Source organism: Oncorhynchus masou, chromosome 11 (genome assembly GCF_036934945.1).
Source record: "Oncorhynchus masou masou isolate Uvic2021 chromosome 11, UVic_Omas_1.1, whole genome shotgun sequence".
NCBI classification, from domain to species: domain Eukaryota; kingdom Metazoa; phylum Chordata; class Actinopteri; order Salmoniformes; family Salmonidae; genus Oncorhynchus; species Oncorhynchus masou.
Window position 1 is genome coordinate 51593684 of NC_088222.1, and position 288358 is coordinate 51882041.

The following is a 288358-nucleotide window of genomic DNA, read 5'->3' on the forward strand; positions in this document are numbered from 1 at the left end:
ATCCAACACAGCAGTGGGTTAATCCAACAGAGGAGTGGGTTAATCCAACACAGCAGTGGGTTAATCCAACACAGCAGTGGGTTAATCCAACACAGCATTGGGTTAATCCAACACAGCATTGGGTTAATCCAACACAGCAGTGGGTTAATCCAACACAGGAGTGGGTTAATCCAACACAGCGGGTTTGGGTTGTTTTTCTAACCCAGCGCCTTGGGTTCAGCGCTTGATCGAACTGCTGGGTAAATTAGAATATTTTGTTGGGTTAAAACAACCCAGTGTGTTGGGGGATTGACCCAGCAGCTGGGTTATTTTTTATGTAATCCTTGGGTTATTTGTTGAATTTGTTGAATTTCAAATGGTTAATTTGTATCGCCTGCATTTCAGAACATACATCACAGCACGTCAGATAATTTTCCACAACGTACAATAATATATAACTAAATATATTTTATTTCACAACATAACATGTCATAAGATAGGATTGATCATTCAAATGTTGTATTTTATTTCATGAACTAAACATCAGAATAATGCCCCAGCTGAACGTGATGTGCACACTCAGATTGCAGTCTGAGAAAACTAAAGCATGCATGCGTGTGACACTGTCTGTCTTAAATGGCATGAACACAGATCTGTCTATCATAACGTGCCAGAGCTAATCAATAGATATTCATATTCACTGACACACTGCAGCTATCTTAGGCGATAGCACACACACACACACACACACACACACACACACACACACACACACACACACACACACACACACACACACACACACACACACACACACACACACACACACACACACACACACACACACACGTCAAAAATGGTCTGCATTTGGGTGAAGTTCAAACATTGTTACATAGTGTAAAATATTACATTTGAAGGTCAATCTAATAAGGACACGGACTAATGACTCGTTACTTAAGCGATGAGCAACTGTATTTCATTCATAAAGTGCTTTTCACAATCCCCAAAATGTAACCATTTTCATTCAAATCATTTGTTGGGATAGAAGGAAAGCGTGTCAGAACGTGTGTCAGTAGTTGAACTACAGGCAAACGAGCCTCATACCGCACTGTCAACAAAAAGAAGGGACAGATGCAAACAAACTGAAAACAATTTTAACAGAGTTAGAAACAGTGCCTTAAGAGCATATTATCATTGGAATGAGACACTCATGGCTCATCTATCCATTTTTCTATTACTTCACAGGAACACAGGTGCTTTGTCCTGTCACTCCTCACATTACATACAAGAGCAGATACACATCCACTATTGTTCAGTGGAAAATAGACATGCTCACAACAGTCTTACTGTGCGCGATTCTGTTCCTGGGCAGCTGATACACCATGGTCTGTAGCAATTCCAATGCTGGAGCACAGTGGGAAAGTTGATATCAAACACATAATAGGACTTGAAGCACACATCCAGTGCCCCAAGCAGTGTACCTTGCTCCAATGCCTGTTCACTAATGACTGTAAACACATGTGAGCAGTCCCCAAAAGCCAACACACATGGGTAGGGTCTGGTCACCTCCACATGGTGCAGGTACTCAACCATGTTGGTCCCAACCTGTTAGAGAAATCGTTTGAGTTTGGAATATGAGGACTTGTGCAAAGCATGGAGGCACACTGAGAATGCCATCACAGACAATTTATTTTGTATACTTTATAGCCATTTACATGAATCAACACCCAATCCTTGTTTGAGCCCTACATCTTCCATTCATTTGGGTCTGGGGCTCATAGGTTCATTTACACAACACGAACCACGTTTCCAACCATTTAATGTGGATGAATTACCTGACGCTATAAAAAACTCTCTCTCTCTCTCTCTCTCTCTCTCGCTCTCTCTCTCTCTCTCTCTCTCCACAACACGTGACTCTACAGTAACAGCAACAGCTGAGCTGTCTGCTACTGAAAGTCAAGACTCAAAGCTAGAAAATGTTTTATCATACACTACAGTTGAGGAACAATGGGAAAGTAGTTGTGCCTTGAAAGTTGATAAACTTGTTACCCCACTTTTGAGAAAATGGCCCTTGAATGTTTTGGTACACTTACTGGAGAACTCATCTTAGTCTTTGAACGTTCAGCGTTGTTCTCACCCTCATAAGTCTTAGCCCCGCCCATCTCTTTAAGGATTCACATGTGAAGCCATGTGCTATACAGAGTGAGTACGGTCATGTCACAGGAGGTTGGTAGATCCTTAATTGGGGAGGGCGGGCTTGTGGTGATGAGTGGAGCAGAATAAATGGACTGGTATCAAACGCAACATTTCCATGTGTTTGATACCATTCAAGTCACTCCATTCCAGCCATTATTATGAGCCGTCCTCGCCTCTGCAGCCTCCACTGTGTAGTGTACTAAACATCCAAAGGTTTCAAGACTAAAGGCTGGTTAATATGACGTCTATCACATGTCTGTAGACAATTGTAGCAGTGACATCATGAACATTCAATTGTTGTCCGACATCAAACTTGTCATTGTCGTTATGAAAAGTATAAACACAAATACGACAGGTTGCATGACATCAGCTGCCTGGTTGTCCAAAATAGCATACCTGGTGTATTTGGTTCACTTCGAGGTTGTTACCTAACTAGTAAAGGTTAAATTAGCTGGCTAGCCAGTAAAAAAACAAGACCATATGATATAGCTGACAACATCTTAACTTTAGCTCATTTATATTCGATATAACAGGAAAATAAATTAACAACAAGATCAATATTTACAAATTAATGGCGAGCTAATTACAAAAAATGATTTGCAGTTGTGAGTGTGGTGAAATAAAAGCTGAGCATTATATCAGAGAATTTTAGAACTTGGACACTGTATCGTTGGCCAAATATTATAACCTAATTTGACTTCAGTGCAGGTCATGTTGTTATTCACATTACCTTCTCTGGTATAAAAAAAACACTATATCAAATAAAATCGAAGTTTATTTGTCACATGCACAGAATACAGAAGGTGTACACGGTACAGTGAAATTGTTACTTGCATAGTGGATTATTTTGTTTAGATATGTAGCTAGCTAGCTAGCTAAACCAGCTAGCTAGCTAGCTGAACCATAATCCCAACTCATAACGTTACTACCCTGCATGAATCTGCTGTTAGCTAAAGCTAACCAACTCGCTTGGTTCAAAGTTAGCTAGCAAGCTGATATTAGGCTATAACTAGCAGTGCAAATTGCTCTGAGAAAATAATAATATTACTACATAGATCATACACGTAACGTTAGCTAAAGAGCCAGCCAGCTAATGTTAGCTAGCTAACTAACAGTACGCTTTAACTTGCAATGAAAACGACTTTCTGACAAAAGGAAAAAAACGTATTTTATATGACAATGTAGCTACCTAGATTATCTTACCCATATACAAGGATGAATGCTTCTTCCTCTCTATCACGGATGCCATGGTTGCCCTTTGTTCAAAGATGTAATCCAGAGACAGGTGTTTTACACAACAGCCTTGGCGCTGGTAGACGAGAAGCGGGTACAGGGAGGACATTTAATGAACAACGGACATGAAACAGAACAGGAACAGCATCTGAACAGTGTAAAAATAATGACATCAATGCTGACACAGGGAACAAACAGAGGAGCACACGGAGGAGCACACAGCACACTCTCGAGCGCCAGAGAGGGAGAGCGTGATCAGGCATGACAGTACCCCCTCTCTAGGGGCGCCTACCTGGTGACCCACCTGGGCGAGCCTAACAGGCCGGCTGATCCTGGACAAGCTGGCAGAGGCTTAGAAGCCCGACAAGCCGGCAGAGGCGTGGGAGCCTGGCGAGCCAGCAGAGGCGCGAGAGCCTAACGACCCGGCTGAGGCATGAAAAGACGATCCTGCTGAGGCGTGGGAGCCTGATGGGCCGGCTGAAGCATGACGTGGGGTGGGCGGCTGCCAAGCCTATCGAGGCAAGAAGACCACTCAAGCCAGCTAAGGCGTGGAAGCCCGACGAGCTAGCTGAGGCACCCCCGGGTTCCATCGGCGATGGCACCCGGACCCGACGTCACCAACCAAAACAAAATCCCAAACTCCCCTGATGCTTCTTTTAGTGGTGTCAGCATTCTGTAAGGATTGACGCTGGTAGACGAGTAGCAGGTACAGTGAGAACATTATCAGGTGTGCTTAATGAAGGGCATTCCAGTGCCCCCAAGCGCCAGATAGGGAGAGTGGGAGCAGGCATGACATTCTTCTGTGTTTTCTTTTCGACTCCCTCTGCATTATTTGCAATCAAACGCCAGCCTTTTCTCCATCTCCATAGCTATCATGCTCTGCTCCACCCGGCATTCCATTGATTTCAAATCTCAGTCCTCCAGAAAGTGGAGAACATGAGCAACACTTGTGCAGTTCTTAGTGATATCTTTAAAAAAAACTGCATTAGAAAGGATTAACTACACATACTGAGCAGCTCATGTTATAGACAGAACCATGCTACATGGGCAGACCAATCCGAACTCATCTCTCGGCACGACCAGCCCATCCATTATTTCAGCTAATCATGGCTAGCAGGAAGGTTCCTTACTTTTTTTTAATGCTAAACCAACTAGGTTCATATTATAATCATTTTATTTGTATTTACAGATGGCATACAAGTTTGTTACCAAGGCACGTGAAAGTTCATACGTTTCCAGAAGGCATTTTGATAAAACATTCATGTTTACGTTCAAATGGCTCTCCTGTTAAGTAGTAATGCATGACATACGCCTAGTTTCCTGAAACAAGTCACATTTATGAATCATTACTCCCACATTTGTAAATGTTAGTAAGCTAGTGATTCACACATGTATATTTATTTTTCTTAAACATCCTGTTTGTGTGCTTATGCTTTTACCAGGTACTGCAGAAATGTCAGAGACAGCAGTGGTTCAAACTGTAAAACCCAGTTCCTACATTTGAATATAAAAATGGATTTTTATCAAACAAAACTATGCTACATTTTGTCTCTGGGACCCTCAGGATGACAAATCAGAGCAAGATTACTGAATGACATTATTTGCCTTCAGATGTGAATGTGTCAAACCAGCATAAAAGTGTTTTGTTGTTGTGCACTATCTTCAAACAATAACATGGTATTTTTTCACTGTAATAGCTAGGGTAAATTGGACACTGCAGTTAGATTAACAAAAATGTATAAGACATGTCTATGTCCTGGAAAGTTTGCTGTTACTTACAACATCATTCTAGTCACATTATCGCACGTTAGCAACAACCTTCCCAGTTTAAGGACACCGATCCCGTAGAGGTTTAAGAAAGTATTTACTAAATGAACTAAAGTAAAAAAAAAAAATCAAAAAGTAACACAAGAAAATGACACAACAATAACAAGGCTATAAACAGGAGATACCTGTACCGAGTCAATGTGCGAGGTCATTTGTACATGGGTAGAGATAAAGTGACTATGCATAGATAATAAGCAGCGAGTAGCAGCAGTGTAAAAACAAGGGGGGGGGGGGTCAATGTAACTATTCCAGGTGGCCATTTGATTAATTGTTCAGCAGTCGAATTGCTCGGAGATGGAATCTGCAATGGAGCCTTTTGGACCTAGATGTAGCACTGCGGTACCACTTGCTGTGCGGTAGCAGAGAGAACAGTCTATGACTTGGGTGACTGGAGTCTTTGCCAATTTTTTGGACCTTCCTCTGACACCGCATAGTATATAGGTCCTGGATGGCAGGAAGCTTGGCACCAGTGATGTACTGGGCCGTACGCATTACCCTCTGTAGCACCTTATGGTCAGATGCCAAGCAGTTGCCATACCAGGCGGTGAAACAACCGGTCAGAATGCTCTCGATGGTGCAGCTGTAGAATGTTTTGAGCATCTTGGGACCCATGCCAAATATCTTCAGTCTCCTGAGGGGGAAAATATGTTGTCATGCCCTCTTGACAACTGTCTTGACGTGTTTGGACCATGATAGTTCGTTAGTGATGTGGACACCAAGGAACTTGGAACTCTCGACCCGCTCTACTACAGCCCCGCTGATGTTAATGGGGGCCTGTTCGGCCCTCCTTTTCATATAGTCCACAATTAGCCTCTTTGTCTTGCTCATATTGAGGGAGAGAATGGTGTCCTGGCACCACAATGCCAGGTCTCTGACCGCCTCCCGATAGGCTGTCTCATCATTGTCGGTGATCAGGCCTACCACTGTTGTTTCGTCAGCAAACTTAATGATGGTGTTGGAGTCGTGCTTGGCCACAGTCGTTGGTGAACAGGGAGTACAGGAGGGGTCTAAGCACGCACCCCCGAGGGGCCCCAGTGTTGCGGATCACGTGACAGAGATGTTGTTGCCTACCCTTAACACCTGGAGGCGGCCAGTCAGGAAGTCCAGGACCCGGATTGCAGAAGGAGATTGCGTCATCTATGGATCTGTTGGGGCAGTATGCGAATTGGAGTGGGTCTAGGGTTTCCGGTATGATGGTGGTACTCCCCCCCTCTGTTCACTTCTTCAATATATTCAATATAAAACCTTCTGTGTTTGTCATAGAAATATCCCAGAACTAGTTTACGTGGATGCGAATAGATTTCCAGAGTTGTGTTTCGTTTCACAGGTGCCACGTATTCATATTTTTTGGGGCCAGGAAGTGACATGCCTTTCAGCGACTGAAATAGGCAGAAAATAGGAGGGACATTCCAGTCTCCAGTGGTGGTGGCTATGTAATGTAATCTGACACCATGTCATAAACTAAGACCACTCGCTGGCTCAAGAGGCTGAGATTCAAATGTGAATCAACATTGATAAAACAATTAAAATACATAGACAGTCCCTCAATTGACCTTTAACAGAAAATTATTAAGCAATTATTATGCATTAAATCTGTGTTTAATTGTAATACATGATGACTTGTATTTAATAAAAAGCAGTATCACTGTATTAAATGTCAAACAGATGACTATTGGCTTACATGTTATGTGTCAATCTAATGATTTTTTAGGCTATTGCAAGTTAGTGCCTGTCATACAGTGCATTGGTAAAGTGTTCAGACCTCTTCACCTTTTCCACATTTTGTTACAGCCTTATTCTAAAATGGATTGAATTGTTTTTTCCCCCACCCATCAATCTACACACAATACCCCATAATGACAAAGCAAAAACAAGTTGTTGTTGAATGGGAGTTTCTCCCATTCATCTCTGAAGATCCTCTCAAGCTCTATCAGGTTGGATGGGGAGCATTGCTGCACAGCTATTTTCAGGTCTCTCCGGAGATGTTGGATCGGGTTCAAGTTCGGGCTCTGGCTAGTCCACTCAAGGCCATTCAGAGACTTGTTCCGAAACCACTCATGCATTGTCTTGGATGTGTACTTAGGGTCGTTGTCCTGTTGGAAGGTGAACCTTCGCCCCAGTCTGAGTTCTTGAGCGTTCTGGAGAAGGTTTTCATCAAAGATCTCTGACTGGTCTCCCAGTCCCTGCTGTAGAAAAACATCCCCACAGCATGATGCTGCCACCACTATGCTTCACCTTAGGGATAGTCGGATATCTTGGTTTCATCAGACCAGAGAATCTTGTTTCTCATGGTCTGAGAGTCTTTAGGTGCCTTTTGGCAAAGGCCATATGCCTTTTACTGAAGAGTGTCTTCCGTCTGGCCACTTTACCATAAAGGCCTGATTGGTGGAGTGCTGCAGAGATGCGCCTCTTGAAACTAATAAACTTTCACAGATGCACAATTGAGAGCATTCTGTCGGGCTGAATCACCGCCTGGTATGGCAACCCCTTGGCTCTCCAGAGGGTGGTGCGGTCTGCACAACGCATCACCGGGGGAAAAGTACCTGCCCTCCAGGACACCTACAGCACCTGATGTCACAGGAAGGGCAAAAAGATCATCAAGGACAACAACCATCCAGAAGGCGAGGTCAGTACAGGTGCATCAAAGCTGGGACTGAGAGACTAAAAATAGCTTATATCTCAAGGCCATCAGACTGTGAAACAGCCATCACTAACACAGAGAGGCTGCTGCCTACTTACAGACTTGAAATCATTGGCCACTTTAATAAATGGATCACTAGTCACTTTAATAATTCAACTTTAATAATGTAATAATAATAATAATATATCTTTATTACTCCTCCCATATGGTTATACTGTATTTTATACCATCTATTGCATCTCGCCTATGCCGCTCGGTCATTGCTGATCCATATTTATATGTATATATTCTTATTCCATCCCTTTACTTAGATTTGTGTGTATTAGGTAGTTGTTGTGGAATTGTTAGATTACTTGTTAGATATTGCTGCACTGTCAGAACTAGAAGCACAAGATTTTCGCTACACTCGCAATAACATCTGCTAACCATGTGTATGTGACCAATAACATTCGATTTGAATTTGATTTGTTTTGATATGGTTGTCCTTCTGGAATGTTCTCCCATCTCCACAGAGGAACTCTGGAGCTCTTTCAGAGTCACCATCGGATTATTGGTCACCTCCCTTCCCAAGGCCCTTCTCCCCTGATTGCTCATTTTGGCCGGGTTGCCAGCTCTAGGAAGAGTCTTGGTGGTTCCAAACTTCTTCTATTTAAGACTGATGGAGGCCACATTGTTCTTGGGGACCTCCAATGCTGCAGACATTTTTTGGCACCCTTCCCCAGATCTGTGCCTCAACACAATCCTGTCTCGGAGCTCTAAGGACAATTCCTTCGACCTCATGGCCTGGTTTTTGCACCTAACATGCACTGTCAACTGTGGGACCTTATATAGACAGGTGCGTGCCTTTCCAAATCATGTCCAATCAATTCAATTTACCAATCAAGTTGTAGAATCATCTCAAGAATGATCAATTGAAACAGCATGCACCTGAGCTCAATTTCAAGTCCCATAGCAAATGGTCTGAATACTTATGTAAATAAGGTATTTCTGCTTTTTGTAAATGAGCAAATATTTTTTTTAAAGCAGGTTTTTCTTTGTCTTTATGGGGTATTGTGTGTAGATTGGTGAGGATATTGTTTTATTTCATCCATTTTAGAATAAGGCTGTAACATTACAAAATGAGGAAAAAGAGAAAGGGTCTCGATGCTTTCCGAATGCACTGTATGTGTTCCCCTTAACCCCCCCTTCCCTAATTAGGCCTTAGTGTTAGTTAAATACTCTTCAGCCAGTGTAGATGAAGGGGAGGAGAGAGGTTAAATAAGCATTTTTAAGCCTTGAGACAATTGAGACATGCACTGTGTATGTGTTCCGTTCAGAGGGTAAATGGGCAAGACAAAATATTTGAGTGCTTTTGAATAGGGTATGCATGGTAGTAGGTGTAGGTTGTTTTTTTAAATGTTTTTTTTTGACCAGCCCACCCAACAAAAATATGGTCCGACCCATCTGGCATTTGCCAGAATTGCCTGATGGCCAATCCTCCCATGCTTGAGAGATGTACATAGAGGAAAGCTCCCTCTCTCTGTATGGATGTGAGGTGCCAGCCAATTAACTTTGACTCAGCATCAAACAGATTCCCGGGTAATGAAATGAGAGACAGAGAGCAGATCGCTGTAGCCCCCACCTTCAACAACAGACAATTTCTTATTGAATTGAAATGAACACTAGACTCCTATTGTCACGCCCTGACCTTAGAGATCCTTTTTATGTCTCTATTTTGGTTTGGTCAGGGCGTGAGTTGGGGTGGGCATTCTATGTTTTCTATTTCTGTGTGTTTGGCCGGGTGTGGTTCTCAATCAGAGGCAGCTGTCTATCGTAGTTTCTGAGAACCACACTGAGGTAGCCTTTTCCCACCTGTGTGGTGTGGGTAGTTTTCTGTTTTCTGAATAATTTTTTAAATAAAAAATAACATGAACACTTACCACGCTGCGCTTTGGTCCTCACCTTCTCCATACGATGACCGTTTCATCTATCTTAGACTGTATATAATAAACTGGTATTTTTTTCCCTCCCCACTCTCTCTTTCTTCCTCTCATTCATAGTTAGTAAAAGAAGCAGAAATAATGATTTGTGAGTGTACATATACATTTATTTATTTTGTATTTATTTTTTTTACCTTTATTTAACTAGGCAAGTCAGTTAAGAACAAATTCTTATTTTCAATGACGACCTAGGAACAGTGGGTTAACTGCCTGTTCAGAGGCAGAACGACCTTGTCACCTCGGGGGCTTGAACTTGCCACCTCTTTATAGAGTCCTGCGGCCTGGATGTATCTGTAAGACAGAAACAGTGAGATCTGTAAAAGGTGGAGAGTCAATAGGCATTAGTTACTGTGTTTCCTAACCTCAGCGCCCCTTAGAGAGTTAGACAGATCATTATTTTTTTGTAAAAGTAGGGCTCTAGGACCTTACACTAATCCAGAAGTCATAGAAGAGCCCTACCGCACTTTACATCAATTTAACCAGAGGAGATACATTTGTTATTTATGTCAACTTATCCCTTTCACCCAAACACTGCCACCGGAGACATGATTGTGCATATTTCTACCGTTGCCTGTGCAAAATTCCACTTTATGTCCCTTTGAATCCCTGCCAAATGTATTTTCTATGCCTGTAGTAAGCTGCAAAGGTCTTGCATTCTACTTTCGCATTCCCCAAACGACACTTAAATGTATGAACTGTCACTTACCAAGCATTATCTTTGGTTGGAAAAAGGAGCCAAACGCATATAAAATGAAAAGTGACAAGGAATGATGTGTTGCCATTTTTATAATTCAATTTATTACACATTGATAAAAATGTCAACATGACTTTTTTCCACTCTTTTATTTAAAGACTTATGCAGAGAATCAGATTCTACAGAGGGCCATATCATAACAAAACCAAACATTTACAGAAGGTATACCTTTCCACCCAATCCAAAAGAATACTACTCCATCTCCATCATCGTTTGGCTTGTATCATACATTATATACCACAAACACATATCAGTGAGTGTGGATGTGTTTTAACCTTCACCCATTATATATCTTCAACATTTGTGCTTTAAAAAAATGAGGTTTTATTTCTAAATTAATAGTTATTTTTTTATGCCTGATAAATAAAAACACAAGAAAACAAAAAACTCCCACAAGTACCTAACATTGATCAAAGACCCAACTTTGAAAAGCAAGTACTGTCCAGAACAACAGTTCTAAATGGGGGATTACTTGGTCTCCAACATAGGGGATCGGTTTGCGATGCATTTATATACATGTTACAGCTGCTGTATGTGAAAGGAGAAGGGGTTGGAAGCTCATGTGCCACAGATTCCACAGCCAGTGCCCTGGAACAGATACAATGCCTTCCTAAATGAGTATGAAAAAAATAACAACACTGGTGGAGGTCCACTTTCGACTCTGAATGGCAGGAAGTGTATTTTAGCTGAGGTTTTAATTAGCAAACAATATATAGAAACTTTTCTTTGATTTTGCTATCTTTAAAGCTAAAGGAAAAAGGAAAAACATGTATTTATCCACTTAGCAATTTATCATCACTGATTATTAGCAAATCCTCAAATAGAATTATTCATGTGAACTTAATATACAGTACTTTTCTGTTTTTTCCATTGACTCCATTTATTGCCATAAAAAAAAGCCATCAAAGCCATCTCCCCATCAATAGATCGACTTGTACATCAAAAATAAAGAAGAGTAATTCACGATTACCCAGCAGAAATATGGTTAAAAGTCTAAGGATGCATGGTTGATTAAAGAGTTAAGCTTTTTACAAGACCTTGTTAATTTGAAAACACAGGGGTCAGGGTAACAGGGTAATTAACGTGTTTCAAAGCTGTCCTTGGATAGCACAAAGCTGACTACATGAATGTAAAGGACGCTTCTAATGTGAAAAATGCCTAACAATAGGTTGGTACAAACAATATTTATTATCTTGGGTAGTATTTTTCTATTAAATAGTCATATATGCATTATGTATGTTATTTATCCTTTTTTCATCATGATAGTAAACATCCATACAATAGGTTTAAATTGAAATATCTAAATATTTATATTTATACATTTCACACAGGACTTGTGTGCACTTGCATACTGAAAGCCTTCCATCTCCAGCAACAGATCCTCTCAATCGGTCATAATGCAACCGACTCTCTCCTTCTCCCTCTGGGACACTCTAACCTTCTCACCCCTGTGCACTGATCTACAAAACACACTAGTCAGTCTACACAGTCCAGAGATATCGTCACCATTGCACAATGTCCAGTACTACAATACCCATTTATTGTAAAAACACCAAAACCCATGCCATACAATGCCCCCACTCTCAATTTGGATCATGGTTTTCTGAAAGCAAATTGGGTGCTGACGGCTTGAAAACAATAAAGACATGAAGCTCGTGACCGTTATTCCAAAGAGTTTTTGGATACCGACGCTGCACATGGAACTATGATTACTGAGGTCAACATAAAGCTATGGATATCACCCCGGAGAATGCAGATTTTTTTTTTTAAAAGCCCTTGCTAATCGATATTGCTACATTAACATAATTTGAGGACAATTAACTTCAACTTTCCACATCTGAGAAAACATCTCTTTGTGTATGTTTGAATGTGAAAAAATAAAATCAATAAAAAGAAACCAACAACAATTTTTTTAACATGTTCGGTTTAGTACCCGTTGGGTCTCTCGGAGGAGGGATTGATATCATGCTACAAAAATATAGGTATTCGATACTATCATAGAACTACAAGACATTTCCTGTGTGTAGGACACAGCACTAGCCCATCACGTTTAATGCCTCTGTGTTCTCTCCCATCAACATCAAGCAGCAACAAATGCAGTCAAAAATAAACATTCCCCGAACGGCATGTGAGACTGAAGGCAGTGTAGCTGGTACTTTCTGAGTGTTGTCTAAAACATCGTCAACAGAAGATGGGAACCACGGCGCCTTCACAGGGTCACGGAAATAGAGCAGGATGTAAAACTTAGTGCCATGAATCAAGGGAGTAGCCAATCCCTAGTTAAACCCTGAAAATGTAAAAGGCACTGCTCTTCACTCTCAATGCATTTGCCACCGCCCGCCCGTTGCAATGCTTACTGCTGGCAGCCCTCTTAGAAACGAAACAATGCTGCTGACAGTCCTCTGGGCCCTGTAGAAATGACCCTCTAGGGGCTCTTCTATGCCATAGAAACCAGAAACCAAAGTAAATAATAATAGTGTTTTTTAATTCTAAATATAAAATGCATTCCGACATTTAGATTTGACAGTTTTACATTCTTACTCATTTAGTAACCCGCCCCAGACTTTGACACATTGTTGTTGTTAGTGTGTACATAGCTATGGGATTTAGTTGAATAGATATGAACTTATATTTCAATTATAACCACTGGCAATGTTGACCAGCCATCGGTGGAACACTGACTTGGTAAGGAACTGTCACTTAGGAGTGAACCAGTGAATACTCTCTTCATACAAACTTTTTTTAAATGTTTCATAAACAGTAAAAAAAAAGAAAGAAAATGTTCTCTGCCACGTGTTGAATATTAGTTAGTTACACTTTTGCAAAAGCTTAAACGTAATATTGACATCTCTAACACTTGATACTATTTACAATAAAACGAAATAAATTGTATTCATAACGTTGCACATACATGATTGAATCGTTTCTATCCTCTTCTTAAATCCATGAATGAATGACATTGTTTTCACTGAGACATGTTTTATTGCTATTGCTGAACCCCTATCTTGATTCTTTCAACAAAGGAAATGAACAACCCCAAAACATCAACGACAGAGAATGGAAGAATATTTGACAGAGATTGCAGGTAGCATTTTGTCACTGATATCAAACAAACTAGGCCATCAGTCAAATGTTGATTGGTCTTTGAGAAGAAAAATTCCCAGTCCATGCAAAAAAAAACAATTTTCTTTTACAGTGGCAATGATCTAATGCAAAACAACAACTGAACATATATCAGAAAACTAAAACAAAGAATAGATCTTTATAAATTGTTGGGCTATGTGAATTTTTAGAACAGCATTCTCTTGCGTTATATCATGTATTATTTATAGCATATTTTCTTTAGTAGCATAATCTCTCCCTCCCAAAACAATTCCCATTATAGTCATCACATTGCTCTGATCCTAAAACCTTTTCTCTTTTTTACATTTTAGAAGGTACAGTATGTGACATTGAAGCAATGTGGCGACTGGGAACTCAACCGGCTTTGGACACCATGTTTTCTGAAAGTAAACATTCGGGAAAAAGAGAGAAGGGGGGGACTGGGATTAGTGGGATCCCGGGGTCATCCCCTGTAACTTGGGCTTTTTATTCAAGTAAGTTGCCCAGTAGACCAGGTTAAAGGTTCCGAAGAGTAACGGGAAGGCTATTCTGGCGATCCTGTCGATCTTGCTGACGCTGTTGAAGGTCTTCTTGGCCTCTGGTGGCTTAGGCTTGGGCTCCTCCTTGGGCTCGGTGGGGGGAGGGGGGGCGCTTTTGGCAATGGTGGCCAAACCAGGGTCCCTGGCAATGTTTGGAGCGAAGGCTGTGGCAGTGGCGGCGGTGTAGGCGGTGGTGTTGTTCTTCTTCAGGAGGGACTCTTTCTTCTTCTTCTGCTGCAAGGAGGGTAAACAAACAGCGCCTTGGATTATCTCACGAAAACCAACCAACAAAGCACATGGCAAAACAGTGTGTGATAATGGCAAGACATTGTGTAAGAGTTTATCTAATATTTTGTCTCAATTTTGTTTAGGAGCAGGTAGAGACCACACAGTAATGTACTGTACGTCTAACTGCACCACGAGACTGCAGGAACTCTAAACTATTCATGTTTTTGTCATGTCCCAAGAATCTCATTTGCATTGAGATGAGTTTGTGACATAAAACTAAACCCTCGCTGCTGTGCTCCACCGATAATGTAGAAGTAACTGCTCTGGTTTTGGGTGGAATACCCCCTGATAATTATGTTTGAGCTTTGCTATCTTAAAAGCTAGAATCCTTAATTGAAACAATAACAAAGCATTCTTCCTGCCCCTCTTTCACTAAAAAAGCTACGGGATGCGGCTGGTGAAATGTAACCACTCTCAAATTCATAGACAGCTATTGATGCAAGGACTGACCATCCACCATATCAAATGTATAGTTTTAACGATGTCTGAGGCTATACAGTGTTTCTTTACATTTACGTTGTTAACAAACATCGGAGTAAAACAAGCAGATATTTTAGGTTCTGATGGGGTACGGAGGTTGAACTAAGCTCGTGAGGCTTTTATTCATTATATTCTTCAAGAATCAATGGATAACAACTAAGGATTCTAGGATTGATACATCACAACACATATAATTTATGTGAGATAACACCACTAATACCTTCTCTGGCACCACACTTTTTCCGTCCCAGGCATAGCCCCTCTTTGTGAAATAGTTCACTGTAGCAAACTCAATGAGGGCAGAGAAGACAAAAGCATAGCAGACTGCAATGAACCAGTCCATGGCTGTGGCGTAGGCCACTTTTGGGAGAGAGTTCCTAGCGCTGATACTGAGGGTGGTCATGGTCAGCACAGTTGTCACTCCTGTAGGGACAGAGAGGGAAAATGAGTTACATTCTAGACGAGAATAGATAGACCATGTTCCTGCTGGTTTGGGTTTTACATTGTACGCTAAATAGGCATATTACGTCCTACAACTACACACCTAGTCCAACCTAGTCTAGGATGTGTGGCCATTTCCAAAATGGGGATGTTCTGGTGAGAGTAAAGCACACTGCTGTTGACATATGTAACTTTACGCATCTTGAATCAGTACCAACACAATTGGCCACTGGGTAAAATTGCTTAAATGGACAAAGCATAAGCTACCATTATGTTGGCAGCCTGAGCATTACATTTGATTGGCTGGTCGAAAAGCTTGCCAACTTCTCCAATAACCTCCCTGATTCCAGCTTCATGCATTACATGAACAATGAGACTGCAGCCCCAGAACAATAGGAATTATCACGTAATGCCGGTGGAGGCACATTTATTTAGGATAAAAGCACCAAAAGACATGCGTTTCTTTTTAAGCCTGTATAATACCTGCACACAAAAAGGTTGTATGACTTTAAAAACAGAAAGGCGGAGGGTGTTAAGCCTACAGGATTATGCAAGGTTGTCGTTCTGTACTATGGACGGGTTTTGTTAAAGCAGGGGGGGATCTGAGAAGAGAGTAGGGGGCGATCTGAGAAGAGAAGCAGGTCAGAGGATGTCTGTCGGTGCATTGCTCATCCACGCGGACTGCTGCAGATGTTTATACCACAAAACAAAAACAGCCGAGCGGCTTACACAGAGATCTCGGCTGGGGCCAAAGAAGACAATTCAAGGGACAGAATGAGAGGCTGCTTATGAATTAGCCAATATAATATAGTATTCCTCCAACACCATAGCGTTACAATGCAATGGTACTGGGTGTACAGGTTTAGGGAACGCGCCTCGTCGTCATATGTTGATAGACTACTGTAACGTTGTCTCTCCCTGCTCTGCTCTGCTTGGAAGACTTAGTTCACTGAGACTGAAGTGGAAAGATGAGACACACATCAGAGAATCAGCCTGATGCTGTATAGACTGACACTTTGTGACTACTGTTTTTGGTCTGGACTTTGGTTGTGTGATGTGGTTTCTACACGACCATAAATTGCTACTGTGGAGCAATTTTCCCTCTAAAGCCACGTAAAGACATGAGAAATTTTTAGATTGCACTATATAGATCAACGTTTTTTCTGTGATCGAATCAACATTATATCAGACCCTTTTCAATGCAACAAACCAAAACAAATGTAACTTTGCAAGATTGGGTCTGTGATTTTGCTGCAGGCAGAGCCAGAGCCCAACGGAGTAGAATGATTTTGGTGGGGGTAGCCCACAAGCGGTCTTTCAATCATCGAAGAGTGAATGCGCTTTTCAGTTCAGATCAGATCACAGAGCCTTGTGTGTGCGCATTTGTTGATATTATTTGCTAGTTAGCGAGTTATTAGGCCAGTTATAGATACAGTGCATTTGGAAAGTATTCAGACCCCTTTACGTTTTCAATTTCTTTTTACGTTACAGCCTTGTTCTAAAATGTATTAAATTGTGTTTTTTTCTCACACTACCCCATCATGACAAAGCAGACATTTTGGCAAAAGCATTAACAATGGAAAACTGAAGAAGAAAAAAACACTTACATAAGTATTCAGACCTTTTATTCAGTACTATGGCAGCAATTACAACCTCAAGTGTTATTGGGTATGACGCAACAAGCTTGGCATACCTGTATTTGGGGAGTTTCTCTCATTCTTCTCTGCAGATCTTCTCAAGCTCTGTCCAGTTGGATGGGGAGGGTCGCTGAACAGCTATTTTCAGGTCTCCAGAGATGTTTGTTCGGGTTCAAGTCCAGGCTCTGGCTGGGCAACTCAAGGACATTCAGAGATTTGTCCCGAAGCCAATCCTGCGTTGTCTTGGCCATGTTCTTAGGGTCATTGTCCTGTTGGAAGGTAAAACTTTGCTTCGTTCTGAGGTCCTAAGCGCTCTGGTGCAGGTTTTCACTAAGGATCTTTCTGTACTTTGCTCCGTTCATCTTTCCCTCAATCCTGATTAGTCTCCCAGTCCCTGCTGCTGAAAAACATCCACACAGCATGATGTTGCCACCACTATGCTTCACCGTATTCGATGGTGCCAGGTTTCCTCCAGACGTGACCCTAGGCATTCAGGTCAAATAGTCCAATCTTGGTTTGATCAGAACAAATAATAATTTTTCTTATGGTCTGAGAGTTCTTTAGGTGCATTTTGGCAAACTCCAAACGGGCTGTCACGTTCTTTTTAATGAAGAGTGGCTTCCGTCAGGCCACTCCACTATAAAGGCCTTATTGATGGAGTGCTGCAGAGATGGTTGTCCTTCTGGAAGGTTCTTCCATCTCCACAGAGGTACTCTGAAACTCCCTGACCAAGGCCCTTCTCCCCTGATTGCTCAGTTTGGCCAGGCGGCCAGCTCTAGAAAGAGTCTTGGTGGTTTCAAAATTCTTCCATTTAAGAATGATGGAGACCACTGTGGTCTTGGGAACCTTCAATGCTGCAGAAATGTTTTGGTAGCCGTCCCCAGATCTGTTTCCCTTGACACAATTCTGTCTCAGAGCTCTACGGATAATTCCTTCAACCTAATAGCTTGGTTTTTGCTCTGATATGCAATGTCAACTGTGGGACCTTATATAGACAGGTGCGTGCCTTTTGAATTTACCACAGGTGGACACCAAACAAGTTGTAGAAACATCTCAAGGATGATCAATGGAAACGGGATGCACCTAAGCTCAATTTTGAGTCTCATAGCAAAGGTTCTGAATACTTTTATTTTTAATAAATGTGCAACATGTCTAAAAACCTGTATTTGATTCGTCATTATGGGGTATTGTGTGTAGATTGATGAGAAAAAAAATGTATAATCCATTTCTGAATAAGGCTGTAACGTAACAAAATGTGGAAAAAGTCACAGGGTCTGAATAGCTTCCAAATGCACTGTAAGTGTAGATCAGTAATGGGGAGTTACTGCTTTCTACAAGAGTATAAAACATGTAGGCCACATTTCAGTCAGGTAAAAAGCTTATGTCTTAATTAAAGGTGGAGTGTTGTATTTTAAGACAGGCTTGAATATATGCAAATAAGTCAATAGGCAGAGAGGTATCCTACATTGTCAAATTATGTGTATGGTAATAACAATTGTTTTTATTTTGTAAAATGGTTTCTTGCATCATACAAAACAATGCAATGCAATTTAAAGTCACATATTTAGCCCATGTGTTACAGACCAATATTTTTTTTTTTTTTACTATTGTCAAGCCCTTCATAATGTAAAAAAATGTTTTAAATGTAATGTAAGCCTGCATTGAACACCACATACAGTATAGGCTACTGACAGCTAATCATATAAATCAAAATCTATTTCCATGTGAAAATGTTCAGGGATTTGTTTAGTGTCATGCCTGCTCCCACTCTCCTTCCCAGGCGCTCGAGGTCGCCAGACTGCCCTGCATTACACACTCCTGCCACCATCCTTACGCACCTGCTCCCCTCATGAAGCGCATCAGCGTTTCATTACACTCACCTGTGTTTATTTCCTCCCCTATATCTGTCTGTTCCTGAGAAGGTCCCCAGCTTCAGCATTAAAGTTTCTATGTCTTTGTATTACCCGGTTCTGACACTGTTCCTGTCCTGTTCCATGTCAGTGCTAAATTAAATGTTCAACTCTCTGTGCCTGCTTCTCATTTCCAGCGTCGGTTCTTACACTTAGTTGGTTTGTTCATAGGCCTTATGCTCAAATAGCCACAATATTCTATTGGCTACTGTCTAAAACTGTAAGTGTACAGCCTCAGTGTTCCCTGTAAAGGCGCACCAGAAGATGCACAACATTTTCAAAATGTATGAGTTTCCGCTCACAAAACCAAAAATTTGCTCAGTGCCCAAAAAATTTTCAGGGAACATTACTGGGGAGTCCAGATAATTCTTATTAATTCTATTCCTTTTTCATTTATTTTGGAGAATAGAAGAAATGAAAAAAAAAGTATTCTTTAAAGCTAAACTATCCATTTGAACCAACTTCCCTGGTTTTAAACGGCCTATGTGGCATTGATATGAGTCAGAAACAGAAATTATTTTGTCAAAATTGACTACAAAGAGTAAATGTGACTGACCGGCTCAATTTGGTCTTATGTAGCAAAACATGTTTTTTACATTGGATAAAAGTAGAGACTCATAGCTAGACAATTGTATATCACACATTACAGTTGAGGAACAATGGGAAAGTAATTCTGCTTTGAAAGTTGATAAACTTGTAATCTCACTTTTGAGAAAATGGCCCTTGAATTATTTGGTACACCTACTGGAGAGCACCACCCATTCAGCATCGTTCACTCCCTCTTATTAAGCTTTAGCCCCACCCATTTCTTTACAGATTCACATGTGAGGCCATGTACTAAACAAACAAAAATGTCAAGACTAAAGGCTGGTTTATACTATGGGTGTGTTTAATTTAATTTGGAGTGCCTGTGTGCTCTGGGCATTCGTAAACTCAGAGCGTTGTCAAATTGTCCGTTCATAACTGAACGCTCTGGCCGAGGAGTAGGGTTGACACGAGCGTTCTGACTTAACAACAACAGTCAAGCACCCAAGAAAACTGGCTAACATTGGCTAGCTTGCTAGCTACTTCCAGACAGAAATGAGAGAACAGCTCACTCTGACCGTTTTGTTTTAGAGCTGGTTAGGCTGCCTTTATGTTATCCAGAGCGTTGGTGACTGGAACTGTGCTACTGGCAACAATTTAGTTCGCTTTTTTGCCTACATTTACTGACACCGGCCATATTCAACAGGTGTTGAGCGTCTGTAACTTCATCAGTAATTCTGCACAGTGGCACCTTCAGACGAGAGTGCTCTGAAATCGGAGTAGATAGCAAGAGCGAATTTACCAGCTATACATCTATGGACAGTTGTCGCAGAGACATCATGAACATTCTATTGAAATGGTTCCTCGCATCGTGCAGTCTTTTGTTTAGACATGTAGCTAGCTAGCTAAACAATGAACTATAAATCCCAACTCATAACGTTATTACCCTGCATGAATCTGCAGGTAACTAACCAACCAGGTTCAATGTCAGCTATAACTGGCAATGCAAATGGCTCTGAGATACTAATAATATTACTTCAATGATCATACACAAAATGTTAGCTAGCAAGCCAGCCAGCTAATGTTAGCTAGCTAGCTAATAGTACACTTTAACTTGAAATGAAAACAACTTTCAGATAAAATTAGAAATGTGTAATATCTGAAAATATAGTTGGCTAGACTATCTTACCCATATACATGGATGGACACTTCACATTCTCTGTCACGGATGCCATGGTTGCCCTTAGTTTGAAGATGTAATCCGGAGACAGGTGTTTTATATAACAGCGTTCTGTGTGTTCTCTGGTCGACTCCATCTGCATATTTGCAATCAAACGCCAGAATTTTCTCCATCTTCTTAAAAATCATACTCTAATTCCACTGATTTCAAAAGCAACACTTATGCAGTTCTGCTACATGATGTGTTAGAAAGGATAAGCTACACATACTGACCAGCTCATGTTATAGACAGAACCATGCTACATGGCAGATCAATCCGAACTCATCTCTCGGCATGTCCAGCCCACTCATTATCTCAGCCAATCATGGCTAGCGGGAAGGTTGTTGGCTTTTTCCGTGGCTAAACCATCTAGGCTCATAATTTAACAATTTTATTCCGATTTACAGATGACATACAAGTTTGTTATTACGACACATGAACATTCACATGATCCAGAAGGAATTTCTGCCCCCAAACCTTTTTTTTTTAAAAAAAGAGAAAAAGGTTACATTCACAGGAACACAGGAGTGAGGGTTGCTGACAATGGGCCTCTGTACGCCTATGTAGATATTCCATAAAATATCTGCCGTTTCCAGCTACAATAGTCATTTACAACATTTACAATGTCTACACTGTATTTCTGATCAATTTGATGCTATTTTAATGGACACAAAATTTGCTTTTCTTCCAAAAACAAGAATATTTCTAAGTGACCCCAAACTTTTGAACGGTAGTGTTATGTTGAAATATCCCTTGGCCCTAAGACCTTTATGGAGTGGGTACTTGCTAATATGTTTGATAATGTCAATTACTTGAGAATGGAGATGATCAGAACGCACTTGTATCCCAACTGCAACTTGTCAATATTTCAAAACCCATTTGCGAGCATCTTGTGTCCCCCCACGACTTGTTTTGTAAAATGATTCCCTATGAAACACTTCCAAACAGATGCACACTCTGGTAATAGATAGTGAGAAAGTTATACAAAAACAAATGGCACCGAAGCACACACGTCGCCACTCACCAGTGACCTGATTGTGGCCTGGCTGCTCAATGTGCCTGCTAGCTAATAACATTACTTTCTAGCATCATCGAAAAAGTTGAAACTTAGCTCGCGAGCAAGTGATTTTTTGGTACTGATAAACAGCATGTAGCTTGTACTTTATTTACGATAGGTTACCAGCTTTCAAATCAGTCAGCATCACTGTGTAGCATGCGTACAACTCCATTCAGTGCACTGTAAGTAATGCTTAACTTGGCTCACTAGTACTATATAGTATCACACTCAAATACACATAACTGCAGCGCCATCTATTTGCTTGGCGACCTCTCGTAACATCTTCCTTTGCGCAACACATGCAGATAACTCCTCCTCGACTCATGAACAGGAGAACTGGGTTAGACTCTTGCCAGTGACAACATTACACTGTTAACCAAAACATATATCTGTGTTCTTATTCAAGTACCTTCAATAAGCATGAACTTTAAAGTCAAGAAGCAGACTACCCGTTTTCCTCTTACAAATATAAATGCAAAAAAATATGTATAACCTTTTAGATGAAACAACATAGTCTTTGGAGTATCTCACAGGTGGCCTGATATTTGCCTTGGTTCTGGTGTGTCTCAGAGTTATATTTTGAGGAGGTGGGGCTGCTTCCATATCAGAAGCCTGTCGTTCACCACCAGCTTGAATGGCGGGTTGGTCCCATGGTCCCCAATCATCCTCATCCATATTTGTTTGATGGTCGTTCGGGGGGATCCTGAGTTGTTCAGTCACTGGCCAAATGTCTTTTCATTCACTATTACTTCATATGACCGGTCCCTGAGTTGATCAGTGCATATGCCCAGCGTCCAAGTGCTGGCTGAGCTGTTGGGGTGGAGAAGAATCCTTACTGTTTGTCCTTGGACGATGTTGCGCATGCCACAGGCATGTGTGTCATCGTGGTGTTTTGCTGTCAGCCCTTTTTGTAGTTTTCTTGGAATTCAATTTTTTACCACCTGGGGTTTGAGAAGTTTTGTCATGGTGGGTAGGATCGTGCGTGTGCATTTTGGACATGAGTAGCTGTACCGGAGAACTGTTAAGTCTCTCTATTGGAGTATTCCGCCATCGCAGCCTTTCATAGGAGCGTTTTGGCCATTTTCACAGCTGATTATGCTTTTCCATTGCTTTGGCTGTGATACGGTGATGACGTCACATGTTTAAAGTCCCACTCATCAGCAAATGCCCCCAACTCCCTTCTCATTCTGTGTGGACAATGCCATGTCTGGTGTGGTGTCCGTCAGCTCATCGAGCTCCCAGTAGTCCAAGTAATAATCGACCATGATGGTAGTTGCTTTTGTTGACTGTGAGTAAGTCCATCCCGATCTTGCACCATGGGAGGGATTTGGTGGAGGATGAGTGTCTCCTTTTTTGTCTCTTCTGGATGGAGTTGCAGGTTGCACATTTGTTCATAAAGATCTACACCCTCTGTCATCCTTTGTCAGAAAACAGCATCACATGCCTTTCTGAGACTGGCCAACTATGCTTCAGTGGCCAGAGTGTATTTTGTGTAGAAAGTTAGCTCGTAACATGTCAGGGATGAATATCACTCAATTTTCTGTGGTGAGCTCCTCTTTGTACGTCCACTGTCTTAGTTGAGATGTTGACATCACTGGTGTGATCCACCTGTTCCAGGTCAGTTGTGGCTAGACCCATAGCGTAGACCATGGCTGGTGTTTGCATTTGTCTGGTTGATTGAGCTGTTCTGGAAAGGAAGTCAATTACATGTATTTCTTTGCCTTGTTTGAATTGCATGTGGAGTTGGTATATTTGTAGCCATAGCAACATTCTCTGCAGTTGCTTGGGTGCTGTGAGTAATCATTTCTTGAAGATCGTCTCAAGCGGTTTGTGGATGCTGTGTATTGTGATGAACTCTCTGCAGTGCAGATACCGGTCAAACTTGTCACATGCAAAAACAATGGAGACATTATTTCTCAATCTGTGCATATCTTTGTCCTGTCCGAGTCAATGTTCTGGAGGAAAATTCAACAGGTTGTCCTTTCTGTAGGCATCACACTGCAGTGTTGTGTGACTAACTGTTTGATAGTCTTCAACTGCTGCGTCATGCTGTGGTAGCATGTCCATTCAATGTCCTTGTCAGTCAGTCTTCTGAGCAGCTCACACACATCAGATAGGTGGGGCATGAATTTTGCAAGATAGTTCACTAACACCAACAGCCGCTGTAGTGACTTGACGTCAGTCGTTGTACCCATGTTCTGAATGGCTGTTATTTTCTCTGGGTCAGGGCGAAGGCCCTCTGTGGTGAGAAGATGACCCATGTATGTCACACTAGGTAGCTTTAACATTAATGTATTTTTGTTCAGCTTCAGGTTGACATCTCTTACTCTGCAGGAGAGTTGTAAGGTTTCTGTCATGATCTGCAATCGCCTCTTCGTGTCACCACATCCATAGAGTAGAATGTCATCTGCGATCACGCTCACTCCTTTTAGTCTCTCTAGTACTTCACACTGCCTGCGCTGGTATTCTTCATCTGCTGACTTGCTTCCAAATGGCATTCTCAGCCGTCTATACCTGCCTACAGGTGTCCAGAAAGTTGTTAGATCGCTGCTCACTTCATCAACTTTGACATGCAAATATCCATCTTGGCATCGAGTACTGAGAATACCTTTGTGTTGCATATCTCTGGTAAAATCTCTTCTGTTGTGGACATCTGGAAGTGAGATCTCAGTAAGGCTTTGTTGAGTGCACTGGGGTTCACACATATACATAGTTTATCAGGTTTCTCAATGACAACCATGTTCTTGACCCACGGTTGGCTCTGTGAATTTTGTGATGATGTCTGCATTGTCCAATGAATGTATGGCCTTTGTGATCCTTTCCTTCAGTGGAATAGGTATCCGTCTTGGATGCTGCTGCACAGGCCGGGCTGCATTGTCGACCTCAAGGTGTAGCTCTCCAGGAAGGCAGCCAAGCCCATCGAACATGTTCTTGTACTTGGAGATGATCTGCTCAGTTGTCATGATGACCTCAGTGGATGTGGTGCTCGGGGTGTCGACGTAATGTAACACATGGCTGTGGTTCAAATGGAGTAGACTGAGTCTTTCACACGTGTCAGCTGACAGCAGAGGAAGCTGGGATGTCTCCATGACCTGAAATTTGATATGAAACGTTTTTCCATCATGATCTGCTTTGAGATTGCATTCTCCTGTTGGCTTTATCAGTGTGCCATCATATAGCGCTTGAGTGTAGCCTTGCTACTGGAGGTAGGAGAACTGGATTGGCGTCTTGTATGATTCGTTGTAGGTCCCCATAGCTTATGACATTCACTGTTGATCCTGTGTCTAGTTGACATTTAATTGTATGGATGAGGTCATATGTCAATGGCTCATCACTTAGTGGAGATAGCTTAAAACCTGTTTGGGATAGGGGGCGGTATTTTCACGTCCGGATGAAAAGCGTGCCCAAAGTAAACTGCCTGCTACTCAGGCCCAGAAGCTAGGATTTGGATAAAAAAACACTCTAAGTTTCTAAAACTGTTATCATTACAGTGCCTTGCGAAAGTATTCGGCCCACTTGAACTTTGCGACCTTTTGCCACATTTCAGGCTTCAAACATAAATATATAAAACTGTATTATTTTGTGAAGAATCAACAATAAGTGGGACACAATCATGAAGTGGAAAGACATTTATTGGATATTTCAAACTTTTTTAACAAATAAAAAACGGAAAAATTGGGTGTGCAAAATTATTCAGCCCCCTTAAGTTAATACTTTGTAGCGCCACCTTTTGCTGCGATTACAGCTGTAAGTCGCTTGGGGTATGTCTCTATCAGTTTTGCACATCGAGAGACTGAATTTTTTTCCCATTCCTCCTTGCAAAACAGCTCGGGCTCAGTGAGGTTGGATGGAGAGCATTTGTGAACAGCAGTTTTCAGTTCTTTCCACAGATTCTGATTGGATTCAGGTCTGGACTTTGACTTGGCCATTCTAACACCTGGATATGTTTATTTATTTTTGAACCATTCCATTGTAGATTTTGCTTTATGTTTTGGATCATTGTCTTGTTGGAAGACAAATCTCCGTCCCAGTCTCAGGTCTTTTGCAGACTCCATCAGGTTTTCTTCCAGAATGGTCCTGTATTTGGCTCCATCCATCTTCCCATCAATTTTAACCATCTTCCCTGTCCCTGCTGAAGAAAAGCAGGCCCAAACCATGATGCTGCCACCACCATGTTTGACAGTGGGTATGGTGTGTTCAGGGTGATGAGCTGTGTTGCTTTTACGCCAAACATAACGTTTTGCATTGTTGCCAAAAAGTTCAATTTTGGTTTCATCTGACCAGAGCACCTTCTTCCACATGTTTGGTGTGTCTCCCAGATGGCTTGTGGCAAACTTTAAACGACACTTTTTATGGATATCTTTAAGAAATGGCTTTCTTCTTGCCACTCTTCCATAAAGGCCAGATTTGTGCAATATACGACTGATTGTTGTCCTATGGTCAGAGTCTCCCACCTTAGCTGTAGATCTCTGCAGTTCATCCAGAGTGATCATGGGCCTCTTGCCTGCATCTCTGATCAGTTTTCTCCTTGTATGAGCTGAAAGTTTAGAGGGACGGCCAGGTCTTGGTAGATTTGCAGTGGTCTGATACTCCTTCCATTTCAATATTATGGCTTGCACAGTGCTACTTGGGATGTTTAAAGCTTGGGAAATCTTTTTGTATCCAAATCCGGCTTTAAACTTCTTCACAACAGTATCTCGGACCTGCCTGGTGTGTTCCTTGTTCTTCATGATGTTCTCTGCGCTTTTAACGGACCTCTGAGACTATCACAGTGCATGTGCATTTATACGGAGACTTGATTACACACAGGTGGATTGTATTTATCATCATTAGTCATTTAGGTCAACATTGGATCATTCAGAGATCCTCACTGAACTTCTGGAGAGAGTTTGCTGCACTGAAAGTAAAGGGGCTGAATAATTTTGCACGCCCGATTTTTCAGTTTTTGATTTGTTAAAAAAGTTTGAAATATCCAATAAATGTCGTTCCTCTTCATGATTATGCCCCACTTGTTGTTGATTCTTCACAAAAAAATACAGTTTTATATCTTTATGAAGTTCAAGGGGCCCGAAACTTTCGCAAGGCACTATATGCCCGTGAGTATAACATAACTTATTTGACAGGCGAAACCCCGAGGACAAACCATCCAGGAAATGTGTTTTTTGAGTTGACTGTGTTTTCAATTATATTCTATGGGAATCTAGATTTCTGAGGCATCTGGTTGCAGTTCCTAGGGTTTCCACTAGATGTCAACAGTCTTTAGAAATTGGTTGATGTTTTTCTTTTGAGTAATGAAGAATTATGGCGAGTGTCGAGTCTAGTGTACTGTTGTGTTTAGGGCGCTCCACTTTCATTTCATCCTCTATTGAATATAGTTTATTCCATCTTACATTTTATTGATTATTTATGTTTTAAAATACCTAAAGTTGGATTAGGAAAGTTGTTTCAAGTGTTTGGACCAAGATTATAGGTCATTTATTAGATAATGTGTAGTCATGTTGGGCGAGTTGGAACCTATGTTGTTCTGAATCAAACGCGCCAAATAAATTGAGATTTTGGGGATTTAACGACGGAATTAATCGAACAAAAGGACCATTTGTGATGTTTATGGGACATATTGGAGTGCCAACAGAAGAAGATCTTCAAAGGTAAGGCATGAATTATATTGTATTTCTGAGTTTGTGTTGCGCCTGCTGGTTTGAAATATGATTGTCATGTGTTTGTTTGATGGGGTGCTGTCCTCAGATAATCGCATGGTTTGCTTTCGCTGTAAAGCCTTTTTGAAATCTGACATGGTGGCTGGATTAACATGAAGTTAAGCTGTATTTTGGTGTATTGCACTTGTGATTGTATGAAAGTTAAATATTTTTAATAATTTATTTTGAATTTTGCGCTCTGCAATTTCACCGGATGTTGTCGAAACGTTCCGCCAGTGGAACCCCTAGCCGTGAAAGGTTTTAAGGTTAATTAACAATTTTTTTGTCTCGTCTTCCACAGAATTTAGCTGTGAGATGTACCACATTGCATGTTGTTTGGCCATCTGACTCATTATCTTCCTCTAATAGATTCAGGTGAGGTTTGTGCTGTTTACAAACTCTGGCAAAATGGTTTTGTTTGCCACATGCTTTACAGGTGACACCATATGCTGGGCATTTGGCTTTGGATGAACTGAACAACAGTAATGACAGGGTAAGTCATTTGCATTCTATGTTTGTTATTATCCCCTGTAAACTCTGTCTGTTTACAACCATATGTTTGCCGTTTTGATTCTGAATGTCGCTCCCGGGAGGTATAATGTACAGTCTTGGGTTCAATTTTCCTGATTTGCATTTGTGCTTGTTCACTTGAACAACGCATGTCAATGGGTTCTTTGAGCATGTGCACTCACGCAGCTATATCTTCAGTGCCTATGATAAGCCTGTCACGGACTACTTCCTCTCGTAATACGCCAAATTCACGTGTCGGCCAGCTTCCTCAGATTTGCAATGCACTGCTCTGATGTTTCACATTGACTTTGTTGACAAGCATTAAATATGTAACTCTCGTAGATCACGTTCCTGGATGGCTCCAAGTGTTTCTGTGTTTCTGTAGTGCTTCTATAATTTTTACAGTCAGTTCTCTCTGCTTCAGGCATATGAAGATGCCTCTGTAAAGAGATTAAATTATTTTCCCATCACGGTTAGCAGAGTTGCTAAGCGTACTTTTGCTTGCTTTTCATCCAGACCAGATCTCATTGTGCTATAACAAATGTCCAGTTGCTGTATGTATCGGCCTTTATGTCCATAGGCTCACGTACTGAAATTACCGGGTAAGTCATTGTTGTCGTTATTCAAATATTTTGATGCTGGTTAGCTAGTTTGCACGTCCTGTCCTACTATGCGTATATCCCTGATTAGACAAGGATATACAGTACCTATTTGGTTCTGAATTCTGACACCATGTTTGTATGGTGTTGATTCCATACAAAAGCAAGGTAATGTTGATTAGAATGTCTACTTCAGCCTCACTGTATAGCACGCATACAGCTCCATTCAGTGCATAGTAAGTAATGCCTAACTTGGCTCACAGCGACTAAGACCTCTGCAAAAAAACTTGTAAATGAATAACAAGATTTCTTGATTTAACCTTAGATTAATTCTGACTATTTTAAGGAAATTATTATTTTGAGGAAGTGGCTATGTTGTTGCTACGGTAACCAATGTTTTTTTTAAACTGTGCGCGCGCCGCCCCGAGACTGCCGCGCAGCTTCCTTGGACTGCTATGCATAAATAAATAAAGACCACAGAGAGAAGCACAAGATTGAACTTCACTCAACTTTCTAGAGCAGTGGTCACCAGCCGGAAGTAGTCGATCTCTAAGGCATTCCTAGTCGATTGCCAAACATTTCTGTTAAAAAAACGATAAAGCCTTTTGTGTCCCTATTTTTCTTTATTGGTCTCGGGCTGTTGGCAGTAGGTGCGCCCGATTCAGCTGCCCTGCATGCCGGGCAGGCAAACTGTTGACATTTTGAACCCTTTCATGTGTCTGAAGGTACAAACTCAGCCTTCCCGATGGGCCCAGAGAGCAAATCAAGTGCACTATAGGTCTACCACTGGCAGATCGGATGCCTCAGATGACCATGACTGCAGTAAATAGCAGGCATAAAAGAAAGCTACAGCAAAATTGATACTGTGAGATTTCAAAATGTTTAAAACCATTACTAGAGAGAGACTGTCAACGAATACAGTGAAGCGTTGCTGTATTTATGATTGAGTTCATGTTTAAGTTCATACTCAGCACTGTCAACACTTTTATAAGCCATAAAATGCACATTCTTCCTATTTCCACTACAATAAGCAGTGCAGCGGTAATGAATGTTTAGGAAAGTGTATCTATAGGCTTGTGTTGTTGATATTATTAGCGGCTTGGGTCTTTTTTAATATCGAGGAATATTTCCCTTTCTCTGTTCATAGGAGTAACAACATGAATTTGTGCATGAGGCAGAAATAATCTGGTGCGACTCGAGTTTCGCCATCCACTGGAAGAGATGGTGTCCCTTTTTGGTCCGTGTCAGTGGAGGAAAGGGAGAGCGGAGGGGTGTTGAGAGGTGGACCCTCAGTCTGCTGCTCTCTCCCTCCACTGAGACTGACCATCAGATGCAGGCACCATCAGCCCAGTAAAATAAAAAGCTAATTATTTAAATGTATGCCCACTCAGCAAATGCTCACTCAGCATTTTGACTCAAAGTGATCTTGACTCAGAAAAGGTTGGTGACCACTGTTCTAAAGTTTTCCCTGTTAACACTATTAACATTTCCCTTTACTGTGGCAACTGCGATTGAATTAAGGCAATATTAGCCACTTTCAATGCATCATACCGAAAGAAAACTAACTATGCAAGAGATTTTGTTGTAGGCAGAACGCATCGGAGTAGGATTTTATTGTATTGACACGCACTACTCAGCCCGTACTCTACACAGACCAGCACGGCATAAACAACCAGAGCTGCAGTAAGCTTATATGCAAATAGACCATTTCCATTTATGGATCTGTGCCATTACTTTGAACTGGACTGTGTTTAAAGCATGAGCTTTAAGTAGATGCGCTTGTTTTTGAGACCAAAGCGAGAGCTACATGTAGCCACGCGTGCAATTCTTTTCAAATCCTTTACTAGTCAGTGAGATATTAGCCCAGTTATAGATCATTTGTAGTCAGAAATAGGGGAGTGATTGCTTCCTACAAGAGCACAAAATGTGTACATTTCTAGACATCTTTGAAAAGTGAGTCAGGTAAAGACCTTTTATTATTGTCTTAAAGGGGCAGTGTTATATATACAGACAGGCTTAAATAAGCTAAGTACTGTAGCATAATTGATTCTCAGTAAGAATGGTAAGGAAATAATAATGCATTTGATTTTGTAAAGTGGTTTCTTGCATCAAACAACACAACAAAATGTTCAGTCACCTTCTTGTCTGAAGGACAAGTAGATAAGCAGGTTAATGTCAAGCTCTGCATATTGTTTTCAAAAGTCTCATGGAATGTAGGCCTACATTGAACACCACACATTGGCTGCTACTGTAGGCTGAATGATAGAACAGCTATTTTCGTGTTCAAATGCAATGGGATGCATTTTCTCCATTGTTTTTGTTGGTAGGCCTACATTATGATCAAATAGCCACAGTAGCCTACTTTGCCACTGTTAAAACTGTAACTTAAGGCGGGTACAGCCTCAGTGTTCACAGTAAATGTGTGCTGGAAGATGCACAGAATTTTCACAACGTTCAAGGTTGTGCTCAGCGGAACTGTCATTTGCTCAGAGACAAAAACGAACGTTGACGGTGACCCAGGAGGAACAAACCTGCCAGGGTACGATATGCCAACATAACACCCACATCAAACCACACCGCCAAGACATCTCTCGTTTAGCTTAAGCATTTCTTTATGAGAAATCTTCAAAACGAGGCCAAATCACGAAGTACAGTCGCCCTTTAAACCTTCCTAAGGAATTATTCTAGACTTCGTCTTTTGAGTGAAGTCTTTTGAAAATAATTATATCTGGTGGTGTGGGGCCTTCTGACGTATATTTACCACTAATGACCTGTCCTAGTTACATTAATCTAATTTTTAAATCACAAATCAGACAGAACTCATGCAATCGTAAAGCTATGAAAGCAACTAAGTGAAGTGATTCACTTTCTCCTCCGAGCTCTGAATGTCATTGTTGGCCACCAGAATGAACAGTTCTCTGTTGTTCCCATGATGTTTTGATGATTCACAGTCCGTCACAACTCCTACACCCTATTCACACACATTCAATGCTGAGACCCTAGTGTTACAGAGAGATCATAATAATGCAATCATGTCAACAACAAATACAAATGGTAAAAAAAACACAACTAAAATATCCCAAAACATTCACGCTCAAACCTCTCCACTCCATTTTAGAGGGAACAATACATTTTGCAGATAGGTATAAAGGGAAAAGGGAAGAGATACCTAGTTAACTGAAATGTGTCTTCCGCATTTAACCCAACCCCTCTGAATCCGAGGTGCATATAGGGTCAAGCCATGTTGCCATTTCTACTATACCAAAGTACCATGACAACGGTGGAATTTCTTTGACAGGCCTTACTACCATCAATATTTATTTTCACAATCTTGCCAATGAAGCAGTCCTCAGACACTTTCCTTTATTTTAGGGTGTCAAATCAGCTCCATCTTCTATTACTGTCATAAGTTGGCGACGTTAAAGGCTCAGACTGTTGGTCGTCTGGCTAGATAGGGCGTTTACCGTAGAAACATCTGGGTAGTGTGAAACACTGACTTCACGTGATCCACCCCACGGCTCAGTCTGCTCATCACTGGCTGGGTTTCCATGCTAGGAGATTTGCCGGGGCTGATTACAAGTTGAGATCCCCTACATGCCATCCTTTTGTTAGAAGTTCAGCTAGGATCCATAGCCTGCAGGAAAACGCATCACAACTGCATCTCAACGTGCCTTAAGAAGGTTCACGGGGGTTGGTTGGTGGTTGGATGGATGGAAGTACGTTAGGGCAGCTGCCTCCCTCCCTCCCTCCCTCCCTCCCCCTCCCTCCCTCCCTCCCTCCCTCCCTCCCTCCCTCCCTCCCTCCCTCCCTCCCTCCCTCCCTCCCTCCCTCTTCTCCAAAGTATCCTGAAGGATCCACTAACATACATAAAGACAGCAGGCTGTGTTGCCATGGAAACATCGCACTGGCTCTAATGTTGTTTCACGTCGTATTTGTTTTTTTTAACCATGAGTGTTATAATCCCAAATGACGTGTGGAATGACATCAAAGTCATGTGGTGGGCACGGTAGCGTTTGCTTATAGAATAGAGAGTGACACGGTGAGGTATTTCTATTTGTTTTTATCTTCAAATAACTGCAGCGAGGGATTCGTTAAAACATGATTTTGACGCTCGTCTTAAATGACTGTATTGACAAGTTGGACTAATAGACTGCGTGTGGCGGGTGAGTTTGAAGGCCCTTGATAAACAGAGAAAACCATCTGGAAAGTTCTGGTGGAGTGGAGTGATGGCGGTATAAGTCAATTGTTGGGAACCCTTCCACTCAATTGAGCTCTGTGTGCCGAAGCAACTGACACTTGATTTAGATGACATACATCTTTTAACAAGGTTTGCCTCGCTCACAGACGGCAGGTAGCAGGGAGGAACGTTTTGTAGATAAAGGGTGATAGTGTGGAAAGGTACACTGCAAACAAAAAATGAAATTCAACATTTCAGGTAATGAATGGCAAGGTGGGGCAATGAGACTGTCACACATTGCTGACTTAGATAGAGAGAGGACTGTATAAGAAGGAAATCATGGGAAAAAATCAGAACCAATAAATCAAGTACATCAAATGAAATCTTAAATTAAACTAACATTTAACTCCGGGCTCTCTCCATTCCCCTACTGGAGAAGCCTACTGTGTCAACCTTAAGGCTACTGTTTTATTCATGCCCTTATCAATAACTAAAAACGAATCTGCACATGTCGTACCGTGCCAGTGGCACGCGCCAACCCAGAAGACGTTCAATAGCGATGCTCACATTAAGAGAAGGGAAGAAAAAGAGCTAATCTTCCCGAGCACCATTGATGTCTATGAAAGCCACAGACAAATAATAGAGGACTGCGCTCCAAAATGAAATATAATGGAACATATGAATTAATTTTTTCTTTCAGAGCCATACAAACATTATCATATTTGTATGTTGTTTTTTTTTTATTGGGATGATAGATAAATAAATAGCAAATCGTTTTTCCACGACAATATCCTGGCTCTGAATTTATCTGCCTTCTTTAATCACAACAATGACAAATAGATAACCCTATGCTGCGTTTTTAAATTGCCAATTTATCTAAAAAGGGAGGCTTTGCATTTGCTATACGCCGTGTTTGCTCACTCACACGGAACCCCGACATCGGATATCAGCCAGGAGGCAATACACATAGCATTTTATGTTAGTTAATATGCTAGCAAATATGTTTTGATGAGACAAATACTACTTACTAATTTCACTAATTATTTCTTAATGTCTTGTACAAGTTACATTGCAAGAGTTGTGAAGACAGGCTTGTTATAAACGTCTGACAACAAATAAACACAAATTTACTTTTTGTCAACAGCCTAGCGATTAACGTCACAATAAAACATACCAACTGCCACTCACATCATTCATTGTGCATTATTCATTATCAATGACATATGCCATTGACCGAGCCTATCTCTTGAAACATGCCCATCTCTTGCCTGAAATAATGAGTACTGTATAGCGAAGTGTAGTGTGTATGAGTTTTTTGCACCCAGAGACAGAAGTACAGTACACGAGGAAGACACACACTCCAGATAGTGCTGTGCATCTAGGTCAACTTCATTCTCCTACTCCTCATTCTGCCACATGATGAACAGCACCAGGTAGGCTGCGTAACAGCTCCACATGAACCCTGCAGCAAACGCAGTACAGGCTTGGGCTGCTGTTGAAAAATCATCTGCATCACACTCACAAAGACACTTTATTATGTAGCTTGGAAAGCTCCTTTAAATACTCGGCCAAGGGAGACACTGACATCGGCGATGCGCATAGAGAGGAAGAGGTAAAGCAAGGACAGCCCAGCTAACCGCCGCTCTGTTCTGCTGGAGAGCAGCATGCTGCAGACTGACGAACAAGAGCCTTCCTTTTGGACGCTGTTGCATAAGAGCTCAGACACGCACGCACGCACACACACACACACACACACACACACACACACACACACACACACACACACACACACACACACACACACACACACACACACACACACACACACACACACACACACACACACGCTCACATCCATGCTCACAGCCCCACTCAGCCAACGTAGAACTTGAAATTCCACTGCAGCCAATGTTGAATCAAGAATTAATGCTCCTCTGGCTGGTGCAGTGCTCCAGTATACAGTAGGCTTAGAACTCAGTCAGTAATAAGAGGATTCAACCAATCCGGTTTAATACTGACTTTAGGAAACCAACCAATGTTGAGTGAGTGTCAGTGTTACTTTTCCTTCGCTTTGATACAAGCTCATTAATTGATGGGCACCAGACCTCTATCAACATTGCTACTATAGTAATTGAATTCAAACTGTTCCCTCTGGTGTGAAGGCCTGCTGTGGTTCGTTAACACTGTGTGGTGACTGTGTACATACATCAAATGGTTTACATTTGGTATGAAGTAGCAGGGACTCACCGAACACAGTCCTGGCTGGGACGGACTCTCTGTTGAGCCAGAACGACACCTGGGATAGGATTACTGTCATGATGCAGGGCAGGTACGTCTGGATGACAAAATAACCAATCTTCCTCTTCAGATGGAAGTGCGTCGTCATGACAACATACTCTCCTGTTGTCAGGCGGGATGGAGAGAGGTTAAAACAGAGAATTATGCGTGAGAAGTTATTGTGTCATTTCCAGTCGGAAGGCCACTTGTTAAAGCTCTTGTGCTCCTGTGAATCCTACAAATCCGACCTGATACACAATAAAGAAATAGTGAGATTGCAGTTTTGACTGCGACATGCTGGAGATTGGCACCTGAGACATTCACTGCACCCTGCAATCACACCTGCAACCCTTGTACATGTGACTATTACACACTCTGGATCTGAATTTGAATCAACACCCCCCTTTTAAAAAAATGTACATGGAAAACATTAGATCCAATCTACAGTAGGTGCTTTGCTGGTCCATAATCTTCAGATGTGAATTAAGACTGTTATAACATACTAGAGAGGAAATCTGTTTGTGGGCTTTGCAGTGGATTGCCATGTTACAAGCATGGTGTTTTATTGCCATTGAGATTTATTGTATTGTTATAGGCCTCATTTATCAACTAACTCAGTAACGTGGCATAACCCAATTCATCAATGGATTGACAGCAATGGGAATTAATTAGGTAGTAATAAATTGCCTCTTTATGTTTGACAGAGACATAAACAAGGGAATCAATATGCACTTATTAAATGGCCATGCAAAATGAATTACAGTTTTTTGATAAATCGATGGTACCTCAGAATTAGCATATACAATTTAAAGAGATGGGGTATTGTGACTTTCAAACACAGATCAATAAAGAAACAGTAAAGGCTGTCTTAAGCATAGATTACTATGGTTTTATGCACTACCTCTCTGCCTGCAGCTAAACTCACTGTAAAGGGGTCACCCATTTTACACTGTCACTAATTATGCCATGCAGCATCAATGAACCAAAAAAAAAGAGAAATGATGTGATGCCCACAAGGGAAATTACAAATCTGGGACATGTTCTCGAAAGTAAACCTACAAATGGAGAGCAGTGGGAATGTTATGCAGCTCTTTGGAGAGAAAGGAGAGGGAGGTTTAGTGTATGAATTATTTTACAAGGGAAACAAACCTGTGCTGGACTGGACAACCCCAGAGTCCACACTTTGCCCCATCAGATCATACTGGTTGAGCCGAGAGCCATCTTCAGCCACCACAACAGACTGGGCTGCCCCTCTCGTCCACACGTACACAACCTCAGCTCTGGTGTAAGCATCTGGCAGGGAAAAGAGAGAGGGGAAGAGAAACAAACAATGTCTCAATCTGACTAACCTTTAAACAGCCAAGTCAGATTTCCTCCCTCCTGGCAAACCATCTGACACGTCAAAGCAATCCACAGTACAGTGTTGCTTCAGCACTGCAGAGGAGTTGTACTGCAGAGGAGCCTCATTACTGAAATATTTAGCGAGCCAGTTTAAAGTTGAGGGTTGGTCTTTTATTCATGCTGTGTTATTCTGAACAGACTGACTCGTCATTGTCGGGCTCCTCTCTCTCTCTCTCTCTCGCTCTCTCTTTCTCTACTTTTCAAGGATGTTTTGGGGTCAGAAGACCTGGCAGCCATGAGCACTTGGCACGATGTGCTGAAGGTATGACAGGGAGTACTGCATCCGATAAACAAAGGTCCCTGCTCTGCCATGCGCCTAGTGAGGCCTAGCGGGGCCTGGGAGGTCAGATCCTGCCTGAGGACAGCTGTAACGTCACTGTCAGCTCGTATCAGGTACGAGAAGCGGGTTTCCGGTCAGAAGGGAACAAGAGAGAGAGAGAAAGAGAGAGCGCGAGAGAGAGAGAGAAGGGGAGGAAACACTCACAGCTGCCAAACTTCAATGGACAAGCATGGGCGTCCATGGGGAAGTCCTCCAGGTGCATGGGACACTCTGCCCTTACTGTCAGTCTGGAAGGAGGGAGGAAGTGAGGGAAAGATACAGAGAGACAAAAAAGAAAGAGAGAGGGAAAGACAAAGAGAGAGAAAGAAAGAGAAACTGGCAGTGAGGGACAATGCTGCAAACTTGCAGCCTTTTCCTGACAACACAGTGAAAAAGGGAAACGTCAACCCACCCATGACCCGTCATCCATTCGTCAACTCTACATCGCCACGCCATGAATTAGAACTCACACTGTGTCCAGAATCTGCGTTAAAGAAGGTTTTATGGCCGGCCACCCCATGACCCTCGCGTTAGCTGTTTTGTTAGCTGTTTTGTGAGCATTGAAAGTTCACGTCTGGGACCATTATTTATAATGTTTCAGCTCAAATGAAAACCCACAGTGGGCCTCCACTCTACCACTATATTCTACACTACTCGCTCTACTCACTAAAGCCCTTATCTTAGTGCTCCCCACTGCAGTATACAATCTCTTTAAGGATTCATATTTTGCTGGATACCAACAGTATTTTCTAGGGAAGAAACCTTACAATGTACTGATCACCATGGGACTGGTAGACTTCACGACTATTGTCTTCAGAGAAAATCATGTTCTGCTTCCCAGTAACGATTTCCATTTTCAGTGTTAAAAATACCTCTTCCTGAATCGAATGCAACGAAAACACGTACCTCATAGTGTAGAGCAGAGTTCCCTCCTCGGTGATTCGTAGGAGTTTGTTGGGCATAGTCATGTTGTGGGCCACAGACTTCTTGCCATTGTGAAAGAATGTGTCAGGGGTCCAGATTTTACTGGCCATTAGGTTGTTCAAACGGAGAACAGACATTGGACCTTTAAATTTTAGCCGCTCGTCCTTCCAGCTTTGGCGAAAGAACACGTCGATGGTGTATTCCTGTGAGAGAGAAGGCAAGGTCAGGACCCAGGAGAGGTAGGTTGTCATCCTATATCTGCCAGGCATGTTACAGACTATATCACTACTTCCTTTCTCTCATTTCCATGTAGCAGAAATTGCCTGTTTTTCCTGCTGGTGACTGTCTTGTCTTGCCAAGGTAGAGGCTTCAACAAAGGTATGTCTATCTAACTGGCAGAGTGGCTTCCATCTCTCCCTTCCAGCTAGTCCTCATGAATGTGTCGTCAATAAACATGAGGAAGAAGCACATTGCTCTAGATTTTAGCACACCTAATACAAACACTGGCGCGATATCTCACTCTAAACATGCACTAGTCGCCATTGGCTAAGAGCAGCTTTTAATTATTTCAGAATGCCTGACGGGAGTTAGCTAGCCAGCGAATTTACAGCGTTCCGGTTCTCTGTTCTTCCCCGGCCGTGAGTTAATTACTGTGAGCGGTAGCAGAGCTGCAAGGTAATGGAAGTGGACTGGAAAGGGAAATGGTAGCTACTGTAGCTGTTCCTTTTGGCCAGCCCATTCCGTGACTTACTGTGATGTGGCGCAGGAGCAAAAACGTGCAGGTCCATATGTTAGAGCATGTACAGTAATAAAATCATAATTTGTCAAATACACATGGTTCAAGTGCACCAATGGCAAACCTTCATCAAGACTGTGAGACAATATCAGAGGCAGAGAGAGAGAGAGAGAGAGAGAGAGAGAGAGAGAGAGAGTGTTTCACATACTGTATGTCCCGGGACTTGTTATTTCTGTGTACATTACGCAGAGTCAGATTAGTAATGGTTTTACGCTGATTCATCCACAGTGGTTAAAGAAGACGTCTCAACAGAGCAATTATGAAGGAATCAATCTCACCACCGCTATTGCCATTCTATCAAGAATATCTCTTCAATATCCCACATGATTTTCAAATGTTAGGTACGCCCACTTTTGGTCAATGAAATTGCGTTTGGAAGCAGGTAGGAGGACAGATAGAACATTCTGAAGGGTAATTTTGCAAAGACTAGTCTGAATCATTTCACTGTCAGTTTATATCTCTGAGTGGGATTATATCAAATCACATTATCCCGTCATGATAGCCATAGGAAAGGTAATGTCTCTAGCCATAACCATAGTATCTGTTCTCTGTGGTTGTATCCCAAATGGCACCCTATTCCTTATGAAGTGCACTTATTTTGACCAGGGCCAATAGGGATCCATGAAAATGTGTCAAAAAATAGTGCACTAAGTAGGGGTTCTATTTGGGACAGGGACTGGGACTTTACAATCTAGTCCCAAGCACCTGCCAATGTACTCTGCATCATGGCCAAATCTAAAGACAAAGGCTACACAAGACCCAAAGTCATTGTACCCACATCAATACCAAGCCCTCTCCGCTTGGGTCATATGCCATGCAATAAAAATGGACATACAAATATAATTCCATTCAAGACTAGAAGTTGTATTTATCGTGGAAATGAATGAGCCAATTGGTCTCGTAACATTTCCTCGCTCGTGACATTTCATTTATGTCGAAAACTAATGGGGCTGATCAAATTTATAAACATTTTTACCTTTGAAACCACATCAAAATAGGTTAAGGGGAGAACATGGACACAGAACTGGTGACATTTCAGAGAGGGGAATAACAGAGAGGAAAGACGGGCATACCATGTCATGGTCCGAGACGGGCCCAATACTCGTCACGAAAATGTCAGTCTTGACTTCAGTTACACGCTCTGTTGAACCAAGAAATTAGGAGAGTGAGTGTCGATCAGGGCTCCTCATTAGCTCTAACTAGCACGTAATCCTGGGGAGCATTGCCCTTTGATCGTATCAATCCCTAATTTTCACAGAGCCCCCTTCCAAAATGACACCTTTACAATCCTGATTTTGAGGTCAATAACCATTTCTGCAGTTCTCCATGTCAGTGTCAGGGCCATTACCTGGGGACTGATGCAATCTCTTCATGAATTTTCAAATCTCTTGGCTGAGATTAAAATTTCACCTGGTCTGACGTATGTTGCGTACCTTCATCTGTACAGCATTATGTTTTGAAGTGGAAAATGGAAACATGATTTACATCAGGAATGGTGTCCATCATAATGTTTAATTTCTCTCCATTTGCCACTGAAAATGTAATATTCCCTTGCCTGTTTGCCTCCACACAATCAATTCCATAAGAATACCCTTCACGTTCCAGTAGGTCTAGATGTCTCTCCATTACTCTGTCAAGTTGAGTCGAACATAGAGCAGAATACGCAAGAACTGTCTGGCATAGTGCACTTCCCATGAAAAGTGCCAAAACTACCCAAGGTCCCAATGAGAATATCTACACTATTTCTCAAAAGGATGAGTTGAGGTATTCACCAAGGAGCTTTATTTTCATGTTAAAAAGATACTTGCTCTTGATATCATGCTTCTAAGGAAGGAGCAAGCAGTAAATCGCCCTCCTGTAGATTCCACTGATATGACTGCAAAGGCAGAAGAAGAAATAAAAGACATGAGGATGCTTGTGACGATAAGCGAATGAAATGATTTACTTTTCATCAAGCAGGACAAAGGACTCCAGCCGTCCTTTTTGTATGTGTTCTGGAGTGCTATCATCCAATTAATGGTATTGGCAAACGACCAATAGTAAACCTTCAGGGTGGTGCAATCTCGTGCCATCAATTCCAAATGAGACAACAAAGGATTCCCGAAAATCAGCAGCTGTAAAGGTAATTTACCGCATGCAATAACCATGTTATTGAATAAATCCAAGTAGCTCATCATCACCCTTTTATCTCCTACCAGCTCTAACTTGAGAATGTTATGAGTTGGTGAGAAACCATTGTACAGTACTGTACCTCCCAACCCTGGTCTGAGACGATTGTCATAGCCATCCAGGAGACGGTCTAGGATCCGGGTGAACACTGTAGTGTTGTCTTTCTGCTCATCCGTCTGGCCATTCTGTCCAGAGCTGACAAAAAGGAAGAGTAATTTTGGACAGTGAATTCAGTAAATTGATGCAGGAGGGTTGGAGCTGAATCCCAGCTGAGCAACTTCTCTTGATCCTCTAAAATCTACTTCCTCGGAGGAAACAGAATTTTTATAAAGCCATATGAATGTGAGAAATACGTTTATTTGATCCACAGGGCATGACATTGTACACATGCAGAACTCATAATGCATTACACCTTAATGTGGCCTATTAACAGCAAAGGACTAATTGAGTATGCTCTTTGAGCAACATGAAACTAAATGCTTAAGGCAAACTCAGAATACTCACAATCAGTAAACGTGCAAACGCAGTTAACATCACCACTCATTAATAATTCAACACAGTAATCAGTAGCAATACAGATTTAATCATGCTGTGTAAATTTGTATTTTATCAACAGGAGGTGTGGATGGAGAGAGAAATGGTCGGCATTGGAAGGGGTGGGAGAGATTTCTTCTCTCCCTCAAAATAATCACAGGAAAGCCTTAATCATAAATAATTGTTTGCCTCTAAGCAATCATCTTCCTTTTTTTCAGCCCAATCGTAGACCACACTGGTTTGATTGCATGCTAAATAAACTGTCCCCAGTGTTTGGAAACAAACTCTTGCTCAGAACACAGCTCCAAGGAGAAGGGAAGGTCAGCAAAGATTAGTTAGCATGGACCGTTGGATGGGAAGGTGGGGAACCTGAAGTAACGAGTAGCAAGAGGAGTCAACAGAACAGCTGAGAGGATGTGCATGCAGGCAGCCACAAATGAGGGAGAGAGATAGAGAGAGTGAATGAGGAGGGGGAGGGGGGAGAGGGGAGAGGCTTATCACACGGCTTTAAATGTGATTCTTCTGAATAAGGACATTCTACTCACATCACTGCAGAAATAATATAGTTAAAATGACATGAGCACACCATTCATTACCACATAGGTGATTTGTTCAAATGCCACTTCCTGCTAAAATGACTTTTATGGAATCGAAATAATATTAAGAACCTTGATAAATTACGGAATATGACACACATTGGGCGTCAAAAAGTCTTACTGATGGCAATTCCACGTTCAACTTTTTGGGTAAAACTTGAAGATATGGCAAAGCCTTCCTTGCCTTAGCTCAAAGATAAGAGAAACTATGTGCACACACACACATTTATGTTCTGCATGCTTGATGATAGACTGAGTAGACACAACATGCCGAAGGTTTTCGATTTACCACAGAGATACAGTACATTCCAACAGATAAGTTCATTATATCCTCCTTACAAAAAAAACACAACAGCAAATGTGCAAGGATGCCTCAGAGCGCTTTCAAGTGAGCAATAATTAAAATGCACTTGACATAGGGTATATTTGGAAATGGGGGGGGGGGGGGGGGGTAAAGGAGGGGAATGGCAGAGGGAGGGGTGCAGATAACCAGAGAGCAATGGACTGGATGTTTATGAGCTGACTGGGGCCACTTCCTCATAAAACATTGTACACCATCCCCATCTACAGGTCATCTGAACAGCAACAGTGCTACTCACTGCTGCAGCCCCTGCTTGCCTGCCTGTCCACAAACTCAGGAGCTCTCTCTCTCTCTCTCTCTCTAGACCTTCTTCAAAACACTATAGTTACCCCATTATAAGGTCCTTCTCTCCATCCACAACACAAACGTGCGCACAACTGATTACTGCACCTGGTTTAAAAACCCTCCAAGAATTGTGTCTGAATTCTAGAGGTAAATACAGTGAATTGCTAGTTAATAATTACACTGCAGTTTATGGGGACAGTTGTAAGGTAGAGTAATCAGGGGAGGTGTTTATTGGGCCATCCTAGATGTAGTGCAGTTAAAATACATTCAACTCACAGTTGATTACTGGGGAGAATGTCACAGCTCACGGAAAATAAATCCTTAAAATGGCAATTTCATTAGACTGATGAGACATGCGTGCATGTTCGACTACATATTCCAGCTACAAACATGTTCTTGAGCATATAAACGGTGGTGTTTCCTCTAACTGCACATACGACAGTAACCAGGACGCAAAAGACCAAAATATCTCAATAAATAACCATTTAAGTCAACTTCAGTGAATGGCTCTGACAGTTCAACCCAATAATTTAGGCTTGCAGAATAGCAAGACCCAACATTACTCATTTAAGAGTTGAGCATCTTTATGCTTATCTGGGCATATACGGCTTCATTTGCAAATAGCGAATCCTTGGTATTTGCATGATTTTAGGGTTCAACGTCAAACTTCTTCAAAGTTTATCCTAGGACTGCATTAGTATTGAGGTGCTCACACAAATGTCTGGCATTTCAATGGCAGGACTAATAGTGTGACAATCACATTTCAGAACCACATATTGCTGTCATTTCTCATCCCATCACACTGTGGTACTGAGTGGGGTGGTCAGGGCACAGACCCCATCTGTATTCCCAAGTGTGACTTTCTATATTGGACTACCCTCTAGCTAAAGTATGTAACTTGAGACACATACATCGTTTGAATGAACGACAGAACATCTGAGACATGCACTTCTCTACGTTGGTTAAATATTCAGTGTTGTCCCATGTGGCTGCTGAGCCAATGGAAACTTTAACACAGTAATTGCTATTTTGGGCAAATCAGCCCCAGCTCGTGTTCACCTCGTATTACCTCATTGCAATTACAGTGTGGAGTCGTGAAGTGATGGCCTAATTACTGCCATCCTAGTGACTTAGGCGCAATGGACAAATATGGTCAGTTAGCGAAACGTGATCATTACATTGTTTTCTCGCAGACTGTCAGTGAGGGATGTTCTCCAACATGACACGACGGCACATCACAAAATCAATTCTAATTCCGCTCTGTTGGGGACTTGAGAGACGAATACATGTGTATTGTACCTAGACCATAGAACAAAACACTGATTCTCCGTCCTGGGTCAAATCTAGCTCAGCTAATGTTTTTGTCGGTGTGGTCGCCCACCTTACCTTTTCCCACAAAGCACATTGGCCATCAGCAAACAGGCCCACACACATAGTATGACCGTTCCTGTCCGTCCACCCATGGTTGGAGAATGGTTGGTCACTGAAGGAGGAAGAAAACAACACATTATAAAATACAACAGGAGGCTACCATTGACAGGAATTGCTCAAAAGACAATCAAAGAAGACACAATTGAGGAGTTGAGGGATCCTCAAACCAAGACGATCAAGGAGAATAAGAGTCAGGCAACGTTCTACTAAGACCAGCCATTCCCAATCACTATGTTGTATCTTTTGGTTTATATTAATGCCCAACTTTTGCAAACACGCAACAAAAAAACGAATTACATTATTAAGATATGGTGATGGGTCGAACCTCAAAGCACTATATGTTTCACAAGTTAGCCAACCTGAACTGCATCTGCTCATATGTCATGATTCAGTCCCCACTGTTTATTATACTTCATATAACTGCCTAAAAAGAAACACAGTGAGAGCGCGTCTGAATGAATATGATACATTGGAGGCGATGTATCCGTTGCTTCAAACAGGACTACGTTCCATTATGAAGAATATATTTCGCATGATCCGACGACACACATTACGCACGCATATTGCGATAAATAATTGCGAAAATAATCAAACACGTTACCGGTTACACAGTCTTGTTTGTCGTGTGTTATCCTGACACTAGTATTATAGCTTACTCATAGCCTGCAATTGAAACGCGGCCGTACCGCAATATTAAACCAAATCCTCTTATATTCACCCATTTTCACCTTATCCAACATCGTCATGTCAACCCAGTTTCAGATGATGTTAAGAGGTAGGCTACGTTATTGCGTTATACAAAGACAATTGTTTGCCATATGCCCGTTTAACTGAACCCAGAAAAAAATATAACACTGTTTCCAACAGCAGCAATGAATTACCCAAGAAAAATACGCTGTAATCAATAGCTACACCATTATGCCACAAACGACTACAATAACCTGTCAATAAAACATACGTAGAAAAACTGCGCCTGTTACTCGCTTCAATTCCTCCAAGGTGCACTTGAATATGCTGAGAACGAAGCTGTGCAAAGGACGTGCAATGTTCTGTTAAAATTCCGTTAGTATGACAATGATTTGATAATGCAGTTTAGCGTAAAAATCCCATACAACCACACTTTCTAAATCATTCCGTTGAAATGCATCCGCAGTATAAATAAATTGAGTTCAGGGAGATATTTAGCATGCAACTGGCATTTCTCAAGGCTCATCTTAAACATGACCAGGAGTCTAATTCAATTCGTGCATGGCGAGTAGCCTATTAAGCAACTGTATGATTCTATATTCGGTGCTCGGTCCAGTGCTGAAACAACCTCGACAAAAACATAAAATATCATACCACAGCAGATGCCCTCTTAAATAGTCTTAATTTTCAATAGCAAACTCCACGTCCTCCACTCCCCGATCGTTGCAACTCCTCTACCATTCTGCCTCTGTTAGGCTGAACACAACTCACTGCAGTTCTAAACGCAAGTCAAAATCCCCCGACCTCCTTCTGCACTGATAAAGACAAGCAAAATGAAAAACGATGAATTCACTTACAGCGATATACCAGAGATATTCGAGGCTGTCGTGTCCTCAAACTTTTATGTACATCTTTTTTTTTACACGGATTCAATGAGAAAAATCCTCAAAGATCTCAGATCTACTGCCGAATTTGAGCTTGAGGCTGGAGAAACGGCTGCTGACGATGCTGAGTATGCGCAGGTCTCGCGCACTATTCATTGGTGTGGGGGGTTAAACTCTTCTCAGTCCCCAACAAATTGGTTATCTAACTAAAACATCGACTGTAAATACTGATATTGCAGCCAAATAAAGCTTTACTTTAGCAGGACAATAGTAATATGTCCCTGGGTAAACCGGATGTGAAATAGGCTGTGACTTCATGCCAGGGCAATTTTATTTTAGAATGGAAGGTGGTACCACTCTCTCATCTAAAGACCAATCCGCCCATTTTTTTTATATGCAGCACAATTTAACTTCCACTGCTGTCGATTTAATCTCTTTTCAGTGGCTGCAAAATTAAATCCTCTTACATTTTCAACTGGCTCACTTGTTTTTTTTGCCCCTCTTTCTCTCTGACTGATGTTTGATGTTTTCCTATATAAACTGCGTTTTATATTTATTGAATGGATAGGCTATATCAACTGGCACGACATTCCTCTATGACCAAAACGAATATCTCCAATCGATTAGTACATGTTTATCACATAGCCTATCAATGAATATAATAAATAACACATTCATACATGAATAGGTTACATTCTTCCCAATATCGAATAGGTTACATTCCTCCCATCGTTCCCTCACCCGATAGATTTGATGAGACGAGCCACACCGAAATCACCTTGAATCACTCACTCACTGTACCCTAAAAGTCCAGGATTCGCATCGAGACAACAGGACCGCCTGTGTTTACAGCCAAATATTATGCTGCTATTGCCTGCACTCCACAACTGAACACAGACAGTGCTGGAAAAGCAGAGCTGTGCTGTGCATCTGCAAAAACCGCCTGATGAAATCAAGCGTATATTTTTGTAGTCATCTGTGTATTTCAAATTAAACTACAAACCAGAAGACATTTTAATCATGATGGGACATGTAATAACTCACAATTGATGTTGTCGGTTTGTTGCCCTTATCAACGCATAATACACACTGATATCATGTGTTTGTTTTATTACGTTTACAACAGACTATGATGACATCTAGACTACTCGTCCTTCCATGCACAAATCACAAAACTCCTCAATGGAATACTAACACTGAATTGTATTTACCAGACTACGGTATCTCTGACCCATGCTGTGCATCTGCAAAAACCGCCTGATTAAACCAAGGGTATTATTCGTCTTGTCTGAAATGGAATAGGGTTTATGTGTTGAGTTATGCATACTTAATATAGTGTATGAATGAGTTATGGAAGACGTCATAGACTATATGCATCGGTATTCAGTAAGGTTTCTGTCGCCCGTCGTCTCTCATTCTCACTCTCTCCCTGTCCGTCTATCTTGTGCTCTACACAGATAGTGAGGTTGCCTAGCCCACGTGCATCGACCTTAATGCTGCAAGTGCATATTTCTACCCGTTATTCAAAACGAAACGCCGAAGAATTAATGTCATTGTAATGTATGTACTATATTCCCCAGACATGCTTCTTCACAGTCCAATGACATGAAAACGGGCACTGCGAGTTGGTTTGCTTGTGTGGCCACGCGCGTGCGCGTTCACGCATGTGTGTTCGCACGTGTCCAGTTATCAAAATTACACACGAACACATTTAATGCAATTCTCATTGCAATTCTCTACTCATTTCGCCATGGACTGGAGATAAATGTTTGCATTTTTAAAGCACATTTCCTGCAATTCTACACATTTACCAATACTGGAGGTCAGGGTCCCTGGGCACATAACCTAAAAAATGTTAGCTGATGTGGCTAAAAGAGTGACTGTCGGTGACTGACATAACAAGTGAAAAACTGCTGATCCACAACCAAATTACGACATTTGTATTCTACTATACCTCCATCCCCCCCAAAAGGACAATATCTGAGAGTTGCCCTACTTTCCTTCAGTGCAAGTGAGGGAGAGGGGCTGTGGTGTCGTGTAGTGTGGAGATGTAGGGCTAAACATCAAAGAGATGGACGATAGCCATTTGTGTAACTGCCTTGTTTGATGTGCAGGTTATAAGGATATAATCACTGCTTCTAAAGTAATGTTTTGAATCAAAAAGTACATTAGACTTTCTGGCATTTTATGGGTCACCATTTACATTTATTTTCTGTTTTCATATTCCATGTCGATGAGCATACAGTTGCCCAGTGAAATGTGTCATCTTTCTTTGCTGTTTTTGTTCCATTATCTACAGTGCTTTCAAAAAGTATTCCCACCGCTTGGCTTTTGTTGTGTTCCAGCCTGCATTTAAAATTGATTAATTTGAGATTATTAGTTTATCATTGGCCTACACAAAACACCTTATAATGTCAAAGTGGAATTATGTTTTTCCAAATTTTCACAAATTCATTACAAATGAAAAGCTGAAATCTCTTGAGTTAGTAAAAATGTGCTTAAAAAGTCACAAAATAAGTTGCATGGAGTCACTCTGTGTGCAATTACATTTTTTTATTTTTTTATTTTTGGAATGACTACCTAATTTCTGTACCCCACACATACAATTATCTGTAAGGTCCCTCAGTCGAGCAGTGGATTTCAAACAAAGATTCAACCACAAAGACAATGGAGGTTTTCCAATGCCTCGCAAAAAAAGGGCACCTATTGGTAGATGTGTAAAAACATTTTTGGGGAAGAAATTGAATGTTCTTTTCAGCATGGTGAAGTTATTAATTGCACTTTGGATGGTGTATCAATACACCCAGTCACTACACTTCCTAACTCAGTTGCTGGAGAGGAAGGAAACCGCTCAGGGATTTCACCATAAGGTCAATGGTGACTTTAAAAGGTTCCTCCACAAAACTAAACACATTGATAGAGTGAAAAGAAGGAAGCTTGTACAGAATAAAAAAATACAAAGTTTGGGGAAAATAAAATACAACACATTACTGAGTACCACTCTCCATATTTTCAAGCATAGTGGTTGCTGCATCATGTTATGGATATGCTTATTATTGTTAAGGACTGGAGTTTTTTAGGATAAAAAAGAAACGGAATGGAGCTAAGAACAGGCAAAATCCTGGAAGAAAACCTGGTTCAGTCTGCTTCCCCCAGACACAGGGAGATGAATTCACCTTTCAGCAGGACAATAACCCAAAACACAAGGTCAAATCTACACTGGAGTTGCTTAACTAGCCTATAAGACAGTGAATGTTCCTAAGCTACAATTGTGACTTAAATCTGCTAGAAAATCTATGGCAAGACGTGTAAATGGTTGTCTAGCAATGATCAACAAACATTTTGGCAAAGCTTTAATAATTTTGAAAATAATAATGGGCAAACATTGTACAATCCAAATCAAATCATCAAATCAAATTTTATTTGTCACATACACATGGTTAGCAGATGTTAATGCGAGTGTAGCGAAATGCTTGTGCTTCTAGTTCCGACAATGCAGTAATAACCAACAAGTAATCTAACTAACAATTCCAAAACTACTGTCTTATACACAAGTGTAAGGGGATAAAGAATATGTACATAAAGATATATGAATGAGTGATGGTACAGAGCAGCATAGGCAAGATACAGTAGATGGTATCGAGTACAGTATATACATATGAGATGAGTATGTAAACAAAGTGGCATAGTTAAAGTGGCTAGTGATACATGTATTACATAAGGATGCAGTAGATGATATAGAGTACAGTATATACGTATACATATGAGATGAATAATGTAGGGTATGTAAACATTATATTAGGTAACATTGTTTAAAGTGGCTAGTGATACATGTATCACATAAGGATGCAGTAGATGATAGAGTACAGTATATACGTATACATATGAGATGAATAATGTAGGGTATGTAAACATTATATTAGGTAGCATTGTTTAAAGTGGCTAGTGATATATTTTACATCATTTCCCATCAATTCCCATTATTAAAGTGGCTGGAGTTGAGTCAGTGTGTTGGCAGCAGCCACTCAATGTTAGTGGTTGCTGTTTAACAGTCTGATGGCCTTGAGATAGAAGCTGTTTTTCAGTCTCGGTCCCAGCTTTGATGCACCTGTACTGACCTCGCCTTCTGGATGATAGCGGGGTGAACAGGCAGTGGCTTGGGTGGTTGTTGTCCTTGATGATCTTTATGGCCTTCCTGTAACATCGGGTGGTGTAGGTGTCCTGGAGGGCAGGTAGTTTGCCCCCGGTGATGCGTTGTGCAGACCTCACTACCCTCTGGAGAGCCTTACGGTTGTGGGCGGAGCAGTTGCAGTACCAGGCGGTGATACAGCCCGCCAGGATGCTCTCGATTGTGCATCTGTAGAAGTTTGTGAGTGCTTTTGGTGACAAGCCAAATTTCTTCAGCCTCCTGAGGTTGAAGAGGCGCTGCTGCGCCTTCTTCACGATGCTGTCCAGGTGTGCAAAGCTCTTACAGACTTACCCAGAAAAACACACAGCTGTAATTGCTTCCAAAAACATGTATTAATGAATACTTATGTAAGTTAGATATTTTTGTTTTTCATTTAACAAATTTGCTAACCCTTCCCCTAACCCTAACTTTAACCCTTTTAGCTAAACCTTCCCCTAACCCCAACCTTAACACTTTTAGCTAACCCTTCCCCTAACCCTAACCTTAACCCTTTTAGCTAACCCTTCCCCTAACCCTAACCTTAACCCTTTTAGCTAAACCTTCCCCTAACCCTAACCTTAACCCTTTTAGCTAAACCTTCCCCTAACCCTAACCTTAACCCTTTTAGCTAAACCTTCCCCCTAACCCTAACCTTAACCCTTTTAACTAACCCTTCCCCTAACTTAACCCTTTTAGCTAACCATTCCCCTAACCTTAACCCTTTTAGCTAACCCTTCCCCTAACCTTAACCCTTTTAGCTAAACCTTCCCCTAACCCTAACCTTAACCCTTTTAGCTAAACCTTCCCCTAACCCTAACCTTAACCCTTTTAACTAACCCTTCCCCTAACTTAACCCTTTTAGCTAACCATTCCCCTAACCTTAACCCTTTTAGCTAACCCTTCCCCTAACCTTAACCCTTTTAGCTAACCCTTCCCCTAACCCTAACCTTAACCCTTTTAGCTAAACCTTCCCCTAAACCTAACCTTAACCCTTTTAGCTAAACCTTCCCCTAACCCTAACCTTAGCCCTTTTAGCTAAACCTTAACCATTTTAGCTAACCCTTCCCTAACCTTAACCCTTTAGCTAACCATTCCCCTAACCTTAACCCTTTTAGCTAAACCACCTTCCTTCCCCTAACCCTAACCTTAACCCTTTTAGCCCCCCTAACCCTAACCTTAACCCTTTTAGCTAACCCTTCCCTAACCCTAACCTTTTAGCTAACCATTCCCCTAACCTTAACCCTTTTAGCTAAACCTTCCCCTAACCCTAACCTTAACCCTTTTAGCTAAACCTTCCCCTAACCCTAACCTTAACCCTTTTAGCTAACCCTTCCCCTAACCATAACCTTAACCCTTTTAGCTAACCCTTCCCCTAACCTTAACCCTTTTAGCTAACCATTCCCCTAACCTTAACCCTTTTTAGCTAAACCTTCCCCTAACCCTAACCTTAACCCTTTTAGCTAAACCTTCCCCTAACCCTAACCTTAACCCTTTTAGCTAACCCTTCCCCTAACCTTAACCCTTTTAGCTAACCATTCCCCTAACCTTAACCCTTTTAGCTAACCCTTCCCCTAACCTTAACCCTTTTAGCTAACCCTTCCCCTAACCCTAACCTTAACCCTTTTAGCTAAACCTTCCCCTAACCCTAACCTTAACCCTTTTAGCTAAACCTTCCCCTAACCCTAACCTTAGCCCTTTTAGCTAAACCTTCCCCTAACCCTAACCTTAACCCTTTTAGCTAACCATTCCCCTAACCCTAACCTTAACCATTTTAGCTAACCCTTCCCCTAACCCTAACCTAACCCTTTTAGCTAACCATTCCCCTAACCATTAACCCTTTTTAGCTAACCTTCCCCTAACCCTAACCTTTTTAGCTAAACCTTCCCCCAACCCTAACCTTAACCCTTTTAGCTAACCCTTCCCCTAACCTTAACCCTTTTTAGCTAAACCTTTCCCCTAACCTAACCTTAACCCTTTTAGCTAAACCTTCCCCTAACCCTAACCTTAACCCTTTTAGCTAAACCTTCCCCTAAAACCTTAACCCTTTTAACCTTAACCCTTTTAGCTAAACCTTCCCCTAACCATAACCTTAACCCTTTTAGCTAACCCTTCCCTTAACCATAACATGAACCCTTTTAGATAATTCCTAAACTTAACCCTCATTTCTGAAAACATGTGTGTGTGTGTGTGTGTGTGTGTGTGTGTGTGTGTGTGTGTGTGTGTGTGTGTGTGTGTGTGTGTGTGTGTGTGTGTGTGTGTGTGTGTGTGTGTGTGTGTGTGTGTGTGTGTGTGTGTGTGTGTGTGTGTGTGTGAGTGAGTGAGTACATGATGCACCTGTCTTTGTGTGTCTGTCTGTGTGTGTTTGCGTGCATGAGTGAGTAAGTGCATGATGCACCTGTTTTTGTGTGTGTGTGAGTGAGTGAGTGAGTGAGTGAGTACATGATGCACCTGTCTTTGTGTGTTTGTGTGTATAAGTGAGTAAGTGCATGATGCACCTGTCTTTGTGTGTGTGTGTGTGTGTGTGTGTGTGTGTGTGTGTGTGTGTGTGTGTGTGTGTGTGTGTGTGTGTGTGTGTGTGTGTGTGTGTGTGTGTGTGTGTGTGTGTGTGTGTGAGTGAGTGAGTGAGTGAGTGAGTGAGTGATGCACCTGTCTTTGTGTGTCTGTCTGTGTGTGTTTGTGTGTATGAGTGAGTAAGTGCATGATGCACCTGTCTTTGTGTGTGTTTGTGTGTGTATGTGTGTGTGTGTGTGTGTGTGTGTGTGTCTGTCTGTGTGTGTACATGATGCACCATGATGTCTTTGTGTGTCTGTCTGTGTGTGTTTGTGTTTGTGTGTATGAGTGATGATGCACCTGTCTTTGTGTGTGTGTATGTTTGTGTGTGTATGTGTGTGCATGATGCACCTGTCTTTGTGTGTCTGTCTGTGTGTGTTTGTGTGTATGAGTGAGTAAGTGCATGATGCACCTGTCTTTGTGTGTGTGTATGTTTGTGTGTGTATGTGTGTGTGTGTGTGTGTGTGTGAGTGAGTACATGATGCACCTGTCTTTGTGTGTCTGTCTGTGTGTGTTTGTGTGTATGAGTGAGTAAGTGCATGATGCACCTGTCTTTGTGTGTGTGTATGTTTGTGTGTGTATGTGTGTGTGTCTGCGGCATGGCGATTGGTACCAAAATCTCACATTTGGACTCATCATACCAAAGGACAGATTTCCACCGGTCTAATGTCCATTGCTCATGTTTCTTGGCCCTAACAAGTCTCTTCATCCTATTGGTGTCCTTTAGTATTGGTTTCTTGGCAGCAGTTCTACCATGAAGGCCTGATTCATGCAGTCTCCTCTGAACAGTTGATGTTGAGATGTCTGTTATTTGAACTCTGTGAAGTATTTATTTGGGCTGCAATTTCTGAGGCTGGTAACTCTAATGAACTTACCCTGTACAACAGAGGTAACTCTGGGTCTTACTTTCCTGTGGCAGTCCTCATGAGAGATAGTTTCATCATAGCGCTTGAAGGTCTTTGCAACTACATTTGGAGAAACTTTCGAAATTCTGGAAATTTTCCACATTGACTGACCTTCATGTTTTAAATGAAAGATGGACTGTCATTTCATTTTGCTTATTTGAGCTGCTCTTGACAAAATATGAACTTGGTCTTTTACTAAATAGGGCTATATTTGGTATACCCCCTACCTTGTCACAACACAACTGATTGGCTCAAACACATTAAGAATGAAAGAAATTCACTATTTAACTTTTAACAAGGCACACCTGTTAAATTAAATGCATTCCAGGTGACTACCTCATGAAGCTGGTTGAGAGAATGCCAAGAGTGTGCAAAGCTGTCATCAAGGCAAAAGGTGATTACTTTGAAGAATCTCCAATATAAAATATATGTTGATTTTTTAACACTTTTTTGCATACCACATCTTTCCATATCTGTAATTTCATAGAATAAAACTATTAGTATACTATGAAGAAAATAGTAAAAATAAAGAAAAACCCTGGAATGAGTGTGTCCAAACCTTTTACTGGTGCTGTAATGCAAATTGTAATTTGTAACATATCATAGGAAATGGGTGATGAACATTCACAAATTAATACATATCATACAAAATGTATTAACGTGTCATACTAAATTGAGCTTCTCGGATTTACATACAGAATAATACCAAATGCTCGGAGTCCAGGTTGGCTGTGAAGGAAGGGGTTCCCACAGCACAATTACTCTGGGCTTCAGCCAAAAGCTGACATTGCCTGTGACTCCACAGTGAGGCAGAAGGAAGTGTCAGTTGGGATATTTTTTTTATTTTGAAATCATTCTAAGTCATTAGGGTCATAATGTTCCATCTCGGTGACTCAATGCCTAGTTTGCAGGCTGGGTTGCAGTGCAAAACAATGGTGCAAGCTACTCCAAACACACTGCTGGCCTGAGTTATCGATCAATAATGCGTTACATATGCATTCATATGTTTCGTTAATCTGATTTATGTTTTGTCTTCTCTCTGCTGAATATACTGTATAAGGCAGCAGTGGATAATATATCACCATCCTCAAGATGCTATATTGGAACTTGTATATTTGTAACTGTGAGTAATATGTTCAACATCAAATTGTGAAGTCTTCGAAATGGCATGAAATTAAAACCGCAACCGACCTGCGACGGAAGAGGGCTGATTGTACAGACTAACAGTAAAGCATTGCGTTATGTTGTGTGCCTAGGGAGTGCAGGCAGACGGCACAATGCACCCAGTCTGCAGTTTACATAACACTGATTATAACCAAGAGATTTACCAAAGCGCAACAGTTTGGCTCAGGCATTAAAACCTCCACTGGCCATCTGTTCCTCCTCTTGTTTGTTTTCTTTCAAATACTTTCTCTACAGAATAACTTTTATTTGAACAACAATGTTCGTTTCAAAACTCCAGATAATGAAAAGTAGCAGTTACCGTGCCTTCAGAAAGTATTCACACCCCTTGACTTTTTGCAATTTTTTTGTGCAACAAAATGGGATTAAAATGTATTTATTTGTAATTTCTTTTGTCAAAGATTTACTCAAAATACTCTGTAATGTCAAAATGTAAGAAAAAATTTATATATGAAAAATAGAACACTTTTATATCTTTATTACATAATTATTCAACCCCCTGAGTCAATACACATTAGAATCACCTTTGGCAGCGATTACAGCAGTGAAATATTTCTGGGTAAGTCTTTAAGTGTCACGCCTGCTCCCGCATGCCCTCTCTGACGCTCGAGGGCGCCAGGCTGCCTTTCATTACGTAAACCTGTCACCATCATTGTGCGCTTAAGCACTCATTGGACTGACCTGGACTCCTTCATGTTTTGATTGCCTTCCCTACATCTGTCTGTTTACTCTGTTTCATCCCCATGTAGGAATTTTTGTTGTTTCCGTTTCCCCTGTCCAGATGCTGTCTATATTCTGTTCCTGTCAGTGGTTATTAAATGTTTACTCCCTATACCTGTTTCTCGTCTCCAGCGTTGATCCTTACAGAATACTGACACCCCTATACGAAGCATCAGGGAGGTCCTTGTTTTTTGTTTTGTTGGGGATTTCGGGTCCGGGTGCCGCCGCCGATGGAAACGGTGTTGCCTCAACTGGCTCGAGAGGTTTCCTTTCCCCGGTTGGGTCAGCAGGCTCCCACCCCACGTTATGCCTTAGCCGGCCCATCAAGCTCCCATGCCTCAGCCAGATCGCCAGACTCCCACACCTCAGCCGGATTGCCAGACTCCCACACCTTAGACGGATTGCCAGACTCCCACGCCTCTGCCAGCTCGTCGGGATTCTATGCGCCAGCTGGCTTGTCCAGTGCCCATGCCTCGGGCCGGCCTTATAAAGGGGGGTTACTGTCACACCTTCTGCCTTCTCCCGCTCTCCCTCTATGGTGCACGGGGGCGCGAGGCTGCCTTTCATTACGCACACCTGTCACCATCATTACGTGCACTAGCGCTCATTGGACTCACATGGACTCCACGTTTTGATTGACTTCCCTATATCTGTCTGTGTCCTCTGTTTCATCCCCATGTCAGCATTGTTGTCATTTCCGTTTCCACTGTCCAGATGCTGTCCGTATTCTGTTCCTATCCATGGTTATTAAATGTCACTCCCTGTACCTGCTTCTCGTCTCCAGCATCAATCCTTACACTAAGAGCTTTACACACCTGGATTGTACAATATTTGCACATTATTCTTTTTAAATTCTTCAAGCTCTGTCAAGTATGTTGTTGATCATTGCTAGATAGCAATTTTCAAGTCTTGCCATAGATGTTCAATTTAAATCAAAACTGTAACTCGTCCACTTAGGAACATTCACTGTCTTCTAGGTCAGCAACTCCAGTGTAGATTTGGCCTTGTGTTTTAGGCTATTGTCATGCTGAAAGGTGAATTTGTGTTTGTTGGATTGCAGATTGAACCAGGCTTTCCTCAAGGATTTTGCCTGCGCTTGACTCTATCCCGTTTCTTTATTTCATAAAAACTTCTTTGCCAAAGACAAGCATACCCATAACATAACAGGTTGAAAATATGAATAGTGGTACTCAGTGATCTGTTACGTTGTATTTTCCCAAATCATAAAACTTTGTATTCAGGACATACTGTAAAGTTAATTTATTCGCCACATTTTTTTCAGTTTTAAAATAGTTCCTTATTGCAAACAGGATGCATGTTTTGTACAAGCTTTTTTATTTTCACTCAATTAGGTTAGTTTTATTTTACCAGGCAAATCACTCAAGAACAAATACTTATTTACAATGACGGCCTACCCCAGGACCAATTTTACACCGCCCAATAACAGTCGGATGTGATACAGCCTGGATTTGAACTAGGGGCTGTAGTTGTTTATCCATCCTGTTTTCTCCTGTCACAGCCATTCAACTCTGTAACTGTTATAAAGTCACCATCGATCTCATGGTGAGTTTCCTTCCTCTCCAGCAACTGAGTCAGGTAGAGTGTATTTGAATTGACTGGGTGTATTGATACACCATCCAAATTCAATGTCATCTTTTTTTTCTATCTATCAATGGGTTCCCTTTTCACGAGGCACTGGAAAACCTTCCTGGTCTTTGTGGTTGAATCTGTGTTCGAAATTCACTGCGACTGAGGGACCTTACAGATGATTATACTATATGTGAGGGGTACAGAGATGAGGTAGTCATTCAAAATTCATGTTAAACACAAATTGAGTCTAACAAAGTGAGTCCACACAAAGTGTGTCCATGTAACTTATTATGTGACTTGTTAAAACCTCTCAAGGATCTGCCCCTTTTTTCAATTTTCACCCAAAATAATATACTGCCTGTAGCTCAGGACCGGAAGCAATGATATGCATATTCTTGGTACCGTTTGAAAGGAAGCACTTTGAACTTTGTGGAAATGTGAAAATAATGTAGGAGAATATAACATATTGGATCTGGTAAAAGAAAAAACAGCCATGAAAAAGACTGCAAGAGAAAGGCCATAATGCAAGAGAAAGGTCATAATGCAAGAGAAAGGCCATAATGCAAGAGAAAGGCCATAATGTATTATGCAAGAGAAAGGTCATAATGTATTATTGCAGACCAGGTATAATTTAGATTTTTGGCCACTAGAAGGCAGCAGTATATGTGCAAAGATTTAGACTGATCCAATGAACCATTGTATTTCTGTTCAAACTTTTGTATCAAGACTGCCCAAATATGCCTAATTGGTTTATTAATAACTTTTCAAGTTCATAACTGTGCACTCCCCTCAAACAATAGCATGGTATCATTTCACTGTAAAACTACTGTAAATTGGACAGTGCAATTAGATTAACAAGAATTTAAACTTTCTGCCAATATCAGATATGTATATGTCCTGTGAAATTGTCTTGTTACTTACGACCTCATGCTAATCGCATTAGCCTACGTTAGAGATCCTTTAGAGGATTTATCAACATATTATCTTTTTACTCCTGAACCTATTTCGGCTTGCACTAACAAATGGGTTGAATTCTTATTAACTCAAGACATTTCAGCTTTACATTTTAAATTAATTTCTACAAGTTTCGAAAAACATAACTCCAGTTTGACATTATGGGGTATTGATTGTAGACCAGTGCCAAAACATCTCAATTCAATACATTTTAAACTCCGGCTGTAACACAACAAAATGTGGAGAAAGTCAAGGGGTGTGAATGCCTTCTGAAGGCACGGTATATATTTATATTCCGGACTGACATAGCTCGTTCTGGTATTTCTTAATTCCTTTCTTTTTATTTTGGAGATTTGTGTGTATTTTTTTGTATCGATTTTGTTGTTGTTGTTGGTCAAATATAAAATACAAAATGAAGGACAACCCAGGGAGAGTGAGTCTATCCCTCCTAGAGTTTCCATAATGTGCCTGTTTTGAACCCACTGTAATTCAAAGTGTATGTGCTTCGCATTCTGCATATGGTTAGTTTGATAGTCCTGTAAATATTTACTGCATAGTTGTTGACCTTTCTCTCTGTGACGAAGGCCGATCATTTATTGCCATGGATACTGTAGATATTTCGGTTACTTCGACATCCCACGAGCCCAATAAACTCCAAAGACACTTTGCTTGTAAGCATTCGCTCTCTCTCTCTCTCTCTCTCTCTCTCTCTCTCTCTCTCTCTCTCTCTCTCTCTCTCTCTCTCTCTCTCTCTCTCTCTCTCTCTCTCTCTCATATATTCAATAGGAAGTATTTACAGATTAGAATATGGATATTAAAGGCTCGTAAATTCCACTTCCCCTCCTCAGGCTGAAGAAATACAAAAATTGTCGGGCTGTACCATTAACTATGACGTCTTTATGGAGTGACAGTAACCGTCGAACCAATCCCAAAAATAAAGAGGAAGGAGGGTGTAGGAGAAGGTGGAAGAGAGCGAAAGAGGTACATCTCTGATTGTTAGCACTGTAATTAAACACTGAAAAGGTGACATTATCAACAGATCAACACTGTCAGACAAGACTGTCTCTATTTCTGGAAGAAGTGCAGGAGTGTGTGTGTGTGCTGAACACACGGTAACACACAGTTACTATGCCCCCGCTCACATGTCCCAGTCTCTCATTAGATCCAATCATATGACTGTTGAGCCGAGAGCTCCCGTTCTGGCTGATCTGCCACCAATACCTATCCGTCTCATATCTCATCAATCCCATGGGCGTGACACACACCCACACAGGGACTACTTCATGACTACTTCACACCCACACAGGGACTACTCCATGACAACTTCACACCCACACAGGGACTACTTAATTTGGGCACAGAAAGGTTTTTCACGCTCAACAGTTTCCTGTGTGTCTCAAGAATGGTCCACCACCTAAAAGACATCCATGCAACGGCAGGCCAGTGGTCAAAAATGGGTCATTATAAGAGGACAGGAATTGTGCAGAGCAACAGACAGGCTTCATTTGGTCAACTGACAGTCCAGTACAACATTGGTGCCCAAAGACCCATAAAAGAATGCACAACTCGTCCTACCTTGACACAAATGGGGTATGGCTTACCGACGACCTTACAGGGTTCCAATTTTTCTGCAAAAAAACAAGAAACTTCTGTTTCAGCAGGCTAAGGAACGACAACACTGGACATGGGAGAATTGAAAAACATTGCCTGGTCTGATGAATCACATTTTTTTAAATGTTTTACGCTGATATGAGGACTAGGGTAGGGAGAAAACCATGAGCACCATACATGCATCCATCATGCCGTGCGTCAACATTGCAAGATTGTGGCGGTGGTGTGATGGTGTGGGGTGTGTTTTCATGGCACACATTGGGCCCCTTGATAAAAGTGAAGCAACGTTTGAATGCCACAGGATATCTGAACATCATTGCCAATCAGGTGCATCCCTTCATGGCAGCAGTGTATCCATCTGCAAATTGATTTTCTCAGCAGGATAATACCCCATGCCATAATGCTAGGATTGTCCAGAAATGCTTCCACGAACATGACAGCAAATTCAGCTTCCTGCAGTGGCCTGACCAGTCACCAGATCTCAAACCAAATAAGCATCTATGGGATGAGATGGAACAAGCTATTCAGGGTAGAGATACACTACCAGCCAACTGTGGGAAGCATTGGAATCAACATGGACAGCACCCTTATACCCTGATGAATTTATTAAGATGCTCTGAGGGCAAAAGGGGGTGCCACTCAATATTAGGAAGGTGTTCGTAATGTTTTGTACCCTCAGTGTATTCCCGTCAGTGAATATGATTGCTTTTCTGAGATGAAAAACTGTGTCGTTTCAAAACAAGTTTGAGTTTCTCTTTACTCTTTCATTTTTAGCTCTGTCCTTTTGAAACTATTTTGGAAATGGCTCTCTCCAAATAGACCCTCCAACTGACACCTATATCACACACACGTGCACACCTGCACACCCGCGCACACACGCACACACACACACGGTCATTTATTTTGTGCAATCAAGAGGGTACCTCCAGTGACCACAGGGTGTCTGAAGGGCTTGGGTTGCGGTGTGTGGAGGGAGGGAGCTGTCCATGGTTCTGACATCTATCAACACTCTCAGGCCAGACTGCTACTCCTCTCTTCCTCTCCCTCCTCCTCCAGGTGAGATGGGCCAGGGCAGGTGGAGGTGCTGAAGCATCCCTCTCCATTGCCTTTCTCCCTGGGGGAACCTCATTGGCAGTCCTCCCAGGGTCTGGGTAAGCCAAAAGACATACTCCCCGAGATCTGTGTCGGCAATAGAAGCAGCAAGACGATTTAGAGTCTAAGTCCTCTGCCACGCTTTAAGACAAAAGAACAGGCTGTTCTAATGTTGAGGATAATGGCACCACAACAGGTGGCTGTGGTTTGGGTCTTGTTATGTTTCGAGCAGGTGCCAGGAATATTCTGAGTCACAGACTGTTTTAACTTGAGTGAACTGGTGCATTTAAACGCTTCTTTAATCTTCATATGATAAATAAACATCTGGATGTACTGAAACATGACTCTCTCGTTCTATCTCTCACGACTGCAGAGAGTTTACAATAGCAGGGTGTCGGTCAGCACTTCTTGTTGTTTTCATAAAGTAGAGCTTCCATAAAAAGTTCTCAGGAACAGCATGAGAGGGACCAATCTATTTTAAACACTGTCATTTTCAGCCGCACAAATAGATTCAAACAGGTACAAATGAACTAACACAACGAGAGAGCCGAGGTGGGAGACTTTCAGCTCAGAAATTTCAGCTCATAAAACGTCTGGCACATTTTGGAGAGTGGTAATTTCAGAAACAGTGTGCACTAAAAATACCACTTGCCAGCCAATCAGACACGGACCCTTCAAATTGGATGGGTGTCTGGTCAGGTCCACACCGCGCTTGCATCAATCATCATCACCCAACTGACTGTGGGGTGACCGGCGGGCGCTCCCACCTGGCCATGAACCACAGGGCCTCTCTGCATTCCCTGAGCCCTGCTACATGGTTCCCTCCCCAAGCCCCCACTCATTTACACAATCCCCCTCCACAGCTTGTTTAACATGATGAATGAATGGCAGCGAGCCAACATGGTGGAGAGAGAGAGAGGGACCTGTGTAATGGAGGGTGAGAGTTAGAGCAGCTGTTAGGACATGCAGGAGAGGAATTGAGCTTGGTCTCCTGCCTCTCTCACTGCAGGAGAGGGATTGAGCTTGGTCTCCTGCCTCTCTCACAACAGGAGAGGGATTGATCTTGGTCTCCTGCCTCTCTCACTGCAGGCGAGGGATTGAGCTTGGTCTCCTGCCGCTCTCACCACAGGAGAGTGATAGAGCTTGGTTTCCTCCCTCTCTCCCTGCAGGAGAGGGATTGAGCTTGTTCTCGTGCCTCTCTCCCAGCAGGAAAGGGATTGAGTTTGATCTCCTCTGTCTCTCAATGCAGGAGAGGGATTGAACTTGGTCTCTTGCCTCTCTCACTGCAGGAGAGGAATTGAGCTTGGTCTCTTGCCTCTCTCCCTGCAGGAGAGGGATTGAGCTTGGTCTCCTTCCTCTCTCACCACAGGAGAGGGATTGAGCTTGGTCTCCTGTCTCTCTCACCGCAGGAGAGGGATTGAGCTTGGTCTCCTTCCTCTCTCACCACAGGAGAGGGATTGCACTTGGTCTCCTGCCTCTCTCACTGCAGGAGAGGGATTGAGCTTGGTCTCCTGTCTCTCTCACCGCAGGAGAGGGATTGAGCTTGGTCTCCTTCCTCTCTCACCACAGGAGAGGGATTGAGCTTGGTCTCCTGTCTCTCTCACCGCAGGAGAGGGATTGCGCTTGGTCTCCTGTCTCTCTCACCGCAGGAGAGGGATTGCACTTGGTCTCCTGTCTCTCTCACCGCAGGAAAGGGATTGAGCTTGGTCTCCTGCTGTCTCTCTCACCGCAGGAGAGGGATTGAGCTTGGTCTCCTGCCTCTCTCACCGCAGGAAAGGGATTGAGCTTGGTCTCCCCTCTCACCCTCTAATTATTTTCATAGTGCCCCCCTCTCCTCTTTTTTTGGCCTGTATTTACTAAATTCTCCCTCTTATTTATCTATCCTACTCTCCCTTTCTTACCCTCTCTCGTCTCTTTTCTCTCCCTCTCCCCCTCTACCTCTGTCTTTCCTCTGTGCCTCCCTCATCCCCTGTTTCCCTCTTCGGCCCAGATTGTCTGCCTCATACACAGTGACATGCCCTCTAGTGTGCACTGTGCAATGCCTTCACTCAGGGTAGGAGCAAAGCACTGGGGAGGTCAGGACTGACAGCATGATAAGGTTGTATGCGCCAACAGCTTGGAATCATACTGCATGCAACTATGTCACACACAGATGAGTAGACAAAACCTTATCTTTATGTGCTGTTTTAATCAGAGCATTGATCTTCTGTATGTACCTTCTCTAATTTACAGAACTTTCACATACATAGTTCATCCTTTTTTTCAGAATATCATGCATGAAGTACTTGCCCACCCACTAGTATAATGTGTGTGTAACACAATGATATATTGTGCTCTGAATCTCCAGAATGATTGATTCAGCTAACCTCCATGCCATAATGTATCAGTATTCCATGTGTTAAGTGTGAGCTTACAGAAGAAATAACTGCTTTTCTATTTGTAGTTAAAAGGACAGCATTTTCTGCTGTTTACTGGTATCTATCAGTGGGTGGTACAATTCTGTGCATATGGCCCTGATCAAATGTCACAGTTCATAGGTCCTCTGTGCTACCAGTCATAGACAACCTTAGTGACAATTGCAGACAGATGTTTTCTACCATCTACTCTCCAAACAGACAACACCAACAAAGGGTCCGGAGGCCCTGAAGGGGACCAGGCAGTAAATGATTTCAACCAACAAAACGTATCTTGACTATGAGCAATAAATATCCGTTTTTGGAGCATCATTTGCTTCAACGATCATACTTGAGTAAGCATCTGACCCTCTACATTTGCATTAGTCAATAGTTAGATTTCCTTCCAATTAGAGATGTGTTTCCGTCAAATTGATAAAAGGCTGCCCGTGATGACTTAGTGCACATGAAAATGACTTTTTGCAGTTAAAAAATACAAGTTAAATGGGTTTCTTTCCCATTTTTAACAAAAATTGTTGCGTTATTTAGTGCTCACTCTGGTCTTGGCACGTGTGCTCTAGTCAACAGCTCGCAGATACAGTGAGGGTGCCCTCACCACGCTGCACATTGGTCCTCTTTATTCAACGGCCGTGACCGGAGCACAACATTAGAATATATTTTTGCCATCGCGGGCCAGAATCTTATTACAGGATTATACATCATATATGACTGTGTAGACAAATATATCTACTATAAATCACATCCAGATAAGCTATTTATTTAACTTTTTTAACACACACAGAAAAAAAGCACATCCATGTTCTCCTTTTGGTCGGTATTTTCATTATTACACACATTACACAGAGGGAAAAGTAACTCTTGTTAATGGGTATGCACAAAAACACAAGAACGAGAGAGAGAGCTCAACATTACATTTAAACTACTCAATCAGTGTGAGGAGTTGTCACTCCCTGACCATAGTTTGCTTTGTATGTTTATATGTTTTGTTTGGTCAGGGTGTGATCTGAGTGGGCATTCTATGTTGTGTGTCTAGTTTGTCTGTTTCTGTGTTTGGCCTGATATGGTTCTCAATCAGAGGCAGGTGTGAGTCATAGTCTCTGATTGGGTACCATATTTAGGTAGCCTGTTTGGTGTTGGGTTTTGTGGGTGATTGTTCCTTTTCCTGTCCTTCTGTCTGTCGTGTGTTAGTTTGCACCAGTATTAGGCTGTTTCAGTTTTTGTTACATTTATTGTTTTTTGTATTGATTCGTGTTTCTTCAGTTTCATTAAACATGGATCACAATAGCCACGCCGCATTTTGGTCTGACTCTCTTTCACCTACAGAAAACCGTGACAGGAGTGAAGTCTCTGATGGGCATTGACTAGAGCAGGACGTCAGGCATAGTTTCTGACGTTGCTATGGGCAGGATTGCTGAGAGGTGAGAATCAGTAAGTGTTGATCTGTGCCATGACTTGCTATATTTCATCACTGAAAATGTCTGTTCACATACATATGTTGACCCAAACAGTACAAACCTCTTCTGAGAATGACTCCTAATCTTTGAAAAATGGTGTTCATCGAGAGATGTATAGAACATATTCATTGACATTGTTCTGAATAGTTCTCTAATCACTGCATCAAACTGAAGATCGATAAGCTCAAGTTGAAGGTCAGTGGGAGCGTTATCCACATTGAAGAGGAAAGGAGAGGAAACCAACAGCATGTCATTTTCCAACACTTTGAAATCCTCAAAACAACGAGAACTCACCGTTCAAAGCACGCAGCAGCGATGTATACTTCTCCCGCTGGACATCTGATAGGCAACAGACTAGTAGTGTCGGAAGGTGGGCGACATTGTTGGCTTCTACTTGGAGTGTCAGGAGGAGTCATTTTCCCTTGAAGGCTTTGACAAGTCTGTACATCTGATGTGCAAAAAGACCCTTCCCTTGTAGTTTGGAATTCAGGTCATTCATGAGGGCCTTGATGTTCAAGGTGCAGTTGAGGGAAATCCACATATTTTCCTTTCATTTGCAAAAACTCAGCAGTCTCCGACTTCAGGTCCCGCACCCTTTATTAAAGCATCTTCCCCAAACTCAGCAATCTCCTGTGTGTGTGGTAGAGGAGATCTGTGTGACCCGACTCTGTCTGTTGTTTACAGATTTTGCTCTTATGACGTTTACCACTTTAGTGACTGTATCCACAACAAATCAAATCGAATCACATTTTATTGCTCACATTCACATGGTAAGCAGATGTTAATTTGAGTGTAGCAAAATACTTGTGCTTTTAGTTCCGACCATGCAGTAATATCTAACAAGCAATCTAACAATTTCACAACAACTACCTATGACACACAAGTGTAAAGTACAGAACACACACAAGTGTAAAAGAATGAATAAGAATATGTACATATAAATACATGGATAAGTGATGCCCAAATGGCATAGGCTAGATGCGGTAGATGGTATAGAGTACAGTATATACATTTGAGAGGAGCAATGTTAGGTACGTAAACATTATATAAAGTGGCATTGTTTAAAGTGACGAGTGATACATTTATTACATCCAAAGTTTTATTATTAAAGTGGCTAGAGATTTGAGTCAGTATGTTGGCAGCAGTCACTCAATGTTAGTGATGGATGTTTAACAGTTCGATAGAAGCTGTTTGTCAGTCTCTCGGTCCCAGCTTTGATGCACCTGTACTGACCTCGCCTTCTGGATGATAGCAGGGTGAACAGACAGTGGCTCGGGTGGTTGTTGTCCGTGATGATCTTTTTGGCCTTCCTGTGACATTGGGTGCTGTAGGTGTCCTGGAGGGCAGGAGGTTTGCCCCCGGTGATGCGTTGTGCAGACCTCACTACCCTATGGAGAGCCTTACGGTTGTGGGCAGAGCAGTTGCTGTGCCAGGTGGTGATATCAAATCAAATCAAATTTATATAGCCCTTCGTACATCAGCTGATATCTCAAAGTGCTGTACAGAAACCCAGCCTAAAACCCCAAACAGCAAGCAATGCATGTGTAGAAGCACGGTGGCTAGGAAAAACTCCCTAGAAAGGCCAAATCTAGGAAGAAACCTAGAGAGGAACCAGGCTATGTGTGGTGGCCAGTCCTCTTCTGGCTGTGCCGGGTGGAGATTATAACAGAACATGGCCAAGATGTCCAAATGTTCATAAATGACCAGCATGGTCGAATAATAATAAGGCAGAACAGTTGAAACTGGAGCAGCAGCACGGCCAGGTGGACAGGGGACAGCAAGGAGTCATCATGTCAGGTAGTCCTGGGGCATGGTCCTAGGGCTCAGGTCCTCCGAGAGAGAGAAAGAAAGAGAGAAAGAGAGAATTAGAGAGAGCACATGTGGGGTAGCAAGTCCTCTTCTGGCTGTGCCGGGTGGAGATTATAACAGAACATGGCCAAGATGTTCAAATGTTCATAAATGACCAGCATGGTCGAATAATAATAAGGCAGAACAGTTGAAACTGGAGCTGCAGCACGGCCAGGTGGACTGGGGACAGCAAGGAGTCATCATGTCAGGTAGTCCTGGGGCATGGTCTTAGGGCTCAGGTCCTCCGAGAGAGAGAAAGAAAGAGAGAAAGAGAGAATTAGAGAGAACACATGTGGGGTGGCCAGTCCTCTTCTGGCTGTGCCGGGTGGAGATTATAACAGAACATGGCCAAGATGTTCAAATGTTCATAAATGACCAGCATGGTCAAATAATAATAAGGCAGAACAGTTGAAACTGGAGCTGCAGCACGGCCAGGTGGACTGGGGAAAGCAAGGAGTCATCATGTCAGGTAGTCCTGGGGCATGGTCCTAGGGCTCAAGTCCTCCGAGAGAGAGAAAGAAAGAGAGAAAGAGAGATTTAGAGAAAGAAACTTAAATTCACACAGGACACCGAATAGGACATGAGAAGTACTCCAGATATAACAAACTGACCCTAGCACCCGACACAAACTACTGCAGCATAAATACTGGAGGCTGAGACAGGAGGGGTCAGGAGACACTGTGGCCCCCACTGATACAGCCCGACAGGATGCTCTTGATTGTGCATCTGTAAAAGTTTGTGTTTTTGGTGACAAGCCAAATTTCTTCAGCCTCCTGAGGTTGAAGAGGCACTTCTGCTTCTTCTTCACCACGCTGTCTGTGTGGGTGGACCATTTCAGTTTGTCCGTGATGTGTACGCCGAGGAACTTAAAAGTTTTGACCTTCTCCACTACTGTCCCATTGATGTGGATAGGGGGGTGCTCCCTCTGCTGTTCCTGATGTCCACGATCATCTCCTTGGTTTTGTTGACGTTGAGTGTGATGTTATTTTCCTGACACCACTCTCCGAGGGCCTTCACCTCCTCCATGTAGACCATCTCGTTGTTGTTGGTAATCAAGCCTACCACTGTAGTGTCGTCTGCAAACTTGATGATTGAGTTGGAGTCGAGCATGGTCATGCAGTCGTGGGTGAACAAGGAGTACAGGAGAGGGCTGAGAACGCACCCTTCTGGGGCCCCAGTGTTGAGGATCAGTGGGGTGGACATGTTGCTTCCTACCCTCACCACCTGGGGGCGGCCATCAGAAAGTCCAGGACCCAGTTGCACAGGGCGGGGTCGAGACCCAGGGTACTATGGTGTTAAATGCTGAGCTGTAGTCGATGAACAGCATTCTTACATAGGTCTTCCTCTCGTCCAGATGGGTTAGGGCAGTGTGCAATGTGATTGCGATTGCACCGTCTATGGACCTATTGTGGCGGTAAGCAAATTGGAGTGGGTCTAGCGTGTCAGGTAGGATGGAGGTGATATGATCGTTGACTCATCTCTCAAAACACTTCATGATGACGGAAGTGAGTGCTACAGGGCGATAGTTGTTTAGCTCAGTTACCTTAGCTTTCTTGGGAACAGGAACATCAGACCGTGATAGGGATTGATTGAATATGTCCATAAACACACCAGCCAGCTGGTCTGCGCATGCTCTGAGGACGCGGCTAGGGATGCCGTCTGGGCCGGCAGCCTTGCGAGGGTTAACACGTTTAAATGTTTTCCTCACATTGGCTGCAGTGAAGGTAGCGGGCCGTGTCAGTTTTTGGTAGCGGGCCGTGTCAGTGGCACTGTATTGTCCTCAAAGCGAGCAAAGAAGTTGTTTAATTTGTCTGGGAGCAAGACGTCTGTGTCCGCGACGGGGCTGTTTTTATTTTCCGTAATCCATGATTGACTATAGACCCTGCCACATACGTCTCGTGTATGAGCCGTTAAATTGCGATTCTACTTTGTCTCTGTACTGACGGTTAGCTTGTTTGATTGCCTTGCGGAGGGAATAGCTACACTGTTTGTATTCGGTCATGTTTCCGGTCACCTTGCCATGATTAAAAGCAGTGGTTCACGCTTTCAGTTTTGCATGAATGCTTCCATCAATCCACGGTTTCTGGTTGGGGAAGGTTTTAATAGTCACCGTTTATACATCATCACCGATGCACTTGCAAATAAACTTGCTCACCGAATCAGCGTATACATCAATGTTCTTGTCATGGCTCATTTTCTATAACACATTTACAGAGCACCTTCTGATGAATAATTCAATGCAGGAAAATACATTTCTGATCTGGGTTCAGCTCAACTACCTGATCTTGTATCCCTTTCAAAAGGCCAATGTTTTTTTCCTGTCAAGTTTGGGCACCCATCAGTGGTCATACTGGATAACTTTTCAAAACTCAGTCCCAGCATTGCCACACACTTATTAACCTCCTCCAATAAATGTTTTCCTATGGTTGTGCTCTTCATTGATTGCACTGAAGCAAACTCCTCTGTAATTTTAAAGTCTGGGGTTATGCCTCGTAAGAATATCAACAACTGTGCTGTGTCACGTGCATCATCGCTCTCATCCAGGGCCAAGGGGAAATAGGTGAAATCCTTTACTCTGTCTTTCAACTGTTGTTCCATATTCTCTGCAATGTCCTTAAACCTCTTGAAACTCCCCATCCCGGATCCGGGATCGTGAATAAAGCCTCATGCTCATTAGCATAATGCAACGTTAACGATTTCTGAAAATCGCAAATAAAATGAAAATAATGCGCCTACTCTCAAGCTTAGCATTTTCTTAACAACACTGTCATCTCAGATTTTCAAAATATGCTTTTGAACCATAGCAATTCACTAATTTGTGTAAGAGTATGCTAAGCTAGCTTAGCATTTTGAGTAGCATTTAGCACGCAACATTTTCACAAAAACCAGATAACCAAATAAATAAAATCATTTACCTTTGAAGAGTTTCGGATGTTTTCAATAAGGAGACTCTCAGTTACATATCAAATGTCCAGTTTTTCCTGAAAGCAGCTGTGTGTAGGAGAAATCGCTCCGTTTTGTACATCACATTTGGCTACCAAAACGAAAATTCAGTCACCAACAACGTCAAACTTTTTCCGAATTAACTCCATAATATCGACCGAAACATGGCAAACGTTGTTTGGAATCAATCCTCAAGGTGTTTTTTCACATATCTCTTCATTGATATATCGTTCGTGGAAGCATGCTTTCTTCTCTGAATTCCATGGAAAAATACTTGCAGCTGAGTTTTGCGCACCAATTTCGGCGCAGGAGACCGGGCGGACACCTGGTAAATGTGGTCTCTTATGGTCAATCTTCCAATGATATGCCTACAAATACGTCACAATGCTGCAGACACCTTGGGGAAACGACAGAAAGGGCAGACTCATTCCTCTCGCATTCACAGCCATATAAGGAGACAATGGAAAACGGAGCCTCAAAAATCCTGCTCATTTCCTGGATGCCGTCTCATCTTGGTTTTGCCTGTAGCTCACGTTCTAGGGCACGCACAGAGAATATCTTTGCAGTTCTGGACACATCAGAGTGTTTTCTTTCCAAAGCTACCAATTATATGCATAGTCGAGCATCTTTTTGTGACAAAATATTGCGCTTAAAACGGGCACGTCTTTTTATCCAAAAATGATATAGCGCCCCTAGAGTTTCAAGAGGTTAACACGCCATGTCACTGTTCGTCTTGACAGGGATAAACTTTCAAACAGCTTTTTCTTGTCGGGGCAAGGTATTCTATTAAACATTCTTTAAAGAATTCGCCCTCAGCGAATGGCTTAATACGTTTAGGAATTTTGTGAGACAGAACATAGCTAGCTCTCACAATTCCGTCATTTGCTGAATGCAGTTTTGTGAAAAGTCTTTGCTGCTTTTGCAACAGAGAAAGCAACTATTTTGGTGCACTTGCCCTCTGCTCATAAAACATGCTCCTATATTTCTCTGCATGCTTCGTCTGGAAGTGTTGGGACAAGTTGGGACAGCTTTCTCTGATACCTCAATAAAGAAATATTCCGACACCACTCTTTCTTGAACATCCTAGATTCATTGTCTACTTTCCTTTTCTTTTAAATCTTTGAAAAACTAATATTTGCGCAACGTCTAGCTAGCTATTATTTGTAACTGTGATGTGTTTCACAGCCTGTCAGTCACCGTCTGTCATCATGCAGTTGTTATTTATAAGTGCCTTGAAAATAAATGTCCCACAAGCGGTGTGAAGTCATTACAAAAGGCGAGTATTCACTGGGCTTTTAATTCGAGTAACAAAAACCTTTTTCAAAACATTACTATCGCAAATTCTTTATGTGATCTGATTATGATTCCGAGGGCCATTTTGAATCAAGTCGTGGGCCGCATACGGCCCCTAGGCGGACCCTTGCCCGGCATTAGAGTAATTGTCATTCCTCTTCATTTGTTCTGTTGTATTGTCGTGACATGTTAAGGTTAAAATCTAATAGTTGTGTAGCTTCAATGAGGCTAACAGGTGTATGAGTTTCTCAAAAACCTCTGCATATCCTAAAGTTGGAATACTTACCACTTTATTACTAGTGCCTTCAGAAAGTATTCATACCCCTTATCCTACTCCACATGTTGTTGTGTTACAGCCTGAACTCAAAAAGGATTAAAAATAGTTTTTTTATCACCCATCTAAACACACAAAACCCCAAAATGTGAAACAAATTTATTGAAAGTGACATATAGAAATATCTCATTTACATAAGTATTCACACCCCTGAGTCACTACATATTAGAATCCCCTTTGGCAGCGATTGTAGCTGTGAGTCTCTAAGAGCTTTACACACCTGAATTATATAATGTTTACACAAATTCTTCAAGCTCTGATAGCCATTTTCAAGTATTGCCATCGATTTTCAAGCTGATTTAGGTCAAAACTGTAACTAGGGCACTCAGGAACATTCAATGTTGTCTTGGTGAGCAACTCCAGTGACGATATGGCCTTATGTTTCAGGTTATTTTCCTGCTGAAAAGTGAATTTGTCTCCCGGTGTCTGTTGGAAAGCAGACTGAACCACATTTTCTTCTTGGATTTCGCCTGTCCTTAGCTCTATTCCATTTATTTTTATCCCACCCCAAAAAACTCCCTAGTCCTTGCCGATGACAAGCATACTCATAACATGATGAAGCCACTATCATGCTTGTAAATGTGTAAGTGGTACTCAGTGATATCTTCAAATCAAATCAAATGCTTACTTACAGGTTCTAACCAATAGTGCAAAAAAAGGTGTTAGGTGAACAATAGGTAGGTAAAGAAATAAAAACAACAGTAAAAAACACAGGCTATATACAGTAGCGAGGCTATAAAATAAAAGTGTTGGATTTGCCCCAAACATAACACTTTGTATTCGGGACATAAAACAAATTTGCAGTTTTACTTTAGTGCCTTATTGCAAACAGGATGCATGTTTTGGAATATTTTTATTCTGTACAGAGCTTCCTTCTTTTCACTCTGTCATTTAGGTTAGTATTGTGGAATAACTACAATGTTGTTGATCGACCCTCAGTTTTCTCCTATCACAGCTGTTAAACTCTCTAACTCTTTTAAAGTCAACAATGGCCTCATGGTAAAATCCCAGAGCGGTTTCTTTCCTCTCCAGCAACTGGGTTAGGAAGGACACCTGTATCATTGTAGTGACTGGGTGTATTGATACACCATCCAAAGTGTAATTACTAACTTCACAATGCTCAAAGGGATATTCAATACCTGCTTTTTTTGTGAACAAATTAAAGCAGTGTGAATACTTTCTGAAGTCACTGTATATGTAATCAGCAATGTTAATATTATAAATATTATATTACAATATGTAATATGCATATATATCAAAATATTTTTTTTATATGCACTGCACAATCTTAACTGAGGGGATTGAATGTATTTTATTCAACAAGGAAAAAGGGCTTGCAGGGCTGGATTCAGTTTCAGTTTACTTCCATTCTAATTCCATTCAGCCTTCTCCACACAACAGTCAATCTATGCATGCGCTCCACTTGACCTTCCTCGGACATCCTAACAGTGACACAGGGAAGACTTTATATAAGCACTCCATTATCGTCACTGGGCTGCACAAAGCAATCAGGTGCAGTTGCAGCGAGCAATTGCCCATAAAAACGTTCAGATGCCAAACACTTTAGCCACGCATCCAACTCGTGCCTTAAACCCAAGGGGACGCTCCTGCACTTCTCATTATTATAGGCTCTGTCCACACTGTTCAAACTGTCATCAATCTTCCACTTAAGATATGTACATTTTATTTTACCTTTATTTTACTAGGCAAGTCAGTTAAGAACACATTCTTATTTTCAATGACAGCCTAGGAACAGTGGGTTAACTGCCTGTTCAGGGGCAGAACGACAGATTTGTACCTTGTCAGCTCGGGGATTTGAACTTGCAACCTTTCGGTTATTAGTCCAATGTGCTAACCACTAGGCTACCTGCCGCTTTCCAAAAGGAAAGCAACAAAACATCTAAGCAAGTCAACCACTCTTTGCTGTCTGGATCTGTGTGCAGCATCTATCTACCCTCCCAGTGGCCACATTAATTATGTAATGTTTATTGTAATCTACTTCTACAATCTACCATCTGTCATGTTCCATACTGTTTGGACCTACAGCACATCATTAACTTGATTCTACCCTCCTCCGTCAGTTATTGTTACATTTGAGTGATTACTCGTAGAATGCAGCCATTCATTCATAATCTGTGCCTTGTGGGCCAGTAAACTGCTTGCTTGTGGATATTGCACAAGTGTTTGACTTTTCTATTACCCCCACTAACCTCCCAGGCCATCTTTTTGGTGTTATGGTGTCAGAGGAGAGATGAGAAAGAGGCGTAAAGGTTTGAGGCTGGATCAAAACAAAAGGTGCAGCACTAGACCGTTTTCACTGGTCATGGATGATCCAATAATCTGACAGTTTACATGTATGGTAGGAGGTCCTAAACATGATGGTTTTCTTCACATTCCCTTCCCATATACACTGACTGTATAAAACATTAGGACCACCTTCCTTTTTGCTCTCAGAACAGCCTCAATTTTTCAGGGTATGACTCAACAAGGTGTTGAAAGCCTTCCACAGGGATGCTGTCCCATGTTGACTTCAACGCTTCCCACGGTTGTGTCAAGTTGGCTGGATGTCCTTTGGATGGTGGACCATTCTTGAAACACACAGGAAACGGTTGAGCTTGAAAAAACTAACAGCTTTGCAGTTCTTGAAAACACTCAAACCGGTGCGCCTGGCACTTACTGCCATACCCCGTTCAAAGACACTTAAATCTTTTGTCTTGCCCGTTCACCCTGTGAATGGCACACTTACACATTCCAAGTCTCAATTGTCTCAAGGCTTAAAAATCCTTCTTCAACCTGTCTCTTCCTCTTCATCTACGCTGATTGAAGTGAATTTAACAATTTACATTAATAAGGGAGCTTTCACCTGGATTCACCTGGTCAGTCTACGTCATGGAAAGCGCAGGTGTTCCTAATGTTTTGTCCACTCAGTGTATATCTGCAATATTAACTGCACTCTCATTGTATTTAATCGCCGCCTGGAAACACAGACCCTAAAAGAGATAAGGCCTCTTGAATAGACAGCAGCGAATCAGATCGCTCTGGCAATCAATAAAATGATCCGCTTTTAATGAGCCCCTCGTTGCTGCAGGACACTGGTTGCCCCCAATACTCGTCACAGGCCCCCGGCCCCCGGCCAAGACACCTGGTTTGGCGGTGAGTCATCAATGCCAATCACTTCAAGTCATCCCTTGATTATCTCCACATGCTAAAAGGAGCCTGGGGGCCCAGATGCATAAAGCACCCCTTCTACCCTTTAACTACAGCGTAGCGGAGAAGATCGGAGTGGCAACACAGCATACTGCCGCCTGGTTGGATCCAGCTCTCTCTCTGGATCCCAGAAAAGCACAACTGTTGCCATGGCATGAGAAGAACTTTTAATCATAAGCTGGAAAGCAAGGCCTCCCACCATGTGTGTATGAGTACCTCACATACACATACATAGTGATTCCATGCTAAACATTAACCATCTATGCTTGCAGGGACACGTGGCGCTAAATGCTAACCATCTAGCTTGTGGGGCCGTGTGGCGCCCATCCCCACTGGGTACTGCTGTGAGCTACGCTCCACCGGCCCCATGGCAGTGCAGGATCCTAGAGTCCTGGAGCAACAGAGGTCACATGGTAGACCATTAGGCATGCATATGACATATTGATTTCTGACTAAAAGGGATTTAATTGTTCATGAAAATATATAATAACTTAACCAGCTAATATAGTCAGTCACTTGTTATGCAAGTATTAAGTGCTAGGCAATTATGAAAATGGTTGCCCCATTACCTCTACGAGAGACAACAGACAGATCCCGGGGGAGAGTCACCTTGTACCTCACCTCTACCCTGCCAGGTTAATTGCCCCCTCGTGGATTTATAGGCATTTACCTGAGAATACTTCTTAGAGCAATGGCTACGATACAGTACACTCTCTCTCGGCTTTGTTTACTTTAAATTAGGCCACAATACACACCCACCAGGTTATTTTGGTTCTCACAGCAAAACAGGGAGGATTTCTCAATGAGGATAAGGCCAAGGTAGCTAATACTGTAGGTAGGTTCAGTGGGTTCAGAGGTTATTCATTCTACAGGATCTCTAGTCTTCTGCATACATAATGACTTATCCCCAGAGCATATCTATCCTCACTATATAGTAATGGGGGGTTGATATCAGACATCACTGTGTGGGAACACCAGCCTCTTCAATCCGCAGCTGAATTTCCCCCATCTCTTACCATCATAACTGTAAAGGGAGTGTGAAGCAATGGAGCCCATCGAACACGGCCATTTGTCACTGATTTGAGTTGATTTTCGACTGTGCCTCGTGAGAGTTTTAATCAGAACATGCTGTTCTATATAATACATTAAAACTGGAATTATTTGTCTTATCAAACGGAACTCGTGCACGACTATAATTGTTGATAGCTTAGCAAGAGCACATACAGCAATGTGATGAACACGACTGGCCTATTTAAGATGTGTGATTGAGGATGACATACATCAACATCAACACCGACTCCAACTCTTAGTGTGTGGAAGTTCAGTTTCAACAAAGACACAGAGACAGAATTGAGCTTCGCAGACATTAACCCATGAGGTTGAGCATCTCTGAGCAGAAATCGAATGGTTGATCCATCCACAGACGATATAGTGGTCATTCCTTCATATATTGGAATAGACTGAAATACAATTGAGTCAAAATCTGTCTCAAAGGCTCCACACGTTATTTGTGTTAATTATTTGAGCAGATTTGCAGTCATGTTTTTCAAGCACCAGCTTGGCATTTCAGGCACGAGAGAGTGGGAGTTCTGCATCTATGCTTCTTTTATTCATCCATCCTTCTCTTTCTACCTATCTTTCTCTCTAATTCTCTGCTGGCTCAACCTTCTCTTTAGCTCCGACAGTGTCAGGGATGCTGATGGATCCAACTGCATGTGACAGTCTGACATATGAGTGAATACGATGGGCCTAATATGGTGCCCTCTGACAAGCCTGTGGAAAACATCGTAATACTCAGTGTGATGGAGCCTGAGACACAACAGCAGTCTGCCTCCCATCCACATCACTGATTGTGCCTCTGTGCCTGACTGTGTGTGTGTGTATGTGGGGGGGGGGTCAGGGTTTCTTTTGGGGTTGGGGTCCGGGATGATCATGTCTTCTCTCTTTGCTCTGTGTCCACCTACACATATCAGTGTGGCTCCAGAAGGCACAGCAGCACTCCTTACAACTAAAAGTTCCCCTACTTTAGCAAAAGTTCACCTCAAGAACAGAAAGCAGACACAAAAATGACATTCCGTCATCCGACTGCATACGTAGTGCCTACGAGAAGACCTGTGTGTGTGTTATGGATATGCTGAGCCTGTGCAGAGCAGAGGAGGTGTAGTAGGAGGAAACAGGCAGTGCACCAATAGGTGGCACTCTACCCTTTTTTGACCAGAGAGGAGGGTGACCCAGTGCTTTGGAGCGCATGGGCGTCCTGTGGTTTGGACCAGAGGACAAGTGAAATGAGGAAATCTCTCTCTCGTACCCGCTCACACTCCTCTGCCCTGCGGCTTCTTTCAGGATGTTGGGACAGAGGAGATAGAAGGAGACGGGGGCTTGTTTTACAGTAAGAACAGCCCCGTCATACTGCCGTCATGAATGAAAAATACATACGCCTGAGATGTACTACACTGGTTTATGTTAATCTCAATTTCTCAATCTCCAGTTCGGTTACTTTGTTTCATTCCTACTAAAAGGGCTGAAGGGACATATTTTTGGCTTGCCACATTACCCATCCCATAAACAACTGTACAATACATTTCTATCTGACTGGTTGAAAGGGATGCTTCATCATGTCATACATCATGTTTTGCGATGTGGGTTGTGCATTTGACAAGGAAAGAAACACTCAAAACATATTTTGACTTTATTCAACATGATAATATACACACAATCCTGAGGGAAAGTATTGAGGAGATTGTTAGTAAAACGACAATGTCTAAACACCAACATATTGTTTTCTATGGCAATAAAAACTATCTCCAAGGGAAAATAAAAACAAGTGGATTTGAATGTGCTAAATAGAGAATATAATGATATATAATGCCTTGCAAAAGTGTTCAGATCCTTTGGATTACTTCACATTTTATTGTGATACAAAGTGGGATTAAAAATGCATTTATTGCCATTTTTTTACGTCAAGAATCTATACTAAATACCCTGTAATGTCATCGTGGAAGAACATTTAATTTTTTTTTTTTTATTAAAGATAGAGATTCAACTACAAAGACCAGGGAGCTTTTTGAAAGCCTCATAAAGAAGGGAAGTGATTTGTAGATGGGTAACAATAACAAATCAGACGTGGAATATCTCTTTAAGCATGGTCAAGTTAATTATGCTGTGGATTATGTATTAAACCACCCAGACACATCAAAGATACAGTCGTCCTTCTGAATTGAGCTGCAGGACAGGAATGAAACTGCTCAGGAAAGTTACCACGAGGCCATTGGTGATTTTAAAACAGCTACAAGAGTTCACTGGCTGTGATGGGAGAAAACTGAGGATGGATCTACATTGTAGTGACTCCATAATAATTACCTAAATGACAAATTGAAAAGAAGAGTTCAGAACATTCTAACAAAACTTGCATGGGAAAGGGGGATACCTAGTCAGTTGTACAACTGAATGCATTCAACTAATTTGTGTCTTCCGCATTTAACCCAGCCCATCTGAATCAGAGAGGTGCAGAGGTGTGCTGCCTTAATCAACATCCAAATCATCGGCACCCAGGGAACAGTGAGTTAACTGCCTTGCTCCGGGGCAGAATGACAGATTTGTACCTTGTCAGCTTGGGGATTTGATCCAGCAAGTTGTTGGTTACTGGCCCAACGCTCCTACTCGCCAGGCTACCTGTCGTATGCAACAAGGTACTAAGGTGATACTGCAAAAAAAACACAGCAAAGGAATACTTTTTTTTGATCTAAATTCAAAGCCTTATGTTTGGGGCAAATCCAACACAACACATCATTGAGTAACTGCCTCCTTATTTTGGTATCGGCAAATACTGGGGAGGTTATCATGAGAAAAAGAAAGAGGAGAGAGCTAAGCACAGGCAAAATCCGAGAGGAACATTCTCCTGTTTCAAAATCCTTCTGTTTCAGTCTGCTTTACACCAGACTGGGAAAGGAATTCAACCTTTCAGCAGAAAATAACAATAACAACAAGAGGCCAAATCTACCCTGTAGTTGCTTAACAAGAAGACAGTTAATGTTCTTGAGTGGCCAAGTTACAGTTTTGACTTAAATCTGCTTGAAAATCTATGGCAAAACTGAAAAATTGCTGTCTAACCATGATCCCCAACATCTTGACAGAGCTTGAAGAATTTATAAAATAATAATGGGAAAATATTGCACAATCCAGGTGTGTAAAGCCCTTACAGACTTACCCAGGAAGCCTCGATGCCAAAGGTTTATCGAACAATTATTTACTCAGGGAGCTGAATGCTTCTGCAACGACTATATTTGAGTTATTTCATGTTTATTCATCTAGAATTCTTCTTTCACTTTGACATTAGAGTATTTTGTGCAGATTGCTGACAAAAGAAGTATAATTAAACCAATTTTATTCCCACTTTTGTAACACAATACAATGTGAAGAAATTCAATGGGTCTGAATGCTTTTGCAAGGCACTGTATATACAAAAGCTGCAATACATTTCAGATCAGTACAAATAATTAACATAATAGCCATACATCAAGCAGGATATTTAAGACAGGAAAATAAAAATATAAATCTATAACTACAGTAATCATGAAATATTCACATATGCACAAAGACCAACGTGTTACCATATTGCTGCTTCATTTTCACATTTCACATTTGCTTAGCCTGTGAATAAAACCTAGCAAATAACAGTGGTTAGGAATCAATGTGACTCATGCCTGTAGTGAAATACGATATTGAGGGGGCGGTAGATGTCATGGTCTTCGATACACAAAACCCCAACACTCCAAACCCCAACAAGGACACTGAAGGGTCACAGGTCATGCTAGTGCTTGTCCTCCATGGAGACCAGTAAGTTTGCCATAAGCAGGCAGGTTGAGGTTGGAGAAAATCAATAAGGTCTCCAATACAGCCCCCTCCATCTTCCTTTTCCATTTAATTCAACTAAATAACCAAGTCAATAGGGCTATACAGTCAGACCTATACATCAGCCACTCCTCTGCCTCTTCCTTTAGGTTCAGCCAGTCTTATTCAGAGGCAACTGTCAAGAGGTCCCTTCCAGGGCCTGCCAGTGTAGTCAGAGCTGAAATGTTGTGTGTCCTCAGACTCCACATCAAAAGCAGAGAAGGAAGGTTCAATTTGAAGGCAGTCCATCTAGTTTTCCTTGGCAACGAAATATCACTACATTATCTGGGGGAACATGGAAAGAAATGCGGAAAGGTGTAACGGACCGGAGGAATATTAATGGACTTTATCATCAAATAAAAAAGTCAAACAGATGCTTGCTGGTGCTGATAAGTGTGTTGATAAAGCTGCAGTATGTGCTGCAGAGAGAGAGAGAGGCAGCCAGTGGAAAGACAGTCATTAATAACCAATAAACACACACATATATGAACGTGGGGTATATTTAGATGGCGCTACTCTGTGGATTTAATCATTTACCTCTTTCTTTTAATTGGAAATAGTGCATAACTATATGTAAATCCAGACCGAAGTTAATGAATGCATTTGGCATGGCGCATAATTGCTTGTGAGAGGATGCAGTTCTAAATTAAATGTAAATCTGTCATTTAATGAATAATTGCCAACCATAAACCACCTTAGCGTTCTTTCATGTCCAATAACGACAGATACAATTACATAAAAGTGCAAAAATAGAAAACATTAAAACAAACAACAACACTGACATTAAATAATATATCCATTGAATGAGAGGCGGGCTGTTGCCAGGGAACTATATTTGTATTCTCTGATACGCCAAACATAGCCAAGTAAAGTTAGCAAGGAGAGAATATTGTGAATTCATTAAAGTCCAGGACTTAGTTTGAGTTGGTGGATGCCAACGAATACAGGCCTTGTGATTGATCTTTGACCTACGTGGAGAGACCGATGATCCTTGCATTTATTTGGATTTGACTGTCTTACAAGATTGTCCCTGTGAATGTGTGTGTGTCTTTGGGTGTGTGTCTTTTGAGTAGTTCTGAATATTAAAATGTATGTGAGGAACCAAGAACAACTCTTTGACGAGTTGGCTTCATCAAAGAAATGTTTCATGAGAGGAGTGAAAATAAGCCAATGAACCGAAAACCGAGAGCGATTGCAAAGTTTAAATTGGGGGGAGACAGTCAGTCAGAGTGGAGGCAGTGCACAGTACTCCCCTCAGGTGTGTTTTCCAGTACTGTCCAGGGTAGACGCAGCCAGGCCGTGTATTGTTTCACACAGACGAAGTGACTCCGCTACCTCCAGTCCTGTGGCAGACACTCCCAACTTTTAGGAAAGCCCCTCTGTTTCAGACAGGGACCGGGAAGGGGCAGAACACTTGAAAGAGAAGTGCCAATGCACATCGTCTCTCTTCAGGGGGAAGACGCAGCAGGGTGTGTGTGAGAGAAAGAGATTGAGTACCTGTTTGAAATCGACTGAGAGCCCTGGCCCATGAGCTATGATAAAACTTGAGCTCCCAGGTCAACAGTTGGCAGAGCACTTCAAATCAGTCACACATTGAAAGTAAAAAATAAAAAAAACACAATGTACAGAGGCAGCATCAAAAAGAAAACCTTGGCAAGCTTCTCTGTCATCTATCCAAACGGCGAGTGTCCTTGTGTTTATTTGTGTGTGTGTGCGTGTGTGCGTGCACGTGTGCATCCGTGTGAGATCAGTGAGGGGGCTCACTCCAGGATGGGGCTCACACGCTGTCTCTGTAACAAAGAAAAAGGAGAGAAAATAAGAACCCAGAAACGTGTGGTTATAACTACAGTCCAGTTAACAGAGATATTGCTGTGTGTGTGTAGTAGAGGGTGTACTGAGGGGGTTGGAGAATGCTTGTGGGCAACATGTGACACATTTTGAAAAGAAATAAAGCTCTGCTGTCATCTTGTGAACGCAGGAGGGAGATGGAGTGTGTATTCGCACACACAAACGGCCCAGCAGCCAGCCAGCAGCGTGAACCGCCATACTGAAGGAGTTCTAATTTCATTCCCTCCCAGGGTTGGCATGCAGGGCCCTTATTATTTGAATCAATCCCTTGCTCATGGGCTGTCGACAAAAGACCTTGCAAAACTAGTCCACCTCTTTCATTCCTTTCCTGGGAAAGTCTGCCAGGTATTACACACCTACGCCTCCTCTGTCTATGTGTCAAACCGAGGGATTATTCGGAGCGAGCTCTCAGCCATCCTCAATCATGTAGTACTGCATTTGGTGTTATCAAGAATGCCTGTTTCCGGTTTCCTATGGGTGTGTGTGTCTGTGAAATGTAATCCGAACCACAACTCTATTGATCTGTGTGGACAACAGCATGAGGAAGGAATAGATCCCTTTGCATTGTCTTAGATTACCTTTTTTGGGAAAACCACTGACTAATCAAGATAAGGGGATGCTGTGCCAAGCACAATGTCCCTTTTTAAAAGGAATATGGAATAGGAATATCTCATAAAAGAGATCAGAAATTGAATTCACCCTGACAACCCTGAAGACTTTCTCAGTGAGCAGTCATGGCAAACTATTTGCTAGCGTACATGGATCTATAAATATTCATACTTCTCTGCCTGAATAAACGCACAGACATGCATGAAAACACACACACACATGTAACATGCACGTAAATACACACAAACGCACGCACGCATGCGCACACACACACACACACACACACACACACACACACACACATAGGGTCAATACTTTCCCCTGGGGCTATAAAGACAAATATGTAAAATGAGGATTACAGTTTTACTGGCCCCTTATATTATCTGCCTGAGATGCAGTAATTTAATGATCATTAAACTGAAGCTATAGCAAAGGCCTGTGCTAGAAAACAGGAATTTAATTAGAAATGAGATTTTGTGGTTTTGTTTTATGAGAGACCAGGAAAGAGCTATTTTTCAAGTCTGGAATAAAGAAAGCTTATTGCCTATAGTTAGCTTCAGCTTCCACATGACATGTGCAGTGAGCACTAGGCTCACAGAAGCCCTTTGCAGCAAATGTGTTTCCTTGATGTCTGGCCTAGATGGCCCTATTCATTAAAAAGCCACACAAGGCAGGTCTAGTCTGGGTACCAGTATTTGTAGCTAACATTCCACTCCTTGTCACTCCATGTCATTGCCAAAGCTCCTCAGCATTCAATACGCAGCGTGATTTACAACAGAGTTGCTCATTGGTTATAGGAAATAACATTAATATTTTACTGTAAGCAAGGGAAATGGTTGTATTTTGATGCCTAAAATCAAAGCAAAGAGGTTTTGTGGTTGCAATTGCAGTATGTATATAGTTTGAGAATTTAGATTGTCATTTGCAACTTTTGACAGACTGGTTTCATTTGGAAAAAAACAAAAATGGTTGCTTATCAACCGTATACCAACTTATTCTGTGGAGAGAAAAAAAGTGTGCCAAAATGTCATTAATCGTTGTGAATGGACAACAGCTGTGAGGGTTATCGAAGCAGGATCAATTCCTCTGTTATCCTCTGTTGATCATTGTAAGACAGTCTAACCATAGATGTTCAAGCCAATATAAGACAAAACTGTCACTTGGTCACTCAGGAACATTTACTGTTGTCTTGGTACTGGAGTGAATATTTGGTCTTGTGTTTTAGGTAATTGTCTTGCTGAAAGGTGAATTTGTCTCCCAGTGTCTGTTGGAAAGCAGAACGAACCTTTGCCTCTAGGATTTTGCCTGTGCTTAGCTCTATTCCATTTATTTGTATCCCAGAAAACTCCCTTGCTGATGACAAGCATACCCAACATGTTTAAAATATGAAGAGTGGTACAGTGAAATGCTGTCTAGCTCCAACAGTGCGGTAATAACTAACAATACAAAACAATACACACAAATCCCCAAAATAAAAATAAAGGAATTAAGCAATATCAGAATGAGCAATGTCAGTCCGGAATATAAAAACATACAGTGCCTTCAGTAAGTATTCACACCCCTTGACTTGATCCATATTTTTTTGTGCTACAGCCTGAATTTAAAATGGATTCAATTGAGATTGTGTGTCACTGGCCTACACACAATACCCCAGAACGTCAAAGTGGAATTATGTTTTTCTAAATTTTAAGTAATATATTAAAATGAAAAGCTGAAATGTCATTAGTGTAACGGCGTTCTTCGTTTGTCGAAAGAGAGTCGGACCGAAATGCAGCGTGTTGGTTACTCATGTTTTTAATGAAACAAATGACGATACATGAAATAACTTATAAATACAAAAACAACAAACGGAACGTGAAAAAACCTCTACAGCCTGTCTGGTGAACACTAACACAGAGACAGGAACAATCACCCACAAAATACACAGTGACACCCAGGCTACCTAAATACGGTTCCCTATCAGAGACAACAAGAATCACCTGATTCTGATTGAGAATCGCTTCAGGCAGCCAAACCTAAACTAAACACACCCCTAATCAACCACAATCCCAATGCCTACAAAAACCCCAATACGACAACACAATAACATAAACCCATGTCACACCCTGGCCTGACCAACTAATTAACTAAAACACAAAATACTAAGACCAAGGCGTGACAATTAGACAATAAATAGTCAACCCCTTTGTTTATAGCAAGTCTAAAATAGTTCAGGAGTAAAAATGTGCTTTACAATTCACATAATAAGTTGTTTCACTTTGTCATTTATGTAAGTTCTGTGGAGTAACTACAATGTTGTTGATCCATCCGCAGCTATCTCCTATCCCAGCCATTAAAACCAGATAAATGTAACAAAATGTAATTTATGTAATCCCCCAAATAAATGATTTATCATGAGAGGGCCATAAACAATAACTTGTAATGCTGCTTGTATTACAATAACTTGTAATACCCCGAGAAAAGGTACAAATCAACCCTTTTTGGAAAAAAATACAAATTGCTGAGATGTAGTCCCGTTTGAGGACACAAGCTCAAGTACACAGTAGAAATATGATAGAAATATGAAAATATGAAATATTTTATACAATGTATTTCATATTCAACAAACTGTATGAATAAGGCTTAGAATTAGTTATAGTTAGTTGTCATGACTTGCCCTTTTGGGTGAGGATCACAGGCACCAGATCCCCCCCTCATCCCATCCCACCCCTTCTCTATCTCTCTCTCTATCTCCCACCACAGTTTTACGACGGTCGTAAATACCTGCAGCAAAACTCTCTCTCCCACTCTTTCAAATATGGAAGTTAAATCCCTTTGTTACCACAGAGAGAGAGAGACGTTTTAGTACGGTAACATCAAAGGTTGAATAATGAAACAATATTTCTGTAATCCAAACATTTGGAAGGGACCGTGGGTACTTAAAGAACAATCATGTCAAATCCATTACTAATTTGTGAGGTAACTAAGGATAGTAGAACAACATAACTGTATCTCTGAATGTGTATTTTTCCCAGTGATCAGATTCACATCTAAATGTTGCGGAACGTATATGATTAAATATGAAACTATTTGTGAGAAGATGAAATGTGATGTTAGCCTCCTAAATTAAATAATTGTTATTCATATAAACTCTTAACCAGTCAGTGACCACACCCACGTGAGCACAGACATTATGTCGGTGTCATGGAACGCCCCCTTTGCCAGAGTGCATAAAACCCCTCGTGAAGAATTAACATACCAGTCAGTGACCACACCCACGTGAGCACATACATTATGTTGGCATCATGGAAAGCCCCCTTTGCCAGAGTGCCTAAAACCCCTCGTGAAGAATTAACATACCAGTCAGTGACCACACCCACGTGAGCACAGACATTATGTCGGCGTCATGCAACACACCCTTTTCCCAGAGTACCTAAAACCCACTTCTAGCGAAATTAACATTAGTCCAGAAAGCGGAAGGATGAGAGTCCCCACATTGAAATAGCTACCACTCAATAGACCAGCGGGACCGACAGTGTGAGCTGGAAGGTACGAAATGCTTAGACACTCTGAAACTTTCAACAAAGAAGAAGAAAATCTCGATAGACCAAAGAGCATGGAGCTGTAGCTACATGTTGAAATGGTTGGCAATTTAAATGGCTACCACTCTATAGACCAGTTACATGCAGCACCAACTAAATACATTACAAATGGTTAAGAAAACTACAAAACTAAAGACTACACATTCACAGTCTGCAGCTGTATATGTAAAATATCTAGAAAATCGACCAAAGACGAGAGAAGAACATATCCCTAACAAAAGAACATTGGTACGTCTGACGAATCCATTATAATTGACACTCTGAGAAATCTGAGAAGCTCCAGCTACAAAAGACATTGTGACTTCTGGGGAACACAACCAGAGACTTCTGATGAATTACTCTCCACAGAAAATGGACCGGGCGGTTTAAACAGAGAGAGATGACAAGACAGACAAGCGTAAATATGTACATTGCAATTCTTTTCGAATGAGAGGCCGTTCAGGTGCAAAGTACTGTGACTGGAAAGAATTGCAAAAATCGCTGAAGTTGGAGACTTTTATCTCCCTCACCAACCTCATACATCTGCTATCTGAGCAGCTAACCGATCGCTGCAGCTGTACATAGTCTATCGGTAAATAGCCCACCCAATTTTACCTACCTCATCCCCATACTGTTTATATTTATTTACTTTTCTGCTTTTTTGCACACCAATATCTCTACCTGTACATGACCATCTGATCATTTATCACTCCAGTGTTAATCTGCAAAATTGTAATTATTCACCTACCTCCTATTGACTTGTTAATTGTTTACTCCATGTGTAACTCTGTGTTGTCTGTTCACACTGCTATGCTTTATCTTGGCCAGGTCGCAGTTGCAAATGAGAACTTGTTCTCAACTAGCCTACCTGGTTAAATAAAGGTGAAATAAAAAATAAAATTAAAATTAGCATTTATATCAACTGTATGTAGTGAGTCCATTCTGTCTTTCCCGCTCTTTATCTGTCCCCACCCTTTCCATTGTCTACCAAGCTATCATATCGGGTTAGTTCATAAGGGACTTTTCCTTGACTTATGTAGCAATCAATGTGGAAGCTATTCTGTTTGTGTGTTCATTTAATTCTGTGGGATTATTTAATTAATTAGTAAATAAGTAATTAAGCCAATTTGTACATCGCTGATTCATCATTTATGCTAGGGTTCGTGCAGATATCCAAGGATTTTGCGACATTCAGAATGAGACTGAAGGTAAATAACAATCAAATAATGACTGATTGATGACTGAAACGTGAGAGATCTTTATATCTTTTGTTAAATACACTTTTTACGTTGTGCCCTAAGATTGCTAATGAGTTAATTGTTACGACGATTAATTTAATCATCGTAATAATTAAACATAGTTAATTGACGTGATAAAATAATTGTCATCACATTAATGAACATAGTTGTGTTATAATTTGATTATACTAAATTTAGAAAGCATATAAGATTGCACCTTTCTAATAACTGTAAAATACACAAATGTGCACATCTTCTAAAGGTATCTCTTGATCTAAACATCTGACCCCATCACTGTGATCATCTCACAGAGCTCTAGCTTGGGTTCCTGAACTCATTAGGAACGTGTATTTCATCTCATATTATAGTTGTCCGTCTATGACAAACAGAAAGTGTTTTTGATTTAAATCTATTCATTATTTTAGATGAATGGCTAATAGATCTCTGACTGTGATATAGTGATGGAACCACTCTCTCCTGCTGCACTACAATATAGTGAATGCAGGCATGTGGTTTGTCAGTGCCTGTGATGTAGGGTTCAGCCAGAAGTTGATGGACAGTCAGAAGAGCAAATGAAATGGTAGAAGGGACATCCCAGCTTCCAGTGGTTTCAGATTTCACATCCTACGTCATGTGGGAACCAGGGTTGTCGCTCAACGCAAGCCATTTCAATTTATGGTGTCCACAGATCTACAAGCAAAACACTTGTTCAGAACCAGTACCAGAACCACGCAGGTCCCTTTACATCTAAGAGGTTTTAAACTCTGTAACTGTTTTAATATCACCATTGGCCTCATGGTGAAATCCTTGAGTGGTTTCCTTCATCTCTGGCAACTGAGTTAGGAAGGGCGTCTGTATCTTTGTAGTGACTGGGTGTAACGGCGTTCTTCGTTTGTCGAAAGAAAGTCGGACCGAAATGCAGCGTGGTGGTAACTCATGTCTTTAATGAAATGAATCGCGGTACATGAAATAACTGAGACAAGTACAAAACAACAAAACGGAACGTGAAACCTAATTACAGCCTATCTGTTGAAACTACACAGAGACAGGAACAATCACCCACGAAATACACAGTGAAACCCAGGCTACCTAAATACGGTTCCAACATCAGAGACAACAAGAATCACCTGACTCTGATTGAGAACCGCCTCAGGCAGCCAAACCTAAACTAAACACACCCCTAATCAACCACAATCCCAATGCCTACAAAAAACCCAATACGACAACACAATAACATAAACCCATGTCACACCCTGGCCTGACCAACTAATGAACTAAAACACAAAATACCAAGACCAAGGCGTGACACTGGGTGTATTGATAAACTATCCAGAGTGTAATTAACAAATGCACCATGCTCAAAGGGATATTCAATGTCTTTTTTTTACCCATTTACTAATGGTTGAATACTTATTGACTGAAGACATTTCAGTTTTTCCTTTTTTATTAATTTGTAAACATTTCTAAAAACATAATTTCACTTTGACATTATGGAGTATTGTGTAAATTCAATTAACTTTAAATAACACAAAAAATGCGGAATAAGTCAAATTTTATTTTTTTATTTCACCTTTATTTAAACCAGATAGACTGTTGAGAAAAAGTTCTCAAATACAACTATGACCTGGCCAAGATAAAGCCAAGCAGTGCGACAAAAACAACAAGACAGAGTTACACATGGGATAAACAAACATACAGTCAATAACACTATCGAAATGTCTGTATACAGTGTGTGCAAATGAAGTAAGGAGGTAAGGCAATAAATGGGCCATAGTGGTGAAAGAATGACAATTTATCATTAACACTGGAGTGATAGATGTGCAGATGATGATGTGCAAGTATAGATACTGTGGTGCAAAAGGGCAAAAATAAATAACAATATGGGAATGAGGTAGTTGGGTGGGCTATTTACAGATGGGCTGTGTACAGGTGCAGTGATCATCAGTAAGCTGCTTTGACAGCTGATGCTTAAAGTTATTGAGGGAGATATGTCTCCAGCTTCAGTGATTTTTGCAATTCGTTCCAGTCATTGGCAGCAGAGTACTGGAAGGAAAGGCAGTCAGAGGGGGAGTTGGCTTTGGGGATGACCAGTGAAATATACCTGCTGGAGCATGTGATACGGGTGGGTGCTGCTATGGTGACCAGTGAGCTGAGATAAGGCGGGGTTTTACCTAGCACTTCATACTCGTTTGGCGACGAGTATGAAGCGAGGGCCAGACAACGAGAGCATACAGGTCGCAGTGGTGGGTAGTATATGGGGCTTTGGTGACAAAATGTATGGCACTGTGATAGACTACATCTAATTTGTTGAGTAGAGTGTTGAAGGCTATTTTGTAAATGACATCTCCAAAGTCAAGGATCGGTAGGACAGTCAGTTTTACGAGGGTATGTTTAGCAGCTTGAGTGAGGGAGGCTTTGTTCCATAATAGGAAGCCGATTCTAGATTTAATTTTGGATTGAGAATACCTAATGTCTGGAAGGAGAGTTTACAGTCTAACTAGACACCTAGGTATTTGTAGTCCACATATTCTAAGAACCGTCCAGAGTAGTGATGCTAGTTGGGCGGGTGCAGGCAGCGATCATTTGAAGAGCATGCATTTAGTTTAACTAACATTTAAGAGTCAGTTGGAGGCCATGGAAGGAGTGTTGTATGGCATTGAAGATCGTCTGGAGGTTTGTTAACACAGCGTATACAGAATGGTATACAGAAGGGCCAGAAGTATACAGAATGGTGTCGTCTGCACAGAGGTGGATCAGAGAATCACTGGCAGCAATAGCGACATCATTTAGATATAAAGAGAAAAGAGTCTGCCTGAGAATTGAACACTTTGGCACTCCGATAGAGACTGCCAGAGGTCCGGACAACAGGCTCTCTGATTTGACACACTGAACTCTATCTGAGAAGTAGTTGGTGAACCAGGCGAGGCAGTCACTTGGGAAACCAAGGATGTTGAGTCTGCCAATAAGAATGCGGTGATTGACAGAGTCGAAAGCCTTGGCCAGGTCAATGAAGACAGCTACACAGTACTGTCTTTTATTGATGGTGGTTATGATATCGTTTAGGACCATGAGCATGGCTGATGTGCATCCATGACCAGCTTGGAAACCAAATTGCATACCGGAGAAGGTACGGTGGGATTCGAAATGGTCAGTGGTCTGTTTGTTAACTTGGCTTTCGAAGACTAGAAAGACAGGGCAGGATGGATATAGGTCTCTAACAGTTTGGGTCTAGAGTTTGAAGAGGGGAATGACCACGGCAGCTTTCCAGTCTTTAGGGATCTCAGACGATACGAAAGAGGGGTTGAACAGGCTAGTAATAGGGGTTGCAACAATTGTGGCGGATAATTTTAGAACGAGAGGGTTGTCTAGCCCAGTGGATTTGTAGGGGTCCAGATTTTGCAGCTCTGTCAGAACATCAGCTATCTAGATTTGGGTGAAGGAGAAGCGAGGGGGGGGGGGGGGGCTTGGGCAAGTTGCTGCAGGGGGTGCAGAGCTGTTGACCGGGGAAGTGGTAGCCAGGTGGAAAGCATGGCCAGCCGCAGAAAAATGCTGAATTGAAATTTTCGATTATCAGTGGTGACAGTGTTTCCTAGCCTCAGTACAATGGGCAGCTGGGAGGAGGAGCTCTTTTTCTCCATGGACTTTACAGTATTCCAAAACGTTTTGGAATTCGTGCTACAGCATGCAAATTTCTGTTTGAAAAAGCTAGCCTTTGTTTTCCTAACTGACTGTGTGTATTGGTTCCTAACTTCCCTGAAAAGATGCATGTCGCGGGGTCTATTCGATGCTAATGCAGTACACCACAGGATGTTTTGTGCTGGTCAAGGGCAGTCAAGTCTGGAGTGAACCAAGGGCTATATCTGTTCTTAGTTCTACATTTTTTGAATGTGGCATGCTTATTTAAGATGGTGAGGAAAGCACTTTCAAAGAATAACCAGGCATCCTCTACTAACGGGATGAGGTCAATATCCTTCCAGGATATCCGGGACAGGTTGATTAGAAAGGCCTGCTCGCTGAAGTGTTTTAGGGAGCGTATGACAGTGATGAGGGTTGGTCGTTTGACCACGGACCCATTACGGACGCAGGCAATGAGGCAGTGATCGCTGAGATCCTGGTTTAAGACAGCAGAGGTGTATTTAGAGGCCAGGTTGGACAGGATGATATCTATGAGGGTGCCCATGTTTACGGATTTAGGGTTGTACCTGGTAGGTTCCTTGATAATTTGTGTGAGATTGAGGGCATCTAGCTTAGATTGTAGGACGGCCGGGGTGTTAAGCATATCCCAGTTTAGGTCACCTAACAGTACGAACTCTGAAGATAATTCAATGGGTTATAACACTGAAGGCACTATATACCACTTTGTCCTGTGGTTCTGCCCCTCTAAAGGGTCTTTCTTCCTGCTCCTCTTCATCGGGACTTTTGTCATGAAATATTTCTGCATTCAATTTGGAAGCAAGCATCTACGGAAAAAGCTATTTATTTCCCATAAATTAAAAAGGAGGCTTTCAAGAGATGATAAAGAAATGTGGGTTAGGATGGATGTACAGCACCCAGTGCCAAAGGTTAGGTTAGTGGGTGGTAGCACATGGAAAACCGTACAGTGTAATACAGGTTTATAAAAAGAGAGATGAAAGCTTACAGTGGCTGGCACTTGGGGAATGAACCATGCACACACTATTCACACATCCTGAGAGCCTGACTTCAATGGCTCCTCCACTGGTTGTTGTTCTATTTTTGATCACGGTGCTTTTGAGCCCCCTTGGCTTTCACAATGCTGCCTGCTGCGTACAGTATGTAGCTAACTGCTTGGTCGCTTACAGTCTGCAGTATATCAATCAATAGCAACAGTTAAGGAAATGTCAGAAACCCTAGTCAGCTCTTGACACCTCTCATCACTGTCATGAAATCTGACTTCTCTCACAAGGCCTGAGGCACCTTACATTTATATTCAATGGGAAAAAAACACGCTATACAAAACAGGCTTGCTCTCAGTAAAGCAAGAGAACACCCAGGTTAATGGCTGCTGTCGAGCCACTGGTGGTTCTAAAGCTGTCCCGAAGTCATGTAATAGTGCATTGTTAAATTAGAAAGACTCAAACACCATCATTGTGTAGTAAAACCATGAAAAGTAGTGCACCTATGCAGAGATCTGTTTTGGAGGATATTTGAATGCAATAATAATAAGAAATAATAAGAATCTATTACATTTATACAACATAACATCAAAGTGCATTAAAAAAATACAAACCAAATAGTAAAAACATATAAATGGACACAACTAGAGCAACTGACACAAAGAACACAGCTAACGCTACAAGGGACAAGGACACCAAGGGGCATAGCTATCAACAGGAAGCCGTCCTAAAGAGAAAGGTATTTAGGCCTGCTTTTAAGGAGCCCAGAGTCTGTGATGCCTTCAGGTGGTCCAGGAGGGCATTCCAGATGCTGGGGGCAGTCAAGCTAAAAGCGAGTGAGGGATGTTCTGTCCTGCAATGGTGAGGTGTGTAATTGGAGAGTGCTGGACGTGTTGGGGGGGGTGCCAAAAAAGTAGAGCCTCAGTTTTGCTGATGTTCAGCTTAATTAACTTTTGAGAGAGCCATGTAAACACCATGTAAATGTCATGATACACCGAATGCATTTCAAAACAGACCGGAAGTACTCCGAAAGTGGTTCTTCAATCTGAACAATTGTTGTGAAAACACTTTTTGGTGTCTCAGTGCGTTTAAAAGGCAGCATCAAGACATACAAACAGTGACCAATTCAGACTTGAGATAAATAAAAAACATGGAATCAATAAAATATAGACTTAAGTCATGTTAAATCAACTTATCTCAAGTCTGGAATGGGCCTAGGGAGAATATGTTTTGTGAAACTCCACCTTTATTATGGACTGGCGCTGGCCAAAATGGCAGCAGTTTTAGGGGCGCCCAACCAGTTGATCTATTATGTGTTTATTGTTGCGTTATTTGTAACTGATTTTGTACATAATGTTTCTGCAACCTTATCTTACGGCAGAAAAGAGCTTCTGGACATCAGGACAGCGATCACTCACCTCGGATTAGACAAATATTTGTTCTTCAACAAGCAAGACACACAGGACATTCTCCAAACACCCGGCAGGGCCGACATCCCCGTTATTTGCAAGAGGAAGCGACGCAGGTACAGAGGATGAAGAGCCGGATGCCTCATCAGGACCCGCAGAAGGCGAGTAGGAAAGCTGTCGTTACCATCAATATTACTCTCCAACGTGCAATCATTGGACAGTAAATTAGATGAGGTACGATCACGAATATCCTACCAACGGGACAACAAAAACTGTAATATCCTATGTTTCACGGAATCGTGGCTGAATGATGACATGGATATTCAGCTAGCGGGATAGACTGTACGCTCCACCGGCAAGATAGAACAGCACACTCCGGTAAGACAAGGGGGGGGCGGTCTGTGCTTATTTGTAAACAACAGCTCCCTGCCTGTGCCATCAAACCCCTACAACTCATCCAGAACGCCGCAGCCCGTCTGGTGTTCAACCTTCCCAAGTTCTCTCACGTCACCCCGCTCCTCCGCTCTCTCCACTGGCTTCCAGTTGAAGCTCGCATCCGCTACAAGACCATGGTGCTTGCCTACGGAGCTGTGAGGGGAACGGCACCGCAGTACCTCCAGGCTCTGATCAGGCCCTACACCCAAACAAGGGCACTGCGTTCATCCACCTCTGGCCTGCTCGCCTCCCTACCACTGAGGAAGTACAGTTCCCGCTCAGCCCAGTCAAAACTGTTCGCTGCTCTGGCCCCCCAATGGTGGAACAAACTCCCTCACGACGCCAGGACAGCGGAGTCAATCACCACCTTCCGGAGACACCTGAAACCCCACCTCTTCAAGGAATACCTAGGATAGGATAAGTAATCCTTCTCACACACCCCCCCCCCCTTAATGATTTAGATGCACTATTGTAAAGTGGCTGTTCCACTGGATGTCAGAAGGTGAATTCACCAATTTGTAAGTCGCTCTGGATAAGAGCGTCTGCTAAATGACTTAAATGTAAATGTAAATGTAAACAGCTGGTGCACGAAATCTAAGGAAGTATCTAGATTTTGCTCGCCTGAAGTACAGTTTATTGTGATAAATTGCAGACAACACTACTTGCCTACAGAGTTCTCAGCTATAATTTTTGTGGCTGTTTATTTACCACCACAGACAGATGCTGGCACTAAGATGGCACTCAGTCAGCTGTATAAGTAAATAGGCAAACACTCACCCAGAGGCGGCGCTTCTAGTGGCCGGAAACTTTAATGCAGGGAAATTTAAATCAGTTCTACCAAATATCTATCGAAATGTTAAATGTGCAACCAGAGGGAAAATAATTCTAGATCAGCTGTACTCCACACAAAGACACGCATACAAAGCTCTCCCTCGCCCTCCATTTGGTAAATCTGACCACAACTCTATCCTCCGGATTCCTGCTTTCCTGCTTGGTCTATAAAAAAAGTGGTCAGATGAAGCAGGTGCTAAACTACAGGACTGTTTTGCTATCACAGACTGGAACATGTTCCGGGATTCTTCCGATGGCATTGAGGAATACACCACATCAGTCACTGGCTTTATCAATAAGTGCATTAAGGACGTCGTCCCCACAGTGACTGTACGTACATACCCCAAACAGAAGCCAATGGTTACAGGAAACATTAGCACTGAGCTGAAGGGTAGAGCTGCCGCTTTCAAGTTGCGGGACTATAACCCGGAAGCTTATAAGAAATCCTGCTATACCCTGAGATTAAAGATTAAATCATACTACACTGGCTCCGATGCTCGTCTTATGTGGCTGGGCTTGCAGACTATACAGACTACAAAGGGAAGCACAGCCACCCATTGACACGAGCCTACCAGACGAGCTAAATCACTTCTATGCTTGCTTCGAGGCAAGCAACACTGAGGCATGCATGAGAGCATCAGCTGTTCTGGACGACTGTGTGATCACGCTCTCCGTAGCCGACGTAAGACCTTTAAACAGGTCAACATACACAAGGCTGCATGGCCAGACGGATTACCAGGACGTGTGCTCCGGGCATGTGCTGACCAACTAGCAGGTGTCTTCACTGACATTTTCAACATGTCCCTGATTGAGTCTGTAATACCAATATGTTTCAAGCAGACCACCATAGTTCCTGTGCCCTAGAACACAAAGGCAACCAGCCTAAATGACTACAGACCCGTAGCAATCATGTCCATAGCCATGAAGTGCTTTGAAAGCCTGATAATGGCACAGATCAACATCATTATCCCAGAAACCCTAGACCCACTCCAATTTGAATACCACCCAAACAGATCCACAGATGATGCTATCTCTATTGCACTCCACACTGCCCTTTCCCACCTGGACAAAAGGAACACTTATGTGAGAATGCTATTCATTGACTCCAGCTCAGCGTTCAATACCATAGTACCCTCAAAGCTCATCACTAAGCTAAGGATCCTGGGACTAAACACCTCCCTCTGCAACTGGATCTTGGACTTCCTGACAGGCCAACCCCAGGTGGTGAGGGTAGGTAGCAACACATCTGCCACGCTGATCCTCAACACTGGAGCTCCCCAGGAGTATGTGCTCAGTGTCCTCCTATACTCCCTGTTCACCCACGACTGCATGCATTATTAAGTTTGCTGACGACACAACAGTGGTAGGCCTGATCACTGACAACGATGAGACAGCCTATAGGGAGGAGGTCAGAGACCTGGCCGGGTGGTGCCAGAATAACAACCTATCCCTCAACGTAACCAAGACTAAGGAGATGATTGTGGACTACAGGAAAAGGAGGACCGAGCAAGCCGCCATTCTCATCGACGGGGTTGTAGTGGAGCAAGTTCCTTGGTGTCCACAGCAACAACAAACTAGTATGGTCCAAACACACCAAGACAGTCGTGAAGAGGGCACGACAAAGCCTATTCCCCCTCAGGAAACTTAAAGATTTGGAATGGGTCCTGAGATCCTCAAAAGGTTCTACAGTTGCAACATCGAGAGCATCCTGACCGGTTGCATCACTTCCTGGTATGGCAATTGCTCGGCCTCTGACCGCAAGGCACTACAGAGGGTAGTGCGTACGGCTCAGTACATCACTGGGGCTAAGCTGCCTGCCATCCAGGACATCTACACCAGGCGATGTCAGAGGCAGGCCCTAAAAATTGTCAAAGATCCCAGCCACCCCAGTCATAGACTCTTCTCTCTACTAACGCATGGCAAGCGGTACCGGAGTGGCAAGTCTAAAGGCTTCTCAACAGTTTTTACCCCCAAGCCATAAGACACCTGAACAGGTAATCAAATGGCTACCCAGACTATTTGCATTGTGTGCCCCCCCACCCCTATTTTACGCTGCTGTCATTTTAACTATACATTAATTTACATACTACCTCAATTGGCCCATTGTGTCCCACCACCCACCACCTGCCAACCCCTCTTTTACGCCACTGCTACTCTCTGTTCATCATATATGCATAGTCACATGCACATACTACCTCAATCAGTCTGACTAACCGATTACTGTATATAGCTTCGCTACTGTTATTTTCAACTGTCTTTTTACTGTTGTTTTATTTTTTTGCACTATTGGTTAGAGCCTGCAAGTAAGCATTTCACTGTAAGGTCGGTTGTACCTGTGCACGTGTGCACGTGACAAATAAAATTTGATTTGATTTGAAAGTTGGACACGTTGAAGCAGGAATTGAAGGACCCACTCAACCACACACCCAGGTACCGTATGAGAAACAGGCCCCCATAATCAGAAGACAAATGTTTAGATTAAAGCCAAACTGTGAACTTTGTGCTGCTGTACTGTTCAGAATTCCCCCAGTTTGAGGCATGGAGGTGGAGAGAGGGCATTGTGTGCCCTCTAGCAAACTCTATGGCGGAGTAAAAAAACAAGTTTGCGAGCACATCCCCTGTATTCGGTAGTGACGGGGAAATGCATCCTTTTATGGAAGCTTGTACCTGTACAGGAACCAAATCAGCGGAAATTCCAGAGCGCCAACTAATTGTACTCAATACAACTCAAACTTTCATTAAAACTCACATGCAAGGTACTCAATTAAAGCCACACTCGTTGTGAATATAGCCAGCATGTCAGATTTGTAAAAATGCTTTTCGGCGAAAGCATGAGAAGCTATTATCTGATAGCATGCAGCCCCAGAAACACACAAAGGGGACGAAAACAAAGACATTAGCGTAGCCGGCGCTACCCAAAACGCAGAAATAAAATATAAAACATTCATTACCTTTGACAAGCTTCTTTGTTGGCACTCCTATATGTCCCATAAACATCACAATTGGGTCTTTTTTTTATTAAATCGGTCCATATATACCCAAAATGTCCATTTATGAACACCGAGAAATCCATGGAAAAAGTCACGTTTCCCAACGCGACGTCATTTTTTAAAATTCATAAAGTTGCCTATAAACTTTGACAAAACACTTCAACCTACTTCTTTAATCCAAGTTTAGGTATTAGTAAACGTTAATAAACGATCAAATTGATCACGGAGAGATCTGTATTCAATAGCTAGAAGTTTTCAAAACAAAGTCCATTTTATCATCAACATTTTTTCCGGGTGCGCACCTGAAGACAGGATGTGCTATTCAGTGATCTGACCAAGGATAAAGGGACCTGGAAATCACAACACTGGCGACATCGTGTGGAAGCTGTAGGAATTGCAAGCACAGTTCCATCATTTATGGCAAGCCATAGACAATACAGAGACTGGCAGATGGATTTTTTCTTCGTCGATTTTGTGATCAGGTTTTTTGCGATTTTGACCACGGAACTCGTTCTGTTATAGTCACAGACACCATTCTAGAAACTTCAGAGGGTTTTCTATGCACACATACTAATCATATGCATATACTATATTCCTGGCATGAGTAGCAGGACGTTGAAATGTTGCGCGATTTTTAACAGAACGTTGAAAAAAGTAGCCCGATCTCCAACAGGTTTGGCTTTCCAGCCAATTGTGACGAAAGTAGGTTCATTACTCGAGTCTTTGATCAACACAGTGTACACCAGTGTCACTTGGTGGTCAAAATACTTTAGGGCAACCAAATTATTATAGATGACGTCCCAAACGCCGTATCGCATAAGCGTGTAGGATTTTTGTCTTCTACTGAAACCAACACCAAACCAATCAGGTGGTTGTTCGACTAATCTAAGCTTCGGACGTCATTGATCACGTGCTTCTGATAAAGAAATACAGGCATCGGCACACTGCTTTGAAGTAAACCGCTTAAGGATTTCAACACATGCCCTGGAGCTCCAGTATGAAACGTAACATCACTCTTAGTTGGGTCCTTCACAAACTCACAAACACAAACTTCACAAACACACCAAACGCTCAGATGAAGCTCTCCAAAACAATCCAAGAAAGTATTTGACAATGAAAAAGTGGGTACAAAATGTTATGACATCGAGGAAGGAAATAGAAAAGGAATTCACTCAATCGTTTAAAAAAAAATATGTGTAACATTTCGGCCGCTAATGCTAATAGTCCAAGTCAAACAGCCATTTTGATTAATTAAAAGCAGTTTATGGTGCTACATGAAGTTGTTAATTGCCACATGCATTGTTTGCACCTTTCGTGCACTTGTTTTAAATTAAGGCTTGCTTTTTAGTTAATAGTACTGGCTTGTTTGCCGACTAGCTTTATCTGTTGTTTGTTGTATGACCCACATGTTATATGCTACTGCCAAATTAGCCTGCCCTAGCATGGGCCTATCACACCAGATGTTTTTATGTTCTACTATTGACCATTAATATTGTTGTCATATTGCTATATTTACATAGCTTAATCATGTATACATTTTGTATATTGCATATTGCCATTGATATGTTAAATAATTGTATATTCATATTGCAAAGTATTAATATTACAGCATTTGAGAACCTAATTATGTATTAATGTCAAAAAAATAGACAAGTGGCGCTTATATTTGTCCTGTTTCACACGTGTACAAGTTTGTGGTGTGAAATGAAAATGTGTTTCTTGCATATCCCACTCCCCCTGAAGGTGGGGTCCCAGCCAGAGATCAGTCAATATTCAATTCAATTAATTAGGCCAGAACCAACACCAGGTTTGTGTCGCACTTCCATAACTTATGATCTCCCATCGGCCATTAAGGGTGAGAATGACCAACTTCCTCTTGGTTAAACAAATGTGATGCCATTCAAGGTGTGTTATTTTCTTCTTATGTTACACACAGCATTACATGGTTATTTGAAGCGCTTGCTCATGGTGTGCTATGATGAATGTGGTGGGTTCATTAATAAGTGCATCGACAACGTCATCCCCACAGTGACCGTATGTACATATCCCAACCAGAAGCCATGGATTACGGGCAACATCCGCATAGAGCTAAAGGCTAGAGCTGCCGCTTTCAAAGAGCGGGACACTAATCCGGATGCTTATAAGACATCCCGCTACCTTCCGATGATCCCTCTAATGAACCAACAAGCAGACAAAGCATCATTACAGTACTGAGATCCAATCCTACTACACCAGCTCTCACGCTCATCAGATGTGGCAGGTCTTGCAAACTATCAGGAATTACAAAGGGAAACCTAGCCACGAGCTGCCCAGTGACACAAGCCTATCAGAAATGCCTTCTATGCTCGCTTCAAGGAACGCAACACTAACTCATGCGTAAGAGCACCAGCTATTCCAGACGACTGTGTGATCACGCTCTCCGTAGTCGATGTGAGTAAGACCTTTAAACAGGTTAACATTCACGGCCGCATGGAAAGACAGATTACCAGGACGCGTACTCAGAGCATGTGCTGACCAGCTGGCAAGTGTCTTCTTTGACATTTTCAACCTCTCCCTGACTCAGTCAAGCAGACCACCATAGTCACTGTGCCCAACAATACCAAGGTAACCAGTCTAAATGACTGTCCCACCCTGGGCAGTCACATCTGTAAGCCATGAAATGCTTTGAAAGGCTGGTCATGGCTCACATCAACACCATCATCCCAGACACCCTGGACCCAGTCCAATTTGCATACCGCCCCAACAGATCCACAGATGAGGTGATCTCTATTGCACTCTATAAGCCATTTGCCACTTGGACAAAAGGAACACCTATGTGAGAATGCTGTTCACTGACTACAGATCAGTGTTCAACACCATAGTTATCTCCAAGCTCATCACTAAGTTAAGGACCCTGGGTATTTTGGGGAAATTAAGGCATGGATGCATTTTTCAACCATTTTCCGTTTTAGAAAATGGCACACGTAAGGGCTTTGATTCAAGTCAAACAAATGGAAAAGGCGTCTTAGAAAACATCTACCATAAAAAGTCTTAAACTGTATAAGAAATGCATCAAGATGTATTGTAAAAAACCCTACCAACTATATTTGCCTACTGTAAGGGAGTGAACATAATTTATAATAGGGGTTACATGGAGCACACTTCTTCATCCTGTAAGCATTACATTGCTACGTGGGAATTTTGATAGCGCACAGGCCAGAAGGTTGTGGGTTCGCAGACCACCATGGACAAGAGAAAGGGTGGAAAGATCTCCTTTATACGAAAAGCATCATATTTGCAGGTCCTAGGAAAAATGGCCTTTTATAAACATTTCATGCAATTTTACCTCATTTTACATAATGGTGGAATCTATTTTTAATACCACACAAATAACCAAATTTACCGACTAAGACTGGACATTTCTCCAATGCCAAATCAGACTGTCTTGTTTGCATCAAAACTGTCCCTGTTCGCAAATAATTAGGAACCTGAGCATGGTACTTTCAGAAGTTAGGCCTAAATATTCACCCCAGACAGAGTAGGCCTTCCGACGCAGAAAAATGTAAGCTTTAACTGCTAGCTACTCTTCTTCCGTGGCTTAACCCAATGAGAGGTCACAAGTGTTTCCCTAAAATCTGTTTGAGTTTAAACATCTTCTATTGTGCAGAAAGTGAAGTGCTTTAATCAATTGAGACAGAATAAGATTACTTCCCAAGCAAAGTCAGACTCTGAATGTCAAAGAAACAAAACAATGATATTCCCAGATGCATCGGAGTCACATCTTTCCCACGTATTTTACAGCTTGCATGAAGCATCGCGGACCAAAGCGCAGTCATAGATCCCTTTATATAATCGGATCCCTTTTATTTTCTTAACCTTTCTGGCGCAGGCATTCTGACAGCGACCCTCCTCGACAACATCCTGTGAAATTGCAGAGAGCCAAATTCAAAATACAGAAATAGTCAAAAACAAACATTCATGAAAAATACAAGTGTTATACATCGGCTTAAAGATTAACTTCTTGTTAATCCAGCCGCTTTGTCAGATTTCAAAAAGGCTTTACAGCGATTATCTGTGGACAGCGCCCCGCTTACAAAAGCATACAAACATTTTACAACCAAGTAAAGGAATTACAAAAGTCAGAAATAGCGATAAAATGAATGACTTACCTTTGAAGATCTTCATATGGTTGTAGTCACAAGAGTCCCAACTACACAATAAATGTTTGTTTTGTTTGATAAATCCCCTCTTTATATCCCAAAAACTGTTTTGTTGGTGGGTTTTGTTCAGTAATCCACTGGCTCAAAGGCGGTCACAACATGCAGACGAATACATCCTAATAGTACCGGTAAAGTTCGTCAAAAAATGTCAAAAGATGTTCATAATTAATCCTCAGGTTGTCAGTTGTCTAAATAATCTATTATATTTCAACCGGACATTAATTCAATAGAAAGGAAAAATAATGAAGGGTGCACATTCGTTCACCCGTGCAAACCAACACTGCATGATTCTACAGTCCACTGAGAGAAAGGTCTCCTTCTTCTTCATTTTTCAGAAAACAAGCCTGAAACAATGTCTAAAGACTGTTGACATCTAGTGGAAGTCATAGGAACTGCAATCTGGGTCCTAACCTATTTGATACTCAATAAGCATTCAGTTGAAAATACCCACATCAAAAAATTCCCACTTCCTGGATGGATTTTCCTCAGGTTTTCACCTGCCATATCAGTTCTGTTATACTCACAGACATTATTTTCACAGTTTTGGAAACGTTAGAGTGTTTTCTATAAAAATCTACCAATTATATGCATATGGGCCTGAGTAATAGGCAGTTTGGGCATAAGAATGAGAATCTCAGTTTGGGCATGATTCTCATCCAGACATCGAAATACTGCCTAAGCCATATTAACAATCTAACAATGTCTTTTTGTAATTTTCTTTAATTAAAAAGTAGACCTATGGTATCCCCTCTCATACCCCCTTAATTCGAGTTTTAACCTAACAACCCTTCACTGACACAGAGGTAGGCTACAACAAGGTAGGATGAAGGAATTCACCAACACATATATGGATATAGCAAATGCCTATAGCTTAATTTCATCTATCAAACAGGTAGGCCTACCTCTTACTTCTCATATAGGAAGAAATAGACTTGAACACAAACCACTCTTGTTGTTAGTACAGTCAAATTAAAATGAAGACTGTTGAAATGAATTATACCTACTCGAATATGCCTACCTTCAGCACCATGAGCTGTCCAATTCCGATTGATTGTGCCATGGTTGCTGCTTCAAGTTTTAGCACCACAAGTTGTGAGGTCAATAGCTCTGATAAATACATAATGGGCACGAAACATATTGTTTTTAATAAAAATCAATTATAGTAATGGCAAGCTATCAAAGTTGACCTTCTCATCTTCGCACTCACCTTCTCAAACTGAGCAGAGCATAGGTTACAGGCTCATCTGTGCGCAAGCATTTTTGGACTAGGCCTAATCAAAAATTATTTTTGGAAGACTTTCCTCCTGAACTTACAGCACAGCACAGATACCCTATACAGCACAGACATCGGTTAAGCAGCCGTAAACATTTTTTTGATCAGCGAGAGCAGAGCAGAGCACGCCATTGCAGTGTGTAATATCCATTGCAGTGTGTAATGCAGCCTAGTTTTATTTACACTATCCCAGTAGCTATCTTAGAAATATAACTTTGATCTGTGCTTCTCTGAGCATGCTCTTCGTAGCCTATAGGCTATGGACAATTTGATTGAGATCACACTAAATAGCCTATAGGCGCAATTGATATTGCACGCCCAGCGGAGAATCAGAGATGAGGAGGGGCATTGGGCACACATCGATTTATAGCCTAATAAGCAACTAATTCTAAAACTGAGAAGTATTGAAATTTCATCAAATACAAATTACATGATCCTCCCCTGGAATAGATTTGAAAAAGCATGACCATCCCCCATTTCAATCCATACATACATTTAAGAAACACTGCCTAGTGCCTGGTAATTCACTAACCAAAAACCCACATATCTTTATTTTCTAATTTCTCTTCCTCAAAAGGGAGGATAATGAATGTTCACAAAAGTAACAACTAAATGTACACCTACCAATTAGTTATATTGTTTTTACAGTAGGGGGTGTTTGTTGTGATTCAAACGCATCCTTCTTTCACCAAATCGGAATTACTGCAAATTAATTGGATACAATGGGAAATCATAGTAGTCACAAACCACCTCCTACTGTCCTTCCTTCCACTGCCATAATGTTAGGCTCAGATAATAACCGTTTTCTATCTCTTTATGTCTTCTGGTGGTCAAAGCAAGAGTGTGAAAACAGTCTGGACAACCCTTATCTCTCTCTCGCTCTCTGCCTCTCCCTTCTCTCTCTCCAGTTAATGTTACCTCTCCCGGCTCTCACTGACACCGACCCATGAGCCTCCTCTCCTTCCATTTACTGTAACCAGCATGCACACCCACTGAGCACCGACCGACACCGTACTCTCAAAGAGTGCAGTGTATAAAGTCAGAACATCTGCTGCCTCAGCCACTGCCTGTCACCAAGGGAGTACCCCAAGGCTCGATCCTAGGCCCCACACTCTTCTCAATTTACATCAACAACATAACTCAGGCAGTAGAAAGCTCTCTCATCCATTTCTATGTAGATGATACAGTCTTATACTCAACTGGCCCCTCCCCGGATTTTATGTTAAAATCACTACAACAAAGCTTTCTTAGTATCCAACAAGCTTTCTCTACCCTTAACCTTATTCTGAACACCTCCAAAACAAAGGTAATGTGTTTTTGCAAGAAGAATGCCCCTCCCCCCACCGGTGTGATTACTACTGTACCTCTGAGGGCTTAGAGCTTGAGGTAGTCACCTCATACAAGCACTTGGGAGTATGGCTAGATGGTACACTGTCCTACTCTCAGCACATATCAAAGCTGCAGGCTAAGGTTAAATCTAGACATGGTTTCCTCTATCTTAGTCACTCCTCTTTCACCCCAGCTGCCAAACAAAACCCGATTCAGATGACCATCCTACCCATGCTAGATTACGGAGACGTCATTTATAGATCAGCAGGTAAGGGTGCTCTCAAGCAGCTAGATCTTACTGACAGTTGTTGCTGCTTCGTTTGATGTATTGTTGTTTTACCTTCTTGCCTTTGTGCTTTTGTCTGTGCCCAATAATGGTTGCACCATGTTTTGTGCTGCTACCATGTTGTGCTGCTGCCATTTTGTGTTGCTACCATGTTGTTGTCATGTGGTGTTGCTATCATGCTGTGTTGTTGTCTTAGGTTTCTCTTCATGTAGTGTTGTGGTGTCTCTCTTGTCGTGATGTTTGTTTTGTCCTATATTTACATTTTTAATCCCAGCCCCCGTCCCCACAGGAGGCCTTTTGCCTTTTGGTATGCCATCATTGTAAATAAGAATTTGTACTTAACAGACTTGCCTAGTTAAATAAAGGTTAAACAAAATGTAAATAAAATAATCTGTCACGTTCTGACCATCGTTCGTGTGTGTTTTCCTTGTTTTAGTGTTGGTCAGGACGTGAGCTGGGTGGGAATTCTATGTTGTGTGTCTGGTTTGTCTATTTCTATGTTTGGCCTGATATGGTTCTCAATCAGAGGCAGGTGTTAGTCATTGTCTCTGATTGGGAACCATATTTAGGTAGCCTGTTTTGTGTTGGGTTTTGTGGGTGATTGTTCCTGTCTCTGTGTTTGTGGCACCAGATAGGACTGGTTTGGTTTGTCACGGTTCTTGTTTTGTAGATTGTTGTACTTTCATCTTTATTAAAGATGCACAAAACTAACCACGCTGCATTTTGGTCCGCCTCTTTTCCCCAGAAGAAAACCATTACATAATCAGAGTGATTATTCCACAAATAGACAGGTATTTTCCTTTCCACGGTAGCAAGATCTTAAGTCTTTTTGCCAACTTTCTTTTAAAATGCACTGCAGATCATTTCTTTCTTTTGGAATATGAATACCCTAGGTATGTCCACTTCACCGTCAGACCATTTTATTGGTAAAATACACATTAATGTAAAAGTTTTATATTTTAGTGATTCAATATGTAATATAGTACACTGGTTGTAATCCAGAAAGGTTAGAAAAAGTATGTATATCATCTATGAGGCTGTGAATCAAAAAAGATTTGGCACACAGTACCAACCAAAAGTTTGGACACACCTACTTTGTCAAGGGTATTTATTTATTTTACTATGTTCTACATTGTAGAATAATAGTGAATACATCAAAACTATGAAATAACACAAATGGAATCATGTAGTAACCAAAAAAGTGTTAAACAAATCAAAATATATTTTACATTTGAGATTCTTCAAAGTAGCCACCCTTTGCCTTGATGACAGCTTTGCGCACTCTTGGCATTCTCACAACCAGCTTCATGAGGTAGTCACCTGGAATGCATTTCAATTAACAGGTGTGACTTGGTAAAAGTTGCAAAGAAAAAGCCATATCTCAGACTGGCCAATAAAAAGAAAAGATTAAGATTGGCAAAAGAGCACAGACACAGGATAGAGGAACTCTGCCTAGAAGGACAGCATCCCGGAGTCGCCTCTTCACTGTTGAAGTTGACACTGGTGTTTTGCGGGTACTATTTAATGAATCTGCCAGTTGAGGACTTGTGAGGCGTCTGTTTCTCAAACTAGACACTCTAATGTATTTGTTCTCTTGCTCAGATATGCACCGGGGCCTCCCGCTCCTCTTTCTATTCTGGTTAGAGACAGTTTGCGCTGTTCTGTGCAGGGAGAAGTACACAGCGCTGTACGAGATCTTCAGTTTCTTGACAATTTCTCCCATGGAATAGCCTTCATTTCTCAGAACAAGAATAGACTGACGAATTTCAGAAGAAAGTGATTTGTTTCTGGAACCCACAAATGCTGATGCTCCAGACACTCAACTAGTCTAAAGAAGGCCAGTTGTATGGCTTCTTTAATTAGAACAACAGTTTCAGCTGTGCTAACATAATTGCAAAACGGTTGTCTAATGATCAACTAGCCTTTTAAAATGATAAACTTGTATTAGCTAACACAACGTGCCATTGGAACACAGGAGTAATGGTTGCTGATCATGGACCCCATTACGCCTATGTAGATATTCCATCAAAAATCTGCTGTTTCCAGCTATAATAGTCATTGTTAATGTTGTAAATGTCTACACTGTATTTCTGATCAATTAGATGTTATTTTAATGGACATTTTTTTGTTGCTTTTCTTTCAAAAACAAGGACATTTCTAAGTAACCCCAAACTTGTGGTGGTGTATATACAGTATATATTTTTTATTTATTCTAAAAGCAAAGTTGAATTTTGTGCCCTTCTGGAACTTTCCTTTGGAAACTGATCATCCATTCCTATTTTCGTGCCAGTGAGTCTTTTGCCCAAGCTTTTAACCATTTTTTATTATTTTTTTTACCCCTTTTTCTTGCCAATTTTGTTGTATCATGTTGGTAGTTGCAACTCCAGTACGGACTCGGGAGAGGTGAAGGTTGAGAGCCGTGCATCCTCCGAAACACAACGCAAACAAGATGCACTGCTTCTTGACACAATGCCCACTTAACCCAGAAGCCAGCCGCACCAACGTGTCGAACGGTCCCTACACCTGGCGACCGTGTCAGCGTGCACTGTGCCTGGCCCGCCACAGGGGTCACTGGTGCGCGATGGGACAGGATATCCCTGCCCTCCCCTAACCCGGACGATGCTGGGCCAATTGTGCACCGCCCCATGGGTCTCCCAATCGCGGCCAGCCGTGCCTGGACTCGAACCCAGAGGCTCTAGTGGCACAGTTAGCACTATGATGCAGTGCCCTAGACCACTGCACCACTCGGGAGGCCCCTGAATATTTTATCTTAAAGAATGCAAATTTGACATCTTTGAATCTTAATTTGAAGCAGATATTTAAGAGTCTTCGGGAAACGTGGCCACATAAAAAACAGAGAGATTTTACCATAATTCTCTTACCAAAACATAGCATCTGCACAGTTCTTCCATTAAATGTGTTTTGTGAAATGTTCTGTGTAAATTGTTAAAAGTAGTTCTTATGCATAGATTTGAATGGTTTGTTAAACTTTGTAATCAGTGGTTTTTGTTTAGGATACATGCTAAAGGGAAAGTCAGCGTAATTCCATTATCCCTCTTCATCATGTGGCCCTGTCTTCCTGGCTTCTCTATTTTTATATAATATAATAGGACATTTTAACAGTGGTCCTTCACCAGTTCCAATAATATGATATAAAACTGAAACTATTAGCACATGGATTCTACATGCATTTCACAATGAGAGGGCTCCATAACAGCTAATATGACTAGCTACAGGTCATCCTGCTATAATAGATTCTACTGTACTTCTTCCATCAAATTGGCCTACCTGAACATACCGTCTACATGAAATTGCTCCACACTGTCTTTTTTCCCCGTCATTTTCGAGCAAGCTTCCAAACATTTACAGTAGCCACTAGAAAACGTATCACCTCTACCTTGTCATCTCCATGGTGTCCTTGGTAAGATAGACGATCCAGTAGACTAGGTTGAAGGCCCCGAACGACAGAGGGAAGAGGATGCGAGAGTACTTGTCTATGATGCTGGTGCCTGTCAGTAAGTTGTTGGACGGCACGGCTGAGCCTTGCTGGAGGAAGGCCTGGGCATTCACTGGAGGGTTAGGGAACACCTCCGCCGGCCTCTCAAAGTGAGGCGTAGAGTTCATCCTCTTCTTCAGCATACTGCTGGCGTCCTGTACGGCGCACAAACACAAAGGTGGGTGGAAGGGATGAGTGAAAGAACAGGTCTGCACAGTAAATCTATGACCAGCACATCAGTAAGACATCGGCAATTAAGATTCAAATAGGAAATCAATTGTTTTTTGTTGTTGTTGGCATAACGCAGTTTTAATTGAATCCATTTCCTATAGCAACACGGCGGTGTATGCCATGTGCACAAAGTCATAAAAGATATTGTCATTGATTCATTCATCAATACAACATTTGGTATTTAATAGTATTTGGCTACTGTGGTGCTGCAGAGTGAATGGAGCAGGGACTGAGGCACAGTTGGGTGGTGTGGAGTGGGGAGCAGGGACTGAGGCAGGGTTGTGAGGGGTGGTGTGGGGTAGAGTGGGGGCGCTGGCACGGGTTTAACTGGCTTCCATCACAGAGCAGGTTGGAGCTGCAAATGTCAGCTGCTGGATGCTGTGCGAGTCCAACGGAGGTGAGAAATCAGGCAGGGATCATGCGGCTCGCACTGCTTTAATATCGCAGCTATTTCTGAAATAACAACAGGCTTGAATTCTCTGCTGGCTCTCAGGCTCAGATCCCACAATGATCAGAGCAAATTCTTATACAGTAGATATACTATATAACATTGTTTTGCATACTGAATTAATATCGCTAGGGCTTGATGGAAGACCTCATGAAATGTAAATACTGTGTGACATTGTCTTGTTTTCATGGGATGTAAAATGCAGGATTAATAGTGCAACATAATACACAGCTTATTCTATCAATTTGGCTTGTGTGGAAGTCATCACAAGTGTCCTGTCTTTAATCCAATTTCACCAATCAGGTGAACAAATGGAGTGTTAGCATGCTGACACACATCTAAATCCGTGTATAATATAAACATGCCTTAGTGTTCAGCTAAGGAAGAGCTGGTAGACTCAGTCAACATCTTATCCAGTCAACAACCAGTAAACCAGTCATAAACAGTCAACATCTTATCCAGTCATCAACCAGTAAACCAGTCATAAACAGTCAACATCTTATCCAGTCAACAACCAGCAAACCAGTCATAAACAGTCAACATCTTATCCAGTCATCAACCAGTAAACCAGTCATAAACAGTCAACATCTTATCCAGTCAACAACCAGTAAACCAGTCATAAACAGTCAACATCTTATCCAGGTCATTTAGATTTGGCTGCCTTTTAGAATAATTTAAAGAGATAGCAATTCAAAATGGTGACAGATGGTCCAATAGAGCTCCTCTCAGTTTGACTATTTAGTCATTTTGTTATGTGAAAAACCTACATGTAGGCCTTCATGTATTTGGTGCAGTCACCTAATAATAGTATCTCTCCCACAGAAGCACAAAGCATTGGGCTTGCCTTTCCCCTCCAGCATGAAGGTTTCTTCTGAGCCTGTAATGATCTGCCTGGATATTCCCTTCATCTATCCCTCTTACATAATCTGCAGCAACCGCGTTCATGAAGCCACTGGCTGTCTCTTCTCGTCAAACGCTCTTGTTATCATAGACTAGGAGCGGGGGTTGAGAGGGACATAGAGAATGGGAGGAAAGGGAAAGGGAGGGAGAAGTGTAAAACGAGGAGGAAGGAGGGAGAAGGGGGTGGATTACCGAAGAGGACTCCCCGTCACTCCTCCCGGCCTCTGCAGCCTCCTGGGCTACCTTGATGGCGGCCACCTTGCGGAGCTCCCGGTTGGCCTGCAGCGTGGAGAAGTAGTTGACTGCTGCAAACTCGATGAGGGCTGAGAAAACGAAGGCGAAACATACGGCAATAAACCAGTCCATGGCCGTGGCGTAGGAAACTTTGGGCAGAGAGTGGCGGGCGCTGATGCTGAGTGTGGTCATGGTTAGCACAGTGGTAATGCCTGGGATATACAGGGCACATAGAGAGATTTTAGACAGAGATACTGGATCGAGGATACATTTGGTTGTCTATCTCCCAGAGCCCCAGGGTTGACTGGCTGGGCTTCCAGGGTACCAGGCCAATCATCTTGTTGAGTGGTGATTTCAGGGCAAGGAGTGGAGTGAAGAGGGTTGGAGGGTCTGACAAGCAACCATCCAGTGGTTTGCATGAAAGAAGTTTAATGTGAACACACATGAGCTTACATGCAATGAAATAGCTTAAGGGGAAATGGTTGTGTCTATTCAAGCATGTCATTTGGCCTGAAAATGGTTCTTTCTATGAACCCAATAGATCAAATCTTATCATATATTTTCAGAGAATGAAATTATTTCTGCCGTAATTCTCATGACACTGATCTAACATTACTGAACATTTTGAGCAAAAATAGTGTCTCGAGTTCATCAGATTAGGCTGTCTCGTTAATAATAACTGAAGATACTGTAACTTCATCAATAGCAACCTACAAAATGAAGATTAGCGTGGCATTACAGTGCATAAAATCCTCAGAGCCCATTCATAATTTAGATGGTAATTGATGCCCTACTTCGCCAGAGGGTGAATTTGTGGGCATGATGTTTAATCTCTAGCCTCATTTTCACACAACTTCACACTACTCAACCACTAACCTTGCTCCTACATTCAGAAATGCATTTGTGTCCAAATTCAATGCTAAACAGTGCACTCAGTCTTTACTGTCCTTTGGATGGAGGGTCACAATTGTGCACATTGGTATCTGAGATGTAGACATTATATATATTGATTATAATATCTACGTCTCAGATACCAATGCGCTCTGGTATTATTGATAAGTAATGATACCTGTACCGCTATAAAATGTTCAGCCTGGAGACTTGAGTAAACAAGTGGCCAGCGAAATGTAAAAAAGTCCAATCTTTCTTACTTTAAGAAAATAAATAGTTCACCCATTATGTCAAATGTATTCACTTCACCAATAGCGAGAGTCATACACAATAACAAATTCACCAACGGAACGGTAGGGTTTTCAAAGTAACACTGTGTACTCTCAGCATGATCTATTGATCCTGAGAGGCAGCAACCAAAAACATGGCTTAGTTTACTCACCCACAGCTTAGCCTTAACATCATTGCGTGCAAACACAGGAGTGGTAGGGCCTGTGGTAATACAGTATGTTCCTACGGTAACAGCATGCCTAAATCAACTTTAAGTCAGGTCATTTAGGCATGCTCTTTGGAAACATGGTATCACAGGACTCGATTAGGGCACGCAACTATGGTAACACTAAGCTTAAGCTGAGGAAACTAAGCCATGTTTTTGGTTGCTGATTCTCACGATCAATAGATGACTTGCTATTTATCCATATAAATGAGGTCAACTTTCAGTTGGGTCAACTTTTAGTATCCCGGTTATGTCTTGGACGCAAATCCATTTGAAATCACAGCAAGGTATTTCTTACGTCACTCTAAAAGCAGAGGAGGGTTGGGGTGGATGAAGTTTGTCATACCAGCCACAGTGTTTACTGTTCATGGGACGGCCTGTTTTTAGTGATGATGATGATGATAGATCCAGAGAAGCACAACTTCCTTGGGTTAGAGTTCGACACATGGGGAACAATCGGATGCGGGTTGGAATGACATGCCGGGGTAGTGTAGTTTCATCTCAGGGAGACAATGGATGACTGAGCTGCAAAGCAGGCCTGGAGGAGCAGGAGAGTAATGATGATGAGAAGGATGGGACACAGATGAATTGATGAAGGCTTACATGGAACAAGTTTACAGGGAAAAAGAGCAATAGCAGTCCCAATCCTGGATAATGAAGAGAGTGTAGAAAGGCTGTCCTGTCCACAGATTATTTGAAGCAATTTTCTGTGCTATACAGTACGCATAACTGTCTTCTGAAATACTTTCTCCTGGTATTGGATAAGGTTCATTGGAATGCCAAGTGACTTCACCGACAGGACTATCTAGACTTGCAGGAAATCACCCTCTTGTCTCCTCATAACATTGGGAAGAGACTGAACATATTCATAGACTACCAAAGTTTTTATAGACGACTTAACCTGTATATCAAAATAAATTGATTGCGAATTTGAATCTGTACAACCCTTGTCAGAATGGAGTTGCTTATTTCTAGTGGTTCACTGCAAGTTATGTTTCAAGGGAGTACAAATAAATTGCCATTGATTGAGAGTGTTAAATAATATTATGGCCGGGCACCTCATCTGAGGAAGGGCTACTATAGAAATTGATTGGCTGCATTTATTTCTATTCACAAATTGGATCTTGTTGACGATAACAACAACAATAGCAACAAACAGGCAAAGTAGTTGTGCCTCAATCCGTTGCATTTAACGTGGCAACAGATATCTGAGCAAGGAATAACACTGTGGAGATGCACACATACAAACAGATCCGTGGATACAATATGTGTCCATGGTAATAAATCTCATCACATTTATTCAAAGTGAGTTTGAATCCCTGGCCTCACACTATCGAGGCCCTTACAAGTCATTATTAATTCACATAAGGGACATGCTCTATACTGGTCCATTAACAGGGTACAGCTATAATTTAGCAGAGATTGTTTTCATTAAGCTAAAACTGTCAACAACAAAAAAGGTCCATTGGCCACTGCCCTGCTATGCTCTTAACAATGACATATTTACACAGTTCATTTGCTCAGGGGGGGGGGCATGTAGAAAGCATTTTAGTGGATGTAATCATGTTTCACTGCATTTAAGCACTGCTTCAGCGCTGAAAGCCAGTACAGAACTCTTGATAAAGTTAGCTACAGTACCAACTCTTTATTAAAAACCCACCAATGGCCAACACTGCCTGTCAAACTCATGCACTTGGTAATGATCACACTGAGGAAGAGGGATATGGGAGAAATCGTGTCAGTAAAGGAGAGAGAGGGAAGACGCGGAGGAGGAAGAAAATGAAGGAGAAAGACAGTAGAAGGAAATGAGGAGCCTGAGGCATCCGTGCGCTTTTAAAGGCTAAAAGCAAGGTACAAATTAGGCCCCACTCAATTAAGTCTGTGAGACTTCAGCTCGGGGGACTTTCAGCTCTTCCAGAGTCACAACAACAATGGCTCGTGTGCTTTAGTCCTGATGGAGTGCTTCTGCATAGCTCTCTCTCTCTCTCTCCTTCTGCACCTGTCAGTGCATTACTACAACCTATTTAGCTACTGCACTCAAACAAAAATGCTGGGTTTAAAACAACCCAATTTTGGTTATTTGGTAACCCAGCGCTGAGTAAATATTGGACAGAACACACGTTGGGTTATTGTGACCCAGCCATTCGGGTTGTTTGGATTACCCAACATGGGTTAATTTAACCATAATTTGTTTTTTTTATTCACTTTCATGCTGGGTTGACCCAGCAGCTGGGTATTTTTAATGTAATCCATAGGCTCTTAAGGAACACTTGTGTAAGCCTCATTAAAGCTACAAACGTGTCAGTGTTCAACCTTAACATTTGATGACAATAAAACAGAACAGATGAACCGGAATGACATTTACTCTCACGGGTAGCCCAAAATAACTTCCTGAAAGTCACACCACTGCTAAGCCACACCTCCAGTCTTCTGAACTGACCCACTGGGTCATATCTCAATACCACATATCATCAACAACCCAACCTTGCTCTTTTTATAGAAAACAGCCCAACTAAGTGACTCAATACCTGCAACCCAGCAGTTGGGTCATCAAACAACCCAGCATTTTCTTTTGTGTGGCTTCTCGCTGTGCCCCATATTACGGTTGTCATGTTGTTGTGTCACCAAAGCATTCAAATACATTGGATTTACAGAAGCAATTTACAGTCTCTTAATCGTAGCATTTTGGAACGCAAAAACAAACAGTGTAAACCGTGAAGATAAAGCCTGTCATTCTTGGGTTTGGGGAAAATCCAATATGTTTATGCAACAGCCTCCTAAAGGACACACCATGTTCACACTAAAAACACTCTAATATCTTCACAGCGCTCCCCCGCAACTGTGTGAAATGAAAGCAGTGGGATGTGGGAGGTTAATGACTTTCCGCATATGTGCGTTTCACGTGGGGCCCAACTTGAACACGTACTAATGATTGGTATCTTTCACTTCTGTGTGGGATTTTCAAAAATGCTGACGAGCTTCCAAAGAGAGCCATAATCTACAAAGGCCAGTAGCCACTACTCCTTGCTCGCGAAAATGTAACTGAGGAAATTCAAATTGAAAATCGAAAGGATGGCAAATTAAACTTAGGAGCTCCCATGCTTCCGAGGCTAGAGGCTGAAACAAGTGTCGCATGATGTAATGGGAACAAGCGGAATCTGCAAGTCCTCGGAACAAGTCCAAGTAAACAGCATCACCCCCCCCCCCCCAACCCTCTCGGTATGACTGATTTCAAAGTAGGAGTTATTTACTATTAATTCGGCTCCACCACTTTGGAGGAAATAAATATAATGAGGTAGAAAGTCTGAGAGCTACCATGTGACTGTGCTGCCTTTTATCTCTAGCACCACTCCACTAAGTGAAGCACTCCATAGAATGCAGACCATTACCAAGTTCTGCCAAGAAAGAACATTAAAATACTATATCCTCACCTAATCTACATAAAAGGATACAGAGTGGATCATGTAATGAGTGGTGAATTGGTATAATACACCTTTGTTCTTTTGTTATGTTAAAGTGGCTCTATTGTGTCACTCCAAAGGAACTCCAACTTATAATGGGACCTTCAGGGGTAACCTTGCAACATGTAAGCATGGTGGACGACCCAGTGGAGACATGGAGGGAGTAAAGGTGGAGATCAGGAGGAGGCCTACCAAATACAGTTCGAGCAGGAACAGATTCCTTATTGATCCAAAAAGAGACCTGAGCCAGGATCACCGTCATGATACAGGGGATGTATGTCTGAATCAAGAAGAAGCCCATCTTCCTTTGCAGGTGGAAGTGAACAGTCATGATTACATATTCACCTGTCAGGAAACAAATGGAATTTATGTCTGTGGCGCAGAGTTTCTAACAGGCAACATTGTTAAATCAGAAAATCACTGGGTACAATACTGATTTGTGTTACAGACAACAGATCAGACAGTGAGAATCACGGGGGGAGACATCATGCATACAGTACATGCATACAGTACATGCATACAGTACATGAATACAGTAGCACCTGTCAAATACCCCACATTGAATGTGTACCAAAAAAGCAAAGATTCAGATGAAAATTCCATTTAGAATGTACTAATGTCTTTAGATTGGAATCCTGCAAAGACATGCATACAGGATGCATACAGTTAGTTAGCTTAGTTATCTTTTTTAGGCCTAATTTCTGGAAGCAATACTTAAGCATAGAGTGAATGAACACATTCTTACCTGTGTTGGATTTTAACCTCTCACTGGACACTGTCTGTCCTATTAGATCGTACTGTAGCAAGCTGGAGGACTCCTCTGGTACTTCCACAGAGAATAGTGGTCCTTTTTTCCATGTGTACACAATTTCACTCATGGGGTAGGCATCTGGACAGCAGAAATAACACATTCTGTAGTCAGTATGTGATCACCAGCTAATCTGGTGGAACCATCTGTCTGACTAAGGCTTATCAAGACAACTCACAACTACCAAACTTGAGAGGACAGGCATGGCCGTCCATGGGGAAGTTCATCAGTCGCATGGGACACTCTGCATTTATAGTCAATCTGCAATGGAATGGCAAAGAGTATTGGACACACTGTATGTACAGTAGTAACGCTCACCTATGATCATATATAACTAAATCACACTAGCATACAGTGGGGTAGTACCATATTTTCAAAACAAAGCAATACTCAGAAATGCGCCTGGTTAAGTATGTGTATATTGCACAGACAGCTCAACCATACCCATGTGTTCTAATGAGACTCAGATTGTCCAGTAGAACACAGAGTACTACGTAGGTCTATCCTGGACCTGGATGGCTGTGTGACTCATTAGTACCTCATGGTGTAGAGGATAGTTCCGTTCTGCATGATGCGGAACAGCTTGTTGGGAGTGGTCATGTTGTGAGAGATGGACCTCTTGCCATTCCGGAAGAATGTGTCTGGCGTCCAGATCTTGCTGACCATGAGGTTGTTGAGACGCAGAATCTCGATGGGGCCCTCGAATTTCAACCTCTCGTCAATCCACGTTTGACGGAAGAATACGTCCATGGTGTACTCCTACAACATGGTGGTTTGGAAATCAAATCAGCAATCAATTTGTATGCAAGTGATGGCATATACTGTACAGTGACCTCATTTTATTTTTAGATCAAATTGCCAGTAATAAGTCAACTTATTTCATTTCTGCAAATGAGGAGTATATTTTTCACATTTGCGTTTTTTTCTCCAGCAATGATTGCTTATGGATACCTTTGTGTGTTTAAATATGACTGTTCTCAGATTTGTAATGAATAGATTTTAGGTGTGCATTAAAATTTGCATTTTTTTGCAAACGCTATATATCCATTGTTTAGCTGGAATGTTGATGTTCATATACAGCATATTTGACTGTGATATGCATTCACCTACTGTATCTATCTTAATATGAATGGACTAGTCACTTTTATAAGAGCATCTGCTAAATGACTAAAATGTCAAATGTAACTGTTTTACATACAGATCTCATATTACAGCATTGATTCATATTATATAAATCTATGATTTGTACAGTTCTTTATTCATAATGTAGTTGTTTGTTACATTTGACTGTGTAAAACCTAGCAGTACTACTTATTTATCTGAGAGTGAGGCAGATATATATAACGTTTTGCAAATAACTACGATTATTTGTCTCTGAAATGAAACCATCAAGTGATAGATTTTAAACAAATACATGTCTGTCATTGAACAACCCCATGCCATGATTAGATAGTGGAAAAACAAAACCAATCTCTTTCATAAGTTCTTTTAAACAATAAAAGTTAATTTACCAACATTTTAGAAAATGGATATATAGTGTTTTGGGGGGAACAAAAGTCATATTTTAAAGTATCCCCTCTGTGTTGTTTGTGATCTGTTTAATTACAGTGCATATCCATATTTCTCAACTCCTCTACATGAATACAAATGACTGAAGATCCAAACGGTAACCATGGATATGGCTTTTTCAATCCGGGAATGCTTTTTGACTAAATGGATGGCTTTACTGCTCTGAAGGGTCTTATCTATACTGCCTGTAGGATGGCTACTAATGTATCACATGGTATAGTGGGTAAAGGAAATAAAACGATCAGCAGGCTCGGGACCCTCACTGGCAGAGATTGTCAACCAGATTAAAATCCCTAAGCTGCACTAATGACATTCTGCCCAAATGCCAGAATAATATGGCTGGTAGGAACATGACTTGAGACTGTGGAGGGACATTCTAGGACTGAGAGCAACAAGCAATTATCTGTCTGCAATAACGCAAGTGTGTATTAAAATATCCATAAATTGCCATTACTCTGGAGTCTTGTGTTATAGAAATGGACTGGATAAAGTAGTACTGCGGCCACATACCATCTCAACATCTGACACTGGACCAAAGCTGGTTACAAAGATGTCTGTTTTGACCTCGGTAACTGGACCTACAAAGATAAGTGTTGGTTTGGCATAAGACAAAGCCAAATAAACATACCTCTTCAATCTAAAAACAAAAGGAAACATGTCAATCTAAAAACAAAAGGAAGCATGTCAATCTAAAAACAAAAGGAAGCATGTCAATCTAAAAACAAAAGGAAGCATGTCAATCTAAAAACAAAAGGAAGCACGTAAAATATCGACAAGATAAAAACGCTGTTATTGTTAATGATATCCCATTGCCAGTTTACATTTACTAGACCTGTGGAGGTGTTGGATATCTCACAAGTCAGCACAATAACATCCCTTAGTAGGATTGGCCCTATGTGAGAAAGACACCCTAAGTGGGTAAATAAATTGTCTGGACACTCGAGGGCACATATTTGAGTTATAGTAAGTGTACCAAAAGCAGCTTTCAACGATCGGATAGTGACCGAGAATTTGGGTATATCCGGAACATAAGTGCCTCAGCACAGTGGAAAGTACAACTTTATCTGGAAGACTGGAATTCAACACCTTTAAAAACAACCTGTTAGAATTCTAAAATATGCATTACTGTACCTCCAAATCCAGGTCGCAGTCTGTTGTCATATCCATCCAGTAATCTATCCAATATACGCGTAATGTTATCCAAATAGATATTCCCATCAATCTCGGTCGATTTCGGATTATTTCCCCAAACATTGCTCACACTGTAAACAAAGTACATCTTCATTATCTGTCGCCTTATTCTACTCGGTGCAACTTGTTACTGCATCAAAGTTGCATAATTTACATTGATCAACATCCTAACATGCGTAAAGTCGGAGAAGAATAGTTACTTGTACTCACCAGGACAGAAAAAAGAAAGTGAAAACGAAAGCCATGCCTCATAAACACTTCACAGCCTAAAAGCCCTGGTCAACTGTTATAATTTGCATATTCCATCATTTAAAACCATTATAAAACACCGATCACACGGCTTAGTGTAAAAAGCGAGGGCATTTGCGCCAGTCCTGCTCTTCTTCTCCACTGCGGTTGCGCCTCATCTGACTCGCTCAGTTGAAAAACTAAAGAGTTTTAAGAGACTGAAGAGCAGAGACGGAGGGCATTGAAAATAATCGAATAAGGCATTATGGGACATTAGAAGGAAGAAATCAACTGATAGTTTTGGCGGGGAATTAGCAAGGACCGGTTTGGAGATTTGGAAAAGGCTCAAATTTCCTGCTGCAAGAGATTACACCAGAGATGGTTTAAATGTTTGTGGTGGAGAGCATTCTACAGATGTTAATTCATAACAAAGTTGGGGAGATAAAGCATCAATACTCATTGCCTGTTGACCTTGGACATGTCAAACAGCTTTTCAGTCTGTTCATGCTTGTTCAAATCTTCTGCATGTCAGCATGTGTAACAAATACAAATAAAGCAGAAAAGCCTAGGATGGTGGTGGTGGTGGTGGCAAGGCAGGAGTAGGAGTAGGAGGTTTGCTGGCTCACTCAACTCTCGCTGACCTGGAGTGACATTGTCCAAATTTCAAATTTGACTGTTACAAAAAAAAGTATTACTTGTGTTAAACCACTTAGATAGAATCATAGTTGTATGGACACATTGATTCTGACAAGTACAGTAACAACTGATCTCATTTCAAATAGGAAATAGGGGAATATTTCATACAGCACAAAGACAAATGTGAGAGAAAAGTGCTTTGTGCAGTCAAATATTATATGCTATTTAGTTCAAATAAGTTCTCTGCCACAATCTCTACTTTGATTTTCTATTAATATTTGATTCATATTTTGTGCTTATTTCCTACTGTGTTAGTCTGTACAAAACATGGCAGGCCACTTTTAATTGTAACTTTTACATATCCTTTAAATTAAGGGTATGACATATTCACCATATTTATAATTTATCTCACGGAGATACATGTTTTCTAAAAACAAAAAGCATGAAAAGTGTTATAAATGATTTACGCAATGATATCCCACAATCATAGTGTTATTGTACTCAATATGTAAGTTATATAATGTTATAAATGCACTTTGAACAGTGTACACCCACCTCATCTCCTTCAAGATGTGGTGCAGTGGGTAACGCTGTGTTTACGTTTTAGAAAATGTGTTAAATGTAGGCGGTCAAGGGAATAGTCATGAAAATATACACTGAGTGTACAAAACATTAGGAACATCTTCCTAATATTGAGTTGCACCGCCCTTTGCCCTCAGAACAGCCTCAATTTGTCGGGGCATGGACTACAAGGTGTTAAAAGCATTACACAGGGATGCTGGCCCATGTTGACTCCAATGATTCCCACAGTTGTGTGAAGTTGGCTGGATGTCCTTTGGGTGGTGGACAATTCTTGATACACATGAGAAACTGTAAAGCGTGAAAACCCAGCAGTGTTGCAATTCTTGACACACTCAAACTGGTGCGCCCGGCACCTACCACCATACCCTGTTCAAAGGCACTTCAATCTTTGTCATGGCCATTCACAATCTGAAATGCACACATGCACAATCCATATCTCTATTGTCTCAAGGCTAAACAATCCTTCTTTAACTTGTCTCCTCCCCTTCATCTACACTGATTGAAGTGAATTGAACAGGTGACATCAATAAGGGATCATACACAGCTTCACCTGGATTCAGTCTATGTCATGGAAAGAGCAGGTGTTCCTAATATTCTGTACACACCAGGCTAACACAGTGTTGTGGCCTGCAGGAGACCTGAATTTGACGAAGTTCACATGGTCAGCCCTGGTGATAGCAGCAGAAGCACTGATAGCGAAGGTAGTGATAATGATTGCAGTTCTGTGTCGCTCAGTTGTTAGAGCATGATGCTTCCAATGTCAAGGTTGTGGGTTTGTATCCCATAGAGGGCTGGCAATAGGTAAAATGATGCACTGTAAATTGCTCTGGATGACAACATCTGTAAAACAAAAGATGGTAGCAGTGGTTGAATTAACATTATAGTAAACATTACTGTGTAATATGATTCATTTAGCATTAATGGAAGCCATGCTCTGAGCCAAGATGCCCTTTAGGAAGGGAGCTTATTTCAGATTTCACTGGTGTGAATCTGCTTGGCATGCTATGTAATGCCACCATTGAAATGACACAGGGCCATTACCCTAATCCACCTCCATGGCAGTGAGGTTTAAGCACCGTGCAATGGGCACAGCATTATTCATCACATGAGCCGTGCCATCCATTATGGGAATAGGGGTCCGTTCAGAAGGCAATACAGCAGGGGCTTCAACCACAGATCATTAAGAAGAGGTAGAACCATGACCATCACATCTCTGTTGAAGCGGCCGAGGTGTGCTCCCTGACTGACACACACACACACAAATCCATGATGGTGTCCCAGAGTGCACTGATGCAGAGATAGATATGGTGATTTTTAAGCTTTGCTGTTCTTTGGAGCATCATCTATGTCATAAAGTGTCAAATGGTCAAAGATAGTGCCGCTGAAAGGCATTTTGGCCCACAAGTGGAGCCTAATTGCTAATTGTCCAGATACAACATATCCTACTCTGGGAAGCATTCATTCTGGTTCATTACATTCAATATGCAGTGTTTGAATTAAAGGGATCTCTGGATCGTTGAACAGATCACTTGAATCTTAAGAGTTGAACTGCGTACATGTTAATAATGATAATAATGGATTATATTAACATTGTGCATTATACAGCTCTCAAAGCACTTCATGTTGCACAGGGATAACTTGAGGGCTAACTACACTCATCACCAATGTTTATTTCTGCACTGTAGACATTTTGAGCCAGGATATCACACACATCAACGGTGCGGGTTTTCCATTCCATTTTTTAAAGATACAAATATTTTACATGACTTGTGTCATAACTGAGTCCCTCCATAGATGACAAACTAAATTTGATTAAGTCTCTGACGACGTCTGAGTGTTCGCAAATAAGTATTGTAATTCAATCAAGCAGCTTTCTCAGTGCCTTGCAGTTACTTGCTTCACAGAAACCTTTTTCCACCCCCTGACCTTTGTAAAAGAGACCTTTACCAAATTGCCTGAGAAACTAGAACATTTGGTACTTTGTTTTGGTCAGCACAACAACTTCTGGGCATACTCAGCATCTCCAGCAGAAACAAAGCACATCTTATTTATGCAATGAAATGTTATTGTTCATAATTGTGCATTGACATGGAATGAAGGAAAGTTAACTTTATTCACCCCACCAACTTTAGTAGTGTACATTTCAACAGCATGGTCAGCAACACAACTCCCAATAGACCCTTGTAAGGCAACCAACTGCAATTGAAACTTCAGCTCTAAGGACAGAGGCATAATCCTACCAGACCTAGGTAAGGCGGTCTTAAAACTTCAGCACCATGGACAGCAGCAGAAGGTTAGCTAATGCTGTGGTGTGCTAAGAGGCAGTCAAAGCATTTCATGATAAAAAAAAGCTAGTAAAAGATCAGGCTGAGGGGCAGGCCCTCCTCCACTAAAATACAGACACCAGCTTGTGACCCAGTGAATGTCCTATTTTACAGCCAGCTGATCTGGGACATGTTGTCATTGAGTGTCAGTCTCTTTCAATACTAATTATATCCCCTGTTTACTGTATATAACCTCTTTAGTTATTAACATCAACTCTGGGTAAACACCAGATTACATCCTTTCTCTAATTCTATGAGATCAATGTCTACTTTTAATCCAAGTTTGTATTCAATGACATACTAGTCCAAATGTATAAAGTAAATGTGTTTGATACTTGTCAAAATCTGAAGCAATTCTGTAGTGCTGTGTTATATTTAACATACCGCCAACAGTGGATGTGGCAATTCTGCTTTATTATACAGTATCTATGGTAACGGCTCGCTGTTACAAAAAAAGAAACTCAGTGAGTCAAGTCAAAGTCAGAGAGCCTGCAGAGGTGGTGTGGGTGGGCAGTGGTTGTTCTGAGGTAAGACTCTTCTGTGAGGGGGCAGAGAAGGGGGCAAAAGAGGGGACATAGGAGGAGTGAGGAGCAGATGTTGACATGAGGGTCTCACGTGGGAGGTCTGCTGGTGGAAGAGCTCCAGTTACTCCGTTGGAATCTCCATATTTGAAGCCAAGACACCAAAAGGCACTGTTTGGCAAGGTCGCTCGGATGTTCTTCCCAACTGTGGCTGAAAGCTGACACTCACCCCAAGACACTCACCCCAGATTTGGCGATGGTGTCCATTGTGGTGTCGTGTAAAGGGCGCTGTGACCTTGAGAAACAGCAGGTGGCGCCTCCTCCTGTTGGTGGCAGTTAATGAGGCATAGAGGATGGCTGATGGTCTCTGTTTTTACTGGGTATCTACAGTTTCAAAACGTAGGTCACTGCTGGCATTGGCAAGGAAACTGTTTATAGTTATAGCCAAAGCAACCTGGTGTCACAGTGGGGGGAAACCACATGTCTGCTGAAGAACATAAACAAATGTAAAGATTGGCGTTATAATTTCCATTTTGGAGCAGCTATGACATATTGTATGTACATTATAGATATCAAAAACTTTTGACGTCAGTAACTTAAGTTCTTCAAATGATTTCACAACAACTTTAGAAACAGCATGTAAATGTATATACAGTTTATGCTACTCTATGCCGTGTATATTTTGGCATGAGAAACAGTTCTGAGAAACATCAAGTTCATGTTGAAATACAGCTTGCTTTGGAAATCAGACTTTGTTCAATGAGTCAGCTATGATCGGTCCTTCGAGTACCAGATGTCCTTTTTGAGTTTTTGTGCTTTGATTATCGGTTTTAATTGGCAAAGCTCTTTTATTTCATCACTATAAGACTACTTTGACGAAACATCTTGTCAAGAGAGGCATCATTAAAATGTACCTTTTAGGGCCGATTAATTGTGATCCTCTATTTAACCTTTCACTTCAAAGGGCTAATTCAAGGTCACACAGAGTGATTCTTGGTCGTCTTAAACTAATATAATTTGAAACAAAAGTATATACCTCACACACATGGTTATGGACAACAACAAAAAAACACCTGTCCCATGTCAGATATAGAGTTGAAATGTATTCCATTTTGAGATTGCCTCCCAATATTACATTTTATATACACACCACAGAAGACTGAAATATAACAGAAAGTTTGACATAGAAACACCCGATTGTCATCAAAAAAAAGTATATATATAATTATTCATTTGGAATTTCAGAAAAATATGAATAACATTCCACCCAAGAGGCCAAATGGGGTGCTTTTGGTCATTGACTGCAAGAAAGGGCTACTCAACACTGTAAGTGCAGTCATCATTTCACTGCATGTTAAATACACAAAAACTGTTCATTGTGGTGGAAAACAATGTGATTGCAATTTTGATACATGACGCACTGTACGTACCACAGGTATATACACCAAACATCAAAATTATAATCCAAAAGATGGGTTTTGAAAAACTATGCCTCAAAAGATATGAGTCCCATCTAGCTTCAATGTGCCACCCCGGCATCCTGCCACGTCGCCATCTCACTTTGGTACCTGGCCATGTCAGACGTCCACAGGGGGTCTATACACAGATCTGTGACCAGGTGCAAACTCCCCACATTAGGTTTATCAAAAATAATCCAGTCTGTCCACACATATGGATACTGCTTTCAATAATCATGTGATGATGATGTTTTCATGTATTACACTTTATTTAGGCTATTGTGTGTGTGTGTGTGTGCGTGCGTTCGTGCGTGAATAAACCCCTGGTTAGAATGCTATTGTAATTTCATAGCTAGCTAATAATTAAAAAGATTAAACCTATTGTGCTCCAATTTACAATAAGTTGATTGCTCCTGAGTAGGTACATCATAATTAAAAGTGTATCTTTTGCAACAGCAATGTACTTACATAACATTTGATTCAATATACAACACATGGAATTAAATTCAGCAAGTGGATCTGTAAACACACAGTCCATGTTCCATTGTGTAACAACCTATACTGATAAACAGTAATTATATAGCAGTTCCTAAGAAATAATATTGTTGTAGTTATGCAACACAGGCTAGGTAGAGAGGCAACACAGGCTAGGTATAGAGACAACACTATGTGTGTGTGCGTGGACACTATGTGTGTGTGTGTTATGTGTGTGTGTTATGTGTGTGTGCGTGTGTATGTAGTGCATGTGTGTACGTGCGTGTTATTTTGCTTTGAGCACACTGAGGGATGCACTCAGTGTCCTTCCCAAGCTATTTCTCTATTATGCAGATGTGGAATCATAATTTGATCACCCTGTTGCAGGAGAACTTTCCTGCAAAGCAGGAAATGGAAAACTTGTAGCGTATTTAGAGATTTAAAAAGGCTTCTGAAATGTGTAATTTACACTTAGACATTTTAAATGTGATTTAAAATGCATCAACACCTATAAAAATATCCATTAATAATAATTATAATCCACATAATAATTCTAATTTCCTGTTGCTGCATGCTTATTTTCCAGCTGTACGGTAGCCAAAAACTCTCTCAAATGAAGATCCTACATCGGTATACGTTTCCTTTAATCTGAAACGTAATATTAAATCAGACACCAGAGACAACAAAAATAACATTGACTTCAGTAAGGAGATTGCAATACTTGTCAACACTCAAGTAAAAAGAAGAACTCCAACATCATGTAACTTTAGTATTTATCATTTTGAAATGAGTCCGGGAATGTGTCTGTACATTATTTTTACGACTAATGTACAGCATTTCAGTATTCAGTATTTGAGCTTTGACCTTTCCAGTGTATTAGTTTAACCGGCAAACATAGCACATCACAGAGTGTGTACCATTGTGAGCGGACTGCTAATGTTTACTTTCTTCCTCTTCCTCTTTTTCCTTGCTTGTGGTAACAGTGCGACCCAAAATCGTGGCAGATGATACGCTGTGGTGTGTTATCTGTGTCCACAGGTTCTCTGCACAAACAGGCTAGACTGGCCTCTCTCTCCATCAATACCCTTCATGCCAGCAAACAAACCCTGTACTTAAACACAGCCAAAAACGCTGTATTCCAATACATGGTGTGATGCAGTTTGACTGGACATGAGGGAGAAAATATGACTAGTGTTTGATTATGAAGAGTCAGTAACCTATCAGTCACTTGTAAACCTATGCTCTTCAGTCTTTGTGCTGAGAGGAAGTCTGTTTGACCTTGGAGAGGAAACACGTGAAAATAAACTCTCTGAAAGCAACATGATCAAGTGTTGAATACTTGAGATGTTATTAAGAAGTGGAGAGCAAATGAACAATTATTAGATGGGGTAGTGGCTGAGACAGGGGTTTATGTGCATTCATGATGGATAACAAAAGACAGATGAGTGAATGAATGAACTAGTGACAACTTAACAAACCATTTTTATTGTATTGTGCATGGTGTGTTTTTATGTATCTGATGTAAAACCACAATGGAAGCCAAATACAAAAGTTTTTAGCAAATGGACAATAAAGCTTTTGAATTTGACCTTGTTTATTTACAAGTTTGTCCACTGAGGCCTATGGTTTTAATGACAGATGTTCTAATGGTTATTTGTCTAACTGAGGGAAGAGTTTCTCTCTCTCTACATGGTCTAATTACAATCAAAATCCCCTAGTGCTACTTAGTAAGAACTGCACATCAATGTAAAGGGTGACAGGTTTTCCAGGCTTTGACTGAGAGGAAAGGTCCCTCCACCAAACCCTTGGGTATGTTTTGGATAGAAATCCGTGGTTATGCTTCCAGTCATATCAACATCTCTGCTAATCTCTGCTATTGGTGTGTTCTCAGTTGTGTTGTCATTTCTCAGATTTGACACGTGTTACGAGAAAACATATGCTTTCATTGTCGTAGACCAATAAGGCCTTTTTTTTTACATGACACTGAAACTGCTATTGTTATTATAAATATAAATAATATTATTAATGCATGTAATTAGATTACTGTTGAGTTCGCGTACAATGACTGCATTTGTGATGTAATAGCAGACACATACAAAGGTCTAGCTTTGCTCAGGTACATTTCAACTCTACTGAAGAGTTTCTCTCTCTCTACATGGTCTAATTACAATCTCAGAAAAGCTGGGTTATTCAGCTACTTTCCAAAAACATAATCTCATGAATAGCAAATCAAGTAACCAGGCTACAAGTAAACAGATATGAAACAAAATATACCCCAAGAGGGGACTTCAACATTCAATTGTCCAATAATGTCCACTAATATCATGTTGATGTAGGTCTACACATGTGGCAGCTAGTAGCTCAATGACACACATCTTAATTGTGGGTTGTTAAAGAATGACAGATGAGAGGGATGTTGATTAATTGCGACTATTGTCCAGGGGTCTCGTGCGCTCTCTGCCCAGTGACGTGCGCCATTGCATTTGTATTCCACCAACGCTTGTCCACTTTTACAAAGTGGCATATGTCAGTTTCAGGAGTGGGTAGCGCTTGATTTGAAATGTATAGCATACTTGCTATTGTTCATGTATTCTATCGGCCTCGAGGCGCATTATTGACGCAAGAGCAACAGCGAGTGGTAATGAAACCAATTTGAACACGCCTTTGCAAATTTGCGTCAAAACTCCGAACCCGTAGGAGAGGGTGAAATGGGTGAAATTGATTGGGAAGTTGAGTCATGTCATAAAAACTTTGTGGAGCATCCCACCTTGAAAGAGAGAGAGAGCGCAAGCGAGCGAGCACATCCAGCCCAGCGCATGGGTAGCCTAATTTCTAATTCCAAACTGGCGTTGACTATTTCACGACTGCTCTGACATTATAGGTTTATATAGCCTATACATGTTGTGTTCGAATGATTTCAATCTAGGTCTACATATTCTGAATATTGATCAATTCCAAAGGAACGAATCATATGTTCCGTCGCTGCCCTGCCCCTCTAAACGCACCACTAACAAATCATCCGATTATTACCTATTACTGCTCATCATTCTGCGCCTCAAAACATCCTGGATCACGCGCACTCTGAGCTGTAGCTACGAACGTTCTCTCTCTCTCGCCCGTGAAAGAGAGAGAACGTGAGGCGAAAGATAAGAGAACGTGTGTAGCTACAGCTCAGAGTGCGCGCATATTATGTACACACACACACACACACTGTTAAATAGTTGTCCCTCCCAATGTTCTGTTGAAGCATACATTGATGTTAGATAAAGTAGCCGATGCAACACCTCATCCTAATTGCTAATGTTGTAGTTTTTAAACATTCCTTCTAAGTGGAATAAAACATCGATATGTACGGAAAATAAGAACGTAAAGTGTTATCTATATTACGTTTGTTTCACACGTTTTAGAAAATCATGAAGGGCGAGTGAGATCCATCTGTTTGCCTCTAACTAACTTGTAGGCTTCGCTTGCCCATTAAAACATTTTCTCTGGCAGGGAAATTGCTCTTCCACCAGCATCAGCAGCCACTGCTTCTTGATGTTGTGGTAAGAAATGCGCATGCGTCCCACACTGGAATTACTGCACTGGCCAGAATAAGTTGGATCTCGTCTGTCTTCACTGAAATCCAAAATCATATCAAAACTATGGCGGTGTTGAGAATAAGAAAAATGAGCTGCTTTGGGGTTTGGACCTTTCCTGTAATAGTGGCCGTGGTCTGTGCGCAAAGGTAAGTGGTCAGTTTAGATGCTCTTCACTTTGTATGGCTGTGCTTTACATTGTACTGTAGAAAAACTGTAGTAAACAGTTAAATAATGCCTTCAGAAGCCTGTAAATATAATAATGTATTCCTTCTCTTTCTCTAGTGTCAATGACCCTAGCAATATGTCAATCGTAAAAGAAACTGTGGATAGACTGTTGAAAGGATATGACATTCGCTTGAGGCCGGATTTCGGAGGTAATTGAAATAATTTAATACAAACTCTAATTGACGTTTCTGTTCTCAGCCCTATAACACCCAGTTGTTGCTCTAATTGGGTGGATCGCGCAAATCCCTTCTCATTTTATAAAAGTTAAACGCACATAGTTTACCCACCGGTTGTCCAGGTAGCCTATAGATACATTTGGCCACCTCGTTCCACATGTGCTAAACGACACCGATTAGGAACACTTTATAACACAATACCAGAAGGGTATTTTACATTGTAGGCTCAATCGACGATACACATTTTGACTGTAGTGTCATGAAACGTGATTTTCAATTCCCCAACCCAGTGTTATCTCGGCGATTTGTGTCTTGCCGAGGCTACCTTACGAACGCGCTCATCTCTCTATTCAGGTGTAAAAGCGGTCGACATGGGTACACACTTTCAATTTCCTCGGAATCACTTAGACGAAATAAACACCATGCACGGTGTTTTGCGATGGACATCAAAGGCACCGTGCGCACCTGTTTTTTTTTTAAATGCCCATTTTGTTTAGTGTTATCTGGCTGACAGCAAGTCAATGAATGATTGCTCTCGAGTGTTGATGGCACGCAGTTGCTATAATTCAAAGTGTTATCACACATTTGTGGTTTATGGTATTCCTTTTATAAACCCCCCAAAATAATGAAATGGTTAACATTACGGTCCGTTTTGTTGATTTGTTGCAGGTCCCCCTGTGGGAGTGGGGATGAATATAGACATAGCCAGCATAGACATGGTATCTGAAGTCAATATGGTAAGTACTCGATTATCACCCTCTCCTAATGATGTGTGGGTATTGCTCTGATATTCCACGCACGGTCTTTCCCAAAGGAAACCCCCCAGCGCACTGCACGGAATAGGCTACCAGCCTAACCGATGCTATCAAAAATATTTCGTCTTCTCACAGCTGCATTGATCTGCTGGATATTGTCAATACGCCTACGGTGATTGCTTGCATAATAGGAGCAATAGGAACAATCCATAAACCTTCAGAAGTCATCTCAATGGCAACAACCCATTTTACTATGACTATCGACGTTTTTAAATTCACACCTATAGGCCTACAATGTTGTTGCTAATCCACCCATAACAGAGTTTCACAACTGTGAATGTTTTCTAAAAACATGTTTCAGGTTGTAACCTGAATTTCAATTTACGTCAGTTGATTATGGAAGCTCCTGTCTTATGGGATGAACACAAGGGGTTGGTTGACATGTCACTTACCTGTGTTTGAGAAGAGTGAACAAGGTGGTTTGAGTCTTTGTAATGTGTTTATATGTAGTGGTAGCCAGGAAATACTAACGTTTCAAGGAATTTACGAAGTGCATACTGCTGGAGACAAGTTTTGCTTCATGCAAGAGCATCCCCTAGTGCTACTTAGTAAGAACTGCACATCAATGTAAAGGGTGACAGGTTTTCCAGGCTTTGACTGAGAGGAAAGGTCCCTCCACCAAACCCTTGGGTATGTTTTGGATAGAAATCCGTGGTTATGCTTCCAGTCATATCAACATCTCTGCTAATCTCTGCTATTGGTGTGTTCTCAGTTGTGTTGTCATTTCTCAGATTTGACACGTGTTACGAGAAAACATATGCTTTCATTGTCGTAGACCAATAAGGCCTTTTTTTTTACATGACACTGAAACTGCTATTGTTATTATAAATATAAATAATATTATTAATGCATGTAATTAGATTACTGTTGAGTTCGCGTACAATGACTGCATTTGTGATGTAATAGCAGACACATACAAAGGTCTAGCTTTGCTCAGGTACATTTCAACTCTACTGGTTGTTGAAATTATGTTTTCCAATGTTAATGGGACTCATCATGATACGAGGTTAAGAGCACACAATTGACTGTTTTCGGCACAAATACCCATAGGCTTTAGTTTAAACTGTTGTCATCATAGTCATCCCCCACACCAACTGTAATTCCAGTTGGGTTTATTGTATAAAAGAAGATGTATGATTTACAAGATGATACTCGTGGAAGTTGCCCCTGTCATCCATATTTGCATGCATTTGCATGATGTCAGAAGGAAAGCCAGAGAGAGTAAACACATAGATCACTGGTCTAGTGCCCTCCGCATTTCGATTTGTCTGGCTCTGACTCCTGCATGCCTTCATCCAGATTAAACAGTGCTTTTCACTGTGTCGCCACAAAGCGAGTGGCCAACACACCATGAACTGAAGGTTAAGTTATGGCCGGCAGCTGCCTGTGGCAATGTGGACGACCCCTATGTGATGACAAGACGTTGGCCTTTGTTTTGCGTCTGCATGTTTAATCTCCACCTGGGTTATTGTTTTAGATAATGATTTGACCTTTAATGCTTTCAACAAATATGCTCAGCGACTATTATCACATTGCGCTAATCCACAAAGCCGGAAGTAGAAATAGGAGAGGGATTGTGCTCTTCCAAAAAGTTTTTTACATTTTTTACGATATATTTTTTAAATCAATACTTTGAGTCAAATGATCAGTATAATATTGTCAGAAATAGTACCGCAATATGTAACTGTATACATTTTCCCACCATCACTACTCTGTGGTGCCTCCTCTTTTATCTCAGCTCCCCCAAGCTTTTAGCTCCTCTTAAAATCATAGATGGGATACGGATGGTTTCTTCTTCTGTTTAGATTCAGGCCACATAGTTGGTTGAATGCATAAGCCTCACTACTTCCCCAGAGAAGCCCACATAGTGGACTGGAAGGAGGGGATGGGACAGTAGTGTTTCCTAATGGACCCCTTTTAACAAGAGGCTGAGTGAGGGTGACGTTTTTTTAAGTCTACCGACGACTCATCCTCTCCCACCCTCCTCCACTGTACTCCAGCAGCACCATGTCTTTAGCAGCTCCTCTACCTGCCTCGGACAATGTTAACTCATTAGAGCCAGGGAAGGGAGCTCCGTGGTGATGTGCTTGGTCCGTGGAACAAAGGCCCCAGGTGCCGTCTGTTCTCTGGTTTGAATTCGCCGTGGTTACTGAGTCACGTAACGTATGTTGATCCAGTGTGCCAGGTATATAATGGGCCTGTGTTTGAATGCACATTCCCTGAAAAGGTCTTCTGCTCCTGGATGTTCTTCCATCCAGAGCCCTGGGAGGAGAGAAAAGGTTAGATGTGAGGCTGGGCGAAGTAAACCCTTGGCGTCAGGCCTGGTGCGCGAGAAATTGTCCTAACATTAACAACCTGCTATTTGGAGAGGCAGTGTCCATTAGGTTGGAGGGAAGGTCATGCACCTAATGTTGCTTGGGGTTCATATGATTCAGAGATAGACACACACATAATACAAATTAAATAGAGCAACTTCAACTCCATGCAGCTAGTTAATCTTTTTTCATCATAGAATCTACTGCAGTGTTTTCCTAAATTTAAACTTGTTTCTTTCTCTATTTCTTTCTTTCTTTCTTTCTTTCTTTCTTTCTTTCTTTCTTTCTTTCTTTCTTTCTTTCTTTCTTTCTTTCTTTCTTTCTTTCTTTCTTTCTTTCTTTCTTTCTTTCTTTCTTTCTTTCTTTCTTTCTTTCTTTCTTTCCTTTCTTCCTAGTTGAGTAATATTACTGTTGAATGAGCCATTTTATTGTAAAAGCTATGCCAACAGAGTCCTCAGGGAAAGAAATACTCTGTGTTGAGGATGAGACAAACTTCTTCTCCTATTCCAAAAATCAGAAATACCATTATTGATGTAGACAAAGGTCAAGAGGAGCTTATTGATTGCTGGAGAAGGTGCTCAGAATGCAGAGCCCTCCATTTTGAAACTCAACACAGTCGATTCATGGCAGCTGTGGAGATCAAGATATCACAGACATATCTGTAGGAAACAGTGAAGAACAGACTGTGCTGTATCAGAGGATTACTATACTGTATGATGAAGTGATTGAGAGATACAACGTCGGAGCAAAATTTACCCAAGGCATGCTTATGTTGGCATAGTTGGAGACATTTATTTCAATAAGTTTCAAATATTGTAGTCTGAGTGTTCCTGAGATGACACATGAAGCTGAAAGGGGAGAGTGGGTTAAGTTGAACCAACGGGTTAATTGAGCCACCCATTGTTTCTAAGCAACCATACAAAACATGAATCATGTCAGCAAGTATTTAGGAAGAGGTCATCATTTCATGCAGTCGATAAAGGAAGAAAACAAATCAAATGAATATATTGTGTTAGAGGTTGCATGATTCTGGTATCTAAACCAAAGTAGGTAATTTACAGATTGTTCTATACATCAGTTGGGTTCTTTATAATGTTCAATATAAGGTCCTACATCTAGCATGATAGTGCATCCTAGTAGCTGTGTGGGCTAGTATAGTCAAAATGTTTGTCTTAGGATAAATCGAGCCATTGCTCATGAGGTAAAATTGAGCCAATTGTTGAGCCAATAGCAAGTTGAGCAAATTGAGGTGTTTTCTACCCAGGTGTAATGAAAGCCCTTATCGCTGGGATATGAGGTAACACCAGGTCCTGGTCTATGTTTAAAAAATTACAAATTGTTACAAAGCATTTGTTAGGTGTTAAGCATGTGTTAAACTATGCTTAAAATGATTCAAATAGAACAAGTGATTGTGATTGTTTTGAATTGTGTTTGGGAAATCACGATAGACATGGTTTTAAAAAGATAGGGGTAATATTTCATTCAGTACAGAAATTTGGAGGCGCCTCAACTTACCCTGTCCCATTGGCTCAATTTACCCCATACCCGGGCTAAGTTGTGCCAAGAGACCACTTTGTCCCTTGACAAGCTATGTATTCAAAACTGTGGTGTTAATTTCTTTGGACAAGCTATGTTTTCAAAACTGTAACTGATTATTTCCAGGGATACACAACATCCTGAAATACACTGAGTGTACAAACCATTAGGAAGGCCTTCCTAATATTGAGTTGCATCCCCTTTTGCTCTCAGAACAGCCTCAATTCATCGGGACATGGACGCGTTCCACAGGGATTCCGGCCCATGTTGACTCCAATGCATCCCACAGTTGTGTCAACATGGATGAAGGTCCTTTGGATGATGTATCATTCTTGATACACACGGGAAACTGTTGAGTGTGAAAAACCCAGCTGCATTGCAGTTCTTGACACACTGAAACTGGTGTGCCTGGCACCTAGTGCCATACCTCGTTCAAAGGCACTTAAATCCATTCACAATCTGAATGGCACACATACACAATGTCTCAATTGTCTCGAGGCTTAAAAATCCTACTTTAACCTGTCTCCTCCCCTTCATCTCCACTGATTGAACTGGATTTAACAATTTATATACATATGGGATCAGAGCTTTCACCTGGATTCACCTGGTCAGTCTATGTCATGAAAAGAGCAGGTGTTCTTAATGTTTTATACACTCAGTGTATATGTAGATATATTTCTTAGAAATAATACTATATTTCCCTTGATGGGGTGATGCCGAATATAGAAAATGGCTTAATTTACCCCAGTGTCCCCTAGGTTTCATGATGCTTGTATCTAAACCAAAGTAGATCGTTATAAGATTGTTTTGTACATCAGTTATGTACAATATAAGCTACAGTATGATGTCCTGAACCTAGTATGAAAGTGCATATTTCTAACTCTGTGGGCTAATGTAGTTAAAATGTTTGTCTTGGGGTAAGTTGAGGTTATGGACATAGGGTATGTTGAGACAATGTCCACCATACCCCATACAAATAATGAATACGTTTTGTCAGTTTTATGTCTCATACGCATAGTATTTTAGCAATGTGTCATGCATATGAATTCAAGTGCATTTTTATTGTTACAGAGCAGATAGTATTGTGCCCCGTGTATACACACTTAAAACAGGTTCTTGAGAGAGTAGCCAAGGAAGTGAGAGAAGGGAAGAAGTCCATTTGAGCAGCAGTAATGGATGAAGACATAGACTGAATGACACTGAAGCGGTACATTGACAAAGAAGAAAACAAACATGAACCTGTCCGAAAGAGAGGCTCTGGCAGAGTAGCAGAGACACACAAGGTCTTACCTGATGACTCGGAGTCTGAGCTTGCTAAACATATCAATAATCTCACAGGCCAGTTTAATGGGCTTAGTAGCCTCAAATGCAGAGAACCTGCCTACTATTTGGCACATCGAGACAACATCCCTGTCCCAGACAACTGGTCATGAAATGGAAGGGTAAGTGATATTGAACAGAGAGATCTATATCTGAATGTGGGCATACAGTTAAGATATACAATATACCACACCCCCCATTCCATTTAACTTTGACCAGCACCAGCACAGGACTAGTCACTATTCCACGTACATCCATGTCTGGGGACATCGGGAGATGACGTGGAAATGGGCCTCTAGGGACAATAGTGAGCACTGTTTGTTTTGCTAGGGCATTGTGGAAGGGGATGGTGGATGACTGTAAGCGTCTGCCTCTCCTTCTAAAGGTTGCATGTTGTCTCTGGTTCCAAACATTCTGAGTTAATGCCTAACCTTTAAGAATGCAGAGTTAATATCCCCCTAAGGTTAGTTAGCATATATTAACTAGCTTAGCGCAGTAATGTGTGTGAAATTTTCCCCTGAGAAATGACTGCGCTAAGTACTGGACAAAATGCAATGTATGTTATCTCCCTAAGGGATGGAGAAGACATTTTAAACTAGATGCTGTTGTAAAGTGCTATGTATGGCGGGGAAACCAGTCTTGTCATTTTAATAGATTTGAGATACAATGAAATAAAAGATGCCATGCATGTTGATGCTGGATCATCCATCCTGGCTGGGCGAGTCTGTGCCCTGGAAATATGACACACATGTATACAATCTCACGAAGCCATCCTTTCAAATCCTGTCTCATTGACGTGACGAAGCGAGCAAATCCCGATCTTCACAGGCTAGTGAATAGCTAATTGTTTGTCAAGCAGTGTCTTTTAGAAATGAACAAGTAAGTGGAAGAGCAGTTTCACAGAAAGGCCAAATAGATTTGGCTTCTTTCCCCTTAATCTATTCGATTAACATTATTCATGTGATTAGCAGGTAACCTTGCCTGAGACATGACATATATTTTTCACCTACGGCTGTTGAAAGTCGTAATAATACTAAGTAATCCTTTATACAGCAACATGCAAAAAACAAAAATGCCATGAATTACATTTCCTGGAAAAATGTTTTTTTCTTTTTTTTTTCATTAGTCAGGCTTTGCCATGTGGCCTGTTACATGGCAAATTGTTTCATTTTCAGTTCAGTTACCCTGTAATGGTCTCTTGGGTCCCTTTCACTCAAAAGACTTTGACCTATTTAACCTGCCTGTTCCAACTGACAGCCATGGGAACTAACTGCTCTGGGCCCATCAACAAACAGAGTACAGACACAGGCAGACCCACTGGCTTTGTATACATTGCATATGCTCGGTTCATGCATCATTCAGGGACAAGTATATGCGGAGGGAATTCACAAGAGAGTGTGGTTAGACACCAGAGATCAACAGCAACGCATACTGCATTCTACATAATTCATTATGTACGTCCCTGTAGAGTTTGGGATCAATTGTTTATCCAGTCATATGCCTAATATTACATTTACTAAGAAAGTAGAATATCAATTAGATTGTTTATATGTATGCTAATAATGAGTTGACTATCAATGCAAATGTGAAGGACATCTAATAGTGTTGATGATGGCGGTGGTGATGGTAATGGTGAGGATTGGTTCCTTGCCTTTTTGGATGTGTGGCTGATGAACATGACTGGCGTGGAGACAACAAACGTTTTAGATCATTTCACGCGCTTACATCTCGCTCTCCAAGGTCCGTGGCTGCTCTAGGCACTGTTGTTTTCTAGTGATGTTGTGATCAACAAACTACAGTGGTCTTGATGTCAATACTCTCTGGAGTGTGTATTCTGAGGAGCCTTGGTGATGATAGAACAAGAATGGCCCACTGCCTCTGTGTATTCCAGACATGGTTCTCAGGGGAACTTCTGTTCCGCATACTCTGTGTTTGACTCAGAGAAAACTATTTTGCTGATTGTGTCGAAAAGACACTGGACTCATACATTAATTGAAAAGTGAAATTGAAACCAATTTGCTGACTTCCTTAGTATGTGAAACTCAGGGGAGAGTCAATTATGGGTCTCTTACGTAATAATCTCTGTGGTTATATTACCCTCCACATACTGGTATATTACCTTTTTTTACGGTGAGGCTCTTGCATGTTCGGTATGACAATGTTGAAGATTACTCTCTGCGCCTTACCTAATTAATTCTAGTGAAGTGTATTATTATTGGATACACTGAGTGTACAAAACATTAGGAACACCTTACTAACATTGAGCTGCGCACCATTTTTCCATCAGTGCAGCCTCAATTCGTTGGGGCAGGGACTACAAGGTGTCAAAAGCGTTCCATAGGGATGCTGGCCATGTTGACTCCAATGCTTTCTACAGTTGTGTCCAGTTGGCTGGATGTCCTCTGGGTGGTGGACCATTCTTGATACACACTGGAAACTATAGAGTGTGAAAAACCAAGCAGCGTTGCAATTCTTGACACAAACTGGTGCTCCTGGCACCAACTACTGTACCATACCCCAATCAAAGACATTTCAATATTTTGTCTTGCACATTCACCCTCCCAATGGCACACATACACAATCCATGTCTCAATTGTCTCACGGCTTAAAAATCCTTCTTTAACCTGTCTCCTTCCCATCTACACTGATTGACATGGATTTAACAAGTGACATCAATAAGGGATCATAGCTTTCACCTAGATTCACTTCGTCAGTCTTATGTTATGGAAAGAGCAGGTGTTCCTAATGTTTTGTACACTGTACACTTTATGTGGCAGCTTAAGTGGGTGGGTGGGGAGTTCCTGTCTGTTACAACCCATAACGCTGCCATGTTGATTTTTACCAGCGAAGAGACATGTGGCGGGCCATGTCACATGACCATCTCCTCCATTACACAAATGAGTCACAAGCTAAGGGGAGCTTTGTCATGTTTAGTCAGCCAGTAATTGTCTTAATGGCTGCCTTTGAGCTTTGATATGCCCATTTTTAATTTCAGCAACTTTGCAATAAAGCGATAAACCTCTTCCATGTACATGCAGCACGCCCTCTTTCATTATTAAACTTAATGAAACAAATGGCGGCACGTTCCATTTAAAAGGCAATTGCGGTTCAGATTGGAAATGTTAGTGTTTTTAATAATTTGCCTTAGTGGATTAATTGCGTTGGTTGGAGATTCCAGCACACACAGGCTTTCAGCAAGCACTATTCTTGAAATCTGTTTGAAAGCAAATGAGGTCATCCTGTGTTTCTATCTCGACCCTCACTCTCATCCTAAAACATTTTTTTTGTATTCATCTTATAGAACAAGGTATTGACAGTCTTTCTGGACGCACAGACACATGTGGTTGTTGTGTTTTGTCCTTCTAGGACCATACTGTAACACCTAATTGCTTTTGCACTTTGTCTGCATCTTTTATTGATTGGCTGGATTTGGAAACACTGGGTTAATACAATTGTCAGTCACATATGATGTCACTCATGAACTAAATCATCAAACATTCATCATTTTTTGGGGACCCTTGGTGTATGTAAGTGGCCACGTTATTGCCACATAAGTTAACAATGGCATTCTGCTTTTAATTAGATGGATCAAGAGGGGTATTCCACAGTTAAACTGGAGCATGAATATTAATGTCCCGAGCACCAAATGGCAGTAAGTTCACACTGCAGACTCAACAGGACTTTACCAACTTGACTTCTAATGGTTGGAGGCTCCCACTTGTCTGCTCTGCTCAAAAAGGCCTGTCATGGCTCATTAGAAGTGCAGGCTGTCATATCCACTGTACAGTACAGTGTGTGTGGCAGGAGTATCATTATACAGTGCAGCACCAGAGGTCCACCTGCTTTCCCATTACAGTCATGTGACTTGTGACTAGTGTTGCACACACTATTAGTATTGGGGGCCACTAAAACTTTTGGTGTACCTCTTGTTGGTCCTACATTGCCTTGCAAAATATTCATCCCCTTTGGCATTTTTCCTATTTTGTTGCATTATAACCTGCAATTTAAATGGATTTTTATTTAATCTAATGGACAAACACAAAATAGTCCAAATTGGTGAAGTGAAAAAAATATATGTATTCACCCCCTTTGCTATGAAGCCCCGAAATATGATCTGGTGCAACCAATTACCTTCAGAAGTCATAATTAGTTAAACAAAGTCCACCAATATGCAAACTAAATGTCACATGATCTGTCACATGATCTCAGTATACAGTTGAAGTTGGAAGTTTACATACACCTTAGCCAAATACATTTAAACTCAGTTTTTCACAATTCCTGACATTTAATCCTAGTAAAAAATCCCTGTCTTAGGTCAGTTAGGATCACCACTTTATTTTAAGAATGTGAAATGTCAGAATAATAGTAGAGAGAATTATTTAGTTCAGCTTTTATTTCTTTCATCACATTCCCAGTTGTTCAGAAGCTTACATGCACTCAATTAGTATTTGGTAGCATTGCATTTAAATTGTTTAACTTGGGTCAAACATTTCAGGTAGCCTTGGTGGAATTTTGGCCAATTCCTCCTGACAGAGCTGGTGTAACTGAGTCAGGTTTGTAGGCCTCCTTGCTCGCACGCACCTTTTCAGTTCTGCCCACAAATGTTCTATAGGATTGAGGTCGGGGCTTTGTGATGGCCACTCCAATACCTTGACTTTGTTGTCCCTAAGCCATTTTGCCACAACTTTGGAAGTATGCTTGGGGTCGTTATCCATTTGGAAGACCCATTTGCAACCAAGCTTTAACTTCCTGACCAATGGCCAAACAGTTCTAATTTTTTTTCATCAGACCAGAGGACATTTCTCCAAACAGTACAATCTTTGTCCCCATGTGGATTTGCAAACCATAGTCTGGCTTTTTTTATGGCGGTTTTGGAGCAGTGGCTTCTTCCTTGCTGAGCGGCCTTTCAGGTTATGTCGATATAGGACTTGTTTTACTGTTCATTTTGTACCTGTTTCCTCCAGCATCTTCACAAAGTCATTTGCTGTTGTTCTGGGATTGATTTGCACTTTTCACACCAAAGTACGTTAATCTCTAGGAGACAGAACGCGTCTCCTTCCTGAGCGGTATGACGGCTACATGGTCCTATGGTGTTAATACTTGCATACTATTATTTGTACAGATGAACGTGGTTCCTTCAGGCATTTGGAAATTGCTCTCAAGGATGAACCAGGCTTGTGGAGGTCTACAATTTTTTTTTTGGAGGTCTTGGCTTATTTCTTTTGATTTTCCCATGATGTCAAGCAAAGAGGCACTGTGTTTGAAGGTAGGCCTTGAAATACATCCACAGGTACACCTCCAATTAACTCAAATGATGTCAATTAGCCTATCAGAAGCTTCTACCATGACATCATATTCTGTAATTTTCCAAGCATATTATTAGTAGATTTGGATAGAAAACACTCTGAAGTTTCTAAAATAGTTTGAATCATGTCTGTGAGTATAACAGAACTTATGTAGCATGCAAAACCCCGAGGACAAACCATTCAAATATTAATTTTTTTGAGGTCACTCTCTTTTCAATGGGGTTTCCTTGGGAATCCAGATTTCTAAGGAACTTGCTTGCAGTTCCTACCGCTTCGACTGGATGTCACTAGTCTTTAGAAATTGGTTGAGGTTATTCCTTTGTGTAATGAAGAAGTATGGCCATCTTGAACGAGGGTCACTTCATGTGTACTGTTTGATAGAGGCGCATGACCAGAAAGCTAGCGTCAGTTTTTTTTCTTCCTGTATTGAACACGGATCATTCCGTTTTCTCAATTATTTACTATTATTTACCTAAAGTTGTATTACAAAAGTAGTTTGAAATGTTTTGGCAAAGTTTACAGGTAACTTTTGTGATATTTTGTAGTGACGTTGCGCAAGTTGGAACCGGTGTTTTTCTGGATCAAATGCGCCAAATAAATGGCCATTTTGGATATATATGGACGGAATTAATTGAACAAAAGGACCATTTGTGATGTTTATGGCACATATTGGAGTGCCAACAGAAGTAGCTCGTCAAAGGTAAGGCATGATTTATATTTTTATTTCTGCATTTTGTGTCGCGCCTGCAGGGTTGAAATATGTTTATGGAGGTTCTCTCTTTTGTTTATGGAGGTTCTATCCTCAGATAATAGCATTGTTTGCTTTCGCCGAAAAGCCTTTTTGATATCTGACATGTTGGCTGGATTCACAACACTTGTAGCTTTAATTTGGTATCTTACATGTGTGATTTCATGAAAGTTAGATTTTTATAGGAATTTGTTTTAATTTGCGCTCTGCATTTTCTCTGGCTTTTGGCCAAGTGGGACGCTACCATCCCACATATCCCAGAGAGGTTAACAAGATATTTGTAGAGTGGTTGAAAAATGAGTTTTAATGACTCCAACCTAGGTGTATGTAAACTTCCGAATTCAACTGTATATACACATGTTCTGTAAGGCCCCAGAGTCTGCAACACCACTACGCAATGGGCACCAACAAGCAAGTTGCACCATGAAGACCAAGGAGCTCTCCAAACAGGCCGGGGACAAAGTTGTGGTACAGATCAGGGTTGGGTTATAAAAAAATATCAGATACTTTGAACATCCCACGAAGCACTATTTAAATCCATTATTAAAAAATGGAAAGAGTATGGCACCACAACAAACCTGCCAAGAGAGGGCTGCCCACCAAAACTAATGGACCAGGCAAGGAGGGTATTAATCCGAGGCAACAAAGAGACCAAAGATAACCCTGAAGGAGCTGCAATGCTCCAACAGTGGAGATTGGAGTATCTGTCCATAGTACCACTTTAAGCCATACACTCCACACAGCTGGGCTTTACAGAAGAGTGGTCAGAAAAAAAGCCATTGCTTAAAGAAGAAAATAAGCAAACACGCTTGGTGTTCACCAAAAGGCATGTGGGAGACTCTCCAAACATATGGAAGAAGGTACTCAGGGTGATGAGAGCTTTTTGGCCATTAAGGAAAACGCTATGACTCAAATACAACACCTCTCATCACCCTGAGAATGCCATCCCCACAGTGACACATGGTGGTGGCAGCATTATGCTGTGGGGAAGGTTTTCATCGGCAGGGACTGGGAAGCTTGTCAGAATTGAAGGAATGATGGATAGTGCAAAATACAGGGAAATTCTTGAGGGAAACCTGTTTCAGTCTTCCAGCGATTTGAGTCTGGGACAGAGGTTCACCTTCCAGCTGGACAATGACCCTTTAGCATACTGCTAAAGCAACACTTGAGTGGTTTAAGGGGAAATATTTAAATGTCCTGGAATGGCCTAGTCAAAGCCCTGACCTCAGTCCAATTGAGAATCTGTGGTTTGACTGAAAGATTGCTGTACACCAGCGGAACCCATCCAACTTGAAGGAGCTGGAGCAATTTTGCCTTGACAAATGGACAACAATCCCGGTGGCTAGATGTGCCAAGCTTATAGAGACATATCCCAAGAGACTTACAGCTTTATTGCTGCAAAAGGTGGCTCTACAAAGTATTGACTTTGGGGGGTGAATCGTTATGCACGCTCAACATTTCTGTTTTTTTGTCTTATTTCTTGTTTGTTTCACAATAAAAAAATATTTTGCATCTTCAAAGAGGTAGGCATTTTGTACAAATCAAATTATATCAATCCCCCCAAAATATATTTTAATTCCAGGTTCTATGGTAACAAAATAGTAAAAATGCCAAGGGGGATGAATACTTTCGCAAGTCACTGTATTTGAAGAGGCTGCTATGGAGAATCTGAACAGCTGCCAAGATGTGAGCCTAGTTAACTAGCATGTGTTAAAAAGTGTGACTTGGCTGTGCTCCTACCTTGGCTATAGATGATAATGGCTGTCATTATCAACCATTACCTGTCATTATCAGTCACTATTATCAGGCATGTGAACATGGGAATTATTTTTCTCTCGCTTGCATTTAGACAGGGGGATTGAAATATATAATGTCTGTCAATCAATTAACATTTGTTCATAGAACTTCAACCTGCTCTAGAATCACTTTTGATAAACCCTGGCTCCAGCCAGTCTCAGTGTCAATTCCCTAAACCTGTGTGCTGAGGTAGTTGGGCTGGAGTTGAGTGAGACTTTATAGTACCAGAATTAAACCTGTTCTTCGCCAGTAAGACTCACATCTGCTGAATCATGCTTCTCTGCCAAGTTTCTACACTGTCTGTACAAGTTCTTTCATTGTTTTTGTTGCTTTCTCAAAGACAAAGATGCATCACTTATCCGCCACAGTCTGCACATCCTAATTGCTCTCTCTCTCACCCTCCTCCACATCACATATATCCTGTCTTGTTTATCATGCATTGCTTGCTGTACCTCCTCTGCAATCTCTCCTTCCCACTCCACCTCTCAGTTTTTGCCCCATGCTCACGCCACATCTCTCCTTTCCCCTCTCTGTCTCTCGTTCTCTCTCTCACCACCTCATTCCCTCCACTCTTGATATGTCTTTGATGAGAACCAGCTGAAAACCCTTGGATTCACAGCTGTAAAAATCAGCTGGCCCTAGAACTCATTTCAGGGCTCATTTTTGGAAAACCACTGAAAGTATTGGAAGTTGTTTTGAAACCCAGCAAAAAACAAACAGGTTTTACAGCATTTTGTACCCAAGAAATGTGTAAGGATGATAAACGAATTCCTATGGGGCGTACCCATGGTTACTAAGTGTGAGATTGGCCTAGCTGGGGGAAGTGGGTGAGCAGAGGAGGGTGCGGAGCCTTAAGGGAACACAGACAGTCTGACAGAGTGCTGCTATTACTGTATACTGGATAGGCGCCTTCCATAGCCTAGCATAGCATGGCTGGGGGGACTCTAGCTGAGCTATACCCTCATGCTCATTTAACAGCAATCACACACACAGTGACAAACACTAATGATTTACTGTTTACACTGTTATTAATGATGCAGATATTGCTTATCATGCAATTAGGAATAGTGCTCCAAATGTCAAGGGAAGGAAGGCATGTAATGAATTCCCTGTGGTTAGACTACAGTAGTTATGCACTGATTCAGTAGTGTCGTCGACAGTGAACAATGAGCTGGCATGTATAGCCTTCAGGCCATAGCCGCAGCCCTATGCACATACACATAGGCTGCTGCATCTTGTCTGCTTGTCACAGGGAAGCATTGGGAATTGACAACATCTTGTCTTCTGCCGCTCATTGTGGAGTGATAATCTCCCCACCTGTTCTTTCACAACGTTCGAAAATGGCCGACGCAGCGGATGAGGCGGAGTGACAAATGAAAGTGGGTTTAATCGCCGCCAGTGCTACTCTCGGTGTGCTGTTCGGGATGCAGCACCGACGGAGCTTGCGCTATTTATTTATTTGTAGTGGTCACATGTGGCTGTCTCATGTGGCTGTCTCATGGTGATGTCTCTCTGTCACTGATGGGCCCAGCTGGATGTTGGGCAAAGGACACTGAACACTGTGCTCTCCTATCTGATGTGAATATTGTGCACTGGGAAATGAACACACAAACCTAGATTTGTCTCTGTTAGATAAATAGCTGAGTGGCAATTATATGTGGATGTGTGACTGATGTATTTCTGTTCACCTTACTACACAGTACACATATAGCACTGTAGTGATATAAGATCAATACCTCCACTAGAACATATCAAAAGCCAATCAACTCTGACTCTGGATAAGGCTCAAAAGGTTCTAACCGTAAAAACTGAAGCTGGAATAAGAAATGCTCTGCATTGAGCTACTGGGCTGTCCCGCTACCTTCGTGGTGGGGAGCAGAGGTAGCCACTCCACTGACACCGTGTACGATTAGAAGATTAATCAAGCTACAGGCTTGAGTGTGAAGGAGCCGCTCACAGTTATTTCATATATGAAGTGTTAGCGCCGTGTGCCTGTGACTGGACAGCGAGTCATTTCAGCAAACCACAGTGTGAAGTACAGAGGTGAGAATAGGTGTCGCTGCTCACGCTCACTAGAGACAGAGTGTCATCATTCTGCTCTCCCAATGCATCATGTCATCGAGGACTCTAATTGGCTATCCTGCAAGCTACAGTATATCTGTTCGTTTTTTCCCCTCACTGAGTTTTATCTGAGAAAATAATTGAGAAAAGTATAGCGAGTTGTCAATGGTCAAACATACTGTATCGAAAGAGACTTGTCAAAACACTGTGTTGCTCTTCAGCAGGGATGATTGCATTTAATGAGAAACCCTGTAACCATGGAAGATCTTAGACAATTCAGCTTAAGAACTCAGATTTAAACCAAAAATACTGGGCTCACTGTCTCTCCTCCCTGTGCTGTCTCGCTGCCTTACATAAGAGTTCCCACAGAGAGGAAAGAGAGGAAAATTAACCCAAGAACAAGTAAGGTGCTTTCTAGGCCAAGCGGTTTGCATCAGCAGTTATGCTAAAGCTGATCCCCAAAACAATTCTTGAGCTTTTAATTATGCAGGCCGACAACAGTGGCTAAGGGAGCTAACTAAAAGGAGGGGAAACAGAGGGTGGCAGGAAGGGAGGAGGATTAGTGGGTGCATGTCAGGGTTGCCCAATGCCCGTCTTCATTATTCCCTTCCCTTCATTCCGAGGAGGATGTGGGCTGTTGCATGTGGGAGCGGACGGATTTCTGCCTCCTCTCGCTCTCACTCTTTCGCTCTCTCTCTCTCTGAAATACCCACTGTAACATCCCAGATTGAATTCAGTGGGATGGGAAATACAGAGAAATGGAAGGAGAACAACAGGGTTTATTTCACGTAATGGATTAAATTCAGGGAACTGGATGCTGTTGAAAGGGGTAGTCAATTTTATATCCTCTATGTATTACGGTTTGCCAGCAAAAATCCAGCATGGGTGGGGTATTATTCCCCCTGAAATATTCTCAGCCAGTGTACTTGTGTTGTAGTCAAATGAAGCCCCATCTGACAACGACATGTCCAGTTCTGCTCTATGACATGCAACAGTGTGTATTCCCCTCCAAAGTATCAGTATAGATAGATATAATTCTGCTCAAAAACATGTTTCAAAATTCAGCCCCCGCTCCCGGATTGAGATTTGAGTACTCGATTGTGAACACACGTATTTAATATTGTATATGCTGTATCAATAAAAACTATTCGAATAAATATACATTTGTTGTATAATGCGTGCCCCTCAGTTTTATGTCATTGGTGTCTTGAAAATCACGTCAATTACAATACAAGGACCTTGAGCATACTCTACCGTGGCAAACTGTTATTGGAGTAGGGGTCTATATTAAAGAAAATTATTAGCTAATTACATCCTTCTAGTTTGTAATACATTTGAGGCTTCAATTGTTAATTTGGGGTGTCTAAATCCAAAGTGTCACTTGGTGTTTGTCATTTCCCTTCACTTAAATTGACTATGTGAGCAAAATAATTAATCATATCACTTTAGTCAATTATTTTGAAAGAATTGATGACCTTACATTTAAGCATTTGTGGCCTCTATTTCAGATCCTGATTTACATAACATTTCTCATTGGCGTTACCATCATTGGTGTTACTACTCCAACTGGTGGCACAAATATTGCAAGTTGTTAAGCTACCATATTAGTTGATTTAGATTTTATTCAAATACATTTAAATAAATGCAAATCTAGAAAAATGTCATTCATTTTTCCCAAAATGCCATGCCCAAATGCAACCATAATTCAAGAACGATCCATCTCCCAGTTTGGCTTGAAACATGCTTGTGAGGAAAGATTCAATCTCTCTCTGAAATAACATGACTCCTTGGATATCCCAAAATGATTTCAAGTCATTAAACTATCATATCAGTTCATTTATAATGCGAAGATGTACCCAAATGAATTGAAATAAACCACCCCCCCACACACACACACACACTCTCCTGTAAGTCACACCAAGTGAGAGGAGGTATTGCTTATTTAAGTGTGTCCCTGGTCAAGGATGTATCTGCAAGCCTCCACACTGACTGACAATTGTGGGTCAGGAACAGCAGGATGCTTTTTCAAAGACTCGCTTCCTGAATTGTGGTTGCCTGACATCGATCTCTAAATGTCAATGTATTACATGATCTCATTGTTGACAATATGAGATTTGGGTATGTTTTCGCTACACTACTGCAATAGCAATAAGGCTGCTTCTCAGACATACATAATGCATGAGGAATTGAGACTCCTAGCTCTGTTTGCTTAGAATATATTATTGTCTGTGTGGTGGAGTCAGAGGAATTTGAAAGGCTATGGAAAGGCAGAAGCTTGGCAGAAAAACCCTCTGAAACATACAACACATACCCTGTCACATTTGTCATATGAAGGAGACCAATGTGCAGCGTTGTATGCATACATTCTTCTTTCTTTAACGAATGAATACGGAACAAGATAACAAACCGTGATGCTAATATGAGTAGTGCAGACAGGCAACTAAACATAGAACAAGAACCCACAAACACAAAAGGGAAAACGGCCACCTAAATACTGTATAATCCCCAATCAGAGACAACAACAAACAGCTGACTGATTGGGAACCATATCAGGCCACCATAGACTGATATATACCTAAATCAAATCAAATAAAATTTATTTATATAGCCCTTCGTACATCAGCTGATATCTCAAAGTGCTGTACAGAAACCCAGCCTAAAACCCCAAAATGCAAGCAATGCAGGTGTAGAAGCACGGTGGTTAGGAAAAACTCCCTAGAAAGGCCAAAACCTAGGAAGAAACCTAGAGAGGAACCAGGCTATGTGTGGTGGCCAGTTCTCTTCTGGCTGTGCCGGGTAGAGATTATAACAGAACATGGCCAAGATGTTCAAATGTTCATAAATGACCAGCATGGTCGAATAATAATAAGGCAGAACAGTTGAAACTGGAGCAGCAGCACGGCCAGGTGGACTGGGGACAGCAAGGAGTCATCATGTCAGGTAGTCCTGGGGCATGGTCCTAGGGCTCAGGTCCTCCGAGAAAGAGAAAGAGAGAGAGAAGGAGAGAATTAGAGAACGCACACTTAGATTCACACAGGACACCGAATTGGACAGGAGAAGTACTCCAGATATAACAAACTGACCCCAGCCCCCCGACACATAAACTACCTCAGCATAAATACTGGAAGCTGAGACAGGAGGGGTCAGGAGACACTGTGGCCCCATCCGAGGACACCCCCGGACAGGGCCAAACAGGAAGGATATAACCCTACCCACTTTGCCAAAGCACAGCCCCCACACCACTAGAGGGATATCTTCAACCACCAACTTACCATCCTGAGACAAAGCTGAGTATAGCCCACAAAGATCTCCGCCATGGCACAACCCAAGGGGGGGCGCCAACCCAGACAGGATGACCACATCAGTGAATCAACCCACTCAGGTGACGCACCCCTTCCAGGGACGGCATGAGAGAGCCCCAGTAAGCCAGTGACTCAGCCCCTGTAATAGGGTTAGAGGCAGAGAATCCCAGTGGAAAGAGGGAACCGGCCAGGCAGAGACAGCAAGGGCGGTTCGTTGCTCCAGAGCCTTTCCGTTCACCTTCCCACTCCTGGGCCAGACTACACTCAATCATATGCCCCACTGAAGAGATGAGTCTTCAGTAAAGACTTTAAGGTTGAGACCGAGTTTGCGTCTCTGACATGGGTAGGCAGACCGTTCCATAAAAATGGAGCTCTAGAGCTAGACCTACAAAACGCCTAAACATACAAAAACCCTAGACAATACAAAAACTAGCATACCCACCCTCGTCACACCCTGACCTAACCTAAATATAAAGATAACAGAGATATTAAAGGTCAGAGCGTGACATACCCACACTCAGCCATATACACACAGCGGCACTAAGCTACATACTAACACTGGAACACACTTACTCACACACAGCATGCGCGCACACAAGTAGGCTCGTGACTACGCCAATGCCCGTGCACACACATACACAGACACATACACACATCAACACACGCACACGGAGGAAGAGGATGAGAGGCAAGTAAGTGGGAGAAATGGCATGGAGAGAAAGAGACTCATCTCTAATGTTAGACTGGTTTACATTCTGACGTCCACGGCTGAGATAGAAACTCTTGTCAACTTCCCCTTCCCCTTCCCCTCGAGCTAAAAAGAGCCCTAATAATCTTATCCCCTCTTCCGATGCCTCCCTATACAGATAAATTGCCACTCAAGTCAACGTCATTCTGGGACACAAAAAGGCCTGCAGATGCACCAATCATATCAAATAAATTGCATACAGTCAGTTAACTGCACTGATGCCAACCACGGAGCTATTGGCTTGTGCTCGGGGATCACAAAAAGGGCTGCCTAAATTCATTTCCCCTTCACAAGCCCGGAATGTTATGTCCGGAACAAGCTAAATAATGAAGGAGTAGAGAGGACCGAGAGAGAGTGGAAGGTATTGAGGCTATACAGCCCAAGAGATAGTGCCCCATTGAAACGCTCATCAACTCTCCAACAGGCTATACTTAGGAAATGATGAGCAAAAGACAAAATGATGACAAACCCTGTAAGAGGTTTAGTCCTCAGAGAAGAACAATGCCCTCTGGGAAATCCAATCATCCAACCAGAAAATGCTTTTTTGTTGCTTGAGTCTCAGTATCTGAGGAGTGAAACCTCATGTAAATGAACATGACACACACTGCATTGAGACTGCTGTGCCTGTTTACTGGCTGCTATGCCATTTCTAGACATTGTAATTTGTCGTGGTTGGTTTCTCCACTTCACCCTGTCATACAAAAGCAACATTTTTATTGTGTTTTTATTTCACAGGGCACTGGAGCAAAATATGGCGTTCCATTTCAGATATTCTGTGCAATGTGGACAAGCTGTTCAAAGGATTCTACATATACCCAGATACAAGTATCCCAGGGTACTGGGTGGATAGATAAGTTATACAGCTGTGGGTATACATATGTTGTCTATTGTTAGGAAACGTTTTGTAGCAGTGCCATATACTGTAGGTAGGCTATGTGAGTGGAACAAGGGATGCGTCTTTTCTGAGAGCTTTTCCAGTGACTGAAGTGGGTTAACATCAGACCGTACTATGGACATCTGGTTGAATGCTGGGTGGATCAGGTCTTCTCACTCAATCCATTCAAAAGACAGGAGGAAAGTGTGAAGTTGCTTTGGGATTCAGGCGTCAGCAGACTTTTGCTGCCATTCCGCGCGAGGCATTCCAGTTCAGCTCTTGTCGTAAACTCTTTAAAGCCATCTTGCACCTTCTAATAGGGCCCAACACCAGCTACGTTTTATGGATAGAGAAGCTTACTCGGCGGCATTTGTTCAGTAGTAATGATCAGATGTGTTCACACGCTTGCTGTGAAAGTGTCAGAACATGTATTTATTTATTCTTCAACAGAGGCACGTGGATTGACGCAAGAGGCGCCTCCTCAGGGATTGAGATGGAAAGTCACAGAGGGAGAAGGGGGAAGGAGATATAAAGAAAGAAAGGAGGGAGGGGAGGTTGAAAGTGTGGCGAGACAAAAAGCAATTTGCATCACTGCTCCACTGAGCTTTCCTTACCTTTCATATTCCAACCCTTCCAGCAAACACACCACTGCCATTGAAATTGATAACTCACTTCAAAGGGTAGTGGGTGATGAGGAAGCAGAAATATAACCTATAGTCGCCCCCCAACCAACCTGCTCCCCTCCACCACCATCCCGCACTGCCTCGGTCCACTCAGGGTGGGGGACTGGTTACTGGGGGGAATAGTATCGAAAAGGTGGCCTTGTTGCATGCTCTGCCCAGGCCCTGCTATTGCCACTGCCAGGATACATTTGATAGGAGCCCGCCTAGTGAGGCAGCATCTCTAACCCGAGGCTGTGTTTTATCCACAAATCGTGCCTGCAGCGTTTTGGCCCAACACAGGTCAGTCATGCCAGGGCTACTCAACATGTTTTCTTTGTTTTAGTTATTGTTGTTTTCAATCTCTGTGTGTATCGGAAACTAAAGACATGCAATGGCATGGAGAGAGGATATATCTGAAATACCATTTCCTGCGATAAGGAACAAGGTTATACAATGGATACAAAATGTGGACATGTGATTATTCCCTGTTGAATATAGTATTGCTAATGAATCCTTACTTTCCTGTCAGCAGCTGAGTAATTGCACAACACTCTTTGGTACTCAGACCTGACCAATGTTTCAGCACTTCTCTTCAGTTAGCATTCTGTGAAAGCCTCTTAGGCTGCAGTGGCACTTGCCCTGAGTCTGAGAAGGCGAAAAGGGATTTTGGAAACTTTCAAAAGGTAGAAAGAAAATGAAACCTTTAGATCTGCCATAATAATGCATAGTCATAATCGAGGTTTTGGTGGTGTGGAGGTTTGGTTTTGTGACTGCGATAAGTGGCCAAACTGAGCCATTGGATGCAGCCATTTGTTAAACGGATTTGTTCATACAAAGCCAACAGCTGTGGAAGAGGTTGGAGAAAAATAATTACTCTATTGTCGTCCTCACTGGCAGCCCAGCTCTTATAAATCTAGCCGTCTCTTTTTCTCTCCTCTGACTTAGATTACTTAGTGATGCTCATTACCACTGGTGTTATGACAGACTCCTCCACACGGACACTGGCTAGCACTGCGATTCTGTTGATTCTCAGCAGCAGTTCCCCATCACCCTCTCCTCTCCTTACAGAGAGATGGAGGCTATAACACACCTTTGAGGAGCTCCATGTTTTGCTCCATGTTTTACTCCAGTCCCAGTAACTTTGGCACAGTGGCCCATTAGCAGGGCCATCCTGCTAAGCAAGCCTTCCCTATCTGGTGAAGCTGGTTCAAGACAATAGCAGCAATGGGATGACAAGGGGGACTCTCTATCCCTCTGCATAACAAGCCACAGCCATAATGCAGTCTTTATTCAAGTGTGGCGTCTGTCCAAACTTTGGACAGCTGTGAAAACTCCTCTGTGTGAAAACAGGAAAAGCCTCACAGGAAATGCCTACATTGATGATCTAATCGCTAACGAAAACATGCTTCAAATTGCACGAGATTTCATAATGATGTGAATACTGCGGGTATAGATGATAGTAGGCTTTATTGGCAAATTGGCAGTCAGACTGAATTGTACAGTACACAATCATAGATAATAATAATAAAATAGTACTCCTAAATTGCAGGTGTAATCCTTCTGCCAGGCGAGAACAGATGCAGTTTACTCTTACCCCAAGGGACTATTCCCCAGACACGCACAGTGAGCAGTCATGGCAAACTATTTGTTATCGTACATGGATCTATACATGTTCATATTTCTCTGCCTGAATAAACACACACGTAACGTGCATGGAAACACACACGGTTGCACACACAAACAAGTAAACACATATACACACAAACACACACACTCTCTCACTCTCTCACGCACACACTCCACTCTGTTCCTATCATCTTCTATCTCTTCTACTCTATGACTTTCATAGTGAATACTGTGGTACTTCCAACAAGTTATTTTGCCAATGTTGGTATTGTGGTCTACCAAATGCAGACTCTAGTGACAACATCAATACATACAATACTCACAATAGTTCACTGTGGAGTGTTGTGTACACAGTACATGGACCACAGACAGGTTGATATGATAGATCAATGTAACCAAAGCCAAAGGGAGAGCTCATACTACAATGCACCACGGCCTTGAGACGTTCTCATCAGAAAGAGAGAAGGACCCCATGCCTAGTAGATGCTACAGATATACTACCTTAATTTGACTAGTTTCTCACAACATTCAAATGATCCTGCAGTAAAAGGACATGATTTATTATGGGATTATAATGAATGGACATTTATTGTCGGGGGTGATACATGTTTTGTTAGGGCAAATCAAGTTTGACATTTTTTTGAGGAAATGACAAGGTTATGAAGCCTTTTTAAACATTGAATACACTACAAAGTTGAATTTCCTGCTACGCAGGAAAATGCTTTGTGACGACAGAGTGATCAAATTAAGATAGCAGATCTGTAGTGTGTAGTGTTGAGTGGAGAGGGAACTAGGTTGTGAAGCCTCCATGGAAACAAAGCCCAGCATGTGTTGTTAAGATTGCGAGAGTGAGCGCAGCGAGAGTGATTACATAAAGATCAACTGGGATGTATCTCAAGTGTTGGGAGGCTGCACGTGCAGGAAGGAGCCTGTTTAGTACAGTAAAGTGCTGTAAGTAGGCCTACAGATTTACTTTATCTTAATTTGACCAGCTTCTCACAAATAATCCTGCAGCAACAGGAAACGTTAATTATTATGTGGATTATAATAATGGACATTTTTGTAATGGTTGATAAATTGTGCATTTGGGCAAATCAAGCCTGATATTTTAAAGTGGACATTGCACCATTTAGAAGCCTTTTAAATCTGAAATATACTACAAGTTAGCATTTCCTGTTGTGCATGAAAACTATCTGTGACAACAGAGTGATCAAGTTAAGAAAGCACATCTGTACATATCCTCAACCACCACTAACCAACAGCAGACTAAACGGTTTCTCAATTTCCTGTGTCCACACTTGCCTTCTGTCTGGAGTGTTAACATAGGGGACTCGGCAGCCTAGTTACTTAGTCTTGGAGCAGCAGTTGATTCGTCAGAGGATCAGGTGCAAAAATAGATTCAATTTATTTGAAAATAATTAGGTCTAGGCGCCCGTCAGCGGGACACCTGTCGACAACATCCGGTGAAATTGGAGGGTGCGCAATTCAAATAAATAATCGTAATATTAAACATGTATGAACATACAAGTATCTTATATCGGTTAAAATCTTAAATTCTTGTTAATCTAACTGCATTGTCCGATTTACAATAGGCTTTACAGCGAAAGCATACCATGCAATTGTTTTAGGACCGCGCCGCACATCCACATATTTTTCAACCAGCACAGGCTTCATAAAATCACAAATAGCGATTAAATAATCACCTACTTTGTGAAAATATTCCTCTGTCTGCAATCCAAAGGGTCCCAGCTACAACATGCATGGTCGTTTTGTTAGATAAAATCTTTCTTTATATCCCAAAAAGTCTCTTTAGTTGGCGCCATCGATTTGAGTAATCCACTCGTTCAACATGCAGACAAAGGAATCCAAAAAAGCTACCCCTAAACTTTGTTAAAACAAGTCAAACTACATTTATATTCAATGCTCAGGTACCCTAAAATGTAAATAAACTGTAATATTTCATACAGAAAGAAGTATTTTCAATAGAAAGTCAAATTAGCAAGTGCGCGTCCTCTTCGTCGCACGCCCACAGACTGATTTCCAACTGTGACTCCTGGTACCAAAACTCAAAATTCTTCCTCGTTTTGGAAGAAACTGTCCTGAAACCTTGAACAAAGACTGTTAACATCTAGTGGAAGCCATAGGAATTGCAATATGGCAGCTGGAATTACATAGAACCCATAGCATTCTATTGAAAGAGCTTTTATTGAAAAAAAAAATCATTTTCGGGCTACCATATCAATTGTGTTGTAGTCTCATACATTATTTTAACATTTCTATCCAATGATACCAATCATATACATATCCTGGCTTCTGGGCCGGAGTAACATGCAGTTTACTTTGGGCATGTCAGTAAGGCGGAAATTCTGAAAAAATATCCTAGCCCTAAGAAGTCAGTGCAGGTGATGAAGAAGACTGGATACAGAGGTTATTTACTAAATACAAATGCAGGAAAATTATTTAAAAAACGCATTATGTAAAATGTTCTTCCCATGTTTAATGAGCTGAAATGAAATATCTCAGAAATGTTCCATATGCACAAAAACCTTATTTCTCTAAAATGTTGTGCACAAATTTGTTTACATCCCTGTTAGTGAGCATTTCACCTTTGCCAAGATAATCCATTCACCTGACAGGTGTGGCATGTCAAGAAGTTGATTATACAGCATGAGTATTACACAGGTGCACTGTGTGTGCTGGGGACAATAAAAGGCCGCTCGAAAATGTACGACACAATTCCACAGATTTCTCAAGTTTTGAGGGATCATGCAATTGGCTTGATGACTGCAGGAATTTCCAACAGAGCTGTTTCCAGGCAATTTCATGTAAATTACTCTACCAAAAGCCAACAACGTAATTTTTGAGAAGATAACCCATGGCCTCACAACCGCAAACTATGGGTCGTGTGGGCGAGCGTTTTGCTGATGTTAACGTTATGAACAGACTGTCCTGTCCTATGGTGGCGGTGGTGTTATGGTATGGGCAGGCATAAACTACGAACAATGGACATCGTGACATTCATCCAATCCCATCACCTCATGTTTCAGCATGATAATGCACAGCCCCATGTCACAAGGATCTGTACATCATTTCTGGAAACTGAAAATGTCCCAGTTCTTCCATGGCCTGCATACTCACCAGACATGTCACGCATTGAGCATAAATGAATGACAGCGTGTTCTAGTTTCCGCCAACATCCAGCAACTTCACACAGCCTTTGAAGGGAAGTGAGACAACATTCCACAGGCCAGAATCAACAGGCTGATCAACTATATGCGAAGGAGGTGTGTCATGCTGAATGAACAAGCCTTTTCTACTCAACCCAAAAGCTCTTTTAAGAGCTCAGTGTCGCTGCTCCACCAGTATTGCTGTGCTTAGGCCTCCCAGATCCCCCGGAATGCCCTAGCTACTCCATCCTTTCTTTAAATGAGAGGAAGCAGCGGTGGACGTTTTTCAGGGTAGATTTCGCTCTAGAAGATGCCATGACTGTGTTTGCCTCAGATTCTGAGGCGTCATATGACAACGGTGCCTCGACGAGGATGTTGGGAAGTGTTTGGGTTTTTCTCTGGAAAATCCACCCTACTGACCGAGGCTGAAATCACCCCCATCCCTAGGGAGAGCAAGGGGAATTTCACATTCTTGGGTGAGGAGGAGACGGGCTCTGAGTTTTCAGCAGCCCCCTACTATGCAACGGCCTCTCTGCGCTCTGACTTTACAGGGCTCATTGAGCGGGCTGCGAGCCGTCTGGAGATTACATTGCCCCCCATTCCCTCCAACCCGGAAGTGGATATGATGGTGGGCGGCCCATACTCAAGACCAAGAAGGGCGGCCGTGCCTTTGACACTGGCTATACCCTCGCTCGGAAATTATGTGGAGGGTGCATTGGGGGTCGCCTTTAACGGTCAGAGTGTCGGAAAATGTGGACACCCCATTCGTCAGAGTCCTTTATTCTAGGTGAATAGGCTGTAACAGCAGCAAATAATATTGCCCTCCTAGCAGCCTCTCTGTCCCGTCTCACCACGGGTAAGACTGAGCTGTCAGAAGAGGAGATAGAGGAATCATTGAAGATTTATGGCGCCAGCCTCCATCTCACACAAGCATTGGCTGTATGGGCGGGGAGGTCCATGGCCACTTCGGTGGTTGTTTCTCACAGAACGCGCCAATATTTCCTCTCCCTTTCAAAGGTGGCTCCCCTTGAGCTGTCCCATCCAATTCTACCGAACTCCTCCCCCGTTTTCGGGCATGATGCAGAAGACGCCAGAGAAAATAACCACACTTGTGAAAGAAATTACGCACCTTTCGGTGAAGGAGGCGGTTACAGTAGTTCCTACATCCTAGTGCCAAAAAAGACAGTGGGAATGAGGCCAATATTGGATTTACGCACTCTCAATGAGAACTTAGCCAAATGGCCCTTCCGAATGCTTACGACAAAACGTCTGCTGGAATGTATCCACAACAGAGACTTTTGTGTAAGCATAGACCTAAAGGACGAATACTTTCATATGCTGGTACATCCTCGTCACAGGAAGTTTCTGCATTTCGCCTTCCAAGGAGTGGATTACGAGTAAGCGAGGATGCCATTCGGGTACGCCCTGGAACCCCACACCTTTTCCAAATGCGTGGAGGCGGCGTTGGTACCGTTGCGTCATCAAGGGATAAGGCTATTAGCCCACCTAGACAACCTACTGGTTCTCGCCCCATCAGCAGAGCTGGCGATCGCACACACGACACAGACAGTGATTCATCTCACACATCTGGGGTTCACTGTGAATTGGGAAAGAGCCCAGTCATCAGATTGTCTATCTGGGTTTACAGCTAGACACTGTGACTATGAAAACTAAAATTTCAGATCCTCAACAGGCTGCCTTGTTGCTAGCCCTACGAAGGTTTCATCCGAATTACACGATGACAGCGCATTCCGTCATGACACTCTTGGGTCTCATGTCGTCTACCTACCGTGGTTCCGCTGGTACTTCTGCACATATGCAGAACACAGTGATGGTTTGCCAAACTACGACTGAACCCAGTGAGGTACCGTCATTGGTTTTTGGTGGTTCCCCTCTCGCTCATAGCGGACCTGAACTATTGGAGAGACCCGTGCGTTTTGACGCAAGGGTTCCCAATAGGCAAAGTGTCCTCCTACATTCCAGTGTTTACAGATGCTTGTCTGACTGGATGGGGAGGGACATATCAAGCTCGGGCAATCGAAGGTGTGTGGCCTCCTGTTGAAGGAATTCTAAATTCCTCTGTATTGTTTCCCAATCAGAATTAATGACTCTGTCAATGCATTCTATGGGATTGTAAGACCCAATATTTTTATAAGAATGGACAGAGCCCCGGTCTTAAAAGTCATGTAACAGCATTTAATTCAAGAGAGTACTGGTATATACACATTTTTCCACAGGTTATAAACTGAAAATGACGTCAGCGTTTTCTAAATGTTCTATCTCTTCATGACACCGGTAGAGAGGCCCTATAGTTCTCGAGCCTTCCCTCCTCGCCTGTAGCCAAGGTCAGTGTAGATAGCATTCTAGACAGTCTAGAGATAGTCCGTCCCTGCCATCTGGAGATAGTTCATCCATTTGTACCAAGGCACTGTTCTAAACTCCTGACTATATTATATACAATTGGGAATGGGAGCAAGAGAGAATTCATATATGTACAGTACATAATAGCATTTGGACTAGTCAGTCCTGATTGAAATGTATACATAATTAGTCATCATTGATAATTCCCTTAACACCTCCCTCGGGACGCCACATCAACCTGCTGGAGTTGGAGACCGTTCTACTGGTTCTGACTTACTTCATGTCTACCCTATGGGGTCATGGCGTGCTGGTGTGGTGCTAGTGCTGGTGACACCTGAACCACAGTAGCCTACATAAATCGCCAAGGAGAAGTCACTGCATTCCACCGGCTGGCGGAGGAATTGTGGCTGTGGAGCCCCCTATGGTTCTCCCTACGAGCCCAGGACAAACCACCACTAGGGATAGACACTTTTGCTCACCAACCATTGCCAGATGTTTTCCTGGACGCATTTCCACCGCTGTCAACATTTCTCCCACTGCTAGCCAGCGTGTGAATCATATTGATAGCGTCCATCGCCCAGGGGCCCAGTGGTACGCGGAGATGACTCAAATGTTGGTTGCACCATCATGGACATCGAGAGGACGCGATGTCTCAGGCGTGGGTGGCATAATAGTGCAATTGCCTCTAATCGGTCAACCATTGAGAGTCTGGCCCCTGGGGGACAGATTAGAGCGCCATGGGTTATCTGATTCAGTAATCAGAACCATACAGGGCTTGGGTGCAAGTTCCACATCCAGGATGTATGCCAGCAGATGGAACATGCTTTCACAATGGTGTGCCACAGAGAATGTGGACCCCGTGTGCTGTCAGGTTGAGAGCGTGCTCTCATTCCGACAGTTCATGTTTGACATCAGCGCTCACCCGCCACCATTAAGGTGTTCGCGGCAGCGATTTCATCTTGTCATGAGGGGTTTGGCAGAGACACCGTCTTCAGCCACCCTCTAGTGAAACGGTTTCTGTTGGGAACGTAGCGGCTTAGGACAATGCCTAGAGCCATGCTGCTCGAGTGGGATTTGACTTTGGTACTCGAGGCGCTCTGCGAGACGCCTTTTGAGCCATTAAATCAAATCCCCCTCAAGATGCTATCTCTGAAGACGGCACTGTTGCTTGCTCTGACATCGGCCAAAAAGCGCGTCAGTGATTTGTGTGCTTTTTCAACGAGACCCGACTGACTGCCTTGCCATCAATGGCGATCTGAGCAGAGCCGTGTTATGTCCTCACCCAGAATTTATGCCGACGGTTATTAAAAGCTCATATAGGTCATGGACCGTTGAGCTGTGGGCCTTCTCCCCCCCCTCCCCATGTGGAGCGGAGAGAGGAGAGGCTTCATCGCATGTGCCCGGTGCAGCGATGATTAGGTCATCACCTCAGCTGTTTGTGTGTCACGGTGCTAGTACACATGGTGGACCACTTTCAGAACAGCAGCTGTCTCATTGGCATTGCGAAGCCATTGAGACGGTTTATGAGGCGGCAGGGCAACCAATGCCTCAGGGAGTAAGAGCCCGCTCCACTCTTGGAGTAGCGGCGTCTACGGCCCTTTTCAGAGGAACATGGGTAGAGGATATTTGTGCAGCGGCGTCGTGGTCGTCACCATCTCCTTTTATCCGGTTCTACCTTCTGGACATGTCTTCTAACTCGCGAGCTCGTTCTGTACTCGACGTGGCTGATGGGAGAACATGAGTTACGGGACAAGATGCAGGACCGTTGGGTGTGGTTCCCATTAGGTCCGTTCTTTTTTCATGGAGAGAGACATGTGACATAACTCATATCTGAGTTTGTCAGTACAGTAGAGTATATGTCCTGACTGCCCACCAGTGTTTCACTGTGTTGAGGTAGAGTGATGAGGGAAATAGTACTGTAACTGGTATTACTGCACTATTAGACTGGTCACTAACATAGATGATACCTCAATATTCCATCCATCTTCTGAGTCAGATTAGTATGACCCATATTCTGTTATCTGCCCACGAATCATTGGTTTTGGCCTACGGATTGAGTGTGGCGGATTACACACTGAGAAATCAGTGAGTATGTCTTCTAAATTGGTTCAGCCTGCACTCAGCATTGCTGATGGGAGGGGTAGAACTAAGGTGAGAAACCCAGGACCAATGGACAGGGTTTCCATCAGGTCCACTTTTTTGCATTAGAATGACTACATGACAAGACCTCTGGCTGAGGGTGTGGTGCAGCAGAGTCACATGTTATTGTCCTGCCCACAAGTCAATGACTGTCTATAACGGATTAGGGGTATAGTTCTATAACTGGTATTACGGTACTATTAGACCAATCTTTAACATTGACAGAATATTGAAGTATCATCTATCTGCTTGTACAGATTAGTATGGCTCATATCCTGTTTATCTGCCCACTAGTGATTGGTGAATGCCTCCAGGCTGAGTAGGGTGGATAAGACCGAGAACGCAGTATGTTGTGACACAGTGTTTACACAGTATGGTACAGTACTGCGGGATGTGGTCGCAGCCATAGCTGAGCCCGACCTTTTCATTCATTTTGAAAGTGTTAGGGTTGGCACGGAGTACATTTCGGAGCATTGCGTTCCGCCTTAAACCACTAGGAGCAGAGCTCCACGAAGTGGAACGGTAGTTACCGGAGTTATAACTCCAGTCATATGAGTGGAGTGGAGCTCCATATGGCTTAAGACCCTGCCGACCCCCAGTCTTGCTGAAGATCATTTCTAGGGAGGCCGATTGAGGGGAAGCGTCCCCTTATATATGGACACCTGTACTCCTATTGGCTGCATGTGTGTGTGTAAAGGTATAAAAAATAGAACTAGAGTTTCAAATCCGGTAACTATCGTTTTCTGATCCACGCCCCTACTTTTTGTTAACGTATCTGTGAACAACACGTGCATATCTGTATTCCCAGGCATGTGAAATCCATAGATTAGGGCTTATTGAATTCCTTTCAATTGACTGATTTCCTTATATGAACTGTAACTCAGGAAAATCATTGAAATTGTCGCATGTTTCCCCTTACAAAAACAGATTTCAGTTTTGAAACTGCAGTAAAAATGCAGTAACTGCAGTCGACTGTGGTATTTTGGACGTAGTAATTGCAGTGTATTGCAGCTGAACTGCAGTTATACTGCACAATTACTGCAGTAAAAAAAAAGGTTACTTTGGACACGGTATTTGCGGCAATACTGCGGCAATACTGCACTCCGATCTTTTTCGTAAGGGGCTTTAATATTTTTGTTCAGTATATAAAACTCACACAGCTGAGTAGGTGCCTATATACTGGCAGATCTTTGTCACAGAATGTTACCTCATAAGCAGCCTCTCTGAATGATACAAATAAATTCCCTAAACCATTAGCCCCTAGACCAGGTATTATTTGTATTTTCAATAAAGTGTTAATTAATACACCTCACAGGCAATACTATTGATCAATTGACATAGCAATGACCAACAATTAACACTTTATTGAATATAAATACGTAATTTGACATAAACATAAACATTTTTGATATGCAGTAAAAACACCCTTAGCCGGAAAAGGAAATAGAAACATTTCAAAATTATGAAAGTTACAACCAGGCTCTGCCGTTTATTTTTGAATGTTATGATGCACAATGTTTGATGTTACTTGGAATAGCATAGTTAGGTCAGCAAAAATGTTAGCAACAAACTTTGTTGCAAACAAGAAGTTCATGTGGAGAGAAATGGAGGGATGTGTTGGGCTTGAGTCACGTGACGATAGCTCACTGACTCAATCTCTGTTTCTGCTTCCATGCCCCTCTTTCCAGTCAGTCCATTCAGTGTAGTAGATATAGGGATGTCATCATCTTTGCAACCAACAGACATATCCAAAATGCATGTTCAGCCTCTGTTAGGAGAAGTGGATCTGCTAGTGGAGACAAAAGTGCCCTGAGACAGCAAGTTTCCCAAGTTTATTTTTCATGGATGGATGGATTGCTGGGCTTCTTATTGTTAGCGTAGCAGGAGCAGTGTGCTGGCTTGGCTGTTTGTTCCAAATTCACTCTGAACATTTTGCAATACTCTCTGGCTAACCACACAAATGATTATATTCAGCTGACATGCAATGTGCTCTGCAACTCTAATTTTGTCAATTGTTGTTTTATAGAGAATATTAGTAATCATTTGCAGTGACTCAGTCAATACATTTAGATATGAAGTCAGGACTGGGCTAAGTTACCACGGATGTAAAAAACCTAAAGAAATCAATATGCAGTATATGAATTGGGGTCATATTTTCTCTCCTTAGATATTTTTTAGCTTGTTTTTCTATTAAACATATTGATGATGTAATCTCTACAGTACACAGATACATGTTAAACAGAATACCTGTTTTACAGTGCAGTGCACACATGCACTACATGACCAAAGGTATGTGGGCACCTGCTCGTCGAACATCTCATTCCAAAATCATGGGCATTAATGTGGAGTTGGTCCCCCTTTGCAGCAATAACAGCCTCCACTATTCTGGGAAGGCTTTCCACTAGATGGTAGAACATTGGTTGAGGTCAAGGACTCTGTGCAGGCCAGTCAAGTTCTTCTACACCGATCTCAACAAACCATTTCTGTATCGACCTCACTTTGTTCACAGGGGCATTGTCATGCTGAAACAGGAAAGGACCTTCCCCAAACTGTTGCCACAAAGTTGGAAGCACAGAATAATTGACAATGTCATTGTATACTGTAGCATTAAGATTTACCTTCACTAGAAATAAGGGGCCGAGCCCGAACCATGAAAAACAGCCCCAGACCATTATTTCTCCTCCACCTAACTTTACATTTGGCACTATGCATTCGGGCGGGTAGTGTTCTCCTGGCATCTACCTAACCCAGATTTGTCTGTCGGACTGGCAGACGGTTAAGCGTGATTCATCACTCCAGAGAATGTGTTTTCACTACTCAAAAGTCCAATGGCGGCAAGCTTTACATCACTCCAGTCGATGCTTGGCATTGCACATGATGATGTTAGGCTTGTGTGCTGCTGCTCGGCCATGGAAACATATTTCATGAAGCTCCCTACGAACAGTTCTTATGCTGATTTTGCTTCCGGAAGCAGATTGGAACTCGGTAGCGAGTGTTGCAACCAAGGACAGATGACGTGCTACGCACTATGTGCTTCAGCACTCGGTTGTCCTGTTCTGTGAGCCAAGGGAGTGCCTGAAACGCTTGCTACTAAAATAAAAAACATGCTTTTTTTATTTGGACATGCTGATCCCTGGGCCCCAATAATATCTCTCTCTCTCTCTCTCTCTCTCTCTCTCTCTCTCTCTCTCTCTCTCTCTCTGCCTCTCTCTCTCTCTCTCTCTGTCTCTCTCTCTTTCTCTTTTTTAGGACTATACATTGACTATGTATTTCCAGCAAGCTTGGCGAGACAAGCGGTTATCCTACTCAGAGATTCCCCTCAATCTCACCCTGGATAACCGGGTAGCGGATCAGCTGTGGGTCCCGGACACCTACTTCCTAAATGACAAGAAGTCTTTTGTCCATGGTGTCACTGTGAAAAACAGAATGATTCGACTGCATCCAGATGGCACTGTGCTCTATAGCCTGAGGTAATGTTTGTAATGTTTCATAATTGTAAAAAAAAAAAAATCAATGACTTGACATTACTTTGGAGAAATAAGTCAATATTGTCACCAAGCCATGTACAAAACCACACCTTGAATAGGCCTCAACCCAATAAAGACAATGTTTGTTGGCAAGTTACTTAGTGAGCTGGTAGTAATCCATCATCGTTATCTTTCTAACTATCCAACAGTATGCGAGCAGACGATCCATATCCTTGAATATTCCCCAGATTCATTTTAACAAATTACCGGATACTTTAGACAACAGTATGTCAACTGAAAAGCTTGTTTGACATTTTTGGGTGGTTCATATTGAGATGCTATAACCTGTTTCCTGATTAATGGCCTCTATATATATATATAATGTGAATGGATTTCCAATGGAATATTCAAATGGGCTGGGATCTCTTTAAAATCAGTTGAAGTCCATTTCTTAAGGAGTGCTTTTGTTGGTTTCAATCAGACGAGCCACTGCATAGCACATTTGTAAGGTGGGTGGATATGTATTGAAGAGTATAATGACTGCAGTGCTGTGGATGATAATACACCTACGTAGCTTTTTGGAAGTTGGATCTGGTACTTAGAAAAGGGGCCAGAATAATGCCTACGCATCCCATTTGTAAACACAGGTTATTGAACATCATCCAAACGTCATGACAACACCGCTGTGTGCAGATATCCCCTTATCCAATAAACTGACGGGCTATTGTTGAGTTGCAGAAAATGGGAAGAGGGAGGGCAGGGGGACTTGTCTGATAAGGGGGATATGACTAGCTCATCTCTGTACCCCAGACATACAAATATCGCTAAGTTCCCTGAGTCGAGCAGTGAATTTCAAGCACAGATTCAACCACAAAGACCAGACATGTTTTCCAATGTCTCGCAAAGAAGAGCACCTATTGGTAGATGGGTAAAAAATACAATTAAAAGCAGACATTTAAATATCCCTTTGAGCATGGTTAAGATATTCATTACACTTTGGATGGTGTACCAATATACCCAGTCACTAAAAAGATACAGGCGTCCTTCTTAACTCAGTTATCAAAGAGGAAGGAAACCGCTCAGGGATTTCACCATGAGGCCAATGACGACTTTAAAACACTTACAGAGTTTAATGGCTGTGATAGGAGAAAACTGAGGATGGATCAACAGCATTGTAGTTATTCCACAATACTAACCTAATTGACAAAGTGAAAAGAAGGCAGCCTGCACAGAATAAAAATGCCCCAAAACATGCATCCTGTTTGCAACAAGGCCAAAGATTTGTCCTGCATGCAAACCGTTATGTTTGGGGCAATCCAATACAACACATTCCTGAATACCACTCTCCATATTTTCATGTTATGGGAATGCTTGTAATCGTTAAGGACTGCAGAGTTTTTCAGGATAAAACATTAACAGAATGGAATTAAGCACAGGCTTAATCCTAGAGGAAAATGTAGTTCAGTCTGCTTTCAAACAGACACTGGGAGACAAATTCACCTTTCAGCAGGACAATAACCTAAAATACAAGACCAAATATACACTGAAGTTGCTTACCAAGATGATGGTGAATGGTCCTGAGTGGCCGAGTTAAAGTTTTGACATAAATCTACTTGAAGATTTAGTCTAACAATGATCAACAACCAACTAGACAGAGCTTGAAGAATTTTGAAAATAATAATGGTCAAATTGTTGCGCAATCCAGTTATGGAATGCTATTTGAGACTTACCTAGAAATATTCACAGCTGTAATCACTGCAACCGGTGGAATACTTATGTAAATTTAGATATTTGTGTATTTCCTTTTCAATTCATTTGCACAAAAAAAAAGAAACGTGTTTTCACTTTGTTATTATGGGCTATTGTGTGTAGATTGGTGAACAAATATTTATCAATTTTGAGTTCAGACTTTAACACACCAAAATGTGGAATAAGTCAAGGGATATGAATACTTTCAGAAGGCACTGTATTTTTGCCTCCATCTGCCCCCCCCCCCCACTATGAGTTAGCACTTGGTATGTTGGCTTAGTGTTCGACACTCCACGTTACGTAATTCCTTCTCTCTCCTCCACTGCAGCAAAGAGCAATTAGCTGATTGTTTCATGGAGTGATTCATTGATTATTAAATATGTCAACCATAGAAGCCACATTATTGCCGAGGCTAGATAGCTTTAAGTTATTAGAGTGTCAGAGTCCAGAATAATCTCTCCATCTATCATTGACCTGAGCCGTCCTATCAGACGAGAGAAAGAGGAGGGGAACTGGAAGCCTTGTCTCCCCTGTCTCCCATCATATTTCCCCTTCCCATCTTACTTCCTGATAACAAACAGCACTACTAAAGCTGCATTATATCTTCCCCCTTTTGCGACGCAAGGCCAGGGATTTGAGTTGTCAACAGAAATATTTTACATGGTTATTATATTGCTAACAATGAGGTGGCCCTTAGGAACTTCATATATTATAGATGTGGGCGAAATAATTCTTACTGTATTGCAAAGTGTCCTATTATACACAAGTGTTTGGAATAATGCACTGTATTTTCCAGGCAAGATAACTAGTTCTAGTGGGGATTTTTATATGCTACATACGCTGAGAAAAGAGCTCTTCAAAACAAATATACTCAGCAAAAAAAGAAACGGACCCTTTTCAGGCCCCTGTCATTTAAATATAATTTGTTAAAATCCAAATAACTTCACAGATCTTCATTGTAAAGGGTTTAAACACTGTTTCCCACGCTTGTTCAATGAACCATAAACAATTAAGGAACATGCACCTGTGGAATGGTCGTTAAGACACTAACAGATGGTAGGCAATCATAGTTATGAAAACTTTGGACACTAAAGAGGCCTTTGTACGGACTCTGAAAAACACCAAAAGGAAGATGCCCAGGGTCCCTGCTCATCTGCGTGAAGATGCCTTAGGCATGCTGCAAGGAGGCATGAGGACGGTAGATGTGGCCAGGGCAATAAATGGCAATGTCCGTACTGTGAGACGCCTAAGACAGCGCTACAAGGAGATAGGACGGACACTTGATCGTCTTTGCAGTGGCAGATCATGTGTAACAACACCTGCACAGGATCGGTATATCCGAACATTACACCTGCGGGACAGGTATAGGATGGCAACAACAACTCCCCGAGTCACACCAGGAACGGACAGTCCCTCCATCAGTGCTCAGGCTGTCCGCAATAGGCTGAGAGAGGCTGGACTGAGGGCTTGTAGGCCTGTTGTAAGGCAGGTCCTCACCAGACATCACCGGCAACAATGTCGCCAAACCCACCGTGGCTAGACCAGACAGGACTGGCAAAAATTGCTCTTCCCTGATGAGTCACAGTTTTGTCTCACCAGGGGTGATGGTCGGATTTGCGTTAATCGCGGGATCGATTTGGAGTTGGAGAGTCCGTTATGGTCTGTGCGGTGTGTCACAGCTTTATCGGACTGAGCTTGTCATTGCAGGCAGTCTCCAAGCTGTGCGTTACAGGGAAGACATCATCCTCCCTCATTTGGTTCCCTTCTTGCAGGCTCATCCTGACATGACCCTCCAGCATGACAATGCCACCAGCCATACTGCTCATTCTGTGCATGATTTCCTGCAAGACAGGAATGTCAGTGTTCTGCCATGGCCAGCGAAGAGCCCAGATCTCAATCCCCTTGACCTGTTGGATCGGAGGGTGAGGGCTAAGGCCATTCCCCCCAGAAATGTCCGGGAACTTGCAGGTGCCTTGGTGGAAGATTGGCGTAACATCTCACAGCAAGAACTGGCAAATCTGGTGCAGTCCATGAGAAGGAGATGCACTGCAGTACACCAGATACTGACTGTTACTTTGGATTTTGACCCCCACACGGACACATTTTTACATTTATTTTTGTCACATGTATTTGGAACTTGTTCAGTTGTTGAATCTTGTTTTGTTCATACAAATATTTACACATGTTAAGTTTGCTGAAAATAAACGCAGTTGACAGTGAGAGAACGTTTCTTTTTTTCCTTTTTTTCGTAATCTGGGTGTAACGGAGAGAGAGCATGCGTTTTTTACCTGGCTACTGGAAAATTACTCTTTTATTCCCGACCGCTGTGTGGAAAAATCACATTAAGCAGAGGCTTTGGAAGTCAAGTCATTGTCACGTGTGCTCCCTCGCCGGCCTCTAGGTCACCAGGCTGCTCGTTATGGCGCACACCTGTCACCATCGCTACGCGCATCTGCACACAATGATACTCACCTGGACTCCATCACCTCCTTGATTACCTGCCTTTTACATGTCACCCCCTTTGGTTTCTCCCGCAGTCGTCATTGTTTCTGTTCCTGGGTCATGTCTGTGCTTTGTTTGTGTTATGTGTTTGTTTCTTTTATTTATTGAAACACACACTCCCTGAACTTGCTTCCCGACTCCCTGAACTGGCTTCCCGACTCTCAGCGTACATCGTTACAGAATGACGACTCAAAGGGAAGCATCAGGGAGTGATTTTTTTTGTTTTGTTTTTGTGTTGGAGGTGATGTCTGGTCTGGGTGTTGGAGCTGGAGCTACCTGAGAGGTCTCGGCCAGTTAGTCGGATTCCCATGTCTCAGTTCGCCCGACAGGTTTCCATACCTCAGTGGGAACGATAGCTTCACATGCCTCAGCGAGCTCGATAGGCTCCCAAGCCTCAGCCGGATGAATAGGTTTCCGTGCCTCGACCGAGGTTGGAGACGAACGTGCTTGGGAGGGGGTACTGTCAAGTATACTCTCTCTCCAGCGCTCTAGATCGTCATGCTCCCGCGCCTCAGCTGGATCGACAGGTTCCCGTGCCTTAGCAGAGGTGACCGGTCCACTCCTGATCCCAAGGGATCGTCATCTTGGCCTGCGGCGGAGCCACTCGTCGGGGAGGGAGTACTGTCACGTGTGCAACTGCGCATAATGACACTCACCTGGACTCCATCACCTCCTTGATTACCTGCCCTTTACATGTCACTCCCTTTGGTTCCTCCCCAGGTCGTCATTGTTTCTGTTCCTGGGTCATGTCTGTGCTTTGTTTGTGTTGCGTGTTTGTTTAATTTATTAAAACACTCACTCCCTGGACTTGCTTCCCGACTCTCAGCGTACCTCGTTACAGTCATGAGTGCAGAATGGAAATTATCCCCTTTCTACATTGATTTTCATCTTGTTTCTAAAGGATTACAGGATGCTAATTTAGATGAGGCCGAAGGGAAAGTGAAGGGGAGGAGGATGACACTGACGAGCAGTGTGAGACAGACCTTTGACAGTGCATTTGTGTTTAGACTAATGACCTTCACAGGCCGCTGTCAAGCCCAGCGTGACCAGAAGCACTTATTTTGAGAGCTGTAGCATGAAAGCAGGGGTAAATTTGACTCATAACTTAAGGAATAAAGACATACGGTGGCCCCCTTGGCATTTTTTACTATTTTGTTGCATTACATTCTGTAATTTAAATGGATTTTTATTTGGAATTCATGTAATGGACATACACAAAATAGTCCAAGTTGGTGAAGTGAAATTTAAAAAATTACTTTTTTAAAACATTTTTTGTTTTTATTAAAAAACGGAAAAGTGGTGGGAGCATATGTATTCACCCCCTTTGCTATGAATCCCCTAAATACAATCTGGTGCAACCAATTACCTTCAGAAGTCACATTAGTTAAATAAAGTCCATCTGTGTTCAATCTAAGTGTCACATGATCTGTCACATGATCTTAGTATATATACACCTGTTCTGAAAGGCCCCAGAGTCTGCATCACCACTAAGCAAGGGGTACCACAAAGACCAAGGAGTTCTCCAAACAGGTCAGGGACAAAGTTGTGGAGAAGTACAGATCAGGGTTGGGTTATAAAAAAATATCCGAAACTTTGAACATCCCTCAGAGCACCATTAAATCCATTATAAAAAAAAATGGAAAGAATATGGCACCACAACAAACCTGCCAAGAGTGCGCCGCCCACCAAAACTCACAGAGCAGGCAAGGAGGGCATTAATCAGAGAGGCAACAAAAATACCAAAGATAACCCTTAAGGAGCTGAAAAGCTCCACAGTGGTGATTGGAGTATCTGTCCATAGGACCACTTTAAGCCGCACACTCTACAGAGCTGGGCTTTATGGAAGAGTGGCCAGAAAAAAGCCATTGCTGAAAGAAATAAATAAACACTTTTGGTGTTTGCCAAAAGGCATGTGGGAGACTCCCCAAATATATGGAAGAAGGTACTCTGGTCAGATGAGACTAAAATGTAGCTTTTTGGCCATCAAGGAAAACGCTATGTCTGGTGCAAACCCAACACCTCTCATCACACCAAGAATACCATCATGGTGGTATGGTGGTGGCAGCATCATGCTGTGGGGATGTTTTTCATCAGCAGGGACTGGGAAACTGGTCAGAATTGAAGGAATGATGGATGGTGCTAAATTCAGGGAAATTCTTGAGGGAAACCTGTTTCAGTCTTCCAGAGATTTGAGACTGGTACGGAGGTTCACCTTCCAGCAGGACAATGACCCTAAGCATGCTGCTAAAGCAACACTTGTTTGGTTTAAGGGGAAACATTTAAATGACTTGAAATGGCCTAGTCAAACCTCAGACCTCAATCCAATTGAGAATCTGTGGTATGACTTAAAGATTGCTGTACACCATTGGAACCTATCCAACTTGAAGGAGCTGGAGCAGTTTTGCCTTGAAGAATGGGCAAAAATCCCAGTGGCTAGTTGTGCCAAGCTTATAGAAACACACCTCAAGAGACTTGCAGCTGTATTGCTGCAAATGGTGGCTCTACAACGTATTGACTTTGGGAGGGTGAATAGTTATGCACGCTCAAGTTTTCAGTTCTTTTGTATTGTTTCTTGTTTGTTAAACAATAAATAATATTTTGCATTTTCAAAGTGTTAGCCATGTTGTTTAAATCACATGATACAAACCCCCAAAAAGTCTATTTTAATTCCAGGTTGTAAGGTAACAAAATAGGAAAAAACCCAAGGGGGATGAATACTTTCACAAGCCACTGTACTCTCAAACTTTTGTATAATTTCAGCCAGTAGTTTTGTAAGTGGTGCTCATGAGCCAAAACGGGTCCCCATTTTTTGTGTCATCCATTTTTTTTTACTATGTCATCCATTTTGTCTGATATGGTACAAATGCAATTTGTGCAATATGTTACACATTTCTTGTGCTTAAGATCCCGGAGTGCATCTTTAAGTGATGGTAGGAATGAGATGTATGGTGTAGGTGGATGTGAAGGTGGAGGTGGAGGTCACAGTGAAAATATGGTTCGATTGAAATCCTCCAACCTTGACACCCGGAATGGTTGTGTCTAACATTATATCCTTTTTTAAGGAGCTTGCAGATGATAACATATTACAAAGGGAAACCCAGCCATGAGATGCCCAGTAATGTTGATCTCCCAAATAAGCAAAATGATGTGAGTAAATCGTTTAAACAGGTTAACCCTCGCAAGGCCGCCAGACCAGACAAAATACCAGGGTACGTCCACATACACCCGCACAGTCATAAAGAGGGCACGACAGGGCCTCTTCGCCCTCAGGAGGTTGAAAAGATTTGGCATGGGCCCTCGGATCCTCAAAAATGTATACAGCTGCACCATTGAGAGCATCTTGACTGGCTGCATCACCGCTTGGTATTGCAAATGCTACAGAGGGTGGTGCGGACAGCCCAGTACATCACTGGGGCTGAGCTCCCTGCCATCCAAGACCTAGATATCAGGCAAAGGCCCAAAACATTGCTAAAGACTCCAACCATGCAAGCCAAAGACTGTTCACTCCGGCAAACGGTACCGGATCATCAACTCATGGACCAACAGGCTCCGAGACAGCTTCTACCTCCAAGCCTTAAAACTGTTAAATAGCCATGACTGCTAAATAGTTAATTAAACAGTTACCCGGACTATCTGCACGGACCCTACTTTGGACTGAGTCTATGCACATTCACAAGACAAACTATACACACACACACTCACAAACACTACACTGTCACTCTCACACAAAAGCCACACATATTCACGTACACTACACACACACATAACACACACACACATACACACATTTTTACTCATCATATGCTGATACTGTACTTTATTTTAGTAGTATTATTATCTATCCTGATGTCTAGTCACTTTAACCTTCCTTTATGTACATATCTACCTCAAAGTGACAATAAGAATTTGTTCTTAACTGACTTGCCTAGTTAAATAATAAAAATAAAAAAGACCTCTGCACACTGATCTTGTCCTGGTACTCACTGTATATACTAGCTCCATTCTTGTGTATATTTATTCCGGTTGTGCTAATATTTTTATTTTTTTAACTCTGTATCGTTGGGAAGGTTTCTCAAGCTAGCATTTCACGGTAAAGTCTACACATTTGTTGTATTCGCCGCATGTGACAAACCCAAATGTATTTGATTTTCTATTATCAGACAGGCAAAAATGGTGTGCATCCGCACGGAATTTTAATAGTTGTTTCTCACAGATCTGTTTTGAAAAATGCAATTCACACATTTGCATATTGTTGTAACAATATAACTGTGTAGGTTGGCTGACCCAGTCATGTAACCGGGAATCATGCCCTTTCTTTCCATGACCTGGTTATTCCTCCTCAGTGAGATGCAGATTACCTGTGTTGAGTGTTCAGACTGTTCTACATGTGGCATCCACATAAAAGCACTATATGCATTACAATAGTGCTGCAAGATCTTTTCATACATGTCTTTCATTGGTATCTTAATTAGATTCCGTGCATGTAGTTTTTCCTGATCGCTGACACAGCCACTGTGCACAAATACATGATGAATATTCAAATTTGCCAAACTCATTTATTCGCCATTGAGCTGCCAATTTGCCTGCAGAATGATTACAGTCCACTACAAAGCAAACAATACAGGCTTTTATGCCCCAGTGTGTATTCAAATGTGCGTTTGTTGACATGCTGAGACCGTGTTTTGATAAAGCAATAACTTGCAGCCTGGTTTGATATTAAACATTGAAATGCACTTATTCAAGGGCATTCCTTTCGACCCAACAATAAAGATTCGTATTGACCTTTCAAAGGAAAGCAATTGAAAAGAGAAAACTATGGAATTAGCTGGGTTAAAAAAGATGCCTTTTTGTTTGCACAAGCTTCAATCCGCTACAGAGCAGCACAACAAGGCTTTGGTTTTGTATTTGTGTTGTATTTCTGCAGGCAGACACTCGGTGTTATGGACATGATTGCTCTTTGTTCAAGTAGCTGTTTTTTGAGTCACTGCAGAGGAGCACAAAGAAAACTAGTCCAAGAAAACAATGGAGAATTCTAGAGAAAAAATATTGAGAATGTATAGGACTGCTACACTGAATGTGCCCAGCACAGGAGGTGACTTGAAGTACAATTGATCCCCCTCTCTCTCCTTAGAAAATGCCAATGCCAAGTGAGAAGATTTTCATGAATTCATAATTGTTTTTATGTTTCTCATGCATAAACAGACACAATTAATGATGTGCTTGCTCTGTTAAAGGGGGGAATGATGCTTGAGCATTGAACAGCATTGTATTGCCTATCCATGTGAAAATATATAAACCCATGTCCCAAACATTCATCAGGAAAGACCAGCAGTAGGAAAACCAAGGTGACCACACATATAATGAACAAAATATTGTGTTAAAATATGTCCAGGGGAGTAGTGCTGATGCCTGTGTGTGAAAACCAGAACAGACCACAGTAGAAGTGGGTTGCTAAGACATGTGGATGGATTTGATTGGTCTGTCTCTCCTTCCCCCTGGCGCTGGTGCCCTCCTCCCCTCCCTGAGGCCGCTGTTCTGACCTCAAACTTCTGGAGCTCCAGAGGGGTGCTGGATCCTAGTGTGACCCAAAACCCCTGCCATAATGTGCACTGAGCCCGTGCCAGAGTCCAGGCGCGCTGCCTGACACTTGAGGTCACCGTAGGTGGACAGCCATATGGGGCTCGCTTGGCACTGCTTATCGTCAGTAACCAAGCAACCGAGGGTTGTGTTGGAAACGTGAACAATTATTTTGTACATCAATTAATGCTTGAGGTAAATATTCACGGAAACACACGCCACGCTCAAGTGAGCGCACGCAAACACACACAAATACACAAGCAGATACAGACGCTGCTACACGCACTCACATTAACAGTACTGGCCTACCACTGTATGGGTACACACTCCTTTGAAGACTGTGCCAAAGGCGCTTGCTCAAATTCTACTCCATTGACTCCATCTTGACACAGAGATCAGAAAGTTGCTGGCAAGTAACCGCCAATTTGCTCCTTGGTTAAACACTTGGAAGTCAGAAGCCACATCAGCTGCAGCAGATGCATCGAAGGGAAATGACTGCTAACAAAGACAGGGTGACCACAGCCGGAAATAGGACATTCATCTCGACCTCAGAGGCTTTAAAAACTAGGCCACTCCTGGGTGCAGAACCCCTGGAGTGTGTCATTTGAAACGACCAAAAATGTATTTTTTTTCAATTTCTTCATTGATATTAACTGGCTTTGTGACAAGATCTGTCTCTGTGCCTTGCGAGAGTTTGGCCTGTTAAGTACTACTACACCTACAGAAACAGAGCATTGCGTTTTGTGGGGACATGAGATTTTGCGTTTTGCGGGGACATGAGATTAACACATTAATACCATCCCAATCTGTATGTGGTCATAAATCAGTGTCATGCTCCCTCCTGTTAACCTCTGTTGAGCATATGTATTTAGGCAGGATGGTGCCTGTATTAGATTAAAGATCGGATAAGGGATCCAACTGGGATTGACCTCTGGAACCTTTTTTTCCGTTGTGTTGTAGGTCAATGCTACAGTATCTTATACATAAACACAGATAATTGACAGGTGCGACGTGAAGTGACGTGAGATGGATCATTTGTGGGCCTGGTTTTCAGTTTCTTGTGAGATTATCTGATGGGACATTCCACTGCCTGATTATCTGCTTCACAGAACCCCAATCCCTCTCACAGTGTGGATTGTGGTACAATACAGTGCAGTACAGAAGGTGTTTATGGCATTGAAGTGCTGCTCATCACAGGTACTGTAAAGGGAAGGTCATGTAGACAGTTAATTCTACACTTGACACCCTTGTGATCGGCCGATTGCTCATGCAAAAATAATTTTGGCTTTGCTCCCACTGTGAGAGCATCAACCAACCATTCTATGGTCTGCTTTCATGATCTCAAATACGTTTCCTATTATCTCTCGCTGGTAGAGACGGATGGTGATGACGAACAATGTGTTTGTGCTAAAATGTGATATCATAAAGGACATGAATATGAGTGTGCCCCATGAATGTGCTCAAGAACATCATATAATTAGATGGTAATTTTACTTATGTTATTTGAACCTGATTAGCTAATAATAACCTGATCGCTGCTGCCAACTATGTAGCTACCTGACATAGGCTATGAGAGAATACCTGTCATTCTGATTTATGGGAAATATGACGCAAAGACCCAGTGCACCCAGTTGGACCATCTACTGTTACTTGAAATCAACTAGTGGTTGACCAATATACCAATTTATAATGGATTATTGTCCCAGATCTCCAGACTCTAAGTGGAGATGGAGAGTGTTGTACACACTGACCATTCCTGTGGTGGAGAGCAGAGCTGAAGGATGTGTTGACCTCATCTCGGCTGTAGTGTGGGGACGGTGGTGGATGATAGAGAGCCAGGTGCGTAGAAAGCAGGGAGCAGGTTATTATCTCTGTGCCATACCGCAGAGGATTGGGCTCCAAGATGAGCCTCTCCGCTGGCCGGCATTTATCAGCGTCGTCAGGGGGGTTTAGACGATTGCCCATGTTGCCATGCAGGTCCGTGGCTGGCTGGCAGCACCGACTGTGGGTGTCCACCTCTTCACGCACAAGGCCAGAGCCAGGGAGAGTTACTCCCTATTACTCATTCTCTATGAGCGCCTTCTGTTCCTGCTCCTGCCTGATGGATACGCTGATCTTATCTAGTCACTCATTACTGGTATTACAGTGTCGAAACAGTTCCAGTGGGATAAAGGCTGCTCTGTCCTCTGTGTGGATGATTGACTTCGTTTGGGCTAAGAGTTTTTCCTGAGCACGCAACTTGATTAAGAAAAACTCTGGACCCTACGAATAGGCAAAGTAATCATTCTGTCTTACATCCAGAATGTAGAATCATGTTGGTGTTGAAAATAGCATTGGGTTCATCTACGGCAGACCTCTTGTACGAACATATACAGTCCCCTGTGTTGGCACTCAATAAACCTCCCAGTGTTTCTGATACAGGTGTTACAGTTCAGTGTGTGCCCTTTAAAGCCCCAGTAAACGCAGACAGAGAGTAATTTGGTTTTAAAGGTGCCCTGTCCCCCTTGGGTCACAAGACCTTGCATAAATGTTTCTCAAGTCTCCACAGTTACCATTTGAAACACCTTTATCTCCACATTCTGCGGGGTAAACAAAGGTGGCCTAATATTCAGACCCCTAAAAGCCCATAAAATGTGTTTTGTATGCCTTGTGTTTTCTAAAAGAACGTCACAGTCTGGTTTACAAATAGGAATGTGCGCAAAAGGTCCAAACACAGACCAGGGGAAATGGGAGTTTGTTTATGTGATCAGACTAGAGTGCTAAACACCTCATCAGGCCAAACGTGTTATAATGACATCTTCACAACAAGAAACTGGTTGAAACAGCAGTCATTTCAATCACTTTGTCCTGTTTCTGCCTACTGGGATGAGGGGGAAGGAACCCACAGGGCAAAGAAAATAAATTTAACATCTATCCCATGTTGGTTCAACCTAATTTCATTGAAATGACATGGAAACAACGTTGATTGAACCAGTGGAACGTTTAAGGTCAGCTTTGTGCATCCTTCTACCTTTGGCAATGTTCATTTAAGCTGCTATAAAAGCACCCTGGAGTTGTCATTTACACACTTAATGATCTTTATGCCAGTATCTGGCATAAAGAATTATGGTGTTCAGGTTGAATGGCTGTTTGGCACCTGGGGTAATATCAGGATGTGCCAGAACCTATAACTAGATCCAGGGCTATATGATTTCCATTAGTAATTTTAATGCTTTAATTCTGATGATAATGAACAATGCAAGAGAATAAATGGGCAGGTATGTTAATAATATTGGAATGATAATGGTAGTACATCATTTAAAAAGCACTGTAGACAGTTTTTTGCAATAGGCTGCACATTTTCAAAGAACATTTTTGTATATTTTCTACGGTGCGGCTCTGTTTTTCGAGTTAATTGCCACAGTCATTATGTTGTCTTCACAACACTGACTAGAGGGCACGAGGAGTTGATTTTTCGCAAGTATTCACGTCATCCATTTGCTTCGTTCTTGTTGAGTTATGCCAGTAGACTTCCAAGGTTACCAAAATTGGTCCTGGGGACCCTCCCTGGGTGCACGATTAGTTTTTTTGCCCCCAGCACTACACAGCTGATTCTTTACGAGATAAAAATAGATTTGACTCAGAGCTGAATACTCCCAAACCGTCTCTCACCATCACCCTTATCTTTTCTCTCCTGATATCTATGTCTTGTTAGTGGGCTCTGTGTCAATAAGAATATACAATACATTCGAAAAGTATTCAGACCCCTTGACTTGTTCCACATTTTGTTACATTACAGCCTTATTTTAAAATGTATTAAATTGTTGTTTTCCTCATCAATCTAAACACAACTCCCCATAATCCCAAAGAAAAAACAGGTTTTTAGAAATGTATGCAAATGTATGAACAATAAAAATAGGATATATCGCATTTCCATAAGTATTCAAACCCTTTACTCAGTATTTTGTTGAAGGTCCTTCGTCAGCGATTACATTCTTCTTTGGTACGATGCTACAAGCTTTGCACACCTGTATTTGGGGAGTTTCTCTCTTTCTTCTTTGCAGATCCTCTCAAGCTCTGTCAGGTTGGTTTGGGAGCGTTGCTGCACAGCTATTTTCAGGTTTCTCTAGAGATGTTCGATCAGGTTCATGTCAGGGCTCTTGCTGGGCCAATCACGGACATTCAGAGACTTGTCCCGAAGCCACTCCTGCGTTGTCTTGGGTGTGTGCTTAGGGTCATTGTCCTATTGGAAGGTGAACCTTCGCCCCAGTCTGAGGTCCTGAGCATGCTGGAGCAGGATTTCATCAAGGATCTCTATGTACATTGCTCATTTCATCTTTCCCTCGATCCTGACTAGTCTCCCAGTCCCTGGTGCTATATAAACATCCCCACAGCATGATGCTGCCACCACCATGCTTCCCCGTAGAGATGGTGCCAAGTTTCCTCCAGACGTGACGCTTGGCATTCATGCCAAAGAGTTCAAACTTGGTTTCATCAGACTAGAGAATCTTGCCTCATAGGTTAGACAACAAGGTCGCTTATGATCCGACAACGTTAGAGTTCTCCATCTAGTCCTGAAGAACTACTGGTTGTCAGACCTTTATTGCAGCCCTTCCGTACCCACCTGATTCAGCTAATCATGGTCCCGACTGAAGATGTTCATTGTTGATATTTTGAATTGGCTTAGTTTAGTAATGTGCTGGAATAAAAGCCTGCACACCCAGCTCCTCAGGACCAGAACAGGAGTTTCCCTCAATCAATGTGAAGATCCTACAAATGTAGCGTAGCAGTATCCAGAGGATACAGTATGTCGCTGAGTGATTTAGAGCAGTGTGGGACTGTTACCAGTAGCTATCCTGGTTGGCCTTGCTTGTCTGCATCTACCTAAGGGTGTGATTCACCTCTCAGGTAGGGGAACCTGGAACGTGCACAGTGGGATTATTTCAAGAATGCTACCTTCAGGAAAATGATTAGGTTTGGCCTTTTAATCCGTGGCCCCATGGACTGCACCTACAGATACAGAATCGTGTACGGCTTGTTTTGTGTTTCTGTAGTCATGGACTGCTTATTTATCTGGCAACATACTGTATGCTGAGAGCAGGCTAGATAAAAAGTTCATATTTACGCGCGTGCAGCTGTAAGCTTTACTCACCTGCTCTATAGACACACCACTGTAGACGGGCTGGTTCACAGAAAAAGATGATAATGTCCATTGCTGGTAAATTACCGTTGTTTTTCTTGGTCATGTGTCTGGGAAACTTTGAAAATGTAGTTCTTTATTTTAATTGTCTAATCTTGCTGGAAGTGCTGCTCCAAGTGTTATAGCTGCTAAATAAGGTTGAGATAATCTAGAGATTTATCCAACGTTGATTTAACTGGGGATCAATATCAGCTAATGGTTATCGTCGACTTCATCACACTATTTAGTTTATCTGTACACTGACAAGACACAGGATGAGAGCAGTACATTATGAAGAACCACCTGACGTTGCTATAAAAAGCCAAGCCGTTTAGTAGCAATATGTGTCCTTGCTACTAGGGTGTAGTTATCTGCTAGACCCAGGGCCCAGATACTGATTGATATTTTGATTGTAGGAAATTGTCTTCATACTCATCGGCCTTGGACCTAAAGCTGCAATTAAGCAATTACCGAGTGAAGTTAGGATCCCATCGGCAGTGCTGAGTACCACTTGATTCTTCAATGTGACCTCCTTGGTCTGTACAGACTCTTGACAATGTATTTTTCCTCCCCTTCTCTTCAGGATCACCACTACAGCAGCTTGTATGATGGACCTGAGACGATATCCACTGGACGAGCAAAACTGCACATTGGAGATAGAGAGCTGTGAGTTTCTATATTTCTCGCTTTCAATTCAACTCATTTCAATTGGATTTGAATTGGCATAAATGGGAAACAGCATGTGCCAAACCAATGCTCTGGACTAGCACTGCACATATAAGCAATCTACAATGTAAGACATACAATTTCTAGTCAGTTACAATAACACAATTATATCTCAAACCTTGAAACCACTCATGGACATGAACCCTCTCTGTAAGAATGTGTTGCTGTACAGTAAATGTGGCCCCATGAGGGGAAATGAACAGTGCCTCCTGTCAGCCGATTTGACAGGATACTATTTTGCATCAATTCGGCAATTCAGGGATTTCCGCATAACAAGGTTGTGCAAGAAAGGAAGCCAAACAAGGCAGTTCATTTGGAGGCCAAGGTCTACTGTAAATGCTGCTGTTTGAAAAGTGTATTCCTTTCTCAACTGCTTGGTAAATGATTTATGGCCTTTCATTGCCCCACATTTATCACTTTAAGAAATCAAAACAGAAAACAAACGTTTCAATCAAAAAATATCTATTAACACCTTCCACTCTTTTATTAATTCTTGTTTCTGGTGAGTATTAGTGAGTAGCCTATTTCGTTCTTGCTGAATCACTTCATTTCCCAAACAGCATATCAATGTTTTTTTACTAGATTTCTCATCTATGGAAATATAGCGACAATTTGAAAGGTCACGCAATGCAAGAGCATGGGGCAACAGCACTACATTTGCATCATCCTAATGATGCTGACCTTTATCTTGACAGAACCGACTAACATTGTGCATCCATTGTTTCTCCGTATTAGGAATACAGTGAACAAAAATGACCTAATCAAATCTAATTGGGACCTGTTTTGCCTTTGTCAAGAGTGTAGTTTTGTGGAGGCAAATGTTATTGTCCACTGTGGTCCTGTTCAACTGCTGTTCAGACAAGGCTCAGTAGCTAAAGGCAGGGACAGAGAGCGTATGGGAGTGTACATGCCTCACAGAACACTTCAGCTCTCAAACACAAAGCCTACTCCTTCATTTTGGTGGCTGATTTATTTCCCAGCGCAACAGCGACTGTGTGGAGTGAATATGTAATGCGTCTCTCCCTAATAAAAGTGGAAAAACACGAGGCTTCATCTTTTTTTTCAGAAGTTAATTCATTTATTATAATTATTCAATTACCTTACAAAGCAGCGTAAATCACAATTAGAAGTCCCCTAGGAAGTAGGTGTGGAAATGTGAAATAAGATGCAGATTAAGTACTGTAGCTCTTCTGTCTGCAGTGTTATTACATACAGCCAGGGCCATAGCTACATATCAGTATTATCAGTCAGGGTCTCAACTTGAAAATTAGAATAGTAGAATACACAAGGTGCAATTTTCGAAAATATGTTGTGCATCAGCAGTTTTCCTCTTGTTATATGTCACTCACTGACAGTCACTCATTTAGCCAAAGTCAGTAAAAAAAAGTGATTGGTAAATTAGTGTAGTTAGTCTAGCCAGCTATCTAAACTTGTAGTAATCATGGCCGAATTACCGACCAGGCACACAGGGCATGTGCCCAGGGGCCCTGACCTCCAGTGAGCCTCAAGTCACTCACTCAGATATCATGTAAAATGTTGTAAAATTGCAGGAAATTAGCTTTAACACTGTAAGAAATAATGTGTTCTGTAAAGAAAATATATTTGTTTATCTTTTCTTAATAAAATCAATTTTTGCTAAGAGATCTCTCTATACGAATTAAATTAGAGTTTTTAATCCCGGTGCTGAGTTAATGTGTAGCGACTAATTGTGTAGCTAATGGGTTATGTGTTTGTAGATCGACTGAGCTGAATGAAACTATAGCAACCAATGTGATAATAGCTGGGCAAGTTTTGCTTGCTTTTCCTGTTCTCCAAATAGCATTTTAGAGTTTTTAAATTGTATAGAAATGCAGTAAATGAGCTTCTACAACTTGATTGGAGTCCTCCTGTGGTAAATTCAATTGATTGGACATGGAAAAGCACACACGTGTCTATATCAGGTCCCACAGTTGACAGTGCATGTCAGAGCAAAAAGTCAAGTATGTAGAACTCCGAGACAGGATTCTGTTGAGGCACAAATTTCTGCAGCATTGAAGGTTCCAAAGAACACAGTGGCCTCCATCATTCTTAAATAAAAGTTTGGAACCACCAAGAATCCTCCGAGAGCTGGCCTCCAGGCCAAACTGAGCAATCGGGGGAGAAGGGCCTTGGTCAGGGAGGTGACCAAGAACCCGATGGTCACTCAGACAGAGCTCCAGAGTTCCTCCGTGGTGATGGGAGAACCTTCCAGAAGGACAACCATCTCTGCAGCACTCCACTAATCAGGCCTTTTTGGTCGAGTGGCCAGACGAAAGCCACTCTTCAGTAAAAGGAACATGACAGCTCACTTGGAGTTTTCCAAAAGGCACCTAAAGGACTCTCAGACCATGAGAAACAAGATTCTCTGATCTGATTAAACCAAGATTGAACTCTTTGGCCTGATTTCCAAGTGTCATGTCTGGAGGAAACCTGGCAACATTCCTACTGTGAAGCATGGTGGTGGCATCATCATGCTGTAGGGATGTTTTTCAGCTGCAGGGAATGGGAGACAAGTCAGGATCAGGGGAAAGATGAATGGAGAAAAGTACAGAGAGATCCTTGATGAAAACCTGCTCCAGAGCGCTCAGAACGTCAGACTCGGCAAAGTTTCACCATCCAACAAGACAATGACCCTAAGCACATAGCCAAACAATGCAGGAGTGGCTTCAGGACAAGTATCTGAATGTCCTTGAGTGGCCCAGTAAGAGCCCGGACATGAACCTGATTGAACCTCTCTGGAGAGACCTGAAAATAGCTGTGCAGCAATGCTCTCCATCCAACCTGACAGAGCTTGAGAACATCGGGAGAAACTTTCCAAATACAGGTGTGCCAAGCTTGTAGCTGTTTTCTTTGGTGCAAAAATATCTAAAACCTGTTTTTGCTTTGTCATTATGGGGTATTCTGTGTAGATTGATGAGGGGAAAAAAAACTATTTTATCCATTTTAGAATAAGGCTTTTAATGTAACAAAATGTGGGAAAGGTAAAGGGGTCTGAATACTTTCAGAATGCACTGTATGTATTTCTCTTCATGCCTGTCAGAGCTGATGCATACACTGTAGGTAGTTCAGATGGCTTCTGAAGATATCACATATTGTGAGATGGAAGCTTTGTCACGTTCAGAAGGTGGAAGGGAAGAGAGGATGAAGCATCAGAAACATAGTTTGACTGGGTAAAGAGAGGGGTAATTACAGGGCACCTGTATACAGGACACTGCCCAAGATACAGTATATGTCTGCAAGCAATAATAAATATCCAACACTTAATTACTCAAATCATTATTGTGAGAGCACTTAACATGCACAATACAATTATTGTGATGCAATTAGTTACTCTCCTTCTATAAATTGTTCCACTAATATGCCCCTCTGTCTTCATATTAATTTGATTGTAATGGAATACGTCTTTGGCGCAGACTTGCTCTTTCCCGGGACGAGTAGTGTGACAGAGACGGGTGTTCTCATGGTGTTCTCATGGTGTTTCATGGTGTTCTCATGGTGTTCTCATGGTGTTCTCATGGTGGGCAGTGGTTTCTTCCCGGCTTCTCTATAATGCATGTACGTAACTCTCGGCTGTAGTAAGTGCAGTAGTCCACATAACGTATATATATATATATATATATATATTATTCAACAACATGGCCGGCTCCAGGCACAAACAACTTAAGCGGTCGCTTAGGGCCCCAGGCCGCTAGGTGGCCTCCAACCCCCTCCCAAAATGTACACTACCATTCAAAAGTTTGGGGTCACTTAGAAATGTCCTTGTTTTTGAAAGAAAAGCACATTTTTTGTTGTTTTAAAATAAAATAGATCAGAAATACTGTGTAGACTTTGTTAATGTTGTAAGGGACTATAGTACCTGGAAACGAAAGATTTTTCATGGAATATCTACATTGGCGTACAGAGGCCCATTATCAGTAACCATCACTCCTGTGTTCCAATGGCACGTTGTGTTAGATAGTTCAAGTTTATCATTTTTAAAGACTAATTGATCATTAGAAAACACTTTTGCAATTATGTTAGCACAGCTGAAAACTGTTCTTCTGATTGAAGAAGCAATACAACTGGCCTTCTTGAGACTAGTTGAGTATCTGGAGCATCAACATTTGTGGGTTCGATTACAGGCTCAAAATGGCCAGAAACAAATAAGTTTCTTCTGAAAGGAGTGGGAGGCCCGGGCGCACAACCGAGCAAGAGGACAAGTACATTAGAGTGTCTAGTTTGGCAGAGTGTGTGTGTGTCTGTTGCATCAATATGTATGTGTGTGTGTTTTGTGTGTGTGTGTGTGTGTGTGTGTGTGTGTGTGTGTGTGTGTGTGTGTGTGTGTGTGTGTGTGTGTGTGTGTGTGTGTGTGTGTGTGTGTGTGTGTGTGTGTGTGTGTGTGTGTGTGTGTGTGTGTGTGTGTGTGTGTGTGTGTGTGTGTGCGTGCGTGTGTGTGTGAGCGTATGTAGTGTATGTGTGTTTGTGCTGGAATGTCGGTGTAGTATGTGTGAGTGTATGGGTAGAGTCCAGTGAGTGTGCAGAGAACCAGTGCAAGAGAGTAAAAAAACAACAACAGAAGGCTAAAGCCAGCCCTGTTGAACAATGTCAAACTCCTGCAGTCGTATAGGCATGTTATAGTAGTTGCATAGTTTTGTACATACACAGACCTGTGTTATTAAAGCATACTGTATGGACTACTACACTGTTTAAATCGAGCTGCCAGTGCCAAATGTAGGTGCAGTAGAATAGATTACATCTTACTTCCTTCTGATCCCCTTTTTCTAAAATATATCTATGAATACAATTATGTAATCATTGTTAAGCCAACATTGAGTACATTATTTTATTCTCTGATAACTTTGAGGCATTTAAATGACCTATTTTGAGAGAAAGAGAGATTAAATTGCGCCTGTGTACCATTTTGGAGACAATATATTGTGTTCGAGCGGATAATGCTACAAGTAGACCCACATACCAGCCTTATCTCTCCACCTACATTCTGTTTTTCTTTCTAAGATGTCTTGGCAAAAGTTGAGATGCCACATTATTGGGGTGGTTTTACGCTATTGTCAGTGTGAAATTATGAAATGATCATCTCAATGTTACACCAAGTAATAGTTACATTTTCTGTACCAGCGGTGCACAATGTATATAGAGAGCAGCACTGCTATGATATCCTCTTTTAGAAACCACAAATGTCCTCTAGGGTCTGAACAGTTTGTACACTGGAGTATATTTCGTGCCTTAGATGTTCCTTTTGCCGCTCCTGCACGTTTGCCAACCTGCTGAGCTGAAGATAGATAGCTCACTGCACACTGCCAGACTTTAGAGCCAAGCTTTTAATTGGACACCAGGAATAAGATTAAAGTAGCTTTGAACCATCGGTATCAAACATTAATTTTAGTCATGTTTAAGAAGAACCTCCCAAGCACATGCAGGGGGAATATGCATCAGCTGTTTTGGATTTTGACTTTTCCTGTGCTCTCTCCAGTTAAAGGGGCAATCAGCAGTTACTCGATACATGTTTTGACTTATAAATGTATTATATACAGCGCTCTTCATAAAGTATTCACACCCCTTGACTTTTTCTACATAATGTTGTGTTACAGCCTGAATTAGAAATTGATTGTGGAGTCAAAGTGGAATTATGTTGTTTTTTCAACATTTTAACAAATTAATAAAAATTGAAAGATGAAACGTCTTGAGGCAATAAGTATTCTACACCTTTGTTATGGCCTAAATATGTCCAGGAGTAAAAACGTCCTTAACAAGTCACATAAGTTGTATTATTTAAAGTAATGTTGAACCCATGTTGGATTTTAAACAGCTCTTCAGTGTAATGCTTGCTCTCACTCTTACACACTACTCAGACGCAATCCCATAACCCGCTGGCACACATTATTTATGGGTCTCTTAACGGGACATTGCCATCTAGTGGATGTAAATTAACACAGCTACGTGCTTTAACCATCTGGCTAAATCTGTACCCCACACATGCAATTATCTGTAACATCCCTCACTCAAACAGTGAATTTCAAACACAGATTCAACCACAAAGACCAGGGAGGTTTTCCAATACCTGGCGAAGAAGGGCACCTATTGGTCGATGGGTAACAAAAAGAAAAAAATCACACATTGAATATCCGTTTGAGCATGATGGTGTATCAATAAACTCAGTCACTACAAAGATACAGCCGTCCTTCCTTACTCAGTTGCCACAGAGGAAGGAAACCGTACAGGGATTTCACCATGATGTCAATGGTGACTTTAAAACAGTTAGAGTTTAATGGCTGTGATAGTAGAAAACTGAGGATGGATCAACAACATTCTAGTTAATCCACAACACTAACCTAATAGAATACAAATATTACAAAACATGCATCCTGTTTGCAACAAGGCACTACAGTTAGACTGCTGAAAATGTGTCCCGAATACTAAGTGTTATGTTTGAAGCAAATACAATACAACACATAACTGAGTACCACTCTTCACATGTTCAAGCACAGTGGTGGCTGCATCATGTTATGGGTATGCTTTTAATCATTAACGCTAGGGAGTTTTTCAGGATAAAAAAGAATTGAGCTAAGCACAGGCATAATCCATGAGGAAACCTGACTCGGTCTGCTTTCCACCAGACACTGGGAGATTAATTCACCTTTCAGCAGGACAATAACCTTAAACACATAGCAAAATCTTACCAAGAAGACAGTGAATAGTCCTGAACGGCCAAGTTACAGTTTTAACTTAAATCTGCTTGAGAATCTATGGCAAAACCTGAAATGGTTGTCTAGTAATGATTAACAACCAATTTGAGAGAGTTGAGAGAGCTTGAAGAATTTTGAAAAGAATAATGGACATATGTTGCATAATCCACATGTGGAAAGCTCTTAGAGATTTACTCAAAGTATTCACTGTCAAAGGTGATTCTCACATGTGTTGACTCAGGGGGTTGAATACTTCTCTAATCAAGATATGTTAGTGTTTTTATTTATTTATTTATTTTATGATAGAATTGTTCTTCTTGAGTATTTTGTGTAGATTATTGACAAAAAATTACAAATAAATCTATTTTAATCCCACTTTGTAAAACAACAAATTGTGGAAAAAGTCAAGGGGTATGAATACCTTCAAAAAGCACTGCATACCCGTTGATCCTTGAAGAATAAAGCTTACAAATGCCTCATGAGCTTAGATCAACTTTCATACCCCAACACAACCCAAAATGCAGTATTCATGCAAGCTTGTTTTACTCCAATGTTTATAAACAAAGTAATTGTAAACACTATATAGCCTCAAAACATGGCTAAAACTATAAAATAGCTCTCTCTATGAAAATGCATCATATAGGGATGATTTCTGTGTTTTGAAAGTAACACATTTGGAAAACTTCATTGATGACAAGTAAAACATTTTGGGACTGTGTCAACAATGGACTAATGAAATAAATACCAAAATATAGATTTGGTGTGGAATTTTCTTTTAAGTCTACCTGTGTAGACCTTTGTTTGGTATGTCTGAAACTTTTGTTGACTCAATGCATACTTTACTGAGGCTTGGGCTCTGGTTTTTGTCTACTTTCGATTGAATTTTGATGATGTGGTATTCATGTATGAACCAAGGGATGTTAATAACTCCAAGCATGAAGGAAAAAGAAAACCACACACTGCTCTTGATAGTATCACTGATCTTTAATAAGCTTAAGTATAACTCCAAGCATAAAGCAAGATTTAATTCATTACAGGCCACAGCTTTTCCATGAATGCTAACTGATATCCATCCTCGTATTGGACTTACACAAAATTCAAAGTCAAGCGCATCTCTCAAGTTAGGATTTTACCTGAGAGTATACCCCCAGGATTTACCTGAGAGTAGACCCCCAGGATTTACCTGAGAGTAGACCCCCAGGATTTTACCTGAGAGTATACCCCCAGGATTTACCTGAGAGTAGAAGAGTAGACCCCCAGGATTTACCTGAGAGTAGAAGAGTAGACCCCCAGGATTTACCTGAGAGTAGACCCCCAGGATTTACCTGAGAGTAGACCCCCAGGATTTACCTGAGAGTAGACCCCCAGGATTTACCTGAGAGTAGACCCCCAGGATTTACCTGAGAGTAGACCCCCAGGATTTACCTGAGAGTAGACCCCCAGGATTTACCTGAGAGTAGACCCCCAGGATTTACCTGAGAGTATACCCCCAGGATTTACCTGAGAGTAGAAGAGTAGACCCCCAGGATTTACCTGAGAGTAGACCCCCATTTACCTTTTTTTTTTTTACCTTTATTTAACCAGGCAAGTCAGTTAAGAACAAATTCTTATTTTCAATGACGGCCTGGGAACAGTGGGTTAACTGGGGCAGAATGACAGATTTGTACCTTGTCAGCTCGGGGATTTGAACTTGCAACCTTTCGGTTACTAGTCCACCGCTCTAACCACTAGGCTACACTGCCGCCCCAGAGAGTACCTGAGAGTAGACCCCCAGGATTTACCTGAGAGTAGACCCCCAGGATTTACCTGAGAGTAGACCCCCAGGATTCACTTGTCACTTTGTTTCAATGCTACTCAAGTTTGATCCCCTAACAGAGACACATTTGAATGTTTGATTTGAACCAAAATTATAATTTTGAAGTCAAGGTACAGTATATTGTTAGTAAAGTCCATACATAGTTTTCCCCACCACACTCTGACAAAGGCCTCCTTCCTTGGAACAATAAAACAAATCAATTTCTTTATTTTCTTCATTTTATAAGAAATGTCTTTCCTGTACAACTTTCTTTTATTTAAGCTGTATAAAATGCCTCCAGTCAGATGGGCATGACCGGCCCTAGTTTAACATGACCGGCCCTAGTTAAACAGCTTCAGTATTGTTATTATATCTCCAACTATGTTATCAAGAGGGAATTGTATTTATTTCAACCAAGGACATGGTTTCATTCTTGGATCGGGTCTGGAGCGTTCCCCTGCACAAGGAATTCCCAGCCTCTGTGGAAAGGCAGGGAGGTTTCTCCTCTCCCCCCCATTTCCTCCCTTCAGTTATTGTGCACCACCGATTCTGATTTGGGATCCATCCAAGCAAAATGCAGTGATGTAACAGAAAATAGAGGCTACATATAATTAGCAAAGTCGGGCTCAATGACATTGAAACAATGGAGTTAAGTGGATCAGATAAGCTCAACCAACCAAGCAACGGCCAGATCTAGACATCTCTATAGCAAGGGATGAAAGGATATTTATCGTGTAGGCTCTACGATAATAGCACTTTGATTTCATAATAGCAAACGTCACGTAATAATATGCTGTACGCTTTAATAACTAAATTAAATATCCTAAAAGCAAATATATCTTAATAGCCTTTTGGAAATAGCCTATTCCACATGTTTCCAATTAAACACATACCATTGTGTAGTAATCTGCTGTTTTAAAGCTCACACATTTTTTGGATTTGAGCACCAATTTTTTTCTGAAGGATGATCCAGAAATTAGAACACAGTCTGAACATAATATGGTAAAACCAGTTTCTGAGTGACTTAATTATTTATAGCATCTAAATAGGTCACCAGTAGTAATTATGAGGAGAAAGCCGAGGGAGGAGAGGAGACAGGAGGAAGAGAGAGGGAATGCCTGCATGGTACTAATCAATGAGGCAGTGGGAGAGTTCCTGAATAATCCTGTCATAGATCAGCCCAGCGGTCTACCCGCTCGCTCACACCACGCTCTCACATATACATGTATAGTGCCTTCGGAAAGTACAGTTGAAGTCAGAAGTTTACATACAATTAGGTTGGAGTCATTAAAACTTGTTTTCAACCGCTCCACAAATTTCTTGTTAACGAACTATAGTTTTGGCAAGTCGGTTAGGACATCTACTTTGTGCATGACACAAGTAATTTTTCCAATAATTGTTTACAGACAGATTATTACATTTATAATTCACTGTATCACAATTCCAGGGGGTCAGAAGTTTACATACACTAAGTTGACTGTGACTTTAAACAGCTTGGAAAATTCCAGAAAATAATTTCATGGCTTTTGAAGCTTCTGATAGTAAGGCTAATTGACATCATTTGAGTCAATTGGAGGTGTACCTGTGGATGTATTTCAAGGCCTACCTTCAAACTCAGTGCCTCTTTGCTTGACATCATGGGAAAATCAAAATATATCAGCCAAGACCTCAGAAAAACATTTGTCGACCTCCACAAGTCTGGTTCATCCTTGGGAGCAATTTCCAAACGCCTGAAGGTACCATGTTCAGCTGTACAAACAATAGTACGCAAGTATACACACCATGGGACCACGCAGCCATCATACCACTCAGGAAGGAGACGCATTCTGTCTCCTAGAGATGAACATACTTTGGTGCGAAAAGTGCAAATCAATCCCAGAACAACAGCAAATGACCTTGTGAAGATGCTGAAGGAAACAGGTACAAAAGTATCTATATCCACAGTAAAACAAGTCCTATATCGACAAAACCTGAAGGCCGCTCAACAAGGAAGAAGCCACTGCTCCAAAACCACCATAAAAAAGCCAGACTACGGGCTGCAACTGCACATGGGGACATGGATAAATGTCCTCTGGTGTGATGAAACAAAAAAATAAATGTTTGGCCATAATGACCATCGTTATGTTTAGAGGAAAAAGGGGGAGGCTTGCAAGCCGAAAAACACCATCCCAACCGTGAAGAACTGGGGTGGCAGCATCATGTTGTGGGGGTGCTTTGCTGCAGGAGGGACTGGTGCACTTCACAAAATAGATGGCATCATGAGGAAGGAACATTATGTGGAGATATTGAAGCAACATCTCAAGACATCAGTCAGGAAGTTAAAGCTTGGTCGCAAATGGGTCTTCCAAATGGACATTGACCCCAATTATACTTCCAAAGTTGCGGCAAAATGGTTTAAGGACAAAGCCCTGACCTCAATCCTATTGAACATTTGTGAGCAGAACTGATAAAGCTTGTGTGAGCAAGGAGGCCTAAACACCTGACCAAAATTCACACAACTTATTGTGAGAAGCTTGTGGAAGGCTACCTGAAACGTTTGACCCAAGTTAAACCATTTAAAGGCAATGCTACCAAACACTAATTGAGTGTATGCAAACTTCTGACCCACTGTGAATGTGATGAAAGAAAAAAAAGCTGAACTAAATCATTCTCTCAACTATTATTCTTATATTAAACAATCGTAAAATACAGTGGTGATCGTAACTAATTTTTACTAGGATTAAATGTCAGGAATTGTGAAACACCTTTGCCAAATACATTTAAAATCAGTTTATGTAAACTTCCGACTTCAACTGTATTTAGACCCCTTGACTTTTTCCACATTTTGTTACATTACAGACTTATTCTAAAATCGATTAAATAAATAAAAAATCCTCAGCAATCTACACACAATACCCCATAATGACAATTTTCTAAACAGTTTTTTTTTAGACTCAAAATCGAGCTCAGGTGCATCCTGTTTCCATTGATCATCCTTGAGATGTTTCTACAAACATGTATTGGTTGATTGGAGTCCCCCTGTGGTAATTTTAATTGATTTGACATGATTTGGAAAGGCAGAACCTGAGCAATCGGGGGAGAAGGGCCTTGGTCAGAGAAGGTGACCAAGAACCCGATGGTCCCTCTGACAGAGCTCTAGAGTTCCTCTGGAGATGGGAGAGTCTTTTAGAAGGACAACTGTCTCTGCAGCACTCCACCAATAGGGCCTTTATGGTAGAGTGTTCAGATGGAAGACACTCCTCAGTAAAAGGCATATGACAGCCCACTTGGAGTTTGCCAAAAATACACCTAAAGACTCTCAGACCATGAGAAACAAGATTCTCTGGTCTGATGAAACCAAGATTGAACTCTTTGGCCTGAATGCCAAGCGCCATGTCTGGAGGAAACTTGGCACCATCCCTAAGGTGAAGCATGGTGGTGGCAGCATCTTGCTGTGGTGATGTTTTTCAGCGGCAGGGACTGGGAGACTAGTCAAGATCGAGGCAAAGATGAACGGAGCAGTACATAGAGATCCTTGATGAAAAACTGTTCCAGATCGCTCAGGACATCAGACTGGGGGCGAAGGTTCACTTTTCAACAGGACACAGCACACAACCAAGACAAAGCTGGAGAGGCTTCGGGACACGTCTCTGAATGTCCTTGAATTGCCCAGCCAGAGCCGGACTTGACGCCGATCAAACATGTCTGGAGATACCTGAAAATAGCTGTTCCACAACGCTCTCCATCCAGCCTGGCAGAGCTTGAGAGGATGTGCAGAGAGGAATACCAAGCTTGTAGCGTCGTACCCAAGAAGACTTGGGGCTGCAATCGCCAAAGGTGTTTCAACAAAGTACTGAGTAAAGGGTCTGAATACTTATGTAAATGTGATATTTCAGGCTCACAGACACACAGTCACACAAATTCACATACAGACGCACATTTTGATTACCAGACAATATGAGGAGGAAATGCTTTTGACGTAAATCTAATAGAGAAAAGAGAAAAACAACAATTTATTTCACTACCCTGAATTTGTTTTGTGTTTTTGAGTGGTGCAGAACACTCTATCACTAACCCTGTCTCTTGCCTCCCTGTTACAATGCGTGCACCGACAGTGCCCTGGAGTCAGACGACTTGATAACTGCATTGGCCCAGGCTGGCAGGCAGTGGATTATGCAAGGCCCAGTTTCATGGTCTGATGGAAAATCACTTTTTTTCACCGGAATTCTGTAAGATATTGCTCAATCATTTATAGCCGGGAGTGCACTGGCTGGATGCTCGTTTCTGTACTAGTTTCAGTTGAGCGAGCACTAAGGCAGACAAAACAACATTGTTTTATGAGAGTATTTATCCTCTATTCTATTTCTTTATTTCTAATTGAGATCAGTAGTAGTAAGTTGACTTTGTCTTCTGGTTGTTTTATTTGAACAGCTTCTCTATTGTGATATACAGTACACTACGTGACCAAAAGGGCTGTTATGGTGATCGTATTACCGCCACGCTGGCAGTCACGAGTCATGACCGCAGTCCAATTTCCACATTACCATTTAGTCATGGTAACTAGGCTCCCCCAGTTTTATCATTAGAATATGATATGACATGAGGCAACGGTGTGCTTTAGGACCATACGAACGCCTCCGAGCAGTCTAGTAGGCTGTTTGGAGTGTTTATTAGACTGGATTAAAAAATATATATATTCCCTCCCCCACTTCTAAAACCACAGTTGCTCCCCTGGATCACATGTATTTTTCCCCCTGCAGCTGTTCCGAGACAGGTGCATGATAATGGGCCATTCTAAATCAAAACTAATTTCACACATATATTATTTAGTATATGTAAAGAAGATTATATCAAGAATAGTCTGATGGGTGACAATATTAGTCTATCACTTGTTAATGATATATTATCACTGTGAATGATGCCTAGCTTTTGTGCAGTTAGGCAAGACTTTTTCAAACTATAGTTTCACACCCCATGTAGCCTAGCCCATAGGCCTATGTGTTTTGATAAGGTTTGTATCACAACTAAAGTGGCCAAATAACTTCTTAAAATGAAGCACTTTAATCCTCTTTACAACCATTGTAGAGCCTAACTGGTTTGGGGAAGATCATTTTCACCATAAAAATGCAGTTTTATAATGAAGTATTTCATGAATAATTGCATTTGTGATCACTTTTGAGAATTAATTGCATTTTGTGCACGTTGCTGCGCTTAAAATGAATAGAAATAGCTTAATTGTTTATCAACATTTTAAGCTAAACGTTCTGTTGCATCAGCGTCATTGATAGAGTGGTTGTATTAATTTGGGATCTATTGCATCCCACAGCTGACCCAGACTATGTTTGGAATATTTCTTTCTCGCACAGAAGGACATGTTGACCAGTAGAATAGGTCAACTTTTGTAATATGGGAGATAGTAAATTGACATAGGCTAGTGCTTTTGCTGTTCGTTAGGCCTACTCATCTTGTTGGTTGATGATAAGGAAATGATGACGGTTCTTATAACATCTTCAATATGCGCCTCGGAGTTCAAAAAGTGGACACAGTTGTTTCCCCGATGTGACTGTCTTCACTTGTAGCCTACTTTGGAGCTGAGATAGATGCCTGTGAAAAGAACCCAAACACGCAACGGGCATTGACTAATAAGAATTGAGATATCTAAGAGAGCCATGTGAGTGAGCGGTGCTTCGGAACACAGCTGGGAGTAGGAAATTATAATTATTATATTCAGCCCAAGGGCACAATGGCCAATGGCCGCAAAATGCAAGGATTTTTTTAGGGGGCATTACGGCCACACTATGGGGATGCCGCAGGGAAATTCAAGGCATTGTCAAGTGCTTGTCAAATTGTGAATGAGAGACTGATGATGTGTGTACAGCCTGTGCAAGAAACAAAGCAGAGCTCATGTCTTTCATGCTACTTTTTTCAAATCATCATTACAGTTGCATCATGCAGCCTTAGAATGTATAAAAACTCTAAACACAGCCCACGGTTTGTATCAAAACTACAGTTGCATAAATAACTCTAAAATAAGCATATAAGAGGAACTGTTTCTTTGTTAACCACTCAACACAGAGTAGGCGCACATACTCCAACCGATCGTTTGGAGAAAACATCCTTTCTATTTTATTCAGCCATGTTCAACTGTATTCTTCATGCTATAAAGTAATGGCATGGAATTCTAAGCAAATCTTGTCTGCTAAATGAACTGGTATATAGCCCACTGCATAGGCGGATCAAGGCCTAATATAAGGACAACTCAGAGTATGCTATTCCGTTCTTCTCAAATAGGCAATATTTTCTTCATATTATGTTTCTTTAGACCTGTCTAAAATAAAAAATGAATTTATTGTGAGTGTAGGCTATATTACAATGATTTATTTGACTTTTTAAAATGTAAACGTTATGAAGGTCTGGGTCAGTGGCTTGTAGGCTATGCGTGGAAGCCAGTTTATGTTAATGAATGGTCAGTTACCGTGAGATCGGTAGTTATTTGCTTGACAATCACTGGCTGACAAAATTTCATGACCGCCACAGCCCTACTAGACACCTGCTCAGACATCTCATTCAAAAATCATGGGCATTAATATGGAGTTGGTGCCCCTTTGCTGCTATAACAGCCTCTACGCTTCTGGGAAGGATTTCCACTAGATGTTGGGTGATTAGGCCTGGCTTGCAACCGGTGTTCCAAGTTATCCCAAAGTTGTTTGAGGCTGTTGCGGTCAGGGCTCTGTACATTCCAATCAAGTTCTTCCACATCATGCTCGACAAACATTTCTGTATGGACCTGTAACGGATTTCCTCCTCTTCGTCTGAGGAGGAGTAAGGATCGGACCAAAGCGCAGCGTGGTAAGTGTTCATGATGATTTTTAATTCAAACTCAGAACACTAAACAGAAAATAACAATGTGAATTTACAAAACCGAAACAGTACCGTGTGGCCAAAGCACTCATATGGAAACAAACACCCACAAACCAAAAGTGAAACCCAGGCTACCTTAGTATGATTCTCAATCAGAGACAACTAACGACACCTGCCTCTGATTGAGAACCATACTCGGCCGAACACAAAAACCAACATAAAACAACAAACAGACTGCCCACCCCAACTCACGCCCTGACCATACTAAAACAAAGAAGAAAATAACAGAACTATGGTCAGAAGGTGACAGGACCTCGCTTTGTGCACGGGGGCATTGTCATGCTGAAACAGGGCCTTCCCCAACTGTTGTCACAAAGTCGGAAGCACAGAATTGTATAGAATGTCATTTTATATTTCTCTTCGCTGGAACAAATTATTTCTCCTCTACCAAACTTTACATATTCTTTTTTTTTCTTTTTTGATATTCACACAATGCATTGGGGCAGGAAGCATTCTCCTGGCATCCACCAAACCTAGATTCATCCGTCGGACTGCCAGATGGTAACGCATTGCCACTGCTGCAGAGTGCAATGGCGGCGAGCTTTACACCACTCCAGCCAGCTTTTGGCATTGCACAGAGTGATCTTTGGCTTGTGTGCGGCTGTTTAGCCATGGAGACCCATTTCATGAAGCTCACAAAGAAACAGTTATTGTGCCGACATTGCTTCTGGAAGCAGATTGGAAGTCGGTAGTGAGTGTTGCAAATGAGGACAGTTTGTTATGCGCTTCAGCACTCGGTGGTCCCTTTCTGTGAGCTTGTGTGGCCTACCACGTCGCGGCTGGGCCGTTTCCGCCTCACAATAACAGCACTTACAGCTAACCGGGGCCCCTCCAGCGGGGAACTGACTTGTTGGAAAGGTGGCATCCTGTGATGGTGCCACGTTGAAAGTCACTGAGTCTTCAGTAAGGCCATTCTACTGCCAATGTTTGTCAATGGGGAATGCATGACTGCGTGCTCAATTTTCTACACCTGTCAGTAACGGGTGTTGCTGAAATATCCAAATCCACTAATTCCAAGGGGTGTCCAAATACGTTTGTATTTATAGTGTACACTCCCCTACATATTTATTTGGACAGTAAAGCTACTTTTTTTTATTTGTCTCTATACTTGATTTCAGATCAAATGTTTTATAATTATGACGCGATAGTACCAATAGTACTTTTTATTTGAGGATATTTTCATAGAAAGGAATGTACTTTGTTTCTAGTCAGCCTATTTGAATGTCTCATAAGAGACATTCAAAGACAAATTCCATTATAGTGTATTAAAATGAGTCAAAAGTGTAGTATTTGGTCCCTATATTCATAGTACTTAATGGCTACATCAAGCTTGTGACTCTACAAACTTGTGTTTGTGGACACAATCATTTTCTGAATACTTCTACATTAATGTGAATGTTACCATGATGACAGATAATCATAAATTAATCATGACTAACGATGAGTGAGAAAGTTACAGATTCACAAAGATCACATCCCCAAGACAAGCTAACCTCTCACCATTACCGATAACAGGGGAGGTTAGCATTTTTTGGGGGGTATGGTATTTATTATCCATAATCATGGTAGCATCCACATTTATGTAGAAGTGTTCAGAAATATATTCTATTCTTATTTACAATAAAAGTGACTCCAAAATGACACTGTTACATGACTTACCATTAGTTTCTATTGGGTACAACATAATCTGAAACACAACCAAAGTAAACTGCAAATGCATCCAACAAGTTTGTAGTTATAAGTGAATTTGGCCAAATACTTATGACACCTTCAAATGGGGGTATGAGATACATACAGTAAAGTACTTTCATTTCTAAACGGTAAAACAGATATGTATGAAAATACCCTCAAATAAAAGGTGACATTCTGTACCGTCGCCTCATGTAAAAATGTGATCTTAAACCCCAAATAATAGAGTATAGAACCAATTATACCTTCACTGTCCAAATAAATACGTAGGGGAGTGTATTTGTATCGATCCAAGTGGTAGACATGTTCGGTTTACACTACAGCATTTACAATGGTAATGATCCAGTCAACACATTATTTGTATGCCTTATTGATGATTGTGTGCCTACAAGTGTTAATGTTGAATTAATAATCCTTCGAGACGTGTACACATTAATTACATTACTAACCTGCTGTTTCCTCCTTTGTTCTTCATCAAATGCCCTGTCTCTCGCCCTTCCTCAGATGGGTACACCACTGATGACATAGAGTTCTACTGGCGAGGAGGTGACAACGCTGTGACGGGGGTGGAGAGAATAGAACTCCCCCAGTTCTCCATTGTGGACCACAAACTCATCTCCAAGAATGTTGTCTTCTCTACAGGTGATGTCTTATGCCCCAAATGCCCCTTAAATGAAGCTTCTCTCATTAACTTATCACCATAGCTAGGTACAGATACAAAGGACTGCAGAGCAGACAAAAAACTGCTTCTCTCACAAGGTTATCTCTGGCCTGTTTCTGAGTAAGAGCTCTTAGCATTTCCAGAAAATGCCATGTTACATCAGTCTAGCTGGTTTCCCATAATGACACAGGCCGGTCCAGAGTCCCCCGCTGTGCAGTGCAAGGAACATGGGGAAGTGTGTAGAGCAATGGGTCAGCTGGTAAGTGCATCCCTTTATAGGTCAGTTAGAGGTTCAGATCTTCCCTGATTGCACATAGCTTTGACATTGGATCTTCTCTGACAGGCTGGCACATACATTCTATTTCCAGGACATTTGGCACATAGGGGGAGGTGGGAGGAGAGTGAGGCTTCTATGAAGGGGGAGGAGTGATGGTGGGTCCAGTGAGTGAGGTGGATGGGAGACTCCGTGGTGGTGCCGGAACGGATGTGGGACATTCCCGCTTCAGCTCAACTGGCACAAGTCCCACAGGCAGAATGGGGGCCACTCCTGCCCTCAGAAACGGAGCATGCTCATGTGTTATTTAAAAAAGAACCGGTTTGATGGAATGATTTATTCATAATCGTACATTTTCATATTTATGAATTTGCCGTGCAAGCAGGCAGGAGCACAATGGTATTGTATTTAGAGCGTCGGGGGAAACTGCTTTATTGAATTGGAGCAATACAATGACACAGAGTGAGTCAAACAATTACAGAGCTGGTAAACCCGATGTTGGTAAACCCGATGTTTTCTGATGCATAGAGAACTGCTATCAGTAGTTATAGCTCACCTGTTTCTTTATTTGCCGTTATTGAACTGCTTAGGCATTGAGGATGGGGGATTCCCATTTTCTACAGCAGCATGCTGAGATCAGTAAGGACGGACCATCAGGTCACATGGAGAAGTACACATCAGCAGAAATGGTTGGCAAATGGTTATCTAATAATGTGATAAAGACAGAAAAATGCCCTTGTTGCTCTATTGACAACATTGTAACACCGCCCCTCTGTAACCATAACAACCCCACTATTTCATTGGTCCTCGAGGAGACCCTTCCTGCGTCTCTATGTGCCGTGCGCTGCACACTAAACTCGCGAACGCTAACTGTGAACTACTCACTGGAGATGTGTGCCGGAGGCGTTTTTATGCCCACTCTGTAATACATTCATCTTTCTTCTCCTGCTCTTACTGCGTCTGCTGTGTAGCTTCTCCTCAGCTCCTTATACCGTGGGTCCTTCTTGATATGAAGCTCTAATGGTCCCTCGCCTGCCATTTTAATAGAATAATACAACATAATCAAAATACAACCCAATCCCCAAGGACACAAAAATATGAGCATGTTCAAGTAATGCTAGAGTACCATAGAACAGCCTACTGGGTTTATTTCAAATAAAGCTTAGATAAGCAAAAATAGAGGGCTCTCCTAGGCAGGCAAAGAACCCCTCTCTACATGCATAGGCATAACTGATAATGCAGGAGAACGCTGATGCCACACAGTTAAAGCCAGAACCAGGATTTTTTTTCTGCTGAGTATTTCCCCAACAGAGCTATTGGAGAGGACAACAGGGAGTGGGACCATTCAATCAGCCTTTGTCAGGCATAGGTTGTTAGCTGTATACTGTAGAGAGCCTCAAGCATAAAGCAGAGTAAAGTTAGTAGAAGCAGATCCGGATGAGAGGACAGAGGGAAATATCAGTGTCTTTACACAACAAGGGTCAAACAAGCCCAGGAGACCCACCACCTGTATGTATGTATGTATGTTAGTCTTGTGTCATCTTACGTTGACAATGTCTATTTGTTTATCTCTCTCCATATAGGATCCTACCCCCGACTCTCCCTCAGCTTCAAGCTAAAAAGGAACATCGGCTATTTCATCTTGCAGACCTACATGCCCTCTATCCTGATCACAATCCTCTCCTGGGTCTCCTTCTGGATCAACTATGATGCCTCTGCTGCCAGAGTGGCTTTAGGTAAGGACTTGTGTGTCATGGAATTTGTCATGTGACCAATGACTAAGCTCACAACATCCTAAGCCAAAGCAAAAGTCTAAGGCATGGTTAAGCTAGCGGGAATCCATAGTGTAAGGGCTGGATTCAATCCGTAATCGTGGATGTATCGCTGAAGATCCGTGGAAAATGTTTATGGGAATTTCTGATTGAGCAGACATATGCAGCATTTGTCATGAATTCAGTCTCCGTGACCACGGGAACATTGCCTTTAATTGTCAATCGCGCTATAATAGAGGATCTTCAAAGCTATGGATAGAAAACAGCCTTAACACAACATCATACAGTACACATACTAACAGGATGGTATGCTGTTTCTTTTAGCTAAGTTTTCAATCTCTAATAGTCACACCTTGCATTGCCAAAACATATTTTCTTGAGTTCACATGAGCTCTGCCCCAGTGATGTACTGGGCCGTCCACACCAACTTCTGTTTTTATTTTATTTGACCTTTATTTAACTAGGCAAGTCAGTTAAGAACAAATTATTATTTTCAATTCCGGCCTAAGAACAGTGGGTTAACTGCCTTGTTCAGGGGCAGAACGACAGATTTGTACCTTGTCAGCTCGGGGATTCGATCGCCAACGCTCTAACCACTAGGCTACCTGCCGCCCCACTCTGTCTTGCCTTGCAGTCGATGGCGGTGGATTTGTCATGATGCAACCAGTCAAGATGCGCTCCATTGTGCAGTTTTAGAACTTTTTTACCATCCAAGATCCCATGCTAAATCTCTTCAGCCTCCTAAGGATGAAGAGTCACTGTCAAGCACTCTTAAGAAGTGTGCGGGACTGTTTGGACCATCTTAAGTCCTTAGTGATGTGGACGCCAAGAAACTTGAATCTCTCGACCCGCTCCACTACAGCACTGTCAATGTGGATAAGGGCGTGCCCTCCGCCCTTTCTCCTGTAGTTCACAATCAGCTCCTTGGTCTTACTGACGTTGAGGGAAAGGTTGTTGTCCTGACGCCACGCTGCCAAGTTTCTGATCTCCTCCCTGTATGCTGTCTCATATCGCAGTCGGTGATCAGGCCTACCACCATCATGTTGTCCTCAATCTTGATGATGGTGTTGGAGTCGTGCGAAGCCACGAGGTCATGGGTGAACCGGGAGTACATGAGGGGACTAAGAAACACCCCTGAGGAGCCGAGGGAGAGGGAAGTTTTCAGTCTCAGGGTTCCGAGCTTGGTGATGAGCTTGGACGGGACTATGGTGTTGAATTCTGACCTGTATATGAACAGCATTCTCACATAGTTGTTTAACTTTTTGTCCAGGTGGCAGGGGAAGTATAAAGTGCAATTGAGATTGCATCATCTGTGGGTCTGTTGGGGCGGTATGGAGTGGGTCCAGCATGTTTGGGATGATGCTGTTGATGTGTGTCATGACCAGCCTTTCAAAGCACTTCATAATTAAAGATGTGAGTACTACAGGGCGATTACCGCAGAGTTCTTGGGAACAAGGACAATGGTGGTCAGCTTGAAACATGTTGGGGTTACAGACCGGGACAAAAAGGGATTGAAAATGTCAGTGAAGACACTTGCCAACTGGTCTGCGCATGCTCTTAGAATTCGTCCTAGTATTTTGTCTGGCCCAGTGGCCTTGCGAGTGTTAACCTGTTTAAAGGTTTTACTCACTTCGACCCTGGAGATCAAGATCATACAGTCATCCGGAACAACAGGGGCAGGACTCTGTTTTCCTTGATGCGAGCATAAAAGGCATTTAGCTCGTTTGGGAGTTCTGGGTCACTGGGCATCTCACGGCTGGGTTTCACTTTGTAATCTGTTATCATCTGCAAGCCCTGCCACATTCGGTGAGAGTTGGAGCTGGTGTAATCGGATTTCACTTTCCTCATGTACTGTCATTTTGCATGTTTGATGTCTCGCTGGAGGTCATAGCATGCTTTCTTGTATGCATCCATGTCCTTGTCCCATTCCTTGTAAGCAGTAGCTCCAGCCTTTTAGCCCAGAATGGATATTTTCTGTAATCCATGGCTTTTGATTTGGATACATTCGTACATGTATAGTCACTGTGGGAGAACGTCGTCTATGTAGTTATTGATGAAGCCTGTGATTGATGTGGTAAACTCCTCAGAGCTCATGGTACCATGAGGTATTCTATGTCAGATGAGCAAAAGCTTGAGATATCCACACTGGAAGCAGGCCACCAGTTCTTGTTAGGAAAAGAAAGACCCCTCCCCTTTTGGACTTGCCCGAGGCTGCTGTTGACCGATCGTGCTGCTGCATGGAGAAACCACTGTTCCATGTTCACAGATTGGGCTATCTAAGTTTCTGTGAGGCATATACTATTGCAGCTTTTTAAGTCTCGAAGACTCTCGAATTAAGCTCCTTTTCTCGTGTGACTGGACATTTGGACAATGAAACAGAGGGGATTTCTGGTTGATTTTTCTAACCAGGATGTCAGCCCATCTACCGCGTCTATGTCTGCTGCATTTTGGTACCCTATGAAACAAAGAAATAATGACCTGTATGAACAAAAAGAACAGTTGAGTCAGAGTTGAAGTCGAGGTTAGTAACTTTTGAAAAGTGCTTGGCGGTCACATTTGATAATAGTATGAATTCTTGGTACAAAAAAAGTAAAGAGAAACGTGAAAAAAGTCACTAAATAGTAAATTTGGTTTGGAGTAAAAGCATGATGGAGCAGCCTTACAGAACACAACAACCGAGATGCTTCCTAAAGTAGAGTGATGGATGACTGAAGTGATTTCTTTCCACTCTGATTTGAGTGCCTCTGCATTTTTCTGTTCCCTGTATTTTGGAAGTCATAATTTCTCGCTGTCAACCTTCATTGCATAAGTCTGGCCCATGAGGTCTGTGGTGCTGCCTGCCTGCATAGAATATAGAAAGCTCCATTCTCCCTCACCCGTCCACATCGCTGGCGCCCTCGATAAGAGCAGCACTCTCCTTGATTGTAGACTGACCTGCGTTTATTTATCGGAGAGGGGAGGCATGTATGGGATTTAATGAAAACCAGATGTAAGGCTTGATAATGGAGGCAGCTGGACAGGGGGTTGGTCAACCCAAATCAGACCTCTGTTCAGGAACCGTTTGACTCTGTCCTGCTTTCAGTCATTTATAGGCACTAACAACAGAGGTATGGCTTTGTGCATTGCAATTGTGTACGGATGCAATGCCCTTCTTCTATCAACTTGTCATTGACCAGAATCAGAGCTGGAAAATGAAGTCAATTACAGATTGCAGAGTCGATACGGGATAAAAAGGCTGATTAATCTGTCATAAAAGAGTTGAAACAAGAACATATTGAATGACATCAGTTAGCTTCACCATATAAGTAGAAAAACACCAAGATCCCTTTTTTTAACAGTGAGTTGACCTCCCAGTTGACTGTCATCATTAAACAGAAATGGTTGTGAAAGGATGTGAAAGTCTATAGGAGATTCCTTGTCAGTCACAGCAGTCTGCTTGCTAGCACATTCAAATGAGAAGCAGAACAAACTGGATGCATCTGATCTGTGGTCAAGGCTTGAGTAGCTCTCTCTGTGGGAGTCCTCTGCTAACGAGGCGGACTGTTGGTCTCCAGTGATGATCTGTGATGATAAGGTGTGGTTTATTTTCCCAGGAATCACCACTGTGCTGACCATGACCACCATCAATACTCACCTGCGGGAGACCCTTCCTAAAATTCCTTATGTCAAGGCCATTGACATGTACCTGATGGGCTGCTTCGTCTTCGTTTTTCTGGCCCTGCTGGAGTACGCCTTGGTCAACTACATCTTCTTCGGCAGGGGACCCCAGCGCCAGAAGAGGGCGGCTGAGAAAGCAGCTGTCGCCAACAACGAGAAAATGAGAATGGATCCAAACAAGGTACAGTACACACCATGTACAGTACATGGTTTTCACCTTGATAGGTTACCCAGCATTTTAAAGAGTAGCCCATTGGATTGATAATACAAGTTACTGTACGTAAACACAGCCTTGAAAATAACCAAATTCTTTAGGTAGTGAACCATCTTGGTGCACATTTAGATACATTCTTACTTTTCATACAATGCATACTTGATGAAAATGAGTGCTTAGTCTTTTCTTTATTGTGAATCGCTCATAATTTCACTGTGAACACACACATCTGTGAGCTGACAGTTTCAGATGAAAGCAGTGGCATGACTTGATTCTTGAGCTTACTGTAAATGAAGCTGATGTTTTCTCTTTCTTCACCTTATGAACGTGAATTGAATTATTGAAAGAACTGACTGTCAAGCTAAAATGTAGTGAAGACCAGTAAGGAAATCATGACGAAGAATGTCACCACTTCAAATAGGGGGGTTGGATTAATGCTACTCTGCTTTACCGTCAAGGAGAACAAGCCTTAATAAGCCTATGCCAGTCTGTGTGAATTCCAAATAAGGCAATTTGCCACACAGGCAGAGAATTTCTCAGTTTCTTTTGCCTAAATGAAATGGAATGAAAGGCCAGGAAACATTTAAAGCCCGTAAGAGAGCCTGTGGAGCTTGTGAAGAGTATTCTTCCTGTTACATTTACCTGTTTTAAGCCTTGTTTATACCTGGTGCTATTGCCGCATTCATGTGCTAGTCGGAACTAAAAAGCTTGGAAATGTCCGACTTGCTAATAGGAATGTAATTGTGCACGTGATGCTTCAACCAATGAGTAAATCGGAAATTTCAGAGTTTCCTAGTTCCAACTATCACCTGAACACGACATAACATGTGACCGGATTTCCTGGTGCCTCACTGTGTGCTGATTATTTAATAGGTATTCCTTCAAAATAACATAAATTAATTCATTTTAAAGCTATTGATCCCATAAGTCAGTGGTGCTACCTGTCAATTATTTTAGAGACCGGTATAATGATTTAAAAGTTTTGACCATCCAGATCTGTTTAGACTTGATTATTGTCCAGATACAATGGATCCTTGACTACCTCAGGAGGTGGTCAGGAAGATCTGATCGCAATCCAATCACAATGCATATTTTAGTCATCTACACCTGTCAAAAAATGTGGGCAAATCAGAATGTGGACAAGATCAAGACAAAGGACGCATATTTAAACCAGGTATAAACGGGGCTTCTATGTCCGGAAAATGTGACTACGTTTTGTAAAAGCTTCTCTTATCTACATGTTAAGTGAGTTAACTCAATGAAAACAGGGTGTATCAGAATCTGTACTCTTTACAGGTTGACACTTACAGTCCATTTGGAAAGTATTCAGACCCCTTGACATGTTCCAAAAATCGTTAGGTTACTTCCTTATTCTAAAATTGATTAAATACATTTTATTCTCATCAATCTACACACAATACCCCATAATGACAGTACAAAAAAACTACTAAAATATCACATTTACAAGTATTCAGATCCTTTACTCAGTACTTTGTTGAAGCACCTTTAGTGGCGATTACAGCCTCGAGTCTCCTTGGGTATGACGTTACAAGCTTGGCGCACCTGTATATGGGGAGTTTCTTTCATTCTTCTCTGCAGATCCTCTCAAACTCTGTCATGTTGGATGTGGAACGTTGCTGCACAGCTATTTTCAGGTATCTCCAGAGATGTTTGATCGCGTTCAAGTCCAGGCTCTGGCTGGGCCACTTAAGGACATTCAGAGACTTGTCACTCCTGCGTTGTCTTGGCTGTGTGCTTAGGGTCGTCGTCCTGTTGGAAGTTGAACCTTCGCCCCAGTCTGAGGTGCTGAGCGTTCTGGAGCAGGTTTTCATCAAGGATCTCTCTGTGCTTTGCTCCTTTAATCTTTGCCTCGATTCTGACTAGTCTTCCAGTCCCTGCCACAGACAAACATCCCCACTGCATGATGCTGCCACCACCGTGCTTCATCGTAATATGGTGCCAGGTTTGCTCCAGACGTGATACTTGGTATTCAGACCAAAGAATGTCATGTGCCTTTTACTGAGGAGTGGCTTCTGTCTGGTCACTCTACCATAAAGGCCTGATTGATGGAGTGGTTGTCCGTCTGGAAGGTTCTCCCATCTCCACAGAGGAACTCTAGAGCTCTGTCAGTGACCATCGGGTTCTTAGTCACCTCCCTGACCAAGACCTTTCTCCCCGATTGCTCAGTTTGGCCGGGCGACCGGCTCACAGAAGATTCTTGGTAGTTCCAAACTTCTTCCATTTAAGAATGATGGAGGCCACAGTGTTCTTGGGGACCTTCTATGCTGCAGACATTTTTTGGTACCCTTCCCCAGATCAGTGCTTCGACACAATCTTGTCTCGGAGCTCTATGGACAATTCCTTCGACCTCATGGCTTGGTTTTTGCTCTGACATACACTGTCAACTGTGGGACCTTATACAGACAGGTGTGTGCCGTTCCAAATCATGTCCAATCAATGGAGTTTACCACAGGTGGACTCCAATCAAGTTGTAGAAACATCTCCAGGATGATCAATGGAAACAGTATGCACCTGAGCTCAATTTTGAGGCTCACAGCAGAGGGTCTAAATACTTATGTAAATAACATATGTGTTTTTTATTTAAAATACATTTGCAAAACTTTCTAGAAACCTGTTTTTCGCTTTTTCGTCATGGGATACTGTATGTAGATTGCTAAGGATTATTAATTTATTCAATCCATTTTATAATAAGGCCAGCAAAATGTGGAAAAAATACTGAATACTTTTCAAAAGGCACTGTATAACAGAGAAAACATGCTTTGGATAGAAATTCAGATGTTGTGGACTGCATTTAAATAAAGGGATGTATAGTAGTTTCCTGTAGTATTACATTTGAGTAAAAGTGTTAGTTTTTTGGGGGGTTTCAGTGAAATTTGATAATTGCAGGTACTGCCTCTCTGAACATGGTTACCTTTACCTGAATTGTCCATTTTGTGCTGCTTCTCCTAGCAGCTGATCCAAGTGACCATAATGGTTTTTGTATGCTTTCAGTGGTTGGTGGGAAATGTAGTTCAGAGAGACGATACTCTGTATGCGAGAATGAAACAGAGGGATATTGACGCTCATGACTCAATGTGGGAACCAATCTTTGTGGATGACGCAGCGATGGGCTTGGGCGATCAAAAGAATAAGGTACTGGATTAACAACTGAGTGACAACATATAGTAAAAAGAACCCAACTAGAACCACTTTGGTATTTCCTTTACACCACTTATTACATTTTACCTATAGTTTCCACCACCATCATTGTCCTCCCCTGAACTCCACTTTTAGATGCTGGTTCGTACATTCTAAACCCATTTTAATTTTATGTACGTATCTGCAGTACTCTATAGTAACATCTAGCAAATAAACACTGTGATTGATAGCTTCCCATTTTAGTAGATGGTGAATACATGGGAAATGAAAGGGGGATACCTAGTCAGTTGTCCAACTAAACGCATTTAACCCAACCCCTCTGATAAGCCTCATTGTGCAATAATGTGTTTCATTCACCGTGCCCTCTCTGTCCTCGCCCATATACCATACGTTATTGTTCAACTTCTGGAAAATGGAGGCGGAAAAGCACCTCATCTTTCCAGGGAGGGAATTCGAGATGGCTCGAGCTGTAAGGCATGTGGGGTCGAGGTGGTCAACCAGAGTTGGCTCCACCAGGAGAAGGGTGAAAAACCCAGATTCCTCCATTCCGAGCATGTCCAGGCATGGGGTGTTGAGTTGAAAGAACAAAATACCAGGCACAATTACAAACATATTTTAATCTAGTATTAGATTACTAAAACTACTTATGACACAAAGAGTGTGCAATGATGGTGATAAAAGACAGTGTCTTCTATCTTTATCGCTGTTTACACTTTGTCGTATCAGTGTTTTTGTCATCAAACTATTCAAATAAGTTTGTAATTGTGCCTGCGATTTTGTTCCTTCAACTCTTAATTGTCAGGGAGTTTTAACTCAATGAAAAAAAGCAGTAAGTACAATATGCCTTTCACATTCTATGGTAAAAGGGACCCAGAGCTCCCTTTCAACCAAACACACATTATTTTAACAGCAGGGGCTGTTAAACAATTTTTAAGAGTGATTTCTTGGTATGGATTCCAATGAAGACATTAGGCCTTAGTCTCTTCATTCATTACATGTAGCGTAATTAATAATACATATGAAGAGTTTCAATCCAAAACTCTATATATCCATTTTCAGAAATGTTGGTATATGAGCTTTTATTGTTTAATGAACATGAAAGAGATTGGTGTACCATGGCATGGCAGACATGTATTCATTTGAAATCTATCACTTGATGGTTTCATTTCAGAGGCAAATAATCATGTTTTTTTCTGAAAAACGCAATATCTGCCTCACTCTCAGAGAATTAAGTAGTATTACTAGGTTCAATTAAAAAAATATAAAGTTTTAATATCTCACTTATTCTCTGAGGTATCAATCACAGCATCTGTTGGAGACAGACATGTCGACATGTGAATGACTTGAGCCCCTCTTGTCTTCATCAGATGCCACTTGCCCAGCCTCTAGTCATTCTCTGTTCTTTGGCCAATTGCGAGGTTGACACTAAGGAGCGTAGGACTCCAGCTCCTGTCGATTGTGTGGAGTACTAATCGAAAGGAAAGTTTTGCTTTGAGTATAATTCATTTTCTACTCCTAGCTATCGAGACTTTATTAGCCCTCGCCGAAAGGCTTTAGCTAACTTGGCTAGCTAGCTGGAAAGATGGCTAACCACACCAGCATTACTACCTGCAACATGGTACTATTGTTAGCTCCCTTCTCTCATCTAAATTTCACTTTTGTTTACTCATTTGTGTTAATTTGACCAGCTCTACGGTTGTGAGATTATATCTACACAAAAACAAACTGCCCAACACAGTTCCCTTGGCTAGCACTGTACTAGCTACAAGGTAACTGCTAGCTAGCTAACGCATTACTGCCTCACGGCTTAGTTTTCACACGGTGCTCACCCTAGCCAGCATTAGCCGCAAGGCTTCTAATTAGCTAGCTCATGCCTAACAGGCGTCTTCATATCAGCAAGCCCTCCTCTGTACAATAGTTACTGCTGGAGTGGTTTTGAGAAGGAGGCTCAAACGCTCCACTATCTCTACCACCTCCCTCGCCTCTAAGTCACTGGCCAAGGTGGCTGAGTCCCCCACAGTCAAGCCAAGTTGGAGGGGCGTTATGGATAGCATCAATTCCATCCCCTCACTGTCTGACAACTTGTTGCCAGGGAGGTTGAGCTATGGGATGATGAGGAGGATGGCAGGATTAATCTTGTGGATCTCCTCGACTTTGAATCTGAGATTGAGGGTGTAGATACCGCTCTTCCACCATCGAAAATCCCCATGCCTCCTGTCACCAGGACGGAGGAACCTTGATCTCCCCCACCTGAAATTTGGGCTATTTGACATTTGCTAGCGATCCACAGCCAAACTCGGCATCGAGTGGCCGGCTCCCTTGGGGGCCAGGATTCCGTAAGGGACCTGTATAGACCCGGGCCATGTGGCAACCCGTTGGTCACTGCAACCCGCCCCACAGTGGGCAAAGGGCGTCAAGCTGGGCAAAGGGCAACAAGCTGCGGCCGCAGCAAGGTTCCGCTGCCTGAACCCCCCGATAGGGGGCAAGAAGGGCCAGACAACTTAGGGTGCAGCCCTAGCGGCAGAGGAGTATTGTGTATGTGCCCTCTCCAGCCTCTTTCGTGTTCAACGTGACCCACTCTTTCCTTAGGCGAGCGATGACAGACTGACCAGGTGAATCCAGGTGAAAGCTATGATGACTTATTGATGTCACTTGTTAAATCCACTTCAATCAGTATAGATGAAGGTGAGGAGAGGTTAAATAAGGGTTTTTAATCCTTGAGACATGGATTGTATATGTGTACCATTCTTAGGTGAATGGGTTAGACAAAAGAAGTGCCTTTGAACGGTATGGTAGTAGGTGCCAGGTGCACTGGTTTGAGTGTGTCAAGAACTGCAATGCTGCTTGGTTTTTCACGCTTAACAGTTTACTGTTTGTATCGAGAATGGTCCACCACCCAAAGGACATCCAGACAACATGACACAACTGTGGGAAGCATTGGAAAATCTATGAATAAAACATCTGAGAACAGTGATATTTTACACACACATGAAGGTACCCATAAGCAATCATTTCTGATGAAAAACAAAACTTGGTGGATATAGCGTTTTGTAACTTAACTCTGTATCATTTCTCACCATTTAGATGGACCCACATGAAAACATTCTACTGGGCACAATAGAAATTAAGAATGAGATGGGAGCGTCGGAGCTGACCCTTGGTCTCAGTGACCCCAGGAGCACAATGTTAACTTATGACAGCTCCACCCTGCAGTACCGCAAAGCAGGGCTGCAGGCCAGGCACAACTTTGGACGCAACACTCTGGAGCGGCATGTGACTCAGAAGAAGAGCCGGCTACGGAGGCATGCTTCACAGCTGAAGATCAACATTCCCGACTTAACTGATGTAAACTCTATCGACAAGTGGTCGAGAATGATCTTCCCCACTGTGTTTTCCTTGTTCAACATTATCTATTGGCTCTACTACGTTAACTAAATGGACTTCAGCAAGGGCAGAACAAAACAAACGACAAAAATGTTGCTTGTTTTTCTCTGAATTGGTATTTTGCTGTTTGTTCTTGCAAGACAAGACTGAATTACTGAAACAAAATCAGGACTGATTCCATTTGAGCTTGGAACACCTTAATTGCTGGCTAACACATGAAAACCTTAGAGGAGAGAAAGATTCAGAACATATATGGTGCCTGTACCAGAGTTTTTGTTTATAATTTAGATTATTTAGTGAATATAGTATTTTATCATTTTAAAGTGTTTGTTTGCATATATTTTTGTTTTATTTGTACAATCTATATTTAATTTGTTGCCAAAACATAGTTAGAAATATTAATGATATATTGATTTTAAAATGACTCACAGACCACAAAGACATTCCTTAATACAGCTACAAGCACATTCAGGTCAATCTTTTCTAAGGTGTATTCATTCAAATAGACAGATGTGATGTTATTTATCCTACAATTGATTTTGTCTTTATATTGTGAAGTTTCCATTTTCATAGTATTGCTATATGAAGTCATAGCATGAGGGTTTTATGATGAACCAACCTTTTCTACGTTGATATAATTGACAAATCCTAAGCTTTCTTTTAAGTATTATTTCAATTCTAAGAAAACATTTGATATTTCAAACAACAGAAACTAACATCATTCCAAACCTTGACCGAAGAAACTAGAAGTTCAAGCGTATAGACGATTCACATTGAATGCTATAGCACACCGTACAGAGAAATGTATCACTAAGCGTATCAAATGTATCACTTGATTGATAAAATGTCAAGCACCCTGTCAACTGAGAGGTTGAATATATTGCAAAAAAGGGGGACAGAAGAAGAGAGAGAGACTGAGAAAGAGAATGCTGCATTAGTCATCAATGCAGTTCACGAGTCAGTGATACAGGGATAGTTGCTGTATGTGATCAAAAGGTATCTTGAAGATAGATACACAAATGTGTATCTTAATATTGTCCTTTGTCCATTTTAGTCCTTAAGATTACAGGATACAATGATGTATTTGTTCATGCTTGCTCTTCATATAGATATACAGAAACACACATTGGCTCTAGTTTGTTAAGAAACATCCGATAGCATCAGATATGTCATTCCTAGTCCTAATGACTGATGACATTTTGAGCCAGCAGTTAAGGCGTCTATCATGGGCATTTTGTGATGCATCACAAGCCATTATTTTCTAACACAATGATGTGTAAATATCTCCTGTAAATGATTGATTGTTTAAAAAGGAACGATATCTATCATAGTTCCAGAGAGGATCCATCCAGCATTTGTCCATGACATAATTCACTTCAGAAAGCTGGAAGGGTTTGCATGACAGTTTTGAGCAACTCCACATACTAAATATACATTGTCATGACTGCCATTACTAACATCCAGGTTTCGATATTAACCATACAAAAGAACACGTACGAAAGAGAGAAAAGCCTGCTCCTGCAAGCTGGTAAGACGAACCAGAATACATAAAAGCACAATACTGCTCCAAATCTCAATTAAAAAGGGACTGTCCTCTTTTATTTTAAAGATGTTTCTTTTTTGGTTATCAGTGCATTCCATTACTCTACTTTTCTGACAAATCATTACCGTAAGTATACTGTAACAATACTACTTTTCCTTCAATTTTTACCTTAATGGTGATACTCCATAAAGAATCACGCCTAGGTAGAGTATTGCCAGTAGTAGAATCAGCATTCAACATTCAGTGTATTCAGACACCTTGAGTTTTTCAAAATTGTATTACGTTACAGCATCATTCTAAAATGGATTAAATCGTTTTCCCCAGCTCATCTACACATAATATCCCATAATGGCAAAGCGAAAACTGTTTTTTTAGAAAATGTTTCAAATTTATTACAAATAAAAAACTGAAATCACATTTACATACATATTCCTTACCCTTTACTCGGTACTTTGTTGAAGCCTTGAGTCTTCTTGGGTATTACGTTACAAGCTTGGCACACCTGTATTTAGGGAGTTTCTCCCATTCTTCTCTGCAGATCTACTCATGCTCTGTCAGGTTGGATGGGGAGCGTCATTGCACACCTATTTTCAGGTCTCTCCAGAGATGTTCGTTCAGATTCTGGCTGGGCCACTCAAGGACATGCATAGACTTGTCTCGAAGCCACTCCTGCTTTGTCTTGGCTGTGTGCTTAGGGTCGTTGTCCTGTTAGAAGGTGAACCTTCGCCCCCAGTCAGGTCCTGAGCACTCTGGAGTAGGTTTTCATGAAGGATCTCTCTGTACTTTCCTCTGTTCATCATTCCTGACTAGTCTCCCATTCCCTGCTGCTGAAACACATCCCCACAGCAAGATGCTGCCACCACCATGCTTCACCGTAGGGATGGTACAAGGTTTCTTCCAGATGTGACACTTGGCATTCAGGCCAAAGAGTTCAATATTGGTTTCATCAGACCAGAGAATCTTGTTTCTCATGTTCAAAGTCCTTTAGGTGCCTTTTGGCAAACCCCAAGCGGGCTGTCATGTGCCTTTTACTGAGGAGTGGGTTCCTTCTGGCCACTCTACATAAAGACCTGATTGGTAGAGTGCTGCAGAGATGGTTGTCCTTCTGGAAGGTTCTCCCATCTCCACAGAGGAACTCTGGAGCTCTTTCAGAGTGACCATCGGGGTCTTTGTCACCTCCCTGACCAAGGCCCTTCTCCCCGATTGCTCAGTTTGGCCGGGCGGCCAGCTCTAGGAAGAGTCTTGGTGGTTGCAAACTTCTTCCATTTAAGAATGATGTAGGCCACTGTTCTTGAAGACCTTCAATGTTGGAGCCATTTTTTTATAGCCTTCCCCAGATCTGTGCCTCGACACGATCCTGTCTCTGAGCTCTACGGACCCCAATTCCGTCGACCTCATTGCTTGGGTTTTGCTCTGACATGAGTTGTCTATTGTGGGACCTTTTATATAGACAGGTGTGTGCCTTTCCAAATCAATCAATTGAATTTACCGCAGTTGGACTCCAATCAAGTTGTGGAAACATCTCAAGGATGATCAATGGAAACAGGATGCACCTGAGCTCGATTTCGAGCCTCATAGCAAAGGGTCTGTATGCTTACGTAAATAATCCATTTATATTTTTTATTATTAATACATTTGCAAACATTTCTAGAAACCTGTTTTCGCTTTTGTCATTATGGGGTTTTGCTTGTAGATTGATATGTTTTTTTTTGTCAATTCCTTTTAGAATAAGGCTGTAATGTAACAAATTGTGGAAAAAGTCAAGGGGTCTGAATACTTTCCAAATGCACTGTAAAATTAAGAAACCTCAAACATTTTTGACACCAAAACACACAATACTGTAATAATACTACTTTCCAGTCTGTTTGTTTAACTTATTAGTGAAACTCCGTGAAGAACTGTACAAATGTTGGAATTCCCAAATATTTGACTACTGTCTTTATAAAACAAAATTTTTCACAAACCGATACAAAAGCCATAGTGGCTGTATATTAGATGTTCCAAAATAACTTGGCACTCCCTCCAAACAGAGATAGTTTCAAGGATTAGACTAGACCATTACCATTTCTCTCTTGTGCTCGGAATAGTAATGGAAACAAAAACAGGGATAAATGCACAAATATTATAAATTATTTATCTTAGTGATTTCAGATCATTTTAGTGTTTGATGAACCCTAGATGATCGGTAACAATATAATATAGAAAACATGTCCATGAACATTTGTATTATCCTTAAATGCAGATGCAGTGACTTCACCTCAAGTTCAATTGCGTTTGTTTTCAACATCATTGATATTCACAAAATATGTCATATTGCATTGCATCTACATGCTTTACATCTACATGCTTTACATCTACATGCTTTACATCTACATGCTTTACATCTACATGCTCTTTTCTCAAAACTGTCAACTTGTGTCCAGTTCCTTGCATAGGGGTTCCCAAAATGGTGTCCGCAGCCAGATATGTTTTATTTTAGTTTTTTTTTAATGAATATTGCTAACAACAAGAGATTAAAAATATTTTGGCCAAGAGAGTTGTGGAATACATTTAGAGGTTGTAATACAGTACAATACTATGTCATTCTATTAATCTATAACATACAGTATGTTCTTAACCATGGGCAAAATGGGTCTGGGATGCTCACAGGGATAATGGTATCCACAATACTCCACCAATTATCCAATGTTCAACTCAATACTTGTTTTGAACATAAATGCAATTCATTTTTCTTTCTAATTATGTACAATTGTATAGATTGGCAGCTTAAGAACTGCAACATTTTCTCTTCGATGCCAAGTGGGCCTGTTTTTTCACCAGGCCTGAGACTTAGTTCGTCCAGCCATGCACTGCAGACATCATAGCAAAACGCCTTGTACAGTTTGCTACAGCAGCAACAGGAAATGCAAATTATTATGTGGATTATAATTAATAAAAACATGTGTAGGGGTAGATTTTGTGAAGGCAAATCAAGTCTGACATTTCAAGGTGGAAATTATAAACTTTAGATGCCTTTTTAAAAGTACACTACACCTTTTGTTTTACAAGTTTACTACAAGTTTGCATTTCCTTCTTTGCAGGAAAATTCTCAGCAACAAAAGATTGATCAAATTATGATCCTACATCTGTATGCTACTTTTATTGCACTCAAGAATCTATTTTTTTTTTTTTTACCTTTATTTAACTTGGCACATTCTGACGGCCTACCCTGGCCAAACCCAGGCAATGCTGGGCCAATTGTGTTGTGCACCGCCCTATGGGACTCCCAATCACAGCCAGATGTGATACAGCCTGGATTTGAACCAGAGACTGTAGTGATGTCTCTTGCACTGAGATGCAGTGCCTTCGACTACTGTGCCACTCAGGAAGTTTGAGTGGATTATGAGGGGATCCCTGATTAATTTCCTATCATGAAAGGGGTCCCGAGCCCATAAAGTTTAACCCCTGCTCTTATACTTACTTTTCCACAATCCAAACAAAGGTTGCCACCACACTCTTGGTGTGACATGGTGAACATAATCGTTTAAGGATGAATAAGTAGTGGGATCGTTTGGAAAATGTTATAATTGTGTTTTTGCACATGGGAGAAAGAAAGCATATCTGTTCTTAGTGTTAACATTATATTATTGTTTGAAGTGGGGATAGAAGTATACTTACTATTAATATGATGATTGTAAAGTTGATAATAAGTGATACCAGATAAACATGAGAATAAGGCAGGAATTCAGTCAAACCTGTACTGCAGGAAAAACAATTGTGATGCATTTCTGCAACACAAGACCGAAGTGATTTTAAATGGGTTTCCTGGAGTGAAGGTTTGACTGAATACTCCCCTAACCATGCATATTAACTATGGCTATTTAACCTAATCTACATCGATATGATGTCTGGTTATTTTTGCTATTTGTCCTTTTTACTTATCATCGCAATATTGTGTGTGTGTAAAGCACATGATCATTCACCAATTTGCTAATATATTCTCATATGACCATGCATTTCTTTTCTTTCAAACTTCAACCACTTTATGATGTTATCAGAGAATCTACATATACATTTGTAGATGCTTAAATATGATTTATATGTAAATTGCTCTACAAAAATATCTTGATTGGTGTTGTACAGTTTTCACAGAGTTGGGGTAGGGCTTATAATACTGTGTTCCAAAACCTGTTTCTAGGTGTACGTATAAAATAATATGTTAGTAAACATCATTTGGAGCCTAATATTCCTGTAAATATTTGCAGATTTCTTAAGAAAATACTCAAATACATTTTTACTTCCTGATTTGTACTTTACTGTAAGATTATTGCATAATAGCAATTCCATGGTTTCAGCTGATGTGACAACAATAATGTAAATATTTTGAAGAGTACCATTCGATCACTTAGTAAAACATACATGATTTGTTTTCAATATGCTCCAATCACTCAAATCACAATTTCTTTAGTTTTGCCAAATTTAAAGCATTATCAAAGGCAAGAATGTAGTTGTTCTCCTTTTGCAGCACATGCCTGAGCTAGCTGTGACATGTAAACACGAGTATAAGCATTTCTCGTTCCGCTGATCAGAAAGACATAACAAATACTGTACATATGCACACATACACACAAACTCACATGCTCACACACACACACACACACACACACACACACACACACACACACACACACACACACACACACACACACACACACACACACACACACACACACACACACACACACACACACACACACACAGACACATGCGTACATGTACCCTCACACACACATGCACACAGGTCAAGTGAAAAGCTAGCGTTAAGTCACCCATCTCAGGTCCGCACAACTCTCACTAACCAGTTCACTACTGAAGTGCTACAGACCCGTCTTAATCTGCCCAGTGATGCTACAGTACAACTGTTTGTAGTATATTATAAATGTATGTATGTGTGTGTTTCCGTCTGAGAGTGTGCGCATGTATGTCAGCCAGTGGGATGTTTTGAAAGCACATCTCTAACTGGCAAAATGTCTGCTTCATAAAATGGCTTCACTTTGAAATACGTGTTTGTACCTCACAGCGCATTTGCTTTCATATATTTTTATATTTGTAAACTCCTATAAAAAAAGATTCCTCTTGGTGAATGATACAGAAGAAGTGACATCAGAGCCTAAATGAACCATCTTGGTGACAGTGTGTTTGCGCACACTCACAGATGAAGCTTTAGCCTCCTGCCCTGCCCTAGGCGGTCCCTCTATTGTCACTCCAGACAGCAGCAACCCCTCCATCTTCGTGCCACTCACAAAGAGCATCTCCAGAACAAGATCTGTACTGAAACCTATGAATTATCTGTTTTTAATACACATGGAGAGAAAAAAACATTGTCAATAAATATTGTATATAGTTCTGAATCTATGAATCCACATGTTTATTGTCTGCTGTTGAGAGTAATCTATGACGGTGTCCATGCTTCTTTGTCTTCTCTGCAGGTTTCTGATCATATTCCTGTTTTTCATCCATCAATCTAGAATCAAGCTTCTGTCTGTGTCAGTACTGTGTCCTATTTTGTGATATACAGTGTGAAGTTGTGGTATGGTATTGCACATTTGAGTCATGCATATGTAACAGTATAGGCTTTACGTCCATTCCCCCGACCCGACCTGGGCGCAAACCAGGGACGCTCTGCACACGTCAACAGTCACCCTCGAAGCATCGTTACCCATCGCTCCACAAAAGCCGCGGCCCTTGCAGGGCAAGGGGAACCACTACTCAAGGTCTCAGAGCAAGTGACGTCACCGATTGAAACGCCACTAGCGCACACCACCCATAACTAGCAAGCCATTTCACATCGGCTACACATATATGCATACAGGCAAAGGCCGGTAGATGCACACTTGATTGTTTGATGAAACGATTCATTTGAAACCCTATAGAACCACTCTACATGCCTTTATCATGTTCCTGTATGTGAGCTTTCTACCTTTTGCCCTTTACCTGCCTAAACTGCACACACACACCCTTTAATAACATAAAATGTAATGTTGAGGCTAAACATACTCAGCCTCTATAGATGCAACTGTAGACATGTGAATAGTTTGGAATCGAGGCTTAATATCAGTACCCAAAGTGTAGTGTCTTACCTCACATTCCTACATGTAGAAATTTGAGCAGTGTGTTTTTCATCATCTGGGAAACCGATCTTAAATAGCTTTTGTAACTTTCCTCTTTATGGATGAATTATTTAACACTAGAAAAGCCGGGCCTCAAGTGCCCCCCTTCGAGCCCTTGAGCAGTTATTTTGACTCAAACATTCTAACATATATATAATAAATATATATATATATATATATGCTATCGGGAAAATGATTGTGGTTGTGATATGAAGGTCTTGGGAATACTGAAAAATAGTCATTTCAAAGAACACAATAGTATTTTCATTCGTTGGTGTTACTGTAGACTACCTGTTGCCACGTGCTCTCACGTGTGGAACGCATAGAACAGTGGGAATTCTTGGGAAAGTTCTATTTTGCAATAGAGCTCACCTCTTCAATTTTGAGAGATATTTGGCAATTGTAAGGGTTTTGGAAACCTCCGAATCTACTCTTTCTGATAGAACATTCACCATGTTCTCTTAAAACTGCATGTAGCACAAATGATGCGTGTGACATTGAAATCCCTACAACATACCTGTGTTAAACAGACTTATTTAGGATAAGTCAAGGACGGAAGGGGGCCAATACGCAAAGAATGTATAAGTTTATATGCGAAAACCTGAAAGTAGTACTTGTAGCTACTGTAGTAGCCTAGTCGAGGATGCAATATTGGCACACAGCATTTTGTAACAGACCAACAGATCAAAAGTAAACCTTGAATTTATAGGTTTAACATATCTATCTTGTGGCCTATTGTAAGAAATGTCATTGGTTGGCGGATATAAAGTCTAAGATCTTTGATAGGGCTGATGATGCAGACATTTGTTCCAGGAAATAATCACTGTCATCTGGAGAGGTTAGCATAGGGCTAACGTGTGCCAGGTTATCTGATGGGACCAACTACACAGCCAGGTCACCCATGATACAAGTCAGTATTCGATGTCCATCCATGTCTGAGGACATCGGGAGTTGACATGGAAACTGGCCAGTAGGGGCAATAGTGAATGCTGTTACCCTGAAGAAGATTTGGGTTTTGCTAAAGTACAGTGGAGAGGGATGGCGGATGAGCATAAAAGCATAAGCATCTGCCTCTGGCTTCAACGATTGCAAGTTTGAATCCAGTGATAGAAAGTTCTTTTTGATATTTTTTATTTTAAGCCTATCCCAAACCTTAACCCTTTACCTTAACCATTTGAGGTTAATACCTGAACTTAACCATACTGTAACCTTAAAAATGTGGAGATAATGCCTAAATGTATCCTTACTTTTGACATTTGGAACAACGTCAACATTTGACATTTTAGAAACATGAATGAACGTCTAATTCTGAAGTGAGACTGTGAGAACTAGTAGCAGCTACAATGTAGCTTTCTATCACGAGCAAGTAAAGAAAATATTTAAGTTGTCTGATGCACATTTTAAATTTCAACTATTTCAAATGTTTGCAGGTAAGGCCTCCAAGTGTTACTTTCTTTTCATTGGACTGATAGAAGCAGTTTGATGATGTGCGTGATTTATGTTTCTCTGGAAACACTCAATGAATCAAAGTCTAAAACTTACCCAATGAGTGGAGACTAACAGAATGATTAAACCCATCATGACATTGCTTACATCTCCAACTTACCTCCAAGAGAAAAACATATTTGATAAAGAACCATGTTTAGAATCTCAAACCGATCTTGATTAATTCAAGTGCAGATTAAAGCAGACACATGAGTTAATTCGAGCTAAACATGGTTCTGTATCAAATATGTTTTTCTCTTGGAAGTAAGTTAGAAATGTACACAATATCATGATGGGTTTAATCATTCTGTATGGAAAAAGAAAACTGTTTTTCCAGAGCTTGATCAGGGGAAGTATATACAGTATGTTATGTCAACATGCTCTATCCCAGCTGGTGAACCAGAAATCCCCCACAGAACCCGTTCACGCCTAATGGCAACAGGGAGAAAGCATTTCAGTCTGAATGGAAAAATGATGTAGCCACGGAGTTTATGGATTTTTTCGGATGCACTTGAAGGTGTAGTGGTCCGGAAGCCTAAGGGGACTGTAGTATTTTGTTAGAATGCAATAAAAAAGTTGGAACGGTGCTGGCTGTACATTCAAACCTGACTGGAGAGGGTAACCTTTGACATGAAAAACCTCAAAACCTTTTCCTCCCTTTTGAGGATCAGATCAGCCTCCTTTCTAATGGGTTAGTATAGAGATGCGCCAGAGCTTTTGTATAATTTCAGCCAGGAGTTTTGAAAGCAGTGCTCACGAGCCAAAACGGTTCCCCGGAAATTGTGCACAATTGTGTACTACGTCATACATTTCGTATGTTAGGAATTCCAATTCGTACAATATGTTACGAATTTGTATGTTCATAAGATCCCAAACTGCATCTTTAAGTAACTATAGATGTAACAGTCACCATGTTACATTCTCACCAGTGGTATAGTACACCAATAGGAAAAAATGTAGGTGAAGCCCACACACCCACACGTAAATGTAACATCAAATCAAAATCAAATCAAATGTTATTGGTCACATACACATGGTTAGCAGATGCTATTGCAAGTGTAGCGAAATGCTTGTGCTTCTAGTTACAACAGTGCAGCAGTATCTAACAAGTAATCTAATAATTCCCCAACATCTACCTAATACACACAACTCTAAGTAAGGGGATGGAATAAGACTATGTACATATACATATATGGATGAGCAATGACCGAGTGCTATAGATAAGCTACAATAGATGGTATAAAATACAATATATACATGTGGGATGAGTAATGCAACATATGTAAACATTATTATTAAAGTGGCATTAATAAAGTGACGAGTGATCCATTTATTAAAGTGGCCAATGAATTCAAGGCTGTATGTAGGCAGCAGCCTCTCTGTGTTAGTGATGGCTGTTTAACAGTCTGATGGCCTTGAGATAGAAGCTATTTTTCAGTGTTTTTTGTAGCTTTTAATGACATGGAAGTAATTAACATTTATACATTTTTAAGAGGATATAGGAATATTGGTTTTAAAAACTTAAGTTATTCCGCCTGCCTGGAGTTGGAGATCATAGCAGAGAGTCCTGAGGGGTGTAACTCAACATAACCTTGTCAATTTGCTTTGGTAAAACATGTAAAATAGGCCAGATGTGTTGTAGCAGTTCAACCCGTGAGAACCTTCTGAGACCCTTGCACTTATGCCAATCATTTCACAACCTCTCACTGCCATTTTATATTCAGAAATACATCCCAATCCAAACAGTTTTCACACCCCAACAAATCCTATTTTATCTTTGGAGCTTGGCCCCGGTGAGAGACATATGTGATGAGTGCACAATAACAGTGCAAGATGGCACCGGGGAGAAATTGAGAGGAGGAGAGGGGATGTGGAGATCTGCTGGAAGAGTGCTTTTTGGTCCAGACGGCGATTCCCGGATGAGGGGAGACCCATGTGCGTTCCACTTCTGGGGCCCGGGCAGCTTAGTTAGTCGTGTTCAGTAGAGCATTCCTAATTTAGCATTCTGCCGTAGCATTCCGATGTAGCATTTTCCTTGCATAAATACATTCATGTCTGATTTAATAATATTAACACCTTGGATCCATCTGAACCTGAGCAGGGCTTTCTGCACCCGACATAGTGTATGTTTGGAGATTTTCTATTCTCAGATCTAGGGTCTCATCCTATCTAATCATGGCTTGATCATATTATCATGTCTCATCAATTTATCTGAAGGCCATAAACAAAGCTAAATTGCTTGGAACTCACTAAGGCCATGCGAGGAAAGGTTACTGGCGGCTTGGATGTTGTTGGCTCATGTTTGTGTATCTTTTCCAGTGAGACTTACACTAAAACTGGAGATCACGAAGCACTACCATTGCTAAAGAGGTCTCTCTCCTGTCAGACAGATCAAAGACTCGTGGTGTTATGTGTCCTAGTGTCATGATGACACTACACTGGGACTGACGTGAATACCTTATCTGCCCTCGCTGTCAGCTGAAACTTTGCCATGTCCCTTTAGACATGTAGATGGGTTGCTTGAGAAGGAACGAACAACGACATGAGTCATGACACCCATTTGTGGGCAGGTTTGGCAGGGCCACAAAGGAACAGCAGGAGAGCTGATGACGAGCATGGTCTCCTGTGCAGCTCCTCACCCACAGCCCATGGCTCCCGATTACTGTACTGAGCGTTTCAGATTACACATACAATGTGAACAAGGTTTGCTGGGCCCAGATAACATATAGAAGATATTGTTGCAGGGTGACTCACTCACAACAAAGACACTTAATATTTTCATGAAAGGAGTCATCTGGAGGATGGACACACACTGGGAAGAGGCAGCTTTTGTGTGTGTGTGTGTGTGTGTGCCTGTATGCTTGCGTGTGACTGTGTGTGTGACCGTGTGTGGCATGCTATAGTAATACCTGTTTAGTAGCGTGTCTGATATGTGGTCTGCTTGGCGCCCACTGACCCAAGGCAAAGCCTGCTTTTGTGCTTTTTAAAGACTCCCTCCAGGAGAAACTGTTTCTCAAATGGTACCATATTTCCTATATACTGCACTACTTTTGACCAGAGCCCTATAGGCCCTGGTTAAAATTGGTACAATATTGGTACACTATAATATGGGGAATGGTGGTATATTATATAGAGAATATAGTGCAATTTTGGCCGCAACTATAGTGCAATGCAATAGGCAGAAAATGAAGAACTAATGTCACCCCATGACAGTTATCTCTGATGTCGGTGGCAGGTCATAATCAATGGAAAATAAAAGTTTTTTTTGGTAACAGTGCAAAAAGCTCTGTCTTTTTCCCCGAAATAATGAAGATTCTGATTAGAGCACAGATACTTTCAGCCAGAACATTATCTGGTGCTGGGGTAATTACCCAGATACCGACATTTACAGCAGAAACATGACCTCAACTGGATCAACTGGACTTGCAAGTGCCATTGTAAGATATGACTGTATATTGTGATGGAAAATGTTAAGTTTGTGTTTGTCTAATGACTAATTTGGGGCGGCAGGGTAGCCTAGTGTTTAGAGCGTTGGACTAGTAACCGGAAGGTTGCAAGTTCAAACCCCCGAGCTGACAAGGTACAAATCTGTTGTTCTGCCCCTGAACAGGCAGTTAACCCACTGTACCTCTGCCGTCATTGAAAATAAGAATTTGTTCTTAATTGCCTAGTTAAATAAAGGTAAAAAAAATAAAAACATAAATCTGTGTTCATGCAGGTGACATGTTGAACGAATCCTCACTATCAGTATCTGCAATTTGGCAGTACACCCAGTTGCAAGGTCTCAGCTTGGAGAGAAGAAGCCTCGTAAGGTGTGTGTGTGTGTGTGTGTGTGTGTGTGTGTGTGTGTGTGTGTGTGTGTGTGTGAGTGTGTGGCACCCCGGGTGAAGATTGTTCAAATAACCAAATGATATTATATAAGTGATCATCAGTGCATCATGGAGACAGTAGCCCTCAACTGCCTCCTAATGAGGTGTGGAGCCACCTTAGTCACATTGCTGTGGAGGGAGGTGTCACATTGTGTAGAGCAGGCTGCAATGTGCAGGCAGATCACGTTTCCTCCCACTAGTGAGAAAATCAAAGGTTTCTCACATATGTTATAACTCCAGCATAGCAACAGTGGCTTGAAGACAGAGAGAAATGTGATGAATATTTCTCTCTCTCTCATTTTCTCTATCTCTGTCTCAGATTCTCTCACTTGTTCCTCCTCTCTCTCATTCTCTTTCTCTCTCACTCACTCTCTCTGCTCCTTTGTTTCATCACATTTTTGTCTGACGGATTTCTCCTATTTTCTACCTTCAGTGGAAATTCAGCAGCTGCAGTCTCCAGCGTTACCACATGCAGTGACACGTGTCTGCGCTGTATGGAGTTGGTCTACAGGGGTCTACAGGGGCTACCATTCCTCTCCCTTCAGCTTCTCATCTGCACACCGAAGGTCTAGAACAATGAGATGCACAAGGGTTCAATTTCTGCCTCCACAATCGTGAAAGCAAATCTAACTTTGCGCCTTGATATACTGTATGAGCTTGTGCTGCAAGGTCATATACAGTTGTGGATGTTGTGCATGGATGACAGAATATAAAGGCAGAGACAAAATTCCATTGATGAAGAATGTATCGGTTCAGCCACTGGAAAATAGAAGTTAGAATAATGACATAGGGATGCTAAGGTGATAAGAAAAAGACAAACAAGGGAGAAATATTAGTATGTGTGCGTGCGTACGTCCATTCACACATGTGTGTAATAAAGAGTGATGGGGTGGAGGACTTGATATTTGACTGTGGCACAGCCCATGTTGCACTGTGTGTGTGTGTGTATGTGTGCTTCACAATTCTCAAACCATGCTCTTGTCTGTTGAATAATAGATAGGATTTTCACTTGCCTGGCTAGCTGTGTCTCTACTAGTGATTTAGGGCTTCACAAAGCTTTGTGAACTCACAGCATGGAAAAGGAAAGTCACTTTCTATGCTGTCAACGGTTACTACAATAGATATGTACAGTTTATGTAGTATTACATGTCCCTCGTGTGTTTGTTTTTTAACTAAAAAAGCAATGTATATAATTGCACAGTACGTTGAAATACAATACAAACTTTTCTCACTGTTACATAATTCATTCCAGGAAATTCCCAATCTAAAGTTTAGTCAAATATCAGTGCGGAAACAAGTGATGGACTGGACATAGTCAGTGACTTACAGTATCTCTTGGGAGGTGAAGATTATATCCAATGTTTCCAGGTTAGTCGAGGCATACACAGTTTGAGTAATGTTTCGGTTGAAAGGTGTTTAACCGGCCAATCTGAGGGATGTAAATGGAGCATTCACTCAAACACCCTGCTACATCCATCTGCCTGACACACTCAGCAATTACACTATTGAACTCTCTACATGGCTGTTTTCCTTCCAAGGCTGAGGGAACCTTTCAACCCACTGCATCTCCAGGGAATACTCCTCATGGCCAAAGAACAAAAGAACCACACAATAGATAGTAAGGGGCGACAAACTCAATATACACTGAACAAAAATAGAAACGCAACATGTAAAGTGTTGGTCCCATTTTTAATGAGCTGAAATAAAAGATCCCAGACATTGTCCATACACACAAACAGCTTATTTCTCTCAAATGTTGGGCACAAATTTTTTTTCATCCATGTTAGTGAGCATTTCTCCTTTGGCAAGACAATCCGTCCACCTGACAGGTGTATCGTAGTAAGAAGCTGATTAAACAGCATGATCAATACACTTGTGCTGGGAACTATAAAAGCCCACAATGTACCGTTTTGTCACACAACACAATGCCACAGAAGTCTCAAGTTTTGAGGGATCATGCAATTGGCATGCTGACTGCAGGATTGTCCTCCAGAGCTGTTGCCAGATATTTTAATGTTCATTTCTCTACCAACATCGTTTTAGAGAATTTGGCAGTAGGTCCAATCAGCATGACAATGCATGGCACCATGACGCAAGGATCTGTACACAATTCCGGGGAGCTGAAAATTTCCCAGTTCTTCCATGGCCTACATACTCACCAGACACGTCACCCATTGAGCATGTTTGGGATGCTCTGGATTGATGTGTATGACAGCGTGTTACAGTTCTTACCAATATCCAGCAGCTTTGCACAGCCATTGAAAAGTGGGACAACATTCCACAGGCCACAATCAACAGCCAATTATATGTGAAGGAGATGTGTTGTGCTAAATGAGGCAAATGGTGGTCACACCAGATACTAACTGGTTTTCTGATCCACGCGCCAACCTTTTTTTCACAGAATCTGGAAACAGATGCATATCAGTCTCCCTTAATGGTAGATTATTCTGTCACGCTCGTATAAATTATCTCGGGAGACAGGCGCAGGAATGCGTAATAGTTTTTTAAAATTGTGCCCAAATTACGGGGACAAAGACCAAACAAACATGTAACAAAACATAGGGTAGAAAGCCAAAACAAAAGAGCGAGGAGTACTTTGAATAAATAACACACGTGCACAATGATTATCACATGGGACGTGGCCCGTAATCATCTGCGTAATCCACAAGGGCACAAAAGCCCAAAACACACAGCACAGGTACTCACACACACCAAAGGACATTGTAACAATAATTGACAGCCCAATGGAAACCAAAGGGTACACTTATACAAGTACTAATCCGTGGGAATAGAGGACATGTGTGCGTAATGAAAGTTCTGGAGGGATCTGTGACAGCTAGACTATTTTTTCCTAATTTTGACAGCAAAGAAAAATAAAACATTTTCAGTGCGGCCTTCCGGATCTCAATGAAGACCGTGTGCGGCCTCCGGGGCAAATGTATTTAGACACCCCCGCTGTAGATGATTTTTGCCTGAGGTATCTGCTTGTTCTGGTGGATAGGAGAGATGTACTGATTAAGTACAGATTATGAAGCACGATGAGCACAAGAGAAAAACAGGTTTAGTCATCCAACCTATGTATTTGCATTTATAGCACACTTTAAGGTATTAACCGCACATTTACATTCATCATGCGTTTGAGTCATTGTCCTCTCTGGGATATGTGGGACGCTAGCATCCCACCTGGCCAAAAGCCAGGGAAAATGCAGGGCACCAAATTCAAATAAATTACTATAAAAATCACACATGCAAGATAGCAAATTAAAGCTACATTTGTTGTGAATCCAGCGAACATGTCAGATTTCAAAAAGTATTTTCGGCGAAAGCAAACGATGCTATTATCTGAGGATAGGACCTCCGTAAACAAAGAGAGAAACCATATTTCAACCCTGGATGCGCGACACAAAACGTAGAAATAAAAATAGAATTCCTGCCTTACCTTTGACAAGCTTCTTTTGTTGGCACTCCAATATGTCCCATAAACATCACAAATGGTCCTTTTGTTTGATTAATTCAGTTGATATATATCCAAAATGTCAATTTCTTTGGCACGTTTGATCCAGAAAAACACCGGTTCCAACTTCCTCAACGTGACTACAAAATATCTCAAAAGTTACCTGTAAACTTTGCCAAAACATTTCAAACTACTTTTGTAATAACAACTTTAGGTATTTTTAACGTGAATAATCGATAACATTGAAGACGAGATGATCTGTGTTCAATACAGGAAGAAACAAACTGAAGCATGCTTTCTGGTTATGCGCCTCTATCTAACAGTACACTTCAAATGACCCTCGTTCAAGAAGGCCGTACTTCGTCATTACACAAAGGAATAACCTCAACCAATTTCTAAAGACTGTTGACATCAAGTGGAAGCGATAGGAACTCCAAGAAGGTCCCTTAGAAATCTGGATTCCCAATGAAACCCCATTGAAAAGAGAGTGACCTCAAACAAACAAAAATTCTGAATGGTTTGTCCTCGGGGTTTCGCCTGCTAAATAAGTTCTGTTATATTCACAGACATGATTCAAACAGTTTTAGAAACTTCAGAGTGTTTTCTATCCAAATCCACTAATAATATGCATATTTTATCTTCAGGGGATGAGTAACAGGCAGTTGAATTTGGGCATGCATTTCATCAGGACGTGAAAATACTGCCCCGTTACAAAGAAGTTAACACTTTATAACAGATATGGAATTAGAGCCTTTTGCCTTTACATTTGAGGTTAAATGGGATCGACCTCAAAGCCATGGAAGTCATGACTTGGAATGGGAGAGGCGTTGAGGAGGGTACACTGTTCCTACCCTGCCTTGGGTCTTGTTCCTCGTGGAGGCCTAGGGAGGTAGAGTCCCCCTACTGGTTCTCCTCTCATCATTATCTCCCAAGAATTCTCCCCACATATCCAACAACAGCTCTTTCCACTCCAGGGACGGGTTGACGCAGAATGTCGTGCTGTCACTAAGCAGCCGCATGTTTTTTTGTGAGCTCACATACCATTTGTGTCATCTTCTCCACCCTGCATGTCTTCTGCTTTCCTGCTATGTGTGTATGGCACAGAAACATTATGTATAGATAAAGAAATATATGCTCATGAACCTAAAATATATAATAGGGATTCATAGGTCACTGAGACTTACATCTTGACATCACTAAAGGCCAAGAGGACATTTAATGTGTGGATCATACTAAATGGCATCTTAGATCCACTAATACCATCTTTGGCTATAGTTAATATAGTTGATCCTATATTACAGATTAGAAAGACTAGGCATGGTGTCTTTGCAACTACCTCCTGTGCACAAATCCTGGAACTCTTTCCTGTCAGCAGCATGCGTCTTTTGAAGTTAAATGTGAATGCATATTTGCACACTAATATGTCGCTGCACATTACATGTGTAATGATGGTGGATGGTTGCACACACACAGTTGATGCAACTAGAGTATGGCTTTAATAGAGAAAGTAGGTGCAAATTCAAAAGAGATATTTCTCCATGGACACTAGGGCAGAGTGGACTGGGAGCATGACATGGGCTGACGCATTCACATCTCTCCCCTGTGTGTTTTCTTCAGGAGGCTAGTCTGTCAATCCATTATTTCTCAAACCATGATCCCTCACCATCTGCTGACATGCTCACATCACTCCTACAGGATCACTGCACCCTTTTCTCGCCAATCTCCAACATTTGGCAACAAAACCCATCACCAGGTGTCGGGTCACTGAGGCTTGAGGAGTGGAGGTACTGGCAGCTACTGAGATAATTGTATAGTTCCAGTCCTCTTATGAAATACTACTTCTATAGCAATTCTCAGCAAGCTGAATTTGAAAGGCAACAGAATAGAGAGAACATACGATAGTGGTATACAATTGTACATAGTTTACATGAAGCATTTGTTGGAAATTGTACTATTCAGTTGTGTATGAATCAGAATGAATCAGAGATGAGATCAGACAATACAGAAGGAGGAAATTACCTAACCGGTGCTGTTGAATATGAGGGAGGATGGTTATTTGTTTTAATGAGCATGGCCTCAACGTCAATAGTGAAGAGGCGACTCCTGGATGCTTTGCCTTCTAGGCAGAGCTGCAAAGAAAAAGCCATATCTCAGACTGAACAATAAAAATAAAAGATTAAAATGGGCAAAAGAACACAGACACTGGACTGAGGAACTCTGCCTAGAAGGCCAGCATCCCGGAGTCCCCTCTTCACTGTTGATGTTGACACTGGTGTTTTGCAGGTACTATTTAAGGAAGCTGCCAGTTGAGGACTTGTGAGGCATCTGTTTCTCAAACTAGACACTCTAATGTACTTGTCCTCTTGCTCAGTTGTGCTCCCACTTCTCTTTCCATTTTGATTAGTCAGTTTGCGCTGTTCTGTGAAGGGAGTAGTACATAGCGTTGTACCAGATCTTCAGCTCCTTGGCAATGTCTCGCATGGAATAGCCTTTATTTCTCAGAACAAGAATAGACTGACGAGTTTCAAAAGTAAGGTCTTTGTTTCTAGCCATTTTGAGCCTGTAATCAAACCCACAAATGCTGATGCTCCAGATACTAAACTAGTCTAAAGAAGGCCAGTTTTATTGCTTCTTTAATCAGAACAACATTTTGCAGCTGTGCTAACATAACTGCAAAATGGTTTTCTAATGATCCATTAGCATTTTAAAATTATACATTTGGATTAGCTAACACAACTTGACGTTTGCTGACAAAGGGCCTCTGTACGCTTATGTAGGTATTCCATAAAAATCAGCTATTTCCAGCTACAACATTCATTTACAACATTAACAATGTCTACACTGTATTTCTGATCAATTTAATGTTATTTTAATTTACAAAACAATGTGCTTTTCTTTCAAAAACAAGGACATTTATAAGTGACTCCAAACTTTTGAACGGTAGTATATTATCTCAGCAAAAAAAAGAAACGTTCATTTTTCAGGACCCTGTCTTTCAAAGATAATTCATAAAAATCTAAATAACTTCACAGATCTTCATTGTAAAGGTTTTTTTCCCCATACTTGTTCAATGAGTCATAAGCAATTAATGAACATGCTTCCGTGGAACAGTCGTTAAGACACTAACAGCTTACAGACGGTTATGAAAACTTAGGACACTAAAGAGGCCTTTCTACTTACTCTAAAAAACACCAAAAGAAAGATGCCCAGGGTCCCTGCTCATTTGCGTGAACGTGCCTTATGCATGCTGCAAGGAGGCATGAGGACTGCAGATGTGGCCAGGGAAATAAATTGCAATGTCCGTACTGTCAGACGCCTAAGGCAGCGCTACAGAGAGACAGGATGGACAGCTGATTATCCTCTCAGTGGCAGACCATGTGTAACAACACCTGCACAGGATCGGTACATCCGAACATCACACCCGCGGGACAGGTACAGGATGGCAACAACAACTGCCCGAGTTACACCAGGAACGCACAATCCCTCCATCAATGCTCAGACTGTCTGCAATAGGCTGACAGAGGCTGGAATGAGGGCTTGTAGGCCTGTTGTAAGGCAGGTCCTCACCAGACATCACCGGCAACAACATCGCATATGTGCACAAACCCACCGTCGCTGGACCAGACAGGACTAGCAAAATGTGCACTTCACTGATGAGTCACAGTTTTGTCTCACCAGGGGTGATGGTTGGATTCATGTTTATCATCGAAGGAATGAGGCCTGTACTCTGGAGCAGGATCGAGTCATGATCTGGGGTGGTGTGCCACAGCATCATCGAACTGAGCTTGTTGTCATTGCAGACAATCTCAACGCTGTGCGTTACAGGGAAGACATCCTCCTCCCTCATGTGGTACCCCTCCTGCAGGCTCATCCTGACATGACCCTCCATCATGACAATGCCATCAGCCATACTGCTCGTTCTGTGCGTGATTTCCTACAAGACAGGAATGTCAGTGTTCTGCCATGGCCAGCTAAAAGCCCGGATCTCAATCCCATTGAGCACGTCTGGGACTTGTTGGATCAGAGGGTGAGGTCTAGGGCCATTCCCCCAAGAAATGTCTGGGAACTTGCAGGTGCCTTGGTGGAAGAGTGGGGTAACATCTCACAGCAAGAACTGGCAAAGCTGGTGCAGTCCATGAGGAGAAGATGCACCAAAGTACTTAATGCAGCTGGTGGTCACACCAGATACTGACTGTTACTTTTGATTTTGACCTCCTCCCTTTCTTCGGGGACATATTATTTCATGTCTGTTAGTCACATGTCTGTGGAACTTGTTCAGTTTATGTCTCAGTTGTTGAATCTTGTTATGTTCATACAAATATTTACACATGTTAAGTTTGCTGAAAATAAACGCAGTTGACAGTAACAGGACTTTTCTTTTTTTGCTGAGTGTGTATATATATATATATATATATATATATATATATATATATATATATATATATATAGCTATCTCTCCCTCTCTCTCTCTTGCTTTTCCTTAATTGTGGAATGAATTCATTTGTTCAAAACTGTTCAACTATTGCGTTTCTCTCTTTTTGAGTCAACTGCTCCCCACATTTTATGCACTGCAGTGCTAGCTAGCTGTAGCTTATGCTTTCAGATACACTGATCCTTTGATTGGGTGGACAACATGTCAGTTCATGCTGCAAGACCTCTGATAGGTTGGAGGACGTTCTCCTGAAGTTGTCATGATTACTGTGTAAGTCTATGTCAGGGGGTGAGATCCATGAGTCCTCTAGGTTTTGTGTTGAAGTCAATGTCCCCAGAGGAGGACAGAAACTAGCTGTCCTCTGGCTACACCATGATGCTACCCTACAGAGTACTGTTGAGGCTACTCTAGACTTCCATTGCAGAACATTGTGTTTTAATCAATTATTTGTTGGCATGTGAATATTGTTCGTATAGTTTTAGCACTATTTCACTATTTTTATTTTCATGAAATTCACTGAGGAGCATGGTCCTCTCCTTCCTCCTCGGAGGAGCCTCCAGTGGTTGAACATAATAATATACTACATTAATCAATCTGACTCCAAAATTATGTGAATAAGTGCAACAGGCCCTGTTTGTCTCTAGTCAAGATAGCGAGCCTTACACCTCTCAGTATGACTATAGTGAACATGTGTCTCACTTGCACCATCATGCAATTATTAATAGACTAGATACAAATAGCTATTCCTGGCGACCTAATTTATTGAGGCAAGCAGATAAGAGATAGTATCCAAGCATATGCTATGTGTATAGTGTTCAGTATAACAACTGCCATTATACCTACTAAATGATAAGCTTATAGTCAATCACATAGTTATTAAATTAAACTAATAGAATGTATTAGTCACAAAATAATTGACACTCAAACAATTACACTGTACATTAAATATGTGATAGATTACAGAATAACACAGAGTAAATGACCATCAACTAAAAAACACTTCTTCAGTTCCCAAAAATATGTGTGTCTGATACACACAGGAGCACATAGTTCTCAAAGTATTTTAACCAAATTCAAGCGGAAACTCACCCCCAACCTGAATTAGCAGTTCTTTGTACTTTCAGACAGGAAAACACAATCACATTCTAATCTTATTAACACATTTAAATGAACTATCCGCCATGCAATGAACAAAATAACACAGTTTCCCTGTGACAATAAATCCATAGCACTTAGAGTACAATAAAACATTCAAAAATATGTAGCTCTTTATGAACTCTTGAAGCAAACCAAACATGACAATTTAATTCACACAGTAACATTAATTTAGTTGAATCCACGTGTCATCTGTCTTCACACCTCCAACGGAGTCCATGCTCCCAGGGTTCTGTGGGAATGTCCCTCACCGGAAATTTTTACAGATAAGGTGTGTTTGACCCCTGTGACAGGCCACAAACGGACAGCCATCCTAACAATGTCAGAAATTGCGATTGAGCCGTCACGCTGGGCCCTGGCACAAAAAGTCGCCAGTCGCGAGTTACCCCTCAAATTTTTCCACTACAACAGCAATGTAAAGACAGTGATAGGAAAGTACTTCACTATGAGCACATACTGTCCTTGAGAATTATATGTATTTTTTTTGTGCAAGTCTTTAATTTTGATATTACTGTAAGGGAGCACAATCAACCCAATTTACTGTAGGACACAACACAAAGGGTATGACCATATACAGTAGAGAGTCAAGGTTGAGTTTAATGTGTTTCTTATTACACTGCAACCTTACGAGCCTCCCCATGAAGCAGAACAAGGTGGATGATAATTAATCTTTAAGGTCATAAATATGAGATATGAAGACAAACTGTGACGCACACAGGTGTAGTGGGTGCGGAGTCAGGCGCAGGATGCAGAAGGTACAGAATAGTGCTTTTATTTCGGCACAGGGAAAATCGTACACGCCAAATGCCAGGTGCACAACCATGATTTGCCCAAAAACAGGACCTAACTCGTCCGGAGAAAAACCCAACACCAAACACACTGCCACACATAAACACAGTGGAAAAATAAGCCCGCACAAAGAGCAGGCGGGCCTACCGGCTTATAATAGCCCAACTAAAAACCTAAACAAGAAACAGGTGAAACCAATAAGACAAAACCAACAGAAAAGTGAAAAGGGATCGGTGGCAGCTAGTAGACCAGTGACGACGACCTCCGGTGCCGCACGATGAGCGAATAGAGGTAGCGGGTAACTAAACCCCACTGTGATGGAATTGAGACCTCGTTAACTTCTTCGATATAGGGGGCGCTCTTTTAATTTTGGATAAAAAAACGTTCCCGTTTTAAACAAGATATTTTGTCACGAAAAGATGCTCGACTATGCATATAATTGACAGCTTTGGAAAGAAAACACTCCGATCTCCAGCTGCATCCACTTTTCCATTCGGTTCAGAGGAGAAAGGCAACTGCCACTAATTATTTATCATCGAATAGATATGTGAAAAACACCTTGAGGATTGATTCTAAACAACGTTTGCCATGTTTTTCTTCTTAGCCAAACATGATGAACAAAATGGAGCGATTTCTCCTACACAAATAATCTTTTTGGAAAAACTGAACATTTGCTATCTAACTGAGAGTCTCCTCATTGAAAACATCCGAAGTTCTTCAAAGGTAAATTATTTTATTTGAATGCTTTTCTTGTTTTTGTGAAAATGTTGCCTGCTGAATGCTAGGCTAATGCTATGCTAGCTATCAATACCTCTTACACAAATGCTTGTGTAGCGATGGTTGAAAAGCGCATTTTGAAAATCTGAGATGACAGTGTTGTTAACAAAAGGCTAAGCTTGTGAGTGAATATATTTCTTTCATTTCATTTGCGATTTTCATGAATAGTTAACATTGCGTTATGCTAATGAGCCTGAGGCTATGTTTACTGATTACGCTCCCGGATACGGGATTGCTCGACGCTAGAGGTTAATCAATGCACGGACGCAGTCCTCCCTCATTTTTCTTCACAAAAAAGAAACTCGGAGACGGGTGACGTGGAGGGCCGAATGTACCCCTGTCCCAGAGATTACGTGACATATGTCTCCATAGCCAAAGTCTCCTCCTGTGACAATGGGTACACATGACTCCTGGGAAGCGCAGCGTTTACCTGTAGGTTTATCGCACAATCCCCCTGTCGATGAGGTGGTAATTTGGTCGCTCTCTTCTTACAGAAGGCGATAGCCAAATCGGCATACTCAGAGGGAATGCACACAGTGGAAACCTGGTCCGGACTCTCCACCGATGTGGCAACAATGGAAACTCCCATACACCTACATGAACACTCCTCTGACCACCCCTGTCTCCACGAAATCCTGGGATTGTGATTGGCCAGCCAGGGAACCCCAAGCACCACTGGAAACGCAGGTGAATCGATAAGGAAGAGACTAATCAGCTCCCCTATGATCCCTATGTCCAGTGGAACCATGGCCTCCCTGACCAGCCCTGACCCTAATTGTCGGCTATCTAAGGAGAGCACGGGGAAGCGGGGATCTATGGACACCAGCGGAATTCCCAGCTTACGGGCGAGTCCGCAATCCATAAAGTTCCGCTCCCACTCCATAGGAGTGGGAGCGGGAGGGCTAGGAGGTGGAACTAACAGGAACCTTTCTGAATGCCCGCGGGCAGCTAGCAGATTGTCCAGCCGGATTGACATGTCTATGAGTTCGTCGAGGAAGAGAGTGTCGTCCCAACAAGCTAGCTCCCTGCGGACGTCCTCCCGGAGGTTGCACCGGTGGTGGTCCATCAGGGCCCTGTCATTCCACCTGGCCCCAGCGGCCAAGGTCCGGAACTCCAACGCAAAGTCCTGCGCGCTCCTCATCTCCTGCCTAAGGTGGAATAGCCGCTCACCAGGTGAACTCTGGATAGAGATCCCTCGTCGAGTCTGGACCATTCCAGACAGTGTTGGTCCACTCCAGAGCTCGGCCCGTCAGGCAGGAGACGAGGACGCTCCTCGCCCGAGGGAGTCGGCCTCAAGGTAGCCAGGTACAACTCGAGCTGGAGTAAAAAACCCTGGCACCCAGCCGCTGCACCATCCTACTCCCTCGGGTGCGCAAGACGAAGTGCGCTGGAGCCGGACACCGCCGGAGGAGTAGGCTGACTGGTCGGCGGAGCTGGAGGTGCGGTGGGGAGACCACTCTTCTCCCATCGGTCCATTCCCTCCATCATCTGGTCCATCGCAGACCCAATCCGATGGAGGATGGTGGTATGATGGAGGACGTGCTCCTCCATCAATGGAAGGGGGTGGCCGCTGCTCCCGCTGACTCCATTCTTGATGGGGTGCGGGCTTCTGTGACGCTCTCAGGCGTAGTGGGTGCGGAGTCAGGCGCAGGAGGCAGAAGGTACATAAAAGTGTTTTTATTTCGGCAAAAAGGAAAATTGTACTCGCCAAATGCCGGGCACATAACCACGATTAGCCCAAAAACAGGACCTAACTATTCCGGAGAAAAACCCAATACGAAACACACTGCCACACATAAACACAGTGGAAAAATAAGCCTGCACAAAGAGCAGGCGGGCCTACCGGCTTAAATAGCCCAACTAAAAACATAAACAAGAAACTTGTGATAACAACAAGACAAAACCAACAGAAAAGGGAAAAGGGATCGTGGCAGCTAGTAGACCGGTGACGATGACCGCCGTGTGCCGCCCGAACAGGAAGAGAAGCCACCTTCGGTAGGAGTCGTGACACAAACATCTTCCGCTGACAGATTCTTTGAGAATTGTGGGTATTGTTTGTGTTTCGTTATGCTCTCTATCTTTTAAATCGTCTACGTGTATTCTATAGAACATTCTGTCATATTCATCCAAACAAGCAATGATATTGTCATAAACTTCACATCGCGATGACCTTGTTACGGAGTTCAAACTGGCTGTGAAAATGTTGACAGTGTAAATGCAGCCATGTGTGACCTCATCCCAGCTTTAAACTCCAATGGTAGACTGGGGAGGATGAGGTCACTCTGAGACATGGCGTCCACTTCCTGTCAGGAGCATGTGGAAGGAAGAGGGATGCTGTGAAGCCCCATTTGGACAGCATTTATCAGGTGGGAACCACTGAGCTCTCTTGCTGTGCACAAACTGTTGTATAGTTATACGGTCTGATATACCACGGCTGTCAGGGCTCGAACTACCCAGTTTATAATTATGTGTTAATATGGAAAAGTGGCGAGAAGTGGCAGGACTCCAACTACCCAGTCTGCTATGTAGAGGCCAATAGCCAGGGCCAGTGAGGACATTAGAAATGCCATAGCTCTAAAAAACATGTGAAAATGACTAAGAATAGCCATCTGGCCATTTTAACACAGCAGCAGTTACCCTTGTTAGCAAAACTGATGTCATGTATGGAATGGTTCCACGTGACTTCTTTTACTGGGAGATACTGGGTGACCATGTTCATTTAGAGTAAACATAATACAAATCTTTAATCAAAAGAGAATGAATGATAGAGTTGTGAAATATGTTTCTCTGCGCCTGGAAGCTTCTATCTATGGTTATTTTCATTTTTCAGGAGAGGAGAACAGATCCATTATAACAGAAGTGAGTGGGAGGGAATCTCTTTAATCTCTTCACATTCAGACAGTTTGATATCCACAGGCACAAGTAAGAACATGCACGCACAGACACACAAACATACACGAGCAGGCACGATGGCGCACAAACACACCCACGGGAATGCACGTACGCACACATGCAGTCACACGCACATGCACACACACAATTTCATGTAGTGATGATTGAATGTTTCTTTCCCCCCTCAGAAACAACATCCTGAACATGAGATATTTTCAGTTTTTTATTAATGTACAGGTTTGAACAATTCCTCTGTTGATGAGTGCACACTGCCCTTTGGAAATCATTCAATATTGTGATACACAATATGTTACCATATTTAAGCAATTATTGTGAACAGGAACCATCTTGCCATTTTTGAGAGGGTTGGCAGACATAGAAAATCTCTGATGAAATACAGTGTATAGGTAAATTGCCGATGTAATACACAAATTGATTTCCTGCAATGCGTTGCATTGTTTGATTTGCATCGTCTCCTCCAGGCTATCACTGTTGTCCATAATATTGGTTTACCTTCTTTCCCTCCCTGATCTGATTATTCCAATGAGCACCATGACAAGCAACAGATGTAGCATGCCAACATTTTATCAAACAAACATGGTGGTGGAACACTTTTTAGACACGCAAATATCCACACAGTTTCTATTAATTCAGTTTTGATTGACAGGTATGGAATAAAATGCCTGTCCCTTTAGCCTACGCTAGCCTCGTAACAATAGTGGTCCGGAAGGTGGAAAAGCACCCAGCTATCATATCAAGTGTTCTGCTGTGATGTTGTGCTTTTATCTCAAGCCGTTAAATGACACTACGGGATACCATTCACTTCCTCTGTGTGCAACTAGCTTTTCGTGTAGATTAAGAGGCGTATTTGCAATCATGATGGATGATTAAAACCTGGCGACATTTTCAGCAGTCACGCAGGAGCCATCCCACTGGGCACACCATATAATTTCAAAGTGGAAATGTGGGTAATTTAAAAGCACAACAAAGTTCAAATGGGAATACAATGACAGATAGTTTGTATTTCTACAACTTATTGTGTTATCACTGTGCTTCATCTAATAGCACAACCAAATGACCTGAATTGCAGTTGAGATTACATTAATAGTGCCTAGTGCATGTTATCAATGCTGTCCAAGATTCTGCACAGATTATTAGAGCAAATGTGAAGATCTCCACAGACCTGTGACCTTTGCATGCTATCTTGAACATGCATGCTTTCTACGATTACATAAGAATAAATCTATAGCTACAATAGGCTAACCTCAAAATGTGGCCATGGATGTGTTACTCATTTTAAGGTTGAATAAATATTGTTACATTGGTTTGTAAAATAGCCTTAATTTTACGCTACTTACTGTATTACCAAAATTCTAATTTTAAGTTCTAGTCTAATCAAACTTTAAATGCATTTCAAGTAAAGTAAATAAAGTTGGATTTATTCCTCTTTTTTTTTACTAAGTCGTTCAAACGAGATACTAAGTAATTCGTTTGAGATACTAAGTCATTTGAACGATTTATCTCAAACTTAATTGTTCTATTGTCTAAATACGCCTCAGTTGTTACGTAGATAACCTTTTTCAAATCCAATATATTTTACACATAGATTCCACGTCACAGTGCATTGAATCAACCAGTTTATGCCCAGTGAGATGTTGTTGCTTGCCGCCCACCATCCACTTTTCAAGGAATCTGATGATCGCATTATCATTCCCAGCTGACATTTTATTTTCCCCTGGAAGTAGTAAAGCCTTGTTCACTTTGGCAGTTTGAAGTGACTCAAATATATATATATATATATTTTTTTTTATCATATCTGATTCAAATCTGTTCTTTTTCCTGCAGACTGAACAGCCAAGATGCACATGGAATCAGCTCTTTCAAGCCACATTTCAAACTACCTTCATAGGAAGCACAAGCACACACCCTTTGTAACTAAGACAGCTAGCGTAACCATGTCAGCAAATGACTGCCCTATGAACGCACAAATCTGATTTGGTCACTTACTTGTAACTTGGACAGTCACTATTCCAAAATGAATTTGACCCAAAAAATAAATACATTTTTTTTTTATCAATATTTCAAAGTTGGCCTTAGTGGGCGTGACCATAACATTCTATGAAAGTGTCCTTACTGAGTTAAGTACACTGCTCAAAAAAATAAAGGGAACACTTAAACAACACAATGTAACTCCAAGTCAATCACACTTCTGTGAAATCAAACTGTCCACTTAGGAAGCAAAACTGATTGACAATAAATTTCACATGCTGTTGTGCAAATGGCACAGACAACAGGTGGAAATTATAGGCAATTAGCAAGACACCCCCAATAAAGGAGTGGTTCTGCAGGTGGTAACCACAGACCACTTCTCAGTTACTATGCTTTCTGGCTGATGTTTTGGTCACCTTTGAATGCTGGCGGTGCTTTCACTCTAGTGGTAGCATGAGATGGAGTCTACAACCCACACAAGTGGCTCAGATAGTGCAGCTCATCCAGGATGGCACATCGATGTGAGCTGTGGCAAGAAGGTTCGCTGTGTCTGTCAGCGTAGTGTCCAGAGCATGGAGGCGCTACCAGGAGACAGGCCAGTACATCAGGAGACGTGGAGGAGGCCGTAGGAGGGCAACAACCCAGCAACCGGACCGCTACCTCCGCCTTTGTGCAAGGAGGAGCAGGAGGAGCACTGCCAGAGCCCTGCAAAATGACCTCCAGCAGGCCACAAATGTGCATGTGTCTGCTCAAACGGTCAGAAACAGACTCCATGAGGGTGGTATGAGGGCCCGACGTCCACAGGTGGGGGTTGGGCTTACAGCCCAACACCGTGCAGGACGTTTGGCATTTGCCAGAGAACACCAAGATTGGCAAATTTTGGCAAAAAAACGACTTTGTAAAAGAGGGAAACGAGGCGGTCTTCTGGTCAGACTACGGAGACGGGCACATCGTACCCCACTTCCTAGCATTCTTCTCACCAATGTCCAGTCTCTTGACAACAAGGTTGATGAAATCCGAGCAAGGGTAGCATTCCAGAGGGACATCAGAGACTGTAACGTTCTTTGCTTCACGGAAACATGGCTCACTGGAGAGACGCTCTCGGTTGTGGTGCAGCCAGCGGGTTTCTCCACAGATCGCGCCGACAGAAACAAACACCTTTCTGGTAAGAAGAGTGGTGGGGGCGTATGCCTTATGGCTAACGAGACGTGGTGTGATCACAGAAACATACAGGAACTCAAATCCTTCTGTTCACCTGATTTAGAATTCCTCACAATCAAATGTAGACCGCATTATCTACCAAGAGAATTCTCTTCGATTATAAATCACAGCCGTATATATTCCCCCCCAAGCAGACACATCGATGGCTCTGAACGAACTTTATTTGACTCTTTGCAAACTGGAATCGATACATCCTGAGGCTGCATTCATTGTTGCTGGGGATTTTAACAAGGCTAATCTGAAAACAAGACTCCCTAAAATGTATCAGCATATCGATTGCGCCACCAGGGCTGGCAAAACCTTGGATCACTGTTATTCTAACTTCCGCGATGCATATAAGGCCCTGCCCCGCCCCCCTTTCGGAAAAGCTGACCACGACTCCATTTTGCTGATCCCTGCCTACAGACAGAAACTAAAACAAGAAGCTCCCACGCTGAGGTCTGTCCAACGCTGGTCCGACCAAGCTGATTCCACACTCCAAGACTGCTTCCATCACGTGGACTGGGACATGTTTCGTATTGCGTCAGGCAACAACATTGACAAATACGCTGATTCGGTGTGCGAGTTCATTAGAACGTGCGTTGAAGATGTCGTTCCCATAGCAACGATTAAAACATTCCCTAACCAGAAACCGTGGATTGATGGCAGCATTCTCGTGAAACTGAAAGCGCGAACCACTGCTTTTAATCAGAGCAAGGTGACTGGTAACATGACCGGATACAAACAGTGCAGCTATTCCTATCCGTAAGGATATCAAACAAGCTAAGCGTCAGTATAGAGACAAAGTAGAATCTCAATTCAATGGCTCAGACACAAGAGGTATGTGGCAGGGTCGACAGTCAATCACGGACTACAAGATGAAATCCAGCTCAGTCACGGACCAGGATGTCTTGCTCCCTGGCAGACTAAATAACTTTTTTGCCAGCTTTGAGGAAAATACAGTGCCACTGACACGGCCTGCAACGGAAACATGCGGTCTCTCCTTCACTGCAGCCGAGGTGAGTAAAACATTTAAACGTGTTAACCCTCGCAAAGCTGCAGGCCCAGACGGCATCCCCAGCCGCGCCCTCAGAGCATGCGCAGACCAGCTGGCTGGTGTGTTTACGGACATATTCAATCAATCCCTATACCAGTCTGCTGTTCCCACATGTTTCAAGAGGGCCACCATTGTTCCTGTTCCCAAGAAAGCTAAGGTAACTGAGCTGAACGACTACCGCCCCGTAGCACTCACTTCCGTCATCATGAAGTGCTTTGAGAGACTAGTCAAGGACCATATCACCTCCACCCTACCTGACACCCTAGACCCACTCCAATTTGCTTTCCGCCCAAATAGGTCCACAGACGACGCAATCTCAACCACACTGCACACTGCCCTAACCCATCTGGACAAGAGGAATACCTATGTGAGAATGCTGTTCATCGACTACAGCTCGGCATTTAACACCATAGTACCCTCCAAGCTCGTCATCAAGCTCGAGACCCTGGGTCTCGACCCCGCCCTGTGCAACTGGGTACTGGACTTCCTGACGGGCCGCCCCCAGGTGGTGAGGGTAGGCAACAACATCTCCACCCCGCTGATCCTCAACACTGGGGCCCCACAAGGGTGCGTTCTGAGCCCTCTCCTGTACTCCCTGTTCACCCACGACTGCGCGGCAACGCACGCCTCCAACTCAATCATCAAGTTTGCAGATGACACAACAGTGGTAGGCTTGATTACCAACAACGACGAGACGGCCTACAGGGAGGAGGTGAGGGCCCTCAGAGTGTGGTGTCAGGACAATAACCTCACACTCAACGTCAACAAAACTAAGGAGATGATTGTGGACTTCAGGAAAAAGCAGAGGGAACAGCCCCCTATCCACATCGATGGAACAGTAGTGGAGAGGGTAGTAAGTTTTAAGTTCCTCGGCATACACATCACAGACAAACTAAATTGGTCCACCCACACAGACAGCATCGTGAAGAAGGCGCAGCAGCGCCTCTTCAACCTCAGGAGGCTGAAGAAATTCGGCTTGTCACCAAAAACACTCACAAACTTCAGATGCACAATCGAGAGCATCCTGGCGGGCTGTATCACCGCCTGGTACGGCAACTGCTCCACCCACAACCGTAAGGCTCTCCAGAGGGTAGTGAGGTCTGCACAACGTATCACCGGGGGCAAACTACTTGCCCTCCAGGACACCTACACCACCCGATGTTACAGGAAGGCCATAAAGATCATCAAGGACAACACCCACCCGAGCCACTGCCTGTTCACCCCGCTATCATCCACAAGGCGAGGTCAGTACAGGTGCATCAAAGCTGGGACCGAGAGACTGAAAAACAGCTTCTATCTCAAGGCCATCAGACTGTTAAACAGCAACCACTAACATTGAGTGGCTGCTGCCAACACACTGACTCAACTTCAGCCACTTCAATAATGGGAATTGATGGGAAAGGATGTAAAATATATCACTAGCCACTTTAAACAATGCTACCTAATATAATGTTTACATACCCTACATTATTCATCTCATATGTATACGTATATACTGTACTCTATCATCTACTGCATCCTTATGTAATACATGTATCACTAGCCACTTTAACTATGCCACTTTGTTTACATACTCATCTCATATGTATATACTGTACTCGATACCATCTACTGTATCTTGCCTATGCTGCTCTGCACCATCACTCATTCATATCTTTATGTACATATTCTTTATCCCCTTACACTGTGTATAAGATATTAGTTTTGGAATTGTTAGTTAGATTACTTGTTGGTTATTAAACTTACTACCCTCTCCACTACTGTTCCATCGATGTGGATAGGGGGGTGTTCCCTCTGCTGTTTCCTGAAGTCCACAATCATCTCCTTAGTTTTGTTGACGTTGAGTGTGAGGTTATTGTCCTGACACCACACTCCGAGGGCCCTCACCTCCTCCCTGTAGGCCGTCTCGTCGTTGTTGGTAATCAAGCCTACCACTGTTGTGTCGTCCGCAAACTTGATGATTGAGTTGGAGGCGTGCGTTGCCGCGCAGTCGTGGGTGAACAGGGAGTACTGGAGAGGGCTCAGAACGCACCCTTGTGGGGCCCCAGTGTTGAGGATCAGCGGGGTGGAGATGTTGTTGCCTACACTCACCACCTGGGGGCGGCCCGTCAGGAAGTCCAGTACCCAGTTGCACAGGGCGGGGTCGAGACCCAGGGTCTCGAGCTTGATGACGAGCTTGGAGGGTACTATGGTGTTAAATGCCGAGCTGTAGTCGATGAACAGCATTCTCAGATAGGTATTCCTCTTGTCCAGATGGGTTAGGGCAGTGTGCAGTGTGGTTGAGATTGCGTCGTCTGTGGACCTATTTGGGCGGTAAGCAAATTGGAGTGGGTCTAGGGTGTCAGGTAGGGTGGAGGGATTGATTGAATATGTCCGTAAACACACCAGCCAGCTGGTCTGCGCATGCTCTGAGGGTGCGGCTGGGGATGCCGTCTGGGCCTGCAGCCTTGCGTGGGTTAACACGTTTAAATGTTTTACTCACCTCGGCTGCAGTGAAGGAGAGACCACATGTTTCCGTTGCAGGCCGTGTCAGTGGCACTGTATTGTCCTCAAAGCGGGCAAAAAAGTTATTTAGTCTGCCTGGGAGCAAGACATCCTGGTCCATGACTGGGCTGGATTTCTTCTTGTAGTCCGTGATTGACTGTAGACCCTGCCACATAACTCTTGTGTCTGAGCCGTTGAATTGAGATTCTACTTTGTCTCTATACTGACGCTTAGCTTGTTTGATAGCCTTACGGAGGGAATAGCTGCACTGTTTATATTCGGTCATGTTACCAGTCACCTTGCTCTGATTAAAAGCAGTGGTTCGCGCTTTCAGTTTCACTCGAATGCTGCCATCAATCCACGGTTTCTGGTTAGGGAATGTTTTAATCGTTGCTATGGGAACGACATCTTCAACGCACGTTCTAATGAACTCGCACACCAAATCAGCGTATTCGTCAATGTAGTTGCCTGACGCAATACGAAACATGTCCCAGTCCACGTGATGGAAGCATTCTTGGAGTGTGGAATCAGCTTGGTCGGACCAGCGTTGGACAGACCTCAGTGTGGGAGCTTCTTGTTTTAGTTTTTGTCTGTAGGCAGGGATCAGCAAAATGGAGTCGTGGTCAGCTTTTCCCGAAAGGGGGGCGGGGCAGGGCCTTATATGCGTCGCGGAAGTTAGAATAACAGTGATCCAAGGTTTTGCCCGCACTGGTGGCGCAATCGATATGCTGATACATTTTAGGTAGTCTTGTTTTCAGATTAGCCTTGTTAAAATCCCCAGCAACAATGAATGCAGCCTCAGGATGTGTGGATTCCAGTTTGCAAAGAGTCAAATAAAGTTCGTTCAGAGCCATCGATGTGTCTGCTTGGGGGGGAATATATACGGCTGTGATTATAATCGAAGAGAATTCTCTTGGTAGATAATGCAGTCTACATTTGATTGTGAGGAATTCTAAATCAGGTGAACAGAAGGATTTGAGTTCCTGTATGTTTCTGTGATCACACCACGTCTCGTTAGCCATAAGGCATACGCCCCCACCACTCTTCTTACCAGAAAGGTGTTTGTTTCTGTCGGCGCGATGTGTGGAGAAACCCGCTGGCTGCACCGCAACCGCGAGCATCTCTCCAGTGAGCCATGTTTCTGTGAAGCAAAGAACGTTACAGTCTCTGATGTCCCTCTGGAATGCTACCCTTGCTCGGATTTCATCAACCTTGTTGTCAAGAGACTGGACATTGGCTAGAAGAATGCTAGGAAGTGGGGTACGATGTGCCCGTCTCCGTAGTCTGACCAGAAGACCGCCTCGTTTCCCTCTTTTACAAAGTCGTTTTTTTCGGTCGCCGGCTGGGATCCATTCCGTTGTCCTGGTTGAACGGCAGAACACAGGATCCGCTTCGCGAAAGTCATATTCTTGGTCGTACTGATGGTGAGTTGACGCTGATCTTATATTCAGTAGTTCTTCTCGACTGTATGTAATGAAACCTAAGATGACCTGGGGTACTAATGTAAGAAATAACACGTAAAAAAACCAAAAAACTGCATAGTTTCCTAGGAACGCGAAGCGAGGCGGCCATCTCTGTCAGCGCCGGAAGATGTGCCATCCTGGATGAGCTGCACTAACTGAGCCACGTGTGTGGGTTGTAGACTCCATCTCATGCTACCACTAGAGTGAAAGCACCGCCAGCATTCAAAAGTGACCAAAACATCAGCCAGGAAGCATAGGAACTGAGAAGTGGTCGTTGGTCACCACCTGCAGAACCACTCCTTTATTGGGGGTGTCTTGCTAATTGCCTATAAATTCCACCCGTTGTCTATTCCATTTGCACAACAGCATGTGAAATTTATTGTCAATGAGTGTTGCTTCCTAAGTGGACAGTTTGATTTCACAGAGGTGTGATTGACTTTGAGTTACATTGTGTTGTTTAAGTGTTCCCTTTATTTTTTTGAGCAGTGTATATTTTTTAGCTAAACAGGTGGGGCTCAAAACAGGTGGGGTTCTGCCCTGAATGACGGGTCACCACTGCTCTCAACTGAGGAAGTTGGCTTGCTGGGAGCCAAGATCTCTCTCCATGAACTCACAATGGCATTGGATAACATGAATAAAGGCAAACCACCTTGTTGGGACGATATTCCTTCTGAGGTCTGTTACTTGAATTGAACACAGCTGTTCACAAAGGTTCATTTGTAAAATATGTAAAAACAGCACTAATTTCACTTTTATATAAAAAAAAATGTAAGGACATCACCCCATATTTTTGATAAACTCAGATATTAAACTATTTTTTTAAATTCTGTCATCCAGTCTCAAATCTTACCCAAATTGGTACAGCCGAACAAAAGCAGGTTTGTTAAAAAAAACTATTATCCTCAGATAACTTCCATTGTCTATTACATATCTTATATGCTTCATCAGAAAACAGCTCCTTGGGCAGTTGTATTTCTCAATTCTACATATCACGTCATCTCATTATACGCCAACGATATCTTACTTTATTTTGACCATGTAGCTCAATCCTTCCCAAAAGCTTTGAAGAACATAGACAAATTCAGCTCCATCTCATGTTATTAAATACATCTTAGCAAATCTGCTCAACTGCCTCTCAAGACCCCGATGGAGGACATCTCTACCTATGGAAACCCGATCGTTTCCCATTTCAAATATTTAGGAATAGATATATTTCCTTCCTTAGATAAAACCATTTTCCAGACATTTTACAGAATGGTCAAATCAATTAAATCCAACCTCAGTATCCCAGTTGCTTTAACACGGCAGAATACAGTATCTATGTAAAAAATGTATATATTGTCACGGCTGAATTTCTGTAGTTCAATGTTTCCTTGTCTCCCCCTCCTGGCTCTTGGGATAAAATGCATATGGCAAGGTAAGCAAGCCCGGGTAAAATGAACAAACTTCCAAAGAGTGAAAGACGTAGGAGTACTATCCGCACCACACTTTTAATTCTATTTCAAGGTACTAGCATTTTGTCCCATCCTTAATTGGTTTAGACATGATTTTTACACCACTTGTCTGAGTATGGAGAGAAATATCATGTTTCCTATTGCCCTGGAAGTGGTGGTCTTCACTGATACATATTCCTTAAACAATGTAAACTATGCTTTGGTCCTATTATTGCTCACACAATTTCTGTTTGGCGCAACATTTTTAAACAATGTAACTAGGAATCAAAATGGCATGTCGGTACTACAATACTTGAAAAATAAAGCCTTGCGATTGTCACACTCTGACCATTATTTGAGTTGTTTGTTTCTTTGTTTTGTTTGGTCAGGGTGTGATATGAGTGGGCATTCTATGTTGCATGTCTAGTTAGTCTGTTTCTATGTTTCTATGTGTTTTGACCTGATATGGTTCTCAATCAGTGGCAGGTGTTTGTCGTTGTCTCTGATTGGGAACCATATTTAGGTAGCATGTTTTGTATTGTGGTTGGTGGGTTATTGTCTATGTTACGTTGCATGTTAGCACAGTGTTTTGATAGCAGTCTAGTTAGTCTAGTTAGTTAGTTTTTTCGTCATTCATTAAATATCATGCATTCACACCACGCTGTGCTTTGGTCTCCCTCACTATGACGATCGTGACAGCGATCTGCTGGCCAGCCTTTTGCATCCCCCCAATGGTCCAAATGTGGAAACAGTACCCTTGCCGATATCATGGACACTAAGAACATTCCAAGATTTAAAAGACACATTAACCGGCAAATTTCTATATTTACAACTTACAATTATGGAGTCCCTTGGGGAAAGCCAACTACCAATCCATCCAATTAAGTTATTTTCAAATACATTATCTGGGCCGTGAAAGGACTGATCTCTATAATATAGAAACACATTTTGGAAAGCTCATATTCTGAGCTAACCATTAAAAAAGTATGGTCCACAGATCTAAGTGAATATGAGCAACCCTTAAACTGGGACAGAATTTGGAAAAATATGACCTTGGCATCCTGTAATCTGAACCATTCATTTATAAATTTTAAGTTTGTTCACAGACTATTTAACACCAAGGAAATGTTTTATGATAAAATTGGTAAACTCCCATCTGTTTACTGTGCCCCCCTTCATATGTGGGAGTGCCCTGCAGTTAAATGTTTCTGGAACAAAGTAAAACTAATTATTTCAAAGTGCATGAATTTAAATATTCAATGCATTGCATCTGCTATGTTACTTAAAGATGATAGTTCCTTGAATCTCTCAATCAATCAGAGACGAGTCCTACTGGCAGGTACCACTGCTGCAAAAAAAAGATGTTGGTTCTTAGATGGCAATCACCCCAGAAGCCAGGCTTCCCCAAAAAATGTACCAAGAAAACAAATAAGTAGTTTATGTTTAGTCTCTCTGTGTTTCACAATTTTCTTTCAATGTGTCTCACTGGAGAAAGAATCCGAGCGTGCGAAACAGCGCCCCTCTGTCTCAGTACGTGTAGGCCATCTATCTGATGCTGTCTTCTCAAAAAGAGTATGACATGGTTGTCCCCCGTAGCATTAAATGCAAGGGAAGTAAGCTCAACTGTGAGTGTTCCTGGCGTACCAAAATAAATTAGCCCCACACAAATCACAAGCCAAACGTCATGTACCGATTGTTTTTTCTTTCTTTCTTTCTTTTTATTTTTTTCCCCCAATTGTTGCATATCATTGTTGTCCTCCTTCAGTACTGGCCAATGATGATATAATTGTATTGCCTCCGGGCCACAACAGACATGTGGATATATGCATCCCATAATATTAGCTGTTCTATCATTCAGCCTACAGTAGCAGCCGATAGGTGGTGTTCAATGTAGACCTACGTTCCAAAACATGCAGTGCTTAATATTAACCTGTTTATCCACTTGTCCTTCAGACAAGGAGGTGACTGAACATGTTGTTGTGTTGTTTAATGAATCAGACAAATTATGCTACCCTCTGCCTATTGGCTACTTAGCCTATTCAAGCCTGTCTCAAAATACAACACTGTCCCTTAAAGACAAAAAAAGCTGTTTACTTGACTAGCTTTTCAAATAAGTCCAGAAATTAACTCGTGTTGTGCTCTTGTTGGAAGCAATCACTCCCCCATAGCTGACTACAAATGGGCTAATAACTCACTAGCAAAGGATATGAACAAATGTAACTCGACCTTTATTTAACTAGGCAAGTCAGTTAAGAACAAGTTTTTATTTTCAATGACAGCCGACAAACAGTGGGTTAACTGCCTTGTTCAGGGGTAGAACAACATAAGTTTTCCTTGTCAGCTCAGGGATTCAATCTTGCAACCTTTCAGTTACTAGTCCAACGCTCTAACCACTAGGCTACTTGTCGCCCTTTGATCTCAAAACAAGTGCATCTACCCCACCACTGCTCATTCTGTCCAGTTCAAAGTGAATAGCACAGATCCATGTTTGGCAATGGACTATTTGCATATAGGCCTACTGCAGCTCTGAGTGGTTATGGCTCACGGGTCTGTGTAGAGTATGGGCCTGAGTCGTGCCTGTCAATGCAATAGAATCCTACTCTGATGCGTTCTGCCGCCAACTAAATCTCTTGCATAGTTGGTTTTACATACTAAAATACTATCGTAGTTCATTTTGTTACGGTATTTTGCGTTGAAAGTGGTTAATGTTGCGTTGATTCGATAGTAGAGGGAAACATTGCTGGTGTTAGCTAACAGGGAAAACTCTATAAAGTTGAGTGAAGTTCAGTCTAGTGCTTCTCTGCAGAGCCTGATATTTCTTCTGCATGGCAGTACCGGGGAGCTGCCTGTCTGTGTACCTGCACAGCTTAGAGAGAACATTGCTAGCAAGCAAGCAAGCATTTTAGCCAGTTAGCCTAGAACAACAAAAACAAAACATGTGTACTGTATGACAGAGTCATGAAAGAGAGGAGGATGGCACTGGCATTTCTAGGTGAGTCGATGTATTTTTCTACTTGCACACACCCGAACGCGCACGCGCGCGCACACGCACACACACACACACAGAAATCAGTACCATGGACAGCCATATCATATTTAGCTTATGTTGATTGGTATCTTGTCACAGAATTAGACTAAGCATAGGTGATTTGATGATGTTGAAATGTTGAAATTGAAATGGTGCTGAAATAGTGGCAGCTCCTTTTTTCCTTGCGACTGTAACTCTCTGAGGTTCTAAATCAATAGTTGTTTTGTAGTCCGAGAAAGACGGAAACATTAGTAGGTCATGTTACTGTTTGATTGTGGACTTCACCAGTGATGTTGCTCTCTGGTTTTGTGATGAAACAAAGGTGTGGTTGAAAATGTGCGTGTCTTCTTATTGTCTTGGCCTTAGGCCTATATATCACGGTGGCAAGGGATATGACCTAACAGGGTACAGAGCAAATAATGCAATTATCACAACACATAACTTTTTTTCCCTGGCTTGGCATCCTCTGTGATTTTATCCATGCACCTCTACTGAATCACCCCACTCTGGTGGATACAGTTATTATGGTGCATACAGTTATTATTAGAAATCATAACATTAGAATTTTCAACAGTGAGAATGAATGGTGCTCGTCAAGGAACAATTGAGGCCTGGACAAATGTACTTGACTCTGAAATAATTATTTGCGGTAATATGTAGTTACCCATAATTGTCATCTCATTACTTAGTTAGGGTTAAGGTCTTTGACAATTATTGAAATGTTTGCATGTAATGTGTTACTGAGAGGTAACTGGATAAGCCATGTAGAGTACAGAACTTTCCCGCTTCTCTCTGTTTGAGAGTAGCAAATCGCCTGTGCTCTAGACATTGACCTGCTGTATTGATGTGTGTAGGAGAATGGCAGGGCACGAAGGTTGATCTGATAATGCTCTCTGTGACTTGCTACCCCGATAGATTATAGAGGAAACAATTAGGCCTGTGTAAAGTGTTGTTCAGAGCAAGGCTTAAACGACAATGTTCACTATCAGGGCCATACTGTAGCTAAAGAACTTGAGCAACAAGAGCTAAAGGAAGTTTCCATGACCTGAAACAATCTGGCGGTAGAGATGTAACAATATCTCTGAAAATCTATAGTAGCCATGCTATACTCGGAGTATAGTGTCTGAACTCCTATTTAAAAGTGATCTTGACCCCTGACAGTCTGATTCAGTCTGCCATGGTGACAATGTACTGAATATATCACTGTGCCATTCCTTAAATAACTGGCAAAGCACACCCAGAGAAGATCGTTAAAACACAATAGTCTTTATCTCATCCCAATTTTAGTCCAAGTCCGAAATGTAAATAATGTTTTCAGTAATACGCTTGTAGAGTGTTGTGGGATTGGAATGGAAAGTCTGAAGCAGGGGCATCTAGCAAGTCTGGACCAGGGGCATCTAGCAAGTCTGGAACAGGGGCATCTAGCATATCTAGCATAGAGCAAATCCCTCTTTGGATTGTCAGAAAATTGAATTGAAGTCCACTTTCATAGGATGGCTTTATTGAAATGTTTCTCAAAGCAGTTGTTCTAACAGTTAGCCGGAGCAGAGTCACAGCTTCCTCATGGCAGAGATGGAGATAAAGGCTTCAACAGGATTTATTGCTTCAAGATCTGTCAAATCAATAAGTTTAATTACTGTTAGAACAACTGCTTTGAGAAACATTTCATTAAAGCCACCCCATAAAAATGTGTGTGTGTCAGTCGGTGCCATTTAAGATGAGGAAGGATGCTCATTTTATTTTAATGAGCATGGCCTTATTTCTATTAAAGCATATTGGATGACTGTCATTCATATTCCATTCACCCAGCTTAATGTAACATCGATAGGTTTAGGCTACCGGTGTTACCCTACATAGTCCCGTTGAAGCTACTCTAGACCTTCATTGCAAAACAGTTTGTTTTAATAAATTATTTGGCAATGTGAATATATGTGTTATAGTTTTATCTTTATTTATTAATATTTTTCATTTTTTATTTATTAAATTCACTGAGGAATTTATTAAATTCCTCCTCGTCCTCCTCTGATGAGCCTCCACTCCATATTTGATTAAATTGTTAGTTTTTCTCTCCCATAACAACGAAGTGAAAACACATTTTTTGAAAATGTTGTTAATTTATTGACAATGAAATACAGAAATATCTCATTTACATAAATATTCATGCCCCTGAGTCAATACTTTGTAGAAGCACTTTGGCAACGGTTACAGCTGTGAGTCTTTCTGGGTAAGTCTCTAAGAGCTTTCTACACCTTGATTGTGCAACATTTACCCATTAGTCTTAAAAAATATATTTTAGCTCCGTGAAATTGGTTGTTGATCACTGTTAGACAACCATTTTCAGGTCTTGCCATAGATATTCAAGTAGATTTAAAACAAAACTGTAACTTGGCCACGCAGGAACATTTCCTGTCTTCTTGGTAAACAACTCCAGTGTAGATTTGGCCATGTGTTTTTGGTTATTGTCCCGCCGAAAAGTGAATTCATCTCCCAGTGTCTGGTGGACAGCAGACTGAACCCAGTTTTCCTCTATGGTTGTGCCTGTACTTAGATTCCATTTATGTTTTATCCTGAGCAACTACCCAGTCCCTAACGATTACAAGCATACCAATAACATGATGCAGCCACCACTATGCTTAAAAATATGGAGAGTGGGACTCAATAATATGTTTTGGGCAAATCTAATACAACACTTTGTATTCAGGACAAAAAGTGAATTGCTTTGCTACATTTCTTTGCAGTTTGCATGATTTGGAATATTTCATTCTGTACTGGCTTCCTTTTTTCACTCAATTAGGTTAGTATTGTGGAGTAATTGCAATGTTGTTGATCCAGCCTCAGTCTTCTCCTATCACATCCATTAAACTCTGTAACTGTTTTAAAGTCACCATTGGCCTCATGTTGAAATCCCAGAGTGATTTCCTTTCTCTCTGGAAACTAAGTTAGGAAGGACAACTGTATCTTTGGTGACTGGGTGTATTGATACACCATCCAAAGTGAAATGAAATACTTCACCATGTTCAAATGGATATTCAATGTCTGCTTGTTTTACCCATCTACCAATAGGTGCCCTTCTGTGTGAGTCATTGGAAAATCTCCCTGGTCCTTGTGGTTGAATCTGTGTTTGAAATTCACTGTTAATTGTATGTGTTGGGTACAAAGATTAATGTAAAAAAAAAGATAAATTCATGTAAAAAATATTTTGTAAGTCCAAATTATTATGTGACTTAAGCACATTTTCACTCCTGAACTTATTTAGGCTTGCCAATACAAAGCGGTTGAATACTTATTGACTCAAGACATTTCAATTTTCATTTTTAATGAATTTGTGAAAAAATATATATGAATATTTTTAAATTCAGGCACAACAAAATGTAGAAAAGTCAAAGGGTGTGAATACTTTCTGAAAGCACTGTGTATTGCTGGATGTCCTTTGGGTGGTGTACCATTCTTGATAAACACGGGAAACTGTTAAGCATGAACAACCAAGCAGCGTTGCAGTTTTTGACACAATCAAACTGGTGCGCCTGGCAACTACTACCATACCCAGTTCAAGGGTACATAAATCCTTTGTTTTGCCCATTCACCCTCTGAATGGCACACATACACAATCCATGTCTCAATTGCCTCAAGGCTTAAATGTTTTATTTAACCATTCTCCTCTCATTCATCTACACTGAGTAAAGTCTATTTCACAGGTGACATCAATAAGGGATCATAGTTTTCACCTGGATTCACCAGGTCAGTCTATGTCATGGAAAGAGCAGGTGTTACTAATATTTTCAACAATTCAACAATTTCAACAATTAATTAAGTCATGATGACTGTTCTAGTGGCTTGTCAGTGCATAATTGATTAGTTGCTAAAACTAAGGAGAGCAATGATGGGCTTCCATTCGGGTGTAGGAGTAAAGCCATTGTTCACTCTAAAAGATGTCTCTTGAATCATATTGAAAAAAATGACTTAATCCATCTCATACACCTTCAACTTAAAACTAAAATGTAATTCATATCGAAAATATCAGGGTCAAAATAATTATGGTTGGTTAAGAGATACATTACATATGTATAACCCTCTTGGACAGTTCTATGAAGTTCAGTTTTTGAATGATTAATATATTAACTTTCAAGCAAAACTGGTGCAGATGGGCAAAATTATTATATAAATATTTTGCCTCTTTGACACCAAACGGTATGAAAGAGTATGAACAAATTTTCAAATGAATGATTGATGGTGTGGAGAACTGCTTCATTTACTGAAATGTACATTTCATTGTTTGATGTGACACTTTTTCTGATTATTTCTGACTAGCACTAATGGAATGAAAATTACTTTTGAATAGATCAGGCCTATCCTAATTTCCTATTGTCACAATCCTTTATGAGACAAAGGTGACCTTCAGCTTTCCACTAAGGGCTCTCTTTGTGCTCTTAATTCCAGGCTGTAGATAACTACTTGTGTGCTGGGAGAAAAACAGCCTGATGTGACCAAGGAAGAAGAGTTCTGTAAAAACAGCATATGCATGTCACACTCATCAATGCACTTCTTTGTAAGAATCACATTAAAAGTCTTACGTGTGTGCATAGCTTTCCTCCAAATCTATTTGGTTGAGTTAAAGTCGAAAAAAGAATAATAAGACTGAAGGAGGAGAGATTGGTAGAAACTAACTTGGTTTACCCTTTTACTTTGGAATAATTGTCGGAGTAGAGGACCTTGTGCATTTCAGGTAAAAATAACAACCCAATGTTTATATAACAAGTTGCTGTTTCGTTTTGTTTCAAATTGAATTAGGACTATTCATTCTCTTTTTAGGCCTCATCAATAATGAATTTAATCTTGCTTATTGGCATATCCATTCTCAGCCATAATGCAATTTACAGTAAGCTATATTCCACAGAGACTGTAACTATGTATAGCAACACAGAGTGATTTAATTGGCCTGTTTAATATTGGCATCAGAGGAAAAAGTGCAATATTGATAATGGAAACATTGCAAATTTACAGGATATGTACGGTGTTAAAATTAAGAACATATCCTTTGAAATGCTTCACAATATTTGTGAGCTTGGCTGCATATTAAGTTCAATTGAACGAGGTACAACATGAGGCCATTAACCTAGGATTTTCAAAGTGGGCGTACATCATCCACAAAAAAATTAAAGCAGGTATAGAAAGAAATTGTCACATATCACCTAGATGGTCAACAGAGACAATGGAACCTTGATTTAAAAAAATGACAGACAGTTTTAAATGAAGGTAAATGTGGTGAAAATGAAATCATTCACATATAAATAGCTAACTTTGATTAATTAGCAACCTCTACCTTTAACCATAATTGGATCCTGGGGGCTCTACTTTTGGCTGCCGTTAAGTCGGCGCTAGTGTCAAACGCACGTTAGTTTGCAATTTTGTCATGTAAAAACAGGCACATTGGACTTTTCCAGTCCTAAAGTCGGGTCTTATATCAGCTACCTTGCACTCAGCTGGACGAGGTGGAAATATTTGAGGTATGTCCTTAAAAACTTGATCCAAAGTGCTAATTTCCTGCAGCACTGATAGGAATATTTAAGACCAACCAAAAGCTGGTTTTAGCGGTAACGCAGTTGTTTGTGGTATGAATTTAGAGAGCGGAAATCCAGCCATGACGCACACTGCCCATATGCGCATGGAACAAGAGTAGCCTAATGTGCTTTTGGTACCTCTGTACTTTGGATTTAGAAACATAAAAAACATGTTTTTTCCCATTTCATTAAAAAGAATCTGCCCAGTTTTTGCCTGAAACGACATACCCAAATCGAATTGCCTGTAGCTCAGGACCTGAGTATTATTGATACCATTTGAAAGGAAACATTTTGAAGTTTGAATTTTTTAAATGAATGTAGGAGAATATAACACATTAGATATGGTAAAAAAAAAGATAATACAAAAAAAACTAATCTTTGAAATGCAAGAGAAAGGCCATAATGCATTATTCCAGCCCAAGCACAATTTAGGGTTTGGCCCCTAGATGGCAGCAGTGTATGTGCAAAGTTTTAGACTGATCCAATGAACCAATGCATTTCTGCTCAAATTTGTGTATCAAGACTGCCTAAATGTGCCTAGTTGGTTTCCTAATACATTTTCATGTTCATAACTGTCTACTCTCCTCAAACAATAGCATGGTATTCTTTCACTGTAATAGCTATTGTAAATTGGACAGTGCAGTTAGATTAACAATACTTTAAGGTTTCTGCCAATATCAGATATGTACAGTGGGGTAAAAAAGTATTTAGTCAGCCACCAATTGTGCAAGTTCTCCCACTTAAAAAGATGAGAGATACCTGTAATTTTCATCATAGGTACACTTCAACTATGACAGACAAAATGAGAAAAAAAATCCAGAAAATCATATTGTAGGATTTTTAATGAATTTATTTGCAAATTATGGTGGAAAATAAGTATTTGGTCACCAACAAACAAACACGATTTCTGGCTATCACAGACCTGTAACATCTTCTTTAAGAGCCTCCTCTGTCCTCCACTCGTTACCTGTAATAATGGCACCTGTTTGAACTTGTTATCAGTATAAAATACACCTGTCCACAACCTCAAACAGTCACACTCCAAACTCCACTATGGCCAAGACCAAAGAGCTGTCAAAGGACATCAGAAACAAAACTGTAGACATGTACCAAGCTGGGAAGACTGAATCTGCAATAGGAAAGCAGAAGGAAAGCAGAAGGAAAGAACTGTGGGAGCAATTATTAGGAAATGGAAGACATACAAGACCACTGATAATCTCCCTCGATCTGGGGCTCCATGCAAGATCTCACCCCGTGGGGTCAAAATGATCACAAGAACGGTGAGCAAAAATCCCTGAACCACACGGGGGGACCTAGTGAATGACCTGCAGAGAGCTGGGACCAAAGTAACAAAGCCTACCATCAGCAAGGGCATTGAAGATGAAACGTAGCTGGGTCTTCCAACACGACAATGATCCCAAACACACCGGCCGGGCAACGAAGGAGTGGTTTTGTAAGAAGCATTTCAAGCCAGTCTCCAGATCTCAACCCCATAGAAAATCTTTGGAGGGAGTTGAACGTCCGTGTTGCCCAGCAAAAGCCCCAAAACATCACTGCTCTAGAGGAGATCTGCATGGACGAATGGGCCAAAATACCAGCAACAGTGTGTGAAAACCTTGTGAAGACTTACAGAAAACATTTGACCTCTGTCATTGCCAACAAAGGGTATATAACAAAGTATTGAGATAAGTATTTGGTCAAAAACAAAAGTTTATTTTCCACCATAATTTGCAAATAAATTCATAAAAAATCCACAAAGTGATTTTCTGGATTTATTTTTCTCATTTTGTCTGTCATAGTTGAAGTGTACCTATGATGAAAATGACAGGCCCCTCTCATCTTTTTACGTGGGAGAACTTGCATAATTGGTGAATGAATAAATACTTTTTTGCCCCACTGTATATGTCCTGGGAAATGTTCTTGTTACTTACAACCTCATGCTAATCACATTAGCCTATGTTAGCTCAACCGTCCCGCGGGGGACCCACCGATCCTGTAGAGGAAACCGAGCATAACTTCCCCTCCTGTCAGTGATGGCTTTTTTTTGTCTACCCAATGCAATTGCTAGAAGTCAAACTGTCGATAAAGGGTTTGGCTCCTGAGACCACTTGGAAATAAAACTTAATCACTAAAGGTTTATTAAAATTTGTAGTTTGACAGGAGTAAAACAGTGAGCTGACAAATATTTTTACCTATGCATTGTAGGCAGGCCCACATTATTTTAGCCAAGAAGGTCCTGTTTTATATGTGCATAAAACCTTCCATAGTCTGTGTTGTTTTAATATTATATGCCCATGGGGAGAAATGATGGTGCCTGTAAGTGTGACAAAGTCTATTTAAAACAAGTTGTTTTGTTTCAAACTTGGTTAGGACTATTCAATCTCTTATTAGGCCTCATCAATAATGAATTTAATGTTGCTTATTGACATTGTTTGGCATGTGCACTCTCAGGCAAAATGCAATTTACAGCAGGCCTAGGCCCTATATCTGTGTGAATTCTATTCACACCATGCAATTACGTAGAACAAAGTGGACTGCAAATGGGTTATAGTTAACCTATTTAGCAAAGATGGGATAGGTCTACATTTTGCTATTTCGTTTCTGTAAACTATTTAACAAACTATAACATTGGCAATACATCAAATACCGTAAACACACAGTGGTGGGCCGTCAGGGCCAGCAAGGCCTTCTCTGCTGGCCTAAACATCATCAGAATATATATATTTTTTAAATATATTTTCCCACAAATATGTATTAAATTATTCCCCAGAGTAAGAGTTACACTCTTCATTTCATAGCGTTCCTCTTGGTTGTACTGCTTCGAGCCCCAGGTTGAGATTTGGATTGCTGGTCTTTATGTGAGATATTTTATCCAATCATATTCAGCCATCATGTGTTGCCAGGGGTCTAAAATCTGCCCTCGGGCCTTCAGAATCAACAGTGCGGGTGCTTGTAGCTTAAAGTGAATGGAAATTAAAATTTAGTGTCAACCAATCAGCTTTAGAGTTGGCTATTGTACGCCTGCTGGCTGGCTCCAGTGTTACACAGGAGCCAGCTAGCAGGTGTAGTGCCTGCACATCTTTTGATTGGATTACCAACGAGGAAACGAGGAAACTGAAATTGATCAACGAGTTAGACATTGTCAGGAGAGGTAGACACTGACGCTACAAAGCCGACGCTACAAAGACAGGCTCCGAGAAGCACTGCAAACTGTACTGCTGGGAATGCCTATTATTTGCAAGTGATCAATTTGGTGTTTGGAGCCACACTGGCTTTGCAAACCTGAGTTGTCTAACCAAGGCAGCAACGAGACACCAAAGTACGGCTGGGCACTTACAAACAATGGTGCTTTTGAAAACTTTTGGGGACACCCGAGTGGATCTACAGCTCAACGAACAAGCACGCAGGGCAACGAAGCTGCACAATGAAAAGGTATTGTACTCTTCCCCTGCAATTCTCTGAATAAAAATGTAAATTTCAAGGTGACGCAACGCCTGGTTTCTGTCCAAATGTATAGTGTCTAGAGCCATGGCATCATAATGATGGTAATAAGAGGTGGATTAATTCGGGTGGGACTGTGTAGGACTTCACTGAAGGCCCAGGCCCCAGAACCACGGCACGCTACTGTAAACACACAACCTGAAGCAACCACATATTTTGCCATGGAGCACGTTCTGATTGGCCAGGCCTCGACACACCCAGAACTTATTTATTCAGTACCTTTCGCACCAATGCCAGCAAGTGCGGCAATAATTGTGATACACTACTGAACCTATAGCGCTACCGCCTGCGCTAGATTTTCCATTTTGCGTTTGGTTTGTTAAAATAGAGCCCCAATTGTCCAATTTTGAGTTTGAAGGCTACACTGGGAATTACTCACATACTGACAAACACTTGAAAAAAAGTGGGATTTTGCCATTCAGTATCATACATCATGTGAACAACTTGATTAGTATTTGCCAACTATCAGTTTATGAAATATGAACACATGGAGCAGAAAGTGTGAAAAGGCCCTTCCATGTAAACATTTTTTAGGAAACCCAATTCAGTATTAGCATCTCAAATCAGATGCCCCAGTGTGTAGCAATTTTGCAGCTGGTGTAGTCCGGATACATATTGCAAGCAGGATGCATGTTTTTTGAATATCTTATTCTGTACCGGCTTCCTTTTTTCACTCTGCTAATTAGGTTAATATTGTGGAGTAACTTTAATGTATTTTCTAATACTGGCGATCATATGATCATCATGACAACAATCAAATCACAAGTGCTGTTTCAACAAGAAGTGTGAAGGGGATCCCTCTTCAAACATGGGTAGACTCTCTAAAACGAAAGGTTAAGTATGATATAACTCATATATTCTGTGCATGTGTGATGTGCAGGTTAATTTGAAGCTATTTTAAACGGAATGCAATGTTCTGAGTTGTGTGCTGTCTCTGTGCGCTGAGTTGTTATGACTTCAATTTAAAAAGAAAAGGCTCTGTACTACCTTGCAGATTTTGTTTTGCTGGTCATGTTGTGTTTTGCACACTCTGGACCAGCATCACTAGTGTACCAGCATATGCTGGTCACCAGCAAAACCAGCATCAAGTCACATTTTGCTGGCTTGGAAAGTGATGTTTAATTCTTATTGGAATCCAGCCAGGGTCGGGATATCCAACATTTAGATGTTTTATTCACCCACAGTCTGCATTCATAATGACAGCCAGAGTTAGAAAGATTAATAAATGAGACTACCGAAACTGTAACAACTATTTCCATAATGGCTGTAATAAATCCAGCTAACAGATTGGATTAGTTTACTTTTCAAGATCTGCGTTCAAAAATGGAGATCAAGTTTCTTACCAAGCAGTATAAAATGTTCTATAAATGTTTAATGCAAGACCATGATGCTGTGGACAATGACAAATATACTGACCCTAAGAAAATACATTATTTATGTCCAAAATGTGAAGACACCAACAATTATGTTCCCGCTTATATAGCTTATGTAATAGCTTAATATGAAGAATTGGCAGGTCAGTTACTTTCTTACATTGTAGACCCAATGATAATGTGGTTAATGTGTTGTTTTTATATACAAGCATTATAACCCCTACCTTGACACATGTTAAACAGTGCTGGGGTCCTGTGGCTATTATATTGTGGAGTGAAATCCATTAATGCAAACCGTTTGGAACTGAATTAATCAGATGTTCCATGTGTCTTATTGTTATAAATTAACCCCCCCAAAGGCACTTGTTCAAACATTCACGCATTCAGATGTTTACAGTAAGTCACGCCTTCAATATGGATTATTTGCTAAAAATAATTAAATCATGTTAAATGTTCAACGGCTCATTTATGAAATTTACCCACCCTCATGTGTGTGTGTGTGTGTGTGTGTGTGTGCATGTGCAAGCAATGCGACCAGACCTCCAGTTCTTCTGACAGCTCTTCATTTGTATGCTGTGGCTCAGAACTATGTTCCACAGAGGCCAGCTCCCCTCCCTGCCAAACATCCATGCTTCTCTGAGGCTCTCTCTGCTGTGATGCAATGGGATGCTCCAGACTGTTCAACAGGCCCTCCATATGCATGTAGAGTAGTGCAAGGTAAATTAGGCAATATTGGCATTCCAATCAATGGAGCACTGGCATGGAATACCAAGTGTATTGCACACATTCATTGGAGGAGGGCTAATTGTTATCAATTTAAGACTGCAAAAACGACATGTTTATACAGGCATTCCGAACAAAGAAACCTTAGAGCTGGGCATAATGATCTGTATTTGGGAGAAAGACTTTTGCAAGGGGACACTGTAAAATTATTGAATAATATGATAGGATTGGATTTTTAGAAAAATTCTTCCCCATTTCTTTCCCAAAATGAAATCCGGTGTTTTTATTTTTCACCTTTATTTAACCAGGTAGGCTAGTTGAGAACAAGTTCTCATTTGCAACTGCGACCTGGCCAAGATAAAGCATAGCAGTGTGAACAGACAACACAGAGTTACACATGGAGTAAACAATAAACAAGTCAATAACACAGTAGAAAAAAAGAGAGTCTATATACATTGTGTGCAAAAGGCATGAGGAGGTAGACAAATAATTACAATTTTGCAGATTAACACTGGAGTGATAAATGATCAGATAGTCATGTACAGGTAGAGATATTGGTGTGCAAAAGAGCAGAAAAGTAAATAAAAACAATATGGGGATGAGGTAGGTAAAATTGGGTGGGCTATTTACCGATATTTACTATGTACAGCTGCAGCGATCGGTTAGCTGCTCAGATAGCAGATGTTTGAAGTTGGTGAGGGAGATAAAAGTCTCCAACTTCAGCGATTTTTGCAATTCGTTCCAGTCACAGGCAGCAGAGAACTGGAACGAAAGGCGGCCAAATGAGGTGTTGGCTTTAGGAATGATCAGTGAGATACACCTGCTGGAGCGCGTGCTACGGGTGGGTGTTGCCATCGTGACCAGTGAACTGAGATAAGGCGGAGCTTTACCTAGCATGAACTTGTAGATGACCTGGAACCAGTGGGTCTGGCGACGAATATGTAGCGAGGGCCAGCCGACTAGAGCATACAGGTCGCAGTGGTGGGTGGTATGAGGTGCATTAGTGACAAAACGGATGGCACTGTGATAAACTGCATCCAGTTTGCTGAGTAGAGTGTTGGAAGCAATTTTTTTTTTTAGATGATGTCGCCGAAGTCGAGGATCGGTAGGATAGTCAGTTTTACTAGGGTAAGTTTGGCGGCGTGAGTGAAGGAGGCTTTGTTGCGGAATAGAAAGCCGACTCTAGATTTGATTTTCGATTGGAGATGTTTGATATGAGTCTGGAAGGAGAGTTTACAGTCTAGCCAGACACCTAGGTACTTATAGATGTCCACATATTCAAGGTCGGAACCATCCAGAGTGGTGATACCAGTCAGGTGTGCGGGTGCAGGCAGCGAACGGTTGAAAAGCATGCATTTGGTTTTACTAGTGTTTAAGAGCAGTTGGAGGCCACGGAAGGAGTGTTGTATGGCATTGAAGCTCGTTTGGAGGTTAGATAGCACAGTGTCCAAGGACGGGTCGGAAGTATATACAGTGCCTTGCGAAAGTATTCGGCCCCCTTGAACTTTGCGACCTTTTTCCCACATTTCAGGATTCAAACATAAAGATATAAAACTGTATTTTTTTGTGAAGAATCAACAACAAGTGGGACACAATCATGAAGTGGAACGACATTTATTGGATATTTCAAACTTTTTTAACAAATCAAAAACTGAAAAAATGGGCGTGCAAAATTATTCAGCCCCTTTACTTTCAGTGTAGCAAACTCTCTCCAGAAGTTCAGTGAGGATCTCTGAATGATCCAATGTTGACCTAAATGACTAATGATGATAAATACATTCCACCTGTGTGTAATCAAGTCTCCGTATAAATGCACCTGCACTGTGATAGTCTCAGAGGTCCGTTAAAAGCGAAGAGAGCATCATGAAGAACAAGGAACACACCAGGCAGGTCCGAGATACTGTTGTGAAGAAGTTTAAAGCTGGATTTGGATACAAAAAGATTTCCCAAGCTTTAAACATCCCAAGGAGCACTGTGCAAGCGATAATATTGAAATGGAAGGAGTATCAGACCACTGCAAATCTACCAAGACCTGGCCGTCCCTCTAAACTTTCAGCTCATACAAGGAGAAGACTGATCAGAGATGCAGCCAAGAGGCCCATGATCACTCTGGATGAACTGCAGAGATCTACAGCTGAGGTGGGAGACTCTGTCCATAGGACAACAATCAGTCATATATTGCACAAATCTGGCCTTTATGGAAGAGTGGCAAGAAGAAAGCCATTTCTTAAAGATATCCATAAAAAGTGTTGTTTAAAGTTTGCCACAAGCCACCTGGGAGACACACCAAACATGTGGAAGAAGGTGCTCTGGTCAGATGAAACCAAAATTGAACTTTTTGGCAACAATGCAAAACGTTATGTTTGGCGTAAAAGCAACACAGCTCATCACCCTGAACACACCATACCCACTGTCAAACATGGTGGTGGCAGCATCATGGTTTGGGCCTGCTTTTCTTCAGCAGGGACAGGGAAGATGGTTAAAATTGATGGGAAGATGGATGGAGCCAAATACAGGACCATTCTGGAAGAAAACCTGATGGAGTCTGCAAAAGACCTGATACTGGGACGGAGATTTGTCTTCCAACAAGACAATGATCCAAAAAATAAAGCAAAATCTACAATGGAATGGTTCAAAAATAAACATATCCAGGTGTTAGAATGGCCAAGTCAAAGTCCAGACCTGAATCCAATCGAGAATCTGTGGAAAGAACTGAAAACTGCTGTTCACAAATGCTCTCCATCCAACCTCACTGAGCTCGAGCTGTTTTGCAAGGAGGAATGGGAAAACATTTCAGTCTCTCGATGTGCAAAATGATAGAGACATACCCCAATCGACTTACAGCTGTAATCGCAGCAAAAGGTGGCGCTACAAAGTATTAAGTTAAGGGGGCTGAATAATTTTGCACGCCCAATTTTTCAGTTTTTGATTTGTTAAAAAAGTTTGAAATATCCAATAAATGTCGTTCCACTTCATGATTGTGTCCCACTTGTTGTTGATTCTTCACAAAAAAATACAGTTTTATATCTTTATGTTTGAAGCCTGAATTGTGGCAAAAGGTTGCAAAGTTCAAGGGGGCCGAATACTTTCGCAAGGCACTGTAGAATGGTGTCGTCTGCGTAGAGGTGAATCAGGGAATCGTCCGCAGCAAGAGCAACATCATTGATATATACAGAGAAAAGAGTCGGCCCGAGAATTGAACCCTGTGGCACCCCTATACAGACTGCCAAAGGACCGGACAGCATGCCCTCCGATTTGACACACTGAACTCTGTCTGCAAAGTAGTTGGTGAACCAGGCAAGGCAGTCATCAGAAAAAACGAGGCTACTGAGTCTGCCGATAAGAATATGGTGATTGACAGAGTCGAAAGCCTTGGCAAGGTCGATGAAGACGGCTGCACAGTACTGTCTTTTATCGATGGCCGTTATGATATCGTTTAGTATCTTGAGTGTGGCTGAGGTGCACCCGTGACCGGCTCGGAAACCAGATTGCACAGCGGAGAAGGTACGGTGTGATTCGAGATGGTCAGTGACCTGTTTGTTGACTTGGCTTTCGAAGACCTTAGATAGGCAGGGCAAGATGGATATAGGTCTGTAACAGTTTGGGTCCAGGGTGTCTCCCCCTTTGAAGAGGGGGATGACTGCGGCAGCTTTCCAATACTTGGGGATCTCAGACGATATGAAAGAGAGGTTGAACAGGCTGGTAATAGGGGTTGCGACAATGGCGGCGGATAGTTTCAGAAATAGAGGGTCCAGATTGTCAAGCCCAGCTGATTTATATGGGTCCAGGTTTTGCAGCTCTTTCAGAACATCTGCTATCTGGATTTGGGTAAAGGAGAACCTGGGGAGGCTTGGGCGAGTAGCTGCGGGGGGGGCGGAGCTGTTGGCCGAGGTTGGAGTAGCCAGGCGGAAGGCATGGCCAGCCGTTGAGAAATGCTTGTTGAAGTTTTCCATAATCATGGATTTATCGGTGGTGACCGTGTTACCTAGCCTCAGTGCAGTGGGCAGCTGGGAGGAGGTGCTCTTGTTCTCCATGGACTTCACAGTGTCCCAGAACGTTTTGGAGTTGTAGCTACAGGATGCAAATTTCTGCCTGAAGAAGCTGGCCTTAGCTTTCCTGACTGACTGAGTGTATTGGTTCCTGACTTCCCTGAACAGTTGCATATTGTGGGGACTATTCGATGCTATTGCCGTCCGCCACAGGATGTTTTTGTGCTGGTCGAGGGCAGTCAGGTCTGGAGTGAACCAAGGGCTATATCTGTTCTTCGTTCTGCATTTTTTGAAAGGAGCATGCTTATCTAAAATGGTGAGGAAGTTACTTTTAAAGAATGACATCCTCAACTGACAGGATGAGGTCAATGTACTTCCAGGATACCCGGGCCAGGTCGATTAGAAAGGCCTGTTCACAGAAGTGTTTTAGGGAGCGTCTGACAGTGATGATGGGTGGTCGTTGGACTGCAGCTCCGTAGCGGATACAGGCAACGAGGCAGTGATCGCTGAGATCCTGGTTGAAGACGGCAGAGGTGTATTTGGAGGGCCAGTTGGTCAGGATGACGTCTATAATATATCCCATTTAGCAGACGCTTTTGTCCAAAGCGACTTACAAGTCGGCTGGGGCCACTACTTTTTACATATGGGTGGTCCCAGTGGGAATCGAACCCACGACGCTTGGCTTTGCAAGCGCCATGCTCTACCGACTGAGCCACACAGCACACAGCATGATAAATAACATATTATGTGATCCTCAAACTGACACCCCCAGGTAAAGTGTCATAAATGTTATTTCAGTTGGAACGTTTCTGGAATGTTCTGCATAACGTAGCATTACAGTGTGTGTGTGTGGCTACAGGTGTCTTGACAATCTAGCTTAGATTGTAGGACTGCCGGGGTGTTAAGCATATCCCAGTTTAGGTCACCTAACAGAACAAACTCTGAAGCTAGATGGGGGCGATCAATTCACAAATGGTGTCCAGGGCACAGCTGGGAGCTGAGGGTCACAAAAGTAGGGGCAAATAGATGCATCGATTGCGATGTGCCCAGGAAGCTTACCCCCACCGACCCCACCCTGCTGTTCGACTTCACCTAAGTTTGATAAATGGGCCTGCTCATAAATCTTAAAGCTGTTAGGGCAAGCCCATTTGTAGGATTTATGTTGTCTGTGTTATATTTCTCCTGGAGTGACATCATAAGTTACAGAGAACTCCTGCAGTTCCACAGTTCTAGTGGTGGGAAATACTGAGCTTAGTATTGTAAGTATTGTTGTACTCATTGTAGCATGAATGTGCTATGTCAACTTCATCTCACTGCACCTATATATTCTTCCAAAATATATACAATTTAAACTTTTAGAAAGGTAGGCCTTTATCCTCTAAAGCTACCTCCTATAAGACATGCTACTTTCATCTGAAGGGAAGTTTATGTCAATCGTCAATCATGGTTGGTCAGGCAGCAGGCACAAAAAAACAGAAAAATAAAACCACTTAACTCTGTGATGACTCATACACTTAGAAAAACGGGTTCCAAATGGGTTCTTCGACTATCCCCATAGACAAAAGGGTTCTACCTGGAACCAAATGGTTTCTTCAAAGAGTTATCCTATGGGAACAGCCGAAAAAAAACCTTTAGGTTCTAGATAACACATTTTTTCCTTAGTGTGTGTACAGCCACAGAGACCCACAAAAAACAGAATTGAAAACAATGAGAGGACAATTCAAAGAATGTAGAACAGCGTGAAGAACAGAGGGCCGCATTGGCAGAGCTTGAGAGCACCCCAAACATATGTCATGATAGATTGTTTAATGACCACAATTATATGACTAATTTAATAAGCAACTCAAAAGCCATAAAGGATGGGCGGTGATAATTTGGTAAAAAGTTATTGTTAGCATTTACTATGGGTTTGTAGATTATTATCCTCTTAACTTGTTATGGCTGGGGGCAATATTGAGTCGCTTCGATGAATAAGGTGCCCAGAGTAAACTGCCTGTTACTCAGGCCCAGTTGCTAATATATACATAGTATTAGTAGATTTGGATAGAAAACTCTCTGAAGTTTCTAAAACTGACTATAACAGAACTCATATGGCAGGCAAAAACCTGAGAAAAAAATCCAAACAGGAAGTGGGAAATCTGAGGTTTGTAGTTTTTCAACTCTTTTCCTATCGAATATACAGAGTCTATGGGGTCAAATTGCACTTCATAAGGCTTCCACTAGAAGTCTTAGAACAGTCTTTAGAACCTTGTTTGATCCTTCTACTGTGAAGGAGGGGGGAATGAGTCAGAGGTCTGGCAGAGAGGCATGAGCTGACCACACGCATTCACGTGAGAGTTAGCTTGAGTTCCATTGCATTTCTGAAGACAAAGGAATTCTCTGGTTGGAATATTATTTAAGATTTCTGATAAAAACATCTTAAAGATTGATTCTATACATCGTTTGACATGTTTCTACAAACTGTAATATAACTTTTTTGACTTTTCGTCTGAACTAAGCAATCGCGCATTGAGCATTTGGATTACTGGGCTAAACGCTCAAACAAAAAGGAGGTATTTGGACATAAATGATGGACTTTATGGAACAAATCAAACATTTATTGTGGACAGGGATTCCTGGGAGTGCATTTTGATGAAGATCATCAAAGGTAAGAATAACGTTTTTTAATAATGTTTTTTTTATAATGTTTTTTCTGACTTCCTCATATACCTTATACTTCCTAAATGTCTTCCTAAATGTCTTGTACATGTACCGACAGAAAGAGTTGTCCTTGTTGAGTAACCTCAAACTTCAGGACTGAAACTGAGATGGTTGAACAGGACAGTGAGTCCCGGCTGAGCTACTATTATTTCACACCTGACCTGCATTGAGATGGATGGCTAGTAAGTTGCCTTTACTGATGCTACAGACGTGGGAGCTACTGTGTTATGCTATGCTTGTTTCTGTTCTATTCTGTTCCCTATGTCCTACTGCAGCCAACCTCACTCTAGACACAATAACAAGGATGAGGAGGAAGATGTGATACGATCTACAGTGTTCTCTCTCACTAACCACATTTCTATTCACAGATTATATGTCTGCGAAGTCATACCGTATATAAAAAAAATCATGACTGCTATAATGGAAACAGAAAATGTCTGTACTATTCCAGAAATGTTGACAGATAATGTGTTAATTTGACATGATGGGATATTTTTGTGTCAGTAAAATTAATAATGCAACAAATGTGTGTGCTAATAATTGTCGATAGAATAACCATCATGTTGAGTTAAATTTGCAGTCGCTCTGAGATAGTGTGATCATCCCACTACTCTCTTAGTAAAAGGTTATGTTGCTGTCCCATAGGATAACACTTGTTTGTTCCAAGTAGAACTCTTTTTGGATTCCATGTAGAACCCTTTCCACAGAGGAACCAAAATAGGTTATTCAAAGGGTTCATTTTTGTTTCTCGATAGCACCATTTTTCCCAAGAGTGTATGACTTGTAAAAGCATGCACAGTTTATTAGGCTACAGATGAAATATGTTATAATTGACTTCCCAGGGTGGTGAAAGTGCACGGTGATGAGCGTGATGCCCCTTTCAATAAATATTCAGGGTCTTAATTTGTTTGCTCTGACATGATTAGCTGCCAATTTAACACATTGACTGATTAGGACTGTAAGGTTATGTCTGCAAAAATATGATTCTGAGATTATTGGCTTTAAAGTTGTGAACCCTCAATGGTTTGAATGGTGTTATATCTTGTAACTTAACAAATCCAAATCAAATCAAATGCATTTATATAGCCCTTCGTACATCAGCTGATATCTCAAAGTGCTGTACAGAAACCCAGCCTAAAACCCCAAACAGCAAGCAATGCAGGTGTAGAAGCACGGTGGCTAGGAAAAGCTCCCTAGAAAGGCCAAAACCTAGGAAGAAACCTAGAGAGAAACCAGGCTATGACAACACATATTGGGGTATTTAGAGTACTATATACACTACATGACCAAAAGTATGTGGCCACCTGCTCGTCAAACATCTCATTCCAAAATTATGGGCATTAATACGGACTTGGTCCCCCCTTTATAACAACCTCCACTCTTCTGGGAAGGCTTTCCAATAGATGTTGGAACACTTCTACAGTGACTTGCTTCCATTCAGCCACAAGAGCATGAGTGAGGTTGGGCACTGATGTGGGGAGATTAGGCCTGGCTCACAGTTGGCGTTACAATTAATTCCAAAGGTGTTCGATGGGGCTGAGGTCAGGACTCTGTTCAGGCCAGGGTTTTTATTTTTGGAGAAAGGGACAAGACCCTGTACCCGTGCATCGACTACTGGGGACTCAATGACTTTACTGTAAACTTCACTAGGGTAGGGGGCAGCATTCTGAATTTTAGATGAAAAGCATGCCCAAATTAAACTGCCTGCTACTATAAGCTAGGATAGGAATATAATTAGTAGATCTGGATAGAAAACACTCTAAAGTTTACAAAACTGTTGAAATAATGTCTGTGAGGATAACAGAACTGATATGGCAGGCGAAAACCAGGGGAAAATTTTTACATTGAAAGCCTATCCACCATACAAAGACTTCACGATCTCCATGGCTTCCTCAACATGTGACCAGTCTTTAGGGATTGTTTCTGGCTTTTACTCTGAACAATTTGGGAGATACAGGACAGTGGAAGTTTCCAGACATGAACCAAGCACGTGATCGGGAGCGCGCATTTCTTATTTACCTTTTCCATTGACGAAGCTTTTGTCCGGTTGAAATATTATTTATTATTTATGACAAAAACAATCTGAGGATTGATTTTAAACATCGTTTGACATGTTTCTACTATCTTTTATCGTACTTTTTTTACTTTTCGTCTTGGTGTTGAGAACATGCAATTGTGCCTTTGGATTTCTGAACTCAATGCACCATTGAGGTATTTGGACATAAAGATGAACTTTATCGAACAAAACTAACATTTGTTGTCTAACATGGAGACCTGGCAGTGCCATCAGATGAAGATCAAAGGTAAGTGATTAAATTTAATATTATTTCTGACTTTTGTGACACTCTCCTTGGTTGGAAAATGGTTGTATGGGTTTCTGTTTCTAGGCGCTGACCTAACATAATCGCAAAGTGTGCTTTCGCCGTAAAGCCTTTTTGGAATCTGACACAGCGGTTGCATTAAGGAGAAGTTTATCTGTATTCGTATGTTTAACAGTTGTATCTTTTATCAATGTTTATGATGAGTATTTCTGTTATTTGATTTGGCTCTCTGCACTTTCATCGGATGTTTGTTTGAGATCATGCATTTCTGAACATAAAACACCAATTTCAAATGAGGTTTTTGGACAGAGATTATCGAACAAAACACACATTTATTGTGTAACATGAAATCCTGTGAATGCCATCTGATGAAGATCAAAGGTTAGTGATTAATTTAACTTCTCTAGGATAGGGGGCAGCATTCAGAATTTTGGGTGAAAAGCATGCCAAATTAAATAGCCTCCTACTCATCCCCAGAAGATAAGATATGCATATTATTAGTAGATTTGGATAGAAAACACTCTGAAGTTTCTAAAACTGTTTGAATCATGTCTATGAGTATGACAGAACTGATTTAGCAGGCGAAGCCCCGAGGACAAATCATTCAGATTTTTTTTTCTTCAATTGGGTTTCATTGGGAATCCAGATTTCTAAGGGACCTTCTTCCAGTTCCTACCGGTTCCACTGGATGTCAGTCTTTAGAAATTGGTTGAGATTTTTCCTTTGTGTAATGAAGAAGTACGGCTATCCAGAACGAGTGTAACTTGAAGAGTACTGTTAGATAGAGGCGCGTGTCCAGAAAGCTAGCTACAGTTTGTTTTCCTCCTGTATTGAACACAGATCATCCCATCTTCAATTTGATCGATTATTTACGTTAAATACCTAAAGTTGTTATTACAAAAGTAGTTTGAAATGTTTTGGTAAAGTTTACAGGTAACCTTTGAGATATTTTGTAGTGACGTTGCGCAAGTTGGAACTGGTGTTTTTCTGGATCAAACGCGCCAAAGAAATTGACATTTTGTATCGATTTTTGTATCAATGGAATTAATCGAACAAAAGGAAAATTTGTGATGTTTATGGGACATATTGGAGTGACAACAAAAGAAGCTCGTCAAAGGCATGAATGATTTTTTTATTACTGTGTTTTGTGTCCTGCCTGCAGGGTTGAAATATGCTTCCCTCTCTTTGTTTACTATGCTATCCTCAGATAATAGCATTATTTCCTTTCGCCGAAAAGCCTTTTTAAAATCGGACGTGTTAGCTGGATTCATAACAAGTATAGCTTTAATTTGGTATCTTGCATGTGTGATTTCATGAAAGTTAGATTTTTAGAGTAATTTATTTGATTTTGGCGCTCTGCTTTTTCGCTGGCTTTTTGGCCAGGTGGGTCGTTACCGTCCCTCATATCCCAGAGAGGTTAATCGCTATTTCGGACTTTTGTGAGCCCTCTCCTTGGCTGGAAAATGGCTGTATGATTTTCTGTGACTAGGTGCTGACCTAGCATAATCGTTTTGTGTGCTTTTGCCTCATTTCCTCTGCCTTCGAGCCACTCCAGGGGGCCACTGTGTTTACCAAGCTTGATCTAATGAATGCCTACCATCTGGTGCGGATAATAGAGGGGGACGAGTGGAAGAATGCCTTCAACACGGCCAGCTGCCACTACGAGTATCTGGTCATGCCACTACGAGTATCATGCATTTTGACCTCACCAAAACCCCTGCTGAGTTATAGGCTCTGGTAAATTATGTTCTCCATGACATGTTCAACCGGTTTGTCTTCGTCTACATTGATGAAATCCTCATCTTCTCCCCCTCTTCTCAAGAACACATGCTCCGCTTTCGGGAGGTTCTTCAACGCCTTCTGGAGAATCAGCTGTTTGTGAAGGCGGAGAAGTTCAAGTTCCATCACTCCACCATCCCTTTTCTGTGTTACATAATCTCTGCTGGGAGTGTCCAGATGGATCCCGGGAAGGTGAGAGCGGTGGTGTATTGGCCTCAGCCTACATCCAGGGTGCAGCTGCAACGTTTCCTGGGGTTTGCCAAATTTTATCGTTGCTTTATACGGGGTTACAGCACCCGGGCTTCCTTCCTGTCTGCACTCACCTCTACCAACGTGGCCCTCTGCCGCTGACTGGGCATTCCCGGGATCTCAGAAACTGCTTCACCACTGCTCCTATCTTGGTTTGTCCTGACCCTTCCCGTAAATTTGTGGCGGAGGCTGATGCTTCGGATGTCAGAGTGGGGGCTATCCTGTCCCAATGTTCTGCCCTGGACATTAAGCTGCATCCCTGTTCCATCTTCTCCCACCGTCTCAACACCACGGAAAGGAACTACGATGAGGGGAATCAGGAGCTTCTTGCTGTGAAGATGGCTTTGGAGGAATGGAGGCACTGGCTGGAAGGGGTGGAACATCCATTCATTGTGTTGACCAACCACAAAAACCAGAAGTATCTCTGCACCGCCAAGCGCCGCAACCTGAGGCTAGCGAGATGGGGCCTGCTGTTTACCCGATTCACATTTTCCCTCTCTTACTGGACGGGGTCCAAGAACGTCAAGCCGGATGCTTTGTCTCACCACTATAGCCACACGGTTACCACCTGGGAGCCCAATATCATCCTTCATCCCCGTGCCGGTGGACAGCAATCAGCCGGGGTATAGGGAAACAGGTCTGGGAGGCGCAGTGGTCCCGGGGGGGGGGGGCTGGATATTTGTAGATGCTGTTCGTGCTAAGGTCCGGGAGTTGGCCCATTCCTCCCGTTGGACCCTGGCCTTCGTGTGACAACGCTTTTGGTGGCCTACTATAGCTCTGAATGTCGTAGTGTTTGTTGCCGCCTGCACAGTCTGTGCTCAGCCGAGCTCTGGGTGGTCTTCTTCAACTGCAATTGGTCTTCTTCTTCTTCAATTACTCCCCAGTCTGAGGGAAACACTGCCATCCTGACTATGGTCGACCGGTTTTCCCTATGCGACGACTTCATTCCTCTCTTCAAACTACCCTCGGCCAAGGAGACGGCCCAGCTCATGATGCAGCATGTCTCCCGGATCTTCCGGATCCATGGACTGCCCGTTCTGCACCCTCATTGGGTTGTCGGCCAGCCTGTCCTCTGGGTTCCACCCCCAGTCCAACGGCCAGTCGGAGCGAGCCAACCAGGACCTCGAGACTACTCTGCGCTGCCTGGTCTCCGCCAACCCCACCTGGAGCCAGCAGCTTGTGTGGGTGGAGTACGCCATCAACACCCTTCCCTGCTTTGCCACGGGCCTATCGCCATTTGAGTGTTCCCTGGGGTGTCAGCTCCCGCTCTTCCCTGAGCAGGAAGAAGAGGTCGGCCTATCTTCTGCCCAGATGTTTTTCTGCCACTGTCGTTGTACCTGGAGGAGAGCCCGGTTGGCCCTCTTCAAGACCACCTCCAGGTATCGATGACAAGCGGATCGCCCTCGGACCCCGGCTCCCCAGTATTGTCTCGGGCAGAAGGTATGGCTATTCACCCGGGATCTGCCCCTCTCGGTGGAATCCCGTAAACTCTCCCCTCGGTTTATCGGCCCGTTTCATATCTCCAAAATAATTAGCCCCTCTGTGGTTTGTCTTCTGTTGCCCCGTACACTTTGTATACATCCTACTTTTCATGTGTCCAGATTAAAATCCATGTCTCACAGCCGTTTCTCTCTGTTCCTGTCTCTCGAGTTCTTGTTTTCCAGGTGTTGACCATTTCTGCCAGCCCTGACCCTGAGCCTACCTGCCATCCTGTACCTTTGCCCCACATATCTGGATTACTGACCACTGCCTGCTCTTGACCTGTCTTTTGCCTACCCCTGTTTGATTAATAAATTGTTGTTACTTCAACATTGTCTGCATCTGGGTCTTACCTTGAAACGTGACACACATAATGAAGGCACAATTGCCAGAAAATACCCTAACATTAATTTTTTGGCAGAGATTAAGATCTTCTGTCCAACTTTCATCACTAAAACTCTCCTGTCCGATTTATCTATAGTTTTCCATAGTTAGGAACAAATATACTGATTGGCTGACAGCAGTGGTATATCAGACCGTATACCAGGGGTATGACAGAGCAATTATTTTTACAATATGGCACCTCGGGGGTTTGTGATATATGGGCAATATATCACGGCTAAGAGCTATGTCCAAACAACAGCCCTTAGCCGTGGTATATTGGCCATAGATCACACCGCCTAGGGCCTTATTGTTTAGTCAAAACAAGTTAAATTTACATCCATTGATGGAAAATGATCTAGAGTTTAACAAGTGTAATTTATCATTTCTCTTGCAACATATTCTTAAACTTGCGAGAATTATTATTTTGATGGTAAACCAAATGTTGTGTCTTATCCTATGCCGTTAAAAATGAATAAGAAATACTCCTTAACTTGCTCAATAACTTTATGGAAAAAGGGTTTAATGGATAAATATGGCAACTTCTTTCCTGCTGCGATAATGTTTTCTCGGGCAATTTTTCAGGCCGTGTGGGCGGGTTTTCAGAGTTCATTGGGCTAATAATTTTAGCTGGACTGGCAACACTGAATGCAGCTCTCCTACCTGGTGGTGGGAGCTCTAGGTCGACATGGCAGTTGTCAGTGTCCGTGCAAACTCATGGCAGAAGTTAGTTATTATCGGATTAGGAAAGTTCTAAGTTAAATCCCCCGTGTTACCACTGTAGAATTGTCACGGTTTTCTTGGTGTGAAGGAAAGTCGGACCAAAATGCGGCGTGGTGATTTAGATACATCTTTAATGAAGATGAAACAAGATCAATACAAAAACAATAAACGTAACGTGAAAACCGAAACAGCCTAAACTGGTGCAAGGAACAATCACCAACAAAACCCAACACCAAACAGGCTACCTAAATATGGTTCCCAATCAGAGACAATGAACCAAATCAGGCCAAACACAGAAAACAGACAAACAACAGAATGCCCACTCAGATCACACCCTGACCAAACAAAACATAGAAACATACAAAGCACACTATGGTCAGGGTATGAATAGAATAGTGAAAATGCACTTTGTCTGAGGATGACAGAATTAGTTTAGACGGTTTATGACCCAAATATGATTTACATTTGACACATTTTAGTAATTTAGCAGACACTCTTATCCAGAACGACTTACAGTATTAGAGTGTATATATTTTAATACTTTTTTATATATACAGTACCAGTCCAAAAAAAGTTATATTCAGCAAAGCTGTCATCAATGCAAAGGGTGGCTACTTTGAATAATCTCAAATATATTATACATTTTGATTTTTTTAACACTTTTTTTGTGGTTACCACATATGTGTTATTTCATAGTTCTGATGCCTTCACTATTATTCTGCAATGCAGAAAATAAAGAAGAAACCATTGAATGAGTAGGTGTGTTCAAACTTTATTTTATTATTAGAGACCAAGGATATAAGCTATGTGTACTGTGAGAAACATTTGCCATTAGACATTTCACCAAATAATAATTCAAGGAATATTACTCAGGAACGTGAGGACTAGTGTTCAAATCAAATCAAATGTTATTGGTAACATACACAAGGTTAGCAGATGTTAATGCGTGTGTAGCGAAATGCTTGTGCATCTACTGACCATGCAGTAATCTCTAACAAGAAATCTAACAATTTCACAACAACTACCTGATACACACAAGTGTAAAGGAATGAATAAGAATATGTACATACAAATATATGGATGAGCGATGGCCGAACGGCATAGGTAAGATGCAGTAGATGGTATATACATATGAGATGAGTAATGTGGAGTATGTCAAAACATTATATAAAGTGGCATTGTTTATTAAAGCGACTTGTGATACGTTTATTACATCCAACAGAAATGTTCACGATAAAAATAATACATAGTATCTTAAGTCTCAACAGCATAGAAAATGCATCACTATTAAGTACAGTACAAACGATCGGTTTACCAACTCCATGATCAATGTTTAAACCCAGGTTTTATTCTTCCAAGAGCGCCAAATCCCAGTATCTCCCAACATCTAATTTACATAACTTTGCATGGCCCAAAACAGTAAAACAAAAGGCATAAAACCTCACACACATTCTCTAATCTAATCACCACACCTCAATACTATATGGTAAGAGAACACCCATGTCGCTAATTTTTTAACTCTCGGCTGTCCGACGAACAGAAAAACACAGTTTGTCTGTAACAATAAATCCATAGCACTTACAGTACAATGAAACATATCAAAATTCATAGCTCTTTATGAACTCTTGAAACAAGACAAACATGACAATTTAATTCACACAGGAACATTCATTTAGAGACTGTAACCCCAGAACTGTGAGAATGTCTCATCCTGGAGATTGCCACGGGAAAGGTGAGACTTTCCTATGAGAAGCAAATATCCAGCCATCCATCCGGACAATACAATTTTGAATCAACATGCCAGGCTGACGCATCTTTATCACTTGCCTTCATCATCATTCATCATTTGTTCACTCTCTTTTTCCCCTACACCCCTCCCGACTGGTTTGGAACCTGTTGTGGCCGTTCTATCCTCTGATCTTATGGACTACTAGCAACGTTGTTGAAGAGCTTTTGTCAAACAAATAAACCAAGGAGTGTGTTGGACAGACGAATGCCCCTCCAAGCCTTGATTGTAGCAGCTAAGACCCCCCCCCCCATCGCTCCCTCCCTCTCTCTTCATTGCTTTACACTTAAGTTATTTTCTCTCATTGTGCTGTTCGGGGTCGTTGGAGAACTATTATTGCACTGTAGGACTGATTGACGTTTTCGTTCATTAAAGGGAGTGTTCATTTGAAATTATTGTTTGTTATTTTTGATGAACTTTTAGAACTGAATTGATTGATTTTGGGACTATTGTGTATTGGCCTAAGACTTGGGACATTTAAAGGTATAATTTTTGTTTTGGACTACAAACACACACACATATTCATTCATCCACACACCCTTCACTGTGAATGAATACATATTATTGCAAATCATCTAATGTTCTTTATTATCTGTTGCCTATATTAAGTAATCACCGAGTTGCTCTAATAATTATTATTGTACGAGATATTAATGGTTGTTTTACCCCTGTGCTGTGACTTGTGTTTATATGGTTTGTCTTGTCCATTCTCTCTACTGGCTATCTAGTAAACAGGCTACACTCTAGACAGTCTCTTCTGCTGATGTTTGTGTGTCTGCTAGAGGTACTCTCCCTCTTCTACTCTTTGTATATCGGCAGTGTAAATACCTGTGCTCTAGGGACCTGTGGAGAAAAGCACCCAAGAACACACCACACACACAATTTTGTTGAATCATGTGTTTTATTGGAGCCCCATACTATCTCATTGTGAACACACTCGCTGGAAATTATGACCGGGATTCTTTCATTGTGAAAGGAATTGATGGAGAAAACAGTGTAATGGAGTTGGAGAGCTCTGTCCCTTATCGCCAGGTTTCTGGCTCACCTATAGCCTCTCCACCATTACCCACCCCTTGTCCTCTTCCTGTTGTTACCCTGCCCAGATAGACTGGGAGAATTGTCTCTGAGCTCACTGCACAAACGGAACAACAATGGACACACACCATGAACAGTTTGGCAATGCAGGAGAATGCCATTTCTAAACTCAGTGAAAGTGTGGAGGCCCATCAGAAAGAGGTGCATCTGAGATTGGCTCACCTCCCCCGTCAAATGGAGGACAAAAACAACCGCAAACTGTTCAGAGACAGAAATATTTGCAAGATTCTATGAAACAGGATGTTCAAGGGAAAATGCAAATTTTCAAAACACTCAGAGAAACTCACCTTCAACTAGTCATGGCCTGTCTCCAGCAAAAACAAAAACAGAGCAGAGGAGTCAGCCTCTCTTTTGAAGGAAACGTGTGTCACCTGAAATATACTGAAAAAAATATAAGCACAACATGGAACAATTTCAAAGATGTTACTGAGTTACAGTTCATATAAGGAAATCAGTCAATTGAAATAAATTCATTAAGCAATAATCTATGGATTTCACATGACTGGGAATACAGATATGCATCTGTTGGTCACCGATACTTTAAAAAAAGGATCGGACATGGATCAGAAAAACAGTCAGGATCTGGCTTGACCAGCATTTGCCTCGCAGCGTGACACATCTCCTTCGCATAGAATTGATCAGGCTGTTGATTGTGGCCTTTGGAATGTTGTCCCACTCCTCTTCAATGGCTGTGCAAAGTTGCTGGATATTGTCGGGAACTGGAACACACTGTCGTACACCTTGATCCAGAGCATTCCAAACATGGTCAATGGGTGACATGTCTGGTGAGTATGCAGGCTGTTAACTTCTTCGATATAGGGGGCGCTCTTTTAATTTTTGGATAAAAAAACGTTCCCGTTTTAAACAAGATATTTTGTCACGAAAAGATGCTCGACTAGAAAATATAATTGACAGCTTTGGAAAGAAAACACTGTGACGTTTCCAAAACTGCAAAGATATTGTCTGTGAGTTCCACAGAACTGATGCTACAGGCGAAACCAAGATGAAATTTCAAACAGGAAATGGCCCAGATTTTGAAGGCGCTGTGTTCCAATGTCTCCTTATATGGCTGTGAATGCGCCAGGAATGAGCCTACACTTTCTGTCATTTCCCCAAGGTGTCTGCAGCATTGTGACGTATTTGTAGGCATATCATTGAAGGATTGACCATAAGAGACTATATTTACCAGGTGCCCGCTTGGTGTAACACAATAAATGTACATAGCAATAATGAGGCTATATACAGGGGGTACCGGCATCGAGTCAATGTGCAGAGGTACAGGTTAGTTGAGGTAATTTGTAAAGTGACTATGCATAGATAATAAACAGCAAGTAGCAGCAGTGTAAAAGCAAGAACAAAGGGAGGGTCTATGAACAGTCTATGACTTGGGTGACTGAATTAATATCCGGCGCCATTATCTAGAGAGAGAAAGGGGAGGTACACTAATAACATTAGGGAAAATATTACGAAATGTATCAGCCTGCTAATTATAAAATAGGCCAAATAGGTTTCAATATTAAAATATGATATATAAAATTAAAATCGCTAGCCTATACTTGTAACTTTGTAGTCCATATGTGCTGTAATATAATGGCATGTTCTCTCCTGCTTTATGATGGTTTGAATGAGGTGCATAATTCCAGTCCATATTTTTTTTACATTTAACTAGGCAGTTAAGAACAACTTCCTTATTTACAATGATGACCAATCAGGGAATAGACAGTTAACTGCCTTGTTCAGGGGCAGAACAACAGATTTCTATCCTTGTCAGCACTGGGATTTGGTCCAGCAACCTTTCGGTTATTGGCCCAATGCTCTAACCACTAGGCTACCCGCCTCCCTAAAATACAGTAGGATAGATACATATAATACCCCAACGCCAGAGGAGATGGCTGCCGTTTTACGGTCTACTAACCAATTGTGCCAGCTATACTTTTTGAGGCTGTTTATTTACCACCACAGACAGATGCTGGCACTAACACCGCACTCAGTCAGCTGTGTAAGGAAATAAGCAAACTGGTAACCACTCACCCAGAGATGGCGCTCCTAGTGGCCGGAGACTTTAATGCAGGGAAACTTAAATCAGTTCTGCCAAATCTCTATCAACATGTTAAATGTGCAACCAGAGGGAAAAAAATTCTCGATCACCTGTACTCCACACACAGAGAAGTGTACAAAGCTCTCCTTCGCCCTCCATTTGGTAAAGATGATGAAGCAGATGCTAAACTACAGGACTGTTTTGCAATCACAGACTGGAACATGTTCCGGGATTCTTTCGATGACATTGACGAATACACCACATCAGTCACTGGGCTTTATCAATAAGTGCATTGAGGATGTCGTCCCCACAGTGACAGTGCGTACATACCCCAAGCAGAAGCCATAGATTACAGGCAACATTCGCACTGAGCTAAAGGGTAGAACTGCCGATTTCAAGGTGCGGGACTCTAACCCGGAAGCTTACAAGAAATCCTACTATGCCCTGCGACGAACCATCAAACAGGCAAAGCGTCAATACAGGGCTAAGATTGAATCATACTACACTGGCTCCGACGATCGTCTTGTGGCAGGGCTTGCAAACTATTAGACGACAAAGGGAAGCACAGCCGCGAGCTGCCCAGTGACACGAGCCTACCAGATGAGCTAAATCAATTCTATGCTCGCTTCGAGGCAAGCACCACTGAGGCATGCATGAGAGCATCAGCTGTTCCGGGAGGCTGTGTGATCATGCACTCCGTAGCCGATGTGAGTAAGACTTTTAAACAGGTCAACATTCACAAGGCTGCGGGGCCAGACGGATTACCAGGATGTGTGCTCCGGGCATGTGCTGACCAACTGGCATGTGTGTTCACTGACATTTTCAACATGTCCTTGATTGAGTCTGTAATACCAACATGTTTCAAGCAGACCAGCATAGCCCCTGTGCCCAAGAACACAAAGGCAACCTACCTAAATGACTACAGACCCATAGCACTCACGTCCGTAGCCATAAAGTACTTCGAAAGGTTGGTGATGACTCACATCAACAACATTATCCCAGAAACCCTAGACCCACTCCAATTTGCATACCGCCCAAACAGATCCCCAGATGATGCAAGCTCTATTGCACTCCACACTGCCCTTTTCCACCTGGACAAAAGGAACATTTAGGTGAGAATGATATTCATTGACTACAGCTCAGCGTTCAACACCATAGTACCCCCAAAGCTCATCACCAAGCTAAGGATCCTGGGACTAAACACCTCCCTCTGCAACTGGATCCTGGACATCCTGATGGGCCGTGGTGGTGTCAGGACAATAACCTCTCCCTCAATGTGAGCAAGACAAATGAGCTGATCGTGGACTAGAGGAAAAAGCGGGCCGCACAGGCCTCTTAACATCGACAGGGCTGTAGTGGAACGGCTCAAGAGTTAAGTTCCTTGGTGTCCACATCACCAACAAACTATCATGGTCCACTCACACCAAGACAGCCGTGAAGAGGGCACAGCAACACCTTTCCCTCTCAGGAGACTGAAAAGATTTGGCATGGGTCCCCAGATCCTCAAAGCGTTCTACAGCTGCCCCATCGAGAGCATCCTGACTGGATGCATCCCGCCTGGTATGGCAACTGCTTGGCATTTGACCATAAGGCTGTACTGAGGGTAGTGCATATGGCCCAGTACATCACTGGGGCAAAGCTTCCTGCCATCCAGGACCTATATGCTATGCGGTGTCAGAGAAAAGCACAAAAAATTGTCAAAAACCCCTGTCACCCAAGTCATAGACTGTTCTGGAGCGCCAAGGCAACACCCCGTGTATATACATTCTCATTATTGTTATTTGAATGTATTACTTTGTATAGTTTTTTACTCTTGTTTGTTTGGTAAATATTTATCTTTCTTGATCTGCAATGTTAGTTAAAACCTGTTAAGGATAGGGCTGTCTGCTGCCCCCTTTGGAGTAATTGCGTGCCCATATTAAACAGAAAAGAAATCTTTCAAAAATTGCTAATATATGCATAGAAAAAATGTTATTGAATAGAAAACACTCTAAAGTTTCTAAAACCGTTGAAATTATGTCTGTATGTAAAGCAGAACTCTCAGGGCAGTCATTCTCCCAAACTCTCTCTTGTCATCATAAAAGTTCGCCCAACTTTGACGTCATCGCCCCCACCCTTCCCAAGCGCCTACAGACCTGGGAACAGTTTCTATGTCTTCAGCGCGATGTCTGCTTTCAATGGGGCTTCTCATTGTGAGAATAACGCGCTCACGAGAGTTTTGGCCTCCCGAAACCTTTCGGTCAAGCGAAAAAAAAGGTCACATTCATGCGCGCTCTCCGCCGATGTTCACTCTTTTCCTAGACTAGTTAAACGACGCGTGTGTTTCTGTTCGTCCTGAGAATTGTTGTGCACCTTTATAACATGCTAAAGCTTGGTTATGAACATAGTTTGACAAGTTTAGTCGACATATAATATGTAAATTCGACGTTTTGGTGCGCATCCGCTTGACTTTTGGCTGCATTTCAGCCGAAATATGCCGTGTTTGATAACCGAAAGACACAGACTTCACAACTAAACAATGTTTTTGGTGAGTATAATTCCTTCCAGGTCTTCTGATGGAAGAACAGCAAAGGTAAGGGAATATTTATGTGTTAAATTTGGGTTTCTGTGGACTCCAAGATAGAGGAGCCATCATGCTAATTTCTGAGCGCCGACTCATATTATAGCCTAGTGAACGAATTCTGTAACGTTAAAAATAAATGTAACACAGCGATTGCATTTAGAAGAAGTGTATCTTTCTATATATATGTAGAACATGCATATTTAGTTAAAGTTTATGAAGTGTATTGCTTGTTATCTGACGTTATCTGCCGGAGCTATCGTCATTTCTCCGGACATTTGAGTAGCATTTTTTGAACAATGCGTAATTGTAAACAGAGATTTATGGATATATATAGCATATTATTGAAAAAAACATAAATGTACTGTGTAACATGTTATATTACTGTCATCTGATGAAGATTTCAAAAGGTTAGTGATTTATTTTTCTTTTAATCCTGCGTTTGTTGATTGCATATTTTGTTCAACTTGGCTATGCAAATTAGCTGTGTCTTTGGTGGTGGTTTGACATAAATATGTGCTATGTTTTCGCCGTAAAACATTTTAGAAATCTGACTTGCTGGGTAGATAAACAAGGTGTTTATCTTTCATTTAAGCTATTGGACTTGTTAATGTGTGGAGGTTAAATATTTTTAAGAATATTTTTTGCGTTCCATGCGCCACATTCCAGCTGAGGGTGTTAGGGAAAGTTCCCAAGTGGGGATCAACATCCACATGAAGTTTTAAGGACTCGTAAGTAGGTTTCGATCTCGGAGTGTTCAGAGTGCACACTGGATGCTCTGGCCGAGGAGTAGGGCTGATCCGAGCGTTCTGACCCATCAGCAGTCAATCACCCAAGCTAACTGGCTAATGTTGGTTATTTTGCTACTTCTAGACACAAATGAGAGAACAGCTCACTCTCGCCCTTGCAGAGCTGGTTAGGCTGTTTTTATGTTATCCAGAGTGTTGGTGACTGCAACTGCTGCTGGCAACAATTTAATTACGCCTTTTTCCAACGTTTAACAATTACCAGCCATTTTCAACGGGTGTTGATCGTTCATATTTTGGTCAGTTATTCTGCACTCTGGCACACTTGTACGAGTGTGCTCTGAAATCGGAGTAGATAGCCAGAGCGAATTGTCCATTGACAGTTGTCGCAATGACATCATAAACATTCTATTGAAATAGTTACTTGCATAGTGGAGTCTTTAGTTTGGACATGTAGCAAGCTAGCTAAACAGTAAACCATAAGAATCCCAATTTATAATGCTACTACCCTGCATGAATTTGCAGGTAGCTAACCAACCAAGTTCAATGTTAGCTAGCTAACATCAGGCTATAACTAGCAATGCAAATGGCTCTGAGATACAGATCATACACGTAACATTAGCTAGCTAGCCAGTCAGGTAACAGTACACTTTAAATTGAAATGAAAACAACTTTCTGACAAAATTAGAAATGTGTCATATCTGAAAATGTAGCTGGCTAGACTCTCTTACCTGTCTACATGGATGGACGTTTCTCCCTCTCTGTCACGGGTGCCATGGTTTACCTTAGTTTGAAGATGTAATCCGGACAAGTGTTTTATATAACAGCCTTCTGTGTGTTCTCTTTTCGACTTCATCTTCATATTTGCAATCAAACGCCAGACTTATCTCCATTTCCTTAGCTATTGTACTCTAATTCCACTGATTTTAAAACTCGGTCCTCCAGAAAGTGGAGAGCAATACTTATGTAGTTCTACTATGTGATATCTTTCAAAAAAGCAGTGTTAAAAAGGATTACCTACACATACTGACCAGTTCATATTATAGACAGAAGCGTGCCACCTGGCAGACCAATCCAAACTCATCTCTCAGCATGTCCAGCTGACTCATCATCTCAGCCAATCATGGCTAGCGGGAAGGTTGCTGCCTTTTTAGTGGCTAAACCAACTAGGCTCGTAATTTAACTTCTTGAAACTCCCCATCCCGGATCCGGGTTTGTGACTAAAGCCTCAGGCTCATTAGCATAACGCAACGTTAACGATTTCTGAAAATCGCAAATAAAATGAAAATAATGCGTCTGCTCTCAAGCTTAGCCTTTTCTTAACCTCTTGAAGCTCTAGGGGCGCAATTTCATTTTTGGATGAAAAACGTTCCCGTTTTAAACAAGATATTTTGTCACAAAAAGATGCTCGACTATGCATATAATTGATAGCTTTGGAAAGAAAACACTCTGACGTGTCCAGAACTGCAAAGATATTTTCTGTGCGTGCTTCAGGCAAAACCAAGATGAGACGGCATCCAGGAAATGAGCAGGATTTTTGAGGCTCTGTTTTCCATTGTCTCCTTATATGGCTGTGAATGCGAGAGGAGTAAGTCTGCCCTTTCTGTCGTTTCCCCAAGGTGTCTGCAGCATTGTGACGTATTTGTAGGCATATCATTGGAAGATTGACCATAAGAGACCACATTTACCAGGTGTCCGCCCGGTGTCCTGCGCCGAAATTGGTGCGCAAAAGTCAGCTGCAAGTATTTTTCCACAGAATTTTTCCATCCGAAGCTCTTCGAAGGTAAATGATTTTATTTATTTGGTTATCTGGTTTTTGTGAAAATGTTGCGTGCTAAATGCTACTCAAAATGCTAAGCTAGCTTAGCATACTCTTACACAAATTAGTTAATTGCTATGGTTCAAAAGCATATTTTGAAAATCTGAGATGACAGTGTTGTTGAGAAAAGGCTAAGCTTGAGAGCAGGCGCATTATTTTCATTTTATTTGCGATTTTCAGAAATCGTTAACGTTGCGTTATGATAATGAGCCTGAGGCTTTAGTCACGATCCCGGATCCGGGATGGGGAGTTTCAACAGGTTAACAACACTGTCATCTCAGATTTTCAAAATATGCTTTTGAACCATAGAAATTGACTAATTTGTGTAAGAGTATGCAAAGCTAGCATAGCATTTTGAGTAGCATTTAGCACGCAACATTTTCACAAAAACCAGATAACCAAATAAATAAAATCATTTACCTTTGAAGAGCTTCTGATGTTTTCAATGAGGAGACTCTCAGTTACATACCAAATGCGCAGTTTTTCCTGAAAGCGTCTGTGTGTAGGAGAAATCGTTCCGTTTTCTACATTGCGTCTGGCTACCGAAACGAACCGAAAATTCAGTCACCTACAACGTAAAACTTTTCCGGATTAACTACATAATATCGACCGAAACATGGCAAACGTTGTTTGGAATCAATCCTCAAGGTGTTTTTTCACATATCTCTTCATTGATATATCGTTCGTGGAAGCTTGCTTTCCTCTCTGTATCGCATGGAAAAATACTGGCAGGTGACTTTTGCGCACCAATTTCGGCGCAGGACACCGGGCGGACACCTGGTAAATGTGGTCTCTTATGGTCAATCTTCCAATGATCTGCCCACAAATACGTCACAATGCTGCAGACACCTTGGGGAAACGACAGAAAGGGTTGACTCACTCCTCTCACATTCACAGCCATATAAGGAGACAATGGAAAACAGAGCCTCAAAAATCCTTGTCATTTCCTGGATGCCATCTCATCTTGGTTTTGCCTGAAGCTCACGTTCTAGGGCACGCACAGAGAATATCTTGGTATTTCTGGACACGTCAGTGTTTTCTTTCGAATGGTATCAATTATATGCATAGTCGAGCATCTTTTTGTGACAAAATATCTTGTTTAAAACGGGAACGTTTTTCATCCAAAAATGAAATAGCGCCCCCATAGATGTAAGAGGTTAACAATTGTATTCATATTTAAAGATGGCATATAAGTTATTAAGACACAATGTTCCAGAAGGCATTTCTGTCAAAAAACACATTTAGATTTTTTTAAATTTAAAGTTTACGCTCAAATGACGTGCAACATATGCCTAGTTTCTTGAAACGAGTCACATATTATCCATAAAACATGAAGTGTCCCTAAAAGGTATACACATATCAGTTATGCCGGCATAGATAGCTAGAAAGCTAGCTAACAAGACTAGCCAAATTGGCTGTGTTGTTATTTGCATGTGATTGTCTGTGATCTTGGGGGTGGCACACAGCCTGGAAACAGTGCTGCCTTTCGGGCATCTTTCAGGGTTTCAATGCCCCACATGAGTTTAGCTCCCCCACAAGCTCTTAGTTCAAGCTATCTAACATTCTAAGTTATCAACTGATCCTTATCTCCAAACACAAATGAAAGCATGATGTTAGCATGAAATGTACCATCCCTTAGTGTAGCAATCAATAAAAACCCATGCGCTGATCCACCTTGGGCTCTACTGACATACTGTCAATCTATCATTAATATGTCCACTCCTATTTAAAGAGTTTATCTTGTGATCGCTATAAAACAACTTGTGATCATGAGAAAATGACCTTATGATTTTGACAAAACATATTTTTTTATATAGCAATCACGAGATAAATAAGTTGCGATCTCGACATAACGAGGGAATTATTTTATCATGTCACTTTGTAGTTTTTGCATGTACATTGATTGATTAAACTTATGCTACATGTGGTTTTCTGTTAGTTATTTTTGGGCACCCGTGTGGGTGTTGTACCAGTTTAAGTGGTCTATGGTTATGTTAAATAACCCTTTGATGCATACAAACACACTGGTGTGATCATTCTACAAGAAGAGGTGACGAGTTGGGTCTGTTTGCAGTATGCATGTTGAAGGTGAAGGGTGTGTGTCATCTTTCATCTTTCAATTCCCATCATTCAGTTCCGGAAGTTTACTCAAAAGACGAGTGAACCATCTTTTCAAATAACATCTGACAGACATTTACATGACACCCAGAATGCAATGAATGATGTCAACAGACATGGCTCCACACACAGCCGGAAAATAGCATTAGCATTAGCTCATAATAATCAGTACAACCTTCAAAAAAGTATTTTGGATTTTTCTGTGTGTGTCCATTACAATTTATGCAAGAATCTGAATGGAGGATTTGTCACAAGTACTTGAAAACATCAATACCATACAAACCATTTTCTGACAGTGATTTTATTGATACAAGTGGCCCGTGCCGGTAATTATGATAGTGATAATGTTTTGCTACAGATGATTTGTTCATGTTTCTACCATTGTGTCTAGATGGAGTAGCTAAGCCTACAACAGCTCTATCTGGTACTGGCATCTGGAAAAACAGTTGCTGACAACTGTAGCATTGTAGCAACCTTAACCATTTTCCTAACCTTAACCTCATTCTCTTAACCTAACCTGCTTCATTAGTGTTCCTAACCTACCATGTTAATTATTGTTGCTATGTAAACAAACCATATGTAGAGAAAAATCATTAGTATCACCACACTGGCAGCCAATCACATCACCCCTGACACTCACTTGGAACCATTCAGTGTTATTGTTTATGTATGTAGCTAGTGGGCTAAGCTGAAGCATTAGAAATGTCTTTCAAAAGGAGATGAGTCACAAATGTGGAAATTCTGGAGATTTTCATCTATTTTGACAATGAGTAATCAGATTCTGACAGCGAAGACCTGCCCCCGACCCTTATAGCCATTGAGAACCCTGAATCTGAGGTCTCCTTGCCCACTAACGAAGACGCAAGGTCCTTCTGAAGATGCTGGTGGTAATGGAGGCACACCAACAGTGTGTGAAGTATGGTAGGTATGCGGTAGCTGGAAGGCCTACAGCCATTTCACCCCTCCTGGCCCTGCTGTTGGCTTTGATGAGTCCCAGTCTGGAGTGCAAAGCGGCTTGCCATATCCCTCTGAGGCAGAGTGCTTCAAGCTGTGTCTGACATAGGAGCTGGTGGGAGACATTGTGGAGGAGACCAATCACAATCACCTGGAGCTACAGGAGAAGAAAGAGCCACAGGGAAGAAGGACCACCTGACAGGAGAGAAAGATCAAACAAAACTGTGTGCTTGACTATCATCGCAAAATGGGGGCAGTGGATAAAACAGACATGATAAACAGCTATGTGGCATGGGCACGGAAACCCAACAAATGGTATATTCTCCATCTGATCGACACAGCTGTCCTCAATGGCCACATAGTTCACCACCAGCAAGCGAGTAAGATGATTACTGAATACATTTTTTGTAATTGGACACACAGTTCACATACAAATTAAGTACACTTCCATTTGACCTTTATTTAACGAGGCAAGTGAGTTAAGAACAAATTCTTATTTTCAATGACAACCTATGAACAGTGGGTTAACTGCCTGTTCAGGGGCAGAATGACAGATTTGTACTTTGTCAGCTCGGGGATTTGAACTTGCAACCTTTCGGTTATTAATCCAACACTCGAACAACTAGGCTACCATGCCGCCCCATTAGACAACTATATTGACTATCTCACCCCCCTCCCACACTCACTCATCATCTCCACTCCCTCATAATCCCTTCTCCCCCTCCAAACAGTATGTTGCTAGAATACAACAGCTGTCGTCAACCTTCGGCACAAAAGATGTCCAGTTGCAGTTAAAATGTTGTCAAGTTATGTCCAATACTATGTGTGTGTGTGGTTTCTGAAAGTACAGAATAAAGAAGAATTGTTCTAATAAAATATCAGGATTGCAATAAAACAATATTATACAAGTAACATAATAACTGAAGAGCTCCCCAAGGGCTGCAAAAGGGGACAGGGCAGAAATATGCAGGCAAAATGAATATACAGGCACATGCAATGGTCATGAAAGGGTCAGGGCAGCTGGTTATGGCTAGAAAGCATCTAGCTTTTGAGATTTAATGTAGCAGGTTATGAGAATTAGGTTAAGATTAGGAAAGGGTTAGGTTTAGCCCCCAAAATATATATAATTCTAATGTTATTTTGACCAAAGCTGGGGCAGTTTCAAAGGATACAACACAAGCTAATACCTATTTGATGCTATTAGCAGATTCTGTTCTGACTGGAGATGTGCATACTTGACCTGAGTAAACACTGGTGGATTGCTTGGGCTGTCGTCCAAGAGAGAAGTTTGTCCGGCTCATCTAGCTAATCCTCACCGTTCAATAGCATGCTTCAAATATAAGTTGTCCGCCACAGTGAAATTGGCTACTTCTATGTGAATTATGACGAGGCGGAACTCACCTCATTTCAAACTGTTGTTAGAAAATCATGAAATAACAATTTGAAACACAGCCAATAGATAATTAGCAGGTAGCGTGGGTTGGTTTGAAGGCTGCATAGGTTAACTTTCCTGTTGTGACAAAGCACTGTAAATAATGTTGTAATGTCCTTAACCCAACACTAAGCGACCTTGTCAAGAGATACAGACCTCTTCATATAATGGTTAAAAATACTACATGAGATGTTATTGCATAACATTATTGGTGCAAACTATATACACGTCCTAGCGTTAAAAATACTATCCACCAAATCTGTTTAACACTTTAAAAACATGGAAGCCAAACACAGAATAATAATTCATATGCGTGGCACTAGAAATCCCTGCATTCGTATGTTTCTGTTAGCCAATCACTGGCCTGCTAATGTGCCTGGACCTTTGAAGGCTAAACTGCAGAGAAAACCCCCATAAATGATCCAAATGGTTGTGTGGACCCATATAAACACTGGTCCAAAGATACATTTTACGCTGTCATTAGTTAGGTTTCCATCTAATTGGTAACACATTTTTATGCCAATATTTAAAAATCTGCATAAAGAAAATATACATGGTTTTCTTAGTGGAAGTGGTAGGACAACACACCATCACGTGACTCCAAGTTTACTTCCATTTGATGGTTATTATATTTATATTTGGACATAAAGTTGTTTCCACCACCATTTCTAACATAATTAATTTTACCAACACAAAAACATCCCACCATGTCGATCTAAGAAATTATCTGTCGGCATTTCTAAAATTGTACCGAAACTTTCCACCATAATTTGCAAATAAATTCATTAAAGATCCTACAATGTGATTTTCTGGATTTTTTTTTCTCATTTTGTCTGTCATAGTTGAAGTGTGCCTATGATGAAAATTACATGCCTCTCCCATCTTATTAGGTGGGAGAACTTGCACAATTGGTGGCTGACTAAATACTTTTTTGCCCCACTGTATATAGCTCTATGTGGGCACTGCGGAAATATACTACCTGTAAATGTTTGTTATACCAACAAACAATTCCCTGGTTTAATTCCAATGCACATTATATTTTATATTCTGAGTCTGGTTACCATAGAATCACTGCATTTCTCCAACAAAATCTACATTTTATAGTTTAATCATCAAAATCATCAAAATTAAGCCAAACAAACAAACAAACAAACAAACAAACAAACAAACAAAGCCTCTAAAAGCTGGGCCAGAGACGCTTGTCGAAATACTACACTCACTACCCACAAACAGACGGGAGCCCTGGGAAATCACTCCAGCTTTCGTCACTAGCATGGCAAGGCCTGAAAACACATTACAGTTGCCCATGAAGCCTGGGACTCACAGTAAAACTTAATTTCCTCCCACGAATACAACAGGGACAAACCGTTAGCTTTGCTGCTAATAAGAAGGTACAAACGTCATTTCTGGGTGTCCCAGGAGGTGTGAAAAGTCATTTTTACCATTTGAGCTTGATGGGTTCCGTTAAATATCGAATCCCTGAAGTATTCTGTGGGAGTAATTTTTCTTAGTGAATTAGTGAAGAGGCGACTAAGGGATGCTGGCCTTTTAGGCAGAGTTCCTCTGTCCAGTGTCTGTGTTCTTTTGCCCATCTTTTCTTTTTATTGGCCAGTCTAAGATATGGCTTTTCCTTTGCAACTCTGCCAAGAAGGCCAGCATCCCGGAGTCAACTCTTCACTGTTGATATTGAGACTGGTGTTTTACGGGTACTATCTAATGAAGCTGCTAGTTGAGGACTTGTGAGGCATCTGTTCCTCAAACTAGATACTCGTCCTCTTGCTCAGCTGTGCACCGGGATCTCCCACTCCTCTTTCTATTCTGGTTAGGGCCAGTTTGCGCTGTTCTGTGAAGGGAGTAGTACACATCGTTGTACCAGATCTTCAGTTTCTTGGCAATTTCTCGCATGGAACAGCCATAATTTCTCAGAACAAGAATAGACTGACGAGTTTCAGAAGAAAGTCTGTTTCTAGGCATTTTGAGCCTGTAATCGAAAACACAAAGGCTGATGCTCCAGATACTCAACTAGTCTAAAGAAGGCCAGTTTTATTGCTTCTTTAATCAAAACAACAGTTTTGAGCTGTGCTAACATAACTGCAAAAAGTTTTCTAATGATCAATTGGCCTTTTAAAATGATATACTTGGATTAGCTAACACAACGTGCCATTGGAACACAGGAGTGATTGTTGCTGATAATGGGCCTCTGTACGCCTATATAGATATTCCATAAAACATCAGCCGTTTCCAGCTACAAAAGTCATTTACAACATTAACAATGCCTACATTTAAATTCTGATCAATTTGATGTGCTTTTCTTTCAAAAACAAGGACATTTCTAAGTGACCCCAAACTTTTGAATGGTAGTTTATATTAATTAGTAAAATCCCTAACCTCGACCCTAGCGAGTCATTATCATACAAGTACATTTACTGAGATTTTTAACCATTATTTTCATGCTGAATCAAATGAGTTTGGTGAGAGGGTTACACAAGAGTGCA

At 41.8% G+C, this 288358-nt stretch overlaps 3 protein-coding genes across 6 annotated transcripts; 1 reads left to right on the forward strand and 2 right to left on the reverse strand.

Annotated features, from left to right (window-relative positions):
• Window positions 1-10623: 10623 nt before the first annotated feature.
• LOC135548815 (gamma-aminobutyric acid receptor subunit alpha-1-like) lies at window positions 10624-46330 on the reverse strand. Of its 4 annotated transcripts, none has more exons than XM_064978762.1 (10): window positions 46195-46330; window positions 43838-43934; window positions 40758-40870; window positions 39580-39647; window positions 37693-37913; window positions 36952-37034; window positions 36216-36359; window positions 35037-35189; window positions 15239-15441; window positions 10624-14484 (listed from the first exon to the last, which is right to left on the reverse strand). In XM_064978762.1, exons 2-10 carry the CDS (start codon window positions 43912-43914, stop codon window positions 14158-14160), a joined length of 1389 nt encoding a protein of 462 aa, XP_064834834.1. In that variant the 5' UTR covers window positions 43915-43934; window positions 46195-46330; the 3' UTR covers window positions 10624-14157. The 4 variants fall into 4 exon arrangements, with proteins under 4 accessions (XP_064834834.1, XP_064834835.1, XP_064834832.1 ...); XM_064978763.1 differs by having other exon boundaries at window positions 46134-46330; XM_064978760.1 differs by lacking the exon at window positions 46195-46330 and adding an exon at window positions 45427-45733.
• Window positions 46331-76389: 30059 nt separating this feature from the next.
• On the reverse strand, window positions 76390-117397 carry LOC135548816 (gamma-aminobutyric acid receptor subunit alpha-6-like). Its single transcript, XM_064978764.1, has 10 exons — window positions 117185-117397; window positions 116915-117045; window positions 116294-116361; window positions 114753-114973; window positions 114393-114475; window positions 114152-114295; window positions 113599-113751; window positions 108517-108770; window positions 106647-106900; window positions 76390-80398 (listed from the first exon to the last, which is right to left on the reverse strand). Exons 1-10 carry the CDS (start codon window positions 117217-117219, stop codon window positions 80386-80388), a joined length of 1356 nt encoding a protein of 451 aa, XP_064834836.1. The 5' UTR covers window positions 117220-117397; the 3' UTR covers window positions 76390-80385.
• Window positions 117398-126780: 9383 nt separating this feature from the next.
• LOC135548817 (gamma-aminobutyric acid receptor subunit beta-2) lies at window positions 126781-209234 on the forward strand. The gene is made up of 10 exons (XM_064978765.1): window positions 126781-126923; window positions 127060-127151; window positions 127848-127915; window positions 161205-161425; window positions 176992-177074; window positions 194724-194861; window positions 196738-196890; window positions 200520-200764; window positions 203810-203950; window positions 207041-209234. Exons 1-10 carry the CDS (start codon window positions 126841-126843, stop codon window positions 207389-207391), a joined length of 1575 nt encoding a protein of 524 aa, XP_064834837.1. The 5' UTR covers window positions 126781-126840; the 3' UTR covers window positions 207392-209234.
• The last annotated feature ends 79124 nt before the right edge of the window (window positions 209235-288358 follow it).

Bases quoted from the DNA above. Each gene is read 5' to 3' on its own strand.
- LOC135548816 (XM_064978764.1), bottom strand. From the start codon at position 117,219: ATGGCTTTCGTTTTCACTTTCTTTTTTCTGTCCTG. The intron at 113,752-114,151 runs GTAAGAATGTGT...GTTTCCTGACAG, and splicing joins GAGGTTAAAATCCAACACAG to GTGAATATGTAATCATGACT. The intron at 108,771-113,598 runs GTAGGCCTCCTC...TGTATATCCCAG, and splicing joins TCCTGCTCGAACTGTATTTG to GCATTACCACTGTGCTAACC.
- LOC135548815 (XM_064978762.1), bottom strand. From the start codon at position 43,914: ATGGGTGGACGGACAGGAACGGTCATACTATGTGTGTGGGCCTGTTTG. The intron at 40,871-43,837 runs GTAAGGTGGGCG...CCTTTTTGTCAG, and splicing joins AATGTGCTTTGTGGGAAAAG to CTCTGGACAGAATGGCCAGA. The intron at 39,648-40,757 runs GTACAGTACTGT...TTGGTTCAACAG, and splicing joins TCTCAGACCAGGGTTGGGAG to AGCGTGTAACTGAAGTCAAG.
- LOC135548817 (XM_064978765.1), top strand. From the start codon at position 126,841: ATGGCGGTGTTGAGAATAAGAAAAATGAGCTGCTTTGGGGTTTGGACC. The intron at 161,426-176,991 runs GTAATGTTTGTA...CCTTCTCTTCAG, and splicing joins ACTGTGCTCTATAGCCTGAG to GATCACCACTACAGCAGCTT. The intron at 194,862-196,737 runs GTGATGTCTTAT...CTCTCCATATAG, and splicing joins GAATGTTGTCTTCTCTACAG to GATCCTACCCCCGACTCTCC.